This window comes from Lepeophtheirus salmonis, chromosome 6 (genome assembly GCF_016086655.4).
Source record: "Lepeophtheirus salmonis chromosome 6, UVic_Lsal_1.4, whole genome shotgun sequence".
NCBI lineage: Eukaryota > Metazoa > Arthropoda > Copepoda > Siphonostomatoida > Caligidae > Lepeophtheirus > Lepeophtheirus salmonis.
Window position 1 is genome coordinate 4108527 of NC_052136.2, and position 288358 is coordinate 4396884.

At 30.0% G+C, this 288358-nt stretch overlaps 2 protein-coding genes and 1 pseudogene across 12 annotated transcripts; 2 read left to right on the top strand and 1 right to left on the bottom strand.

Annotated features, from left to right (window-relative positions):
- Window positions 1-84182: 84182 nt before the first annotated feature.
- On the top strand, window positions 84183-224172 carry Stacl (SH3 and cysteine-rich domain-containing protein). Of its 11 annotated transcripts, XR_005864734.2 has the most exons (18): window positions 84183-85131; window positions 85231-85339; window positions 107741-107966; window positions 126180-126344; window positions 147089-147169; window positions 159759-159905; window positions 160230-160411; window positions 164122-164233; window positions 209398-209633; window positions 212930-213042; window positions 213101-213262; window positions 213603-213836; window positions 214187-214246; window positions 214316-214631; window positions 219413-219549; window positions 219615-219697; window positions 220768-220960; window positions 223336-224172. XR_005864734.2 is itself a non-coding variant. In XM_040713982.2 (17 exons), exons 1-17 carry the CDS (start codon window positions 85014-85016, stop codon window positions 223444-223446), a joined length of 2634 nt encoding a protein of 877 aa, XP_040569916.1. In that variant the 5' UTR covers window positions 84183-85013; the 3' UTR covers window positions 223447-224172. The 11 variants fall into 11 exon arrangements, 5 of the variants coding, with proteins under 5 accessions (XP_040569916.1, XP_040569918.1, XP_040569917.1 ...); XR_011780708.1 differs by having other exon boundaries at window positions 214187-214631; XR_005864736.2 differs by lacking the exon at window positions 213603-213836.
- Window positions 224173-245423: 21251 nt separating this feature from the next.
- On the bottom strand, window positions 245424-246031 carry LOC121119341 (26S proteasome non-ATPase regulatory subunit 8-like; annotated as a pseudogene).
- A 3742-nt stretch (window positions 246032-249773) lies between these two features.
- LOC121120490 (uncharacterized) lies at window positions 249774-251389 on the top strand. Its single transcript, XM_040715377.2, has 2 exons — window positions 249774-250103; window positions 250192-251389. The coding sequence occupies exons 1-2, from the start codon at window positions 249935-249937 to the stop codon at window positions 250386-250388; spliced, it is 366 nt and encodes a 121-aa protein (XP_040571311.1). The 5' UTR covers window positions 249774-249934; the 3' UTR covers window positions 250389-251389.
- The last annotated feature ends 36969 nt before the right edge of the window (window positions 251390-288358 follow it).

Below are 288358 nucleotides of genomic sequence, written 5' to 3' on the forward strand. Positions count from 1 at the left end.
ATTTTCATTCATCTCACACCAATTTAAAAAGATAATGCGTTAATTATATCCCTTGAATTGCAATTTTTAAGTGTTGATTGATTAATAATTGATTCATTTATTGTAACCGTTCTAACAATAATCATGACAACTGCCCTATAAATAAATTAAAAAGATATTTTTTTAAATTCAAAGATGGAGATTCAATGTACATTGGGAATGAAACAGTCGTTTGGATAGAATGTGTTGGAGCTCTTACCTTAAGTAAGTCCAGATCAACACTTTTCTATTTTAAGGTCATATCTGACTCTATAATTATCAAGATGTGTTTTTCATTGAAGAAATTTAGTTAATTTACATACTTTTGACTCATTAGTTATAAGTGTATGTTCGGCAAAGTGTCTTAAAATATTACTTTTAACACTACATCAAAGAATTAAATGAATTTGGATTTGCAGTTTAACCCATTGAAAATTGAAGTCAATATAATCATTAAATGTATATTTTCTTCTTTAGGAGTACACGGTATCGAAATTGAGATTTATTTTTCATAGGTTGTATCATAAAAGGAAAGATCTCAAGTTGAAAATAAGTCTTTGTAGCCAACTTAAATTTTACAAAAATTGAGCTCCATAGTCGTCGTTTAGTTATTTGTCATAAATTGAAGTTATGAGTGGTTGATTCATGTCATGAATCATGACAATTATGTTTTATATGAAGAAGATCGCATAATTAATGTCTATTTTTATAGTTTGTATTATTTATGACGTATAAGTCAATAACTTATTTCTCTTCATTCAGTCTTTGCAACTATTTAAAATCCTTCTCTCCTCTCATTGTAAGAGCAATGAGCCAGTCTGACGCCTTTCAAGTTATGTTAAACCTGTCGGTAATTATACTCTCCGCCATCAACAATAGAGGTCTCACTCGATCACAGAAATAAAGTAGGCGGAAGGAAGATTCTACCGCCTCTTTACAGAAAAAACATTCACATTCCGTTTTATTTGACTTACTGGTGTATACGGAGGATGTTGCAAGCCTATACCGAAACCGCTTCTATGACCATGTTGCAAAGGAGTTTGAGTGTATTATTCTTGGGTTGACTGCTTCTTCTTCCATATTAAGTTTCTTCCAGCGTTTTGCCACCAACAAGTTTGGTTGTGATTTTTTTTTCTTCTCCACTGAACTATCAAGAAGGGAACTGGTGGGCCTTGTTCTTGGAAATTAGCAGCACAAGTCATGGAAGTGACCCCTGCTTGAAAGATTCAGTTTGTAATATTTCCCGAAAATCCCTGACGTCACTTCCGGTACGTTTATTGCTAGTAAAATGTACTTTTCAGAAAAGTAATTATACTTTTGCCTTTAAAAATTACATTAGCAAAATAATTTAGAAAGTTTAATTGATTTGATGGACGACACAGAACATTATATTATATTGAATGTACTTCATGATTCATTTATGTTACTTAGATGGACCCAGTGCACACATGGTATTATATTCTTACATTAAAGTATCTTTTAACATGTAAATAATCTTATAAAATTACCTGACTGAAATAAAGGATAGAAAAAATTTGTCGGCTCAATTCCAATAATTTGTGTACTTTTCTTAGAGAAGTAATTAAGTACCTTTTATCAACTCCAAGACACCATTTAAAGCATCTAAAAAAGATTTTAAGACAAACTAAACATTTATATTTGAAATATGTTTTTAATGTGTTTTTATCAATTGTTTAAGTCTTTTTGTCCATGCGGTTTTATTTCCTAATATCTATTGTAGATTTTATCAGTTTAACATAAGTATTCTAGCAATATTGTGATGTAATCTTAACCTGAAACTTTAATTTTAAACTATAATATTTATTTATGTCTAGATTTTTACGTAAAAGCTTTGGTATTTGGTTGTAAGATCATTTGAAAACAAGACAAAATGTCCAATTAATTATTTTACATTATAAAGGGTATGATTTCTATTTAAAAACCAATAGGATGTTAAAAAATAGAAGAATTTTCCCCGAAACTAATTATAAATCATGCGATTTTAATAAAAATTGGTGCCAAATGAAAGCTGAATCAATTTTTTTATTATTATTCAAGAAATTGCCTTTGGCGTTAATGAAAGTCTCGATTCGACCTCGATAACGGGGGAAAGTTTGATGACAATCTCCTTTGGTATGTTGTATTGCAGGAGCATATGTTGGCATGTCTCAAACTCTGCCCCACACAAAGAAGTCCATGGGGTTGAGATCCAGTAAGCTTGGAAGCCAAACACTGGGTCGTCCAAAAAAAGTAAAAAAAAATATGACAACTAATTCCTTCCTGACTCCCCAGACAAAGGATCACCCCATGTTTAAGAAGTTTGCAATATATCTTAATGTATATACATAGAGTCCAATATTTCATTGCATATTTTGCTCAATTTTAGGTTTTTATTTAAATTTCGAGCATGAGTTAAGATATCCAAGAATATTAACTAATATGTAGTGTCTTCATTTTTTTACCTTTGAAAAATTTGCCATGGGATTACTCACATTGAAAAAAGCTCAGGGGTCAGAGTATTTATTTAATTTAAATATTATTTACATTAAATAAAGGAAGGTGACTATTTTTATCAATTGTAATTCTTAGAAATTTACAGGAAAATGGTATTTTTCAAATATCACTAATATATATTATGATGTTGTCACGGTACGTTTACCAATTCAAGGTACATCCATTCCAATATTTTTTATCGAATAAAATATAACTCATTCACAAAATTCTATATACTTAATGAAAAATTTAATGAAATTGTGTTCAATGATCTTTCCACGAACACAGTAGATTTTGAGTTCACATCGATAAATGTTCTGCTATATCTATTTCCTGAGACTACATATTGCCTAGTAGGTTTTGTTTATTTTACTTAAATTAATTATAGAAAAGTCGTTGATTTGGGTTTCAAGAGTTTTCAAGATAGTCTATTTAGTTGGTGTATTAGAAAGGTTTCGGTTCTAGTATTTGTGTCTCTAGAAAAACTGTATTTTTTTTAAAAATAAATAAATATTATTTTTTCTTTATTTGGCAGAGTTTATTTCTTATTTCTATGTTAAGAGGTATATAAACAACTCCAGTAGAGAAAATCCAAAATATCCAATTGAATAATAGAATGTATGCCTAGGCTTTTATGGTACTTTAAAGAAAGTTATTGATAGTTTTTACGCAAGACTTCTGAAAATAATTATTGATGCCATACAGCTAAGAACATTATTCACATAGTAAAAATATATGTACATGGGCACGTTCAGAAATGACGGGGTTAGCAAGAAGTGTGTTTACACTCTTTTTTTTTTAATTGATAAGGGGTTGAGTTATAAAAATAAAATAAATTCTTGGTTATAAAGATTTTGAGATTGAGATAATCTTGAGAATAGGGTCAAAGCTACTCCTTACCACAATCTCGACACTGTGTTGAAGCTGTGACTAATTTTTTATTGAATTTTGAATATTCATTAGTATATTTACAATTTTGCAAAGTTTCATTGAAATAAATTGAGTTGCAAAAAGGCTATTGGGGGTTCAATATTTCATTGTTTGACCGCCATTCTTTGTAATGCACTCTGTATAGCATGAAATAAGTGATGTTTTTTTAATAGCAAAAATAATTTGAAAGAGTTTAAGTTTACTATGTACAGACATTGTTAAAATTTGTTCTTCTTCAAAAAGAAAGATAATAATTATAGCCTTTAAGACTTTATAGACTTAAAATATGAAAATTATGAAATCCAGCAACATAACTTTAAGATAAAAACTTCTGAATCCATTTAAAAATAGAGATTATATTATATGTCTATTGCTTGAAACATAAAAAGGTTGTAATGATCACGAGTGTAATAGTGTGTACGGGTTCAAGCCTGAAAATTAGTATATTTTATTTTTTTGATAAAATTAGTGTGACTATATTGAATTATTAATTCATCATATCCCAAATCCTTTTATTCTCTGATTTTTTATTTCTTCAAGTTACAACGAAAATAAATATATACGCTGATACCTACCACATTATTAAATTGGAAATTACTCATTTGAGTAAAAACAAGAGTGTTTTAAGAAGAAATTGGTTAGAAAATATGTTTTAAATCATCAAAATTGATAGTATAAAGATAGTTTTTTTCAAAATCAAATAACTTTTCATCCTAAATAAAGAGGAATAAAACTGTTTAGATTTTTTGATAATTATTGTACTGAATGGTTCACAGCTTAAATAAAAGAGATAATTTTAGTTTAACCAATCAAATGATACACGTCATGAATAGTTATGGTTGATTTTATACATGAACAATGAGTATTTGACTCATTTAATCTCATAATTTCTTTTGTGACTTTTCTTTTCGGGACGCATTTGGACATAAAATGCTGCTGGTGTATAGTCCATAGTTTTTTCTTTCAAGTAATTTAAAAATTATAAATAAATAATGTAATTTATAATTTATGCTTGTCTATTTAAATCGAATGTAAAAGTACGCAATTTATTCCAGAACAATAAATAACAAACCCAAAAAAACCCGAATATTTTTATTAGTAAAACCCAGAAAATAAGCAAACCCCAAGTTAAAAATTTGCATGGTGGCCTTCTGGTTTTCATAAAAAAAAGTTTAAGTTCGTCCAAATTACTCCTGAAAGGTATTGTGTACGGCGATACTCCCATACTTACGCCTGATTTGAAGATGACTGAACATATTTGTACTCACAGGTGAACCACTTTAAAAGAAAAATACCAAGATACAAATTGCTAAAGTTCGGTAAATCAAATATTCAGTAGCAATAAACAATCAAGAGATTTCTACATAACAATCCTCTCAGTGTGTTGCTAAACCAAATTTATGATGAACAAATTTTTTGATTTTTTTGTTGATGTTTCTTTGTTTTAACTACAAATTAAAAGTTTATTATAATAACCTTTGTAAATTAAATCTTGTTCAACCCCATCTCAATAAACTAACCTACTCATAACTTCCCTAAAGTGAGGATCGCTTAATACATGCACCAACTACAAAACAATCATAAAATTACTTTACCTCTAAATAATTTAGTATCTTGCGTAATATCCAATTACGCAATAGAATGCTTATGGGCCATAGGTACTTAAAAATATTACCAATGTAATATGTCAAATTAGTTATACAATGTCACTATTTGGCTTTATTGAACAGATTAAATTCTTATAAGTGTTCATTTGAATTGCAGCTGGTTAATGCAATCTCCCCTTCATGTTACTACCTAAAAAAATATTCAACATATTGAATTCTCATAAGTGTTCAAGCATGACGATTAACTGACTAATTCAATCTCCCCTTCTCTTCTAATTTTTAATAGTAGAATAAAGAATAAAAACTGTTGCTAGGCAGAAAAAAAAACGGGGGAGGAGGAAGATTCAAAAACTTATTTTTGTATATACATATAAGATACCCCCTCAAAAACGTATTCTTAGCCAAACATAACACTTTTAGTAAATTGTTCATTAGGGCTTGAAGAAATATGATACTCTGATTTGAGATATCCTTGTTGCCTGCCGATGAGAAGAGAAAACACATGTAATTTGAAAAGGAAAAGAAGAATATATTTTATCTGGTGAGGAAAATTATGTGTATTTTGGGCATATTAAAAAAACAAAAAAATAACATGGTACATCTGACAATTTGTCGAATATAGTTGAGGGAACCGCTAGAATCAGCTGTGATGAGGAAGGAGGGGGACAAGGATATATACAAGTACATAGCCAAGATTGACTCCAATACCGATTCCCAATTCTACTCAGAGTACCACAAGGACTGACAACTATAAGTCCACAACAAATCCTCAAGGTTACTCTGCGTCCATTATGAGAACACAGGAATGTTCAATCAGGTTTTGAATATAATTGAAAAAAGAAGAAAAGGAAATTAACTTCTTAGGAGTCAAATAATAATGAAAACTGATTAGGAAAAGAAAATAAATTCTTCAGATTACCAATTCCAAAAAAACGGGCATGCTAAAAAAAACACAATATGCACATCAATAGTCATCACTCATCTTTGTGTATTATATTGACGTGGTGTACATGTGGCATTTTTGTACAAGTTGTAACTTGTATAAGGAAATTAATCAAGATGGAACCATAAAGTAAGATGAATAATTTTAAATGGAGGATTTCCAGTACTTGGGATGAGGCTATTACAATAGTTGAATATTCAAGTGATGATCTATAGATTAATGGTGCAATATTTGACTGCAAATTACTGAAATTTAAGTAGGGGGGGCACATTATAAAGTTCAAAGGCTCACAGTTATATTACTCATAAATACTTAATTGCCATGATATTTTAATTGATCAAAATGAAATGATTGCATCAATGAATAGTTCGACCCTTGTTGTTATTGAATAAGACATCCTCAGGTGAAAAAATTGTAACTTGTACAACAATCTGCTTATACAAGTTGCAACTCGTACATAATATTTATATTAATTTGATGCTATTTAATTAATAACTGTGTTTTTATTATCCTTATGGTTAATTGTAGTGTATAATTAATCAACTGTGTAATCATGACTTAAGTTTATAGTAGCGATACTTATCTAGAAATATAAAACTTGTTCAAGATGATTTTTATTCAGGACTGTTTACTAAGGCGTGTATAATTAATTAGTCATCAATGTGAAACACTAATTTTCCATTACAAAGCTTTAAAAAGACAAAGTTATGGGAGACTTGATGAGCTATTTACAAATATTGATAATAATAGTAACACATACTCAATCCATTCATTAAACCAAATTAATTAATGAACGAATGAGTAACTCAGGCTAATAACACAATTATCATTAAAAATCTAATGACAAATCTGTTATTATTTTTTTCATGTAAAATCTGGTTTTTGATCATTTTTAATTTGATTTTTTTGGATTAATTTTACACTTTATTTGTAAGCAATCATGAGAGGACGAGGAAGGAATTCAGCAAAAATCCCACTCCGTAGCTAACAAGGCGATATGTTAAGTAGGGATTTTACAATATTTATATACTAGAGCAAATAGGGAACAATCCCAGTAATCCACATGAAAATGAATCTTTTATCTGCAAAATTTTATGTTCATTTCAAATATAGGCTTATATTTTATATGGTCCCATCCAATTTTAATAAAATTTATAAGTACAAAATCCACTAGTTTTAAGAGTTTTGATTAGAAAAGAACAATTTCCATTTGTTTTTAAGACAAAAAAAAAAATTATTAAAAATGAAATAAGTAATCGGAATTTCATTTACATAAAAGTAATTTCTTATATAAGGGTTCGTTTAGTCGCAATATGAATTTGATTTGATTTTTATGGATATATAAATTGCTAAAAAAATAACTTTATGTTACTTAATTCTTAATAACTTAGTATTGTAGATTTTGAGCCAAGATATTCAGAAGCGATTGTGCTATTTGGTATTCCGTATAACATAAAGTAGAGTTCAGATGAGGAAAAAACAATTGGTGCGGCTATCAGTAACTGTAAAGCGTTTATTGCTCAATAGCTCAGAGAACGTAAGGTGATTGCAGAAGAAATCTAAGGACTATCTAGAAATTGGCTGCAGCTAGATACACAGTTTTAATCTTGAGGATTATCCAACCACAAGACTCATCGCAGAATTATGCAGCCGAATTAGTTAAATATTTTCCAAGGATATAAATTTGGTTTGAAAGTACTCTTAGGCTGATTATTTAGTGATATAAGAAAGAAAATATGGATTGAGTTGTTTTTTCTTTTTTAATTTATTTGAGTTGTTTTGCTAATTTTTTTTCTTAAGAACATTAAGTTTTAAAAATATTATATTATGTATGTTCGAATATGTGAAGCTTTGTTATTATTATTTTTCGATAGTTTAATTGTTTTTTAGGTCTTAAGAAGGAAATTAATATAAACTATTATGTTAAATGAAATTTGATTTTATGTGTTTATTTTTATTTTTGTACATCTAATATTTATGAATAACGACCTTGCTCTTGGTAAATATGGGGGGAAACCTGTGGGGTTGATCAGTAAAAGGATTTAGGTTTTCAGCTAGATGGATCCGAAATGTGAAAACTACGTACATATTTTGTAATAGATGGTAGATTGAAATCGCTTTCTTCAAATTACCATAAATGTTCAACCAAAAGAAAATATCAAAAGGTTTTTTTAGCCCAAATAAGTTTCTATGGTTCAAAGTTTCCTGCATCTTGAAATTCTAGATATATAGAAGTCTATCGACGCCATTTTAATCCCTATCCCCCCTCATGAGTCTTTCTTTAAAAACTTTATACATTTACAGTAAGTATAGTGTCGGCCATTATTTAGGACCGATCACTGAAGTACAGTCTAGTCCAGTCCAACTTCTTGGTCCTAAAAAAAGGTAGAATAGATCACTCGAGACGTTATTGTGGGTGTTTTTTTATTACTCTGTTATATAATATAATTAATTATATATCTGAGTAAATATATAGTATCTTTGTATAAATTTGTATAGTGTCCTTTTAGAAATGTTTAACATCAGTCCTTATTTTACTATATGTTATAAGCATAAAAGAAAATGAAGTCATATGGAAAGGAAAAATGTTCTTTATTTTTCCTTATCTTGAGTTTTACACCTCTATTAAGAATCTCTTAAGAAAACAAAAATATATTAGCTTACAGTTGGAAAACTTTATGGATATGATTTTTTTATATAAAAAAAAATCTTTCCTGATCAATGCAGAAATTTGTCCGTTCTACAAAAAAGAAATAAAACTATTTTCAATCACATAAAGCTGTCCAACAAGAATAACAAAAGCTATCTTTTAATTTAAACTATAAAAACAAGGAATGTTTTTGATACGCTGAAGGCAAACACCAGCCGTACTTAGGTTTGTGTATTGAAAATGTGTTGATAAATTAATTCAGTATTTTAGAACGTCACATGAGTGTAAATTTTCAAAAAAAATACTTTTGTCAGAAACACTCTTTACTGAAACTCCTTTTATATTTTCCTATGACTAGAAAGCAATGGAAATATGTCGAAAGAAACAAATTCCTAACTACTTCAAATTACATATCCTCATAGTATATAGATGGTTTCACGAAAATAAACTATCTTGGGGCATAAAGTAACAAATTTTGTAAGAACATTTGTCCTTTTTTCATTGAGACTAAGACATTTTGATGTCAATATGAGACCAAGAAAGAAAATGACTTAAGCTTTTAATTTTGATCGAAATTAATTCCCTCTAATGTAGCATTTCTCAAACCTTTTTAAATGAGAGCACCTTTCAAAAGTGTAATAAATCTCAAGGGACTCCACTTTACAATATAGGGGAGTGTAAGGATACTTGTTACATTGCCAATAACTTTAAAATATAAATATATATTTAACCCCCTTGTTCTTAGACAATTGAATGTCTTCCTTTGTTTATCAAGTTAACATAAAACCCGGGTTCCCTAATGCTTACAGTTATAGAGAATTTTTATATTTAAATTTTAAACACAAAAAGTAATATTTCAGGTTACTTTTTTTGGAGATATATTTCTATGTTAAACCATGATATTATTTTATTATTATTAAATGTTGTAGCTGTTGTTCAATTAATTAACATTTTCGTAATAAATTATTAATTTCAAACTTCATTTCACATCATTTATTCTGATTCCAAAACTATGGAGGATACTTGTTACATCCCATTTTTATTATATATAGTCGTACTATATATATATGTATATTATATTTAATTATGGTTTTTTTTTGTGTAATTTTATGTCATACTTTAATTATCAATCACAGTATATAGTAAAAAAAAATTTTTTTAAATTTTATTATTAACTATGCTCCATTTCTGTTAATGTTTTATTTGTTTAACAAAAAATACTAATAAGTTTATGTTTCTTTGGAACCCTCCCTTGGTTTGACAATTTCGTGTCGTAAGTTTCTCCTGCAAAGGGAGAGAGCATTCTGGATCCCCAGTACTGATGAAGCCAAATTTGAGATAATTGTCGTTAAGTGTCCTTTCCCCCCCTTACCTTTGGGACCTTTGGTGCTAAATCAGAGCTGGTTGACGAAGGCTCGCATAAAGTAAGATGAGGCTCTATATCCGTTCAACTATGTGCAATTTTTGTGGGGCTTTTCTTTTTCGAAAACGATCCATGTTGCTTGTTCTTTGTGAAATCAAATGTACTTTCGCGGGTAAGTGATGAAACAATATGCTGTTCACTTCAGTAACTCTGAGCCTGGTGGGCTATTGACATGACACGTTATTGCCCATTAATAGAGGGCGACTTCAAAGTACTTGTCAGCGACCACCCACTCTTTTTGGTTGTTGAAAATCGGAGGCATCACCGTCCCGTTGGACCCAATGATCCCAACGAAATGACCGATACTGGAAACTTGGTTGTGTAGACTATGGAGACCTTCTCTTTCTTATCATCTATATAGCGTTAGTTTGGCTGTAGAATACCATGCTTACAGTCCACTTCTTCTCGTAGCTGAAGAAAATTTATAGAAGGATACTTATCTTTGAGGAGGATCAATAATTTGCTGCTCCTGGTCAACCATACTTCCTTCATCTTCAATGTGAAGATGTTTGGAGTGATTGTAGGAGGTCAACTTCAGGTCTTTCTTTACCTCCCCCTGGACTTTCTGCGTATTGAATCTGCTGTTGATTTTTTGAAGGTTCGCCTCAATCGATTGTTTGAGGCCGTCCAGAAACGTGGGATTTCTCTTCTGATCGCTTCTTGCCTTGTGGGACTTCCGTTTTGACTGGCCACTTAGCTTCCACTTGCCGTTTATCCTGCAGACCATTCACTTGTGGCACGATAGTGTTTTGGCGATTACAGGAGGCTTGTGGCTGCGCAAATAACTTCGACAACGGCCTATCTTTTACCTTGCTTCAATTATGTTTGTTTACCTATTTGAACAAAACTTTTTGTGCTTAAACTAAACACCCAACCTTATATTTCTTAAATAAAAAAATCCTGATAAACTATCTGTTACATTTGGATGGATTAAATATTTTTTCCGATTAATTATCCCTCTTTTTTCGTTCTTAGTTGATCAAAAACAAAATAAATTGTACAAATCTAGCGATTTATAAGGATTTTTAATACATAGGCATTGGATTTAATTCAGATATCACTGTTTTTAATTGACAGCAATTTTCTTATTTAAAGCCATTTCATGGAATTTTCATAAGATCCTTTGGAAATGTGTCTATTTTTTATTCAATCAATCTAACTCTATATTGTGTATTTCCAACATATGCATAACATTCAAAGTTCCAATGATGTAATCTCTGACGTCAATGACAACGCCCAATTAATTAAACATTATTTAAATATTAATGCATTATCTAAGTGTATATTTAACCTCTCACTACGAAAAACCATCAAAATATGAATCAGTAATAGTTCATGAAGAGAGTAATTACGTATGTGAATCTACAGTATATAGAATTGTAAAAAAATATCTTTATGCCCTTTATGAGCATGCACCAATGCTCAATCAGATTTTGAATATAACTGATTGTTGTACGAAAGGTTGTTCACTACTCAGGAGTTGAATAATAATAACAACAGTTGAGAAAAAGAAAATTCATTCTTTAGATTAGCAATTCCAAAGAAAGTGGGTTATGTAAAAAATCCATAGGACATACCTCAATACTCATGAATGGCACAGAATAATGCTCATGATTTTTGTGGGAGTTAAAAGTAGTGCAATTTCAGTCCTTATTTAGGTCGGAGGACCGCAGTCCGATCCCACTTTTTGGTCCTTAAAGAAGGTAAAAGCGATCCCCGTGAGATCATTGTGGGTGTTTATCCATTTTTTTAATGGACAGTTATATAACTAAGTAAAAGTATAATATGTTCGTATTATATTGAACTGTGAGACATTTTTTGGAAGGTATACATAATCTAATACTACATATGTTATTTGAACCATTGACATTTTTTAGAAAAATTAAAAGGACTGATAGTCCTTAGAACCGGTCTTAAGACTGGAATGGACCAAATGAATACGGATCAACATAACACTAGTTAAAAGTCTAAGTTCTTGTTGGACTCTGAGTATGGAGAACGATTAACATTGTTAGCTACGGACTGGGATATGTGTTTATTTCCTCCGACTGCTCGTAACTAATATATTAAAACGAGGGATGTACCAATACCAAATTTTCAGCCGATTCCAAGTTTCATTAACAAATAACAAAATTGTTTACTTTTTTAATGTTTAACTTTTTATTAATTACGGATAGGAAAAAAATACACAAATTTATCTATCATAATTAGTTGTTAATAAATTTATCTTTTTAAAAGGTAATTACTTTCCCTGCTCAGGAGTCAATTAATTTTTGGTTGGCTCATATTAGGGAATTTGACGTGTCTCTTCCTTGTTATATATTTTAAGTCAGATTCCCCACCCTTCGGTCTCTCATCTAATTTCAACTGCTTCACTGATAAAAAAAAAAAATTGCGATACTGAAAATAGGCTATTATCTATTATTCTACTGGTTCCGCCCACATGAGATAAAATGGCATTGAACTGTCTCAAACTCTTAACTGAGTTTTATATAGTTGCCTTAGGAATTGTAAATGGGCTTAAGGCTTCTATTTACATTTAGTAGAACAAATCAATAATAGGTATAAAGTAGGTTATTTTACAAGTACTGTAAGTGTTTTTGGAAAGTAGTCATTTTTTTTTATTTACATGTTCCTTCGACCAATAAATTATACATCCAAGATTATAAAACCATTTATGAAGCTTCATAATCAACCAAGGTTCGGTTCGTGCCCCTAATATTTATCGAGAGTAGTAGATTGGTTGTTTTCAATGTATTATGTACAATTCGATATTATATTCGTTTCTTATGTGTATACGCAATAAACTTCATCCATACTGATCCAGTCTTGTCCAGATCGTAAAAATCATCTCAATCCTTCTACTCTTTGAATAAATTTTCCACGAGCAGAGGCGATCTTAGAGAAACATACTCCGAATGGCTAATTCGGAAGATCTCTTCTGGTTGCCCTAGGAGTTGAAATATATATAAACCAGTTCTAAAGTCCGAACTTGTATTTTTTTAATCATACGAAACGAATACTAATTATTTGAACTTGACTCAGACTTCAGCTCTGTGATAAACAATATTATTACTAGATACCTACATACAAAAATAATAATGAAAAAGTTACTTAATGGTTTCAGAGTAAACCGCTCAACCCCAATCTTACTGTTACAGAGTTTTTGAACAACTCATGATACAATTCAAATGTATGGAACTCAAATCAGTTATATTATCCATTTATATAATTATGTATATAAATCAGTGGAATCGGCAATATTGAGCCGTATCTATCTACTTATATTTCAGATAATGATACTTTATGAGTACTTTGATATGCTTGCTCAACTCTTGAAATTATACAGGTGTACGCGTCTAAAACTTAACACTCCTTTAAATTTTAGGCGTTTTTCCTTGTCTACAGGCTTGAGGGCTTGACAAGAGTTCTCTTATTGATCTTAAGACCAAGATTTTTCTTAACTAGCCGGTCCATGGTCCTTCTGCTGACGTTGAACTCCCTGGAGAGGCCGCTGACGGCGGCCTTGCCTCTCTTGTTTTCGACAGACTTTTTCACTGCAGCAACCATTTCGTCTTGTGGTCGCCTCAGGAGTCCCTTTGGCTACCACGCTGTAGCCAGTAGTGCGTCTGCAGTTCAGAATCTTGGCAATTTCAGTGTGAGTTTTTTCCCGTGCAGAAAGTTACAAAATTGCGACTCGACGTCTCTCCATATTATCGGCTGTTGTTTCACTATTGCTATTTAGATTTTGCTGGAGTTTTGTTTATAACTAGTCAAGACCCTTGCCTCGAAGTATAAGCCGGTTTCAACTCAATAAAATCACGAATATGTGCATGGCGTAAAATTTAAAGAAGTGTTCAGTATTAGACGCGCACACCTGTAATTTCGAAGTTTTAGTTGATTAAAAATATTAATACGAAATGTAAACAAACAACAACAAAAAAAATCATCAATTCATTCAAACTATCAAACTAATAAGGCTTGATCAAGCGTGAATTCTATTAATTAATTTCTTGCAAAATAAATAGATTTAACGTAGTATGTATGTAAATTCTCTTATCAAGGTTAGGGTGTGGTGATTCAACATTGATTGTATTTTATCTACTTGAGAGAAATTTGAGCTTTTATAAGTATACAATAATAATATTCAATGGTAATTAAAAAGCGGTTATGAACGTGTGTATTAGACTGTTTCAAACAGGAGTCACTATGTATTTTTTGATGGAAAAAAGCATATTCTTTGTACTTCGATCGTTTAAGATCTTTTAAATAAATAAAATTTCTAAGAATTTGATATTGACTGAGCACATCAGAGTTAAAGATAGAACAATTCCATCGTCATTTCGTGAGTTTTATTTCCTAATTAGATTCAATTATATTCTAAGCCTGTTTGAACGTTCATGTGTGCTCATAAAAAACCCTGAGGATTTGTTGCAGAGTTTTTTTTTAAGATGCCCATTCTACTCTGGATTTTCATCATTATTCATAAAATTAAAAGTATAATCTCCTCCGGCCTCATTCTACCGTCCTCGTATAGGCTCTCCATTACAGATAAACTCACAACCTCTTCGACATAATGAGACCTTCCATCTACATTCATGATCAGAGTGGAAAATAATGTTACCCACTGGTATGCTAAAAAAAAGAAACCCAAAATTAACGTAGTACCCCTACAATTGAAGAACCTTTTGGAGAAAAGCAGCTTAGCTGTCATGACGTATACTGTAAACATCTCTGAGAGGGTTGGAAAGAAAGTAAACACGTATCCTACTCTGTATCTATTGTAAAAACATTGGTAAGGATGACTTCGGAGTCGATCCTAAATTCAAGTCTTATTCCAACAAAGACTTTTTATCTTAACCATAATTTTGATACCCTCAACCAATGTTGTATACTTAAGAATGGTTACAATATTAATCCATTATCTCACTCAGTTTGTATCAATGTTAAATGATTTACCAAATGTTCAAATTTGAAGAAAATGATCCAATTCTAGATCATTTGTGTCCTAAAATGGTAAGACTCTCAATAAAGGTATGATAAGAATAGACGATAGGATCCTTGATATTACAACATTAAACTGTCATGTCCTCTAAATATTGAAATCATATGAGCTTCTTAATTATAAAATTATTATTGCCAAGAATCGGATTCAATATTATGTATGATGTCAAAGAACAACTCCATCGTCATTTCGTGAATTTCATTTGCTAAATAGATTCAATTATATTCAAAACCTGATTGGACATTCATGTGTTCCCATAAAAGACGAAGAGTAACCTTGAAGATTGATTGTGCTGTTATAATTGTTAGACTCCGAGTAAAATTGAGGATTGCCATCAAAGTAATTCTTACTCTTTTTTATTTTCTTCCCCTCACCCCCTTGCCACAGCTGCGCGTAGCTAATCTAATGAAACTTCATGACAGCTAAGCTAATTGTCAGAAGTATCATGTAATAATAATCCATCAATGGATGAAGGAAACATAAGTTATCAAAGAATGCTGAAATGTCGTGTATATATCACGTCGTTACCTTCATTCTATCATGCAACCTTTCCTCCGAAAAGAAAACAAAGGCCCGTGATCATCTAGTAGTTAGCCAAATAGTTCAATCATACCAACTGCTACTTATCTTTTAGTACTCCCAGTCTATCTTTTCCATATCATTTATCCAAAAATTTTAAAATGAATTACAGATATATATATTTCGAAAATTTTAAAATCCTTCACAGTATTTTATAGGATACTTTATTATATTACTACTTTGTAATATTATAAAAAAGCGTATTTGTATACAATAGCCAAAACTTCTTCATAGAAATAATAAAATGGTAAATACATATTTCAATATACGCTGAGGGATCAACAAGAAATTGTGTTTCTATCCTTTTGGAAACAGAGAAGTTACGATGTATCTAGTGAGATGAGTAAATTAACAGTAAAAACAAAATACAGAGGATATTTTTGTGTTAGGGAACTACTAAGGCCGTGATATCTCACAAATTCCAAAGATACTAGAAGACAAAATAGATCAGAAACACTGTTTTTATGAAAAAAGTATTGAAAAGTATATCCAATTTTCCAACATAATATTGAATAAACCTTATAAAAAATTAGAAAATGAGCACAATGTATTGCTTACCGAGTGTGCTAAGTGCCCGATGGCGATGACATGCACAACTTTAGCGATGGGTAATTGGTAAATCAACACGCTTAAATTATTTATCTTCTTTTTGTCAAATCTACCTGGCGCGGTTGAGAAAATGATGACGGATATATCTTATATCTAAGTATTTTGACTATTCCTAAATATTTAACCCCCATGTGATTTTATGTGTAATCATTGTGTAAGAAATATTATTTATCTAATAATCTTAGACTCAACCTAATACAGAGAAATTGCTCTTCTATAGCAAAAGTCCATTGTGTTGGCATTTTAAACAATCTAATGTGTTTTGTTTGACAATCGTTTGAATAGAGGAAGTTGACTTATTTTCAAAAAATGGACGAAAAATAATTTCGTGTGTTGATCAACATTTTATATGTAAGGCAAAACGCCACAGGAGACTAAAAAGAAACTTGATAAAAATTATGGGGATTCTGTACCTTCGATTAAAATAGTTCATCAGTGGTTTCAAAATTTTCGGAGTGGCACAAGTGACGCTGAACGTTCTGGAAGCCCTGTTTAGCTTACTACTCCATAAATCATTGATAAAATCCATGATATGGCTTGGATGACAGGAGAGTGAAGGTACGTGAGATTGCTAGTTCTGTAGGCATATCAAGATGGAACCCTATTTACATTAATTTTGCGACCATTGTCATGATGGAAATTGACTTTTTTTTTGTGGGCCAATCGTGGGCGTTTTTCTTGCCGCTCAGTTTTCAAACTGTCCAATAACGATGAATAATTTGCAACTGTAATAGTTTTATCTTTTTCCAGATAGTCGATGAGTATTATTCCTTGTGAATCGAAAAGACAGTGGCCATAATCTTTGTGGCCAATTCCTGGATTCAAACGAATCCCAAACAGAAAGAAAAAGACCAATCTGGCTGAAAGTTGGTTTGTGTTCTTCCAAGAGAAGTTTCTAACTAAACACAACGTTGGTACGAACCATTAGTTCCATCTCTCGGACTTTGCACATACATTTCAAACTACCTTCGTATGTATGAACTGTCCTACTTTTTGTCTACATACATAGTGTGGACCCTAACATGCAGTAACATGACTAAATTACAAAAAACGTGATTTTTATAGAGTCAAGAAAAGACAACTCAAAATCAATTTGTGATAGGTTTAAATACGATATTTGGCTTTAATTTTTTTAATCAATATGTCCTTCTTCACAAGAAATAAAAACTTTGACACATCGGCAAACAGATTGTCAGACCTTGATGAGGAAGTGCGAATACATGGTGTACCACGTTGTCAAGATGGTAGCTGGGAGAAAATTCATATTTGGATAAAAGTTGCGGCCGAGATTCTTCTCCAAGACGCCATAAACTGTATAGTCCAGGGGTCAAGGTCTGGGCTGGAGGAGGCACTGGTCCCGGCTTGTATTTTCAGGTGCAGGGGGCAAAATTATATAATGGTGTTGTCATCTGTGGCGTCCACATGATTATTATTATTTTTTGGTAGGGGCACGGCTGTTATAAGCAGTCTGGACGGAGATGTTAACAGTCTTTGCAGCTTTCTCAGCACTTACACTGATAGGTGCCACCCGTGTTGCCTTTTTTGTTGTTGCTCGGAGATTTGTACACTTAGAGACATGGGATAAAAACAAAGGTTATTTATTTATTGCGTAATGAAACCTTGTAATTTAAAATAACGGTGATAAAAGTATTATTAAATTCTACTCCGTGTTTTGGGCCTCAACCCAGTATGTGATGAATTAAAATAAAAACAATCTTGAAGAAAAATAGTTAAAAATGTGAAATTATGTCCAATTATTCGGAAATCCGGAATAACTTTAGTGGTTAGTTATGAGACATTTATAAAAGATAGAAGGTATATTTTTTAATGAATTGAAAGCCATATTAAATAATTATTTATAATGAAAGCCTTCAATCTCGATCACGATCTCTACACGGCGCCTGAATGCCTTGCATGCCCTTGCTACCTCTTGTAGATCCAGCTCCTTCATTTTCTTGACGATAGAAGCCATCAAGTTCTCAACTGAGGCATGATATTCTCGGATGCAATTCTCTCTACCCTGCCCACAGCTAAACATCACAGTGATTAAGGTCAGGGCTGTTTGCTGGCCGATGGAATGGTGGCCAAAAACTGGCACATTTTGTCCAAAGAACTCTTGGATAATCTTGGCATTATGAGCAGGTTCATACATTCGTATTAGCATATATATGGGTTCCCATCAGTGGCCCCATTCATCTACAGGATGACCACGCCCTTGGAGACCTCCTCCTTTACCTTTTGGCTCTTTTGGAAGAAGTGGGGGGGGGTGAGGGGGATAACATGTCCCTTTGTGATGATGACCAAGAGGAGCATAATCGAAGCCGGATTCTTTGTTTTCATGACTGCCTGGACCACCTCATCTGGGTCCAGATGTATCAATCTATCGTTTCTACGGTTATGTTTGGCGTCAATGGTGAAGATTTTGTCGTCCAAAAAACAACTACACATGTTACCCCTTTTGCTTTTCATTTGCTTAATAAGAATCCTGCCTTTGTTCATCTTTCTGCTTTATTCTGCTCTTTCTGTCTTTCCCTCCTCATCAAATCAAAGGCCTTAATCACGTCATAAACTGTTGATTTTGGATATTTGAAGACATAAATTATCTACTGTAAGGAGTGTCCCGCACGGCGAGCTTCGATGATTCTCCTTACTCTTTCCGTGCTTTGACAACGATATATGTACTAAAAAAACTGTGAATATATTCTACAACTAACTAATTTAGCTTGTCGTGATAATTAATTTTTTTATCACATAACCTCTACATGTCTCAAAATTCCCTCCTAAATTTATTTCAGATTCTCCTTGTCTACCCTATATACATAGAGTCCACTATTTAATATATATTTTTGTCAATTTTAAACTGTATATTCAAATTTCTGGGATGAATTAAGGTACCCAAGATTTTTAACTTAAATTTAATACCATCATTTGACTTAAAGTACTTAATTTAACCACGATATGATCTGTCAAATAAAATTTGCCAATTAATAATTCTATAGTTGTGATGATTAATTTTTGCTCGTATATGTGAAATATAGGGTAAATCCAATGAATATATCAAAATAATTCGTGGATATAAATTGAAAAAAATATTTATAAATGTAATCCAGGCTCAATTTTGAGAAATATCATTTAATCTTACTTTTGTGTTGATCGGCCACATATATTGCCTAAAAACAAACCTGGTATAAGGCTAATTAAATCCATAATATGTCGATAGATGTGGGGTTAAATGCTTGACGTTGCTCAAATCACAAAACCTGCCATATTCTTCATTTGACCTGAACCCCTTATAAATAGTATGTTTTCCTTCAAACATACTATTTATAAGTGGTTCAGGTCAAATGATGAATATGGCAGGTTTTGTGATTGGCATGGCATAGTTTTAATGGAAATAAAATCATATAGTTTTGTAAAAAATATTTTTAAAGGAGAGAGCGAGGGAAAAACGTTTTTGAAGCCAATTTCCCGTAATTACTCCACTTTCGACAAGAGCTCTTCATTTGCACGAACATTTGTAATTTTTTTTTCAGCCAACTGATTTCCAAATTGAGTTATTGCTTATTTTGGGTTGATTCTATATTGAGAAAATGGTTGAAATTGCTTTTGTCAAATGTAGTTGCAAAGTTTTCTGACCATATAAAATATCTGAACCTTTTTGTGAAATAAGTATTCTTTTTATATCTTAGACCCATCTTCCAACATTTCAGCCAAACATTATATTGACCCATAAATATTCATACAAATAGGCTTGTACACTGCATTGGTGGTAATCCTTGGGAGGAGATAAAGAGACCCATTTACTCCCTATAATAATTTAAGAGCCACTCAATAAAATATGTTGAAAAAAATATACAAAGTCGGTTACCGAAACTGGAAAAAGAAAATAAAATCTGGAGGAAGATTCTCAAATAGGAACACAGTGACTCACACAAACCAGCCAGTGAACGTTTGATAACTATTTAAAAACATTGAACGTCATCGGAGACATTTTTAACAAAATTCTTGTAGTTTCTTGGAGACACCCTACCAATATTTATGTTTTGAAGATAATATAAAATAACGACTTCACACATTTAAGGCAACTCCTTAAATGCAATGTGTCCCATATTTGACTTAACAATCTATTTAAAAATGCAACTAATATCAATTTAAAAACCAACCACAACATCCAAAAATCACTACAAGTTTTACTTTTAATTATTAAAAAGATTAAATTGACAGTTTTATTAACTATCTTGGCAGATTAAACAAGTTATGATTTCAATACTGAGCTACTGGACGTATGCATTCAATAGGTTGATGCTACCTTATATGACATGGAGAATTCATAGGCTTTCAAAAGTTACCAAATACAAATTTTGAACAAATTGTGTTTTTTATCGAAGACATTCTACTATGGACGAATTTAAGTTTAAAAAATGTTCGCATGCCAGTCCCAAGTCTGGAATCAAGTAAAATCAAGTCATTAAATAGCAAGTGTGTGTACATACACTGTTATAAACATGTACTAAATTTAGTTTTGGGTAGCTATGTAAAAAATATTTACAATCTTTCTGAAAATTTCAGCACAGCTTAGGAAATATCCAAACTCGTCAAAAAATCACTCAAAATAAACGCCTAGTTGAACACTATCAAGGACTAAACAGCAAACTATTCAAAGAATGTTGATCAATTTTCTCTTAACGGATGGACAAAGTGAGTTGAAATTTTAGAAATCTTGGAAATGGTCTATACATAATGTAAAAGATACTGAAACCAAAGATAGAATTACAGGAATAAGGTCCGTTATGCCAACATTTGATTTTTGATTTTCCTTTGCCTTGGCAAAAATATCTTAAAGGAAATTGACAATTTGAGCAAAGCACTCGAAAGTCATGATATTTTTGCATCGGAAGAGCAAAAAAAAACAATCAATTTAAAGTCGAAACTCGGGAAAACATCTTCATTCAGTCTGTGAATTTTATAAAAAGTATTTCAAAAAAATTAATATTTTCTTTAAGTAAAAATAATGTAATTGCATTTCATCACATTAAAACTTGGCAAAAAAAAAATCAATATCCACAACTGAATCACATTTTTTAGGAGATTGAATAATCGTTGAAGAATTATTTCTGTAGAAATGGTTGAAATTGCAAAATTGATACTTGTCGGGTCTCCTACAATTACAATAATTGTATTATTTATCCTGAAACGTATAAAAACTTATATAAAATCAATCATTCCTAATGCCCGTTTTAACGAGTTTCTAGTTCTACATATTCACTTGAACTCTGTTGATGAAATTGACTTGGTACAAGTCAGAAATATAATTGATATTTTAGGTCATTAAAATTAAGATCCATAAATCTTATTCCCGACTTCTCCTCGCAATCTACGAAATGTTCATCCCTATATACAGGCCTCTGCTGTGAAAATTGTGTAGCTCCACCACTTCCTACAAAAGAGGATGTGCAAAACTAAACAAGCTTTAGTAGCTTACATTTCATATCTATTTTTAAATTAAGATAACTTTTATAGGTAATTTAATTCACCAACACATCATCTGTATAAAACGATATTCTTATATATACCTTTATTGAGAGCTCAAAATACTCAATAAACTGTTGTGTCTTAATAAGTAGGATTATTTGAGTAAAGTTAAACTGTCATTTTACATAGCTTGGGCCAAAAATCCTATTTCAAGGTATAGGGGAAAAGAGGCAATAAACATTAATTTATTGTATGTATATTCTTTTTCAACATATTTTATTAAGTGGCTCTTAAATTATTATAGGGAGTAAATGGGTCTCTTTATCTCCTCCCAAGGATTACCACCAATGCAGTGTACAAGCCTATTTGTATGAATATTTATGGGTCAATATAATGTTTGGCTGAAATGTTGGAAGATGGGTCTAAGATATAAAAAGAATACTTATTTCACAAAAAGGTTCAGATACTTTTATATGGTCAGAAAACTTTGCAACTACATTTGACAAAAGCAATTTCAACCATTTTCTCAATATAGAATCAACCCAAAATAAGCAAATAACTCAATTTGGAAATCATCAGCCTGGAAAATACCTGTCATTGCTCCGAGTTATTTGACGTAAATGAACAATTATTTAATAATATAGATACGTACCACCTAAGGTGGAGCTTATTTTTAAATTACAGAAATATTAAGCTATAAGGGTGGCGAATTTTCCTTTGAGACCGACATCGTATATAAATTTAGAACGGTTTAAAAAAAATATTTAGAGGTAGCTCAACGTACCAAAGTTATAAAATTTTACGATTTAAAAAAAAAAAGGTTTTTTACCTGAATATCAAGTATACCTTTGATGTTACAACATACTTTATAATACAAGAAATTTTGTTTTTAAAGTATAAAATATTAATATTTTTTTTGCTAGCGTTTTGTTCTAATTGGTCAAAAAGATAAATGATTCCCTTTACTGGCATTTTCTCTTTATGTCTATCTGTCTGTTCATAAAAGAAACTTGATCAATAATCACAATTTATGTTTCCAAAATTATTAGCAATGGTCAATTTCATACTTGAAGTAGACAGATAAAGCTAAATTACTATAAACTTGACCTTTTTCTGACCTTATAACTGACATTTTTCAATAAAAAAAGCCTTTATCATCTAAATTAATCTTGTACGTAGGCTGCGATATATATTTCTGGCCTAATAATGAAAATGCGAATAATTATATCAAAAATGGTTTTATTGTCTTTCAAAGTATTCTTTAGCATGATTTATACACTTTTACATGCAAATTGTCGAAGCTCTTTTTCCACTCCGATTGGTACAACTCCAAAACATGGTTTTTAAACGCTTCAACAGCATCTTCTGGTGACGAAAATGGTTGACCATACACTTTTTTCTTGATGTACGGGAATAAAAAGAAGTGATTGGGTGCCAAGTCAGGACCCTACGGTGGATGCCCCATTAATTCGACGTTTTGGCCGGTAAAAAAGGCGCTGGTTTGAGCCGATGTGTGAGAGCTTGCATTGTCATGGTGAACAATGATTTGTCTTCTCTTGTTCGTTTTTTTGGTTTTTTTCCGAACACTTCAGGTAAACAAATTGTGATGTCCCACTCAGAATGTATGCTAAAGTGGAACATTCGCCAGTTGTTTTGCCGAAGAAACAGGCGACCATTTGCTTCAAAGTGCTTCTTCCACGAACAACTTTCGTTAGATTTGGCTCGTCTTCGAAGACCCACACGGTCGATTGTTGTTTTGATTCGGCCTCATACCCATAGATCCATGATTCGTCACATATGATGATCCTATATACGTCTTTTGAAGCACCGCGAGCATATTTTTTCAAAATTTATTTGTACCTATAGACACGAGCCTTCTTTTGAGCGATTGTGGAATTGAGTGGGATCCAACGGGTACAAACCTTTTTTTACGGTCAGGTGTATATGCAATATCCAATGTATGATGGTGGAAGAAATGCACAAGGATGCCTCTATCTCACGGTATGTCACATGAGGATCTTGCATTCTCCCTTCACGCACGGCATCAATGTTTTCTGGCACAACGGCTGTTTTTGGACGACCTTCACGGAATTCGTCTTTGAGCGAGTGTCAGCCACGATTGAATGCATTAAACCAGTTTTTCACAGTACTATAGGATGGTACTTTATCGCCATACAAAGATTTAAGTTCATCAGTGCACTCTTGTCGTGATAATCCACGTCGAAAGTTGTGAAAAATGATCGCACAAAAATGTTCATGACTTAATTCCAATTTTTGTCCAATTAATTTTTTCAAGTCTCTGTAAATAATACAAATGATCGTCGTTTGTCAAAACATTCTGAGTACGATTATGCTACAAAAATATCAAATTACCAAAGGAAATGTCAAATTGCACATGGCAGCAATAAGTGTAGCCTAGGCCAGAAATATATTTAACACCCTACGTATATACAAAATCTTCGTAGTAGTCGTAATCAAAAACTATTATGATGTAGTTTTAGTTGAAAATTATCATTTTGAAGCAAGATTATTATGGGAGGAGCTTAAGAAATACGTAAAGAAAATATTATTATTATTTTTTTTCAATCATACAACTTTAATATATTTTCCTAATTTATTATTCATCTAAATTTTGAATATAACGTAATAAAATTCTAGTAATTTCATTGTACATATGTTTTTAAATTGAAATTTTAAAAGATTATTTTTGCTTGAATCGAGGAAGTATAAGCTTCGATGATCTTTGACTAGAAATTAGAGCTGCGATTCATCAAATGTTAGTAGACCCCGATATTCTTTAATGAGACTGAGTCCACGCGCAGTAAGATCTTTAACAACTTTTAAATGAATGATAGTATCAAGAGCTTGTCGGTAGTCATCTTGATCATTCCATAAGTGAGGATCGTCTCAAGAAATTTCTCTTGGAACTGCAGACTTCGAAATAGTAAAGAACGGACTTTCTTGAGTTTCATTACTCTAATATTGTATGGACGACTTTATTAGAATTATTTTTGATAATGAACTTAATACACTGTCAAATAGAGTTAATCCAACAAGTTCTTGAATAATGTTGAGATTCGAGATGTCTTAATTAATGAAGGAATATTAAGGAGCGATTTTATTAAATTCAAGTAATTATTAAGAGCACTTAAGGCTTGAGGAGAAGACATCCAAGTTCAGAAATACACTAGCACTATAAACACATAAATATTACAGAATCCTCACTCCTTCATGTCTGTCAATTGGAATGGTGATCGAAACATCAAATTTGTAGCCGCTATAAAACTTTTGTTAGCCATGAGGTGTGGTGTATAGCAACCAAATGACATAAATTTCACACCTTGTGGATGCAAATCACCAAGGAATATAATTATCAAATTAAGAAATTCTTTATAATCGTGTCAAGGAAGATTTATTTCCATATGTTTCTTCGGGACTCTTGACTCACGTCTACAACAAGACCAGCTATTTCACAATCTTCAATTCTAATATCATACTTATATGCATTAATGGACTGGCAATTTTCTTGAAATCTTTTAAATGATTGAACATCAGGAGAATATGTATGTCCAAAACATGACTTGAATGCTGTGCTTATGGTGAATTCCATAATATGGTGTCTACACACTAGAGGTAAAAGGTTTTTTCCTCGTTTTTTTTTAAATAAAAATACACAAGCTCTATGAGTCCTACACGTACGTATTTGAATTTGTTGTGTCAAACCACTTTCCTTGAATTATCACGAATATTTTGTCAGGAAAAAATTGAGCTACATAGCAGCGCTCAGAAATTTTATCTCAGTTTAAAATAAAATAAGTTTTAATAACTTTACTTATTGATTAAAGTTTGTCTATTAAGACTTTTTGGATCCAGTGAAGGTCAGAAAAAGGTTAACATCTTGACAAGGAGTATTTCTTAATACTCCATTGCGAATTGTTAAAAGGATTTAGCTCCAAAGTTATTTATTCGAAATAAGGTCAGTAAAAGGTCGAAAAAAGGTTAAATTTATCCTAACTTAACCTGATTTTTCAATTTCAAGTAATAAATTAACAATTGATAAGCATTTGTGACACATTAGTTGTTAAAATGAATATAAGCTTCAGCCTAGTCCCATTGTTTTTTTTATATGGCGCGCTTTACTTCCACACTCCCGTTGTTAAAAATGACGAGACAATCAAAGAAATGGACAACTTTGGCTTTAATAATATAAACGAACAAAAAAAAAAAAAAAAAAAAGATCCTGTTTGTCCTTTTGTAATCACACAACTATTATTTTTCTGTACGTTTTGTCTATCACTAACTATTTGTAAATTTTAGTGCCCCTTCACTAAAGACTGTCACAAGTTTTTTTCCAAAAAAAAAAAAAAAATCATAAAGCTCTTTTTAAAGGGAAATTTCAGATCTGGTATTTTTTTTTTAGAAAATCTGAATTCAGATTTTCTTTCGATTTCTCACCCCTTTCGAATATTTTTCTTTCTTTCCTAATGTAAATTTATTTTAGAACATTTATTTTTAGAATCTTTTTCTTTTTTAAGAATATTAAAAATAATGTGGTGGCTTTCTTTAGTCTTGTTTTTTAAACAAGATATAAAATTTGTTTTCACAAACCATCTATTTTAATAAATCATCAAATGAATTTTTTTAAAGAAAATAATGTTGCTTTAACTTTTAAAGTGACCTTTTTTAAGTGAAAGTCAATCCTTTTTTTTAATATATAACTTTTTTTATAAATGACATTTCCAGAGAAGATCTTCTTTAAAAACAAAATCCCAATTTTTTAAAGAACTTGATACTGCGTTCACTTTTATATCCTATAAATTGTTCTTCGTTAAGGCACTCTACCAATAAAAATAGATATCTTCTGATTCCCTTTGATGTTTTTTTAGCATACCTAACTATTTAAAAAAATATATAATTAATCAAAAAATTAATTTAAAAGTGCAAAATACCTAATTTACATAATTTTATAGCTCAAACCTTATTACTCCCTGAGGGGATTCAAATATTTTCAACTTATGTAGAGTATATCCCAGTCCTAATGCAACTAATTTCGTTTGATGTGACTTAAAATGTACTTAATATATTGCATTTTCTTTAATATGTATTTAAAATATCTAATGAATAAAAACACGGAAGAAAGTATTTGAGTATATGTGTACTAATTAAGAAGGATATGGTTTCAAAAAATAAGTAATTCTTAGTACAATTAAGTACTTCACTTTTTATAATGCTTGTAAATGCAATAAATGCTTGTGATTGTCGTCTATGGCATAAAAATTTACAGTACAATTTAAATGTATAAAAATGTTGAAGTAGAGCTAAATTGACTTTTAAAATTTAAAAACTGAATAAAATATATAAGCCAAATACGACAAGTATAATAAGCTATAAAATAATAGATTGGTAGTGAGAGGTAATAATAGTAATTAAAACAAAATATAAATGAAAGTCTAAAATTCGAGTTTTATAAAATATATTTTTAATAAAGCTCTTTCAACACTTTGCATTTTCATTATTTTTAATATACAAGGGGAGACTATTCCAATATTTCATTACCCCGAGTAAAAAATTCTGCTTAGTTGGGCATTTATTTATAAGCCCTATTGTGCAGTTAAGATATCTTCTAGTCATATAGGTAGAGTTGCCATGATTTGAGATCCAATTGGCATATTGATTCGAAACTTTCTAGGATATAAACGATGGAACAATAAAATGTCCTTTGCGGTCCTTTGTGCTTTTAGGGTTGTAAGGCCAACCTTTCTAATATAATTTTTGTAGGAGCCCCTATTGTATATTAGCCGTACAAATCTTCTCCGAAATTTCTCAATTGTTAATATAGATTGAAAACAGAGTAGGGAGCAAGACACTGCCCTGAGGAACAGAGGAGATAAGTGGAGAGAGGGCAGACCTTGCAGAGCTTATTACGACATTTTGATACCTATGTTGAATCCATGATTTAATCCACAACAAGAAACATTCTCTAATCCCTATTTTATTAAGCTTAATCAGAAGTTCCTCGTGAGGAACTTTGTTGAACGGTTTGCTAAAATCAAAATATAAAAAAAATATTTATTATTTCTAAAGTCAAAATAGAAAGCCAAAATTATAAATTGTATACACCATTTTCTTCAAGATAGAATAGATGGCTGCAATTTTCCAATCCATTGGAATATGATAGCTCTGAAAATATTTGTTAAATATCATCGTTAAAGGAAGAGACAGAGGGTGAGCTAATTTTTTAAGAACGTAGGGACTTATGTCGTCTTGTCCAGGCAAAGAGGATTAATTCGAGTGTAATTCTTTTAAAACCTCAAATTAAGTAAATAAGCACTGAGAGAGATTTCGACACTCAGCATTTTTGTGTTTTAATGCTTCTGGGAGAAGAGGATCTTGATGTAATGATGAGAAGTAAGAATTGGAACAGTCTTCAATTTCCTTCTCATATTTGATCCCTATTTAAATTTTTAATTTCAAATTCCAGGGGGAGATTCGAATAATGTATAGATTTTTTTTCGAATTTATGCCTTTTGTGGATAACGGATTTTTACATGCACTTTTGAAGATTTTTATATGATTCAGAGTAGTGTTGGCACAAGATTCAGTTTGTATTGAAGTCATGTTTTTTTCTTCTTTTAGAGAGTTTTGTGAACATTATTGAAAACTGACCATATATCTCCAGATCTAGGACATTCATTAGAAATCCCAAAAAGACATGTCCAAATTACTCTCCTAAGATAACTCATCCTTTCTTCATAGTCACAATTGGGTTTATACTTGTATTCCGTAGTTTGTGTAGCGGGAAAGTTTGAAGTTCTTTGCTTTCCAAAGTATTAACATGGGGTATTGATCAGTTAGGTTAATATCCTTCATCACCTCGGAATGATCGATGGAAGAGAGAGAGGTGACAAAATAATATCAAGTATATTTCCTCGAATATGTGTAGATTCGATGACCAATTAATTGAAATATTGTTTTTGGAACAGCACGATGTATATTCTAGTTGCGTGATAATATGGAGTTCAGGAGAACCAATCAATATTAGATAGATTTAAGCTCCCACAGATATGAATGTTTGCTCTAGTCGCAAAGAGGTATTGAACAAGTCCTTAATCCTCTTTAATGATAATATTTGGTGACCCATAAATTGTTATTATCTTTAGAAATTTCAGCAAAATTAGAGGATTTAATACCATTTAAGTTGAAAACAGCGACTAATAAAGATTGAATTGGGGTAATGTCGGGTTGAAATTTATGTATTTCGCATCAACAGATTAATTGGAAACTTTTCAAGATAATAGATAAATAAATGCATTAATGTCTATTATTCCTTTTGTTTGATCTAGTACACTTCATCCGTGAATTTGAAGACACACTTGAGGTAACTTAATTTCCACCAAATAGTTTGATTAAACAAATCAACCTATGAAATTTTTTTTACAGTGGGCGAAAGATCTAGAATTTATATTCATTAAATATAAATAACTTCAAATTGATTTCTCCCATTTTAGTAATGAACATCCAGCAAAACACTTATAGACTTCTGCACACACCTTCTGCAAATTTTTTTCGCACCATAAATCGGTATTTTGTAACATACCTAGTAGTTATCGGCCTATTAATGGTGAGCTAGGCATAGTCACTGCAATACCACCCCTCCTAAAATGATTACAGCTAGTCTATGCACAAGGTCCAACATAGCTATTCAGAGGAAATAATTATATATGTACAAACCATGTCGTTATCGTTATTATAAATTACAAGCTTTCCCTCAAACACACAAAAAACGAAAAAAAAAGAAGGCTTAACATATGTAAATTGGTAATTAGTAGATTCTTCACAACTATGGAATTACTATAAATTAATTCTTGCGAACTGATCAGAGCTCATTCTTATTCAACCAATCAACGTTCATAACACTGGTAAATGGAAAAGAACTGGAAAATCTAAAGCTGAAAACGAAATGCACTGGTTTAAAAAAATAAATAAAGTAACGCCGTTTGCATAATATTTTTTATACGTTATGACAAGGAATTAATTAATTAATTATTCATGATTACTTTTTTGAGCTCGGTTGCAATCAAATTTAAATATTAAATGTATACTTCTACTTAATATTTCATCTACTCAGAGTAGTAGAACTTGAATCTATATTCGAAACTATATAGACTTGGACTCGAATACAACTCTGCTTTCCATTTTATATTCAAACCCAGTCATTATATGTACATAAAACGTACATCAGAGATGTGGACCCAAATGACACAATATAAAATTGTTTCATTAATCTGATGACTTAACACTCAATCGGCAAAATGTTAAAGAACTTGACATTTGAATTTGACTTGAAGTGTTTTATTTGAGGTGACTAGCAACAACAGTAATTCGTGTCACTCAAAATATCTATCCCATGTATATAAATTTATAATTTATATTAATAATTTTTATAAGTTTTTTAAGTATGTATTTAGTTAATAATTATGTACATGTGTATATACAATCTCTTAATTATGGTAAAAATAATTATTCAGCTCTTCAAAAACTTGTCATTAAGCATATTGAACATTATCCTTAAAATAATGGTGAATATGTACTTCTCTTTTTCAAGAATGTTAAAACAACTTTCTAAAGTTAGTTAATCAATCTTTTTTATACTTAGAAATCTTTTTACTTATTTGGTTCTAAATAGTTATGGTCATTTGTATAAAGAGCAATAATAAATGAAATAAAAAACTTCTATAGCTCCCCTTAGTAATTTTTTAATTTCTTTGGCTAGAGGTTTTATTAAGAACACTGACATGATTTTAGAATTAAGGCAATTTAGAAATGGGTTGACATTTCTGAGCTGCCCAAAAGCCTTAGGCTTCTTGTAAATACTGGATTTGGCATAAACCGGATTTGAAGATTGAAGGGAAAATACATTCAATTAATGATTTCTATTCATTTTTGAGCGCTTGAATTAAAAATTCCTTCTACTACTTTTTAATTTTTCTCTAAATACATCTTTTACACCAGTAGCAAGGCTGAAACTAAGAAGTGAAACTAAATTTAAATTTATTACCCTACAAAAATATTTTTTTTGCTCGCTAGGGAATATCATGAATTACTCTATAAATATTTGCACACCCTCAATAAATTCACAAGGAGATTTCTGCAAGCTGAAGAAAAAGTTTCAAATGATGCGTGTAAACAATAGTAAAATAACGTCATCTATGGTACTTCAAAAGTACCCAGGAAAATAAATTATTGAGCCAAATAAATTGGAAGAAAAATTGATCGCGTGGTTGTCTTTTGTTTGAAATAATAAATCAAGGAGCGCCTGAACTGATTTTATTCAGAAAATAAGAGATGAACGGAAAAAGTGTGAACAGGTACAAGATTTGGGCATATCGAAAGTGATTTGGATTGAAAATGGTGTTTTTATCGACTTGGACTTCCAAGACTTGAGACTTCCAAATTGGTGATTGTGTAGTTTGTATGCAACACCTTTGAGCTCTACATATCCTTACATAAAAGGTTGTACCCTAATTGGTCGAGCGGTTCCAATTCTTGAACCGCTAGAACTGGAACCGGCAGAGTCGAACCAAGGCCAGAACCGTGACTGTAATATATTGCCTATTGGTCTCGCTTCCTATATAGAATATATAAAGAAAATACAAATACATATATAATAAAAAAAATTCGCTTTAATCAATTAGTCAATTTTATGAGTTTCTTATGTGCAATTTCTAAATTTTCCAATGATTTTTTTTACGTCGCCAGGGTGATACAGTTGTATCTGAGTTTCGAATAGTTAAGGGCTTCTTATGAATCTGGAAAAGTGGTTTTAGGCACAAGACGCTGTAAATAAAAGAGGGAAGGGGATGGGGTAGATTATGGATCCAAGTCCGCTACTAAAATTGTTGGCCCTAAAAATGATAACTATAATATTTATTAAGCAAGGGGTTCGCAAACTTTACTATGCCAAGGCTCCCTTCACTAATACATTATTAGCTAAGGCCCCCTTTATACGAAACATGTGTGTTGACTGAAAGCATTTCTCCATCTTCCTGCACCCCCCTCTCTAGCCTCCCTTCACACCCCCACTTTGAATGTAACGCACTCTGTGTATAAGGTAGCAGCTCTGTTTGTATCCAATATCATTTCCTGTACCCGAATTTTCTAGAAACGCCTCTTGTTTGAAGTTTTTGTTAACAAATTGAGCCTGTATAAAAAAGAAACGAGGCAGAAGACCTGAACTGAGACCGATAAAGCTGAACTGAAACCGAAGCCAAACCCGTTAAAATATAAGAACCGAAACCAGGACCGATGGAACTGCTGAAATTGAACTGGGCACAACCTTGCTTATATACAATGAGTTGAGTAAGATAGTTTATTTAGTGACGTCACTTGTTAATTAACTATTATTCAAAGCCTTACATTATTATGGAGAGTCTCAAAATGTGTTATAATGAATCCATATAAAAATATTGTAATTACCAACTACTCCAAGATATAATACAAATGTGTTTTATCCCTTCATTTTAATGCCTTTGCTGCTTTCCACTTAAAATATGTAGTATTATTCATTAGGGATGGTATGAAAATGAATTTTCGGACAATTCCTTTTTCTTATGAATGAGTGTATATCTAACGTTTGGGCAACATTCGTAGAAAAAGGATTTTAATTATATGTTATTTTAAAATTACATTTTATGATGTTTCACTATGTATCTAATAAAACTAGAGATGTGCGTAAAATAGAATAAAATTGACAAAAAAATAAAGTTGACAACCTGCTTATTATAAAGGTATACTTTTATTTTATATTCTTGCTCAAATTATAAACAATAGGAAAACGAAAAGACAAAGTGTTGTTCATATAATTGTAAGTTTTGTTTAGCACCCTCGCAATTCAAATCTGGTTCTCCTGTTTCATTCTTTCAGCAATAAACAAAAGAGATTTCTTAATTGTGTATTATTCTAAATGACAAGCAACTGATGGAATGAAAACCAAATAGCCATTGTGGACATACACACAGCTAGTCTAATAAAACGCCATGGCAGCAAAACTGCTCTCCTTACAAACTGTTATGGTTACCATACTATTTTTTTAACATATTCACAGAGTATATTTTTATAATTATATCATATACAAAGTGTTGTGCAGATTGACAACTGTAGTTTTTTTACTTAGTGTTACCTCACTAACACAAAAATTTGTGGTGTATTTAGTTTTTAACTGCAACCAATGTTTATCCTTCTTTTCCCCTAATTAGTATTTTGACCGTTGATTTATTGAATTTATAATAGTTTTTGGTAAGTTGTGAACAATTTCTAACAATTATTGAATAATAATTATAAATTTGGTGAACGACTACCGATAAGGGATGATCATACCAGAAAAATATATTATACTTAAGGTGGCGTGACAGTCTTTGTCTTGGAGAAGTAACATACATCTTTCTAAACCGCTGTTATGTTAGTAACATACTTATACTTTGTATTAAATTATATAATAATATGGGAGATATATTATTTTGCAGAAAGACAGCGCTATTGTCTGCCGCTTTGTTTTTAAACTAATAAACAATGCTCATGCCTCACTGATTTTGGGCATGCCCTCCAGTTTCTTTTCGGAGGGAAAATAGCAAGAGATACTACATGTAACAAAGTGAATAACAGCTGTACTAATAAAAAATAATTCAGAACTTGTTTTATCAGTTATTGACGTAAGTGTGACACTACTTCTGTTATTTCCAAAGCAATTGATCAAAAACAATGAAACATCTTAATTAATCAATGCCTCTTGATGGGAAAAAATACTGTTCAAGCTAACCAGTGGCTTGAAAATTGTTACAAAGACTCTGCTTCGTCAGAACTAACAATTAAACGTTGGCTTGCTGACTTCAAACGTTCTCGTAGAGACACCAATGATGCAGAACGCAGTGCACATTCAAATAAGGAGGTAACAACAGAAAATATCAGAAAATCTACAAAATCGTTTAGAATAATCAGAAAGTGATGTTGTGTGATGTAGCTGACATCGTGAATATATCAAAACAACCTCGTTTGTTTATATTGTATGCACATTTGTACATGTGAAAGCTCCTTTTAAAGTGGGTGTCGTGTTTGCTCACTGTTGACAGAAAAAAAAATTCTGACCTTGGTATGTGACAATGGACAAATCTGGATCTGTTACTTTACTCCTGAATCCAAACAATCTTCATCTGAGTGTACAGCAACTGGTGAATCGCGTCCAAAGCCCTCGAAAGCACAACAATCAACGGGAAAGGTTATGGCCTCGGTATTTTGGGATGATCAGGGTATGATATTCATAGATTACCTTGAGAATGGAAATAACATACACAGTGAATATTATTTAGCGTTATTAGATCATTTGAATGACGAAATCATTGAAGAACGGTCTCATTAGAGGAAGGAGAATGTGCTGTTTCACAACGCCCCTTGTCACAAGTAAGTCAAAATAATGGTGAAAATACATTAATTGAACTTCGAATTTTTTCCACATCCAACTTACTCTACAGTTTGTCTTGGCTCACAAGCACTACTGGCTGGTTGCATACCTAAAAAAAATGCTTACTGGTATTTAATTTTGCTCCAATGAAGAGATTATCGCAGACAATTTGAGGCATCCGATAAAGCGTGTTATAACAGTGGCATTGAATGTTAGAGGGGTCGGGAATGATGGTGTTGTTATTTATAGAGATTTTATTAATCTCTATAAAGCCAATTTATAGAGATTTTGCTTTGTTAAGCCTGGAACTTTTGAGTCCATGTGTCATGTTAGGAAGATCATAGTGTTGGGGTTTGGTCTGAAAATCCTAGACCGGTCTTAGACCCATATGAATGTCGGTGAACTTTTTTAAAAAGTTCGATCTCACAGAAAAGTTCGTTCAAGATAGATCCTAAATATTTTTAATAGGAGCTCAACTACCGACAAGAACATGTATGATTTTAAAAGAACAACTATAAAGCATAGAAAACGCATCAAAGTCAATTTTTAAACTATAAAATGATGATTACAGGTGCAAGGTTCGGAAAGCAGGCTTTTGAAAGATGATAGGCGAGAACCACAGCTATAGAACTTGGATTTTTAAACTATAAATGGAATATCTTCTATGTTTATTTTAGAGGATATTTGGATCATTTTGTGCGTTTATTTATATACTATAGCTTTTATTTAGATAATCTTTTACAAATCTCCGAAGAGGAGATAAATCAGTGGTATATTCCTTAATTGAGAAAAGCCGAGAAGATTAAATAATTAATAAATAAACAAATGTAGTCAGCAATGGTCACATGTAATATTCTGTCTAGACAAATTCTTCACATGAATTGTTGATGACGTTTTGTGTGTTTCAAAACTGTAAAACCTTTACAGTAACTCCATATAAATTTAAATGAGTTGCATAAATCAGAAGAAAATTGGACCACAGAATAAGACCAAAAAATCCGTCCACTATAAAAAAATGATTACATTTCAGTCTATGATTAGAGATTGCGTCTGAACCGAAATATTGATCCAAATCGGTCTAAAATGAGTACTGAGCAAGGATCCTTCTCCTTAATATATAAATTAATGAAATTTAAACGTCGTTTTCGTTATTTTTGGTCAAAATTTATGTTCCTTTGGAATTTTTTAAATCAAAATATGTAATGTGTATTACTAGAAAACGCATTAAATTGTTGTCTTCGGCTAGAAAAAAGATAATAAAATTATCATAATAAGAAAAGAAAAAAAAAAAACACTGCAAAATTTGAATATAAGAAATGTTAATCACTTTTCCTTTAGTAATTATTGTTAGACATGATGGATTATTCATGCTCATGGATTGAAGAACAAACATTATATAAGGGATGAGAATAGGCCCATCATTATTCCAACAGAAAATAAACATTTAATGCATTTTATACTAACAAATATTGCATATTTTGATTTTAAAAATGCAAAGAGAACATCAATATCATTTTCAAACGAACATAAACTTCATTTATTTATATATTAAGGTTAAATCATTTAAGGCAAAATGTCATGAGTAGATATATTTGAAGGCAAAATTACCGGGTGTCCTAGAAATAATCCATTAAGACTAAAGCACCCCCAAAAAATTCCAGTTCCGAGTGAGTTTCAATAATATTAGGTAAATAGTACAACTTGTTTAACAAATTGAAATAAGGAATTGAATTAGGATGTAATAAGTCACTTTTTAAAATAACTTCATTTTTACTTCCACAACTAAGTTTGTTTGTTTGCTTGTTACAGCAAAAGTTACAAATATATTTTGATCAAACTTGGTCATACTGAGAGGTCATTACATTTTGAGAGGTCAAGGTAACACAAAATGTATAATCCATCATAACATTGGAACAAACTGATGTACCTACATAATACAATTTGATTTTAGAAGGAGGTTTTGCGGTCTACCGAGTGCCAATTCTAGTTTTATATTATTTCCCCTGCATAGAACACAAATCCGTTGGTCAATTTTTCCAAGATACAACATTTTACATATTTATCAACAAATTAAAAAATTCCGATTTGTCTCTGTTGTATAATGTAGTACTCGTACAGGAAAAAAATTATCAAGGATCTTTGCTTTTGATTACACTAATTGCCAAAAGATAATTATTATGGTAGTTTAGTATCGCATTCATTTTTGAGGCCTATTTAAGATATATATGAATGATATTGTTTGAGGTTTTATATGTTTGTATTAAAGCAGGAGAAGGAGTGGGTAGGTTTTGAATTAATCGATATACTTTTAGGACCTAGGTTCTAAATAAAGGAGCTTTATATATATTTAGAACCAATAACAATATATCGATATATCACCGGATTATATTAAATTATATTTTGTTCCCAAATTAATCTTTTTAATTATAGACTGAAAAGTAGACAAATTAACCTATTGATTAGGGGTGACAAAAAGTAGAGAAAAATATCAGTTTTAAGATTACAATAGGAAAGAACAATTGGTGTTATTGTTCTTTATGTTTATTCTTAAATAAGTTAACATATGTCTATGCGAAAATAATTATCGCTTACTTGTGGCATATTTAATAATGTGCAATGCATATTTAAATATCACTAAATTTACTCATGCAAATTTTAGTGTTAAGGGTTCCCCTCCTCCCACTCTCAATTATATTGCAAGTAGCTGATATTATCAAGGCTTGTAATTGAATAGTACCGTATGTCATACTCCCGCATTTTCTTTGCACTCTCCACCTCAACTAATGATATAGAAAGGTACCTAATCTTGCTATCTATTCATTAGTATTGAGACTCGGCTCATACCGAATTTTTTTCCAGTTTGGTATTAAGTAACTTTTTCTTGATGATTTGTACCAAAAATTCAGTCGAGGCCTGGACCAATTTTTTTTTTTTTTTCAAATCGTAAATCGAACCTTTATGTCTCACACTAAAAACATATTTTCTTCCAATTCCACTTGTTCATGTTGAAGAAATATAAAACACTTTCAACTTCATATGACGTCATTGTAAGGATTTTCATAATTATGGAACACACATGACCACGATATATCTTATATAATCCAAATGGTGGAACAGATCAGTCTGAAATTCCCTAACTAGACAGATAAAATAAGTAAAGATGTTTCAATGATATTTTTTGGAGCCTCTAAGGCCTGTAAGAGGCAGTTTCGGCCACAATAAAACCTCTTTTTCTTCCTTCTTTCTCCTTCTCTCTCATTATAGCATGATTAGCAAATAATAATGATGAATTACTTAAATACGGAAGTGTAAAGAAGATTACAAATTAGTTCAGCGTACCCAAAGTAGGAGTCCAATTGCAACGTAACTTTATATTCAAGAAACTTCACTTTTGAAAAAATAATACTAAGAAAATAATTTTCAATAAAAAATAGTCTTTATTTTATTTAGAATATAAAAAAAACCTGCTGAGCTTTTTAGTAAAGAAACATTTCCAAATGTGTTCTATAACATTGAAACATAAAATATGTATATGGATGGTACTTTTTTTTTGTCCATTCATCAATAGATCGTTGTAGTGTTCAAATCAAGTTTATCTTTGGTGTATTTAAAACAAAGCGTAATAAAATAATAATAATATATTATCTATATTCATAAAGTAAAGTTTATCTAATATAAGTTTATTTGAATGAAAAAAGTCATTTTGGAATTAAGAAATAACAATGAATTTATGTTAATGAAATCTCGTAGGTATTTTGCAGTAGCATTGAGTGTGTATGCAGGGTGTACTGTATAAAATATTCCCTGACATACATCATGTAAATATTTTTTATCTTAAAAATTAACAATCGAGCGTGTGTAGCTAAAGATCGACCAGGTAGCGCTCTAGGGACACAAATACTCCCTGACTCGTCAGTCAAAACTAGTGATGGGACGATAAAAAAAAAGAAAAAAATCCAATGCGATTCTAGTAAAAAATCCCGATTCCAATGTTGATTCATTCGTATTTTAAATAGTTAATTAAAAAGCACAATTTTCCTATAAATTTCTAAGAATAAAAAATCATAAAATAAATGCAGATTTTTATAATCAACTTGTTTAATAATTCAATATTAATTATGATTGCATAGGTTATGATAAAATATAGAAATATATATGAATTTCTTTTGAGTCCAATTTTAATGGGAAATAAAATACATAAATGAACTTAATTTAACTTTCTACTCTAACCAATAAAACTATAATTAAAAATTAATATCTTCCATTTATATTTAGCTAACTGAAATCAAAAAAATTAACAAATTATAATACCCTCAAAGTATAATGTTAGAACATAGGCAAATATCCAGTGTCAGTAGTCAGTATATTTCTATTGAGAGTATAGACGGAAGTGCCAACACTGGAGAATGTAGGAAACTTGATTGATTAATTTTCTACCGCACATTTGTCCATCTCAAAGTTTATTTTTGCATTGATTTTCTAACTTTTATTGAGGCTCTCCTTGCAAATAATGTATATTCAAGCACAGCAAAAAGACTTTCAAAGAAATGATGAACTCATAAATTTTGAATTATCAATGAAGCAGTTGTAAGACAAATTTTTCAAAGGCGAACATTCCTAAATCCTATGAGACAACGTGCAGTACATTTAAAAAACTTATTACCCTAAAATAACCATTGCAGCACCGACTAGATGTGTTTAGAACACGTTTGTTCACGATGAGTTTTTGTTAAAAATGTTTTTTCTTAGTTATTGAGCATTTTTTAACATAAATTATTTTATTACGTTATTTTATCAAATTGTAGGACTCAAGTTATCAATTCACATTGTCAATTTTGTAATTTGACGAATATATTTAATAATTTTTTTTCATAACTTAGAAAAGTTATAAATAGTTAAATACCATTAATACTACATAAGACTCTGAATCGGGAATGAAAAATTACTTTACATTACATTATCCAGGAAAAGCACTCGACTCTCCGATTCCCCATTCCGATTAATTGTTCCATCATTTGTCATCACGGCATATTTTTTCTCTCTATCTGTTATTATTATTCTTACGTTTGTGTGAAGAGAGTATCTTTATTTTGTGTAACTGCGTTTGAGTATACTTATCAAAAATAGCGAGTAACACTGAGGATTTTTTGGATAAGTTATCTTTTAGGCAAAGTTTATAATATAATTATAATATTTTACTTTCAAAAATGTTCATATAAATGTAGATGGTTAAAAAATAATAAATAAAAAAAATAATTAAATAATTCATATAACTTGTAGCAGATACTAACAAGTGTCTTAATTCAGTATTACCATAAGACCCACTCCACTTTTAATGCACGCTCTCTAAAAGTCAAATCCCTATATATATATATATATATTACTGATGTACAAGTTGGGTTTTTTAAGTCTCTTGTATGTAACCCGACAAAAGAAAATCCCATTTATTTTTTGTAATACAATCTAATTAATTAATTCATTTTGTTTTATTCAAATTGAAAAGTTAATTTACAAAATTGCTCATATACCAAACCACTCACATTTACAAATTACCTTGAAACTCTTTTTGTTAAGGTGATATAAAGTTTTCAAGCCATATATCTCCTTCCTTGCTGTTTATGTAATAACTTGCTACGGAAATGCCAAAACCCGACATCCTTAAAAGTATATTCTGAGCGACTCCTATTAACATTTGTTATATTTTATCGATCCTGAATGTACTTCAAACCTGTAAATCGATTCAATTAAGGAATGATAGGCCTTGGAAATAAGTTCAGCATGATATTTTGTAAATAATTTTAATTAAATTATTACTTTTTTAACAAAAGGCCATCACATGAAACTCAATGTTACTTTTAACAAAAAGGAGGGGTTCAATTCCAATTCCAAATGGTTTATCTTTAAATAATTTTTCCTTTAATTTCAATGTTATTTTTAGTAAAGAAAAAGTACTCACTTCAAATGCAAGATTTCCTATGTTTGACAAAACATGTGAAAATTCAATATTTTCTTTAACACCGTGAGAAAAAGTAATTTTGTATAAGTTTTAGTCCTGAAAATCAAACAGATCAATAGTAATTTTTCAGGTTTTATACTCATAAAACCTCTTTATAGCTCAAAAAATGTATATTCTAAAATAATCTTAGATAAAATATTAGTTTATTTTAAAAAATTAATTAATTAAGTAAAGTGCTCTTTGTTTTATTTTATATTGCAGAGTTTATTATTATTCCAAGCTTAATTGAATAACCAAATTTCCAAAAAAGTTCAATGAGGTGTCACTTTTTTAAAGATCTTATTTAATTTTTTCACCATGTTCAGAATTGAACATTAAATAAATATATATAATGTTTTACTTTTCCTAAAATCTTTATACTTCTAAATGATAGTAATGCTTGTGGTATTAATTAAGATCCAGCTTAATTAGCTTTTTCTTATCAAATCTGGTTTTGAGAATTTTCTATTTTTGCCCTTTTTAAAGGTTTGAGGCAACTTATGGGTTAAAAATAATCTGTAACCTACATGATACCAAATGTATTCTTAGCAAAAATTTGTTCCATGATTTCAAGTAGGTACTTATATTTTATACGCAATCATTCAACCCTAAAAGATACCTTATTCCATGGGCTTTGTTGCTTTTATACCGAAAAAGTTCCTTTGAAGTGTAAATAATTAAAGCCAAGATTTTGAGACATACAATTTTAGGATGATAGTTTTTGAATATTGAATTTTATGAATAAACACACCGGCTGCACGTAGATTTTTATGGAAGCTTTTATTTTTTTACTATAAATGAATATCATTATGTGGTGCCTTATGTATTTGAATGTAAACGGTCTTTTTCAGACTTATTAGGCGTCGATGAACATACAAATTTTGTTTTAAGAATATTTATATTTACTCCTTTTTTCATTTCTTTTTAATTTCAGGGACTGAGCTTTAGCTAAACCTAATCTAAAGTTACATTCATTATTTTTTTATTTTATATATGTATGTACTGCCTTTTTTTCTTCTTTTAATATGACAAAATGAAAGATAGTATAATATGCATTATCCAATATTCAAGACATCAAGGAAATTATGAATGCAAAAAAATCCTTTCAGCTATCGCAAGTAACCCTTATTACATCCTTAAAAGTAAAGAATCACTGCCTTTTCGTTATCCATAACATTCCTCTCCACAATAAGAGAATTCTATTTGCCAAAGGCTGGAAGAGAAGGTGAAGTGAAGGAATTCAGAGCAATTATTGGAAATGTAAGAAAACCTTTTGGAAAAGAGGGGCTGGGATTAGGGATTCATTAGGTGAAGGTTACAAAGTGGGAGGTGGGTTATCTTATATTTAGGTTTTCTAAAGGAGGTTACATGCAAAGGGGCCTCTATGGGGGGATAGTAACAAGAGCTTATTTCAAGAGATTAGAAGACAAAATAAGAAAAATATCATAAATCAAATAGAGTTAAGACTTTTCTTAAATTGTATTTCACGTTGTCAGTTGAAGTAATTCATTGTCAAAAGAGCTTATTATTAGTTAATAGCAAATACAAACCTCAAATAATTAAAATGAGGAAAATTTACTTAAATAAAAATTTCTGACTAAGGTGTTTCATCGAAAAGCAGCGTGTCAAATAGACCAGGTTGCTTCATTATTTAATTATAGTATCGGCTGACAAATGACAATAGTCAATAATTAATAAGTATCAAGCGATGATAACATTTGAGTCAATTCAATATGTCAATAGAAAATTAAATCAAGAGTACCATATGGATGTACGTGTTTGCCATATTTAAGTAGAATATACGGTGTTGTGTTCATCAGAATGATTAATTGATACAAATGGAAGGTAATTAGTTGAAGAATGCAAATGTATCTCACAGTCATTTTAAGAAATGACTGCTTCTAGCTTACTTTGGTGTTGACTCAAAGATAAGTCTTGTTGCTCTATGGCAACTCTAGATAACTTTTATGTTCTATATTCAGTTATATTTTCAGTGATATGGCAAAACTAGATGTTAGTATCTACAAAAAGTTGTAGACTTTTAAGGGAGAGAGGGGAGCTATTTGGTACACTCTTCACTTTTTGGAATATTGCACTGCATGTTGAAGTAATTTTGAGATTCTAGTTTTATTGTTCCAAAGTTCAAAACAATATGCAATTTTTAATACCAATTTTATGTAAAATTTTAATGGTACTTCAGTTGTAATATTCATTATAATCTTGGCGGGTTTTTTAGTCTACTTGCTTCATGGATATGGGAAGTGTCACAGTTCAGTATTGGGTGTTCTCACCACCGTCAAAAAGCTGTTGCTCATGGAATATTAATATGTATATACTCTACGAAAGGGCTGGAGTAAAAATCGTAGAAACTACAAGGAATTTAATAAAAACAACTAGCTCTGTGGATCAAATAGCCCCAGTCTATCCTTATATTCATTTATTGTTTTAAAAAAATGGAGATTGTTTTCGTCAGGGAATTTTTTGGCAATAATTGGCAATCTAAAATCCATATTGTCATAGTTTTTATATACCAATACTTTTAAAACACTACTAAATTGGTGATTAAATAGTTTGTAATAATTTGAAATCTAAATATACTGAGCACTGAATAAGGAACTATTTATTATGAATTGATCTTATTTAAAAATTAATTTGTTTGAAAGCTATACTATACTTCTTTTTCCTGCCTATACGAAAGTCGATTTCAATTTTGTATATTATATATATATATATTTAACATTCAGAAAATTATAATTTGTTATATATAAAAAAAAATGTCAATATTATATACATTTTTAAAATAGGAAATATTTAAAATATCGTGGTATAAAAACATATTTAACTCCTAAAAAATATTTTTTTATCACCAATAAAAAAATGTATACTAATATAAACATGCATCACTTCTATGGGGTTGGTTTCAACCAATAAAATGCCCATTACAGTATTACTAAGGATTAAAGAATGTAGATGTGCCGAACATATAAGCATTAAAAACTAATTTCCTTAATACCTACTTGAATATACGATGAAGTACAATTTACAATTATGTTTGATTCTATCTCATTTTTGTAAACTGCAGTGAGTTTTCAAAAGATAAATTACATGATTGCTCCAACATCTTGAATAATTAAAGACCAAGAAAAAACTAGATGGGTAGGATCTAAACTCATCAAATTTATAATACATTAGTAGAAATGTTTTTTTTTTTAAGAACACGAGGAGAAGGCGGGAGCGAGACGTATAGTATAACTGAATTAGGACCCTTGTTAATATTATCTGCCTGGTATATACATTTTCATGATATTGGGGGAGAGAAACTGAATTACTGCTTGAAAAAGGAGACCCTTTTAAATTAAAAATAACATTACTGCAACACTATTATGATATTTAAATTTATATACATATATTTATTTTCTTATGCGTTGTTAGATTAATTTATACCAAAAATGGGTAAGAATGCTTACTGCATCAGAAGAAGTTAACACCACGACGACCAATTGAATAATAAACAAAAAAGAAGAAAGAGGACTCGTTTTGTTATGAAAAAATATTTTATAGGTTTATTAAACTATCGAGCTTTGTTGATCGTAATGGAAATGCTGGCCTTAGTAGGCCACAAAAGCGTGCCCGGTTTTAAAGGTGATTTTTAAGTTTATCAAATTAAAAACAATCAGAGGCAGTTCTTACTTATTCGGCCCAGTCCTTAAGACTGTCGGTCCTTCGGACTGTCAGTACTAGAACTGATAAAAAAAGAAGAAATGAAATTGAGTAACGTCATCAAGGACCAAACTTTATAAGTTTTAGGTATGATATGTATGACTGAACTGGACAGGAACGAGGCTGGCTTGAACGGGACTCCAATCTTCAGTCCCAAATAAGGATTGACAAAACAATAATGAGGGCATACCTAGAGTTGTAGAAAATATAAATTGTGCGCAACATTTTTTGTAGTTGACAATTTGAGTTGTTTATTTTTATTTTTCCAAGCTGTGATCATTTATTTTTAACTCTTAAGGTGATAATATCGAAGTAATAAGTAATCACTATTGATTAATTGAGAGTAAAACTAATCATTTTTTGGAAAAATAAGTATAAGTGATTATTGGACGCAGAGTATCATTGATAGTCGACATTGTGGTATAACTTTATTTGAAGGAAGATTAAGCTAAAGCAACTCCGAGTCCCCTTGATACTCCATAATAGATATCAAGGGGACTTGGAGTTGCTTTAGCTTAATATTCCTTCTAATTGAAAAGGTTGAATTTCAATTTTCCCTTTTTCAAAACTCAAAACTATCTACAAAAAGAGATGGAAAGAGAACCCATGATGTATGGGTAAAAATTCTAACTATAAGATGTTATTGATTTTTTTGAAAATGTTAATGAGTTCCTATTTTTTTTTTTTTTTTTTTTTTTTTTGTCTCCTTTCATTCTTCATTTTTATGATTATTTATGTATATATCGGAAAAGACAGATGCCAAGATTAAGTAAGACGATATTACGCGAAGCTTTAATAATATGTATATTAGGGTGAGCTGGATACCTTGAATTTGTCCAAACAACCTAAACTTTTTTTTTTGTCGAGTGTATGAAGACAATGAACAAATCTGTGGGATTTCATTCAAATATGATTTTACACTATGCTTTTCTTTGTAATTTCTAAAAACACTATTTTATTGGCGGATTTTAATTTTTATATACTTACGTTTATCTTAAATCCTTAAATTAAATGTTGCAAATGTTTATTAAGTCCACAATAATCAACACCTTAAAAATGTTAGGCTTCTTTAGAAAAATTCGAGGAATCAGCTTTCATTTAATGTAAATATAAAAAATGAATATTTTACCAAATATAGGTAGATAGTAGTGTTGGGTGCCCGTATTGAAATCCTAGACCGTTCTGAGACCCTTATATTTTGCTCCAACAAAAAGCTCGGTCTAGACCAGTCTCACATAAAAATTTGTTCTAAATCCGTCCAAAGAAAAAACTCGGTCTAGATTGGTCCAGAGGAAAAATTCGGTCTAGTTCGGTCCTAAAAAATCGATTTTACAGATAAATTGTTTATAACATGACATCATATGTTTTTTTAAGTATAATGACGTTAAACGAAGTTTAAACAGAGATAGCTCGGATTAACTTTAATCCCGCTGTCTCTTATATGTATACAGCATTTGTTATGGTACTTAAAAAGTACTTTTTCAATTTTTTTTGAAAAAAAAATGAATGACAGTTGATAAGGAAAAAAAAAATGATCTCTCATAATATATAAGACCGGAAAAAATCGGCCCATAAATTAAGACTGAATAAAAATATCGATCCATAGAGTGAGGCCGAATCAACATTGATCTACAAAGTGAGACCTAAAAAAATCGGTCAACAGTCTGAAGCCGGGGTCTGAACGGAAAAATCGAACAATTATAATCTTTAACTCTTTCTCCATCGATGGAATATACTAATGCAAAATATATAATGTTTACGAACGAATATTTGTCAGAACTGGATCAAGAGTCTCTGTTCTTCATCTAATTTACTTATCAAATCTCTGGATCCACCAGGTTTCTTTTTTGTTTTTCTCTTTGTGTCTTTATGCTTATTCTAATTACATTTTAAAACAAGGGTCGTGAGCATAAAAACAAATTGATTAAATCAGAAATTATACAAATTAAAAAAAAAAAAAAGGAAGATGAGACAGGGCTTAGGACATATTTAAATCCCTAAAAAATGATTTTCAAGCTTCTCACATCTTAGAGTAACTATGGAAAAATATGGAAACATATCAAACTTCAAAAAAGTATATCTTTGAATAGGTCTATTATACTCCCGTCATAATTCCTATACTAAGAACTATTAAAGTTTTATATTGCTAAAATATTCATTGTAATATTGGGGTAGTTTATGTAACTAATGTAAGGGTTGGTTCCGGAAATTTTAGACCGCTCTAAGATTAAAATTTACTATTATTGTAGCAAAAAGTGACTTACAACTTCTGTGCTATACACACACACATCCTCTCCTTTGCACTACCGAATCTGTGGATAGGCTAGTAAGTTGGTATTTTTTGTATCGTATTTTTAGTCAAAAAGTATTGAAAATATTGATACCAACTTTAGTCCAGGAACTGATACGAAAATATGGATATTGTGGCAATTTTACTATACAAGAACATGGCTAGCTTTTATGAGTTGCCCAACTGCAAACTGATGAAATAGTTGTGATTTACTTATGACACGGTGCAATATCCTGGTGAAATGAAACATTCTTTTTCTTCATATTGGGTCCTTGTTCCGTGATTGTATTTTTCAAATGATCTAATAACGCAAAATAATACCCACTGTTTATGGTATTTTCCTTCTCAAGTTAATCAATGACTATTATGTTATTATCATCCTAATATACCGAAGTCATAATCTTTCCACCGGATTTTTGTGTTTACGGGCGCTTTGGACGCGATTTGAATGCTATACACTCAAATGACGATCGTTTTGATTCTGGAGTGAAGTAACTGTTCCATATTTCATCCATTGTCACATAGTAACACTATAATTCCGATTTGTTATGTTTAAACATGGCCAACCACTGAACTAAATTATCAGTACTTTTTTTTTTTTTGCCAATAGTGAGCAAACGCGGCGCGGCACCCACATTGAACAGAGCTATCTCATGGACAAATCCTCATGCAATATAAAGGGAACAGGTTCTTTTCATATCTTTACGATGTCAGTTAATTCATACAACTTCACTTTCCGATCATTCAAAACGATTTAGTGGATTTGTTTGATAACACCTCATTTGGTCGTCCACTGAATTTTGTATTGTGAGTGTCTATGATAAAGTTTGAAGTCATCAAACCAACACTTAATTGTTTTTTCTGTTGGAGGGATACATAGATAATGTTCAAAATCAATGTGATTCGTATATTTAGTTGGTATATACCATGGCAAAATGGAATGGTATCATTAACATCTATTTGATGAAAATGTACATTCAATGTATCGCTGTTAAGAGTGTTACTGGTATATACAAAAACACTACGTGATAACATGATGGCTACATAATATGCAGGGATGTACAATAGAGCAGTTTGATTTCCAACTTCGATTGCGTCTAGTGCGGAAAAGTTGTCATATGTTATGAAAATTATCTGTGCTAAATCCAGTATCCTATTAAGTCATCTTTAGGTCCCACATCTCGATTAAATTATGAAAAAAGGGGAAAATTATTTACTTGGCGACTATATATACTAAAAAACCATTTTTAGTTATTTTGCATCAAATAATATTGATATAAATTTTTTTAGACTATAAAAAATGTACAATTACTATGTTATTCTAAAATGATAATTGCAAAATAATGATTAATGCTGTATTCTAATCCTTATTGACGAAATAAATAACTTTTGTGTTCTTTCAAACTTTGAAATAGATGTGCTACTTAAAGACGCGTCGTAGGATGATTAATTTTTACGTAGGTTATTTTCTTATCACACAACAACTTCTCTGAACTATCCGTTAGTGAAATTCGAAAAAAAGTTGAAAAACAAACCATCCTAATGTACAATTTTACTAGATTCATTGCATAAAAAAAAATAGTAGAGAAGTACAAACTCAATAATGCTCTAATATAAATATATGTATATTGTAAAGCATATTCAAAATGCACTTTCACATCATTCCATGTCAGGGAATGAACTTGTATTCAATTACCCTAATGTACATCACCATGAGAATCTAGAACAGTTGTAGTAGTTAATACATATACCAACATGGGGGGGGGAGCTCTTATTATATATTCTAAAATGAGAGAGAGAGATGAATGCTGGAGACTGGTTATAAGCTGTGGCGAAGGAAGTGTGTGTGTAGTTGTTCAAATAGCCGCAAATGCGCTTGAAATTTTTTGATTTGAGGTTGTTCGTTCATTGATTTTACAACAAACATTTTTATTCTTGATAGGACATTTTCCTCAAATGTTTACAGCAATAATGTAACACTTTACCATAAAAATATGCACTTTTTATTTTTATAAACATTTATTATCACAGGGTACAACAAGGTTTTTCTCCTCACTTAATCTCCCGATTTTTACTAGAATCAATGCTAAATGAAAGATAAATAAATTTTACTATTATTATTCAATATAATTGCTTTTGGCGTCAATAACAGCTCGATTTCGGAATCGGAAGCAGATCTTGATGAGAGTCTCTTTTGGCAGATTCCAGAATTCCTCCCAGATCCTGGACATCATCTAAGATTTTGTGTTATGGTGGAGGATCTGTTGCTGTGTAGCTCAAGTGTACCCTATACAAAGAAGTCCATCAGGTTGAGGTCCAGTGAGCTTGGAGGCCAAACACTGGCTCCAACAAAGTAAAAAAAAACTTTTCTTTTGCCTTTTCTGTAAGAAGTTTAGCTCTTTACATAGTGTATGATTTTTATCGCAAATCATCTGCCATAGACTTTCAGAATAGTTGCAGTCCCTGGCCATTGCCCTCATCGATTTGTATGATCCAAAATGGATCATTGTTTTTTTATAGAATAAAATCCTGATCCCTCAGGCAGTCTGACCTCATCTTGCAATCATCATGCCTTGCTGTTAGTTTAGAATCACCCCCAGATTGTTCCAGTTCCTTCCTGATTTTCCAGATAAAGAAATTGTCTAGGTTTCATAAGTTTCAAATCGTATATTGTCTCTTCTGGTGCGGATTGCAACAAAGGCACGTTGCCTTTTCTACTATTTTGGAGCAAATACTTCGTTGTTGATGCCATTTTTTAAATCTGTCGACAAAAACTTCTGGGTAGCCGCCAAATAACGTTCTACCTACGCATGCGCCCAAACATTCCTGTAAAAAATGACTGTGGGCGGTAAATATACATAAACTGCGCGCTATAGGGTGTACAATACACTTTATGTCTAAAAAATAATCAGTTTAGGGAAAGACTATATGATAACTTTTGAAAAATTATGTATTCACATAAAAAAAGTAATTTTTACAAATTGGTCTATTTGTGCTTATATCAAGGCGGTGGAATGGGAAAGTGTGTCCCTTGGATTCTGCATTCTGATTTGGTGAATCAAGTGACGTCACAAATGTACTACCTATTACCTGAGAAATGAAAACAATAATATTAATACACAAGCGTGAATTGAGAATTTATCAAGGTGGTAGATAATATATAGTCTCTTCAATGGCATAGTATGTCCAAAGGATCTCGTCTCTAAGGCGAAATCCCATGAACAAGTGATTCACTCGGTGGATCCCATCTCCTTTAGTGGAAGGATCGTTCATTCTGCTGGTTCATCTTCATATCAATATAGTGACTTCTGATTTCGTTAATCATTGTCCCTACGCATAAATTACACATGATCTTCCAAGGAATCATCGTATACTACATATAAGAACTAAGGAGTTCCATACAACGATAGAATAATTGACTAAGATAGCCAGTGAGAAGCGGAGAGATCCTTCATCCACTGCTCCTTATTTAAAATTATTGAATGTCAACTATACCTTGTGCCCTTCTCTTAGAAATCTATTCCATTAATAAGAGTCCTTCAGTGTCAATGATGTATATAACGCAGAAAGCACTTATCTCTATCACATGTATATCAATTCCATTTTTAAGTTGGACTGCGTAATATACCGTCTATAAGGATAATTATTTAACCTGGACACATCAAGCTCACGCCTGATTTCTTTATTCCTACTGAGTCACATTTGTCATTGTAAAACAAGTGGAAGATGATTCTAGACTCGTATAGATAATGTGCTTTTCTTTTCTCGATATTTTGGTCTGCAAATCATATTCAATCCTGCTACTACAAAAAAATAATTATTTGAAGGTGTTCAGTGATTATGTGTTCAACAAAATATATAACAAACCTCCTAACTTCTGTAAGATTATGTTGAAATATCAGAACGTCATTGCAATTCCCAAACTTATTGAGTCAGGAATCCTTTTCTATGCAGCCAAATTGCTTGTCACCATATTGGAATATTACTCGTGTAAATATATAGGATCTCCACAGAAATAAATAAATTATTAAATGTTTTTCATACGAGCGAATTATAAGTTGTTTTACTCAAAACAATATTTAAAATGTAACTAAATAATAACACGATTGTTTTAGTATTTATTGAAAAAATAATAAGTCATCAATGATATTCTTCAAAATTTACATTCCCTATTTATGGGTTCTCCGTTATTTTATTTTATTTATCTTATTAATTAATGCAATCTTATTTTGGAGATACAAATGCTATTTTGTGATTGTTTTTAGGTAAGTAGAAATGTCAAAATCCTTATATTATTATTTGTAGAACTATAATTCCTCTCTATCACAATCTACTACAAGCAATTTGAAATTGGGGATGCTTTATAAAATTTGATTTCCCTTGTATTATTCAAATATTGACTAAAATATCTATCCCTTTTTGGAGATAATAGTAAAAACAACAAGGCAACAAAGGGCTATTAAATATATCAGTTTTGTTTGCAAGATTGAACACTATATCTTTTTAAAATCTCATTGTAAGTTTATTTTTTCACATGAGTATTTTATGTTTAGTACATAATATCCACTTATTCTGAATATGTTATTGATTTCTTTGCTGTACTGATGATTTTATTATAAAATATGCCTAATATTAAGATATATGAGTGTATATCCCCCATCTAAAGAAAATTGAAAAATATTCATAAATGATTAGACACAGTTGCAAGGCAACTGATAGTTATAGTGGTCTATCGTATTATATTCATAATTGTGGATTAACGTGTTTTTTTTAAAAATTTTCATACATTCAAGGGTACAGTATGAAAATAATATGTAATCCCACCTTTATATATTCCCAGGCCACGTTTACAAGTATGAAATCTTACATTTTGAGTTAGATTCCTTGTAATCTTAGATTAAAATACAAGGACGGGCCAGCGTTTTCCATACATTTGTTACGTCTTTAAAGCCTACTTACTACTGTCAATTTTTTTAAGCATGATAAAATTTTGAAAATGTAATGACGGTTTAGAACTTCTACATAATGATAAATATGGCCAAACTGTATACTTCTTTTAACATTTAAAAAAAAAAAAATAATAATAAGAGCCAGATTGTTTTAATTAATATTCCCCGCTACAGGTAAGTAACCTTTCTTTTTTTGTAATTTCTAAACAAAAATGGACAAACATAAGGGAGAGAGGGCAGCTTTTAATTAATTTTAAGACAAACTTTCTTTTATTGATGGTAAAGAAAATTCAATGACTACATAATTTTAGGCGTTTGCATGACTTCTGATGACTAATTGTTTATCCAAAGTTCCCCATAAAATGTAATCTTTTATATCCTTTCTTCTATTGTTCAATAAATTATAGTTTCCGTGATGTGTCCTTAGATTGTTTTGAACCCTTCCTTTTCTCTTGACCACTGCCCCTCAATATATTTATAACATATTATACATATGTAGGTACAAGAAGCCATGTTTTTTAATTTATTTTGTATCCATCCTTATAGAAAGCATGCTATCATCTACCATACATATTTTATAAGGTCACCATACATATGATGAAACATGACTTTTATGCTGACTTAATCATGAAAAAAAGCAATTTCTACAGAAGTCTTATTACTATTAATGGAAGAATTCAATTTCTTCCTTTACTAAGTAACTACATATTTGATGTGAGTTTACACAAAAGAAGTCTTGAACAAATATAATGACAAGAAGTATATGTTCAATTTATATTTAATATACTACGTACATTCAAATATTTTAGAGACATATTTCGGTCAATAAGCTTCAAATTTCTGGAATAAGTTGAAATATGTAGGAATTTTGACTATAGTTTATACCATTCATTAGATTTATCAGACTAAAATGAGGCCCCAATATGGCCTTTCAAAATTCATTATCATGATACATTTTTCTAACTTGTTTCTGTGTTGATGGGCGAGATATGTAGACCACCGTCTCTATGCGTTCCTGTGTAACAAGGCTAAGTATAATAAAGAAAAGATATTTCACTATGAACTGCTTTGAAACATCATTACGCATGTTGCAAGAACTTACAAAAAAACACACACAAAAAAAAAAAACACTTACTTTTTATTTATTTAGTGTTCATATGTTATCTTATATCTAATACATATAAATATTCATAACATTTTTAAAGTCAATGAAGAACTTTCTAATTGTATTTTTAAATGTTAAACGATTACCTTGCTAGATTCTAGGTATATATGAGGGGACCTGAGCCAGTTGCAACACTTTTTGTTTGTAGCTACATGGCACAGAATTGGTTTGACTGGATCCACCAAAATTCAACACAACATAACTGCAGAAGTTCCTATTTTTTATGAATAAATTCACAAGGTTAGGTGGAAACAAGAGATTGCTTTAGAAATATAGTTCAATAAGACGGATCCTGGGTTCCTCGTGTATGAGGATAATTCCGAGTCTACCTTCACAGTTCCTTTGGGGGTCATATCTGTTTTTCTGGAAGGTCTTCTCCATCATTCTTTATATGGCCATTTAAAAGACCAGGCTCATGGACCACTTCACAATGTCCATTTTCCTTGCCCCCCAATATCAGCATATAGGAGATCTGAGATGCGCTGCCTTTTGGTATTTCCTCACTCATGATGACAAGATGACAAAATCTGTATAAAAGATTATTTATGAATAAAGGATGGTGAGCTGGAATGTCAAAAATCAATCACTAAATCTTCCGATATGAATGAGAAAAGTAACTTAAATTAACAATCCACTTCTTAATGGCCACCCAGTAGATATTTTACTTTTATGTATTTTAGTTTTTCCAAAAACTACAATTTGAGTCCACTTGTACAACACTCACAGGGACGATCAAAATGGACAAAAAATATTTCCTAAAAAATAACTAACTAACCTTTTCATAACGTTGTATGATTAAATTATAATAAATTATAGTAGAGTTAGATACATTAAAATTTATGCTATATATCAATTGTAAGTACTATAGATTGAAGAAACACGTGATTGATATAAAGTGCAATTATATCAAATAATACACAATCCGAGGAAAATTGTATCTACTGTTGAAAAAAACTGTTTTTATTTTATACCTCAAAGAATAGTTTCCAAAAATTATGGATTCTTTTCTTGCAGTAACATGCAATATATTGTACAGTTTTAATATAAATTATATAAATGTAGGCATTTTGATTTTTGAAAAAAAGGAACTGTTCCAACTTTAATTTCTAATAATTTATTTCGTATATATACGAGTATAACTATATAGACCAGTATCCATTTTGATGGAAATAATTGAATTGCATAATTTTGATCATACGTTGTCTATAATGATCAACACGGATTTTATTAAAGTACTATTTCATTTCAAGACTCCTTTTATATCAGAAAGCCGGTTTTACTGTGGCAAAGGCAGGTTCTTTTTATATTGTCGAGGTGCTCTTTATATTTTTTTCAGGAAATATGTTAGATTACTTTTTGGCTTTACTATTTTTAATAAGTGCTAAGGGGAAAAAATAATACCGTTTTTTAGGATGACTTTTTTTATAAATCGATTTGTTTATATAATTTTTGTCCCACACATTTTATTAAAAATGTGTACAATCTGCACAGGGGGATGCTACAGGCCCATCCAGCCCCAATTTAGAAATTTTGTCATGAATAAGAAAAGAACGGTCTGTATATATATATATATAAAATGGACATTCCTGGTGCGTGGCCAAGGACCAGAGCTGCCTAATGCCCTCTTAAAACCAGTACTAAAATCAACTATTTACTTAGTTTTGTAACAGTGTCGATATCGAACACTCCAGGCTGACAAAATTTCATTATGAATTCTGAATCAAAAGGAAATAGTTAATTACAATTAAAAAAAGTTACGTCATACGTTGACCATATCCCTTCTGTCAGATGAAGGTATTAACTGAGTCTACTTGATTCTAGGTTTTTATTTTACAATTTTCCTTCTTTAAAAAATAGGGGATTTGATGAGAAGAAAAAAAAATTATATATCGAAAAATATTACCACAAAAAAGAAATTTCTCTCGTTTTTCCACAATTTATTTCTTCAGATAATTTTCTTACACAAGTAATTATCATTTCTTTCCCCTCATATAACCTCTTCTTCTTATTTTATCTTTTTTTTAATAAAAGGACTAACGGATCTTGCATAACTAAATATGTAGAGTCCATCAAAATATGTCTTTAAAAGTGTTCCAAATATTTACGACGCGACACGTAAGGAGGTGTACATTTGATTACAAACAATATCCATGTCTTAGGACTAATTCCTTATACTCATTCATTCAAACGGATTAATATTAGTGGGAACTTACTCTTTTGAATGGATAATTTAGTAACCAACTCAAAAGTTAACTACCCTAGATGTCTAGTTACGTCTATAACTTAACAAGTAACAAAAAGTAGGTAGGCACATCTGAAGAGACACTGAAAGGCAAGAGGCAAGACGACAGTTGAAACTAAAAAAATAATTTAATCTAATTGAATTTCAACCGTTCATGCAACCTCTATAAAGAAATAGAATAGCAATCACTGGAGATGGGACTTTTACAGAGTGCAAGAAGAATGAACTTGTAGCTTTTCTCTACAAAAATTGCTATTCCTCCCATGGAAACAAGACAGAAGAGGATCTCAACAGAGTAAAAATTTAAAATCTATCAGAATTTAAGGGGGGAAATTTATTTCAATTGATATTTTTAATCCTTCTTTCCAGATGGTGATTTCCCACATCTTTTATGTGTGTAAACATAAATATGTATATAGAAATAAATGATTTATTTATAAGAACTTTTGTATATAATAACCTTCACACCTCTTCAGCTCTTTCTTTGAAAATAAAAAAAGGTATGTGATTTACAATGGGTTTTGTTTTGTGGAAATAAAATGCTACGGAGGGATAAATTTGTACACGTTCATAATTTTTTATTTTATTATTGTACTTTCACTCCTACAAACCAACAAATATTTTAAATCACGGAACCTTTTTTTTTTGGAAGAGATAATTGCTAAGTTTTGAAGATTATTATTTACAAATTTCTTAGAAATATAACAATATACATATGTATTTATGTGATTCCACTTATAGATGAGTATATTTACCTTAACTTACAGTTATAAATGATAAATCCGGAAAATTTGACTTCATCAAGATGAACATCGAGGGCATTGGAGACGAATTAACGACTAAACATGAGAGCTTGATAGTCTTAGGAACCATTTGGCTCTAATTTTGCCACGAATATTTCAATAACAACTAAGGAAGCGACACATAGAGTGACTATTGCTAAACTAGCTTGAGAAAGAAACGGATATAGGTCTATTATCAACTCTAAGAGGTACACGAAGACGACCATCACCAGGGCAAGGTCTATATAATAAGGTCTGGGCAATACAAAAAAAAAAAAAAAAAAAAAAGACAGAACCTTAGCAGTGCATAATGATTTCAGTTGGCCTAAAACGACATTGAAATTTCTCTACATAAATATAATATCATACTCTTCAAATATAATATCAGTTATTAATTAAATATAGATCTTTTGTGTGAAATAAATTTATAAATTAAGGATAGACATGGTGAGAATCAATATTCAGGTGTGCAAATTAACTCCTAAGTGTTGATTTTGTACTTATACAACCTTCTACTTATACTCTTTTTATTCCAAATTTGTTTAAGTCATCAAACTTAAGATAACTGGTGCCATTTCAAGTTGCTTTAGTCCTAAGAGAGTTCCATATATTCCTAAAATTTGGATTTGCAGGTGTAAAAGTGATTTTAAATTCAATTCAAGTACATCTCAGATTTTCCAACGTCATTTTTCCTATATGATTATGAAAGAGACCTGAAAAATGAGTTACTTGGGCTTCCTCAAGTTCAAAGACTGAAAACAAAATCATGTCTCAAACTTCACCTCCACAATGACTCATCCAACGATTATCTACTAAGCATATCTTCCTGAAGTGAAAGACTTAAAGCCTGCAAAAATAGAATCATTGTAGAAAACCTTCTAAAAGATTATAGCAATGAGTCCATCTGTTCCAACGAAGATAATTCTGAAAAAATGGAGGTATATTCCATTTCGAACGAACAAGTGTCATTTGTTCAATAGGAATATGAAGCACTTACTCCAAATGATGAACCTGATATAAGTCTTGGATAGGTAATCTACTGTAAACAAAAATTTTACTGTCTTCAAACCACCTATAAAAATTTACATAATTCATTTGAGCTGTTGCGTCACGATTTAAGGTAATCATTTTTATAACTGTAATTCATGTAATTCTCTTGAACAAGGCACAATTAATTTCAGAGCTTCAAAAACAAACAAAAAAATAAAGCAAAAAAAATTGAAAGTTAGAATCCAAAGCGTATGAGAAGATGGAAATCAAGTAAAATCAAATTCCCGTTCAGGTTAAGAAAATAATGAGTCCTCCATTTAAATTTTGTTAGTCATACAATAAAAAATGACATTACTATGACCCTCGTACTTAGGTGAGTGTTAATTTTTTTATACAAGATATGTTTCATTGGTTGTCGTCAATTATTAGTTTTATTTTTTTAGAATTATATAATTATCTTCCCCCTTCATCTGAGTTCATTCAAAGACTTCGAATTTTAATTATCGAAAAAATTCATAATCTCCTCATACAAAAACATGCTGTTCAAATGGAGGACGAGTTAAATCAAACACATGATACATTTATAATTAAAGAAGTTGTTCTAGGAAATGAATATTATACTGAAAACCATTCTCAAGGTAGAGATATTGACAATCATGTCTTTCCCTCAAATAATTAGGAAAGTTCATATGATTTTGATATCCCAGAATTAACTGAGTTTTCCAGTTCAAACTTCCACACAAGCATGCAAGAACTATCGTATGTGGCTGGATGGAGTGCATCAAAACTCTAAAATAGTTATTCTGAGCTTGGAGCAAAAACTTGTATGACAATTCCTGGAACCTACACTTTTTCGTCATGGGTTATGCATATATCAAAGGGAGGACTCATAGTCCCTTCAGATAAGTTCTTTGAACTTTGCAAAGGCTTATCAAAGTTATTTATTAGATTTGATACTTATGAAATTGATTGAAATGAAAGGCCAATCGAAAGATTTAACAATATTTGTAAAGAATTATATCTTCAATGGTCTGACGCTATAATCATGGGTTTCACTAGAGCGAGGACATATATAACTATTTCATAGTTATATAAAAAACTACAGCTGTATATTACCTCCAACCGAGTAAGGAAACTAAAACAAATTGGTCAATTTATTTATTAATCCTTATGTTTAGATGATTTTTATATAAACTTTTGATGATTAAAAATAAAATGATATATATTATACGGGAGAAAATATGAGGAGTAAAAAAGTACGAATATCATTCATAATTAAAATGTAAATGTATTTTTCTAATTATGTCTCCCTTATGAAATATGTTTTTGTTTTTTTTCAGAGAAATAATTAGTATCTTTCTACACTTTTACATCTATAAGCATAAATTTTATGAATATTTGGATCTTTTCATAAGCCAAGCTGACAAAATTGTCTTTGGTGTGAAGAAGATTAGAATAGGCAATATCACACCTTTTATTTCAAATGGATGACTCCAACAAATTTTGGAATAAACAGAACTAACTATTAATAAACAATGAGGGTTACTGTTCCTCACAATGCTTATTATTACTTAATATAAGATGTAGATTGCATATATCTAATTATATTCAATATAATTGATATATTATTAGAAGATTATACAGTGAATTTCAATGTCTTCTTTGCCCACTGACGTCACTTCTTTGCTTTTATGCTATTCACTGCTAAGGTTCACTCTTCTTTTTTGTTTTGCCCAGACCTTATTATATAGACCTTGCATCTGGAGGCATCAAAAGGGACAAGAAGAGGACCTCGACATGCCTTGAAGAAGTTTTTTTAAAAAACGAATACTATTAATATCATTTATTTAATTACAATAACTACCTATCTTAAAACTTTATAAAGTTATTATTCATATGTGTCTTACAATAATCAAATCATTACCCCTACTCATCAAAGAATATGATAATAATAAAAAAACTGGGAATAATAAAGAAGAACTTGTAGATACTTGACAAAGTCAATTGAGGCAAATCCAATCAGGCTCATGTCGAAGCTAGATAAGGACAGCTTTATCAGCTTGCTGACGATTAATAGGGACGTCAAAGGCAGGGCCTCACCTCAAATAACCCGGACCAGGCTCATCTCCTCTCAACCACCGCCAAAGAAAGTCGATAGACACTGTAATGTCTTTTAATGTAACACCTATGCTAAAAATTCCTAACTTCACTCATAGATGGCACTATTTAAAAAAATAAACTCATTTTCAATTAGTACCAACCTTCAAAAGACAGATGTCAAAATGTTATGAAAATCTCTTCTTTATTCTGTGAGTTATTGCACTAAGTATAAAACTACTTTTGCTATTTTCAAAACAATGGATTCAAAAGTTTCGGCTTTTAATTCTATGATGCTGCTTCTTCATGAGAAAAAATACTGTCCAAGTTAAGTAATGGCTTAAAAATGTAGTAAGGGGACAACATAAAGTGAATAAAAAGAAGTCAATTTTGAAAAACAAAACAAAAAAACTCCACGTCTTTCCTTTGATACGCTCAGGAATTTTCAGCACATCCCATTATATCTAGTGTAAATAACGCTCACTAATCAAATATCTCTTAATCTGATATATCTAATACTCAATGTAAATTTCTAAGTTAGTAACAAAAAAAAAAAAAGAAAAGAAGAAGATATTAGAGGGCTTCAACTAATATTACAAGCATTACGAAAAAATTATGGAATACCAGGGGTTAAAACAAGTGGAAAATGATATATATGATAGCAATAACATTAGAAGAAATCAGCTGAGTAGTTAAATAAGGTGTGGCACATAAAGCCCTACAAAAGGCCCTCCAAACCCATCCTCACGGAACAGATGAAGAAGAAGAGATTGGCCTTTGCAATTGACAAAAAGGGGTGATCTGGGGAGGACTGGAAACGTGTGGATAGGATAGAAGCAAGATGTTCCCCCTGTCTCTGTTGTAAAGCATCCACTGAAGATAAATGTGTGGGGTGCATTTGGGGCTCTGTGAGCTTCATGGGGTGGACTGCAACAAGAGAATTAATAGTGAGTGCTATCATACTGAGATTATAGAAAAGTTTACTCTGCCTGCACTCACTCGCAACAGCAATGAGGGAACAATTTGCCGGTACTAATTTTTCCCCTACCATCGGAGTCCATATTCATGCAAAACAATCCATTATTCGGTAGATTTGGTATTGTCAGTCCTTTTTTCCTATGAAATACACGATAGTTTCTCCAGCAACAATCTTTTTGTGTCACATCTTAAGTAGGCAAATGAATGCCTTATCTCTTAAAAACGGTTTGTATTAGCCTAAGAATTTATTTTCATTTTTTTTTAAATTCTGAAAATGTATCTCAAAAAAGTTTTTCATCTCATTTTTGTCATAAAACCTGCGATCACAAAAACTTGGGAGTTTTAAACTCACTATGGCATATTAATAGAAACAATTTTTTTTGTAATGAACAAACTTATTTAAATGGTTTTTAATGTTTAAATATTTTCAGAGCTATGTATACAGAGGTAGGGATTTACAACAACAAACTTGGAAGTATTAGAAATACGTTATATTTATCCCCGTGGAACAATTTTTTCCCCCATTATTTATTAATACATTTTTTGCATAATAAAGCTTATGTATAAAATTTTAATAAGCTTTATATTTTGAACTTCCTTTAGAGCTTTTTTAACGATTTTATAAAGTTGATTCTTTAAATGTATTTTAATACATAGGTTCTGCACGTGTAGAACAAAAAAACAAAACCTTTTAATGGTAAAAGCATTTTTAGAAAAAATGTAAAACAATACATAATATGTACATTAATTAAATTCAAAGCTACTAAGCCTAAAAAAGTTTACGCATAATTTCAATATATTTTCCACCTCAGTAATTAATATCTGATTAGAGTAACCAATTGATTCAAAACCCTTTTTCAATATACAGGATGAGGATTCCAAAATTAGAAAATTTTCATAGCCGTTTTCATTTCACCATATTTTTATTGTTTGCCATTTTTATTTTGAAGCAAAAGTTGGGAATTTAACGATTTTCTTTCAATGTCTTCCCCTCCATTCAATACGGGACAAACAGAAGCACAGCTGTCCTTGATAATGCCCGAGGACAAGTTGTTCCACTCCTCCGTAATACATCACCTTTTTGGACGAGGCACGTCTTGGTTAAACACATAGCTGCCCCTAAGGAACGTGCTCTTTCACCATGGCAAGACATGGTACCTGAGGACCTTGTAGTAGACGTCCGTGTTGACTTTCTCGTTGGATTTGAAGAAGAAGGGAGACATCTTGCTGGCGTCGGACGCCACGACGCCGAGGACAATGACCTGAGCTGGATGTTTGGTCCTGAAGGTTCCCTTGACCTGAGCTCTTGATTCAGCCAAGAGGCAATAATTTTTCCTGTTCAGAACAGCGTCCACTGTGAAGATCTTCTTGCCGAGAGAAAATATAGTGACAGACTAAAGAATGATGGATAGTAACACTTAGGATTTGTTGTAAAGTTATAAGCGTAAGTCCTTCTTGGAATTTGACGTAGAATAGAGGATCAACATCGGAGTAATTCCTACGAACCAGGTGTTGGGGAAAAAGTGAACTCTCAGACAATACAAAGAACAGTATAGAACAAACCTGCCTATATTAATATGGACACACACAAAAAGTTTGTTTTTGGTGTTTTCTGCAGTCTCAAAGTTGTTTAAAAAAGGGTGGGAAGTCTTTGGTGAGGCACGAGAGGCCACTTTTGATCTTCTCAATAAGGAGATATGGACAGTGAACTCACTGCAGAACAAGGAATGATAAGTATTTGACCATTGATGGGGATATTCATGAATAACTCACAAACGTCACATCCACAAAGCACACTGCTGGCCTCGTTTAATATTATTCTTCCTAAGTTATCTCCTCATTAAAGAGGATAATAAGGACAAATTAAGATCAAAATTTCCAAAAGTGGTTAACTAGATTGTTCCATGTCTTAAACAGGACGAGCCTCCACCGATGCATACAAATCCTTCCAAAAGTGGCTTGATGATAATGTACCTTTTTGACCAAAAATACTGTGCCTCCTAGAGTTTCCACTACTTTATATTTTTGGCTGTAAATACATTTCAAAGTTTATTGACGACGTTGCAAGAATATCAACGACATGAACCAGTCTGATAATCGTCAGTGGTGAGCCATGCTAGACAATACATTATAGCGTATGCAGTAGTGTCTGTAGTTTTATTGTTATTTTTGCCGTCTGTACTCCTGGTCGCAATAGCGGCTCCGACTCGACTTTTTTTCATTTTTAGATTTTAGTGACTAATGGTTTTTTAGTAGTTCTTTTTTATATTAGGTTAATAACTGTATTAAGGTTGACACCGAAGTAGGATATTGAAAGAGAAGTTAGTCTACTATCCCCAAACTTTCATTAAAAAAAGATTAGATATTGGTCTATAAATTAAAAACATTATAAGTAGTTAAATTTTTTAATATACTTTAACCTCGAGTAAAAACCCCTAAGCACAATGATCATAACATCTAGAGTATTAAAGAAAGAGACAGGGAAATTACATTTATAACAGTGAAGATACAGCAAAAATTTCCAGGGACTCAGAAGCAAAATGGGTGTTTTAATGACATAAAACAGACATTTTTTGAAACTTGGGGTTTCCAATGACTTTAGGAAAGTTAAAAAGGATTAATTTATGAATCTCTAATGAACATACAAAATATAATTTACACTAAAAAATGACTAAGATTAATAAATAGTAATAAGATAAAATAGTCAAGAGATCAACAGAAACAAAAAATGTAGAGAAAAGTTTATATGTTCGAGAAATGACATTCAAATAATTAACCACAAAAATTATTATTTAAAATACATTTTTTTTTTGTGATACCACATAGAAAATAAATTCTTTTGCTAAATTAAAAATTAATGGAGATACTTCCTCAGGTTGCCAATCCACTACAGAAACGCAAACAACATTGTAATATCTCCTGATAAATAATATTTTTACTCCACGTTATATGGTAAATTCTCAATTTATCATATCCTTTCTGTATCCATTTTTTTGGGGGGATGGCACTTAATTTAATTCCATAATTGTTTAATAACTTAAAAACCAATTAAGTGTGGTTTTTTTTTCCACAAGTCACCCCAAGGTTTTGAAGTATATTTTTAATGTGGCTTTATAATTTATCTACTTCAACAATGAATATGGAAAAGGGAGATGACTTATTTTGTATAAGTAAAGACATATTTTCTAGAGTCTACAAAATTAAGTATACTTTTGTCCAACGGCTAATTTAGGTTATAAACTCATACCTTTAGAACATTAAAAATGTTTCCTATTTTTTTACATATGATTAAAGTGTCATGTGTAAAAAATCTTTAAGGCTAATAAAGTTTAATTTTTCTTAAATATTCATTTTAACCCATTAAGACAGAAAGTAAAATAAAAAATTCCGAAATTGAACGCCTCCTTCTATTGCAGGGGTAGAGTAAATTTTTTTTACTGTTATCCCAAAAGACCTTGTAGTAATTTATCACAAACTAGAAGCATGATGTTTCTTTCCTTTAACACAAATAAATAAAAGTCATTCTTTATGGCATGGAAATAAAACAAAAGAAAAGTCTTTGGGAATTACACATTTACAAATATAAATAAATTTTTTTCTTTCTTTTTACATGACACACAAGTTAAATTAGTTGACTTCATGTATATAAAATCCTACAAAAACACAATAAATAAATGTTATTGAATCCACTATTATGGGGAAAATATTTATCTTTTCTGGCATTAAAATGGTACACAAAGAAATCTAATGAAAAAAATATTGAAAACATGAATATTTTATTTAAATCCTCTCTTTGGGCTTGGAAAACTGATAATGTTTCATCTTTGATACAACAGTCTCAATATCAGGGATTTTTGATGTAACTGCTACTTGTATGGCATGCTTTTAGTCGCTTCCAAATGTGCAGTTCTATAAGCCTTAGCAAACTTTTGACATCCAAAAGCTTGACAGTTCATCCTTGACCTCAAATTCCATTCCTATTTCACTGTTAAAATGAAAGTCATTAAGATCTTCTCCCAATACTTAAAGCTAATGCCCCCGTTAACATTTGAAAGGATTTACAATCAGCTGACAGTATGAGAATTGGACTCTGGAGAAAAATATCAGAACCTGTTTCTAAGTTTGGTCAGGTGCATTGTGAATGGTTCCTTCATGTCACTAATAGTACAGCGTTTGCAGTCTTCCAAAAACTCTACCATGCTTGGATAGGAAGAAATGTTATTGGCATTTACTTTTGGTTTCAATACTGAAGCTGTGATACAAAAGTAGAAATTATTTCTTGTACTAAGATTTCTCTTCAATTTCTTGTTCAGCACATTTATATTCATACTAAAAAATAATTTAATTTTTTTTTAGTTCAGGGCTTAAAGGAGTTTAAGACCCACACTCTATTCATGACATTTCAATGTGAAAACCACCTCCCTTTGGTTTGGAAAAAAAGGTTTGCATCTCCATCCACAGATAAATCAAGAAATATCATCGTGTTCAGTGCATACACTTATAAAGCATTGACTACCTTAATTACATCATTATGCATAGATTCCACTTCTGGTTCAAAAAATTTCACAACTAATGCTTGGCGATGTATCATGAATATCTGGATTCTTTCGTTAGGCAAAAGTTGCAAACTAATAAAGTGACCAAGCATTGCAGGAGCTCTATCAACGGATACTGAAATACAGTTTTCCCACTTTAAATCAATATTTAGTTTTTTCAACTATACATCAACCTTATTAAATACATTAATAGCACGATTTCTCAACTCAAGAGGACAACACAGCAATATTTTTTCTTCAATTTCATCAGAACGTCTGTATCGAGCAAATACCATCAGCTGCAAATGTCTTCGGATATCTCTAGTTCCCTCAAGTTGAATGACAAACTCTTTTATTGAAGAAATCACTTGTTCTCTCAAGATGGAAATTCTTTCTTTAATAACTATAGAAGATAAAGGCACAGTATTCGGTTGTTTAGATACTTTTGTGCCCACTCATTATTTATTTCATTTTCACAGTCCTTTGTAAGTCTTCACCAAGAGTGTGTGGTTTCTTTTTTCGAGCAATCAACCTTTCAAAACTAGCTTTTGCTCCTTAATGCTGGTCAAACATTGCACCCTTGTTACTTTCCAATCTCTGTCCTATCAATATTTGTTCCAGATTCTCAAGGGATACTCCCGTGGCTTGGAGGACAGATGTGAGTGAAAATTGTACAAGTTTTTTTTTCTTCAGTTTACTCCTTTTGAAAGACTCGGCAGTCAGAACTTTCATACCCTGGGGCTTCGTGTATGTTGTCCTCTATCTCTATGAATACATATTTAAGGAAATCTACCTGCTACGTCCTTTTCCTTGCTAATGCCAGCTGAAAATAAAGGACAAACTCTAAAAATACTACTTTACGACGAAAATCGGTTAACCTTTTGCCGAACAATTAAAACACTTCATACTCATTTGTGAGATTATCCAAGATTAATAAAATGGAAATTAATATCAAGGGTAATGTATTTATTCAAAAGGTATATCTACATTCGTGAATCTCTAAATATCGCTGAAAGTACAGATACCGAAAGGGTACAGGTATAATACGTGTGGCGATATTTTTTTTTCTTCATGACTTTATTTATTTAGGGAAGTTACATATAAAAAGATAAATATGTAAAACATTCTAGTTTAAAATTAATTCTCTAAGCCAAAGTCAATCATCCTGAAAAATTGCTATATATGATGTTAGTTATCAATCCATTTTCAACAAAAATTTCCTTCTATACAATTCGACAGTAAATAAATAAACAAAACAACGTCACAAAATAACTAAAGATTCATTTAAAAAATGAGCAATAGTTACTTAATACATATGTAAATAAAAGGATAAACAAATAATTATTCTTTAAATCTGGAATAGCGATACATAACTGATGCAATCCTTGCGTAACATGGCGTAATATATATAATTGTTTTTCATTATTTATGTGTGATTTTTTGTCTATTTTATTTTGTTAAGTCCTTTGTCCAATTTCTCGATCAGCGAGGTTTTAAGAATCCTGGATTTGTTTCCCTCTCTTAAAACGTTCAAACCCATTACCCTAAAAAAACCCGACCAGTTCTCTATTGAAATAATAACTTTTTAACTAAAAGTAGATCCCTAAGTCTCAAAATGTGCACAAATACTCTTTCACTATTACTTAAAAATTAAATACAAAGATAAAAAAATGCATGCCATGTCAAAAAATACGGAAAAGCATCCTTTAATTGTTGTTCAAACAAGAAAAATTTTGACGAATACTCCCTTATATCGAAATGATATTTTTTAAAGAAAAAATAGATTTACGAGTCGCAAAATTTGTACATGTGTTGTTCTTCTAACATGTCGTATAAAAAGATAAAAAATGTATTTACTCTACGTTCAAAATGTCAAGTGCACCATTTTTGACCTCGTTCTTTTGAATATAGCTAGAAATATATTTTTTGAGAGTACTTCATACTCTAAAAAATTTAATAATACGGTATCATGAGCATCGTATGCAAAGACAAAAGCTCAAATAAATTTAAAAAAATCATGGAAATATTTAACAATTTCAATAGCATTGTAGAAATGGGCTAAACACCCCATGTAAGTACTTGCTTTTGAACTTGAAGATAAGTAACCCCCTTCATTTCTTTTCAAATTCTAAAGCAAGTACTTACAAGTTCAATAGCTATATATTGAATATGAATGACTGTCTGTGGTTCGTGTGTTTCCGGGAATACCCGCATAAAGAATGAATGGATTTTGTTGAAATTGTTCATTTCGGCTCTTAAGGCTCGAGAGGTTAGTTCTGGTAACCATTTTTCAAGGCCATGGTGACCTTAAAATAACATTTTTGAACTAAAACAACGACTACCTCATATAAAACAAAAAATAAATACCGTTAAATTATAAGAAATTATTCTCAATGCACGGTGGTATGTATTTTTTGCACAGTTTTTTTTAATCGGAGATTTTAAGGCTTAGGGAAGCCAAAAAAAAAAAAAAAAAAGATGATAGAATCAGACAATTTTTTATTTTGACAATAATAAGAAAGTTGATCGAACAAGAGTTAAACTAGAATATTTTTTCTTCTCTAAACCTTATAATCTTATTTTTTTAAAAGTGTGTAAAGTTACACAGCATGGGTCTAGGAAAGCTTGCCTTGGGAAGGTTTTGCCGTGGGATTACTCGCCCTGAGAAATTCGCCGTGGATATAGCTCACAGGGAGGAAAAATCGCCTCCTTTTATTCAATGTAAGTAACAATCACAATTATCTATGTAATGACTAATGAGTTCGAATCATAGATAAAATACGTAATATATAATAAATAAAAGAATAAGAATCAAACACGAGAGCTATTCGAATGGAAGAAGTGCTAATCACTTAATTATCGGTTATTCTTTACCATTAGACTGTAGACATGATTCTGATTGGAAAATACTCATGGACGGACAAATATGCATAATATCATATCAGGCAAGAACAGTGATTTCCACTTCGTTATGAGCCAGGATTTTCAATAGAAGTTGTATTTGGATGTAGTGAGGCAAATCACTGAGCCCGACTCAAAGGTTGGGTTGAAGGGGAATACGAGGAAATGAGAAATGTAAGCTAGAAGGACTGTAATGCTCAGTACAGTTGGAGCAACAATGGTCTTCTGTGCTATATATCCAATATACACACAAATCTGTAGAAATTAATAGACAATTTATAATAGATGAAGGTTAAAAAGTGGAAATATTATTCCAATAAAATTAATGAATATAAATTGTAATAAAAGATTGTAATGAGTTATATAAATTGCCCTATAAATCCATATCTTGGAACTTGTATCCATTTAAAATCCCGCATAGTATTAACATAATTTATGTGTGTGTTTATGTGTGATGTACCTCCTGCATAGAATTACACATATAAAAAAACATTTATTTAAAGAAAAAACAGAGACAATTACAAACTTTAGAAATAAAATAAAAGTTGCTCATAATTTTAAGTTACGTACGTAAGGTTATGGTTAGTTCTGATTAGAACAGATTCCTGGCCTCTAGACAATAAAAATTATTGTCATTCGAATAATAAATACCAATTAAAATGGGAAATTAGGAAGAGGATGAACCAGTTAATCTTGGAATTTATAATCAATCTTCATTATGGTTAAAAAAGGAGCAAATGTATTGTAGGTTTGGAATTAGGTCAATTTAAAGTACAATACTGTTAGGATGAACATGGCTCTTATATATAATCTTTGAGAGGTTGGAACCTTCCCATGTAGTTACCCCAACAATACGTACCACAATTAACCAAATTAGATAATTACGAAGTGTCGAATAACTTTTTATAGAGCCGTTTCTGTAGTTATAAAATATGTATTTACATTTATTTAATAAATGAGTTAATATATATATAATTAAACATTGACAAATGAATTTATAAGGATATTAGTTTAACAAATTAATTAAGTTATTTTCATTCTAAATGGTAAATTGGATGTAATAAATATATAAAGATCTAATATATATATTATTTGATAAGTATCACTGAAGACAATTATTACAAATGAAGTTAAATCTTCAAATGTCATTGTATCATATTAGAAACGTATAAGTCACTTGTTATAGTTTGCATAACCTGGTTTGAGATCATTTAGAGATATTAATTCAGAGTCCTATAAATACAACTCCGAGGGTTCAAGTCCCTTGAGTCACTACGTAATGCAGCCATGTATCGTACTCTTTCAACAAGAAAGAAGGTTCGTGAAGAGACAACGAACATTGTTTTCATCTTTTTTTTTCCAATTTTAGGTTACTCCAACTGTAACTGAGCATTACAGTTTTTCTTGCTTACATTTCTTATTTCTTCATGTTCTCCTACAACCTAATTCTTGAGTGCCTCCCCGAATCTCCTCAGTGATTTACCTCACCACATCCAACCACCTCTTGTATCAAAAAATTCTGACTCTTGACGAGGTGGAAATCATTGCTTAATCTAATCAGAAGAGTTCATAACTAATTTTAATTTCTTAATGCCTGGGCAACACTGGACAAACTTACTCTAGTCAAAATTAAATGTGTTATATATTGGGGTTTGCCAAACCACAAAGGACAAAGTTGAAATTTCCGATTGGATAATTTTAATTACTCTCAATGGTCAAGTTTTAAAAAGTATTTAATAATATACCAAAGCTCTCTTTTTATGCTAATATTATTTTTCAACATTGACTATAAAAAGTACTTCAATTACATTGTATTACAGTATACATATATTACAAGCAGGAAAAATAATCCAAATAACAAAATATATACTGTACTATATAAACATAAAAAGTACTAGAATTTAATATAAAAAGCATAAAGTTATATATAATTCTTTTCTTTTCTGTTTTATTTATAAAAAGTAAGCACAAAATTGATAATTGAGTTGCCTCTATGGATCCAAGCAACTGTATCTAACCAGGCATGTGGATTTATATGACTCCCAACATATTCATGAATAGCTCTTAAAATGGAAATATACTTCCTTTCATATGCTAATAAGGTATTCCATTCAAGGACTGGGGCTAAATGAAGGCAAAGCCAATTCAAATGCATACATATGTAGATCCCAAGAGGATTTTCATGTATCCCTCAACCTTTCCTTCAAAAAAGGGGAACAAAAATACATATTTAATTTGATATATGAGTTTTTGAATCCTCAGTTTGACAACTTAAAAACTTCATCAATAATATTGTAAATATATAACCACTTCATCACTAAACAAAAAAGAATGCAAATTGCTTACTTATAACTAAAAAAAAAGGAACTGTGAAAAAATAAAACTGTGTTTAGCAATTAGAAAAGGAGAAACGGTTGTTGTGTGTGTCCTTTCGTGTACTTTTTTTGCTCATCATTGAATAGGTTGTCGTGGTGTTATCTCTTCCTCTAAGTAAGCATTATCCCCTATCTTAGGTCTCAATTATTTTGAAAATATATAATAAATTCAATATTTGTAAATTGGAATATTATTTTACCTTATTTTCCCTAGTGGAACGTTATTTAAAATACACAAGTTTCTCCTCATTAAAGCACTAATTTATTTTCTCCCTAAAATTATATAACAGGCAGCTAATATTTACAAGGGTCTTAATTCAGTAATAACATATGTATGTCTTGCTTACGATTTCCCCTCACGCTCTTACAAAAATTCCATCTCCACTTATAACCTATCAAATTGTTGCAAATCTAAAACAATTTTTTTTTCCAAAAATGACAAATCTAATTTTAGAGGTGTTATATAAAAAATGAAGGAATTCTCTGATTTGAAACTTTATCTATTTTTAAATGTAAATATGCAGTGATAAATTTAATTTAATTTTAGAAGCAACCATTGTGATGGTTGCCGGCAGGAAAATGCCATCTGCTGAAAATTGCCTGCAATTATACTACAAGTACATTTACAGAGTGGGCGAAAACAAATTGAAATTGATATATATTAAACATAAAAATTCACCGAATATATATTTTTTGCACATAAATAATGACAAAGGACATTCATGGTTTATTCATTCTATATACAGGGAGCGGGGATCAAATAGATACCAGCCTGATGGACTCCATCAAGGAGGTATTCGGATGAGATGGTCAGAAGAGCCTGCGGCCGGTTCAGAGGCCGCATTGAGGCCGTTATTGATTCCAACTGTGATTATATCGAATGAATAGCTACTCTATACCTATATACTCGTCATAGTTTTGATTTTCAATAAAAAAGTTAAAAAATGTATATTTTGTGTTGTTTTTTGTAGAAAAATATTTTGGCGACAATTTGATCCCCGCTCCTTGTAATTGCCATTGGCCTCTACAAAGATTTCGATACGAGGTCAGAAAATTAGACGTTCCCGGGTAGAATATTTAGGGCCTCCAAATTTGGGTAATGGTATATATTTGGTATTGTTATACCTACTTTTGACTACGCATATCAAGAAGAGAGGGAAGGCACTTTGGTTTCCCCTGAAATTTTTGAATTGGGAACAATAGAATTACTGTGTTTTTATGGAAGTTCTGCCATACATAGTTCCAATTGTTGTACTTGATCCGAATCTAGGATCCATATGTACTCCCTGCCCCCAATTTTAGACCCCGGCTTATGTGGACATAACTTTTCCATAAGACTCTATTGCTCCAAGGATCTTTACTTTGGTTGGACTTTTTTTAGTGGGGCAGCTTTCTTTTCTTTTCTTGGTTTTCAAAGCAATCGGTCGTTTTGCGGTTGTGATCCTGAACAAAAGGGAAAATATATTTGTCGGAAATTTTTTCGAGATTGAATTATATTAAAAAAAAAAAAAATTGTATTGGACCAGAGCTTGAATTTTTTTTATTTTTTTTATGGTTATTAGAGTTAATAGGAGTCTGAGAGGCCTTACGTAGTTCTAGAGTCCAATCCACTTTGTGATATATACACATCTAAACGAAGCTGCATATTGATTGGTTCCTGCAAAAATAGGAAATGAATGATTTAAGTCTGAAATACTTTGCATTTTTTTTGCCCACTCTGCATATTTAGCAATCAAACTACTAATCTATCACATCTACAGAGGGGCCTGACCAATTTAAATATCAGTTTATAGTTTTTCCATCTACAAATGTGTGACGATAAAATAATTGGATAATTGTTTCCAAAATTGGACAAGTGATTTGTATAAAATAACTCCAGATCAACGGGTATAACTTGGGTTCTCGAGACAGATTTAAATACTCGCCCTGCCGCTTCAAGAACCTAGGTAACTTTTTTTTATAATGATATATTCTACGGCCGCTATTATAGTTCAAGGGTGACTCCCTTAGATGGGGAAACTATCGGCAGATCCTTAAACGGGTCAGTCCTATTAGTAGATGGACATATTGGTAGATGAAGCACTACAGATGTATAATTGCAGGCAATCTTCTAAAACCCATTGTTATATCTTTTTTTATAAATATGTATGATTGTTTATTTATAAAAGCTTAGATATCTATTTGTAGTGTTATCCAAAATAGTTATAATCAAAAAGGACATAATTGGATATTTAATCAATAAAGGAATTACATCAATAGCTCCTTAGAAAACATTGGATTTATTTCTTCAAGTAGTCTAAAAGATACTATTGTACTTCAAATTACAGCCAAAACTTTAATAAATAACTAAGAGTTTAATGTAATTTTAGAGTGTATAAGATGTAAACATGACGTCAATTCTACGTAATTTATCATTCTTTATTATTTAAAAATAACTAAGATGGGTGACATGCTATAATTTCAAAATTACTTAGCTATTTTCTAGTCAACCTGCCTGTTGATGTAACAAAATTTCGTAGATGATTATAGAAAAATTACAATATTTTTTAAGTTGTAATTTTCCTAGCTGGAATTACTGGCTTATAAATTAGGTGCGACCAGAATTCGATATTCCTTGATACGTATAAAAATTGATTGCTTTTCATTTAAAAAAGCGAGACTTCTAAGACATAGATTTTTTCATTAGACGTCTCATAAAAAATCTCTGTTCCTTAATTAACATATAATCAACCTGATTAACGATATCTACATAAAGTATAGATTGCCTGTGCTCATGAATAACGGAGAGTAAAATGGATTTTCTGTTGGGGAATTATTTGTGTAGGTTCTTTTTTCAATTTGGAGTGTAATTGAGGATTGTCAATGAAGTTATTCCTACCTATGTCCTTGCTTGAGATGGAATATGACTAGTGTTTATTTATTTCCTGTTATAGTTGCTTGTAACTATTCTAATGAAACGTCAAGACAACTTAGTTGCTCTCCGCCAACCATTATTCTAATTGTCAGGGCTACCATGCCAATTTTCATTGTCTTTGTTTATATATACTGAAAGTGCTTAAGATTTACAACCCTATACATTAGAGTGCTTAATTTTCTCTAAAAATATCATTGTCGTTTTTTATGAAGTAAAAACAATAAAAAAATAATAATTTCCATATACTTTTTTTCCATAATTGTCTGCACTTATTTTTACATGTGGTATATAATCAAATGTGACCTGCTCATCAAAATATTTTTATTACTTATGTTAGGCAAATGTATTTTAAATTCCAAAAAAGGGAATAAATTTCTTCTTCAGCTATTTCAAATTATTTTTGAATACCTATATTCTATAGATATCTAACAACTTTTGAATTTAATTTAGAAGAGGACAAGTCCGTGAAATGTAAAGAGCTCATTATATTTTGATGCCTTTTTTGAAGAAAAATGAAAAGTTTGAAAAAGAAAAACACAAAAAAAGTTTGTGTAACTTTCGTCAAACTACATTTTTTTTTCTGGCAATATGCTTTTAAAATGTCTAGTTAGAAAAAATGCAATTTATTCTCGTCATTGTGATAATGTATTGTCTAAAAATTTTTTTGCAATTTTTCCTCAAAGTTTACTTTCAGTAATTAGTTTATTATGTCATGCAGAACCTCATTATAAGTAATGATTATTAATTTGGTAAACCGAATTTGTTCTAAGTAATAAATATATTTTTTCCTCATATCTTGAATTAATTTAATTACTTTTAGCATTTTAATTAATATTTACGAGTCCAAATATTTAAAAAAAATGTTCAAAATTGAAATAGTGTATCTTTGAGTCTAAATGGACTGTATATCACGTAATAAAAATCTTTATATTAAGAGTTAACTTTCCTAGTTCACTAACCTTGTTAAAGAAAAAAAAAAAAAATTGCCACTAACGTAGAGTAAAAGTAAAATAAGTTATCTTCTCCAATTTAAAAACTATTAATTATTTAATTATAGTTGATTAACTTTCAACATAGCAAAATACAATATGAATAACACTTAATTTTTGATTTTTGTTGATTAATGAATTTTAAACATTTTGTTAAGCCTGAATTTGATTTGATAATCTTTTGATGAAACTAAGATTGAACGTATGGTTAAGGGTATTTATTGGTTTCTGTGACGAGTTAATATAAAAACTGTCGAGTTAGAGAAGGTCATATTTAAAAACATTACGTGAAGACTAAGAAAAATAATATAAAAGGTAATTTTGTCATGAGTAAAGCTGTTGACGGGCAATTTTTGTAAAATACACTTTTAAATTTTTTTGAAATACATTGATTTTTTTTAGTGTTTTTGTTAAATAAAGTTGTAAGAGCAAGATTTCCTTCGTTACGTAATGTTACGTGCCTGCAAGATATTACTTGTGACATACAACATAATACGATACTTTATTATTTCCCCTTGTGCAATTTTTTCTTCCATTTGCAAAACTAACCTTGCTAATTTAATTAAAGGTAAATTTATGGACATTGCGTAACTAGTTATAGAGTTATATTCGTGGCACCGTCGACGTCGTAACTAATTGTATTTGGGAAAAATTGATCACGTGATCATCATTGCGCCATATGCCTTACACCATTTGTGCAAAATAATTATTTAACAAAAAAACATAAATTATCCTCACTTATTCACGTAGACTTGAGTTGGACTTTTGTAGATCACAAGGGGAATAAAACTGCTATACTTCTTTAGAAAAATGCCATCCCCTACAATAGTAAATAATTTTTAACTTATCAGAATTTAATGTGATAATTTTTTCTGCCTTGATATGCTTGTTGTCTCTTTCATTAGAGTCTGTTTAAATTAAACATGCGAGATTAGCCGACATTACTCTGCATTTTCCTGGCATATAGCATGTGGTTACTACTCACAGATGAAAATACGGAAAATTGGAAATCAATTCGTACATTAGTTACAAAGATATAAGGGTATAACGTTAGACAAATTAGCCAGTAACATTTCTTCTACAAGTTATGAAAGACCTTCAAAGGATCAAATCCAGCATCAACACTTACGAAAAGTAATTTGCATTTATCTAAAACTTACAATAAGAAATTATTTATATCTATGATATTATAAATATACTGATTTGAAAATAAATTTACTTAAAAAATGAAATAATATGAAGAGAATAAATCTTGTGTCTAAATATGTAAACATAAATATCGTATTTATTTGATATAATGCGGAGTTTTAAGACCCGGTCCGAAAAGGATTTTTTTATCCTCAGTCTTACTTGATTTTTTTTTAGGCTACCAAATTTTCTTTTCTAAAAATAGGTTGAACATAAGTTTATTTTTATGTTCTTCTAAAAACAAAAACAAAAAATAGCCATTTTTTCTCTCTCAAAATTATTTTCTAAATAAAATAAAAATGACGTGGAAAAATGACGTGGAAAATCGATTTTTTTCTGGACTAAAATCCAAACCTACTATTGATATATATTTTATTTATTAAAGGATTTGTTAATAAAATACCCATATATTATGTACATAAATATTATTCTCTGGGCTCTAAATGTACCAGCTGTACATAGATATAAAAAATGTAAATGTATAGAAAAAAATCATTTATGTAGGCAAACAATTGAAAGAATGGATTTCTTTATTCTGCCCATCCATATTGTATGCATATATGTAAAGTACACAATTCACTCAGAATAAATATATATAATATACATGGACAACATATTCTACAAAATATGAATAAATCCATTTTTTAATACAAGGGCTTCCATATCATTCAAAAACAAATCTGTTATATTGCTGTGACTACTCCTTATCAAGTTGATAATACTTTATAATCTCTTTGATCTATCGCTTTCAGTGCTGAATGTAGGGAGGGTTTTGATATTTGGGAGGCCCTGGTTTGAGTGACAAGGGATACATGTTACAGCCTTCTTCCGTTACTTCCCTGTAGTGTTTATTCACCTCAAGACTTAAACAGAATGGGGATTTTAAATAAAAAATAAGGATAATGTACAGGTTAATTCAGGCAAATCTGGACCATATTTAACTACACCCTGAACAAAAAGAAAAACATTTAACTTGGTTATTTTAGCTTTAAAGTTAGAGGTTGAGCCTTACCCTTAAGTTAATTGTGCAACTTTTAATTAAAACCAAATACTTACAATTTAAGAAAACCGGAGGAACAACATCATCAAATTTGTTTGGGCAGGACACATCCCAGCGTACATCAAGAAGATGCTCAAATATCCAAATAGCACAGTGTACGATGTTTACAACCACTGCAAGATAAAATCCCACAAGTCCTGGAGTGATAAAAAACGCACTCCCATATTACTTGTAGGCCTGAAATTTTACTTGAAGTCATCTCATGGGACTCCAATTGACGCTCTTTCCAAAAAGCGCCAGCTAAGCTCAGGGATAGTCTGTAGGGGTATAACGATCTCACGATTGACCTGACGATCAAGTCATACACCTATACAAAAAAATATAGCCTTACAGACAAAATGAAGGCCACCCAGCCTGCCCACAGAAGAACATTACTAAATTATTTGAAGTCCTATAGTAACCAAATCATCTTTTATTCGGATGAGAAATGGTGGACTATCTACAGATTCCACGACATCCAGATCGACAAATGGTTGGCTAAAGAGAAAGATAATGTTTCCCAAATCTTTTCAAACAATTTTCCAGCTAGCATCATGACCCATGGGGTCATTGGGAGCAACGCCAATGCCATGTCCCCATCTTCTTTGAGCCAAAGGAAAGGGTGTGTACCAACGTGTTCTGTAAAAAGTTGAGGGTAATAGTGTTGTGTTTTTGTTTAAACAAGACTCGGCCTCTCTCACAAGGCCCACAAGACCCAAAACTTCTTGAGAGAAGAGAGGATGCTATTTTGTTGCCACCACAACAGGACTTTTATCTCCCCGTATATAAATCTCATGAAGTACTTCCTTTAGGGGGGAGTTAGGAAGGAAGGTTTCTGTCAATTTGAACAATAGCATCGACTCCTTGAAGGCCTCTGTCATCAAGTACTGGAACAAAGTTTCCTAACCGATGTTTTTTTCTTACTGATATTTATTTAATATATATTACACAAGTATACACCTATTCAATATTATTGATAAAATTATGCACTTTCCATAAATGAAAAAAAATTACAGAGTGTGAATCTATATTCTTACATAAATATATTAAAATATATAATCTGTTCATCTATACATAATGTAAAAAGTACTTTGTATATTTTTAATTGCGCCTTGCTAAACGCACAGGTAGTACATACCTATAAATGCTTTATAAACACAGGAAACACAACACCTCGTGTAATGATTGATGGGATTTCTCACCCTCCCACGCGCTCGTAAAGAGACGAGTAGAATAATCAAATAGACGTAGTCAAGGCCTAAAAATCCTTTAGCCCTCGTATCGAGCGAATGATTGGTGAAAATGGCAAACTCATTCAATTGAATTTTAAATGAAATTGCAAGCCTCAACTTACTTCCCTTAATGATCAGGATGCAGTTAAAAGTAGTACATATTTACCTGAACAACCCTGTATACTAGAATTTATCTCCCAAAAATTTATTCAGCAATTCACAAATCTTCTGCTCTTATATTTAGAGGTCCAACCTGAAGTCAATCACTCAGCCCAACCACCTTCAGATTTAACTGCAGTGTCCAACCTGGCCCTGAACATGACACAGGCCTTGATGAAGAACTCCTGATCCAAAATATCCCACACACAGTTGTCCATGGGGGCCCCATTCAGAGACCTAGGATTCCACATCTCCATTATTTTAAACATAAAGGTCATAAAAATGAAGGTTTTTTTGGTGTAATACCGGTTCTAATTACCCAATTTGGAGAAACTGCATCAATTTAAAATTCTAGCATGACATTGGATCTGTTAATATCAATTAGTGTTCTCTTGCATAATTATCTATTGAGTTATTTGCGTTCTTGTGCATTCTCGCGCCACGGAGACACAATGACCGTACAGCGTTCGTATTCGAAATAAACTTCAAGAATTTTGTACTTTTTTTATGTAGATTTGTTAGTTGAATCTGATTAGAACACTTTCATATCCATAGATTTCAAGTTTGACAAGATATTGACTCCATATCTTAGTATTATCTATAGTGATTACTATACTAATTTATCATACAAGGTACAGGAACATGACTTTTCTTTTTTCAAAAGGCTATAAAACAAGTTTTATTAATCAAAAATGATTCATTTTTGTATCATAAAACCATTTAATCATCATCACACATTTAAGGTTTTGTTTTAGACAGCTTTACAATTCATACCATAATTCTCATTGTCCATACAGCGAACTTTTGTTATCTAAATAACCGCTGATTTTTTCATCATTTCTGTTTTTCTTTCAATAACTTTCCGTTAAGAGGCTTAAAAGGGATGATTATTTCTTGCAAAAAGATGCAAAATTAATCAACAACATTTATTGTTTAATAATTTTAGATACTGAACTGGTTAATTAATTTCTTATTGGCGATTTTGCATATGTCTTACTAATCGCAAGCTCTATCAATGGTTGTCTATACCAATTGCATAATATAGCTTGAAGTCAGCCAGGGACCGAGTTACCATATTTTACAGAAACCTTCTGAATTTGTCACTTTCAGTCTTTGGAGTGGTAAATAAACAAAATATTTAATGGATGAACATATGAGCTGTGACATAGTTTGTGGCACTAGGAGTAATTGTTGTTAGTTTTGAGGGCCACTTCATTTTTGTTTTCATTTTTTGTAAATGAGGACGACTCTATATTATAGTTTTTGATAAAAAAAGTAACTTCCATTAAAAAAAAAAGAAAGAAGTATTCTTCCTTTGAAGATGAATAAAGTGTGACATTTTTTTTATATAATTTTTATTAAATAGATATTTAATGATACAAAATAGGAATTTTTTTACTATCTCCAATGTCTATTTAGGAAAAGTGAATAAATTTAAAGTCGAAAAATATCAATAAGAGGCATTTTTTGAAGGCTAAGGTTGGTTGAGAACGAGTCAGTTTTGATCCCTTAGACGACGTGAGGAATAAATGATACTATGGGGATTGCTTTGTACCTTTTAAAATGATTGACTTTAACTCATTATACTATGTTTTTATCAAAATACAACTCATTTTCAATTTATATTTAATTTTAGAAGTGAGATTTGTTGTTTATTATCGTTGTTTGTTAAATTTAAGTGTATTTTATATTGATGTGGTGATTGTTCATTAAAAGATAAATGAAATAAAATATATCTAACCTGGGGTAATTTTTATACTAAGGAATTCTAGACTCATGGAATAATCACGCATACAGATTATCTTGTTTGTCTTTTATTTTCCTTCTTGAAGGAATGAATTAAAAAAGGAGGTTCCTTCTTTTTTTCAACAATGCGTTTCTTTTATTTGCCCTCATGAGGGAACATAAAGTGTACGTGATTATTCCCCGTCTATAAAATTACATGGCTATTCATATGAGTTGTTGCCTTAAATTGCATTTTCTGTGACTTTGGGGCAGCTATGTCGTCGCATATGATTCGAGGGCATGAAGTTCAAAAAATGTAACAACTACAAAGGAAAAAAAATGTATATTCATAAAAACATATAATATATTGGTCTGGTTTAACAGACCAGAGAAGTCGTCAGACTAAAATTTGAAGGGGGAAGCAAATAGAGTCAATAGTGACGACTGACTGAAAAAATATTTCCCTTCTAAAAGTTGATTCCTAACCTTTTTATAACTGTAGAGTCATATAGTATTTTTCTATTCACCACTCCTTTATATGCACAAAGCAATTACGTAAATAAATATACATAAATAAACATTATAGTTGAAAGTTACTGCCTCATATTCTAGTGGGAAAAGTTAAGTGTCATTGATTTGAAATAAAATAAAATAAGAAACGAAGTAATAATAATAAAAAAAACATCCTAAATAAAACACATCCATAAAAGTTATAATTAAAATAATTGAAACCAAAATTAATACTAGCAATCTAGAGTCCGGATTAGAAATTCTAAAACTTCCGAGAATTGACTTTAGTAGCTTCTTATGTTGGAGCGATACCGAGGTATATAATTTTACTTCTTTTGCCACCGGGATCCAGGACGTGTCATCAACATTAGGGACTTTCAAGTAAAGGGTGGTATTTCTAGTAGTAGATGCCATAAAAGTTGCTCTAAGTTCGAAAGGGTATATTGGCTCGTAGGATGTAAGCATTCCAGCAATTAATGCCTTAGAGTTTAATAAAGCAAAATCAACAGCTTTAGACTTCTGTGGAGACTGCTTCTTCCTTTGAGATAATTCGAAGAGTATTAAAGCCTTGATTAAATTCAAAGGTCCATTTTTCAGACTCTTAACTTTTGATGGCGACGAATCTTTGCAGAACTTTGACAGCCCTACAATCCACAAAGGCATGCCGTATATTTAAAAAAAAATCCCAGAATATTTCCATGGTTTATAAAATTTGATACAATTGACAGAGATCTGAAATTGAGCGGTTAATTTTTTACCATCCTAAATATACATAAGGTAAGATTCTTTTATCCGATTTTCTCGAAGTCCTAACACATTTAAATAGTATTCACAAATAGATTGAGTTTTGTCTGTTGGTTTAATAAAAGTCATTTTAAGATACCAGGGTCTAGGAACAATAAAATCTTTTGGCGCTCTTTTTAAAAGGTAGTAAAAACGACCATCTTAAAAGAGGGTTTGCTCCTTTAGGTCATGAAAAATTAAAATATTTTTTTTCAGGGATTCTTCCTCTAAGTTCTTTGGAGTGTTAAGATTCCTAAAGAAGACAGGCTTATTAACATTGCCTCGGATTATATAATGAATAGAATTCCCATTGAATAAAGCAACAGCTGACCAAATAATAAGTTGAGCTGCAGCCCGTACCGGGGAGTGAGCAGCAATTTCCTCGTTGGTAAGGTCAGTACCGATAATAAGTCTATGGTAAAACTCACTGGATGAAACCTGTCTCCTTCATTCAACGTCCGGTTCCCTGGACATATCTATTCAAATCTTAATGTACATTTTTGGTATTACATTCCCAAAAAGTGAAATTCCTCCTCCAATGATTGATTTATGCCTTTTTATGGGGGTCAAATAGCATTGGTGAAATAGCTTTTTAAGCCACACTTGTTCCTCTTTCATCACTTATAACTTGGGGAACGGATCGTGTTTTATATAGATCAATTCTTCTCTGAAGATTCAAATGTATCCACCTAGACAGGTTTCGGTAAATATCACAATAGTTTATAGAATGTCAATTCAAAATATGAACGCCTTGACACTCCCAAATCATGCCCAAGATCTCAATTTTATTTTTGACATGTCAACTTTTTACTTTTTTGATCCTCACTTGTCTTCTAAGCCCCCAGAGGAAGAATGGAGGTATTTCACCTGTTGAGTCTTAAACCAGAGCTTCTCTCATACTTTTTGAAGAAGCCCAGCAGGATATTGATTCTTTTAAGAAGGTGAACCTCTGAATTAGCTTCTACTGTTTAAGTGACATTTTCCACATAAGCATTGATCAGATGTAGTTTGTCATTAAAATAAACACCAAACGTCCACTACGTTCCTCGGAATGTCCCACTGCCTTCTTGACCATCCAAATTGGGGAAAGTCCAAAATTCCCTCCTTATTCCAGCCCTCAGGGATACTTTTTGTGCTTTTGGGACATTCCTTGAAAATCTGTTCAACATTGTTCCAGACAAAATTGTCTGAAGAGTTCAATTCTAGCGAGTTAATAGGCCAGAACTTGGTATGACGTACATCACATTCTAAGAATAAAGAAACTCGAGCCTTATTTTGCATTTGGGACATGGTGCCCCGTCTTGCTGACAGAGCCAAGGTTGGTCTCTCGTGATGTTGCAGATCCAAAGAAAGATTTTGGTGTACAGAACAATATTGTAGACTTTGGCGTTGACCTTCAGAATCTGCTTGAAAGAACGGCGGCATAACGTGACCCTTGCTACTAACAACGCTTAGAACCATAACTTAATGGGATTACTGGCCTTCATGAACCTTGGTATGTTATAAGGACTTTTGGCATACCAGCTATTGTTCTTTGACTTATGTTTCTGGGTTTGAGGAAAAATTTTCTCATCTGAGAATAACTAAACATGATCTTTCATGAGGGCTTCTATTTAAGCTCGTTCAAAGCCTTGGTTCGAATGAACATTTTCCTCTCTGTTTGACCTGGTTAAAAGTTTTACCTTGCGATTTGAAAAGCTGTGGCAACGTGTATCTTCATTGATGAACATAGACTGTTGAACAAAACGATACGGCGATACTGTCAGCGATCGATTAACAGATTGGTCTGGATTTTTATAATTTTTCTTTTTGGATATTTTCCTCAACAATGCAGGACTTCGGACGATTTCAGTCATTTCTGGGTCACGAGGCTTCTTTAAAACTATTGTCAGTAGTCCTCAACATCCTGTTTAACACTTTTTCTGAATTTTGCACGAATTGAGGTTTGTACCATACAGCTTTTGCAAAAACGCGTTGTCTATTTTACAATTTAAATTGTACAAAATACACAAAAGCTCACCACGTTTTTATACGTGATTAATAGAAGACGGGGTTATTTTGACGTATGGAAGCAAAATGAAAAACTTAATTCGTACCCGACTTACTCTCCATTAGTGTGCGTTGTATTAAAACAGTTTGTAGAGGAATAAGATGATGCCAGGAAAAATTACTAACGTTTAAAACAACAACCCTTTAATGATTTACCAAATATTTCATATTTTATTTCTGTCATACCTCTAGAAAATCCTTGACTCTGCACCGCCGAGTACAAAGGCTTTAAGGAACAATGAACTCCAGTAGAAGACCATAGGCTTACAAAAATTATTTTTTTTCTAATCAACATTATCACTTAACAAAATCCTTTCGAAAATAAGAGAAAATAATTTTGACCTGTGTATTTTTTTGATTAATGTTTGTTTCCTGATTTCTACACCTATATTTATATATTGCTCTGTGGAGGAATGCTAGGCATTTACTGTCTACAAACATAAAATATGGCCCATCCTAAGCTCAAGGTCATGAGAATCATTTAAATACATAGATATTTACATAAGTATGAATAGAACAGAGTGCTTTAAACATGAAAATAGTTAGACTTTTTCGAACACAAAAGTAGTATTATATAAGATTTTTATATTATACATATGTATCTCTTCAACAACAGTTAATCATTAATCAATTTTGTTGTATAACTGAAGCCTAGCTAAAGACAAAAAGGCAAAACACAAAACAAAAATAAAAAAAACAATATTTAAGTGAAGAACCGAAATATTTGCAATTGTACCAAACTGCATCTTTGCGTTTCTACATATGATTTTATAGATGACCTAATGTATTTGATACACTTGATAGTAATGACTCATAGAATCCTTATTATAAAAATATTGTAGAAGTGCATAAAAAAACAAAACAAAGTACCTTATGGATACTTTTTAAACAGCTAAATTATTAAATAATGTATAATGTAGGTATATAATCAATACAGAGTGTTTAAAGCAAATGTTTTTCCTCGCAGTGACAACATTACTTCTAAATTTGTAAATAGTGATCACCATGTTCAAGTAGCGTCACATGTACATCTATCTTTAGTTCTATTAGTGCATTATCAATGGAGGTACATCCGTTTGAAGCCAGTGAGAGATTTTCCAGGTACGCTGCAGTGATCATTTTTATGAACACTAATTTTATTATTGATAACTTCTCAATCGCTAAGCTGACTTTTCATGAGGAGAACCATTCAAAGGATCAAGAGGGAATGATTGAGAGCAAAGTGAAGGGCGAGGAGGAAGGTCAGGGAAATCAGGTAGAGTGAGTTAATCAATAGGCAAAGACTCCAAAACATACAGGGACTGGAGAAAGACCTTAGACATGCCAAAGTAACTCAAAATCAATATCCATGACTGAAACGACTCAGACATAGCTTCAAGACAACAACAATAACATAATTTTAAGAATTCCTGGCCTCCTAGCTCCACGGATCTGAACTAAATCAACTATTTTGTCAGGGACTATTTTAATTAAGTTACAGCAAAAAGTCGTCAAAGTATAAGAAGTAGTGTTGTCGTATCTCTAGAAAAGTGATGATGAGTGACTGAACCAGTCCAAGAGGCTATATTCAGGCTAATTCAGCAACTTTGAGGTATCTCCAAATATATACTATTATGTAAATTTACAAAAAAATAAAATAATAATTATTATTTTTTGTGTGGTAGTGGTGCTACAAGAATTTTATCCAAACATCCTGTACATGTTATTAGAAAAAATCCCGACAAACAGAAAAGGAGCTGAGGAACATCTTTTGCGGCAGCTAGGTTTAAAAAAATACTTTGTTGAAAATTAACAAATGTTAATAAACAATTATTTCAGATCGTTTATAAGTTAGATAATAGTAAAAATAAACATCCTGTATATTCAAGCTGTGCTCTCTACCTATCTCTGACTCAACGAATAAAAAGTGACTATTCAAAGTCTACATACTTAAATGTTTGATTCTTTCCTGCAAAATATCTTATGAATGATGATGAATTTATGCCGGGTGAGTGAATGCCATGTAAGCAAGCTTGTATCTCTCACACTTGATTTTTTTTTGCTTATTTGCTTTTTTGGCATTTTTTCATTAATACAAAATAATATTGAGTAGGAAAAGTCAGTTAGGAAGTAGTAGCTTTTAGTGTAGCTGCTACTGCCTTATTTTATTTTTAGAAAGCGCATAGCAAGATTATGATTTTCATGGTCATGTCTTGTTATTACTTTACCGTTTTGGCTCCTTGTTCCCCCTTCCCCACTCATAAACTTGTCTTTTACCAAACCTTTATTTAAATAAGATGATGCTATAAAAAGAAATGCGCCCATGAAAGTCATGAATTGAGCTGAAGATTAGAACTACATATATGTTATATGCTAAGTAATGATAAATAATCCAGAGATCCTTTAGGGGCTTATAGTATGTCTCTGTAGGAAGAAGGTAAGACTCAACAAGCGTTGTGTTTCATCTCTTGACAGGAAGAGGAGAAAGGAGGGCGAGTGTGAGGGAAGTAGCAGTAGAATTTTTCATATATTATACGAAAAACGATTCTAAAAAGCTTTTTTTTCCTTCCCTTTTTTTTGTTTTAAGAATTGGCGAGTTTCATATTATTTATCTGTGAAAGAAGACGTGGCTTTTGTTTCTTTCTTGGCCGTGTATACAAATTATTACCTTCTGTTCCGAAATTATCTATTTATTATCTATCCATCCATCTTTTAGAGTATAATTATTATTTCACATAATAGAATTCAAATCAAATGTAATTGTTCCGAGAAAAAAAACAACAACAACACTTCTTTAGTCATTTGTGAATAGCAATAGTGATCTCTCGTGTACTTTTGTCCTTCTTGGAGTTGCTGTGCTTCTTAGTCTAGAAGATGGCGGCTTCTGGCTTGAAATGTACGTAATTTACCCAGCAGGGGATCTTGTGGAAGAATCATATTACGCTGTTGTAGCTCAAGAGTCTGATATTAACCCTACCGCCGATTTAGTCATCGATCCGATTTACCACGATACGACTGACGAAGTAAACAACGCTTTTCAGTTTGTTCGATTACCCCTTGAGTTCGTTCTTCCTGGAAACTCGGAAAATCTCTCAAAAATTAATTCAGAGTGCCCTGGTTCTAGTGGATATAGGGGAAGAGTCAATGCAGTAATTAAAATGTCAGCCTCGTCCGGAGCCGCGGCTGCCGTGGCAGCGGGGCTCCCGGCGGAACAAGTCCGCAGCTTGCCCTTGGAATTGGCAGTATGACTTCTGAAATTACGAGGGACACCAATCGCCTTCTTATAAGGGACCTTATTGATCCCACCCTCACGGAACCTCTTAAAAATCAACAGCAGACCACTTTTAAACTCATCAAGACAAGTAAGAGCTCTTTATATTATGTAGGCCTTTCAATTTTATTCCTTTTCTTTTATATTTCTCTGTATCTCTCTTTTTACAAATGTGATCATTCAATTTCAGTGTCGGATTTTACTCATGACCTCTCCAAGATACATGAACAACACTCGGATGATTTACAAAATCTAGTTGAGGATTATCGACGAAGGAATTCCGATTTCCGAGGGGACAGGTAAGAAGAAATGAATGAATGAAAATGTTATCTAAATATCTATCAAACTTAGAAAAGGGGGGAGAATAATGAAAGAGAAAGCAGCAACAAATACAGGAATCATGAAATAAAAAATAAAAAATTCTACCTTCACTAAAATGGCCAAACAAAATTGTGAAAATAAATAAATAAAAATACATTAAAATACTGTAAAATCATTTATCATTTTTAACCTAAAATAAAGATAAAAATAATAAGATACTCAGGAATGTTAAAAAGTAAATAGGTTGTGAGAAGAGAAGTCACAAAAATAATTACAAAAATGCCATGAACATGGTGGCTCATACTAAAGAGCTCATTAAAGATTGTTCCTCTCAAATCCCCTCGTGTAATAAATAATAAATAAATATAAAAGACTATTTTTTGCAAAAAAAACAAAAACAAAAAATACATCTATTATCAAAGCAATCTGAGCTCAAAAGGTAATAATATATGGTGAGTATCCACAAAAACAATAATGAATATAAATTTAAAAAAAAATGAAAAAATAACCAAACATATTTTTTCCCCATCTCAATACTTTTTAGACATATTTCATCCAATATAAACATTGTATTCACATTTCTGGGATTCATTTAGTTATTTAAGCATGTAAATGATAGTTCAGAACCTTTATTTGATGTATACGACTGTGTTAGACCCCAATATACCCTTTCAAATAGTAATAATTCTTTTATTGTGACGATGAGTTATGGCTACTTTAAGAGAAATTTATGGTAGTTTCAATTGATTAACCAGCAGAATTTAGTGATAATAATCTATATAAAGGTCATATTATAAGTCTATTTTGAGAAAAATCATTCAAGCTTGCTTTTGTGTTTATGGGGTCTCATATAATAGCTATGCTTATTATTCAAAAATGTTTATGGACTTACAAAAAGAAATCTCTTTGCGTCGCACTCATAAGTATAGAGTCTTGTATTTCCCCCCTATGATGATTCATTCTACAATAATTCAAGGATTTTTGAAGCCTTTGAACTGTGGTCAATTAAATCGCAATATTTTTTTTTTGTTATTTTAAATGACTGATTGTTTAACAAAAAAAAAAAAATCCTACAAAATAATTATTTAGATGTTGTTTGTCTTGTACCTTGTTTTTTTAAATATTTATATGTAGGGGATAGTGATTTAGGTATTTAACAATTATTAAGGAACACAAGCATATCCGAGTATATATATGTATATATAGTAGTAAAATAAAGTCTCATGCAGAGAACTTTAATATGTACACTGTACATGTATGTACTTTTTTTCATTCACAAATACCTGATTATCTCAAATAAACTGCTGGCAAATTATCAAGCATCTTTTTTTTATTTCGTATTTGTATTATTTTGCTTTTAAATACAGCTACAAAAAAAAAAAAAAAAGAAGGATGCTATAGATTTATTTTGCCATTGTAAGAGGGGGAAAAGGTGTATGAAGATGACTTGAAGTTAACTTCTAATAAAACAGAATAAGAAACAAATGACACAAAGTATGGAATTATTACTCAATAATTGTAGAATTTGTAGAATTCAACCACTTAATAAGAACCTCCTAATTCTATAAATCAATGTTGTTCAAAATGGAACTGACATTTTAATTTTTTGTGTAAGTAAGGTCAAACTTTACATATCCTTTTTGTTAGCTATTGATTTGTCTTTGCAACCACTCTTCTCATCATTAGCGTTCTGAACGTTGATTGGTTGAAAAAAGCTCTTGCTATGTTGCCCTTCACTATTCCCCAGAATGTTTGAATAATTATTCCATATTGTTTATAGGTTAGGAAGAATAGCAGAGCATATAGAGGTTTGACAATGTTAAGAATACATACATTCATCATTGGTCTACACATCTTCACATTCATTGATTTTGGCAACCTTTTATCTAAAAAAGAAACGGTGGGAAAAGGCCATAAATCATTTGGTACATAGTTAGCCAATTATTATTCAATGACTGTTTACAGTGACTTAACAAGAGCAAATTAAAATTCAATCATTAAAATCCCTGATTATGACCTCCTCGGAAGGCATTCGTTAGGACTTTTTTTCTTCAATTTTTCCTACTGACAACTTATTTTTCCTGACTTTTCGAATTTTGAAAGTAATTTCATATTAAAAATTATTTGCCCGTTCCTGTTAATATTTATCAACTGACTTTTCTTTTCTTTTTGAAAATAATGTTTGTTCTATTTTTGTAATGACCTTTCTTTTGAAACGGCCGAGACTTTTTTTGCGTTTTTTAATAAATTTTGTCCATATTTTTTCATTTAATAATTATGTTTTTTTAGAAAAACATATCTCTGAAAATTTTGTAAGTGGCCTAAAAAAATGTTTATTTTTTGGTTTTAAAAAAACCATCTTCTTTTTTTCGGTCTCAAGCATGAAATAATATTTATTTTTCCAACCAATCATTAAAAAAATAATCTTAATTATCCGATCTAATACTCTAACCCCCCCTGAATACTGCTCTGAGAAGATGGGGAGAATAAGAAAAGTCGACAGCTGATAACCAAATACACTGTAGATTTTTGTGCTTATAAATGGGATTTATTCTTCTGTTGTTGTATATCGAAAGCACAATCCCTTCCAGAAATGAATTACAACTCTCATTAAGAAAAATAAATACTGCCCCTCTGTTGTGTATGGACATAATTATATTATATTAATGTACATGCGTAGCTGAAAATCAGGAGGTCTGTTCTCATCAAATCACATTTGTTATTCTTTCTTTGAAAGAATGTACACTACATAATAATATTATCTAGAATACTCTAATAGGTCGGGGAATAAGTAATTTCGTAATTCCCGCCCTTTTTAAAACTAACTATATCTATTTAGTTTGTTATTGATCACATTGGATCATACAATGAGGTGATGCAAAGGACTAAGTTTATACTACAAACGCTTTTTTTGACAGTGTTGGGTTTTTCCAATTCATTCTTGAATTATTGTGTGTCGAGTATGGAGGTCTCAGATAAAGAAATTCCCCATACCTATTTTTTATTTTTACTACATGATACGGGCCAAACGCATCAAAAACGATCAATAAAATTAGCAATGGATATGGGACAAGCCTCTTTTGGTTTGTGTTGCCCAACACAACAGTGTATCGAGCGATTTGGTTCTAGTGTAGTGTTTGATAGATGATGCACCTGTCATCCAAAATATCAATAAAATAATAGAAAATATTACAATATTGGGCATCTTAGCTGTCGTAGGATCACTCATGAGCTGAATATTAAACAAAGCAAAAAACCTTTTGAGCCATTTGTAGAAGGTTGGATAAAAAAAACGACTCAAATTGGAGAGGACGTGTTCTGATGCACCAGAAGCTCTGGAAGCTCGGATGGGAAGTTCTTGTGCATCCATCCTACAGTACAGACCGGCACAAGGTGACTATTACATGTTCCTGTCTATTGGCAATAAAGACAAGGGCTTCTACGAGAAGGGCGTAATGAAATTGGATTCTCGTTGGCAACAAGTTATCAAACAAAACAGGGCCTACTTTGCTTAAATCAACTGATTGCTACACTTCTTATAAAGCATTTAATTAAAGCGAAAAATACGAAATTACTTTTTCCTCAACCTATACACACATACGTAATAGATTTGGATAAACTCTCTCCCATTCCAAAATATGCATGTCAATCGGGAAATAGGAAGTTTGTGTGAAATGAAGAAGGACATGATTTGATTTGTTTTGTATTTGACATTCCAATGAATTGTTGGAATGCTTCTGTCTATAAAAGAAGGCAAAGAAGAGGGAGGGAGGGTATGTAATTTTTTTTTTTATTAACTTTGCCAAACTTTCATTTTTAATGTTGCTGTATAACTTTTTAATTTGTCTCGTATCAATAGTGAACAATAATCATTATATAAAAAAAATACTTAGAAAGAATATATCTATTGGGTTAAATTTTTAAAAATGAGAAGGGTGGGGGATTTTTTTTTGTACAGTATATGTACATATTAATGGGAAAAAAAGAAGAAAAAGTCCAACCTTTGTTAAGGTCAAAAATAAAAACTGTCCTAATTAATAGGATAATTGTCAAATATATATACTTACATAAATATAAAATGCCCGTATTTAAAATATTTACTAAATAAAATCTAGAGTACTTAGTTAATAGACGGATTCAAAATAAAGTACATATACTGATATACACGAGGGTGGTCGAAATAGTTTCTGACCTAATCGTGAATATGGCACCAACGTAAATAAAAGCTAGTCCTTAGGATGAGTCGATGTGAGTGTTGTTCTTTTTTTTGAAAATTAACAAAATCAAGGATCGAGCTATCATTTTGTTCAAAATGGCAGAAACTTTGTCGAGTTATTGTCTGCATATGCTACAAAGAGGGGTGACTAGCACTTATTTACGAGAGCTAACATCTCTTCGTTGATGTCAGACACTTTTCAAACCATCCTCGTATATATGTATATCCTCCATAGTTACACATTTTCTTTCAATTAAACAAAAACAAAGCAATAACAGATATTTTCTTCAAATGTAAAAGGATGTCACATTACAATTTTACGTAAGGAAGCGTAAAAGAAGAGGGGCTAGTTGATACGAAATTACGTTTGTGGCTTATGACTCACCTTGTAAAAGTGATATTCTAAAAAAATTATATGCTGATACATAACTCGGGCAAATTGATACAGACTCTATATTGAACAAAGAATTAAAGAAAATAATATCAGATATTCAACAATGGGGCGTCAGCGTTGTTTATTTATAATTGTTTGTTAAGAAAACAATCTAGAGTGAGAAAATAATACAACTTTCTAAATAATAATATTATCATGTATACCAGTAGTTGCATAAATACGTGGACTATTTGTAGGAAATAATTAAACGTGTAATAAAATTTGGATGACGTATTTTTTTTGAGAGTTATATAATAGAGAATTTACTCTGGTATAAAATTTAATATAATTGCTGAATATAACCGCCATCAGCTGCTATGACACCCTCCAAACGCCCGCGGAAGGCCTGGCACACATTGATGATTTCATGGTCTTCCATGGCTGCCCATTGGTCATTGATGTTGGCCTTCAATGAGTCCAAATTCGGGTGGTGGGTAGCACAGACCTTCTTCTCAATTTGCCACCACACACTGTATTCAAGGGGATTCAAATCAGGTGATTGAGGGGGTCAAATGTTTTTGTGAAGGCCTCCTTCACCTCATTCATATTAATTTTCCGTGGTCTGCCAGTCCGAACACCCTCCTTCAGATCTTTTCCCTCCTTGACAAGCTTCTTGACCTTAAACACAGTAGTTCTAGATAGTTCAGTGTCCTTGATTATCTCCTTGACAGACTTACCGGCGTGGAGGAGAGTGGCAACCATAGGACGTTTGGTCTCGTCATTAATCGTGAACGACTTTGTTTGATGCGAGTTAGAAAAACAAAAACAAAGCCAAAAGGTTTACCGAGTTACTTGTGCTGGAATTTTATATTTCTGGTCACGGAACTTCGAAATATAAGCGTTTAAAAATTAGTCTGCGTATTTATGCAACTACTGGTATTTATTATTTATTAAATTCAAATCTTTCAGTTGCAATTCTGTTTGCTTTTCCTTTTCTAACTTCTAATAAAGTTATGGCAGACAAATTAAGCCACCTTACAGCGCTAATATTTTTCATCTTTTTTTATAATTTTTTTCCTTCTTCTCTAAATCGGAGCTAAACCTGTGAAGGGTAATTAAATTATATTAGATCAAATCTTTACAGTTATTTACTTTTTATTGGATTATTAATATCTTACTCAGATCCACTTTGCATTAAGTTTATAATATTAGATAGTTTATATAAAACAATAAATACAAATTGGACGTTCAAACTATTCAAAATAACAGATAAACTCCAACTCTTATAATTCAAGACACCCTTCAAAAGAATATATCTTATTTCTAAGGGATACAATTTCAAACCACTAAAGCTACCTCCAATCTAGTAATCAGTTACTTGTTTGCATAATTTATTATATTTACAAGAAAATTTTAGAAATAGAGACAAGGTCTAAGGTTTAGTTTTTTTCTTAGCAACCGGACTCCATAGTTACGATATATTAGTGGGGCTACTTTTTTATGAGTATGTTATTTACGAATAAAGAGTGAACATCATTTCGGGTTTGAAGCTGTTGCTTGATCCTGATATTTCCATGTTTTACAAATATTAATACTAGAATTAAAGGTGAGCGTTATTAAAGGATATGTTTTTATACCATTATGTTTCTGTAATTTTATATTCATTAAGTTGTTTAAAAAAATCTTTAATTATAAATTGAAAAATTTGGTTTTTCAGAATTATTTTGTAATAGCTTTAAATTTGACTTTGAGAAAGTCTTTAAACCAGCAAAAAATAAAGGTTTCTATAAAAATAATTGTAGAAATTGCTAATATTAAGAGAAATGAGGTTTGTAAATGAGAAATGGATGAAATGATAGAGGTATTTTGTTAATCTACTTATGTTCTACTCTCAAACTACGAACGGTCACACCACCATGCCGATAATATAACTATTACTTTAACAAAAATATTTTTTTTCAAATGTTATTCATAGTTAAAATATAAATCAACACTTAACACAATGGAAGGAATAATATTTTCTTTTTATTATTAAACTAAACTAATATCAATTTGCTTCAACCAAAGTCTTTTTAATATTCCCCCTTAGCAACTCTTTGACTTTAATCTCAAATATCTCAATTAATACTTAAGCGATTCACTCCATTTAAGTCTTAAGGTAGGCTTACACAATGCTGAGTGTAAGTAGAATTTTATGCATTTATCTTTGGTTGTAAATATTAAGCATTTTCGGTCTGTTAAGAAAATAAACCAAATATTAACATGGTAATCTTGTAATTTGAAGAGTTTTTGAGAGAAGATCAGCTTAGCTGACATGACGTTTCATTAGATTAGCTGCAATCAGCTATAAAATGAAGGAATAAATACAAGCTGTACTCCGTTTCTAGCAATGAAATATGGAATCATTACTCCTAACTTGATCCTCAATTCTACTCTGAGTCCTACAAGAGGTAAAAAATGATAAAACCAACAAATCTTCGGGGTTTCATGAGCACACATACTCCAAGCTACACTTTTTACTTATATGTTCTCTACACAACAATTAAGCAATATTGATTACTAGTGACGTAGGAGTAAATTGTGCGTATTTTTTTTACCTGGTCCGCTTTTTTTGGTTATGGTAGTCAGAAGAATTAATTTTCTTTTCCTTCGCTTTTGTAATTATTATTTTACTCCTTCGGAGTTAACTTCTTTTCCTAATACATTCAATTAAATTCAAAATGGTGCCCATAAAAGACGGAGAGGATTTGTTGAGAAATTAAATTGTAAATCCTTGTTGGACTCAGAGAAGAAGTAAGGGTCGACATCGAAGTCCTTCTTGCCTATATGCTTGTTTACTTCATTTTCCTGCCTCCTACCTTGTGACAGCTGATTATAATAAAAAAAAATATTGTTCAGGTTGCCAATAACAAAAAACTGGCATGTTAAAAAATATTTTGGATTTACAACCCTAAGGATACCTTTTAATTAAAATTATATTTAAATGAACCACAAATAATTTATACTTTAATATCTATAAAGGTTGGTTTTAGAAAATAATTAATAAATATGGAATAAATCCCTCAAACGTTGAATAATTCAGAAAATAAGTCCCCGCTTAGGCTTTTGTGTACTCAGCACCCTCAAAGGTCTGCTACTAATGTAACGCTATTAGGTAATTATTCCATAAAAGATGCAGGAGCATAAGTTAGTTGCTAGTTCAATTGAAATGTATCAGCTTAATCCACGTATCAATTAGTAGTTTTCCTCTCCATATGTTGCTAAAACACAAAAACTTTGAACTAAATCATTTGATTTAAAGCTTAACATAAAACAAATCATTTGATTTAAAGCTTAACATAAAACAAATCATTTGATACACTTTTGTTCTTCACGGTACGTATGGTTTTAGGTATTATGGTTCTTTTGTCTTGTACTGAAAGAAATGTGTTTATTGTTGCACCTCTCGTAAGGAAAAATAAACAATAAAGTTATCCCATAACTCCTATAAAACAAATAAGTTTCCTCTTAAATACATTGCTATATGACGTGTTAATTTTATTGTATGTACATATAAACATATAACAAATTTACTTCCTTCTTAAACGTGTAGTAGTAGTACACCAGAGGCTCAGTTTTTGCTTTTAAATAATTTATTTTATGTAGATTTACACAGTAATAAACATTCTTATCCATAATCACCCTCTTATTACAACCTAGTATTTATTGTAAATATATATGTACATATAATTTGTGTATTTTTTTTAACATGTCTGAAATTGAAAAGAAATCAATCAAGAAGGTATTTGATATTGCTTTTTTCATCGTATATAAAACTGAATTCATAAAATGAAGCTCTGTTTCTCAAAAAGTGGATTTAGTGTAACGAAATGCTTTTTAAAAATCAGCATTTTCAGAAATGTACTTATAGTTAGAAATGTCAAAAGTGTCAAAATCCCATCGAGCGTTAAAAGGAAACAACATCTGTGAGAATTTCATAGAAAAAGAGTTATTTAGAAAAATAAATAAAATAGGATAACGAATGGAACGACTTACCTCAATGAACCTGTAGCTTTGGATATATTATTCTCTTGAACTGAGTAGATTCGCGACTTGGTCAATCCAAGCTAAGAAAATTTACGTTATGTTCATAGATAGACTTCAAAGACAATTCCTTAGTGAGATGGAGTAATTGTAACACAATAATGTTTACTGATATTGTATCAGTGCACCTCCATTTGACCAATTGAAGGAATATTAAAAATAAAAATAGGGTAACTAGTGACTAAAATTGATCTATACTTACGTTTGAATTATAAATATATGTTGAAATACAACTATTCATAGCAAAAAATGTCCTAAGAAGAAAATATGCCAAACTAAATTGAGTTTTTCATTCCAAATATGGAAATTGAGGAATAGTCAATAATTTTATTCATCACTTTTTTTCGGATTCAATGCCTCTTTAAGTATTTGCTAATGAAGATAGAATCGACGATATCTTTCAAGGCACAGCGGTTTGTTTTCTTTTATTATACTCAGAACTCTAGATTTTTATACATGTAAATAAGAAAATGGATTCTTTTTCTTCAAAGACTTTTAGTTCTAAGAAAAATCAAACAAAAAGTGGAAAAATAGATTATTTCAAAGATAGTAGTCAATATTTTAAGTTAAAATAAATATCCCATTTAAAACACTCCACAGTATTTTCAATTCAAGGGTGTCCGCAGGATTATATAGGTATATATATATTTTTTTTCTGGGGTGACAGCTTGGTTTTTAAAGTTTGTTTAAAAAAAAATCCAGAAATTATAATTTTTTGAAAGAATTTAAAGCTGTTCACAAAAAATTTCAAATATTAAATTTATTTTGTTTGAAAAAAATTTCAAGGATTTTATTTTTTGAAGAAAAATTACAATAATCCTAAGTTGTTACCAAAAAAATGTCAATTTTCAAATTTTCCATTTAAAAAAAAAAAAAAATAAAACAAATCCATAGATTTTGACAAAAAATTATATTTTTAGAAAAAAATGTCAAATATTCAATTTGGAAAAAAATTCAAAATTCCACATCTCTTAACAAAAACTTTTATCTTATGTATAAAAAATTTAAAAATCCATAGCTTTTTAGCAAAAATTTAATTCATTGGAAAAAAAATTCAAAAATCCACAGCTGTATACAAAAAATTTTAAAGAATTATTTTGTTAGGCAATATAGATATTGGGGGTGCTAAAGTCCCCCAGCCCACCCCCTACGGACACCCTGCAATTTGAGACAATGCCATCACAAAATTTAAAATATAATAATAGGTTATCATTAGAGGTGAAAAAAATATGCCGTGTCACTATGTAATATTCAACATGAATTATCTTACCAACATATGTTTTTTAGTGTTTAAGAATCTCATTAAATAAATTACTGGTAATTTGTTTATTCCATAGTTGTAGGTACATAAATAAATATTTTACCCTGTAAAATTGACATTGTTACCATGTCAATTTGAAAAATACTTGAGAGAAGAGAAGCTTAGCAAAGATAAAATAGCATTAAATTAACTATGAGTGTAAAGAATTGCTTCGATATGGATCCTCGATTTTTCTCTAAGTCCAATATGAAGTTACTCTTTCTATTTTGACGTTCCCTCCTCAAGAATGAAAGGATACAAAAGACAACAGCCTGGGGAAAGATTTTTTTGTTAGGATCCGTAACTGCAACAATTTCACATAGGATTAAAAGCTTATAATTAGTTAACAAAACGTACTTCTTTCTTAAAAATTTACATTAGCACGGATTTTGATCTTGTTCAAATATCTACTATAGTATTTAGATAATATATTTTCAAATATCTTTTGTTGTAATCAACAAATATGTGTTGGTAAATGTATTTATGTATCTACGACTATGAAATCAACATACTACCAATCATTCATTTAATGAGATTCCCTAAACCAAAAAAAAGTACAAAATAAAAAAGGAAAGTTATTTGTCCAAACCGATTAATTATAATTATTGATTCCTTCATCCAATTAAGCTAAGGATTATAATTAATTCTGAAGGTAACCCAATTGATAGATCAGTTTTTCATTTACCAAAGATTCCCTCATGTGCTTACTTACTATTTTTCCATCGAAATCCGAAAAAAACGACTATGATCAGGAAAAGTTCTAAAATAATGATACTCATTAGACAGATCTAAAGAACATAAAAATAGTCTTGCTCGAGTCAAAATCTTTATGACTCATCTGACTCTAGTTTAAATTTAAAATAAACTAAAAGCTTGTTAAATGCTTGAGATTAACTATTAGACCCATTGAGAGTTATTTTTCTTAGGAACAGCAAAAAATCCTGAAATAAAGGAAGGAGACGAATCATAGCTTCTTATAAAAATAAAAAAAATCTTGTACTGTTATTTAATCATGACCAGGCAGTACTTAAAAACAGATTTCTAGCAATAACTTGAGAAAATAATAAAATTTTACAAAAAGCTTTACCATGAGTAATTCCATTGTTTTTTTTTAAAAAAGAAATACCTCTAAAATTGTGTCAAAATGAATAAGAAAATGTTAATTTTCTAGTTCCGGAATCAGAGTGGGAGAAAGGCAAAGTAAATAATGTAAAAAAAAGGTCACTGATAATTAAGCTTTCATTTAATGACTCATCCCCCCCCCCTCTTCCTCGTCATTCCATGTTCCTAGTAACAAATTCCAATAATATTTACATGGGTATTTTCAGAATTGTGAAAGTTGAAATGTAAGAATAATGACCTTTATGCTCTTTTGAATGAATAGTTTATGTAGTAGAAGTCCACATTATATTTTTTAAGTAAACGAAAATATACATCAACAATCGTTTACTGTTGTTACTATGACCAGAGAAAAATAAAATATATATACTAATGATTCCTTTGCATGAAGCAAATTATGTTGCAATTAATAATGGTATACCCTCATTTTCATCTCTCCCCAGAAAACTTGAGAATTCATGTTATGATGAAGAAAAAAAAAGGTTATTCCATACAGATCTAGTAGAAATAAATGGGTGAACTTTGTCTTTCAATGTTATGAACGTTTTTAATAGCTGTTTGAACGGTGCTCCGACATGTCGTTGAAAGACAATATGGGAAAAGATACCACGTAGAATAACAAACTTCGAACGGACAATTTTCATGAGGATATTTCGAAAGAAAACAAAAAAAAGAAAAAAAAAGATAAATAAATAAAAAGATTTGAGGGCATGAATTTGAGTAAGCCTCAATATAAACTTTAATTACAAAAATGCAGGAAAAACCAAAAATAAATAAATATATATTTTGGGATTTAAATAATAAACTTACAATTGTTTGTGTTTAATTTTCAAAATATAAAATAATTAGTACATTTATATCAATGCTAAAGGGCATAATGTGTAAATTTATTATATTTCAAAAGAAAATATTGTACAGAATAAATAATATTATACAGTTTTAGGATTATTTTAACTCTAAAATATGTATAAAATTTACAACAAATATATAGTTACACAAATGAGGGAATTTTTTAAATTGTAAATTCATAATAATTGTTGCAATTTTGTCATGCCCTCCGATCTCTTTTTAAGTATTTGTAATACTTTGAGCTCAAATTCTATTGATAATTTAAGGCAGATTATTTGAGAGTAAAAACCGATACTTCATAAATCGGTCCATTACAAAAAAATATATTTGAGATAATAGTAAAAATAATCAACGGTGACAAAAAAGCTTCTTTGTACTTTTAAAATTTTTTTTTCCAATAAAACTAAACAGCTACAATTACTTTGACCTTTAAGTTCTAAAACATGAATTAACTTTCAGAAATGGCCGCTGTGGCTACGTTATATTTTCAATCGTTAAATAATTAACAAATTTAAATCTCAATTTTTTGGGGGAATAATTCATAATAAAAATGGGTCTTAATCGGCAACTTTTGCTCATAATCTTACTCCATCTTCCATTGAAACCCCTAATTTGGGATTTAAGTAATCAATAATAGAATTATGGATCCTTTAGTCAAAGGTTTTGTCCGAAAATATCATTTTTGGAGTTGAAACTTGAAAAAGTACTTCAAAAGCAATTATTAAGTATGATTAAATTCTGTCGAAGAAAGAGCTAATTTTTTATAAAGGATTTGCTTCTGTCTCTTTCAGATCTCTCTTTTAATATCCCTTAACGTCTTTAAAATTTAGTATGAAGGAAGGACTTTATATTAAACCTCATCGAAGGAAGATATTTTTGAAGGGAATATCCATGACACAGTGATGAGATTGTCACTTGCTTCGTAGTCATCATATTTCTCTTGTATTGGAGAAGAGCGTCTCTTGAGGAGCCTGTTTTCATCTATAGATGACTTCACATTAAGTAATTAATGTCTCATCTCTTGTAGAATTGATTTGATGAAGGAGATTAAAATTGTGGAAATAGTGTTTCTGATTTGATTTCCATCATGAAAATATGTTTGTTATTCATTTGTTAAGAATTTATTATCAATGATGCCTCATCCTCTCCTATACATATGTATAAATAGAGAATATTTGCTTGAATATGTGCCTTTAGCCTTTAACCTCAAACTGAATATACGGCACATTATGAAGTTGCGTTAATATTTCTTTCTTTTCAAATTAATTTAGATAATTTATTGTGAAAGCAAGTGCAACTTTTACTGCATGATGTTGTTTTTTTACATTATATTTATATATGATTGCTATGACTGATCTTCAATTTAAATAACTCATGATAATTGACGTGGACTCATTCACATTGGAAATAACATTTTAGAATTAATTTATAATTATTAATTTTATTTGAAAATCCTATCATGTATTACTCAACATCTGTGTTGATTAGTCCATCATCATATTTATTATAAATATTGATACCTTATGGTAAATAAGTTAATAGATTTTGACATCATTATTTTTGGCTGGGATGCTGAGTTTTTATTTATTTTTCTAGATTGAACAGAAATCTCTTTTATTCTTCATTTTGTCCTGCTACAAAGCTTTTCATCACTATATATTAAAAATTTATTGAATACTATGGACAAAAGGGAGAAATGGCCTGATTAACTGTACATTGAAAATATTTGGCAAGCTGTAGAGCAAGAAATATAAACTGAGCCTAAAGATTTAAAAAAAGGTGTTGAGGACATGGAGAAATTCTAAATAGCTTGAATGCATGCTTGTTTCCACAAATATTTCATTCTAAAGCTTAATACTATCTTAATCTTCCATTCTATTTACATTTATTTATGTAGGTACACAAGTAATATCTAATTTTTGTTTGTGCTCCGACAAATGTCATGTTCTCTCAAAAACTTTTGCAACCTCAATTGTATTTCCTCACTTTTGAGGAATCCACCTTTATCCAGCCATTGACATTATACAAGTCCTTGTTGTAATTGTCATTTTTGTTTTTAATCCTAAACATTTTTCCCTAAGGTACGTTTTTTAGGTTTCTATCTGTCCATCTTGTTTCTGTTTCAAAATCCTCCATATATATAAACAATCATAGGTGTATATAAAAACTCATGAGATATTACTAAAATATATATATACTCGTATACCTTATTTCCATTTATTAAAAATTCCCATATTTGATGCTGAAAATTTATACAAATAAGTTTGTTTTGCATTATTTTTGAGCTTTTGACCGGATGCTTTATTAATGTGCCATCAAAGAACCACGCAAGTTGAAGTCATATTGCACGTATAGGAAGAAGACTTCCTTTCTATGCAAATTAAATATTTATTTTTGACTAATTGACAATAAAACAATAATATAGCTTATTGAACCAAAAAAAATATTGGGTATTACATTCAGGTTGTATGATTTTAAAAATGAATACTCTATCTAGATGTTAAGTAATCTATGATTAATGTGAGATAAAAATGTAATTTTTTAAGAGGAAAAATAATTTCTGTTTCTTTCACTCTGAGACAACAAATTTACAAAATTCCAAAAAACTCTTACATCTCGTTTACATTAATTTTTTTTAAACCAGATATTACGTGAAAATTTAATAAGGTTTATTGTTATTTGTTTATTTTTTTAATTGCAAGAGTCTATGCCACAAAATATTACGTAATTTTGTTAGCTGTTCTGGTACCAAAAATTGATACTTTTCGCTTATGCGGAGTGTTATTTGTAATTACAGCTCTTTTCCCAAATATTTTTTCAAATTTTCAGGGTTACCATGTAACTTTTCATAGAGACAATTCATATTTTATACAACTCTATCTATAGTGTATCTCTGTCAGCAGGTAAAAAAATTTGATAAATATTGTTCTAAGGGATCCACATGAGTAATAAAAGATCAATCTTTCTATTACATACAAAATCTTTCACCTATAGAAAAATAATCGAAAAAGTAATTTTCGTATATTAAAATGACATAATGAATACAATAAGAATCCTATTTGTTTAGAATTACATAATAAAAACTTACCACTTTAATAAATGTCTGTATACAAATACTCTCATTTAAGTAAAATGTCTTTTTTCATGAAATATGTCAAATCAAAAGTGGTATTATAATTATGGTTTTAATACCATTAAGATATTTAAAAAAAACAAAAAACTTTATCGTTGTCAAAAGTATATTTTTAATTTTATAGATTGTCTATAAATAACTCTAAGGCTTATTTTTGTGCTTAAATATCGTGACATTTAATCGTTAAACTTTAAAAAAAAAAGTTATATGTACAACTTTATATAAAAATAATGAAATTTGATTGAAAAAAAACAAAACAAGAACAACAATTTTTCATTATTTCAAAATAATTAATGAGATTAATTATTAACTTAGCTAAGAGTAACATTTAAAAAAAGTTTTTTTGCAGATAATTGCTTTTGATTAATAATTCACGTTATTCAAGATTTATTCTCAAAAGTTTTTAAAATTAGATTGGAAGTAATTTTTATATTTTAGGTTTGTTTATCTCAATAAAAAAAAGTATTTATTATACTTGGAACGTCTCTATTATAGGTCCATGAAAAATATCTCCAATTGTAAATTTCCTTTTACATTTTTTTTTTAATAAAGCACCTTTGTTTAGGAATAGACATGAGCTTTTGTTTACAAAATGACAAAGAGGGGCGCCATCTTGTAGCAAAAAAATACAACTCCCAGAATGAGACATATTAAGTAAAAAAATAACACACATATTTTACTCACATAGAGGGCGCAGTGAAAATTCTTCCGAATATGGGTCATTTAAAAAAACAAAAAAAAAAAACAAGCTATAGACAGTAAAATCACCAATATTTTTTTATTTTTCTCATGTCACATTCAATTCGTTTATTAATTTTATAATCTAAATACCAAATATCTTAAATTATTATACATATTGTAAGAAAAAATCTAAATGTTGTTTACTTTCCTCTTTGACCAACTAAGGGCACTTTTTGATGTTTAATAATATTGAAATGAAAGACAGAATTAAACTAAAACAGTTGTGTTATGAGTGTTTTTATAAATACAAATTAAAAATAAAAGTTTTTTTATTCATTAAGACATTCATTATAATTAAAAAATAATAATAATATCTTTTATCTTATAACTCTTCTACTACAAATAGAAAAACTACCCTTAAGTTGGTAAAAAAATGTGGGGAGATAAAGAGTGTGCATTTAATGTAAAATTACAATATATCATGATATATTCACGTATCCCAAACTCAAACTCTTCTTTATTTGTACATGGAGGCTTGAGTTGGATGAAAAAAGTAATCCAGAAAATATGGTTTATTACAAAAAAAGGTCAATAAATACATCTAACATTAATAAATACATTAAACAAAGTTTGACTTTAAATAAGTATATATAGATATAGGTCATTCGACGAGAAATTTTAGGAAGGAAACGATTTTTCTTTATTTTGGTTTTGTTATTATTGATTGTAGTTCTTCTGAGAAATTAAATTTTGGATCTGTATCTCAATTTAACTTTGAGTTGTAACGTATTTAATTTGAAGAAGTTAGGACTTTGATGAATAATTGATTAGTAATAAATCGTAAACCAAACCAATTATTTCATCATTAAATCATCAATCATTAAAAACTTTTCTGTTTGCCAGTCGTTTTTAGTTTTCAAATTCGTTTTTAGAAAAATGCTATTTTAAGCCACCATGGTCTTGAAAGCAAAAAGAAAGAAGTTTCCAAAACCACCTTTGAGCCTTAAAAACCTACATGAAAAATTTCAGCAAAATCCATGAATTAGTTTGACCGTGATTCACGGACACACCCAAATATATAAACTAGTGTTGGTTTGCCCGACGTTGCCCGAGACATTAAGACATTAAAATTAATTTAGAACTCTTCTGCTTAATAAAGACCGTAAAATTTTAAGAGTTATTTTCATATTGGATTTATGAGTATCAGTATATAAGCACTCACACGGGTTGACGCTGAAGCGTTGAGCTCGCAGCCACTTGCCTCAGCATCTGAGAAACCTCAAATACCACAAAATACACGCCGGATCTCAGGTTGTAAATACAGTTAACATCTAGCCCTGCTGCATTTCTAATCACCAAGAACCCCTTCTAATATGTTATAATACACCCCAGCTAAGATATACCCCAACTCTTATGATGTATGGTTGATGTGGTGGAACAAAATGTGGTTTCCACTCTACAGCCGCCTTGTTTCTAGGCACAACAGAACCCTTCTATAGTACAAACCAGCCCACTGGTTTGTACAAGTGAACTACTGGAACAGAGGCAAGTTAAATTTATCCACCGCCCCTTCCATGTGTACAAAGGAACCTTTCTTATACCCCAAAGATAAGCCATGGTCCTAAGGTTGTAAATGTGAAGCTCCGGGCTTCAAGGCAGTTTAAACTGCACCACCACTCTATGTCTAAGCATGTCTACCCCTTCCAATAAGCAATTGTACATCCCCACCCTCATGTTGCGCAGACGAACTGCTGGGCTCGAGTCAAGTTAAACTTGGTCTCTGAGGCAGGTTAAATTCGTCCAGCGCTGCTTCTCTAAGCATCAAAGAACCCTTAACATATCTGAAAAACACCTTGGACCTCAGGTTGTACAGGCGAAGTACTAAGAATGCTTTTTAAAGCCTGCCATGGCCTCGAGGACTCAAAAAAATATTACTAGATCCGTTTCTGGATTGAAGGGCACACACACACATTTTTTTATTCACTTGCCATCAGTAAAGATTTAAACCGTTGGTAAATTTGATTTTGCTCACACTTACTTAGATATCAAATGGACTTTTGAAGGTTAAAAGGATATATACTCCTACATAACCGAAGAGTATTACTATCATTTCATTGTAATGTCTATGATTTAAATATAACAAGTAACGCATATGGAGTTAAATAACTAGTTCCTGTAGGAGTATAATTTTCCATTCGGTAGCAGTAAGTATGATAAATCATAAATGCTTATTTTTTTAAATAATGGAGTTGTTCCAATACATAAATTTTGTTTATGTAGGTATATTATATATTGAGTTAAAAATGAAGCATTGTTATGGTTTCACTCTCCTTTTTTTTAACATTATTCAACAATGTATCTTTTTAGGTTTTTTGAATATCCAGGATAGCTGAATTTACATAAATTTAACTATTTTTTTAAAATATAATACAATAAAAATGAGAGCGGATCTTTATATTTTATTTAAAACACTGACTACAAACATTTTAATAGCTTATTTTTCCACACAAACACATTCCATTTTATTTCGTTATTAAATATGTTATAAAATTTTGAAATGATGTTTTAGAATGAACTGGGAAATGGGAAAAACTTAATTGCTCATTCCGTCCAAAATTGAAACTTTTTGAAATATAAATGATTTTATAATGGAAAAACAAATTTATACAAAGATTATCAATGTATGTTGCATCTATAATTTTAGACATGTTAATAATATTTATATAGTTTTACGATTATTTTAGACAGCTTATTTAATAATAAGTCTTATGACGTCAGTCTTTTTTTTTTGAATGATTTAAAACAAGACTTTTTATGGCTGAGTTTTGGTAAAAAGAGAACTGCTTTATTGTCATTGTAGATTATTTTAGACCATCATATTTTTTTCTAGTAATACTTAATATTTTCTTGGATGTTTACCTTAAATATCTTCCAGCTTTGCTATGCACCTTTGTTTCCAGTAATTTATGCTCTGTAGCTTTTTTCTATTTGTCATCCAATTTTTACACTAATGTTGTTTGCTTCAGTTTGTTGATGATAGCAAATAGAGTGTGTTGCCATGAAACCATTCAATACTGTTGGCTACAATAATTTGTTATTATAATCAATCACTTGATTATACTTCAGCAGTTAACCATTGCCCTGCTGTTTGACAAATTCACAACGGATGCATTGGTTAAATCCACTCTGAGTATATATAGAGCCCAATTCCTTTCTTTTCTGACTGAATATCTGTATTATATTTATTTAAGTGTGATCACTTTCGAAACATTTATTCTCAAACTTTTTTAATTTCTTAGCGCATTAGCTGTAGCTATACCTGTGGTGACTATAATTTTTATATTCTGAATAAATCGTTGTATACGAGGCCTCAGAATCATTAAATTTCAATAGAAAGTATGATAGTTTATCAATAATACTATTTTAAAATCATTTGACATATTATTAGTTCAAAATATTTGGTTGATAGATCAATTTTACTTTTTTTTTATTAATAAATTAATTTAATACAATTTTGAATTAAAAAATGACTTTGTCTTGAAAAATGGAAAATATCACATTGAAAATGAAACTAGTAAATTGTAATAACTTAAATAAAAAAAATGTCATTTAGGACAATTTAGCTTAAAACCACCAATATATACAATCCCAAATTAAAAAAAAAAAAAAATCAATACAAAAATACTCATAAATAAAGGAATATTATTGAAAAAATATCTATATTTAACGTTGTAGCTGTGGAAACAAGTAAAATATAGGTTCATTCAATGATGTTTTATCAAAGTATGTGATAACCTCGTTAAATAACTATTCCATCATTTACCAAGATCGGGTGCACCGAAAAAATCTTTACACTTGTTATCTAAAAATTTATCAAGATGTATTTCAGCAACCAGTTGTAATGGGCTATCTCAATAAAATAAAAATATCTAAAATACTGTCTTGGCTACTAATCATCAATGTAGCCCCCCCTTGGCAACAATGATGGCTTCCAGGCGGGCACTTAAGGCCTTGCACCCATTGCAGATATGGTCCTCAGACATGGTATCGCAGTGCTGGTTTACAGTGTGCTTGAGGTTGTTCATATTTGGGTGACAGACGGTACAGGCCCTGTACTCAACATGCACCCAAAAAGTTAAGTCCAATAGGTTGGCATCTGGTGAGTAGGGTGTCAAATTTTCTTTAGCCAGAAAGATAAGTCGTCCTCCAACTACTTTGGGGGCTTTTTGGACGTGTGTACAGATGTACTATCCTGCTAGAACATCACAAACATGTCTGGCTTCATGTTGGAGAACCCCTAATGTTTCGCAAAAATTAAAAAAATTCCAGAAAAGTACACATTAAATATTAAGTATTGTTATGTAAGTTACAAAATGATTACAAATATATTGCCATAATTTTCAAACCAGAACTAAAAATTACTTTGACTTTGTTAGTAAAAAAATAAGTATCTGGCACCAATGTCAAAACTATCATCAACAATGTTTGACATTTACGGTCTCAAAAGTAGAAAAATCACAAATATCACTTATCAACTCCATATTGCAGCTCAACCACTATAGATTCATATAATTTTATTTATATCTTTGAATAAGCTTTTATAAAAATGTAACAATGAGTTTTAGAAATGCTCTGGAATGGAGAAGAATTTAGTTTAAGAGATTTTCTTTACATTTCATTTGTTGAAAATTGTACCACTTAAAATATTCAATAAATAAAAAACTCCACGATATCCCGGATTAATCAATAACACTTTTTTTCTAGATTGTCGATTTCTTAATTTTCTTATCCCATATTAATTTTCTGAAAGTTAATTGGTTCAACTATAATTAGTTGTTGCTAACATATGAACAATTCTCTATAAATTAAAATTTTGTCACGGACATTAGGTCTTTTTTTCCATTTTTTTAGACATAGAATGGTGGAGAGATGAACAAAGAATAACAGAGTGATTTATTGATATTTAAAAATAGAAGTTTCACCTCGATTAGATTTATAGCACTTCATAGAAGCTGTTTGCCAGACCACAAAAAAATATTTGCCGTTCCAATTGTGTCTTGCAAGCCGGAGTATGTCCACCCGTATCCTATAGTATACATAAAAAAAACACATAACTAAGGCTGAGACTTGAGTTAATGTTCAATGTTTGACCAAACGGTATATCTCTTAATAAATATACATTTTCAAAAAAACAGAACACTGGAAGAATAATTTCGTTGTCCTGTCAACTGCGAGTGAGAGTATAATGGACTTCTTTTACGTCATTAACCGTAGTATGCTTAAAGATTACTCAGTGATATGTGGTCTACTTAGATTACTGTGTTTGAGTTTTTGGGTCTATATTCCTTTAATAAAACTCGAGTAATGATTGATGGGTTTTATTGCTGGCATAATCATTATTGATTTAGTCTTTTCTTTGAAATTATAAATTTGCTAAGCTAAGTATTTATTGTCTTTTAACAAAATTAATAATATGTCTGTTAGTCAGTGATAATAACATACTTGTTTATATATATAAGTACATAATTATATACTTTTTGGCATTATATAATTTTTTCCTGGAGGAATCAATTTAAATTTAATTTACAAAATCTAACTATATTTATTTTAATAGAATTTGATCCCTTAATACCAAATATAACTTTTTATTTGGTCTCTATTAGCATCAGGGCCCTCAGATAAAGAACATAATGTTGTCCTTCTGTGACAACCTGGACCCCATAATCGCTGACAAGGGGGCTACATCGATGATTAGCCAAGACATCATATTTGTTATTTTTATTTTATTGATATACCCTATTACTACTGGTTGCTGAAATACATCTTCATAAAGTTCTTGGTTGAAAGTGTAAAGATTTTTTGGCTGCACCCGGTATATATATATTTTATGATTTCATTCATATTACTCCAATTTTAAATTCATTTCATTTTAATGATACTTGAATAATTTCCTTGAACCGCTAACCCCTTTTAACAAAATAATGAAAATCTCCCAAATTAATATATAAATTAAAAAGAAAAAATGTTAATAGAAGAAATTTATCCATGATTGTAATTCGTGGTAAGATATATAAAATAAATTGGGAATCATAACTGAATGGTATTGTAGTATGAATATAGTCATCATACCTATTTCCTCCCCTCCAGATTGTCCGTTCCACAAATGGACCCATTCAGTAAAAAAGTTTTTTTGGGCAAAGTGTTTGCACACGTTTTGAAAGTATTTATATAAAAATATTTTACTCTGTCATTAAATTTTATTATTTACAAATGTTTATTCTTTCTCAATGCCATTACATAAAGTATCTTAGTTTTTAAATGTATTGAATTCCTTATTAATTTCCCATAAATTACGTCGCTACGGTTTTTGATACAATTACAACGTCAAATTAAAATAATTCTTGCAGCAGTCTTTGATTATAGCTTTAACATATACTTAATATATTCAATTTATGTATGTATGCAAGAGAAATAATTTAAATAAACAAAAATCAAATTCAGATTTGTCGATTAGGCATAATATTTATAATATAATGTTTACACAAATCAATTACTTTGTTTAAACATTGTCATGTTTCAAATATCTAACAAATAGGCACATACTTATTTTACCTTCTGTTTTCAGAGTCACGTCATCGAATAATAGTCTTCTCTCACTATGGGACTCTTTTCTTCAAGAAATCGAAATGGATTCTCAAATCCATTCAGATATTGCTGGGATCTTTCTAAGAGTCATTTCCAGACCCCTCCTTGAAAAAACCTTTCATATGAAGATTCAAAGTCGGAAAGTGTTTAATCATCGGGAGAGCTTTGAGTCCGTTCTAGGAAAAACTGAAGAAATGCTAATCAAAGTAAGATCCTTCACATACATACTAACCTATCCACACTAGGGTGAGACTGATTCCTCAACCTTGTGCAAACAAACAGGTTTTACCATTTTTTGTTTTTTGGGTACTTCGTATAAAATATATTACTATTAAAAGTCTCATTTTTGGGATTTTGAATGCGTCGAATAATTTTTTTGTAGAATATATATTTGAGATTAATATACAATGGTCACATATATTAATATCATTTGTTTCGAAAGATTAAGAGTTATTAACAAAAGAAAGTTAGTGAGTTTAAAAATAAATAAATATTTGACACATTATCTGTGCCTAATGCTATCTCCACAATATGTTCTTCTTTTGACTTAGTAAAAATTACTATTATAAGGGCAGATTTTAAATTCGTTTGTACTAAATTTGTGCATATTTACAGACTAAGGATAAAAATAAGTAGATGCATTAAATTGCTGTTTTTATCCCCGATATTTTTAATTACGATGTTTTATTGAGCAACTAAATGACAGTTGAAACAAACTAAATAAGAATTGTTTTTATCCTATGTATCTAAGTGTTAAAAATATCGAGGAACCACAAAAAAAGACTGATGTTTGTGTCAAAACCGTTGGTACCTACATTTGGACTGGCTATTACATCAAAAAGTCCATTACATGCCATATAGCAAGGAGAACCAAAACTTTTCTTCTGCAACAATAATTAACTTCTGGCCTGCCAACATGTAGTGCACCTCAGGCACTGACCTCAGCCCCATAGAAATTGTAGTTTGGGGCATTTTGTAGAATATCTGTAGCACCTTGCATGCAAATTTGTGTTCGCTCCGAGCTACCTTCGCGAAAGTGTTGTGCACCATGGACATGGCTTTCATCGTCAAGAGCTGCCAATCTTTTCGCTGGCATGTCGAGGCTGTTATTACTTGTGAAGGAGGACATATTGAATAAAATCATAGCTAAATATAGTATTTAAACATATCAAATATTGGTACTGAGTTGTCCTGTATTTATTCCATAAAAATCAGTTTTTTCGTAATTTAATCATGCTATTGTAAGCTCTACTCTGTATTCCAAAATTTTAAGTTTCATTTCATTCAACATTCTAAAAATGTAATTTTTAAAGTTTTCTATTACTTTTTCTAAAATGTCATCGACTTTTTGCTCTAGTTAAATATTAACATCTATAAATGAAATTGTACAGATGTGTTATTCGGTCCTCAGACTGTACACCCCCCAAAAAAAAAAAAAGATTACACGTTTTATAATTCAAAGTTTAGGTATTTGTTGTGTGCAAGTCTCACCCTAACCAACCTACACTTTAGTTAAACCATTCTTAATCAATTTAATATCCTTCCATACTTTTATACTCAATATTGTATGTAGTATAGTGATGTATATCATCAGTTGAAAACTAATAAAACATATTATCATCCACCTATATCTTGAAGGAATAAAAAGAATTGATCTTTTATTGTAAAGTTCTTCTATTAATGACGTCATACATGTATAATTGTTCAGTTCTACTACAGTATTTACTTTTTTACGCAATACTAAATGTCAAACAATAAAAGTTGGGGATAAGAAACAAAGTACTTATATCTCTAAGGACTTTTTATTTTAGAAAAAACGTGTTTATCTAACTTTTATGTACGTTTAATCAAATAAACTTATATTTGTCAATGGACTGAGTAAATATGCATGACTTTAAAAAGCTGTATTCAATCCCACTTCCTTCCGAGTCCTAGTAAAGTCCGAGTCAATCCGTTTCCAAGTTTTTGAGTACTACATCTTCTTAGTAGACTAAGTATTAAATACAAATGTATATTGAACATATTTGATATCTTATTTTGATTGCAACCGATGTTCTTTAAAAAAAAAAAAACTACGGATATTTCCTTATTGATAATATGCATCTGAAAAATTACGGAAATCCAGGCGAGCTTAAATTTCTTACAAATTATTAGGTTTAAATGAGAGATATTTAAAAAAAATAATTCTGAGACTAAAAGCCAACGCACCGCAATTCTGAGCTCAAATCCAGTCTGAGTCCTTATGGCACCGAGTCCAAACAAGTTATCGTCTATATGATTCTGAGTCTTAGTTAATCAAAAAATGACTTCAGCTCTGGTAGATAAATAATTTTGCTTGAAGTTTTTCAATATCCTTAAAATTCTTAAATCAAAGAGCCTGACTCTATTTCTACAATCGATGGAAGCTCAGTTGTAAGATCAAATAAGTTTTGTTCCATGAATTATATTATAAAGAAGGAAATAATTTAATGCGGAATTATTGAAGCATCCTAACAATATTTTACATCCTCTCGAGTTTGCAAAAAGGTTCATAATGACAAATACAAAAATGATAAGGTAAGGAAATCTTATCTGCTAGATAACGACACTGCACTTAGCTAAATCACAAACAAATAAGTAAACAAGCTACTAACAAACTGAAACGACTAATCTTATGTACTTTATTTGAATCTCTTAGCAGCAAGACTTGGCTAAATAAACAAACTACAAATCAGTGAACATTACTCATTGAATGCCATTATTCACACTTAGGGAAACAACTTTCCTGAATCTTTTGATGCCTGTAGCTATTTAGTCATTTCCTACATACTTATTTGAAAATTTTAATATTTGAATATGATTAGAGGTATGTGAAATTATTTGTAGGACACGTTTCAGTCACGTTACAAAACGTATCACAAACCAAAAAAGAGACATTGAAATCAGTTGTACATTTATACTGCTAACCCTGTACATCATGGGGGTCGTTAGCGTGAGAGATCTGGGGAGATATGTCTCCTTACTCCCCCAGATTACAACCAAAAATACAAATGTGAGCGAAGGATGGAACATAACGTTCAAATAGATTGTATTTGGTGGAAAGTACAGAAAAAGTCCTATTCTAAAAGTCATCTTAAACATCACGAAGGCTTCAAAGACCAACATTTTGGAAAAAAATTTAAATCAATATTTATATTTACATGTGGTTTCGATTCGTGGAGCATTAATTAAAGTCTGGCAAAACCATTTCTGTACCAGCATACAATAGTTAACCTTCCATTATTTTCTTAAAAAGCGCATCATAAGTTAATAATTTATTCTATTGGTGTCAAATATACTTATAATATACAAAATCATGAATGTATAGTTCTCCAAAAGTATATACTTAATGACGTTATCATCAAAAATACAATTTACAAACATTACTGAATGGAAAGAAAGAAATGATTGAGTAAGGGGCCATTAACAGTATACACAATGAAAACATAAAATAAAATGATTCCACCCAATCAAATAATTTCAATATATAGAAAATAACTAAACATTTGAATATTCAGATCAAAATCGGAGCAATAGCAATATGAATAATAAGTGCTTAACGACCCACTTTTTAGAATGAAAATAGACACAATGGATGAATTCTTCCTTGAACTTTTTTCATTAGTTGACTCTCATATGATTTAAAGCAGATACCTCTACGTATTATAAACTTAAAAAGGGTAATATTACTGCAGTGTTGGTCCCTACCTCCTCCAACCCGATTTGTCAGTCCTTAAATAATGTAAAATTGACTCCTCGTGATGTTATTGAACTTGTTTTTCCGTTTTTAATTATTCTGTTTAGGGTATTATCTCACTAATATAAAAATTTACACTGCATTTTCTCGTTACCAGTTGATATGCCTAATTCTTTTTTACATATGAGTGTTCGAAACGTTGATTAGATCAATTTGAATTAACTATTCTTATGCTGTAATTAATTTCCAATAACTATTGAACCATAATTCTATAGTTGGTAGAATAGTTTATAGAATTGGAAAAGTGCTACTAACTGATTTTGGTCCTTTTTTCTCTTAATTTTTGGAGAAAAGGTTACGAAATACAATAAAAGTAACGATGGAACACATGATTTTAACTTTGATTTATAAAAATCAAGCCTACTCACCGTTTTTTCAACATTAGTTACCTATATATGTAATATAAATAGTAGTATAATGTAGTTCTACCTTCAGACTTTACTTGGAACTTGATCAGAATGAGTTGTTAAACTATTCTGATCATATTCAAAGTAAAGTATAAAGGTACTACTAGATAGTATCTAGATATCATGTATCTATAATATTTTTAATTATCATTTCAATTCAAACTGGACGTCTAATCAAACATATCTAATCTGTAATCTTCCTAAATATTTCATCGTTCTGCTTTCATCGTTGCATGTTGGAGTCAAAGATATTTCATGACTCGCCTATAATTTAGAATTCGTACCATTCCATATTTAGTATATATACATATATAATATTAACTCTTTGCTACTTCCTTTTTGTGTTTATCGACCCCGGAGACTGACACATATAGTATTTTTCATGGCCTTCTTTGTAAAATTTTAATTTATCATATATGTACTTCTTGTCTACAATTCTTTCGGGAAAGTATTTAATTAGATTCTGAGTTATTAACAAATTCTGGAATTAATTATGGAGGCGTCAAAAAATGTTTTTTGTACTTACTTATTATTTATCTACCCCATGAAATAATACTAAAAATGGAAATTAATTGTCTTATTCCGTATAGAACATATCTTGTTTGGGAATAGTTAATTAATTTATAAATATGATCTATTCACCTAACAGTCCAAAAAAATGTAGTAGTATTTTCCCCTAATAATATTTTAGGTTATGAGCTACTTTGCTAAAATATATATTTTAATGTTAGGTTGGCAAAGGACTTATTATTAGAATTCAAAAGGGAGTAATGGAGTTTTAACAGTTGGGAGTAAGAGAAATACAAAAGGCTTTAGGTTGTAAGTAAACATAAAAGTCCTAGTAAAATGTACAAAGTGGGTACCCAAAACTAGCAAAATTGCGATTTTATCCAATTTATTTTTAATTACGATGGTTCATTACGTAATGAAATGACAGCTGAAACAAAAAAACAACTACAAGTTTTTCCTTTTATGCCATGCCTCTAAGTATTAAAATGTGGAATCAATAACAAGAAAGGGGATGCGTGTGTGATTACCTCCAGCACCGGATTAATCCCTTGGTATCTCCATCAGGACTACCTACAACATCAATAAGTCCATTAAAGCCATAAAAGTCAAAAATTCCCAAAACTTCGAAGGAACAATATGGCTGACTTCTGGCCTATCCCTATGGGGCCCTTAGTTCGACCCCCTAGACTTTAGAGTTTGGAATGTCTTTGAGAAAAATGTACGCCAGACCTCTTATCCAAATTTGGAGTCTCTCCAAACTGCTACGGCTTTCATCATCAATAGCTGCTAATCAGTTCGCCGGGGTGTCGAGGCTGTTATTGCATATGAGGAAGGACATACTGGATAAAAAAATATAGCTGATTGTAGTATGTAAACATATCACAAATTGGTTTTGCGATTCTTTTTTTTTGACTCCATAAAAATCACGTTTCTCATAACTTAGTCATGCACTACAAGTTTTGGCTCACCGCTCTCTATATATACATAAATAATAAAGTGAGTGCATGAGTGATTATCAAATTTATTAGTTATTTTTTTAGGGAAATTATCTGGCACAGCTATTAATTGCAAAGCATTGACCAAAAACAATAATAATAAAATCAGATAGTCACGTTAATTATATGCAATATTCATTAGAGAATAACCTGAATAGTATTCTATCTACTATCATCCATATGTATAACTACCTACGAACATAAATGATTAAAAAGTGCTCCATAGATAGGTACTCCCCCTTCATTTAATAAATACTCCAATCCAAAATTGATTGATGAGAATCCCTAAGAAGAGAAAGTTGTTGAAGAAAGGTATTGTAATGAGGTTATCACTGTGGTGGTATGTATGCATTGTCTTGAATGAATTTATGTATTACATATATTGTATATAAAATAGAGCGTAAATATCTCGTCAAAAGGGAATTTCAATTTTCATTTCATTAATCAATGTTTTTCATTTTACACTATGTATATACAAGTGCATATATTAATGCTTTTTTTTATATTAAAACGTTAAGGGATGCTATGTACTCTGGTTTATTGCAATGATACTATTCCACACTGAGAGGAATAAATGAATGCTTTTACATTCCATGTTTTTTGAAAGTTCATCCTGACAATAGGATTTAATAGAGGGCGCAGCAACAAAACTTCCTTTTTCCAACAAGGCAAATTAAAATGTTTTACAAATCCAAATACTCTTTTTTTTGTTTCATAATAACTAGAGTAGGTTTTGCCCGGCTCTGCTCAAGAGATTAAGAAATTAAAATTAATTAAGAACTCTTTTGCTTAATCAAAAACAAAAATAAAGACCCTCAAATTTTTTATAATTATTAGCGCTGCATGTCTTTGTAAACTTTTTTTTACAAAAAAGAATATAGAGTAAGCTTGGTTGGTGTTGCCTGAACATTAAGAAAGTAAAATTTAAAGAACTCTTATAATATCCCAAAATACACTCTAGCTCTCTGGTTGTAATGGTAAAGTTCTGAGACAAAATACAGTTTAAATTCTTTCATTGCCACGTTTCTAGGCATCAAGGAAACCTTCTAATATAATACACCCCAGCCCACGGGTTGCCCAGGTGAACTGCTAGATCCGAAGTAAGTAGAATTTCTCCAACGTCACTTCCCATAGCATCTAGAAACCCTCATAATATTCCAAAAATAAACCACGGCCCTCAGGTTGTACAGGTGAAGTACCGGGCGTCAAGGCAGTTTAAACTACACTACTACACCATTTCTAAATACCAAGAACCCCTTCCAATATTCTAGAATACATACCCACCCACGTGTTGTGCAAGCGAACTGCTGCGCCTGAGTGAAGTTAAATTTATACGCCATCTCTTCCCTAAGCATCAAGAAAACCTCAAAATCCAAAAATACACTAAGACACTCAGGCTATACAGGGGAAGTACTGGGCCTCAAGGTAGTTGAAACTGCACTTACGACGCATTTACGAGCACTAAAGCCCCATCAAATATGATAGAATATACTCCCACTCATTGGCTATGGGCTGTTGGTCTCTGGGGCAGTTTAAATTCTTTCACTGCCGCTTCTCTGAGCTTCAAAGAACCCTTCTAATATCAAAAATACACCCCAGCGCTAAGTGCTTAAAAAAATCTATTTTAAGGTCGCCATGGCCTTGAAGACACATACACAGTCAGTCACATTTAATATATAGATATTAGAGTATATATAATGCAATTAAGTAATTATATAATGAATTATATGCAATTTTATGTTTACAATTTTCTCATATCTCTTTTTTTTTTGCTTAATACGCTTCATCCATTCTCTTTTTTAAGAACAATTTAAGGACTGACAGCTGTATAAACAAACTGTAATACTTGACTGGTCTTACATAATTAGGACCAAACCAATATTAGAAATAATGTCACTCTAAATTTATCCAACTAAAATATACGTGTCCTGAATGTTGATTTGTAAAATTTGATTTAGATATTGTTCATAATTATTGAATAAATCCAAACTATTCAATGGATTATAATATTTCAACGACAGATATATATGACATAATTTGTCAATCAGCAATAAGTTGATGTATGTTGTTTCGTCTTTTTTCTTCTGGACAAAATTTTGAGAGATATTGGTATCGATGGACATTTTGTAGAGTTCGAGGAAAAGGCTACTGCGTGTGAAGTAAAATTGTGGACTTGACTTTAAATCAATTTTTGTGAATATTTAAAATGGTAGGTTGTGTTATTAAAAGTAAGGACTGTTGCAGTTAATAAACAATAAAAAAAAACTTCCAAAATAAAAAAGTGTTAGCATTGAGGAGAAAAGGTAAAAGATGTCTGATTTTCTCAACACCAACTTGAGTGTAGAAGAGATCATGAAAGTCATAGGGAGCTTTTGGAGTCTTGTTTACAAGATTAAAAGCACGGTGGCTTCAGTTCAGAGCCTTGATAAGCCCCTGGTAGCGGTAGACGTAAGAAAATCGGGATCACCTCTAGTTGATGAGTCAGCATGTCAAGGCTCTCTATGACAGTGATTGGACTTTGCAAAGGTATGTGGAAGATTTGGAGAAGCCTTCTTTTGTACGACAACATCGGCAACAAGTTTCAACAGAAATCAAGACCAATTGGATCAAGAGAGGCCAGAAACTATTGACTTGTCTAAATCATAATGGTTCGGCTCCCCACTCTATTTCTTCCTGAACTATACTATTTGGGGTGTAGTCGAGAAGAGAGCTTGTGCTACCTCTCGCCAAAATTTGGATGACCTCAAAGGCTCCTTCGAGTAGTAGTGGGAGGCCATGTCTGAGGCCTCCTTCAAGAAATGTTGTTACATATTTCGGCACAGGTGGGAGGAATGGTGACAGACAAATGAAATCATTTTGAAAAGTAAAAGATATAACAATAAGGAAATATTTGATGAATCCTCACCGTTGTACTCCTTTTCCGTCTAGCAAAAGCTTATACTATTTGTTCGTTATCAAAAAGTCCACGAGTCGTAGACTTATGGTTCTACTGAAATACGATCCATAAATTGCCTGGTATATGATTTTAGAGGGAGAAAATATATTACAGCTATTAAGCAAGACTTATGTTACTACTGAACCTTGTTAACATCAACTGACTGATATATGATTTTGGAGGGAGAAAATGTAGATGTAAATTGAGAGAGAAGAACCTTCAACATTTAAAATAACATTAATATAGTGAAAATATTATTAGACTATACTTATTTATAGATATTATTATTTTAAGAAGGGAAAAATTAATATTTTAGAGAAAGAGAGGGAGATGTTATCACCACAACGATCTATGAATGAATTAACACAATTACAAAAAAGAACAACAGTACCAAGTGTTTTCTCTGTGACGTCAACCTACATCAATCTTCAGCCCTTTTAAAAGTAAATAATAAATACTTAAATTAGGTCTACATTAAGAATAATGGCTAACTATTCTCGAGCATAACATATGCTTAAAGTTTTACTAAACATGCTCAATTGGTAAGCTCAAGTAATTTATAATAATATTAGTGTTATATATTTTCATACCTATAGGTTTAGTGACCTTTATATAAATGTTCTTTTGTATATTTAGGTATAATAATATATTAATAGGAAAGTCATTCTGGATTCTCCTTGTGTAGAATAAAGTATATATATAAATTCCCTATCCTCATATATATCATATCCACGTATATCATAATTAGTGAAATGGATGCCTGCTGGAGTTTGTTCTAAATTTTTTCCCTTTTTGAAGGACTGAACAGAAAAGGATAGAGTTGTTCAAAACATGACCTAAAACGAGTGCAATAGTTTTTGTATTTGGAAAAGGACTAATGTTTTTTTTTTATTCTCTAAATCTACTATCATTATTCTTCCAGTCTTAAGGAGATAACGTATAACAATAAGTACAAAATGTAAACATGAATGAATGATGGATTGTGACATAGAGGATTTGTTAGGGAGTAAAACGTTCGTAGGCTGCTATTTATATTTCTGGCCTAATAATGAAAATGCGAATATTTACCATCAAAAATGGTTTTACTGTTTTTCAAAGTATTCTCCATGCGCTCAAACCAATTGTCGATGCTCTTTTTCCACTCCAATTGAGACACCTCCGAAATATGAGTTTAAACGCTTCAACACCATCTTCTGGCGACAAAAATCGTTGACCATGCATTTTTTTCTTGATGTGCGGGAATAAAAAGAAGTCATTTGGTGCCAAGTCAAGTATGTACGGCTGATAAACAATTCGACGTTTTGGCTGGTCAAAAAAGATGCTGGTTTGAGCCGATGTGTGAGTGCTCGCATTATCATAGTGAACAATGATTCGTCTTGTCTTGTTCGTTTTCGAATTTTTCTGAAGACTTCAGGCATATAAATTGTGATATACCACTCAGAATTGACTGTCCTACGATGCTCAGGTGGAACAACCGCCATATGGCCAGTTTTGCCTAAGCAACAGGCAACCATTTGCTTCGAAGTGCTTCTTCTACCAACAACTTTTGTTGGATTTGGATTGTCTTCAAAGACCCACACGGTCGATTGTTGTCTTGTTTTGGAGTCACACGCATAGATCCATGATTCGTCACCTATGATGATCCTATATACGTCTTTTGAAGTACCGCTAGCATATTTTTTCAACATTTCTTTGCACCAATTGGCCTTTTTTACGCCCATACACTATTGAATGTATGCTGGCGGAAGAAATGCTCAAGGATGCCTCTATCTCACGGTATATCATATGACGATCTTGCCGTATCACTTCATGTACGGCATCAACGTTCTCTGGCACAACGGCCGTTTTTGGACGACCTTCACGGAATTTGTCTTTGAGCTAGCATCGGCCACGATTGAATTAATTGAACCAGTTTTTCACAGTCTTATAGTATAGTGCTTCATCGCCATACGAAGATTTAAGTTCATCAATGTACTCTTGTCGTGATAATCCACTTCCAAAGTTATGAAAAATGATCGCACGAAAATGTTCACGACTTCATTCCATTTTTTTTGCCAAATTAATTTTTTCAAGTCTCTGTAAACAATACAAAAGATGGTCGTACGTCCAAACATTCTCAGTACGATTATGCTACAAAAATGTCAAACTTACCAAAAGAAATGTCAAATTGCACCTGGCAACACTTGGTGTAGTCTAGGCTAGAAATATATATAGCAGACTACGTATAAGTCCTTGTTGGACTTATAGTAGAATCAATAATTGATATGGAGTGGGATTTGTGGGTTTTTCAGTTTTTTTTCTTAACATACCAGCAGATTATACTTTTTACAACTTTAGGAGGGTACGTGGGACGGGATCGATTTTAAGTCCTATATTAAGGATCGATAAAACCCTAATAATTTTAATCACCAGAGGCAAAAAGAGCTTGTTAATAGAAAAATGTCGCGTTAATAAGTTAAATATATTATTAGTTTTGGCAGTAGTCATTCGTAGCGTACTCCATTTTGAGGAGATAAGACCTTACTCTATCTTTGCTCATAGATATAATACATTTTATTCCTGTATTTTTTTTGACCAATTAATGGCTATTTTCCCCATTTTTTCAATTTAGTAGAATAGTTATAAAATGAAAGAGATAATTAAAATAACTTTTCTTATGAAATTATTTTTTTTGCAAATATAAAATAAATAGGTTCACCCAAATATTTTTATGGTTTAAGACATGAGTCCCCAACTACGGGGTTATTACCCAGTACTGGGCATAAGCCATTATTTCATAGAGTGTGCGTTTCATGTATAGAGTGTTTCAAGATTAATATTAGTGATGGGACGATTAAAAAAAATCCAATTGCCAATCTCGAATCTTTGATACTTAAAAAATATCATTTTACTATGAATTTCGAGGAATTACAATCTAATAAAATAATGGAAGGCGATTCCTCTTGCTGGCAAGCTTTTTCCGAGGTGAATTTTTCTAGAGCGAGTAATCCCACGACAAACTTTCCAAAGGTAAATTTTTCCATGATCCATTTTCAAAACTTATTCTTCTAAAGTAACAATCTGCACTGACCGCTTGTGTTTAGAATATTATGTTTCAGGTTTAGTTTGTGTTCAATTTGTTTCTTTCCAGTTTTCGAGCATTTTTTAGCATAAATTATTTTATTACAGTATTTATAAAATTATAAGACTCAAATAACAAATTCAATTGGTCGGTTTTTATATCTTGACGGATATATTTAATATATTTTTTGTTTCATAACTTGGAAAAGTAATAAATAGCTAAATACCAGAAATAAATAATAATACATAAGAATGGAAATGGCAAATAAAACATTATTTTCCCAATGCCAATGTCAAATTGGTTTCCAGTAAAAAAAAACCGATTCATGATTCCGATTAATCGTCCCATCATAATTAATATCATGCACCAAAGTAATACATTGTTTGGGTTTACTACTCAAACAAATTCATTTATTAACAACTAAGTATTTCGAATAATGACGTTTGAATATAATTTTTGTTCATATATGTATATTAAAAGTACATTGAGAATTCTGGTACATATATTCTTGTAGGGGATCATTTGTATTTAACATCTACGTTTCATTATACAAATGTAGAATAGAATTAAAATAAATTAACTACATAGATATATGTAGTTTACTCCATACATACAGCAGATTATCTCAATGATCAAAGGCGTTTCCCTTGAATAAAAAAAACAACATACATTTCAAACAGAAAATGAAGCTGTATTTGGAATTTAGATTAGTTGAATTTTAATTAGCCCTTGTTGTTAATCTACAAACAATTTCTAACAATTATTAAATAATACTCCTGCAATGAAGAAGAATAACTGGCTAGCTATCAACTGATTTTAGGCCTTTCTCTCTTACTTCTTTTATGGAAAAAGGTTGAGAGATACAAGAAAAGTAATGATGTGTTACATCTAAGTATATTTAATTGAAGTGATGTTATAAGTTCAACTTTTACATCTACTTCGGGTTTATGCAATCGCGGCAAATTATGGAATCAAGAAATGACAGCTTCTATAAAAACCTGCAACTTCTTGAACCATATTCCACACGACTTCTTGGCTTCTACTTGCCCTTGTTCATCCATCTAACCTCACTTCTGTCACGTCCACAATGCCCCTTTCCATATTCTGATGGGTATATCGTAATATTGGCTGCTATTAATTTGGAAAATGTATTCGATTTGTTGGTTGTTTCTTTGTAAAGCTAGTTATTAGCAACTCTTCCAAAAATGTATTTCATCTCTAGAACAATTAAATTGCTTATCACATCTACATAAAGTCGTATAAAATATGACATTTGTCCGTGCTATATATTTTTTAGTAGTAAATTGACGGAGATTTTTTATTTTCCAAAGCTGTAATCATTATTCTTTAATTCTTCAAGAGATAACAATATAGTATAAAGTAATCTCTTAGTATTATTATTCTTTTTTTTTTTTTTTTTTTTTTTTGGGGGTATGTTTACCATGTCATATTTTGGTTTCTTATAATTTCACATATCATATTTAATACAACTATACTTATATGTTGCCGTCAGTGATGGAATTTGAAAGACATTGAGGGGGCCTAAAAATGTCATTAAAGCTCAATATTCTGGTAAAAATATTTACCAAATTTAAAAATAAACAAAATTAAATGTCACCTCAACAAAAAAAAAAAAAAAAAAAAAAGAGGGCCCTGCATTTTACTTTCTAAAAAAACAGGGATTCCAATATATTTTATTAAAAAAAAGAATATCAATTGAATTCAAATTTAAAAAAAATTTAAACTTCATTCATCTTTGTCCTGACTCCGCTCACGGTAAAACTGGCTTTTTAATGTATACTTCATTGTAAATTTATTTTGATGATAAAAGCTATGTTTCAGTTTTAGTTTTGTTAAAATAACATTTTGGAGCACTTTTACGACTAGGACGCTACTTAAAATTAAAGTAACTACACCCCAATATTGATTTACACTATGCACGAATATAATATATATATATTAGTTTCTCCAAGCTAAATAATAAAATCACCATCCTTTTTCTCAAAATATCGATATCGATAATAGGTCGAAGGCCAAATTCACAATAAATACCCAAATATGTAAGAAGATATCGATAAAAGAACTTATGTATGTAATTCAAGATGTTATGTATAACGATCTAAAAACACGCATTAAAAAACTATGTCTCAAGAAATCTTTCGACTTCGTGGTTATCCACAAAATTTTTATATATTTTATTTTATTCCTCAAAAAGTAATTTACTTTCAAATTTTTGAGGAATTGAATAAACCAACACACAATATATATTATTTATGCCTCTATGTCATTTACTTTCACTTCCTCATTTCTATCATATTGTAAAAATATGATTACATATTAACTTGTACTTTGAAGTTAATATAATTGAAAAAGTTCCTTAAAGCTATTTGTCTGTTTAAGAACTAAGTAATAGCTGAAGAATATAACTATCCTAATAGAAATCGAATAATTTACATTGTCAAGTTTTGTCGAACGGCAATTAACGAATAATTTTCAAATAATCAGTTTACGTCAAATATTTAAAACAAAGAAGTCAACCTAACCAAGTTTAATAACATTTGACCTCCTCTTCACATAGTTATCCTTCTGGTATCTCGCACTTTTTTTCAAAAATAGACAAGGAAAAAGGCTCAAAATCAATTGTTTGTTAGCCAATTCCTCTTTTCAACTATAAATTGATCATTTAGTAATTGTTCACAACTGAACAAAAGATAATTTGAATTCAACCAATAACTTTGTACTGAAGAAAAAATATATCTTGCCTTCTTGTTATGTTTTCCATTGATCCATCTCTTAAAAATATCTAAAACTAACTATGAAGAAATCTATATTGAAACATAACAAATATTTTGTTTTTGAAGCAGTTGAGGAAGATTTATGTATAGTTTATGTAGCGTGTTGGTGCCAAATGACGATAGGATAACAGCTTTTCCCCTTTATTGTAAGCTTTTATTACAAATTTCAAATTCAATATTCGCAGATCAACTATAATACATTTATCAGGACAATTGTTCGTATATTCTTTATTAGTCAAACATCTCTAATATTAGAACTTTAAAAAAATATATAATAATTAAATATGTTTTTCACATTTTGTTAAATATTTATTTTATGGGTAAAACAATTATATTCATAATATATATATAATGTATTGTGTGTATATGTATATTTTAATGTCCCCAAACTGTGCACACCTTATTTATAAATTTGTACACCTTTTATACCTAAAAACAAATTAATAATGACTATTAACTTAATTTAGTCTTTCCAAATTTTTATAAAGCATGGAATTGACGTCATAACATTTTCCAAAATAGTCTATACACTAATTAATTAACTAATTATCACTGTATTTATATAAACATAAATTTATTACCTAAATAAATTATAATTCTAACTGTACCCATAATAAATCATATTTGTTGATAAGCGTGTTTCAAGTACTATACAGGTAATTAACTTGATATAAGTAATTATATATCTGTGGCGTAAATAAATAATGATTGAGTAAAGCTTCGAGTAAAAGAAATCTGTATTCTACATACTATTTTGTAGTTTCGAATCTGAATAGCAATTTTTACTTTCAAACTATTTTATCTTTACTCTTTAATTCTTGAAGAAAGAACGTTTAAGAATAAAGTAAGAATAAGTGCGTGTGCTCATAAAAGATAAGGGTAAAAAAACTAAAGGTTTGTCTTTGAGTTATAAGTGTAATTCTTTGTTATACTTGGAGAAAAATTGAAGATCGACATTGGAGTTTTACTGGTTCAAACTGACACCCCTTTTTCTTGCATAAATATGAAATGATTTATAAAAATATGTCCATGAAATCTTTTTATAATATTTATCGACATTTTTTTTTAGAAAATAATATGCTATTTTATTTGCAGAATGACCTTTATTAGAGAAGGTCAAGCCTTAACATGGTCTTTTTCTTAACATTACATAAATAATCAAAATTTTCCTTCTAACATCCCTTTTTTCTCGACTTTAAAAGTCTATTGCTACATATATGCATGCATCTAATTTAATGAAACATACTAAAAGCTAAGCTGCTTTCTTCCCAAAACATTTTTCAAATAGTCATGGTTAACATGATAATTTTTACCACCAGTGACTGTATTGGGTAGGGCATGTCCCGAGAAATGGTCCTTGAACGATATCTTGGAAATCAATTTCTAAATTTCTGTGATGGAATTATAAAACTACAAATTTTTTGAAATTTGTATAATTTATTTTACAAAAAAACAAGAAAGAAAATAAACATCTTTCAGTTTTCTGTTGAATGTGAAAAATCCAAAAATTATCCAAGTTTTCTACATTAGATATGGAAGTCATATCCATATCAATATTCATTAGTAGATTTGTTTGATGTGCTTCGTTAGAGATTAATTTGTGACGTGAATGCAAATAGTACCAGGTGACGATTCTAGCTCTCATCATTTGAGAGGGGGGAGGCTTAGCCCTAAATATTATTCACACCGTAATATAATTACTTATTTAAATACATTAATTTTTTTAGATTGAACCACTGCAATGCATTTGCTCAGCTCATTAGAATAAACCGTGAAAACTTTCTTGTGAGTGCAACTTGAAACATGTACAGGGTTAGAGTTGATTTTATCTAGTGGTACACATTTGATTTTCTGCCATTTTTCAAGAGTAAAATATATACAAGAGGACATTTTGTTATCAAAATTATCTGAAAATACTACTTGACACAACTTTTATTCATTATGTGAGCCCTCAGCTCTAATAATTACTTCAATACAAGCCTAAATTCCTTACATACATTGGCAATGTAGTCAAACTCCAGCTTGGTCCACTCCTTTTTGATGAAAGCCTCTACAGACTAGAAACTCTTGTGGGAAGTAGCACAGCCCCTCTCCTCCAGAAGCATCTAGATGAAGTAGTCCAAGGGGGTTGCGTCTAGAGAGGAGGGCTACCACTTGTTGAGGTCCCAAAAGTCTGGAAAGTTGTCTTGCAGGAAAGCCTGGATCTTAGTAGCGTGATGATACGTAACTCCATCTTGAGTGAAAACGTATCATGAACTTTCCTCTGGCCAAATGTAGCACCTAGCTATCTAGCTTTAATGAATTACATAACGAAAGCTTATACTCATATAAAGAAAGACATCATTTAATGCAAATAATCCAGTGAAATATTGCTTCAAGCTTTTTCTGGTAGGGTTAAAATCGCAATATATCCCGAGAAAGCGTCGTTCCTTTACCAAAAATATCATTACTTATGATAAATTTCTACTTCAAATCCCAACACAAAAAAAATAAAAATATTTTCATGTTTAATATCTTAATCTTAAGATTTAGATTAAAAGTCATGCATTTTAAAATCTCTTTATATCCATGTATCCCTGATCTTTTTTGTAACTTACAACAACAATGCAATGACATCTTTTGGCTTTTATTATAGAATGATTAATATAATGCATTAATCTATGTATTTTACATAATATGAAATATGATAAAATGGATTTTCTTCATCAACCAACCTACCTTCAATATAATGAAAAAAAGAATATACTGTTTTGCTTATATTTTGTCAATTCCATGTATTTAATTATAAATTAATTACGGACTTACATTTTTAAGTAATGAGATGGAGTATAAAGACTGATCAATTTGTTTATTTAAACCTAAAATCTCGACTAAGTTCATGTGAAATCAAATTTTTTTTTACAATTTAAAGTAAATGACATACTTTTTTTTGGTGATGCTTTATAAATAATGAACTATTTTCTTCATATACCGAGTGGTCCATTAAAATCTGAACACTTTTTATTTTAAACTTCAATAAGATATAATTTATCAATTAAATATATATATAGAATTTCAACAAAATTAATACTATAAATAGATGTATCTCTGAGCTCTCTTAATCATTAAAGTAGTCGTTCTGAGCAACTATAATGACTTCTAGGCGGGAGGCATTGAGGGCCTCGGTATTTGAATGACAGACATCTTCCCTCGATGCAACCCACAGGTTTAGTCGAGGGAATTGACATCAGGGCTGGCGGGGGGCTTTTTTACCCACTTTTTTGATAGCTCTATGGACAGCCTGTTGTGAAATCCCGAGATATCACGGACTTGAGGGGATTGACCTGGGCTTTTTCCACATTTAACTCCTCCGTGTCCAGTTTGACCTTTTTTATAGATCCCTTCTTGCTCTCCAAGGTTTCGGACTTGCTAACCGCGTTAGTAGTCCTGGAAACGCCCATCTGGTTCGAGTGTGCAAATGGAAATTCGTCAATCAGATTGAAATGAAATTTTTTCGACTTTTACGTAAAGCAAAGAGCTCAGATAAAAAAAACAACAACAACTAATTGCTTATGTTTTAATAAGGCGAAATATGGATTAATTTTTATCACTTAACCTTCATTAACTATTGAATTAGTAAGTGTTACATTTTCAATGGACTACCCGAATTTGAACTTGTAATTTAAAAAACCAAAAAAAAAACCACGTATTTGTAGCACTTTTTTGATGAGTAAATAGGTACACTAGCAAAATTAGAAGGTCATTCGTACAAAATGTGCGTCCTTTACCCATTGATATATGTTTACAACTACAATCATAAATATTTTGAGCCAAACATTGTCAAACTGCTCAAATCAAGTATGATACGTATGCTACTTTAGGGTTGTTCAATATTCACATTATTAAATTGCTATATTTTGATTGGTACTCCTGTTTTTATATTGATAATATTTTATTCGCAGTGCCATGAAGATTATTCTAAGTCATTCGAGTATCAGCAAGAGGAAACAAGTCCATCGAATAATTTGAAATTAATTGAATCACACAATAATTACATACAGCAACTTCACGCATCCAATGGTATGATCGACCAGTATTACAAAGAGACCTTGCCACAACTCCTACAGGTACTATAAATTTTACTACTTAATTAATATAATCCTTATTAGTTCACAATAAATTAAGAATACAGATTATATCATATTTTTTTCTGTTGATGGATTTACTTTTTGAAAAAAAAAATCAAAAATTAAAATTTATGGGATTTTTCAAATTTCATAGCTATTTACACAAAAATATTTTTTTTTTCTTCAAAAATCGACTTCTTTTCACCATAAATTAAATTTTTTAGAAAAAAAATTCAAAAATTGTAATTTTTTTGGAAATTTTTTCAAAAAAAACACAGTTACTTACAAAAAATTTTAAAGCTTCATTGCAATTTACATCAAAAAATAATTGTTGGTCAAAAATTTACAACTGTTCAGGAAAAATTAATTTTATTATTTAATCTTTAGAAAAAAAAAAAATTAAAAATTAAATTTTTTTGAAAAAAAATGGAAGTATTAATCTTTTTAGAAATTTGGATATTTGGCGGGGGGCTATAGCCCCTTGAGCCACCCTAAGCGGACGCTCCTGCACTATTCTATATTTATATATGTCTTCTACAAGTTGTAACTTACATAAGGAAATTGTACAAGTTGCAACCTAGACACAGAAATTTTAATTGGTACAATTATTGTTGTCTCATCCCTTGTTTATTCAGTCGAGTCCAGTTCAGTCGTAGGACCGGTACTATCAAGCCATCGGCTTCTCACGGATAGACCAGATAAAAAAAGAATGAATAAAGTTGAGTGACGTCATCAAAGACCGAACTTTATAGATTTCTAGGACTGATATTCAGGACTGGACCGGACTGAGACTGAACTGGACAAAACTGAAGTCTTCAGTCCTAAATATGGACTGACACAGCATTACATGAAGGTATATAATTTGTATAGATGGGAGAGGTTGCGCCATTTGAATCTTGTAAAATGTTCCATTCTTTTTTGCATCGTTTACTCAAAAGGCTTTTTCAAATATTTATTGAGTAGTAGACATTAATCGAATAACTTTCAAACAATTATCAAATATGAATAATTAGTAAACACCCTATCGGCTTGTTGAAACATTTATAAAGAAAATTATTGATCACAATAACAACCATAGCATTGTTTTATATTGTCTATTTAAAAACAAAAAAAACTTTCTTTAATTTCTTTTCAACTTCATTTTTTTTTATTAATGAATGATAAAATTTTATTTGTTCTGATATATAACAAATATAATATTTTTGCATTTCTTACAAAAATATGTATATATCTACTTTGTGTACAAGATTATATGACACCAAAAATAGAACAAACTCACTCACATGATGTTTTATTTGAGTTTGTTCGATTAAAACTTAACAATATAGAGAAAAATATTAGAATAGGATACTTTTCCCTCATTTAAATCAAAAAAGTTCTTACAACATATTCTTTCACACATCAAAATATAATTTTCCGCAATTAAAAAAAAAAAAGGAATAAATAATAAAATCAGATAATTACATTTATTCTACTTTTGACAACTGTATCCTAAGTTGAGTTCATGCAGTCACAGTTGAATAATATATATATAAAGATTGCAAATTTTAAAAATAACCCCTATAAGCTTGGAAAATAAATCTTTTGTACAATGCAGAAATAATATAAGAAATTAAAACAAATATTTTCATTGCCTTGAATCTAAATAATATATTCTTGTTTAATACTTATAGGTTGAGCAAATTTAATAATTATCAGCTAATATATGCTTTTGAGTCAATAAATGCTTTTTAGTAAGGAGATAAATTTTATAATACAAAGTGCTTAGCTTTATAAATGATTTATGCTCATGGCTATTAAAATAATAATTAGATGCAATGCCATTAACAGCTCTTGTTTTGTGTATGTTGTATATATATACATGCATGCTCTACTTTTTTATTTAATTTTTATTACCTTATATTCGTTAAGGCAATGCAGGAATTACACAAAGTATATGTATTGTACATATGCATTCGTTTATTTGGGGTTTTTTTTTTTTTGCACAGTTCACAGATGTTATTCACGTTGTTGAAAAACTATTATATACACCTTTCAGGATTTTTATCTATTACATACTAACTACTTATGGAAATTCAAAAATATTATAGTTATTTCAAAACAAACACTTTATCACGTAAAAAAAAAAGAAGAATTAACCAACTTTATTTTTTAATAAGCCATTCTTTACGGGTACACTGTATAAGTTTGCCCACACGTCATACTTTATCATTCTATCTCGAAATTGGACAAAATACAGAAAAAATATATTCGTTCAGTCAAATTTCATCACATTGGAAAATTTATACCCAGAGCTGCCAGAGATTAATTTCACAGAGAAGGAATGGAGATGTGCCATATTTATGTTTCTAATTAATAAACAAGGACAAAATAGTACCCGAAACAACTGTAACCCCACTCGAGCCATTATCTATCCTGGTTTGAGGAGAACTGCTACGACCTCGTGATCAAGGAACAGTGGCTCCCAGCATCTCCGGTAATAATCTGATGGGGTATTTTGTCCGGGACTACCTAAGACAAACTCTAATAGACGTCCCCACACAACTAAGGTAATTATGGTGCCTGCCATCAAGGAACACTTTGTATATATGCACAGGACCTCGTCATCAAGGCCTGCTCCGACTTCAGAGGCCGTATCAAAGCCAAGGACAATTATTACAAGTTTACCTCAAGAAATAGGTCCTACAGTGACTTTGTTTTTTATTTAAAATAAAAATATTAAAAATTATGGATTTTAAGCTGTTTATCTAAAAACTACAGAGGGGTGGATTTCATCTTATATAAATTTTAACTTGAACATTACTCAAAAAAATAATTATATTTTGTTAGCTTATGGTTGAAGCAAATTGGACACTGCACAAATTAAATACTCCTTAATGGTGTTTGTTTTCTATTTTATTTAAAAAGAAGTTAATGTACCTATTTATAAAGTTCAAATGCCCACAGTTATATTACAATAACAGATAATAAATGCATAATTTGAATAGATCAAAATGAAATCATAGCATCCAATAATGAGAAGCAATAAGAACGATCGAGGTTGCAATTAAATATGGCCGTATCATACGTAGAAGTGGTAAATTATACAGACTTTTTATTTAAGTTAAAAGTTGTCTACTGAAAACTTGTACACAACATATGTGGTACGTCAACATAAAAACAATATTGAACAAAAATCAAGAAAATTAAAATAATTTTTTTAAAACTTTATACCATATACACTAACTAGTACATGCAGGCTCTTAATTCATGGTCCTATTTGGGTCAATTGTTACCTTTGTATTCAAATTGTGGGATGACTTAAGACATGTAAGAATTTTAGCTATAGGTTTCAACTTTTATTTGATTGAAGCGTCTTATATTCGGCCCGATATGCCCCTTCAAAGAAAATCAATCAATTTTTCATTCTTTTATAGTGACGATCAATTTTGGTTACTTAAATTACAATTTGAAGGCAGTTAATAAAAATAATTTTTTAAATAGAAATAGATAATAATAATCGTCAAAGAATACCGCACTTAATTTATTAAAAAAATCATTCTAGAGCTTCCTTTGTGTTCATTTATATTGAAATAAAAAATGTTTCAATGAAATTTTGTTTCAAATCAATATATCTATTTACTCGTTGACCTCCATTTTGATCCTCTAATAGTGTTGAATGTGAAAATATTTTATATAAAACAATTTTGTATTTGAATGCAACCAAAGCCAGATGTACATAAATTAGCAAGAAAGAAAAGAAAAAGAAAACAACTACCCTAGTAATAAGAAACGGAGATAGCCCTTACTTGATTAAAAACACAATACTTGTCTCTTTATGTTTATAAGCTGTTTCGTTGCTACCTACCTCTTTGTAAATAATTTAGTAACATAATTGAATAACTAACTTCTATTTTGTTCCACGGAAAATAATGCCTTTCAACCACTAAAATTGTTATTATTTTTTAATAGTTTGAGAATAAAAAATATCTTTAAAAAACCATTATGAAGAAAATACATACTTGTATACGTGAAGGTATCATACTTTCGAGTTAATAAATAGATCCGCAGTTTCTATGCACATATTTTTTGTGTATATTTAGAAACAAAAATGTTGCACACATATGTGGGAAATAAAAACCATCAATACATTAATTATATAATTAATTCATTAATAGTTAATCCTCTTTTTAAGGGTTAATAAGAAAGAGAGGGACCCTTGAGACAATATCAAAACTAATTAGCATAAATAAATACTAAGGTCTCTCATTTCACAGGAAATTGTCTTACAGAGCGAATATCCAGATCCCGTTAGTGAATAATAAATACTCTGAAATTTAAGCATTTCCTTGTATATTAAGTTAAGGAAAAAGTAATTTCGTACATTTTTCTTTATTTTAAGCCTTTATAAGAAGTGTTACAATCTTCCGATTCAAGCCAACTATGCCCCGTTCTGTTTGATAGCTTGTTGCCAACTCTATTGAGGTAAAATTTGTACACCATGTGCGTTGGCAAACGACAGGAATAGGTGGTAGTCACTTGGTGCCAGGTAAGGACTGTAGGGATTGGAAGAATAAAAACTTCCCATCTGAGCTTCTGGATCTTCTAGCGCCTTATCAAAGATGTGTTCGACCTGGTGTTGTCTTGATGAAACACGATTTTTCTGCAATTCGAGTTTCTTTTTGTACCCAGTCTTCTGCAAACGGTTCATAATGGTTTTTCGATCGATATTCAGCTCCTGAGCGATGTTACGATTGATAACATGACGGTCTATCTCAATATTTTCCATGATTTTATCGACATTTTTGACAACAGGCATGCCAGGGCCTGGTGCATCATTCACCTCAACTACGCCAGAACAAAACTGCTCGAACCACTGTTGTGGAGTAGGAAACGGAAGCGTATGGGCCTGTATTCGGCTTAAATATTCTTGGTCACTTTCGACGTGGTTTTCCCTATCATGTAGTAATAATGTTAAATATGGATAATTCATTCCTTTGAGACCTCCATACTCGATGTACCTTAATTCACGACTGGACAGGGGAAACCCAATATTATGAAAAAAATCGTTTGTAGTATACACTCACACCATTACAAAGTGTTATCGTATGATCCGATGTGACCAACAATTAACAAGATATCCTTAGTTAAAAAAAAGAGACATGAAATTTGTTGGTATTTTTATCCCCAGCGTATTATATACGTAAAGTATATTCCCTTCTCTAGAAACAACCCAGTAATGAACCTACACAAAATGCGTTCAATTTAATAATTTTCCCCGAGCTGTACATTCAACTACGCCATTTCAAAGGTTTTTTTTGAGCCTGTGGCTGCCACTTTTTTGAATTACATAACTCGATCCGTCTCGCTACAAAAAACCTAAATTATAATTGAAGAACGTGCTAATTTTTGTTGGATTTGGATATTGTATAATTAGGAAATTCATGTCCTGACCCATGGGATATGTAACTCATTTTTACATTAACATTCTAAATGTGTAACTATTACAAATCTTTTATCTGACACATCAATTATAATGTGTGAGTTCTCTAGGGAGATTTCTAGTCCTGTTTGCCTCTGTTCAAGCATAAAACGTGCATTATATGATGATGCACTTTTATATATATCTTTTTTATTGTATATATTAAAAGGAGGACCTGGTCTAGTACAAGATTTTTGTTCATAGTGAAGTTCAATCATTCAATACTTTTTGTACTTCGTACAGTACTGGTTCTCAATCTTGTTGGAGGTACTGAACCCCACTAGTTTAATATGAATATTCACCAAACCCTTCTTAATTGGTCAAGTGGAGCGTGTCATAAATTTTTTTGTTTGTTTTGACCAACACTGAATCCCTGAGACTGACTCACCGAGCCCCTAGGGTTCGATCGAACCCAGGTTAAGAACAACTGTCGTAGAACATTATTTGCAAAGTATAAATTGCAAAAACTAGAAAACAGATTGATTATTCAATATGCATTTAGCATTTAATTTAATAAATTATATATAATTAAATGCAAGATTTCCCTGGAATTTCCTGTAGTTGGTAAACCCCTAAAATCACAGAAAAATGTGATCCTGACATCCCAAGATAGAAACCCTCAAATATATAAAAGCTATAAAACCAAGTTTCAATACATGAGATTGTTATTAAAAATATTTCGCTTTGAAGGTGGTTTAAAACGTTAATTCATCATTTTGTCTCATGGCCTATGCAATTTTTTTCCCCTTTCATAGAACTTATCTTGTTAATAATCAATTAATAGTGTGAATTGTCAGTGGCTCCAAAATTACTTAGTTATAGAGCAGTAGTGATTGTGAAACTGTAGTACCCGTATCACTGATGGTACACAGTGCTTCTCGTCAGTTCTCTAACAAGACCTATATCTAAAGATATATATAATTTTCCAAAACTACGACAGTGATTTTTCTTTTTAATGAACCAAGTCTGATAAATTTAAAAGTTAACTAGTGTTAAGCACAATTATCTAGACTATATCCTAGATATATTTCAATATTTTTCAATTTTATTGGAATATGCTTTTAGTTATGTTTAGTTAGGAGAGGCTTGGTGGTACACCACGACGCGTGGGTGGTGCTTGTTGAGGTAGGATACAAATACTCTTTAGTAGTACGCAGAGTAGGAGGGGTCTGAGATTTGATAAAAAGGTCATTCAAAATATGATTTTTATTAAAAAAAGTTGTCAAAGTTTAAATAATGGTAGTACATTGAAAATCTTACTTTTTTCTCAGGTGAAACGCAATGTTGTAAAATGTTGGGGAGCCACTGTTATCGAGTAATTCATACAGCCTCAACACCTCTAGCGGACCAAAATACTTACACTTAGTCAGCTCCACTTGCGTGCCCATCGTTTTCGCCACTTTGTTTAAAGCTCTGATACAAATTAATTAAAAGTATTTGCTAACTTTTTAGTAGTATACTCGCAAGAAAAATCCTTTCTTCACTATTTTCATATCTATATATTCTATTGAACTGTCAATCAGCTATTTTAGGGACCCACATCCTTTATAGTATATGAAAAGGCTTTCTTGTGACATGTGATACATAAAAAGGTTATTGAAATTTATTTTTCGCCTCTAAACTTTACATAATAAATGATGTACACACATTACGGTATAAGGTTAAGTCATATGTACAAGTACATACATAGATACATTTACCAATATTGAGCTCTCAATGATTAAAAAGTATTTTTATGTTCCTCTTTTAATCATTGTATAAAGCAATGTCCTAGCTTATTTTCTTATCCCGCTCATTCCAATGAAATTTAATAACAGCTACGCTTATAAGAAAATAAGCTAGGACATTGCAGGGGAGTCCCTCTGATTTTTTTCCTGGGGGGTAGTTTGGTTATTAGATTTTGTTTTTAAAAAAAATCAGTTATTTAAAAAAAAAATCTAATATTAAATTTTTGAAAAAAAATAAAAAATCTACAGCTATTCACAAAAAATTATTTCAAATATTAAATTTTTAGTAAAAGAAACTTAAATATGAAATTTTCCAGTAAATATCGCACATTCCTAAATTTGAGGAAGGCTACAGTCCCTCTAGTTCAAACTCTGTGGACGCCCTTGCATTGCCAAGAATTACTCCGATGTCAATCCTCAGTTTTACTTGGAGTGTAACAGAGACTTACAATTATAACTCCACAACCTATATTAAAGGTTAATCCCCCTCTTTTATGAGCACAAAAGAACGTTTAATAGGGTTCTGAATATTGTACTACTTAGGAGTTAAATAATCATGACATCAGCTGAGTAAAAGAAAAATTATTCTTCATATGACAAAATTCAAAATTAAAAAAAAAAAAAAAGAAACCCCAAAAAACACCGAGCTAAAAATTACATACGATTTACATCACTATAAATGTGCATTTTTTAACACACCCGTTTATTTGGGGTTGACAAACTGAGGATTAAATTATTTTTTCCTATGCTATAATAATTTTTTATTAAATTTCTCAGTAATGAACTTCCTTTTCTAATAATAAACAATGTATCATTGATGTACGTATACAAAATCAGATCGAAGATTAAAGACAGAGAGTAATTCTTAAGATTTCTTGCAGTCTTATTTCATATTTCCGAGCACCCCTTGTCACAGCTAATCTAATCAAACATCATAAAAGCTACACTACTCTCCTACATAATATTCTTCAAATTGTTAGGGTGTCTATGTGATTTTTGGTTTTTTTTAACATGCCAAAAAATCTCTTGATTAACATCCCTTGAATTATTTCTGTTTGAGCCATAGAATTTGGGATAGACGACTGAACAAAGATTGTTCAAATATTTTTTGTTGTACAAAATCTTTTACAAAAGCTCATAAATAATGATTTCACATTTGTATTAATTTATGAAATAGATTGCGTGATTCCTTTATAATTTAATTGCTTCTAAAATGTAAACAAATAAAAAAGTAACTATTTACTTTGAAAAATGAAAGTTACTAAGACGTTTATAAAAAATAAATAAATATTTTATTTATTTATCCTTTGCACTTGTAAAGTTTGTAAAGTGAGTAATGACAATATATCATATCCAGAAATAAATTTTCATGAATAAGAACCTTTAATATGAATTTGTCAAACCCAAGGAATCAAATGAACACCAAGAGCACTAAATAACTGGTAGAGTATATAAGATTCTGTAAATTTATAAGCGCCAATTGTTTGAATATAGTATGCTTTAAAGTAACACAAAATTTAACATGAATTGATGCAATTTTGAAATAAGTATTGTAGTAGAGTTTCTGCAAAATATTTTATTTATATTTCGATAAACAAAGCCTATAAATAAACTTTGAGGAACAAAATTAATTTTAGCTATCTTTCTTCAAATACCTACCAAATTCACGTTGCTCCCAAATAAATAATCCCTTTTAAAAAAACAAGAAGAACTCTAATATTTTCATATTTTCTAATATATTCAAAAGATGGCTTGCAATCTCAAATTACTCATATTATATTTTACGAGTTTTTTATAGTTTATATATTTATCACTATCTCCAAATGAATTCATGATCATAAAATAATCGAGCGAGTAAAAAATATATAGAGTAATAACAGCAATAAATCAAATTGTTTTCCATTAACTTTGATCTATTCTTATTTAAATAATATTCAAGTATATACATAGTGTCTAATGTATGCAACTTTTCATAAGCACTTTTTTCCTGCTTCCGAGTCAAAATGACTGGAAATAACTATTTACGTATAATATCAAGATTTATTCGTAAGAAACAGGCTGGCCTACATTTTTGGGCAAGTTGACAACACCTAATACAGTCAAATCCGAATAAATGAAACTGCTATTTTTCAATTGAAAGTTTTATTATATTCGGATTTTTCTTATAGGCAAAGTATATAAACACCCATTATGGAATGGTGTAGATCAATGGACATAATGAAAAAAAATATTCTCTTGAACTCAATGAGCGTTGGTGTGCGTCCGGGTTGTGCCTAGAGAAGGAAATATAATGAATGTATATGCACTTTAAAGACAATTTCTCTATCAGACTGAGTAAATCTAATACTATAATGTTTACTTTTACTTAATCAGTGTAATTCCATCGGCCAATAAAATGAACATTAAGAAAAAAAAAAAACCCCAAAAACTTATGTAAATAAGTAATTTTTAAACTTCCTATTTTAAGGCAATGGTGTTTGATTAGATACTGTTTTTGACAGATCATCCCGGATTTTTTAGGTTATTTTTCAGCAACGGCTTTCTTGAAAAATAATGGGAATGAATTAAAAAAAAACACATTCTGGTAAAAAATATTAGCTACCTTCTTATATCTTACTATTTGTACCTATAGAAAAGAAAAAAAATCTCATGGGAATTCTTCATTCTCCAATGAACTTAATGCCAAAAAAAAAAGAATAAAAAAGTAGACTCATTGCACATTTTTTTATTTTATTTTATTTTTCTTCAATGTAGGGTATTTTATGCATTGGAAATTGGTACATATCTGAGAGAAAGTTTACTATAAGGGTATGTTCCTTATATCTGAATTTCTTTTGTTAGGATTTGACGGTGTATATAAAAATGATGAAATGTACAGTTTGAGGTATATTTCTCAATATATTGAGGTTGCCCATAGCCTTGAAGATTTAAAAATTATTGAAAAGTAGCATTTTTACTTAAAAATAGTCAATAAAAGCCAAAATAGAGTAATTTATAATGAATACTTATTTTAGATGAATAAATAATTCTTTAAAAAGCATTTTAAAGTCTCTCATAAAATGAAATATATATATATATAAAAGCTAATTCCTATTTAGTGAATTTTAACTTTTTAACTTCTTGTTGATCTTACCTCCACAAAATTTATCATTTTTGCTGTGTAAACTAGTGAAGCAATTGATTTTTTTTTAAATTTTATCCCTTACAGCACGATTGTTTTTAAAAATAAAATAAAAAGAGGTATATTTACTAGGAGTAAAAAAATGAAAAATAAAGTATTCACATTGTTTTTGTGTAATTATTAATCAAGTCAAGCAAAAATAGGACCTCCATTCATTTTAATCCTGCTAAAAGGTTTTAAAAAACTTTTTAATATATGTATATTACACCTATCATTGAAGGATTCAAAGTCGCCTTTGAAGTTAAGAAAGTTTACAATATTATTGTGATTCTGCTCCACTTCTCTATGTAATTTCGTAGGCTTGGCGTTATGCCAAAGGATGATAAAATTATATTGAGCTCTCTTAGGAATATTATGGTCAATGTCGTGGTTCGCAATTATTATTTTTTATGAAGGATGGTTTAAGGAGATTAAATATGTACTCTGAACGTACCTTCCTTTTCTCTAATATTTTTCATTTAAAAATATATATTTTCAGCATTTGTTCAAAAAAAATAATTATCAAATAGAAATAGTTTTTGATATTAATCTTTTATTTAAGACTTGCATTGGAGCGTTATAGTCTACAATTTCCCCTAATTGATTTAATTGCTACATTATATACATCGTGTCTAATGGATGCTTCCTTAAGTACACATTTTGCTCTTATATTGCTCGGTCAAAATGCTTGGAAATAATCATTTACATATTTTGTAAGGATTTATATGTCAGAAATGTGGTGGGCCACATTTCTGGAGAATGTATTAATACATTTACCATTTACAGTACAAAATACACGTATAATCAGAATTAAGTAAATTGTAATATGTACACTATACACAGGGAATCAATCAAGTAAAATACGAGAATGCTCAATTATAATTAAATTGTTTTTTTTGAGTAAAGCATAGAGATACATATATATATATACATGCTTAATTTCTTTTATCTTCTACGAATTAATGCCATAATTACATTAACGTAGGAATCAATATACATAGACTTCAATAATTAATACCTACAAGTAGAGTACGGTACTTTCAGTATTTGAATGATCTCTGAAGGTTCGGAGAAGAGTTAGTATGCTACTTAATATGGTATTTAAAATCTTTTCCATCTCTGTTATGAGTAGGGTTGTTAATTCTTTGCAATTTCAATATGAAAAACAAAAAAAAAAAAAAAGAAGATAGATATGGTTATCCTGATAATTTAATTTTTTTTTTAGAGGAGGAATAGTTTAGCTCTCATTACATTTTATGTTAGGACCTGCAAGCAGTTAAGAGAAGAAGCAAATGAACACACATTTATTACTGTATCAAGTAAGGAAATAGATAGAAATTACTCCGATATCCATCCTTAATTCTATTGTTTTTTATAAGCAGGATACGAGGTGACCATTCTCAGCAACACCATTTGGGATTTAGTTGGGTCCTATGTCAAGGGGTTAAACTGAAGTAATTGAAAAACGACTTATTTTAAGTCTGAAACTTCAGAGAATACTCATCTCGAAATTCCAATCCCCCCAATTATTTATTCATAAAATACTTAGCCTCACACAATATTAAACATAAATTAATATTTAACAATTATGAAAAAGCTCAATCAAATCAAATCACCGTCAATGTATCATTTTTTGTCTGCGGCATTCAACAGTATTTAATTATTATCACCGGTATTGACATCTATACATCTTAATATATTGTTTAAAAGGGTTAATATAGTCCAACACACTTTTATTTATATTTATGTACAACACCAAATTTGTCATATCACACGTCATCTTCCCTCTCCCAGCTATTCTGGGCAAGAAGAAGAAAGAGCAATGTTCAGCCATATTGGAGGATATTATATTGGTGACTAGCCTGTATACGAGTTGTTGGACATACTGTTCCTTTTTTCTCTTTCACTTCACCTCCCCTAAGCACACACATATTTTGAACTGAATTGAAGAACCTTCAAATACGTTCAATCAGCCAAAATAGTCTTTATTAGTATTAAAATTTTTCCAATTTTCATCATTGATTTCTCAAATTCTGATTTTCGACTCAATGTAATTGAAAGTTCAAGTGTTATTCCTTTTATTTTCTATTTTGACATCCAAATACACAGGATTAGTTGGCAATTTTCATTAATTTGAATAAAAAAAGTTTTTATTCTTAGCTTGTATTGTTTAGATTCTCAGAATGGCTGATATTTACAATACTGACGTCACATGAAAACACACTATATGAAAAGTTGTTGGAAAATCAACAAGAAATATTTAAAATATATATATGTAGAAATATTGTATTTTAACGACCTTTGAAGTAGTTTATAAATTTATAAGTGTTCAAAAACTCAAGGATCATGAAATAATTGTCTAAATATCTGAAGCAAATATTTAATGACTTGTATTATTTTTTTTTTTGCAAGTCTCATGACGTCAATGTCAAGTCTTATGCCACTGATGCGCATACTTAGATATCCTAAGTCGAGTGAAAAGACTTGCAATTTCTAATATTATTATGTCTTTACCTATCAAATTACAGAATCAAGTCTACAACTGTGATAGTTTAATTCTGATCTAGAGAAAAAAAGAATTTCATTGGAGTTCCTAATATATATGTTGGATGCATTTATAATGAAAAAATACACATATATATATAGCAGAATATTTAATATACATATTTAGGGTAAATACAAGTTATTGGGTTTGGTTGAGATAGCCAATAATTTTAATTATAGTTTAGAACCTTCATATAATTCATGTTACTTAATATGACATTTCAAATCAAATCTGTCGATTTCTAATTCTTTGATTACGATAATGATTATTTTCAACTCTAAGTGCAATTCACCTTAAAGGTTAATCATAATAATTTGCTTATAGAGATTGACGATAATTTGTCGAAGAATATAATTATAATTTGCTTATAGAGATTGACGATAATTTGTCGAAGAATATAATTATAATTTGCTGAAGTGTTAACATAGTACACTATTTGTATTGTTACTAAATTACAATATTAATAAATATGTTTACCGGCTGTAGAAAAAATACTGAGACCTGCCTCTAAGTAGTCATTAAAAAAATCATAATTAATCAAGATGATGTTGTACATAGAATAATTTATTTGATAATATTTTCTACAATAACAATGCACATTAATTATGAATCTGGTCACCATCAGCCTTAATAACAGCCACCAACCGCCTCCGGAATCCCTTGCACACATTGGCAACGTAGTCCTTTTCCATGATCCTCCACTGCTGGTTAGCAGAGGTCTTCAAGGCATCAATATTCTGGTGGCAGACTTTGCAGGCCTTCTTCTCAATTTGCAAACAAATCTAGTAATCCAGTGAATTCAAATCTGGGCTCTGAGGGGGCCAAAGGTTCATGTTCCAGAAGTTCATGTTGCAACCCATCCCCTCTGGTACAATATTAACAGTATGAGCTCTGTCCTGCTGAAATACGTACGTGACCTTGTTGGACTTTTTCATGGTCTTGGTGATCTATGGGACCACATTTTCCTTCAATACCATCAATTAGTCGGCCGTGGGTACCCAGTATACAATAGGAAACCAAATTGGAGGCATTTTTTCTCCAGTTGATGCCATAACCCCAAACATCATCATAGAGGGCGGATGTTTGGTCTTGGTGACTGTCCTAATGCTGTTGCCAGTCTTGCCAAAGGATGCAACAGATTAATTTGCTTTTTGTAGACGGTGTCAACGGTAATGGTCTTTTTATCAAAGAAAAAATTACCCAGTTGCTGTTGTGCTTCAGATCATTCAAGGTTTGTTGACATCTCCGAAGAGAGGAGTTCTTTTTGACGTTGGGACAGGAGTGGCCTCTAAATTCTTCTAAACAACCTTTCTACAACCTTTTGGATGGCCTTACCCACAGTAGATTGATGGACCTTCGTCTTCTTCACGTACTCTGACATCTTCATTGTTGGGTTGACCTTATAGGGATCCATGACGTCTTCAGACTTCAATTTAGTGAGTTCTCCACTCTTGCGTTTGTCCTTAAGACTCTCCCCATTAGCCAAACAGTTTTTGACTCGACATACTGTGGCCTTGCTGACGTTTAACGCATTTATGATCGTCCTCCCGGTTCAGATTAAATTGCTTATGATGGCTCTTTTTGCCTCCATAGTGACATATACAGAATTTTTGTTTACAAACTGTACAATCTGAGTTATTAGCTTTGTTCTAGGAAAAACATTATTTTTGTATTTTGTGCTCTTTTTGGTCTTTTTTAGAGCCACCAACAATAAATTTTCAAGACCCATATGGCAGGCATAGTCACGGTCTAAAATCCAAATGACTGGTATATTTAGTTTCAATAGACCTTAGAGAACTGGGAAAAGTTAAATATTAAAAGATTGGAAAAAAATGTTAAAATTTGAATAGTTTGATGTACATTAATCAAAGGCTTAGAATCCAGCCTATTCAAAAATAATCGGAATTTTAAGATTTAATCAACAACACCACCTTAAATTTTTTTTAGAAGGTTTAATTACTTTTTCTACACTTTGGTATTATCGTCACGTTATATGTAAATGTATATAAAAAATACAATTTAGGTAGTCTGTTTAAAATCATTTATTCCATATAAAAAAGAAAAAAAATATATATAGGTTGACAAAGGGATTTCGATTGATTGTTCAGAATGAGGGAGTAAATTCAAAACACTTGCCAGTTGGCGCGTTAATGTAGAAGCCAAATTTAATTGTTGTCCAAAATTGCCTCCTCCGAACTTACCATCCTCTTCCGATCTAAACGGGGTCATAATTTTACTATGTCATATGGATATATTCCATCCAGAATTTTACCATATTTAATCTTTGAGTATTAAGATGTATTATAATTTAATCGTCAACTAAAGGAAGTAAGTTGATTATTGAACTTTCTATTACTCATCAGAGTTGAATATCATTTTTCTTTTTTTGGAATTGCCAAAAAATTATTCTAAGAAAAAAATCTAACGGATGTTTTAACTTTTTTTTAAGGCGATACCTTTACTCAATCATTAGTGCATCTTGTTACCTTTATCTATTTATTTGTCTATGGTCTACTCCGCACTTAACATAATTTTCCACTGATTTTTGTTGCATTTTTTTATGTAACATATAAAAATAATAGAAAGGTCAAGTGAGGATTATAATTATTAGTTAGAATTATTAAGAGACATTATATTAGGGTTTGACGTCATGATTCATAACTTCAATAAAGAAGATCAATTGATTACTCTGTCCATATTTAACGAACCATGTTTGTATATATGTATTGTGCGTAGTTACATTTGTAGTTCCGATGTTAATTAATTATTAGTATTAATGAAATTGATATAATCAGAAATCTTCTGACATAAATAGATAGTATGTAGCTCTTTTCAAGTCCATCAATGGATATCCGAAACATTAGGTATTTTTATCAGTAGATTGCCTATATTGTGCATTAAATATAAAATGAACCATTACATGACAATTATCATTAAAATGTGTCACAACATTTTTATAGCTATTTTGATGAACTCACAAAATAAAATGATTGATTATAAATATGCAATTTTCTACATATGTACATACATATTTAGATGTTTTATATTAATCCGTTTTTTCGGATATTAGAGTAATTATTTCTTTTTAAATTAATAGTATGAAGGTGTTTGTTTGATGTATGACTATAGAATTTGAGAGAACTAGCAATATATTTTTGGCTTCTTTCTATGTCTTTCCAAAACTCACCAGGGAGTTTTTAAAGATTTTAGGTTATTTCAATATATAGTATGATGAGCCAATCGTGAAAATTAATTTAAGGTTTTCTAGTGATATAAATTAAAATATTCATAACAATTACTCTCTTCAGGAGCTATCTACAAATATATATTTTTTGGAAAAATAAATTACCTTTGACACACCATTTCCGAGATGGACGCTAAAAAAAAGAGGTATTAACTCTTCTTGACACTGTAATGGGATACTTTGAACTATGGACCAGTTCAAAAACTCCTATTGTGTTGATGAGGTGCCTTCCCATCGACGGCAAAAATACTTATGGTTGGGTCGTTGCAATTGATGGAGGAATAAAGCCGCCTTATTGGTTTCCAAAGGCCCTCATGATCGGCACAAGGAGTTCATGGAGGTCTTAATAATTATGGTATTGACTTCGATGAATTCAAACTATCCTAAGAACAACTATGTTAGGTAGTAATACAAGGCACCTGGGTACAAGGCCAAGACAGCTAAGGCATGGTGCCTTGAAAACTTGGCCAACTTATGGGCTCATACAATATGTGAACCCTCCAGTCCAGGCTGTAACCCCTTGAACAGCAGCATCTGGGGTGCCGTCAAGAAGTAGGCCTTTGTTACCCCTCACTCAAGTATTGTAAACTTGAAGGTTTCGGTGGAGAAGGAATCTGGCGATGCGTCTGTGGACTTCTTTAAAATAAGTGAAAGGCGGTCATGCCCGGAATTGAGGCCATGGTCGGCACTGATGGAGACAACTTAAAAAATAATTATAAATGTATGTATAAATAACTGTTAGAAGTTTCAAAGCTAAACTCTCAGTACTTTTTGTGAAACTTGAAGATATTTCTCATAGGAGAAAATTTTGAAGGTTTGTTTCTCCAGACTGCATAGTTGTAAAAATATATTGACTTTAGATGTAGTTGGAACAAACTTCCTTTACTGAACAGTAACCACCAATCAACATAACAGATTGATAATTCACATATTATTAACATTTCAATTATAAACTTTGAAAATGTCTCAGGAAAGAAGGATTTGCGTTTTCAATGCTATTCATATAATCCTGGGCCATTCCATATTCATACATTGTTATGGGCTCTTTCATATTATCTAATTTTTAAAGTACTGATAACTCTAGCGTATATGTACATTCTTTTCTAGAAGGTGTGATCATTATCAATTTGTAAAATCATCATTATAGTTTAGGTAAAAATATTTTTGTATAGGAAAAAATCCATAGATGATAATCTTTTAGAAGCATGACTATGAATTAAAAATAAAAGGAGTGCACATAAGAAATATTGGTGGCTTGAAATATACTTAATAAAAACAATAGGGATCCTTAAAGTTTGATGATACTTATTTTGAGATACAGTTAAACTTTGAGTAACACGCTTAAATGAATTACTTCACTGATGGGTTGGGGTGGGAAAAGTTAGAGTAGAGGATAGAATCCCTCTGACTAAAATATTTTAATCATATTTTTTTGAGAAGAAGAAAGTTTTTGTAAAAGAATGAACGTATATTAAAAAAAAATTATTTTTGGAATATTACAACCTTTACAATATGCAATGTTGTCAATTTGTATTTTGTAAAAAGAATTCATTTGTGTTACTTGTTTTTTAAAGTTGAAAGGGCGAGAAAGAAAGTACTAACAACATTGGATTGTAATTAATTTGTGCCCAAAGCACTTTTCTCCCCATTTACTACTTCGTAATTTGTAAATGTTCAAAGAGGAAACATTTTTTTTTGTAAACATACATTAAGTTTGAAGTAAAATAAAATAAAAACTAATTAAAAATACTAACAAAAAAAATACGATGCCGAAAATATAAAATGTTATAGTACAAATAAGATTCATTTAATGGCTAAACAGAAATGGCATATAGCTGTAAAAACTCTGTTCAATGCGGCTAACGTATTGCCAAAACTATGTTGTTCTTTACTTGAATATAGCTGGTATAAAGCAAAGGGTATCTATTTATAATTTATCTGTATATAGTGTTTCCTGATGTAGATTACATATATACCATTAAACCTTAAAGAAAAAAAAAGGAGTATAATTTAAAAAAAAACTCAATTTTGCAGTCCTTGAGTTCAATTTATCAAAAAAAAAAAAAAAAAAAAGAAGTACTTTTTATAAAATTTACAAAAAATGAATGCTACTTTTGATGAAATTGAGGAACGAGCTAAAATACTCCGTGACTCATTAAATCATATTTTTCCCCCCGTTAGGCTGTTATTACTATTTATAGGTATATGTAGTGAGTTAACTAGAAACGAAGCTTGAAGTACTTTTTCTCAAAAAGTATGAGATGAATGAGTATTATTCAACTAATTATCTTCTATTTATTTTAATAAATTATTTTGATTATCTCTACAGAGGCGCCGTTATTCGTACTTTAACATTGCAAAAATTTACGCTCACAATAGAATAAAATAAATAAATGGTGTCCCTGATTTAAGATGAGAACAAAACCACCATTTATTTTTTACCTTCATTCACGATAATTTTTGCTAACGTAATTATACAATCTTAATTACGAGTCAAAGCTAGGATTTAATAATGAAACACCAAATTTGGAGCTCTGTATTGATGGATCTCATCTCATTTGAGGTTCGCAGTCGATATTATTGAAGAACGAGAAGCTCTTTTGACTATTGTTTACTTCCACTCAACTTGAAATACAAATAATAAAACGAAAGTCTCGTCTATTTTCGTCCCTCTTTTTCCAATGCCTTCCAATGAATCTTCTGACTCCCTTCACTTCAACTTATCCTCCAGTGTTTTACAAATATAATTGTATTATTATTCTCAGGAATATCAAATATGAGTTAGGATCTATACCCCAAAATGCTCTTTGGAAGATGAGGAGGACGGTGATTCCTTCATTCTAAGCATCGAATAAGTATTTATTGAAGCAGCCGAGAGGATTTTTCTGCATTCATACTTTCCTTGATGCCCCCAATGATGGATCATTCAATATATTATACTTTTATTTTTGACAGAAGGTTTTTTTTACTCCTGTGCAATGCAAATAACTGTCAACATTAAGGACGGAATGAAGTGAAAATACTGAAAGGATGAAAATAGATGAGACGTCAAGTAACTGATTTTTGAGTTCCTTTATTTTAGTAATTTCAAGAAGGGAAGGCCGATACTTAAGATCTTATTGGGTAATACCTCTTCTTAATCATCATCTTGATATGATGCACTCTTTACTATAAACTCAATTAAATTTATATTACCTATGAGTCGTCAATCTTTGATTAATCAAAGAAGAAAACTAATATGGAATATAGGTTATTATTATTGGGAATTCAGATTTTCCCATCCAACAAAGTCTTCAAAGTGATTCAATACAACTGGGCAATTGGATAAATTGTTCGGAGATTTTGATTTTGTGCCCATAACTTTCATTTGATTGTACTATACAGATGTTTTAATTTTTAAACGTATAATACATTTCCTGAAATAAAAATATCAGGATTGAGATAAGAGTGGTTCAACTATTTATTAATGTCTTTGCATATAAGTATTTACATGACTGTTTTAAATGTTTGGTGATGCAAAATTTATATTATCTACATTTTCTCTCTTTTTTATTTACATATCTTTTATTTACGGAACAACCAATATAATTGAAGCACCTTTCTTTACCTCTTGCCGATGATCAGGTAGGAAGAAGGATTGAAGGAATTTGATTTAATATAAGAGGACTTGAGGTTAGAAACAGATTCAAAATAGGAGAAGGGCTTGAGGTAAGAAAGGGGGTTAAGGTTGAAAGAGGGATCGAGATAAGAAATTGATTTATGGTAGGAGGGGAACTTGATTCAGGAAACATACTTGAGGTAAGAGTTAAGCTTGGAGCAGGACAAGGACTTGAGATAGGAAACATATTTAACGTGGGAGGAGAGCTTGGAGTAGAAAGAAGGCTCCATGTAGAAAAAGGATTTAACGTAAGAGGAGAATTTGAGGTAGGAAAATCACTTAAGGTTGAAAGAGGGCTCGAGGTAAAAACGGTTTGTTGTAATAGGGGAGCTTTGAATAGGAAGATGACTTGATGTAAGAAACATATTAAAGTTGGGAGTAGAGCTTGGAGTACAAAAAGGGTTAGATGTAGAAAACGGCTTTAAGGTAAGAGAGTTTGAGCTAAGTAATTGACTTAAGGTAGGCTTAATGCTCGAGTTAGGAAACAGATTACAGGTACATGAAACTGATGAAGGTAGAGGGCTTGAAGAATTCTATAATAGTCCCTTGATAAATGTTTTCCTCTCGGTTTTACAAATGATTGGAGGAGCTATATTTCTTTCTAGATATTCTTTCCTTTCTTCTGTTAAAAAATCTTCTTCACATAAATAATTTTCAGGAATCGAAATGATCACTGTCCTGTTTGTGGACATCTAATAACTGTGGGCAATGCTGGATACTATCACTAGTTTGCTAATAAAAACAAAAAAATAAAGATTGATCCGGTTAAAAATGTTGTCAAAAGTAGTTAAGAGCCTAAATGTGCCTAAGGCACTAATTATATGTCTTATCCAAATTTATTCTATAGATTTTAAAGCTTATTAGATTTAATATTTTTTTTTTAATTTGTGTCTAATTTTTAAATGAATTTTTTTCAATACATAAAATACTTAATTACCTATAATTCTAGGAATTGGATGATGTATACCAAGATGTGAGCGCTGTTGTTGAAGAAGCTTTTGCTCAAGGCACGGATGTTATTTCCCTAAAAGTAAATAATATTTTATTTATGCTTCTCTTAATGTATACATATATATATATATTGTCTACCAACATGGAAAAATAAAAATCTTTCATGTTTCAAAATGATATGGCTCCAAGCTCAAGTAGAAATTGAGTTTTCTATATTCATTTGTGTATACGTTTCATACATAATTTCAAAAAAAAAAAAAAAAAAAAATGAAACCAGTATGTTATGGTTTTCATAAGTAGTCAAAAATGTGTAATTTAAAATGTTATTTTAAATATTAGACATATAATGTCATTAAAATTTTACTCAAATGTTAAATTTATGAAAATTAACATAAGGGTGGGTCGCCTTGAAGGGGTTTGCTCAACTTTTTGACTTTTAGAACAGAAATATTGGGAAATTTTTTTTATTAGTATAAAATTAATTGTTTAAAATGTTGGCTCCAGGATGGGGCTTTCAGAGATTCAATATTTATTAGGTATTGTGTTGGATTATAATAACCATTATACTAGAAAAAATTTAAATATGATTATTTTTTTCTTGATACATATATATCGAACAAAAAAAACAAAATTTGATTTGTTGGACATATAATTTTTGTTCAATAAGAACGAAACTTGACCCTTTAAATATAGTTATAATTTAAAAATACCCGATAAGTATCCCTAAAATAAGATTTCTCAAAAAAAATATAACAAAAACAGGATAACTTCAGTTTCAGCTCGAATAAACAACCTTGGTTTTTCATCGTATTAAAAATTTCCAATTAACCTCCCCCCTAAATCGACTTCTAATATTCGGATTTTTATATATGTTCCAATTATTCATTTAATTTTTAATATCTTTACATAGAAGAATGGTGCATTTTCACCTATTTTTTAGAAATTTTGAGCTCTGATAGGCTTAAAATATGCATTTGAGTAAAGACAGTATGACAACCAATTTTCGACAATTTTGAATTTTTTTTAGAAGTTGTTCAACGAAACTTAGATTGTTTCATTACCTGAGGATTTTAGCATCATGTGGTCATTTAGTGCCCCTCAATAAATTATCAGAAATATATCCCTCTTGTACCCTTAGCGTTGATGGGGGATCTAAAATTTTCTTTATTTTTCAAATTTAATTTTTTGTCAATTTCTGAGAACAAAGGTGTTTGTTTTTGGAAAATCGGAAAAATTTGAAGATTTTCAGTTTTTCAGTTCGAAATTTGTAAGTTGTCGATAAGAAATCGGGTTTTTTAATGTATTTCCATGTTTTACTGATTTACTGTTTTTGCTGATGTTCATGTGATAACGAATTATTTTTTTCTCTTAAAACATCTAAAATTTGAAAACTAATTCCTAAGAAAACACGGGGTCAAGATCATAATTCATAAGTAAGAAGTTTGAATTATTTCCCTATAAAAAGATAAATTGATTAAAATATTTTAGTCTCCCAAAAATGTCGAATTGTTCAAACTGTAGATCGGAGAAATCATGTTTCAAATATCATGCTGAATTGGATTTTGTTGAAGTTGGCTGACTTAGTTGTTGTTTTGTATGACGTCATGACACTACAATTACACATTTTGTTATAGTACCGTTTTATTCCTCTAATACCGGTTTTCAGGACATTTACATAATATTTTTAACATAAGGCACAAGTAATACATTACAATATTTGATATATAACCTTAGTAAGGTAAAACTATACTATGTCATTAACTATAAGATGTTCATAACTAGAAATGCTTATGAGTTTGGCTTTCATAAGCAGGTAAGTAAAGGAAGAAAGATGGAGGGTTTTTTTTACTCAAAAATATAATTAGTTTTTTCTAATCATTCCCAAGAAATACTTTTTACTTTTTTGTCAAATCTTTTGATCAACTTTGAAGAAAAAAAAATGTTAACATTCTTATGGGTTAATTAATATCTATATTTCGGTCATAGTTTCTTTTTATAATTGAGGTTTTCTCTTTCGTTGTATGGGCTTATGTAATATTTGATATATAACCTTAGTAAGGTAAAACTATACTATGTCATTAACTTCCAATTTTTTTTGTCCTTTCTATCAAAAATTGAATTATAAACGATGATTATTCAAAATGATTCTTATATTGCAATTACATAGAAGAGATTTTAGATATAATATATAAGTAAAAAATATAATCCTATTAAATAAAATCTCAATTATTTTTCTTCGTATCAAATAAATACATGTATAAGAAACTTATTAGACCATTGTTCATTTTTGTAAGAAAGTCATTCCATGAAACCTAAAGCTTTTTATCATTATATACTAATTTTCTCTATGACCTAGGAACAAAAAGCTATTGAACACCTATTCATTGAAAATGATGTAAATGTAGGATTTTTTTTTTCAACTCTAACAATACTTAGATGAACTGTAAATTGCTGGAATTTTAAATCCAATGATTTGTCTATATGTAAAAAAAGATGCAGCGCTAGCTCAGTAGACAACACGTAAGCCTTCAATTTCTTAGGTCAGGAAGATTAATGATTTTTTTAAAATGTCTACTTATGTCATAATCAAGGCCAATAAGAACAAAATTAATCGACATCCTTGAGAATTAGAATAATGTTTGAAAGGAGAACAGCTTTTCCGTAATGGCAATTTATTGGATTAGCACCTATGCTAAGAAGGAAATAGGTTGGAATTATTCCAATATAAATCCTTAATTCTACTCTGAGGACTTACATTTATGACTCCTCCCAAACAAATCAACAAAGTTACGGGCAGTCCTTCATGTGCACACGCTCTAGTATTTACTTTATACTTAAATGTTATCTTCTCAATAATTACAGCATAATGATCATAGCTTTTGAATTTAAAAAAAAGAAGAAAAAACACGGTTTAAATGCTCGACTAGAAAAAATCTTGTTTTCCGTGTAGGCCATATTTTATAGTATTAGTTAAAAAAACATTGATTCTTCTTTGTTTATTTTCCTATGACGTCAAAATAAAGATTGATGAAAATATCTCTTTAAATAAAAACTATTATATTGAATACATAACTAAGAAGAAAAACAGGGTTGGTTGTCACTATATATAATTTATAGAGCTTTAATGTGATATTTTAATATTAATTCCTGATATATATATAAAATATATTTAATTATATTGTTTGCCTATTATAATATTTATATGATCAAGTAATCCATGAATTTAAATAGTTAATTCAAAATGTGATTGATTGTTTTATTGTTTTGTAAACCGTCTCTATGGATTGATCTTTTTTTCTATTAATTTTCAAATTTAATTCAATTATTTAAAAAAGGAGTCATCCTATACTTCTATCAAAACTGTACAAGTCTATAGAGAAAAATATAATCAAATGCATAATATAGTGAGGATCGAACGTAATTTTTTTTTGAAGCGCCCTCTGTCCCTATTTATCAATACTACAATTTGAATGTTTTACTAGCTAAAAGGGTGTGAACTTCTTCTTCACATCCATCACTCCAAAGTTTTGTTAAATGGCTCACAAACATAGAGAAATGTACTTGTATATTCAAGCATAAAAAAAACTCGGTTTACTGTGGACGAAGCCAGACGGGGGGAGGGTTTCTTTTTTTTCCTTGTGTATATACAATTTCTAATCATTGTTTGAATAAAATAAAAAAATCTGTCTTTGTTTTTTTTACAAAATAAAATGAGAAATCTTATTTACTTTTTTCAAATTTTTAAAATGACTTATTTGAAAAAAACCCACATATTTTTATAAAAAAATAATCCTTTTAGCAGGGTAGGAGTAAATGACTCTTATGCCCTTCTAAAACACGCCCCTTCCCAGAACTTGTAATAGGTTCAAATTATAAAAAATGTAAATAATTTCATCTAGGAAAGCGAACGACTCAACGGTTATTTTATATCATTTATTTTTTTGTTCATTTGTTATACTGGAGGAACTCTTAAAGGTCTCCAAGGAGAATGACAAAATAATCCCGTAAAATTATTTAAGTGTAAAAAAAAGTTTCTGGGAATTAAAAAGATGTTCATAACTAAAAATGCTTATGAGTTTGGCTTTCATAAGCAGGTAAGTAAAGGAAGAAAGATGGAGGGTTTTTTTTTACACAAATATATAATTAGTTTTTTTCTAATCATTCCCAAGAAATACTTTTTACTTTTTTGTCAAATCTTTTAATCAACTTTGAAGAAAAAAAAATGTTAACATTCTTAGGGGTTAATTAATATCTATATTTCGGTCATAGTTTCTTTTTATAATTGAGGTTTTCTCTTTCGTTGTAAATGGGCTTATGTAATTAGTAAATATATACTACTTCTTGAGAGACATGTAAATAAGCAGTACAATTATAATGTCATACAATTTATTTGAGCCCCCTTCCAACTTTTGGCCACATACAAATATATTTATATAAAAGAGGGAACGAAATAAATAAATAGTCATTATTTATGTACAAATGGTGATTTAAGACCTCACTACTTCTTCTTTGACCTTTCTTTCTTTTGTTCTATTACAGTATTTGTTTTGTTTTTTATCTAAATGTTTGCTCAATAGGAATCATATTTATGTGTGTTCATTGTACAAATATAATTCCTGGTCACTTATTACCTCTAAGAAGGAAGATTAGACTTAATCCATAAAAACAAAGTTTATAGCCTAAGGGAAGGACTCTATCCTTAATTCCTGTTGTTCACGATATGTGTACACTATGTTCATAATACTCTTTGTTTTTTTTTTAGCTTTTATACAAGCATTAAGAGGCATGTAAATCAAAAGCATTTTTGACGTGTGAGTTTTTTCAATAATGGTTGACAATCTGAGTTTTTTTTTTTTTTTTTCGAAAGCTGTTATTATTATTATTTCATTATTGAAGAGAGGGCATCTAAGTGTATATGTGCTCATTAATGACGTAGTGTAACACAGAAGAGCTATTAGGTAGGTATAAGTCTAAGTTCTCGCGGGTCTCGGAGTGTAAATGAGGATTCCAATCTATGTTCTTGCTTAATACGTAGAATGACCAGTTTTTTTTACTACTCTCATAGCTGCTAGTAACTAATTTAATTAACGTCACGGCAGCTAAGCTGCCCTCATTCTAAACGTTTTGCAAATTGTTGGGGTTACCATGTTCCCATTTCGTTTTTTTACATAGCAAAAATGCTTAGAATTTGTATTAAGATGCATTGATTTTTTGAGACCACAGGTCCTTATTTTACAAATTTTGTTTCTTTATTCTACCCACACTCATATAATAAGTCATAAACAAGCTAATTTTTGTGGGAGATGAGTGCTGTTTAGTTGTGTAATATGAACATAGCCCTACCCCCTTGATAAAAGTCAATTTGTACATCATTAAAATCCATGTAACTCTTTTAAAATATCAGAAATCTGATTTGTCATATAACCTCCTGCTTTAAAAGTAAATATTATATATCAAATACGGCAAAACATTTTTGTAAATAGAAATAGATAAGGATTTTATTTACAAAACGTGTTTTTTTTATTGAACGATTTTGATCGACTTTTTTGGTCTTACTCAACAGACTGAATTTTTTTAAGCATCTAATTAATTCGGTCTTATAAAAAATGAAATGGTCTCAGACGGGTTTAGTTTTGTCAGAGCAGGACTAATATTTATTTTTAACTTAAACGTTGACTAGATATTGAAATGTACTTCATATGGTTTGAATTTTTAAAATCCCACTCAGGAGAAGCTTAAGATAAGCAAATACTCTTCCAATGATTTATTTTCTCAATCCCTCCCACTTTGCAATACATTGGCAAGGGGAACTAATATATTTTTTTTATTAATTACATTTCAAATTTGCTTACAACAAATTATAATATTGCTGGCATAGCATGTAATAAACAATTTTCATAAGCTTACTTTAATAGAGATTTATTCCTCAGTGTGAAAACTAAGCTATTCAATATTTTTCCCCATATATTTACATAACAGTTTTATATGAACCTAAGGCAGAAGGTAGCCTTTCATGGGGTTATGCTATTGGGAGTTCAATGTGTTTATGATGTAATGTACTAAGTATCCAATCAAAATTTAATATAATACTTTTTTAAATTCATAAATAGTTCCAAGATCAGATGGAGTAATTGAAATATAAAAAAAATTACTAATACTAAATTGGTGCAAAAAAAAAAAAAAAAAAATACCCTGTACCTTTTTTAAAGGGATCCCACTTTCTTGGTCCACTCAAAAGGAACGCTTTAATTCACCGGCTCTTATTAAAATGATGTAAAGGACCTGATATAATTAAAGCGTCATTATACCAAACAGCAATGATCAATGCCTATAAATGTTTGAATCAGAGCTATAAATGTCAAATAGTAAAAGTTGTGTTTTAAAATAGTTTTTCTAAAAGGATATGAGAGGACATAATTTTTTGTTTTTTTGATTATTTCTGTTGAAAATTTATTTGTCCAATTAAATTGGATGTAATAGTAATACCAAAGGCTATAAATGTACATATTACGTAGGTCCTTATATTTATGTTAATTATAACTTTAAAAAAGGGATTTTCTTTGAAAATATATGAAAAAAATAAAGTATTTATAATAAAATTTATTACTTTAATTGTTAGCTTAATCTTTTAACTTTTTAATAGTGGTATTCAAAAAAAGAAATAAAAGACATATAATGATAAAAATTTGGTTCAATGTGTTTTCATCATTTTGAATAACAAATATTTTCTATTTTTACATTATTTTATATATATAGGTATAATATAAGACTGTTTCAGAATTACATTCACAATGGAATTCAAAATAAACAACAGCATTTTTAACGCTTTGGGTAAACTGCAGCTTATGAAGATAAATAATATTTCTGAGATGTTGACATTGGCAGTAACATTGGGGATATTTTTTGTTTGTTTGAATAATTGGATACACATTTACTTGGTTTAAAGTTTTGAAGTAAGAGTTTAGTCAAATTTGGGATACTTTTTTGAGAAAAATATTAGTTATCTTTATACGCCCATGCTATATAAAACCTTATGAAAAAATGCTTTGAAATTTTTTTAAACTAAATATAATTTATACCTATTTAGATCTTGTAAAAAATTAACAAATTCCTAGTAATTCGGTACTGTTTTTTGAAATTTTCGTACGTTTTGCTGTAAAATGACCCATATACAAATTCAATATTGGGTAAAGCTTTTAATTCCAAATGGTTGTATACAAAAATAAATCAAACAAGTACATTTACGACTCAAATCCTAACAAAATTCAATTGACAATATATCCTCGACATTATTAAGAGGGTTGTTAAGAGCAAAGGTGAGCACCCACTAATTAAGGTTATTTAGGCAATTAGGTTAAAGGTTCCCAACAAGGTAATAATTATAAATATTCATGGGGGGGGGAGTGATGTGTCTTATTCTTAACCTTAAACTCTCTTGAGACGATTTGCATCTCCCCACTCCTACAGTGAAAAAAAGTTAAATATTATTCGAAAATGAAACCTCCCAAATGACCAGCACACCCAGCCCACCAAGTGGATTTTGAGCCTTCATTATACATAATGATTTGTACTTCTTCCTCACTTGACTTAGTAGATATGGCGCTAACAGGGCAACATAACCGGGGGAACGGGATTATAAACCATTTAATTTGAAAACTGAATTTTAGTGAGCTCTTTTAGAACAAACTCAAAGCATTATTGAGACTTTAGGCTAATTTGGTATTCCTCTAATCACTAATCCGCTAATTTGTGGACCCCCTAATTTTTTCTCAGTCCACTAATCCCTATCCCTTTTAAGAAGAATATACAAATATTATCTTCATATCTTGGAAAACCAAAATCCTAAAATCTAATGTCTTGTATTAATATAAACATCCGAGAAATATTATTTCTTTCTTTTACATTACATTGACTCAAACCATAGTGAAATTATGTCATTCATTTTTTTAATATATTATGATTGCAATTCTGAAAGGTCTAATGTATTATTTATTTAAGCACAAGGGTTCAGTAGATTATGTATTATAAATATACATACGTTCAGTCATACTAAGATTAAAATAACAGATCTATGGCATGAGTTAGACGTTTGCTGATACATAGAATAGAAATTGAAAAACTGATATATCGAGGGAAATATCCAATTTCTGTATCGTACTCTCCACGGGAAAAATTCTTAGAAATTTCGATATTTGCTCCTATATTTTATATGATGATATCAGAAAAAAAGAGGAAATATAACTTTTTTTTTTTCTTCAAGTACTCTTACTTAGATGAATTAATGCATCTTTTATGACTTATGTACTTTTTAAAAAGAGTGCAAGATGAAAAAGTTTTCTTACCTGTTGATTATATTAGATAAAAGATCCGAGAAAAGTTTGATGCATTACCTAAGTTTTTCCTGTTTGTCTACCAGAAAAATTGCGGGCTTGCTCTATATACGATCATCTTCATAGATGAAAATAGTTCTATAATGAGGAGTGCCTGTATTTTGGTAGCTGTTGACTGAATCTATGTTTTTTTAACTAACACTTTTATCATTATATAAATATTCTTGAAGATAGAACATATAACTATAAAATAGTCACTAGTCCGTGATTGACAAAAAAAAAAAGATTGACAATTTGTTGCTGAATTGTAAGTGTAAGTTCTCGTTGGACACGGATTATAATTGAGGCTCCACATCGAATTAATTCCTGCTTATATCATTGCTTGATATGGAGTGGTTTTTTATTTTATTTCCTTTATCACATAGCTGCTCCCTACTAATTGAATGAAACGTCATAACAGTTAAGATGCTCTCCTCGAAAACATTCTTAAAACTGTCTGGCTGACAACGTCAGTTTTCGGTTTCTTTTTTTAACATACCAATGTATAATATTACTTGTATCTATGGTCATCCTGCTAACATTATTTAACTGGGATTATATTGATGAATCCGTAATTAATAACACTCACGTGTCATACTTTTTGGTAAGGTTAAACATTAACCTACAGTGCATAATATAAGATAAAAACGAAACAAGCTTATTTTGACAAATGAAACAGATGCTTTCGTATGTACGGCCATATCTAACCATTTGTAAAATATAGGATCACAAAAATTTTAATATCTGCCCATGTCCATCTTAAATAGGTTGAACTCCATTGAAAGAATGATAAAAAACAAAACAATAGTCAATATATTTTTGTATGTAAATATATAGGATGTTATTTTTCATTCGGTAAAAGGATATTACCAGATTGCCCTACGGCATTACTGCATCCATCTAATGTCTTTCAAAAACTCTTTACGAAATATAAGAAATAAGAATATTAAAAAAATTATGGAAAGTTATTTTTAATAATTAAAGTTTGTGTTATGAAAAAACCATATTTCGAGTAAAAATTGGTGTCAGGCTACAAAAGTAAGCTTTTTATGGAGTGGAGTTTGGAAAAATATCGCAAAGAAGGGACAAAGCTCCTTCTAGCTTAAGACTTGAATTGATTTTGTATTTCTCCTCTTGGATATAGCATTAAAACAAATAAACACAGCAAGTCGTTCACTTCATTGTGTCACAGAAACTTTCCTTAAAAAAGAAACAAAAGAAGGCCTACATTAAGTTGGTAGCCGTTAGCCCTCGACTATATAATTCAATAACTGCTTACAGCTTAACACAAACTAATTCGAATTCAACCAATCAATAGTAATATATGTATTTAATAGTACTTCGATACACAACGAAGTAGATTCATAATTATATAATCAAAAGAAAGATGGGACATAGAATAGAGACTACTAGATTTGTAAATTATAGACATTTTCTGATCTTCAAGATTTTTAGATTGACTATCTGAGCATTGCTTTATTTTTTCCATAAATGGTATCATTCTTCTTGCATTCTTTAGGATGGAACAGATAAATATAAAATGCATGTGCCCATGAAGGATAAGTTTATCTGTAAGACTGATGATCTTTTGGGAAGTTATAAGTATGAGTCCCCCTACAACAAAAAAGTCGAATTGAGTATCACATCTGAGTAATTTCTGTCATGCCTTTACTACGAGGCTCGTTTGAAAAGTCAGAGAGACGTCTATACTGGCGCGTATCGAGGTTATTTTTAGTTAGTAGCATCTCTTGAAAGAACACCTTTTCGTTTGAATCGAGGAATCGGGCGGAAAGATTATGACGACTGCCTTTTAGATTTAAAAGGAATAATCCTCATCGAATATTAGAAAAGAGTAAAACTATTACAGATACATATTATTTTTGAAAACTGAACTGCAAGAAAAGAACCAACAATTGGCCATCAAAAAATTCCATTTCCATCACGACAATGCACCAGATCACACCTCCGCAGTTGGGGTAGCAAAACTAATGGAAATAGGATTCAAACTCAAGATGCACATAGCACTTAGTAATCTGACCCACCTTCACTCTTCTGTTATTCATCACCATATCGTGGATTTTAATCATGATTTCTGGGTTAGTAACCTCAACAGGGCGTCCAGAACGTTCAGCCTTGCTTGTACCCATATGGTCACTCCGAAAATCTTGAAACCCCTTATAAACTTTTCTAATCAAATGTGCAGAGTCCTTATATTGTTAATCTGCTTATAATGCTTATTTTTAGTTTCCTAAGGCGTTTTCCCCTTCATAAAGCAAAGTAATTCAACACACGAACTTCTTTTTGTCACTTTTTTTTGAAGATATCTCAACTTCCTCGATCAAAACAAATACCAAACAGAAAGAAATTGACCGATCTGGCTGAAAGTAGGTGTGTGTTCTTCCAAGAGATGCTACTAACTAAACATAACCTCGATACGAATTTTTCTTCTTCAAATACCAGGGTCTTATAATATATATCTAAATAGTATTAGATATTAGAATGTGCTGCAAATTGCACAGTCCATTATAATTAATTACTAAATCCAATCAGTATTACAGAAGATATTGTCCTTTTTGCCATTAGGATAAACTAGTTATGCCTACTATGTATAACTTTAAAAAATCCATCTCAACATAGATTTCAATGATTTTATTTTGCAAGGCTATTCCTTATATACGTATATAGTATTTACAACGAAAAATATAAATAAAATTGGTCGATATGTTGTATAATTTTAATTATTGGTTACTCCTCTTAAATAGAGTAAATTTTTTCATTTGTTTGTTTTTACAACAAAGGTAAATATTATAATGAACTAATTAATATTTTAATTTATAAACAACACATATTAACTTACAAAACTAAACTTGCATATTTCCTTTAGATGAAATCTAATCAATAAAAAAGTATAAAAGCGACAAATTAAAGCCACATTATGCTAATATTAATTATAATTAAGAAAATGCATAAAACTTGGAGATTGAGCCAATTTTATGTTGAACAAAAAAAAATTAAATTTCTTTTTTTTGATTTTTTCTTTTTAAAAGTAGGAAATTTTCTTCAAGTTTTGAATAAATTATAAGTATTAGATAGTTAAGAAAAAGGAAGGATATTGTATGGAAATTATCCAATTTAAAAGTGGTTACATGTAATCATAATTATTTGATCCTCTTTTGAATATATAAGTAATGGCGTGAAACATGCAAATAAATGTATAAATTGAATTTTTTATATACATACATAAATAATGCAAGCAAGATAATATAATCTAGGAAAGATCAGGGATGGTTGCAAAAGCCCGTTTTTTTCTTGAACATCCAAAAAAAGCTACGGCCACAAACTTTACATTATAATGGTATAATAATACGGGGTGCGGTAACTTAACTTCTTTTTTTTAAATGCAATAAAACACATTTTATACAGACCCCTCCGACAAAAATCCAACATATTTTTGATGGCACTTCTTTGTCCTATTAATAATACTTTGAGGCACAAAAAAACTTCCACAAGGTCCACATCAAGGTCAAAGAAGCCAAAAAAATTGTGTGAGGCAGTTAAAGTTGTGCCATTGATGGCAGAACAGTTCTTGCTTGTGAATTTCAGAGCAGCCAGACAACCATGTGCCGCTTGGTGAAGCAAGAGGCAAACTTTAATGCCTACAAGATAACTTTTACTCTGGGTTTGAAGCCTTTGGATCGAGTAAAGCATGTAACCTGGTGCAAAATCTCAAATGTTTACAAAATGTAAATACTCTTGGTCTCCCCACAGCCTCGACTGTTCTCCCCTGTTTCCCTGTTTTGGAAAAAAAATTCAGATGGAAAACCTCAAATATTAAATTTTTTGAAAAACAAATATTTAAAAATTAGATTTAAAATATTAAATTTTTTGGAAAAAAATTTTAAAAATCCATAACTGTACATAAAAAATTAAAATTTCGAGAAAAAAATTTCAATTTTTTTTTTGAATAAATTGAAAAATTAAATTTTTTGGATATTCTTTTTTTGAGGGGGGGGGGTGTTTTAACCAATTTTGTTAAACATCAACGTTTGACAGGTGGTTTTTAAATGTAGTTTGTTGAAAACTACATCGTGGTATCATCACTCAATATATTTACTTAATAATAGACTTATTTAAAAAAGCTTTGGTTGATTATGGCAAAAAAAAAAAAAAGCTAATAGTTTCCTTTATATATTTTGTTACCTCTATAGATTATGTTTTGTTTGTTTGGGATTTGTTTCATATTTTGCTTTTTATATTCCATAACGTTAAACTATAATGTTTTATTCTTTATAATTTCAGTCCGTGGACACCTCTCGCCGCTATGAAGGATTAACCTTGCTCTCAAAAAACATAAAGCCCTCAGCTGATCTAAATGCCTTCGTTAAAACTTTGAACATTCCAGATTCCATGACCATTACCAAACATTTATATTTCTCTCCACCTCAAGTAAGTTACATAACTCAATCAGCTAATGAATCAAGGCATTGTTTGATAAATACTAGCTATTAATTAGGACGTAATGTATATTTAACAAACACATACTAATTTTAGTATTTGCTCTCCCCCATTTATAATATGGAACATAATTCCATATTATAATTTTTATTTTTTTGTTTATTTAAAAGTTACATAAAAAGTAAGATGCAAAAATACAACGCAATTCAAGACTTCACACCTTGACAAGGACCCACTTTACAGACCTAATTATATACAAATAATCCTACAAGCAAAAATTATCCTTTTTTTATTTATTATTATTCTTTTTAAAAGGTAACTGTCGATCATCCACAACCAATTCCTCTCATTTTCCGTGATGAAATACATGTAGACCGAGTATCTCAATCCTCAATTAGAAATCGTTTTGAAAATTTACGTAAGGAGTCCTTTGAATTAGACTCACAAACTCGCCAATTGAATGATGCCTTAGAGACTCTGGTTCGAATACAAGCTAGGTAAGATGAACGCTTCTCTTATATAAGTAGGTACTAGGGTTTATTATTTGCTGGAAAATAGTTCGTAAGTGAGATTCCAGGAAATTGAGAGAGGAGATAGTAAGCAAGACAAGTAAACAAAATCTTACAATTTTTTAAAAATCAATTACAATTCATATTCAATTATAGACAACGTATTGATACTTTTACATATCAAATATGGTTTTTGAGAATTTTCAATCATTTTTTATAGAAATATTTTGACCATTTTTTTCAGTTTGAAGCAACATTTAAGTAAGAAAAAAAATGCATATTTATATTTCATGTAGACTAATTCAATTTAAAGATAAAAACCACCATATTTATTAATTTTGATTCAAAAGGAATTTACAACTTTGTTCTTCAATTCTTTTTATACCAATGGAGTTCATTGAGGTGTAAATTAAGTATGAAATTTGAAAGATATTTATTTTATTGACTTCCATAATAACAATACTGTGAACTGTGAAACATATGTAATTTTAATTGCATTTTTTGAAGACAAAAAAAAATTCTAAGCTAGATAAAAAGTTAAAAAAATCCCCCCCCCATATTTAAAGTTAAGTTGTATGTGCTTCGTTGGACATTATTTTATGTCATTGATGCACTAATCACATAATTTGTAGACCATAAATCATTAAAAACTTCATCTTAATAGAATTTCTTAATAATATGTTATAGTTGCAGGATTAAGAGGATAATATGCAAAAGTCCTCATACAATTAATGGAATAATTATTTTCATTAATAATTTTTAAAACTAATATGAAGGATCAAAGCCCCTCTGATAATATTGTATACTTTTTATTATACAGATTTGGCAATACTAATATTTGATTAAATAATAAAAATAGTGCACGTGTACCCTGAGTAATATGATAAAAAAAATTTTTCACTCCAAATTCATATGAAATCCATGGAACTAATTTAAATACATTTTTATATATTATTTGCTTGTTTAAAAAAAGTTATAAAAAAATTTAATCATATCTGCAAGTGATTGGAAGAAATATTAAAAAAAGATGAAATTATTTCGAAACAACAATGTTTCTTTTCGAAACTTTAAGGGTGTTGAGCAACATCTAAATCTTTTTCAAAATTTTAGAGTCATCAATTTTTACCCACATGCATATTTTAAGCTTGTGAGAGCTAAACATTTATAAAATAAGTTTTAAATGGATCTCTATAATGTATGGTGTATTTTTCATTTAACTAATTCAATATTTAGAAATTTAATAATTAAATGTAATAAATCTTTAGAAATACTTTTTTATCTTAGGAATTTTATCATAGGTCTAAAACCCTCTGAAATCCCCGGAAACAGATTCCGAGAGAGAATCCCTTTCAATAATTTAATATGGAGGTGGTTTAAAAAGTTTCCAACCTCAACGCGAAGATTGCAGCACTTGTAAAGAAAAGCTATCACATCTATGTTAACAGTTACTTACCAAAGTTTCAGACATTTTGGACGTATAGTTGTTATGGAACAGTCATTTGAGTGATTGATTAAATAAATGTTTTTGAAAGGCAACACGCGTACGCAAATTAAAAATGAGTATGGATACCTTGCATTATCACTTACCCCAGTGAAATTTTGGGCAGCTGAATCCACCTTATCCTTAATTTGATAAGGTGAATGACAACTCGATACTCCATTTACTCGATTTTCACAACAGTACTCACAAAAGCTCACTCAAACGACTGTTACATAACAAATGTGTGTCGAAATTGCCTAAAACTTTAGTGATTGAACTGTCGACAAAAGTTACATAGATGTGTCTAGTTTTTAGTTACAAGTGCTTCCATCTACACCTTAGGGTCGGAACCTTTTAGACCACCCTCGTATATATATATATATATAAATATATAGTCTGCTTAACTATAAAATGCCATATATTGTCATTTGACAATTGTTCAGGAAGACAAATATTATATCTTAATTACTCTTTAAAGTTAATCCTATAACAATAAATATATTTTTTATCTAGTAAATAGGACGTTATTACATTCATAAAAGCTACAATAATCAGAGTATAAAAAAATATTATACATAATCTTCAGGAAAAGCTGAACATGAACGATTTTACCGGATATAATCAACGTTCCCATCTTTTTGGGATGACCCATCAATTATAAGAGTGGAAAAATTTGGATTATTGATGTAATGAATAGCAATAAAATTAATGCTTCTCCTAAAAAAGTCATTGCATACTAGTCAGGATAAATGGGATTGTCATTTTAAAAAATAGAAGGAAATATTTATATAAAAGCTTGACTTTCCTAAAATAAGGTCATTCTAAAAAAAAAAATAATACATTATTGTCTAAAAAGACTGTCATTCGATAAATATTACTAAAAAAATTCCTAAAATAAGATCCAAGAATCAAAATTTGTGAAAAAAAGAAAAAGTCATGCATTTCTTTTCTATTAAAAAATCTTTTTATATATGAGTCGAAAAAACAAAATCAACAACTCCCGTCCTCAAAGAAAAATCTTAGTGACAGTTTGGGATGGGAAAATTTTCACTTAAAATAGTAATATATATTCTGATACTAAGCCTTACACTAACACTTAGGATGAATATCGTGAAAAGTTGAATGAATAGATATTCTTTTATTTTTCTGAAAAAATATTTTCTTTTATTTATATTACATAATCATTTTATACATTATGGAATTCATCTAGCAACATAGTTAAAATTAACTGAACTTAAATAATGTTTTGACTAAACAACCGTACCCATGGACTCAAATAACCCTTGGCAATCATAATGTGACCTTGTAAAATATTGATTTGTGCGTCTGCTTCGACGGTTTTAAGATCTTTTGAGCATAATAGTAAATCTTTTAGGTCCTATTGAATAAAAATGATAGATCTATATGACAATATTTTAATCTACCAAAAACATAACATTAGCAATCAAAGCTTTTTATTTATATACTATCAGATTGGGGCAAAACTTACGCCTAAACATGTATACACATTACACAACTATTAATATGCTTTAGCAAACGGATAAAGAAAATAATTTGATTGTTACATATTTGAAATTGTGGTATCATGTAGGTAACAGGAGATGGGGAGATGTGGATTGGAAAGATGTTAATCCAATCACAGAATAAATACATAATGAATGAATGTCAAAAGAAATAATACTCTATAAATGTAATTTGAAAAATTTCCTATCGATTTCTTATATATGAAGGAAAGAAAGCTTATGTGTGTACAATGCACATGTGTTTGTCTAAAAACGAGGCCCGTGATAGAGACTATTATATTTCTTCTTCATAAAAAAAAAATAAGCAATCATTTCTTTTTAACAAGGCTTCACCAACCATATAGTACACATATACTCATATATATATATATGTGTATAGCTAGGCACAAGCAATATATCATTTAAAAAATATTTAAATATTAATCGATCTTACATTACATATTGCGTAGTATGTAATGGTATAACGTATTATTCCTTGATGAACGCTGTAATTTCAATCATTTATCAATTTCTTAACACATTCATATCCTACATACCTAAAAACATATGTTTCATGGAGATTTTTATTTATAGATATTTCATTTCTCTGTTTCCTGTCTTTTCTCTGTCATATACACGTATTTTTAACATATCAACATATATATTAATTTTTCTATATAATCAACGTATTTCTATGTTTTTTTTTGTATATTTAGAAGCTTGGAGAATCAACTCTATAATAAAGTCAATGAATTGCAAGAAGACATCAGTTTGAAGAGATTTGATCTACGCATCGCAAATTTACATTTAGCAGCAATTCAATCTCAGGTTTGTGATTTATTAGGACGTTTCAAAAATATGTTCATTTTATTTATTAAACAATTTCTATATTAATACACCAAAGACTGTCTTTCTTTATGAAAATAGTCCCATGGTACACTGTAAATTGTACTCCCTGATGTATATTGTAAATATATTTTGATGTAAGAAATAGCCATATAGTCGCATTAGTAAAATATTGCAGGCGTGTGTATATAGCATGGAACGTTTACACCAGGTGCACTGTATATCAATTCTATCAGAATATCATAAATATTTTTTTGACTTAAAAAATAACAATGTAGTTGTATTTATGAAATATTGCCGGTGTATATATGTATTATCGAATATTTAACACTGTTTCTATTTACTTTTGTTATAACCCTCCAATGTATATCATAATTCATGAAATGAATTGAGGCACAGAGGCGTTGGGAACCCTGGTTTGATTGTTTTTATTAGTAAACCCTCGAAAGAATAGAATACTCATCATTCATCCCATCATATCATTTTTTTTCTTTGCAAACTCAAATTATTATCCTTTGATTCTTGAGGAGAGAACGTCGAAGTATTGAGTAGTTACATTTGTTTTTGTTCATGAAAAAAAAAAGAGAGCAACACTAATGATTAGTGGGAGAGTTATTTTCTTTATATAAAAACAAAAATTGTCTTTTAGCCGACGCCTAATTACTCCGGACATTGTAGAATACTATCCCTAGCCAGCTATAAAGGCGGGTTCACACAACGACGGGCGAGGATAAAATTATACACAGATGCATTTCCCTCCTGTTTTAGAAAAATAACTAAATTCTCGACGTAGAATTTTACCTACACTCGTCATTGTGTGAAGCGTCCTTTACGTCCCCAACATGGCGTTGCTTATTTTGTGTATTAGCAAATCCCTGATTTCCTTCTAAATAGTCTATAACATATTACAAACATACATTTGTTTATAAATAGAGATATGAATGCAAATATATTTATTATAGAATGCCATTAATTACAAAGGGGAACACTCATTTTGTACAAATGAATTCAAAACAAAAAATGAATTTATCATTGGGTGCATACTCCAAAATTGATCTTGTTTTCCTCTCAGATTTTATAGGAGGGATTATAGCACTTTGGGAAGAAAAAAGCATCAATGTACTTTGTCTAAACTTTTTTTCATAGTGATCCAACTACATTTACCCCTATATTCATATATAGTTGGAGCAACAACAATATGTAGCTTAAAAGCTAAATAAGAGTTCTCGAAATATAATAAATAGGTCTCCTCATTATATATCTGTATTAATTCCGTACAACATGACTTTAAAGTGACTTTTATGTAATTTTGCCAAATGGATATCGCATATGTTTGTATGTTTATATATATTTGGAGCACAGTGACTATATGAATATTTTAAAGACTACATGCCTCATACGCTTATGTACTAGTGATGTACAAGATCCTTAAAATATAGTTCCAGCCTCTTTATTAGTTCCCGCCTACTTCTTGGATGAGGTTGAAGATCCAGTTTTTTCTTGTTTCCTTTCTGCTCCTATGTGATACCAGGGACGAGCAGGAGGTGGTAAAGACAGGACCGTCTTTATTGTTAAAAGCAAGTTGAACGAGCAGTGTCCTTCACCAAATAAGCAATTAATATTTTATATCTAATTTTTAGAGTGTAAATGTTATATTTTGCCTAGTTCGTCAAAAAGCTAGGGGTCGCTACTGGGTAGAAGGTGTTCAGGTGTTTGAGCTGGTTCCCTCTTATCTGAAGGAAAGAGAAATTACACTAGATGTATGATAATGCATCATTGTTTTTGATTTTTTTGGTACAAATTCACGGTTCACGAACTGATTCATTTGGAAGGAACGTATTATTTTCTGATTTTGAGCTACGGTTTGCAGTAAATTTTTTGATCTCCGTTTATAGCCATCCGAGACATCACTAAATTGCGCATACTTAATTATACATAATATTTATTTCAAATAATGGGTTAACACACGGCCATCCTTCGTTTTTTTCCCCCTTTCACTTTTTTGGGAGCCCATACAAAAAGTTTTTTATTTCTTTTTCAAACTCATCATCAAACAGATGTTAATGTGTTAATGTTAATTTTTTATGATACGGTAGTATCACTTTTTTTCATCATCCTAAGTAATACAATGCTTATGTACATATATGGATATTCTCCATAAAGCTATCAACATAAGTTGTTGAGGACGAAGAGAGAGAAACAGAGAGGGAGAAAGAGAGAGAGAAAACTCCCTTCTTTGAACACCCATCCCCTCTTTTTTTCTCCGTCTATAGAGACATGATATTTTGCGATCGTTCCCTTCCCCTTCCACTTTACTTTTATTTACTTTAATTCCAACTCAGTTTTTACGTTGATTTGCACATGATTGGAACAAAAAGTAGTGATGGTGGACGGATTAGTGCAGGCATTCGAAGTCTTATCATGATGCGATCCAATCATCATCATTCCCCACGACGGTCTTCATCAACATCCCATCAGCCTCGACGGATTGTGAAGGAGTTGGAAGGAAAAGATGAGGAGACTGAAGACAACATTGAGTTTTATTTGAACTCCTCTCAACATGGAAAGCTCATTCATGCACGAAGGTTTTTCCCCTCGACTAATAAGAGCTCTATTCTAAGACAAACCCGTTCTGCTTCATCCACTCCTATTTTTAGCAGGGTAAATAAAACAAACTTAATTATTATCTTTGGTTTAAATACAAACCAGAGATATAAGTTAAATAATAAACAACTTTGTTTAATGTTTACACATGATACGCAAAGAAACAACGTTACAATACTTAATTATCAACACACTACTCTCTTGAGATAAAGTTAATGAATTTATTCATATTTTTGTACATAAAGCAAACTGACTTAATGCTATGAACAGTTAGTTATTTTTTTACCATTCAAGTAGTCAACATTTTTTCTTCTGTGCAAAGAAGAACAGCCACCAAAAAGTTTGCTACACATTACTCATATATTTTTGAAAATGACGTAAAACCTCTTCTTTGTGATGATGCGGAGATGTACTTGATTAATAATCTTCCACTTGTTAGCATCTACTTTTTGATTCATCTTATTTGTACAACGAGCTACTTCAGAATAAAAAACACTTTTTTTTCCTTACCATAAATAAATTACTTGGATTAGGGACATAAATAATTAAAAAGTGGTGTTTTTGTAAGAATGAAAAGTCCTTGAATCAAGGTGTCCCATATAAGTAGATATTATCTGTCTACTTACACATTTACATACATAATTTAGTAGTCCCTTGGTATCCATATTCGTATAGAAAATTAATTAAAAAATAATAACATTTTTTTTTTAAATCGCCCAAATTTTTGTTAAAGAAGTTTTTTTTTGGAACCTTTTAAATTTAAATTTGGCTTTCTTATTTTTACGAATAAGTCTTATTACTAATTATGTCATTGTTATTCAGATCTGTAATGCTCGTCATGTGTTTATTATTAGGACCCTTATGACGAGTTCTATTTTTAAGCCTAAATCAATACTCCATGGAAATCATACATAAATTATGTTGTCCATAGTTGGATGACGCATAAATAAAAAATCAGAATTACGTATATTTGCTCTTGATTTGTCTACTCTTCTTTTCTTTATCAGTGTTCTGAACATTAATAAGTTTAATTTGAATTATTTTTTATTCAATTGCGAATGTTTTTTATTCAATTGTGAATATTTTTTATTCAATTGCGAATATTTTTTTTACAACTGAATGAAAAAATAATTCCAAAGAAATTGGCAAATAACTACCAACAGAACTTCAAACTTTTTTATTCCTGTTTTTGCTGAGGAAAGGTTGTGAGATAAAATAAAGATAACAACGTATACTAAATAAATGGGGGAAAAAGATAATTTTATACAAATATCTGCATATTAAAATTTGACTAGGCAAAATATCAAAAAACTCATTTTAAAACATTGATCTAAACTAGTTGAAATTGCGTGGACTAAAAAAATTATCACCTCATTTGTACTCAACTCAAATTTGAAGTTTTTTTTCAATTTTTTTTTAAAAAGCTCCGAGGTAACTATATACTTTTTTTGAGTCAATTCAATCTCAATGTAATAAACTTAGCATGAACAAATAGTATTAATGATATTAGCTCATATTAGTTTACAGACAAACTATGTAGGCACTAGTATTATGCTCGACTTTTACTCAAAATCGATAAAAAAATGATTTTATTACAGCTCACAATGATCTAAAATTACTCAAAATCGATTAAAAAATGATTTTATTAAAGCTCACAATGATCTAAAATTACTAAAAATCGTTGTAAATATAATTTTTTTAAAAATTCGATATTATTATAATTCAAGTAGTCCAAATTCGAAACATTCCATAATAATATGTCAAATCTTAGTATCGCTCAAATGTACAATAAAAAACTAAATACAAACTCTTATTTCTAATGTTTGTTGAATTTAAGTTGATGCATTTAAAAATGGAAAACTACATTACACATTATAAGGAATTTCTCAAAACCTCGGAACTTAATTTTGTTTACTCTTATCCACCATTAGAACACACTAAATATTAAGGTATATACTAGGCCAGTTTTAGTGTGAGCTTCACCTGGATCAAAGATAAATTTATTGATAAAAACCTGGTGTATCTTTAGCTCGTTGGGTTTTTGAAATTGGTATTCTGAAGTACAAATTTTCTCTTTCTCTGCTCTTGTTATTATAATTTAAATCCTGACTAATGAAATACCATTTCAGATGCATTCAATTATATTCAAAACCTGATTGAATATTCTTTTGTGGTCAAAAAAGACAGAGAGCAACCTTGAGGATTTGTAACAGAGTTATAATTACAAATCCTTGTTGTACTCAGAGTAGAATTGAAAATCGACATCGGAGTAATTCTTTCCTTTTCCCACTTCTCCCTTATCACAGCTGATTGTATTTTATATAATGAATCGACATGACAATCAAATAGTGTTTGTTCAAAACATTCTTCAAATTGCCAAGGATTACCATGTTGATTTTCGTTTTCTTTTTTTTAATATGACTGAAATGCAAACAGTTTTCATTATATGAATAATTCCACTTCTTTTGCTTAAGAAATGCGGTAGCTTTATATAATAATATTTTCTTAAACGGCTTTAAAAAAAAAGAATGATCAATATTATTTTTACAAAATATTATCTATTCTTATATTTTGGAGGACCTTGTTTTTAGAAAAGGTAACTTCTTTTTATATTTTTATGACCATTTAAAACAAAAATAAATCATTTTCTTATCGCTATAGAGAGTCTGCAATAGTTTTGATTCCACTTACCAGGATTTTAGCTCTCTTATTGGTGATCGGATAGAACTTTAATGGAACACATTGGAAAGAAAAAAAGTCTTCCATTTTCCAAAATGTGTTATTATTTGAACATGGCCTAAAAAGTAAGCATATTTTATTACCAAAAACTAAATGAAGTAGTCTTTATTTTCGGGCAGCAAGTTTCTAATCCTATCCCTGATTTTGACACACACCTATAAGATTTTAGATATATCTAAGACAGCGCTCAGTTGCTGTTGATATTTCCCTTAATCTGTCATTCATGGAACTTGTTAAAAATGCTCCCTGTGCACCCCTTAAATAGGCCCTGGAAATATAGTATTTATTTTGGCTTCCTTCCTTTTGTAGTTTTTTTAGTCGATAAATTTCGATTCAATTCAATTTTATTTCAAATTACCACACTAATTTAAACACACTTGAGCTCTGATATTTTTAATCATCATTTAAAGAAATGAAAAAAATATTATTTGAAAAATTGTTAATATATTTTTCCATAAGTAAATAAAGAAAATGAATAGTCCTATAAAATATTTACACCCTTACCAATAAATATATGTATGAACGTACTTACAAGTACATATGAAATTTAAATCCTTTTACAAATAAAATAGAGATTGGAGGGATTATGGTTATGATTATTTGATAGAGATTGTGGTTCGGTGCTGAGGCAATATTATAGTAATTCATTTATATATTAATAGAATCTACATAAAGAGCTATGCATTTCCACATTGTACATATGTACTTACTAATGAAAGGAGGAAAGAAAGAATAAATTATTTATTAATTAAGATTAATTATTGTGTCTTTATTTCGTAAGAGTTTTTTTAAATAATGAAGGACTCCTCATTAGAAATGTCAATTTCATTCAATGTCCCTTCCTTCGCCCTCTCATTATTTAAGATGATAACCGGAGCTACAAATTCTTACAAACTCACTTATCTCCTTCTCATATTTCCGCCTGGTTATCACAGCGTTACCTCTCTAACATAACCGTTTACGATTTATTTTGCTCTCAGCTGTAAATGTTGTCACTTCCTTTCCCCCTACCAGTGTTCTGTACAGGAATTTGATCAATTTGAATTTGACGCTATCGTGAAGGTGCTATTCTCTACAATTATTGTATTTTACAGCTGTATAGAATCGTTTAACAGCTACCAACTGATTATGTGCTTTTTTTACGTTTCTTCTTCAAAGAAAAGTTGGAAGACACAGTAAGGGTAACTGCATGTTATACTTATAAACATACGCTGAAAAAATAATTTTTTTTTGGTAACCCTGTCAATTTGAATAATACTTTGCAGGAGAGGGGCATAGCTGTCTTGACTTTTTAATTAAACTTCCCAAGGGATCATTAATATAACTCTCTGTCCTTCATGAGCACACAAACGATTGATTACTTTATACTAAAATGTTGTTTTCTCAAGTATGAAATGATAATGAAAACAGCTTTAAAAAAACAACAACACTGTTTAGTTTGCCAAATACCTGTGAGTGAATTTAAAACTGTACATATGGATAATTTTCAACTTCTAGGCAAGGGGTGGACAAACTATGGGCTGCATGTAGCTCGATAAAAATCTTCTATTAAGTGTTATTAATTGGATAAAGGTAAAGTTTTCACAGTTAAATAGCTTTAAATATTCATTAATTAAACTTAGCTTTTTTATATTTAATAGTATAAAATTGTTCAAAGCAGCTAAATAATAAGTAATTCTAATGCAACCAATTAACATTAGTGTCAGTTATAATAACTTTGATTTTCTTGTACATATCTATTAGAGTTGTGGTCTGTAAATCCAAGAGCAATCTGAGACGGTTTTAGTATTGACTACTTTGGTCAAAATATAAAAATTGACGAAAAAATGTTATTCTTTTTTATAAAAAGGAAATTTTGGCCTTCGGGTTAAACTTTGATCTACGACTGAAGTGTAGTTCTAAATTGGCCTAGAAAAATAATTTAAGAATGAATAAAAAAAAAAAAAAAAAAAAAGGGTTATCAAACACCCTCTCATGAATAATTTCTATTAATTATACTATGCATTTCAAAATATAATTTTGAACAAATCAGCAATCGAAATGAAATGTAATTTATTAAATTTTTTTTTTTACATTTTGATGATGGAGCAATGACTAGCCTAAAGTGCAGTTGAATATTTTGATACAACATAATATAAATATTTTATCAAAGTATATTCAATAATACAATTGTCAAATTTTCCCCAACAATAAGTTTAGCTATCGTAAAACACCAACGTATTATCTATTTATATTTTTTGTTTCATGTAGATATAACCATTTGCCTTCGTTTTGGATATATGGCTTAACCAAACTAATCGGAATCAATAATTGAGATTGAATTCCTTCTTATGTAAGGATGATTTAGATAATAGCAAGCGTTGATAAATTTCTACATAACAACACTTTCCCTTTTTTAAAAGAATAACTAGGGATGGGAATATCGTTTCAAATCAATGTCTGAGAGTATGTCAAAATAGATCACATTGAGAGACTACATATCTGCTGGGAGAGAACACTATAAACTATAACACTGATTGTTCACTGTTATGTTATAATTTTCAAAATAAGTAGAAATAATTAATAGGAGGATTCATATTTTGCTTTTACAACATACTCTTTGTTTTTAATTTACGCTCACCGCAATATAAACAATATTCCCATCCCTAAGAATAACTTAAGGCTTGACTTAAAATTTTACGTAGGCACGCTATTGTCTAATCCGAGTCCCCTCCTTTAAAATGATACTAGAGTGTTTTCACACGATGCTAGTATTGTTGAAGTCGGTCATCTAGAGAGCATAACCAAATTAATTTTATTAGAATAAAAAGTCGTATTTTTCATTAAGATTAAGTAAAAAGAGAGGAACAACTGCTTTTTATTTTGAGGTTAAAAGTGGATCAACAGATAACAAGACCAAAAACTTTACTCTCAATCATATTAAATTTTGTAAAGGTAATATATTTTTTTGTAATTCTCCTACTTTTCTCGTCTCTAAATAAATCCAAAACAAAAGTAATTCTAAAAAATTTACATCCCTTTATCTATTAATTTGTTTAAATTCAAATATCACTTGTTTCTTTAACATAAAACTATATCCCATACAATAGCTTGGTCTTTTTACATATAAAAAATAATTTGATGAAGTTTTTTCTAGACTATTTAGAAATTTTATCTTATAAATATATCAACTCTTTGCCTCTTCGAAACTGGAATTATTTTCAGTTAATAATGTAATCTGAAAATGTCAGAGACAACACGCTTTATGAAAATACTTTATGTTTTCTGAAATGTGCAATGTATTATCAAAATACATTGCACATTTCTTTTATTTATTATATTAACATAAATAATTTAAGAGGCCGATTGGGGACTTTTGGAGTCACCTATGCAAATTTATTATAAATTACAGATTTTATGGCCTTTATTGTGTTCCATTAAATATTGAAACAAATTATTACCTTTTTCGAACTTTTACTGACATTTTTTATTCAATTGTGAACCAAACCATGGTATTGGTGTCCATATATATATTTATACAGACTTATATCTGTCTTTTACATATAGAATGCAATAATGTTGGATTGATTCAGCTAATTTTGGTTTGTGGGTATCTTGAATCACTTTGCTTAACTCAAGTTATATTTTCGTTTACTGCCCCAAGTGTGATTGCCCAAAATGTTTAGATCCTAGCTAGAAAATTAAAGGCCCTAAGCCTTAATGCATAATATTTAGCTTTTTTGATAAATAATTCAAGGAAAAATCTATTTTTTTCGTCCCAAACTTTATTCTCAGTACAAATTTTTATTTTAAACCCAAGGATATTATTTTTTTGTAATAATATACACAGTCATAAATGTATCTCTACTTGCAAAAAATCGTATAATGCCAGTACAATATTTATTATTTTGGAAAAAAAATATATATATTTCAATAAAATCAAATAATAAAAAGCATGACAAGGGATATAACAGCTGATATTTATTAGTGATTTTTGTTTCAAATTTCCAACAACAATGAGTAAATTTAATTAAATTTATAAAAAATATTTAATAAATACACAAAATATTGATAAAAAGAGTTTAATTGAAATTGGGGAAACTCGAGATAAATTCAATCGTCCTAAAATTTGGCGTGAAATATTATTTCATAGTATTACGAATTCCCTATTCCTTCTATAATGGATTTCTAAAAATCAGTAATTTTTAATGTGCCTTTATTGTTTTGATGAAGATACACAGAGTAAGTAAATATTATAGGATAACCATTACTCCATCTGACCTAAGAATGTTCTTTTAATTCCATTTATTAAGTATATATCCTTCTCTATGAAGGAACGAGTATCCAACCTAAGCACATTGGGTTCAAGAGAATAATTTTTGACCCAATGGTTATCCGTTGGAGCTAAGTCGTTCCAGAATACTTTTCTGTCTTGATTTTTTCTAGATCATTCTGGACCGATATGTTTCTCTTTTCTAAAAGAAAAGGGTGAATTTTCTTCAAATTTATTTTCTTAAGCATATGTATTTTTTTTTTTACAATGAGATTGGTTTAGTTCGAGATTGTAACGAATTATTTCAAATTATAACAGTTTTTCCAACATGTATAGGATTTAGAATTTCCAGACCAAACCCCAGTTCTAATATTTATGTTTATACCAAGTGTGAATTTTAATTACGGAAAATTAAAAAATAAATTATATCACAATTTATTTTCCAAAATTAATTCAGCTATTCACAAATCTTTTGCTGTCCATAGTGAAGTGAATACTTCAAACCAACCACCTTTAGCTTCAACCCTAACGTCCAAACTCGCCTTGAATCTGGCAAAGGTTTTGATGAGGACCTAATTGTCCATAATATCCACTGTTTCGAGAATGGAAGCCCTTCAGGATTAAACAGTATTATATATATGCACTTGATATTGAGGTCTAAACTTCTTTGGATTTTAAATCCCCACCCTGTAAATAAGTACATACAAGAAAAGGATAATGTATTTATGTTAAAAAACTGTTTATGCTGTTATAAAATTCCTTACGCAAATGATTTGTTGCCTTTCCTTTGGCATAAATAAATTTATGAATCTATTTGAAAAAGAAATAACCACACACTCGATTACCTAATAACTTTTTTCAGATGTTTAGTTATATGTTCATACATAGATAGATAATAATATGTACTATGTATGATAACCGATACATTTTTTCACTATTAGATATGATATATAAATATATCTATATAAAAATAGAACAGAAATACAATAACACGTTATACAAGTGTTGTTATAAGAGAAATTAATTAATTTTTCAATTAGTTCACTCAATAAAGTTTTTTTTTCTTTTTCCTCTTTCCTTTTCAAACTAACAAATAACTTAACATTTGCTTAATATACACAAAAGATGCAATAAATATGAATTACTTTAGTTCTTGTTGATTTATTTCTTTGTCAGTAAGAAACATTCTTCCTTTAGTACCCAAAAAATGATAACATTTCTACAAGTTGTAGATAAAGATGATAAGGGGGTGGGGGGATTGTAAAGTGTTACAAAACCAAATCTTTATTTTAATCCGTGTATATATGTACATTAGACTGATTTTAAGCCTTAAAATGATTTCAAGAATGAATTTAAAAGATAGTTTTTGGAGTCTCAAATGATGAATATATATATAAATGAACTATAAAAGTATATTTGATAATAATTTATTGGTCACTTACTATCAAAAAACGATATTTGAGTTGTAAAAATGAAAATAAAAATCCGAATATATTCTCGTAATATGCTGTACCAAAAGATTATACTTATATTCTTGTAATATCTTTTGGAATAAAATACTCGTAACATGAGGCATATTAAAGAAATTTTTTAAGGGATCTACTTAGCTTAATGAAAATTACGTATCTCGATTAATCTTAATAATAAAAGAACTTGCAAAAATTATCAGGTTTATAATTTACCGCTTTTCAAATCAAAAGGGTTCCATATAGCTCACTTTTTTTTTTGACATTTAGAGGTTACTTTCTTGTTTAGATGAATAAATAACAAATATAAAATATTTTGAGATACCAAATTCCGAATTTTGGCATTACGGTAATAGAAATACAAGATTATCCCATCATGTGATCACACTTGCTAGAATTTTCAATTTGATGTATCGTACCAACAAGACAAAAAGGTGTTAACAAAACACACAAACAATCATAGTCTATGACGTCACTATTGCTAGAATTTTCAATTTGATGCATCCTACCGACAGCTGGATAAGAAAAATACGTTTTGTCAAAAAATGCAGCACTCAATAGAACTATGACGTCAATATTGAAAAGCGTGGTGGAATTCAAACATCAGACGTACTCGTATTATGGTATAAGCTTGTATTTCTATTAACCTTGACGGTACATTATAATGTAATTACTAAATCTACATATATATACATATGTAGATATATATCCTGTTTATTAAACTTGAACGTGTTTTTTTTGTCTTGAAATTTTTTATCAAATAAAACACATTTACTAGGAGTATTGTCAAGTAGAAAAAAATAATTTTTCCCAGAAAAAAAAATTATACAGTTATAAAACATGAAACTTGACTTCTAATTGATTTTTTTTAATACACATAAGATTGAAGGACCATAAACTTGTACATATATAGGAAACCCTCCCAAATGAACATCTTAATAATCAAAACATTCTTGAAAATCCTCAATTAATTAAAAAAATAAATTAAAGTGACTAAATTTTAAAAGTTTATCCTCTGAAAGCAAGCAACAGCCACACTCTTAAGCTTATGTGACATCAAAGATACTATTTACATATATAGCAGATACAGATACAAGTATCTACTCATACTTACTGACAGGGCTGTTACATATGAATGGGCAGTTGCAGTTTGACGCATTTTGTTGAATATTATATTTAATATGTGCAACAAAAAACATTTAAAGGCTAAATAGTTTTTTTATATTGAAACTTTGTATGGGAAATGTTGAAATAACTTTGTCGTTGATTGATCAATATGGCTCAAAATTTATGTCTCTTCAATTATTTAAAGAAATATTTTTGACAAATGTAATTTTTGGAAATTTATCTCTAAATACAGTCAAACAAAAGTATGCAGTGTTAAAACTCGACACGTCTAAGTCAAACCAGCTACCACTTATTGAGCCAAGAGTCTTTTCTATTTGTTTTATGAAACTATATCAATTGATAATGAATATATTATTTATATAGGTTTGAATCTGACAGAATAAATAACATTCCTGTTGATTTCATGGAAAGATATTGTTAAATAGTTATCAAATCAAATATCGATTTGATTCTACCTCGCAGAGTGGAAAATAAATTCTTATCACTTTAATGATTTTTTTTTGCTTATTAATCGACTTGTGCTTCACCTTTTTATTTGATATTCGGTAACTTTTCATAATTTCAAATAAAACTACTGAATCGCAATGTTTATTTCTAAGTCTATAACACCAACAATTAATATAGTTGTGTGATAAAATTTTTGTCAATTTTTGAAATTAAAATCCTTTTCAATTTTTCAGAACATAAAATACTTTTATTTTTTGAAAATCAGTCAAAATCAAAGATTTTTTTCTTTTAAATTTAGATTTTTGAGCTTTTGGTTAGAAATGGAGAACTTTATTAATATTTAAAAAAGCTGTGGCAGTATGTTTGCTGATGTTTATAAGCAAATTAATTGCTTTTCTTCTTCAACCATCTCTAAAAATATATTTATAACTTTTCAAACACAATATGAGTACTAAAATATTCGAACTAAGAAATTTGTATTACATTTTAGAAAGCTTTTAGTTATTCACATAAAAATATATCGACTTACGAATTAAAATTTATGTTTCTTCCGGGATCATGTAATTTTGTGAAAATGCAATTTTTTAGGTAACATAATCTGATTTTTAAAAGGGTTTTGTTTGAAGATTAATATAATCATTTTTAAAGCCAACGGATTTGAGTTGAAGAGTGCATAATTCGTTCTTTTTTTTTATTTTTCAAGATTATATGTTCCTTAACCCATTTTGCTTCAATAGTGCTGACTTCATTTTATTTTTTTATATAGAAATTTCTAAAAGAAAAGTTTTTTTTTAAAATTCCTTGTTAAGAAGTGATAAACATTGTAATAAACAAAAATACTAATTTAAATAGGTAAACATTTGAGTTTTTATATATTGTTATATGAACCTAGAGTGATTTATACAAAAAATAATCGCAAAAAAATTCCGCAATATTTAATAATCACTAATGAGATATTAGCCCATACTTAAAATAAGCATTACATAATAGGAAAAATAGATTTATTTTTATGGGGTTGACTTATTTTTTTCATAATCAAACCATATAAATAGTAAATAATTATTCAAAAATTTCGAATCACAGTTTTTGAAAACCTGATTTGATGTGAAAAAACTCATTAAAAATTCCCAATTAATTCGTTAATAACTCAAATAAAATTAGATCCAGCCATAGACTAAGGTGTTTATGAAAAGTAAAATTAAATTAACTTGTTTGTTTTCGATAATAATTTTGATTGTCTTTTATCTCCAATTTTTACTTATCTAGTAATGGTTTTGTAGTTTTAACCACTACCTCTATTCTAAAGGGTAAAAAATGATGCAATTAGAAGCTTCAAATTGTAAATTAACGAATTGAGTGATAATAGTAAATTAAGAAAATACATTTATTTAAAACTAAATTGTCTCTAAGACAAAACTTTGTTTATTTAAGGCAATTTCAAGAGTTTTATAAATTGATATGTTCAAAGCTAATTAAAAATTAGGATTTTGGTGAAATATTCCACCCTGGGTCAATTTTCCTTTTCCTTTCGGCAATTTTCCTCTTCGGTCAATTTTGCAAGTCCCACAATATATTAATTTAAAACTCATTTGGATTTTCAATTATAGTATAAAATGTTCTCGAAAGTATTTATTTTATAAGATTCTAAGAAGGAATAAAGTTTATATTTTATTGAATTAAAAAATAACCGTTATATTATTTTTTATTCCAATTGAGAATAAACTAATTTTCTTATTAAAAATATGAACATACCTATATTAAATCCCCAAGCAAGCATTAAATACTCTTTAAAGCAAATGAAATAATTAAATGTTAAAATAGTTTGTTTAGTCCTATGAAGCTCCAGGGTATTTGTACACCCCTTTACTTTTAAATGCTTTTGAAAGAATCAAAAACAATATTGTACAAATATGTGAGATAGATGAAAAATTCTTACATAAATTTTATTATATTTGATATACTTAAAGCATGAAGTGGAATGTTTCTGTTATAAAGTGATGAAATCAATGTTTCATGTGTTACAGTCCTCATTTACAAAAAAAAAATTGAATTAAATTTAAGTGAAAGCACTCAAAAGCAAATAAATTAGATCTAGCAGCACATTGAAATACATATTACGAATAAAGCGAATACTAAAATTAGTTATGTATAAATATATGGAAATTGATATTTGAATGAGTGACGTTAAACTCTCTCTTTATTAACCCATTAACCTATTAATATGAATATTAACAAACAAATTTAAGTTTTTAAGAAATTAATTCAAACAACGCTGTTTTTTTTAATATGTATTTTGACTTCAAGTGAGTGGCGGTATAACTAAATTAGAGGGTCAATTAGTAACATGTCACGAGTAAAAATTGCCAATGATAAGTCGTTTTTTATTAAGTAACCAAAATGAAAGACCAATATACTCGGGTCGTGGGCATAAAAAGCCGAGTATTAATCAGATTTTGTCAATTTCAACAGGTGAACAAATTCCAGCAAACTAATTCCTTTTCATATATTAATTTAAAAATTATCGTTGGATTTAATGGATAAAATTATAAATACTCATAATAGAGTGTTAATTTTAATGTTGTGTCAACTTCAGCCCATAAACTAAAACAAACACAAATAAGTAAAAAATATTATTTAATACGGTACTTGCTCCCCGCCAATTCATTATTTTAGGTTTTTTTTTCTTCTTTAGGAGCACTAATGAGCTTTTATTTTGTAGTAACAGTGATAATACAAAACCTTGGTATACTTATTTTTTGTCTATCTGCTAGAAAAACTTTAAAACAGGACTAATTAGAAACTCAATTGGAGATATCAGCAGCCTCAAAATTCACAACGTTTTTTGAGTTTTAGTTATAGAATTCAAGCCCACCCGATAAAATGTCAAGTCGACTAGGGTTTTTTTAAATTTGAAAATGGAGTCAAATTATCATCGAGAGAATTGAATCGAACCAAGTTGATAATTTTTTGAGTCGACAAAATACTCGTGCATTAGATATGAATAGATAAAATGTTGTATATACTTAGCTTAAAGTTACCCATACATAATTTACAATGTAAATTTAGAAAATATGGCATAATATTAAATTATGAAAGATTTTGTAGAGCTTTATCTAAAACATTTCGACTTTGAAAAATGAAAAGTTAAAACAATGTATTTATTAGCAACATAAATTTCTGCTTTTAAAAACCAATAACCAATAAAATAAAACTTAAAAGATCAGAATCAATATAAATTAAATACGAATGTAATTTTCAACTAATCTTGATTAAATATATATTAGTATAAGGCAAAATATAGTACTTGACCCTTAATTTAGTTTTTGCAAAATAATCAACAAGGGTACCAGTCACATCCAAAGACCAAAACAATACATTATGAGTAATTAATATGCGTTAGTTCCACTAAAAATATAGTGGTCATAACCCGATATAGTACCATATTGATGTATCTATTCTATAAACGGTTGATTTACGCTGATGAACACACGTCAAATATGTTAGGCTAATTTTTAAGTTAATATGTGGAATTAGGGAAACAAAATTTAAATGACAATTTTTCAATAATTCTTTAAAATAAGGATTGATGGACTGACAATTTATTTGTGAGCAAAAATTGTACTGCTGAATAATGAATATTCAGGCGAAAAACAAGTGTTTTATTAGAAATAGTAAAATAGTTGCAGCATATAACAAAAGGCATTAGTCGTAGAGTTGTTGTACAATTTAAACAATGTTTGTTCTTGTTACCAATCTGAACAGTGATAACTTTATATTCTAAAACTTGTATCGTTATTCCTTCATTCTTGAAGAGAGAATATATGAGTAGAAAGTAATTCTGAAAGACGGAAAGCAACGTTGATGATTTGTTGGGGAGTTTTAAGTTAAACTCAAAGTAGAGTTTATGATCGATATTGGATTAATTACTAGTTATGTTCTTGCTAGATACGAAGTTGGATTTGTGTATATTTCATTTCTATAATAGCTGCATGAAAACTTAATTGTCGTTCTCCTGAACATTTCTCTAACTGTCGGCGTTATCATACCAATTTTAGGTTACTCCCCCTCCCCCTTAGGATAAAGTACATAGAATTTACTCTAATAATACATTTCTTATAAGTTCATCTAATGGCTTTCTAAAAAAAAATTAATGGAAGAGATCCAAAGTATTTTAATAAATTATTAATAAAATTTTTTGGCGAACCTATAAAAGCTTTTTCATTTTTTGCACCTTATTATATATTGGATATTGTTTATTATTTTATTTAATACTCTATGAACAAAATTTGAAAGCATATGAGGTTTTCCGATCGTAATCAATCTTTTGTCAAATACTACATGAAATATAGTAAAATAAAAAAAAGCTACAAAATTTATTTTGATAGCGTTTTTTGAAACAAAATATTGATGTATCCAATCAATCAATCCATTCTTATTGACTGCAAAGAGAGCGAGAAATTGTCATTTATGAAAATAAACAAAGAATTACATTTGATGTTATTGGGAAATAGACAATGATGTATTAATGTTTTTAAACAAATGATATAGATCGATAACTTGCGTTTTTGATGCAAATTATTAGCATTCATTATTTTGGGAAAGTATCGCTAGCAATCATGCAACCTCATTTTATTATTTGTTTGACTGAACAAGTCTGAGAGTAAAACTCGTATCTTTATAACTTATTATTGAACCACGTATGTAACAAATTGTTAAATGGTATTAATAAATATTAAATAATGCCCGATCAATAAAAAAAAATTTAACACAAAAACAATTTGGAACCAAAAAATTAAAAGAAACATAATAGCCAATTTATTATTTTACATTAAATAAACATACAACCCAATATTTACAAAGATATTTGGGTCATCCTTGTTTTTTTATCGAATTTTTGGGGGAATTTCAGATACCCAAGGATATTAACTATAGTTTATAGCCTTCATTTAATTTATTGGACCTAATTAGACCACAATATGTCAATTATTAACTAAATTTTATCTATATGTAGTTGTTACATTGTGACAATGGCACATTGCTATCTTAATTGCAATTTGCAGGTTCTTCTAAGGATTATTCAGAATAATTTGTTAATAGAAATGGAGTGTACTTACAAATGAAACTTATTCTAACTTGCTTATGTATTGAGGCCACAAATTATCTTTCAGATATACATGATTCAATATACATAGATAATTTATTCCGAAAATTCATCTTATCAAGTCAAATTTATAATATATCTAACATCATTTATGAATCAGAAATCTGAATTCTGGGCTCAAAAAACTTTCATTTTAATGATTAATTTTTTCACGTCCTATTTTAAATGTATATTACTTTTTTACGAGTTTTTGATGGAAATAAGCAATTTGATTTTTTTTAATGTGTCCAGGATGATTAAGCTTATTCAATGAAGACCCACTCAGTTTGAAGTGAAACAAAGTAGAAACAACTAATTTTACATTGTATGTAATAACATTGGATATAAAAACATTTGGAAAATAAAATAATATATTTTCAAGGGACCTAAAGGAGTTTTCATTCAATTTTTTCCTTAAAACCATTACTTTATTTATCTACGAAGTTAGCACACCTAAAAAAATATCATATTTTTCTCAAAAAGAAGAAAAAAAGAATAATTTCTTCACTATGTTTATGTGGGAATAAGGTTTTGCGTTTTGTGAAATGGTATTAGAGTAAAGAAAAACTTTTTTTTATCTACAGATCTAAGTCTGTAGAGATATTGTATTTTTTTAATCAAAATATTTACATATGTAAACTCATAGTATAGTTTACTTCAACTTTGCTACTAATGTCAAACATAAAATTGGAAGAAAACGCTTGTGAACAAAATTATAATGAAATATATTGCATTTTTATCAGTCGTTACGTTTATTGAAGAGACATACAAAGCCAGGTTGAAATAACCTATGTTGGAGAAGTTTTGACATCCGAAAATTCATTTTGATTGACAACGATCAACGATGACGGACACAAGGGGCAGAATAGCTATTGCAATAATGTTCTAGTATAAGATAAAATGGACTACTGAGGACGAATAAAGCATAGGGAATATAAGGTAAAACAAGCAAGGCAATCTACCCATCCCTACTTTTATTCTAAAACCCAGCAGCTCTCAAAAAGTTTGTGATTTTAACCCAAATTATAATGTACTATTGATATGGCTTGCCAGTCATTTTTCTGATAAGAGTTTATTTAGCGAGTTGGCCGATAAATCCAATTTAAAATGTAAATTAACCTAAAATTTGCATCAAATAAAAAGGATTGAAGAATTTACGCTTAGAATTGAACCTTAGACAAAAAACATATAAAATACTTTTCTAAGATTTCATGCTTAGAAAATGTGTCACAACTTCAGAGTGTTTATACTCTCACTACCCTCAAAGTGTTGTAGCTAACGCAACATTTATTTCAATATAATAGAAAGGAAAAGACTTAGAAATTTGTTAAAAAGTTGAAATGTGTCAACTTGTGCGTACTATATACAATATCTTTTATACGAGAGAAATTCATTCATGATGCAAAATATTTAATTGATTAAACTAATTTTGAAAATTCAATCATTTCTCACTATCTACCAGAAATACCATGTAGGGGAGACCGGGTCCCTTTTTTTCCAATATTAAAAAAAAGCTAGTCACAAAATGTCCATCATAATGGTACAATAAATGTTGAATTATTCTGGCAAATATTTAATAACTTTGTATCAACTTTTCTTGGTATAATAACTGTTTTTTATGTGTAAAAGTAATTTGATGAAAAAATTTTATGATGGATATTTAATAAAAATCTTATTATATCTCACTCTACTATAATATTTAAATATCTTAAAAAGTATAGCTATTTATTTATCAAAGTATTTAGATTAATATTTTTTTTTAAATTTCTAATTTAAAATCAATAGTTTTAAATGCTACAACCGTCCCTGGCTACGGAGACAGTTGCATCATATCACGAGTCACCTTCCTAGGCAGTATGTGGGGGAACTATTGTATCTTAATATTTTTAAATAGATTGAAACAAAAAGAGACATGGTATGTTTTTTCTAATATTTGCCGAGTCTAAGGCAAAACAATTCCACTTCAATCATTTTAAAAAAGACATGCTAAAACTGTGCTTGTTTCCCCTATCATGTATGTACATAATTTTGTAATTTTGATTACCCAATGCAAAAAAATATATATATATATATTCATACACATCCCTATAACCCTTTTTAATACTTGAACATAATTTAAAAACACTATATAATCATAGATAAGAAATGATGTAACTAGCTAAGGTAAGGTTTTCCCCTAGGTAAATAATCAATGAAGTCTTGCTTATTTTTTTAACTCAAAATTAATTCTGTATAAATATTTAATTAGAATTTTATTTTTTCAATATAAAATCTCATTCAGTGATGATCTGTGAAACTAACTTATGATAATGACCGGTTTACAAATTATTTTATTAAAGAAAGGGGAAAATAATTAAATTAAACTTGTGTATCCTTTTGCAAAAATAAAAATAAATATATTTTAGCATCATGAGAAGAGAAGTTTCATTTTTATTATATTTACCATATATCCGAGTTCATTATGGTGAAGCTCATGCCACGCCTTTGTCAAAACATTTAACGTTCTTTGGTACTATGCATGAATATATAGATTCAATTTTGTTGAAATATATTAATATTTTGCAATGAAATTTTGGAAAAGTGTCCAAAAACTACAAAGGTTCATTTATAAGTTTTTAAATTATCATTGATGATTTTTTTGAAATATATATTTAAGATTTAAGTGTAAGTATTAAAAAATATTTATAATTTTTTTTTTTAAAATCACCTCCAAATAGCAAAAAAAAAGAAGAAAAATAGTATCAAAAAATGTCCAGTTAATTTATTTCATTGATTGTGATCGTGCAAAAGCTTAGAGACTAAAATGAAGGAATTGAACAATGATGTATAATTTTGTATGTAGTTAATATTCAAAACAATTTTTTCAATATAATTTTTTACGTGACTGGTAATTTCCTTCCCTATAGAATTCATCCCCGGACATTTCATTCCCACTTTGAAAGGATATTTAGTGACATCATAGGGTTTATGTTTCGAAACTAATTAGTAGTGTTTGTGTAGGGCTTTAGAGACAGTGCCAATCGCCACTGGAGATGAGTGATGGCTAGTGATAGATGAGAGACGGATATGAATGATTTATGGTGTTTAAGGATTAAAAATGACGTCATGACAAATCTTAATGGTGGGTAAGAATAGAGCCCCACTCCGTGGATAATATTTATACCTTGGGAAATAGAAGTATGTCCCATTATCAGTCTTTTTCTTTTTCTATTTCCAAAAGTAAAATCACGATAAATTATTCATATCCGTCTCCCATCCGCCACTAGTTATCGAAAACTCATCACTCATCTCCAGTTCCGATTGCTAACTGCCCATCCCTCCCTCTACAACCTTACACAAAAACTACAAAGTAGTTAAGACAGATACACCGTATGACTTCTCTAAATATCCCTTTTCAATGTGGAAATGAAAAGTCCGGTGTTGAATTTTACAGGAAATCAATTTACTAGGAATGAAAAAACTGGGAATGAATTTACTAAGAATAAAATGACCTAACACAAATTTATTATAATGGTAGTAAGGATATTTTGAATATGACGACCACCGTAGCCAGTAATAACGACTTCTAGACGGTGGAAGAATGTTCTACAGGTATATTTGATGTAGGTTTCTAAAATGGAAGACCACTGTTTATTGACATAGTCCTTTAAGGTCTCAAGATTTGAATATCGGATTCTACAGGTCTGGGACTCTACTTGTCACCAGATACTATAATCCAGAGGATTCAGATTAGGTAATTGGGGAGAACAAGAGTTCCTCAAAAACAGTAACTTAACACATGTATCACTCTTAGAATATCTCTGCTGCCATGAGGGTGACGTTTCTGGCTTATAGAGATACACCATCGGCCTTAACAAAATATATCTAGAGACATTGATGTCTATAGCCATTTCGGTTAAGGAGAGACCTAGCTGCTAAGTTTGACAGCAACTAATGTAGTCTATTTATTTTTTTAAACGATCACTCCTTGACGGCTTCTTTGAAAGATCATCACCCTTATCCAGACGCTCATTGACATGGTAGACGTTTGCCTTTGAGCCATATTTGGATGCAATAATTGCTTTTGGGGACATTCAGGCTAAAATATTACCCCTATGTTGTTCTTGAGACATGATAATAAACTCTAATGCTTTAAAAGAAAAAGAAGATACTCTGTGCTCTCTGTAAAATGGAAAAAGTATCAAATTAGTGTTGTATACACTAAGTAATTAAGCATTGAAAAATGTTTCAAATTTTTGTACGGATCAATAACTTGTCTCTAGAAAATTTAAACCATATATAATATAAAGAGTGACGAAGTTTTTCTTGAGAAGGTTTTTAATGCATAACTTCATGTTAGCTGTTCCTGGTAGAACTTTATGATATACATGTATAAAATTGAAATAAAAATAATAAAAAAGGTGAAAGTATATGTATAAATTTAGTATTAATACCCGAGCAACAGTTGACATGACATTACATGATAAAAACCTCATTAATAAAAACTTCGTCAACCTATATATTCTCTACTGTTTCAACTAAGAATGAATTTATTGACAGTCCTTTAAATCATAAGACTATAAACATATATTATCTGTTTTTGTAACTCTCCCTTGATCCCACAATGCTAAGCCGAGAATATAGCTCTAACGGAATTTACTGAAATGAAATTAGTATCTGAACCGAAATGTGAATGAAGTCATGAAATAAAATATATGTATGAAATAATTAAGTATGTAAAGGGGGCAGCGAAAAAATCTTTACACTTTGTTTTTGCAACATAAATCAAGTTTTTTGGGTATGCAGTAAAATTTTTCCAGTCAAATAAAAAAAAAAAATAAACAAAACAATAAAAAAACAAGATATTCTTAAGTGTCTTAGACGCTCAGAAAATGCCATTTGAACGTGACCAACAAATTCCGTGGCCGCCTGAAAGCCATCACTGCTGCCAAGACGGGTTAAATCGATGATTAGGGCAGCCAATACATCATATTCGTTATTTTAATTTTATTGACAACTGCTTCCTGAAAAACATCCTAATAAATCTCCAGATTGAAAGTTTAAAGATTTTGTCACCACACCCGGTAAAGAATGAAAATTTTAAGAAATGAAATAAGTGCTGTTAGAGTTTTTATCTTTTCGTTGAGATTTATTGTTTTATTCAAAAATTTATTGACATATTTTTATACTTTCGTTTACACGTCTTGATTTATGTTGTTGCTGATTTTAGGTAATATTTTCCATAATACATAAAAGTACCTGATCACATATACAGATACGCTAAGGAAAGAAAATAAAAGACGATTGACATTATAATTAAACAAAGAAACACAAATTTAACTTAACTTGTTCGATAAAAATGACCAGCGAAAGTACTTTCGTAGAGTTCGAGGATAATAAAGGTGTAATGTTTCTCTACAAAAGCCCATCACTAATATGCATGTAAATGAAAAATTGACAATTTCAAACTTATTAAAATTCAATGAAATATTTTTGTAAATGGATATCCTTGTCACCATTTTCCTTAAAGTATATTTAATCATATGTAGAAAATATCATTTTCATGATTAGTATAAATTAGATACCTGGGAGAATAAATAAGATATCTTTTCTAGAGTTAGTTAAGAGTAGATATGATTAGGGTGTCTATAATGTTATTCAATTATCGACTACACACTTGAAGAAATTGATTATCTCACCTCGTGTAATTGCTATTGTAGTGGTGAATTTTAAATTTTAAAAGCGTTTATTGAATTTGCCTATGTATAATAAATAATTGCATAGATATATTCAATAGTAGAGCTATAATTTCTTAGTTTTTCTAACTTGCAATTTTTATTTTTTTGTAATCAAAATTTGAACAGTGTTTATGCTATCATTATTTTCTCTTAAAGAGAAAATCTAAATATAAAATAACCCTGATTGTGCATGTCTTAGATAGACAAACAATGCCACTGATGATTCTTGGGGAAATCATCAATGAAATCCTTATTGCACTCATGACAAAATTGAAGATCGACAACGGAGTAATCCCTCCCAATGTCCTATCTATACTTGTAGATATATATATACAGAGTTGGATTCTAGTTTATTTCCCTAATCCAAAAGCTGTTTCTAGCCCATGCCATTTGCTGAATATCTCTTTTTCTAAACATTCTTCAAATTGTCATAAGTATCAATTGGACGCAGATGTGAAGGATTTTTGGTGTTTATGAGTTAGAAATGACGTCATCATAAGTCTGAAATAGTGTGTAGGACTGAAATCCCGATCTCGATGGTTATTGTTCAGACCTGGGGAAGTAGAAATAAATGACTCATTACTCTTCTTTGCGATCGTCTATAATTATTAATACTCTCTGACTTCAATTTTATTATCCCTCTTTCTCTTTTCAAATTTCAGATATACGTTAATAACATGCAAGTTTGCTTGGCCCCCTTGCACCCTTCTCCAGGATCACTTACACTCGCCTACTTTAAGTTGATCTTTGGATTGAAACCGTACAATATCCATATTTAAAGTGGGAATGAAATGTTTGGGAATGAATTTTAGAGGGGATTAATTTACTGTAATAAAATTAATAGGAATGAAAAGATAGGAAATGCATTTTCTGGGAATGAAATGACCTAGCACCATTTTTGAAAGGATGTATAATATACAACTACATGTATTAGGTCGGTACATAACTGTATCAAAAACAAGTTAAGCGTTAGTCGCAAAAAGGGTATAATTTATTTAACACCAGCATCATCCTAACGGACATATACATACATATGAAACATTGATGTTATTTAAGTAATTGAATTCATGAGATGGTTAATTAACTGAATATGTGACAAACTTGTCTCAGTTGTTACAACAACATTAATATATATTTAACTACATGTATGTCTTTTTTCCCCTATATGTAGCAGGAATGTACATAGACGAGTAACCAAGTGCATGAACACATAAATATGTAAATAAGCATTAGAGTATATCTACCAAAATAAAAATAAAATCACGGGATGCCTTCATTAATTACGTACCATTGGCAGATAAAGTAGGTAGTTTGAGCGAAAAAGCCTCATTATGTTATTTGACTGATTATGAAAGGTACCTATTTGTTGTAGTATTATTGTTATTATTATCAGGTAATATATTGATTAGTATATTATAGAAGTTATAAATTGCTTGCTTATCTATTAGGGTCATTTATATTAGATTAATGCCCTTTTTCCAATTATTTTGTCTTGTTCCTTTCATAAAATAAAAATATGCCATTTTTTGTTTCAAAATTGTCTTTAAAGGAAGATATTTAAGTCCTGACACTATTTGTTAGCTGTAAGAGTTGGCCAAACATTTTATGTATTGAGGACATTGGGCTATATTCAAAGATTATGTGTAACTTGTTAGTATTTTTTACTCAAACCTCACCTCATTTACAGATAGTAACTGTTAGCTCAATGTGTGCAAGTTCGCGTCTTGGTCCTTCCTAGAAAATAAAATATACTTCATGTATATTGACTTCAAAGACCGTTTTTAGATCAGATGGAGTAAATGTTATTTTATAATGTTCCATAACCTTAGTCAGTACTACTCAATTTGACCAATTATAATAACATTAAAAAAGTAATGTTTTTATGAGAAATCGCTGTGTTTAAGAGTAAGTTAATTTAATATCTCCCTATTTATCTTCTTTAAGCAGCATCGTTTTATGTTTTTTGAATTTTAATTTTTATAATACGTTTAATTGTACGTTTCGAAGTAAGTCTTTAATAGCATATGTAAATTCAAACTGAAAAACTGAAAAATTTTCAGTTCGTTTTTAATCATATTAAGTAGATACTCAAAGATATTGTGACCTTAATTTATTTTGCTCGAATGGAAAAAAGTAAAATCTGAAAATCTTTGACCAAATATGTATTTCTTTTTTTATTGAAATTTGATTCTTCAAAGAAGTTCAGTCTGGACCAGCCCAAAAGAAAAATTCGACCAAGATTTGTCTCGTTTAAAATTGGGTCTTGACCTTTTTTAATAAATGAATTGTTCAAGACAAAAATAAAAATAAAATAGGCTTTTGACCATGTTTCAACACAGCTTCTATAAATTGCAACATTAGTATGGAGAAAAGGGATCAATTGATACGAAATTCACTTTTTGATATATTTTTTAGCTTGTAAAAGTGAAATTGTGAAGTTTTTTTTTAACAAAGTGGAACATTTTGTATAAATTTTATGCTTCAGTCATTATACATTAGTTGTAATATCAATTTTAGTTATTTGTCCTATAGATGAGACACTTTGAGACAGTAGCAATTATCCATAACTTATAATTGTCATCATTTAAATTGATATTACAACTAAAACACCATTTTCTACGGGGCTCAAAACTAGCATATTGTTTTGAACTTTGTAAAAAAAAAAGAAGACGGATATCAATATTGCTTCAACTTCTATTCAAGCTGAGTTATTTATCAAATGGAGATTTTCGTGTCAACTAGCCACCCCCTCTCTTCCCTATGTATGGGATATCATCTATTATTTAAATGAGGACTCAATTAGGATTTATAAAAAGAGCTAAAAGCTTATGGAATGGGATCCGTTAAGACTAAACTTAAAGTGTTCCCTATTGATAGAGGTGTATATGTACAATATATTTGAATATGTATATATACCGGGTGTGGCGAAACAATCTTTACACTTCGTTTATTTGCTACATAAATTTAGGGTTTTTTTAATGCAGTAAAATTGTTCCGGTAAAATACTAAAAAAAAAAATAGATAATAAAAAACTAAAAAAAACCCAAAAAACTAGATCTTTTTAAGTGTCTTAGAAGCCGAGAAAATGCTATCCGAACGTTACCAACGAATTTCTGTGCGCGTACTTTTAAACGTTGGCAAAAGCCTAAGGAGATCACAAAGGTGTTGGGGATATCCAAGCAGGATTGTGTATCTACACCCACGTCCATAAAGGCCCAGAAGTAGTTCGAGGACAATTTCCCTCTTTACCCCCCTGACGCCCACCCATTAGGCTTCACTTTTGGGTGTATGTTGAGTCCAAGGCCTGCACTGTCCTTCACCCAAATATCAACAACCTCAAGGACATCATCAACCAGCACTAGGATGCCATGTCTGAGGACTACATCCACAATTGGTGCAAGGGCTTTCGTGACCACCTGGAAGCCATCATTGCTACCAAGGGGACTCCATCGATGATTAGGGTAGCCAAGGTTTAATATTAGTTATTTTAAATCTGTTGACATACCCTATTACAATTAGTTGCTGAAATACATCTTGATAAAGTTCCAGATTGAAAGTGTAAATATTTTTTTGCCACACCCGGTAATTATGTTGTATCTTAGAGGTGTACTTAGATAGAGTCTAAATATTAAGTATGTACGCATGCGACAATGTTCTACCATAATAAAAACTATGGTTTGGTAAACCTACATAAGAAGCTCATATATAACTTTTAATATCGTACATTATATGATTTATGTTTTGGTGTGAATACGCTCTTTTTCTTCTTCTCTAAAGAAGAAGCTACATCATCCACTCATTGTTTTTTCGTAGTTAAAACGTATGTTTGTATCCTCTTAATTCATATAAATATATACCTATATATGCCTATACATCTATAAAACTTGTAAAGGTAACAATAAATTATATACATAGCCTATATACTCAAAAAATATATGGGAAACACAAAGTGATTCTATGTACATACAACAGAAATGGATACTAATTGTTGTCGTATGAATTAATAGGATATACAATGTAAATGTTGGCATATGTTCTACATAATAGTACTACGTACTATTATGTAAATCTCTACCAAAATTTTATACAGAGTTTTTTAGAATCATTTAAATATGACTGAAGGACTACGGCATAGCATAGTGGACAACGATTTCAAAAGAATAACTTTTCCTGAGATCAGTGTGCGTGAGTTCGATTCCCGGTTGCTCATAGAAAAGGATATATATATATATATATTGCTATGTATATTGACTATCGATATTTCCTAGATCAGATGGATTAATTCCCTAGCTAAAATGTTGATTAATAACCAAATGGATTTTGTATATAAAATGAGTAAAAAAATACATTATGGACCTAGAAACTGTAACTTTCGTTTTGTTAGAGGAATATGAACTAAAAATCGAGTAAGACTGTTTTTTGGGGCAGATAGATTGAAAGAAAGGCCAAAAAAGTCAATTCTACACAGTTATTAAGGAGTTTGAGGAGGGGTTTTATAGAATTTCCTCTTTACTGGTTCACTCTATCTCATAGAAGTATATACGGCAAGACTTATTAAGAGATAATCTGTTTTTTCTGTTGAAGGAACAAGAAACCACAAATTATTTTTTATATGAATCCAACAATACATGTAAAATATGGAATTTTTTGACCCCAGTAATATATGTAAAACATAAGAATCTAGATTAAAGAGTTTCTATTTTATTTATACCGGCCCTGAAAGGTAATTAATTAATTTAATCATAACCAAATTGCAGAGTATTTTATATAAGTCTAGGATTTATAAACCCCTATTGTTTAATATTTTAATTCTAACAAATAAGAAATTAATGGAAATCATGAACGGTAACAAAAATATGTTTTGTTTTTGTAGTATATTATTTGTAATTCCGTCTGACCAATGGAGCGTTTTTGTATGACGTCACAAAGAATAGACAGCACCACTCATATGTAGTTTTTAGTACATATCCTTCATCTAGGCGGTGCTGCCTCTTCATTTGTGACATCCATAAAAACGTTTCATTAGAGGGGGAAAAAACCAACTTTGATTAGCCTTCCTTATTTTACTGGGGTGGTTATACACCCCATACACTAAAATATCTGTATAATATTTTTTGTTGAACACATTTTTGTCATAATTTTTCAATGCATTGTTTTAAAATATACTTCTTGTATCCATTTTTTTTTTTTTGAAGGTTTTTTATTAGTTTCTGGTTATTAAGAACATCAACAATAAGTTTATTACTTAGGTTTAAACACTGTTTTTTAGATTATTTCTATATATTAGGCTCAACGTTGAATATGAGGATAAATACAGTTATACATTCCTGCAATACCCATTTTAACGTTAAAATTGATACACAACCCATAGTATTACTCGCTTACGGATTCGAAGGGAAGTAATGAATTGTTAATAAATTATTTTGAGCAAACAAATTCATTACATTACCTATAAAATAAACGACAATATTGAAGGTTAAGGACTGATATGCTCACAGATACACAACTTCCTAATAATCCACTGAGCCAAATACAAATCCCATGAAAGTATACGATAACTAAACAAGTATGCATCTTTATTGCTAAGTAAAATTGCTCCCCTACCTATTTAGACTATAATTTATATTTTTATGTGACGTCATAAATACTTTGACGAGAGTATGTGTAAACAGTTTATTGGCTCTGCTTACGTATTTATTCCATTGATAAGTACATTAATTAAACAGAAATATATCATAATGCAAGTTATTGATGATGATTCAATATGATTCAATTCCATTATATTTCCGTATATTACTCAATCTGATTTGATTTCTTGATTTATTATTTGCTACATCAGCAAATGGTTTGTCCCATTCAACCATTGCCCTTTTTTTGCGGATCATTGTTCGATTTGAAATAAAGTAAGTAACATAATTATACATATTTACTTCATCCATCCATGGAGTAATGCCTTATAGATGATATATTTCTAAATTGAAAACTATCAATGAACGGAAAATTCTAATTTGTTCTTTATCTTTATTTTTAAAAGAAAAAATCTCTGTTCCATCCATACAGTGTACCTTAACCCCTTAGGGGTTTAAAAGAATATACATAGTCGGTCAATATTAATTTGTCAGCTATGACTAAACTAAATGTATTGATTAATGTATGTTTTTACATGACGATTAAAAACACAAAAACGTCACCAAACAATTTTTTTTTGAATGATTCATCTAATTATTATTTTTTTTATTTTCCGAAATAAAGACAAAAATTATATATGATGAAGATGGAATAATTTTTAATATAATGAAATGTGACGAAATTAACGCTGCTTTCATTAAGTAAAAGTAATGTATAAGATAAATAATATGATAATTTGAAAAACTGCTGATTAGCTTCAAATAGTTATTAGAATATGGAAATAAACAGATGTGCAATGAGTTTTGAGTAATATCGACTTTCAATTATACACTGAGTCCAACAAGAATCCTCCCTGATTATGCTCTCCCACCAATCCTTAGTGTTAATCTTCGTCATTGTTGAACACATTCAAATGTGATTATTTAATATATAGATGTTTTTTCCTAAGTACTATAATTAAGTCTGTGAGATTTGTTGAGGTGATGGCATCACACCAAAAATTACTATCCGGTTCTTTTGTTTCATTCTATTAGCTATTTGATATTGACGATAAAAAAAAGTACATGTTCAGTAACAAAAAGAAAATGACTTACCTTATTTGACTGAGAGTTGAGTTGAAGACTGAAAGTGGTCCAAGGTAGTGTCCTTGAAGAATATGAATGGATAGTTCAACAAGATATTGCTTCATTGATACGGGGAAGGCTAAATTTTTAATTTTTATGAAGGTAGTTGTACCAATTGTTATTTCTCACCGTTTGTATTCCTAAATAAATTAAGAAATCACACAGGAGTCTTTAAAACTTTACGAATATCCCATTTCTTCAAGATTTCTATTCTAATCTATTCTCCCAAAAGTATTAAAAAATATAATTTATGAACATAAAAAAATTGTAAAAAAAATTAAATATTTGGAACTGATTTTTAATAAGAAGGTGCCCCTACAAAATTTATATTTTTTTTGATATTTTGAAACACATTGAATACAGATTAGGCTTCATGCTGAATTTGAAATATCAAAATGCAGTTGTGTATTAGAGGCCGTTTATCAACTACAGTAATAACTTATTACGTCAACGTAAACCTTTTTCCAGAATGAAGATGTTTCATCAACTAATTTGTTCGATAACTGACCCTGCTTCCCTGTAATCTCTCATTTTCACAAATCTACCCATGATAAAAGGCTTTAATAAACACCAAGTGGTTGACTACATATAAAATTTTGGCATTAATCTTTGTTCAAATATCGAACTGTTTTTCTTGAGTTGATTCGGATGAGTACTTAAATATCAGTAAAGTTTCAAACGGAAACAACCAACACGGATATAACTTACTCTCACAAATTTTAAGTAATGAAAATATTCAATAAACCTACGACACAGTGAACATGAAAAATAAACCCCACCGGTGGAAAGAAACTTTAGAAGATGTATTAGGCAGTCGGTGCATAAATTTTAACGTGCAGTAGATATTTATATATAATCAGACCATAACATTAGGAAACGTTTAAAAAAAAGTTAACTTCCAAGAATAGTTCAATGGTTAATATTTTGGCGTATGAAAAATTATTATTGATTGAAAATTATAAATGGCTAAGGAAATATTGTTGTGTATCTATGTTTCTTCATTTTGATTTATAAAAATTACAAGGTTATTTTTTATTTATAAGTAATATGATTGTGGGCATTCGAACATTGTAATGTGCTAAATAATAACTATGTTTTTGTAATTTGTATTAAAATAGCAAAAATTACACTATTAGTATATCGATTATTCATGGAATATTCAATTATTGCATTTACATCATCTCAAGAACTGTAAATCCTTTATTTGAAAGTATTTATATCATGTTTTATTGGGGTTTTTTTTTCCCCATCTAGTACAATTTGTGTGTAAAAGTTAAAACTTGTAAATAACATATATATAAAAATGTATGTAAAAAAAATAGTAACGTAGTTAACGTAATTTACAAAAAAAGGTTTACAAATCCGCTTCAAAACTTTTCATTATGTTTTAACACTCTATAATTTATGTAGAAAGTATTTCTACATACACAAGTAAAGCTTGATTTGTTTTATGCATTGGGTATTATTTACAAACAAACCAGTAATCAAGTGTTTTGACAAAATTCTGACAAATAAATATTTAATTACATAACAAAAAAAACATGATATATTTCCATAAATAATCTGACCATTTATTATTGTGCAACATCCAGTGATATTATATTTCAATTATAATAATGGATTAATAAAAACAAACAAAGACATACATATACTTATCAAATTTGATTACTTTCAATAGGAGGGGATTATTATGTAGCAATTATATACAGAAAAGGGGACCCAAAATGACTAAATTACATAGAAACGTCATTTTTATGGAATTAAAAAACAACTCAACTCAAAACCATTTTGTATTATGATTAAATACTACTATTAAGCTGTTTTTATTTAATTAATCCTTCTTCACAAGTAATAACAGTGTCGACATGCTGGCGAACAGCTTGGCTACTCCTGACAATGAAGACTTGGTCCAATGCATACCATTCCGTCAAAATGGCAGCTCGGAGCGAATCCAAATTCGGATAAGTGGTGTGCTAGCTCTTCAAGGTGCTCTAAACTATAAAGTCCAAGGGTTGAGGGTGGAGGAGGGACATATGGAAAAAGGCCATAAATCAGCCATATTTTTGCTGGATCATTTTTTTGTTCTTCTTGGCTTCAGAAGAGGTGTGGTAGTTCTTCAAGACGCTCTAAACTATTTGTAAAGTCCTATGGCTGAGGTCAGGGATGGAGGAGGGCCACATGGAGACAGGCCAGACGTCAACCATATTTTTCCTGGATAAGTTTTAGTTCTTCTTGGCTTCAAAAGTCCCTTCAGTACCCTTCACGTCCTAAATGAATCCTCCATGTTGTAAGCAGTTCTGATAATGATGCAAATGGTATCTGCCGCTGTCTCGACATTTTTAGACATGGTAAAAAAAACTTCTTTATTTTTGTTTCAGCGGTCGTCTGGTTGCGGTATGAAACCTCAAAATTAGAAATAAAGTGGATTAAATCGTAATTAATTGGTATCGCAAGTTTTTGGGTCCACATTCTCTATTTATCTATTGTGTTGTTTGGTATAACATACGACTAGTATATATAGTGTTAATGGGATAATGACACATTTTAAACATTACTATATTAAGCTTATATTGCAACCGGTATTAGCAGCTACAGTATGTGATAACAAACTTGTCTGTCGATAACGCAACCTCTCGACATCTGGCAAACCAGACCACAAAAAAAAGTCATCTATAAAGAATAAAGCATAAACATTTTTTCTACGAAGAAGTCTTTAAGCTTTATAGTTAAATGCATGTCAATGGGATCTGTGTTGGCTTACTTATACGTCGTTAGTTCACATACCCGAGGATAGTAATGTTATCTTAGGCTTATTATTGTTTATTAGCAGTTTGCATACTTATTACGACAACTTAGTAGATTAACGGTATGCTCTTAGAAACTACATATACACAACTTTATTTCAAGCCATAAGGACATACTTAAGTACATAAAGAATTTTTAATAAAAGTATGAAGAAAGAAAAAAGATCGGATTATTTAAAAAAAGAGTTATTAAAAAGTTTGTAATATCTATAATCACAGAAATAGAAGCAATAAAACGCTTCAAGTCATGTTCAATTAAAAAAAAAACTTTCATGCATTTTTTTACTCTTTAGGATAATTTGAATGCAAAAGTATTTTTTAACAACAAACTTTCCACGTTAATCTGTCCCTGTAAATATGAAATAATATAAATAAATTACGTAGTATTCATCAAGTATACATCCTTTTAAATTTTTATAAATTTGATGTCACAAGATACATATGTGGCTTGTCAAGTACCTAAAAATAATTTTTTTCCGAAAATTGAGTCTGGATTTTTAAATTTGCATTCTTCAACTGATAATAATTGTCTTTTTTTCTGTTAATAAATTAGTTAAATAAAGGAATTAGAGGTTGCTAAAATTTCCTGTCACAATTAACCCTATATCCGTATGATATTTGATAGATCAGTTTTGTGATTCTCAATTATAGCAGTTTGACAATATTCTGTCTCAAATAACTTCATTAATCAAGTTGATTATACTATGTTATTATTATTATATTAATTATACAGAGGTTGTATAAGGATTGCTCCTATTCTAAGGCGCTATCGTAGTACTTTACATATAATTTAAATAGTCAATAAGTTACTCTTTACCTATTTTTTGGCATGATACAAAGTCTGGAATTTAGCCAAATGCGATAATAAAACATCAAAAGAGATGTAAAAAAAGAAGAAGAAAATGAATCATTCCAGCTTTATTTTCTATGAGCTACAACATTTTAATTGTGTCATTTATATTCTATACATATTTGAACACTTTACTCTAGGTGAAGATTTATTTTTTGATTATTTTTTTCCTTTGTGACCCACAAAAGGTAAATATTGTAACAAAGAAATGATTAATAAACACTCTTAGATATGAATTTCAAGTTGTTATTAATTTATGACAGAGGCTGCATGATTTGAACATTAAAATAATTGATTCAATGCATTTGCATCATAGAGAATATATAAAGTTACAAAGTTTTTCTTGAGAACATTGATATTCCAGAAGTTCTCACCAACTTCTGTTGGGGACATTATGCTATAGTTTTCTATAATTATTTCTGTTGTTGTTGTATAGATTTTCAAGTTTATATGCGTACATTATAAAGTGAGAGGGGTTGGGGTGTAGTTAGTTGTTGCTCTAAGTGATGATCTGATTCGTTGGGTTCATTCCAGTAATGCAGAATAAAAGCTCTTTTTGAGAAATAACTTTTTGGCTGTGATATATCGGCACTCAATAATTTACGAGCTTTACACTAACTCTTTTTTAAATTAAATAGATCGTTTTTTATTCTTTGACATTTAAAAAAAAAAAAAAAAAAAACTCTAAAAGAATCACACGACCCCAGCAATAAAATTAAATTAACTTCAAATAAATATTTAACAGGTTTCTGTAAAATCATTTAATAATCTTAAATCAAACGTCTACCAAAATTCTGTGGCTCACTTATTGAAAATTTAAAAAAAACTAGTCACAGATTATTATATTATGCATTATAATTATTAAGGTAAAATATTGCCCTACAATTGACCCGTATTTCAGTTCAATTGGTTGCTAAGCCCTGAACAACTTGGAAAAGACGCCTTCTCACTGACTTGAAACTAGTATGCACAATATTCTTCTGTAATATGTTGCAACTGCCACCAGGAAGTTTTTGCGTAGCCTGCAAACTCTATTAACCTCCCTTTGGCAATACTCTACAATGTAAAGTCAAGCTCTGGTTAAGTTCAAGTGAGGAGGAAAGGCAACCAAAAACCATCAAAATTGTACTCTCAATGAACGAGTGTCATTTGATAAGTAGAGAAAGTTAGTATGTTTTTTAAGTTGTGAGTTCAAAATTAATAATCACATCGATACCACCCTCGTGTTATCTATACAAAAAATTATTAAAAAATGTCATTTAAGTCAAAGTTATTCTTATTTTCTACTTTGATTGATTTCCAGACTTTGACAACTTTCAAAAGAATTATAATGTGTCGCATTTTTTAGAAAAAAGTGTCAGAAAAATATTGATTCTAAATTAATACTATTAAAAAAATATTAATAATAAGTTTTTTAATTATTTTCACCTGCAAAAAATGGTATGCAGCAAAGATGATATAAAATGAAATTAAAATATTTTTTTTTGTTGTAAATTTTACATTGAAAGGAGCAATTGTGAAACTTTATGAAAAAGGATTAATTTTAATTTGATAAAAGGGTTAATTTTTAATTCGATAAAAGGTTTAATTTTTGTAGTTTTTTTTTTTTTAATTTTGACAAGGTTATGCATATTATATAAAATAATAGTAACAATATAACATTTTTGTGGATATAGATGTATCCTTCAATCGTCGCATCATAGAAAAAAAATCAAGGAAATCTAAAAAAAACACAAATTTTAAAGAAAACAGTTTATTCAATTCACTAAATCTCGATCAAAACATATTTAATATACGAATAAATTTTAAACAAGGTATTATCAAGGCAAATGAAGAATAGCATTCTTATTGTGTTATAGTTTCGGATGGAAGTGATGTTTTTGAAAATATAAACATTATTGAGAATAAGACTCAAAAAACAAATTCTAAGTTTTCAATTTTATAGCAAATATTATATTTGCAATGCACTGATTTAACTTAAAACAGAGCATATTTTTAATCTGACACCTTTATCAGATATTTTATGGAAGAAGGTTGACGAAATATGTTTTTTCTGCATCAAAAGGAAGTAGCAGAGGTTGGACTCGTAATCATTTCTGAAATAAGTTAGAAAGAAGCACTCATAGAAATAATTTTTTCAAAGTGGTTAAAGTGTTTTTATTTTGAATGTTTTTGTGACAGTGTGTTCATAAGGACTCATTGCATCTGTGTCAGAATTACTTCATACTTCGTCAAAAAATTCTTTTAATGTATCTATATTCAAGAGAATGACGCTAAGAATGTCAAGGCGGCCGTCTGATAGACCATCTGAGGGTGAAACTCCTCGCATACTTTATTCAAGAGCTGTGAGGAAAGGAAATAATTTGATGGTGAATGAAGAAAATACTATTGACTGGGAAAGAAGATATAAATGGGAAAAATTTGTTGTTCTATTTGAAGATGATGTAGATAAATATTTTCGTTCAGAAGGATTAAACCATATTGATGTTTATGATATGGCTATGCCCATTGAATTCAAAGAGCACAAAATTGCTAGAGCACATCTGAAATATGGTTTAAATCAATGTTTCTTATTGATATAAGAGGAAGGCATGAAGACTTTAAATAAATGCACTCTTTTAGAGTAAAAACATTGATGAAACTTTGTAAATGTGAATATTAAATAAAAAGGAATTGATAAAATTAATGTTATTAAAAAAGAAAGTTCATCATAAGAATGGTTTACACCTTTAAAAGGGGTTATGAAGTTAAAGCAGTTGAATGGCTCAAAAAAGTTGGAGAAGTAGTTGGGCATTACCAAAAGAAGAATCCAGCCAATGAAGAGGCTAAGCACAAATTCAAAGACGTATGGAGAAATAGTGATTACATTGTAAAAATTATTACGGTCCCTGGCACCATAACCCAGATAGTTCCATTGCAAGGACGCCTCATTAAGTTCAAATTTAAAAATAAAAATTTTATTGGCCTTGGACATACAAAATATGGCTGTAACAACACCAAGTTAAAAGTTCAAGAGTACACTAATGTGCAAAAACAAGCTATCCCAAAAAGCAGAGCAGATGACTCCTGTGAAGTTAACTGCCTATTCCGGATGAAGAAGTTCCAAAAGAGGGAATTATTTCTGAGGTGACAGTTGGATTAAAAATCAAGGGATGACTCATCAGATCTCAAAAAACATGTCCACATGGTATCTGAAAACTTTGATAAGGTCCCAAAAATGACATGCAAGGAGGGTAATAGTGGAGAACCCATGGGGGCCCTTAAAAAGGATCCATTTATAAAGAAAATTGTCCTTTACTTGTTACATTGTTCCCTCTGAGGTAATCGTAGATAATATTTCTTCCATTGACTCCTCCTCGGCGAATACAATTGAAAAAATTATAGGACATTTGTGTGTTTAAAATGGAGACAACTTAGAAAATACTTTATAGGACCATGTCTGGTTCCGTTCAAAAAGATTTTCTTCAACTTCCGGTCTCTCGCCGACGAAAGAAAAAACTCCAAATAAGCTTTAAAATAATTAATTTATCCTAATTTTTAAATAAACTAATAATGTATTTTAAGAAGTTGACCAAAATCAATGATTTCTCCAAGCCACCATTTTGTAGGGATCAAAATATTAATATGGGAATCGATAAAATACTGTCATTGAATACGAGGTGGGCAAGAGATCGAATTTCTCGACATTCTATTATGAGAAGTCTACTCTATGGAAAACACGATATTCTCTGCCTTCAGAATGTGAGGTACCATACTTCCAAGTATTGCCCACTTAAATCCAAGTTTTGTATGCAAAAAAACTATCATCACTTTGTCAACATCAGGGAATAATTTTTTTGGTCTTAAAGACTATCAATAATCCCAAGAGCGTAAATGAATTATCTAGTAGGGAGGGGGGACTGGAATAAAATATTTATTTCAACAGTAAGTGGTGGTTTCTATTCAGTCAATTCTGGAGCACCCTGTATGTACATAGAAATGACCAACCATACAAAATACATATATGCTGTTTTATTTATGGCATAAACATGCGTGTTTCCATATATACATATACAACACCTAATAATATGTATAAAATAATTATAATTCTTCTCATGTTGCTCTATGATATGAGTAGAACAATTCCTACTATTTAATAATGAGAAACGAAAAAAAAAAATTGATTTAGTGCTATTTATATAAACATGTATATTAGAGACTTGAATGATAATAAAATACTCCTTTAAAATGTAATGATTTGACTTATAGTTATGATCATTCAATTTCAGAGGGAATTAAAACAAATTTACGTGTTAAAGAATACTTTGTAAACAGAGACATATCACTTTAAATACCTGGAACAATCACGCATAATCTTTATTTCCAGATGAGAGGGGAAAAAAAGGAGTTATTGGTAAAAAAAAAGGGTCAAAGTAATTTTTTCATTCTTTGCAATAGAAGGAATAATAAAATTAAGCTCATCTACATTTGCAGGTATATGATTATTCCTTTTGAGGCAAATTCCTTGACAGAGAGTATTTGATCTTTTTTTTTTCAAATCTCTGACTAATATCCTAATATATTGGATTCCGAATATGAAGTGATTTTTCTTCTCTCGTGGGGTCAGTGGCAAATTGTCGTAAATTAAATATTTAATTGACAGAATTAAGAAAGGAACCTCCATTTTTTATTATGAATAATGGTGTTTTCAAATCTGATTTGGATCTGAGAAATTCATTACACAGTCTGAATTTCTCTTTTTTAAGAGTTATCATTGAATATTAAACTAAGTAACTTTTGAGCTATGACAATTTGACACTCAACCTCCATATGGGCATTTTCCTTTTTCCAAACTAAATATTTATTTTTCTAAATACAAATTTGAGAACTCATGCTTTTTATCGAATAACTTTTTTTTTAATAAGATCCCAAGCTTTTTAAATCAATTAAGTAAATTTTCATTTAGTGACGTTTTTAAAGAAAGTAATACATCTTTTAATTTAGAGGTTTTATTTAAAAAAAGATCAAAGACATTCCCAAGCTATTTTTTTAGCCACTACATAAGTAGTCCAATTTTTAGATCGCCATCCCATTTTTCCGCTTCTAATAATCCAAGTTATAGTATAAAAATATTTATTACAAAAAGAGGAAACAAAATTAAATCAACTTTGTAATGAATGGCTTAAGGAATTTAAAAAACCAAAAAATAACATAAGTAATCAATTGTTATTATAATAAATAGATTAACCCAAAAAAAATCTTTTAATTCATTACCTAAACGATTATTTTAATTAAATTATTTATTTCAATTCATAGCTGTTTTACTAATAAGAACAATACTATTAGTTTGTCAGATAACGGAAGGTGAAAAAATAAGTTTACGTTCTATGTATAGAGGTTTCCTTCCACTACTTAACACATTTTTGCCCTTGAATAACAATGGAGTGCCTTTGATTTTTTTATCTTTAGAAACAGAAATACAACCTGTCTACATCTGGTTTTGCGGCCTACATAATACACCATATTGGCAATACGTCAAGAAAAAGGAGAGTTTTTTATGCGAAAAAGAAAAACCGTTGGTTCCTTTGTTCTTTTTTGAAATTATGTGCATTCTTTCATCGTTGTGGTGATATCATCTGTCTTTAAGCAAAGTATTTTTTCCTACCTTTGGTATAATTTAAAAAAACGTATGCTTATATACGTGTGTTTGTACCAGGCTTTTCACAGAGTAATTAGGAGTCCGCTTAAGGACAAATTTGGCTTAGTAATATAGAAGATAAATCATATTCTTGATTTCTACTTAAAATTGTTTTAATGTTGACACAAACCCTATCTAAAAATAATATTTTATGATCCTTTCTTTAATTAAGATCCTTCATGCCAAAAAATTAAACAAAATTTAGTAAGTGTTGTACTAAAAAGGTATTTTTAAAGAAGTAATATGAATGAAAATACGTTAAAAGGATACCATAACATTATTCATTTAATTATTCCAATATAAGCCTGTCAAAATAAATGTACATTTATATTATTACGATTTTAGATAACGTTTGTTCATTGATTTTCACTCTTGAGCAAACCATTTAAAAAATATGTCTTTATATCTTTATATATGGGTATGTATTCATAAAATATGATAATGGGTTGGATACAGATGGGACTATGTTTAATTATGAGTAATTAAGTAGGTTTCTTACAAAAATTTAAATAGCTCAACGTATATCAAATCAGCTTAATCATGAAATAATAGTAGGCATGATGGTCTTGCCCTATTTTAAAAGGAAATTACCGCAATTTAATACCTCATTTAATGAGCTCTTCTTACTATTAAGAGTTATTACGTTTTACTATCGATTATGGATAATATTTATGGGTAATTATTATAATTAATCGGAAAATTAAACAGTTATGTCATTCATTCAAGTTTTTTTTATGTGGGTATCTGATGTCATACTTTCTTTGCTTAAATATACATATGAAATAATATATACATTATACTTTTTTTTCAATCTCATATCCTTAAATCACATTAGAATAAATTGAATAAACAGTTGAAATCATATCATACTAATAAAGTGATTCAAGGAAGAAACGTTACACATAAAATTATTTTAAATTTCAGTCAAAAAATTTTACTTCTTTTTGCTACAAAATAAAATGCAAATCCTTTGCAATGTTTATGAATCCAGATTAATTTTATAAGGTACAGTCATCAGACAAAAATGATTTCCACCAATAAGCTATCGTTTTTACGACAGGATCCGAACAAATCCTTTATAAATTTAGGAGAGGGGGAAAAAATGATTTTATATATACGTTTATTTCTGATCAAATCTCTACAACCTAATTTTGAGGGATCTGTGGCCCACTTTGAAGTTGCAGCCCACCTATTGAAAACATTTTTCTACTACATATTAATTTAATATTGTATATTTAAAAAAAATAATATATGCATATTTGTAGAAACCAAGGGAGACCGGGGTTTCTAGATCCCCTGATATTCGTGAAGGTTGATATTTTTATCTGAAACTACCCAGTTAACAATTAAATCTCTTTGTAAAGGCCCCAAAATAATAAAAAACTACACGCTTCAATCATACACTAATTTTATAGTAATACATTTGTATGAATTAGATTTAAAACTGTTTATGCATGATTTAAAAAAAAATTAAATTAAATTATGGTAATTTGTGTCATTTTTTATTGAAAAACTTATTTATTGCTAATACAGGAAATTAGTTTTGAAAAAAAAACAAAAACCAACGCTATGACCCAAATATAAACACATACATTGTAAGTATCTTTGATACTAATATATTAGACAGTTGGTATCAAAAAACGACATTTGAGAAGTAAAAATGAAGAAATATGTCAAAATATATGCGTGTAAAATACTGTACGAAAAGATTATTTTCATTACTTGCAAAAAATCTAGGTTTATATTAGCTTAGAATATCTGATTCCATAAAAATCATTCATCTCCCTTTAAATCGATAATTTTAATGGAACAACATGATGAAATCCTTTTTTCGATATTTTACAGATTTTCCAATCAAAACACATCTATGAAAGATTTTTTTTAAACGATTGGATGTTATTTTCTTGCTTAGATAAATAAAATCCATAATTTTTTTTTGTTAGTACGGTACCGTCTAATTTAAATATAAATATATGTATATACTGGAATTCAGTGATGTAAATTGTGTGTACTTTTGAGAGGACCTTTTTTTTTTTTTGAATTGGTAATCAGTAAATTAATTATCTTTTCCTCAGGAGTTGTCATTATTATTTAATTCCTAGGCAGTGAACTTTCAGTCTTAGATAGTTTCATTTAAATTAAAAACCTGATTGAACGTTCGTTTTTTCTCATAATAGATGACGAGTAGTCTTTTTGTCCTCCCTTCCTACAAAACTTGGACTGTTAATTAATGTTTATTTTCTCATTACTATGAAAAGGTGTATAAATTATTTTTTGATATCCCCGTTTTTCTATTGAACCCACTATAGTTATCATTTAGTCATTTCATCATTATGAGCGAGCAACAAGCAAAAAGGCAATACATCTCAGATCGTCTAGATGTTTGAGTTGAGGTGATGAAGAATACGGACATTTTTAAGTGTTGTATGACCCTTGTTTTTTAAGTTGACCAAGATGAAAAAAAAAAAAAAATGGAGAACATCTCTCCAGGATATTAGAAAGTGGAGGGCATAGTTTAAATAGGTATACAAAGTTCCTGTTAAGTTTGGAGAACAATATAAAGCAGGATCCCACTAAGTCGATTAATTGCATCGCCATTGACTTCTCTGTAGCTCCTAGGACCATCAAAAGGGCTATAAAGCACAACTTGGGATTTTTTTCTTTTAAAAGACCCCATGCCACCTTCTGACCGAGGGTATGAAAGCCAGAAGGCTCGACAGAAAATCCTCACATTGATCAAAGCAAACGGGTCAATTGTGGAAATGTTCAGGGGCAAGAAGACTTTCACAGTTGATTAATTCCACAACCGCCGGAACGACCGCCAGATTGCAGAAACAAAAGAAGAGGTCCAGTCGGCTGACCACACCAAATATCCGCCCCAAACAATTATCCTAAATTGTGGACTCTGACAGAAGGAATATACCCCTGCTTTGTTTCAAGGATGGGCAGAAAATCGGCCAGGAGGCCTACTATAAGGTGCTTAGATATAACATCTTACTATGGCTGAAGACCAACTACTCGGAGGGTAACTACTTGTGGACCCATGATGGCGTTCTCTCTCACACGTGTTCCAAGTGCCAAAAGTTCTGGCAAATAGCATGGCTCAATTTTGGTCCAAAAGAGCCCCCTACCTTACCAGTTTTGAACCTTCTGGACTTTTCTATATGGGACAATTTGGGGAGGGAAACCAACAGGACCTCACACCCAAATGTAGACTTGGCTGCATTGAGCAACCTGTAAAAGGAGTTTATCAACAACTCCTGCTTGGCTTTCAAGTGACGTGTAAAGGCAATGATTGATAATGAAGGTGATCATAGAGAGTGAAAAAAGTTTTCCAAACCTTGTCTACATACTCTGTTAACATTATGTTTTTTTGCCTATTATTGAAAATATAAGCTGATTGATGTATTTCTAAATCCATTTCTTGTGTCCACTTTTTTCTGCCCTACACTGTATTATTTGAAAACAAAGGTTCTGAGTTTTAGTTTTTTTTTTCTTCAAATAACTATCTGTATTAATGGGTTAGTGCAGTGATTTTCAAACTATCATATGGGAGTTCCTTCTAACAGTGAACTACAAAACTCTTATCTCTAGCAATAACAAAAGTCAAAAGGTGCTCAATTCACAAATATACGAATTTATACCTATCAGTATTCAAGGTGATTATTTCTTCCCCATGGACATGTATGTTCCCTCTTTTCTTAGAGCCTCTTTAGTGTAAATTATATAACAATTTAATAAGTATAAGATAATAAAAATTGATTAATTTAAGATTCTTTGTTCGTACATAATATATATTATTATTCCATAATCAAATAAGTAACTCTTCAAAAAGTTACTCTAACTCACAGAAACATCATTTCAGACAAACTAAATATGTAGACCCTTAGGCATGAGACAAAGTTATCTATTTGTATTTGTAGTACAAAAAATTTATTTCAAGTGTAGGATATTATTATATACATATTATTGGTACATAGAACACGAGATTGAAATCCTCAATTTGAGCATTCTTTTAATTTTTGGACTCAAAAATTTCATGGATGCAATGCAAAATATACAATCAATGATATTAAATAAAAAATGCATCTTTTTTACTTATGACCTTCCGTTGTTACACATGGATTTTTATTTCAAAAATAAGAAACTTATAACCAGGCATGAGCCTAATGAACGTTATAGGGTTAAGAACAACTTATTGAAGTAACTTTAATTTGACCACAATAGCGTAACAGTTAGCATTTAAGTTACCAAAACTCATAAAATCTTAGATCAAGACTAACAGCTGAAAGATGTGAGCGATTATTTTATAAAAAAGTCGTAAATTTAATTAGTACATTGTGTTCAATGTATTTTTCCCTTGGTTGTAATTAGTTCAATATAATTTATTTTAGACTTATTCGTTTACTATAAACATTAAATGGTGATATATTGTATTACGATACCAACAATAATAAGAATGAAACATGATTAAGAAGTGGTTAATTAAATTTATAGCCATCATACAAATAATGCCATTCTAGATACATGTCAAACATATTCATTAATATAAACTACATAAAAAATACCTATTTAAGTAATAATTTCTAAAAATTAAAAATTATTTTGATAAGTCAATATTTATAAATTACGCAAGTGTTTTAATATTATTAATCACACAACCTCATCACTCCTTTCCTTCAACTGAGTTGCATCCTTTTTTTCCCTGAGAGACGCCCTATTTATGAAGCAAATAGCAAACATATGGTGAATAATTGTGGTAGGTTCTATACCTATATCTCTGTACAATTATAATCATTTGCGGATGTATTGCAAAAAGAATGATTTAATTATGGGAGAATCAATTATGGAGCTAAAATATATACCAACAAACATAAGTATAGTTCTATTTGCATACATATTTTATGGAAATTGGATGTACCATAGATAATAATCTGATAGCCCATTCTGATTGTATCATTCATATTGAGCTCCTCAATATCTTTTAATAGTTAATTAATACGAAATATATAATTAAGGCAATCCTACAAGTCTCTCTCTCTCTGTAAACTTTGGATTCCCATTTAGTGTATGTACCCCTTGCTGATATAAGTATTACTGAACGAGAGAAAAAACAATGAAAAAGGTCCATGTTTGCACATGCCTGCTATTGATGCTGTTCCTTTTAGTCTATCGACATATTATATGTTTAACTGTATATGTATGTACATATAAGTGTCTCTCGATTTTCTCTCTGAGCGCACAACTGAGACCAAACATTTTCCTTTTCGTAAATAAAAAACAATTATGAAAAGTACGAACGATGTATTTTTTGTGGGTATTTGTCAATAGCTAAGAGATAGGGGAAAAAATATTTGAGTAGAAACTCTTGACTCAAAAACAAATAGCCTCTTCTCATCATGGCTTGTTCCAGGATAGTTATGGGAACTTGTAATAAAAATTTTCTTCAGTATAGATATACAGTACAAAGAACTTCATCAAAGGTGTGCTTTTAAATTTTTAATAAAAATTTGTGATTAAAAAAATTAATAAAAACTAAGATGTCTTCAATTATTTTTATTTTTTTACAGAAAGAGTTATTTGCAACAAAATGTGAGACTTCAATGAGCGGATTAGGAACTCCTCCTTCATCAGCCTCGGGATCTACAGCTGCTGTCAACTCTGCTGATCTCCTTCTTCGTGAGCGTAAATTGAGTTCGTCCTCGGGTGGAACCACTGGAGGAGCATCTGGTGGTATGAAAAATAAATGGGTGAAGGCATTTAAAAGCATAAAAGGATCTTCTGGAAAAGATCAGCCAACAGAAAGGTAAGAAAAAAAAAAGGATACATCTATTCTCTTATATTCATACGATGTGAGTTTTATAAATATATAATATATATTTTCAATACATAACAAATGAAGAAAGTTCCATAAGATGGTATCAATGGCCATTTCAAGGTAAAAACCAATGGGTCTTTTCTCTCTCTAAAAAAGTAGTAGTTTTTAATTCCTGTCTTTTTTTATTTAAAATAAATTAAAAACAAGTGTCATATTCATAGGTATTATTATGGGATACTAACACACGTATTTAGTTCACAAAAACATATGTTGTGCATATTATATTTACGCACACACACACAAAAAAATATACTTGTACACTTAACTCCATAAACAATTAGATTGCCTCTGTTTTGCCTATCTTATATTCATATCCCAATACCTGATATGAAAATTTAAATCAACAAATTAAATTGAAACCCTTAATTTCTTAATATACATATATTACACTAGCCCATACTGTTTGTCCACTTGTCTGTTAGGTTTTTTGTACAATTTTTAATATAAGGTATGTAAGGTTATATTTAATAAAGAAAGTTTCTATTAATGAAAACCCTATAATACACATTACACAGTCCGAACTTTCTGAAATTATGATCATGATCCATTTTTATTTAAATGTTTTCAGTTAAATAGTCAAAAATAAAGATTTTTATGTTATTGGTAAGAAACCAACAAAAACACACACGTGGTTTTAGCACTTTTACAATGGCACAGTATGTTCGCAAGATCACTGTCAAATATAGAATTCCAAAACTAATGAATCAAATGTGATACGTATTATATTATAGAGTTAAACATAGGACCTGTAAAAAAAATCAAATGTTAAATGACTTGAAATTTTATTTCAAAAATTAAAAACTAAGCTCAAAAAATTTAATTTTTTTGAAAAAAATTTCAAAAAACCTACAATTGTTCACAATAAGTTAAATTTGTTGAAAAATAATTCAAATTTTATATTTTTGGGGAAAAAATACAAAAATGTATAACTATTCAGAGAAGTTTAATTTTTTTTGAAGAAAAACAATTGAAAATTTAAATTTTTAGAAAAAATAAAAATTATAATATCATATTTTCTAGTAAAAAACAAAAATTCCTTAGTTTAGAAGAGGGGAACAACCCCTTCAGCCCATCCCTGTAGACGCCCCTTATAAGAGTACATCCTTGTGGACTCAGAATATACTTGAAGATCGGTAACAGAATAACTCCTACAAATGGCCTTGCTAGATAATAGATGCAGAGTCGAATTTCTGTCAATTTTCTTCTTCTATCTCATAGCTGAGTGCAGCTAATCCAATAAAACGACTTGACAGCTAAACTATTTTTTTCAAAGTATCCTTAAATGTCTTAGAGTTACCACCACGTTAATGTTTCCTTTTTTTATTACATTACATACAGGTAAGTTATATTTTTTACAACTGTAGTTAAATACATCTAACACAGGGATTATTAAATTAATTTAATGTCAAGGTAAAATAAGTATCACAAATAATCTATCAAAAAAATTATAATTTTTTGCATGGATATACAAATTTAAACAACATTAATTATTATAAGCCCCACCCCCATTCTAAATGTGATCCATTCCTTAGAGAGACATATGTATCATATGATTAAATACGATGGGTAATGTTTCACAAGAAATAAATTATAACTATATAAACATTAACACATAATGATGATGTTAAAACCACTAAATCAAAATGGTTGTAATGCATAATTGGTTGGAACGACACAAAAATAAAATAAAACAATTATTCATTTTAAACATTTTTATTTAAATACTTTCATTTTACATACAGTACTTCATTTAATTAATTAATTAACTTTAAAACTCTATGCAAATCTATGTACATATAATTAAATTGTAGTACACCTCCTTTCCTGACTTTTTAATTAAAAATTCAAAAGATAATCAATATTCCATTCAACTAACTTCTTTAGTACAAACATATGTGATCTGTCAATACAAAAGCAAACTAAAAGGATTTTTATCAAAATTAAAGTGGATTTAAATTTGTATTTTTGAACGAATGATTGTCGAATTCTATTAATTAATTAGTTTGATTATTGCTCGAGAGATTCCGCATTTAAATTACGCAAAAAAGTCAATATTTGAATGAAATAAGTAGAAATTGATAGATTTCATTCGAAAGACTTTATTTAGATCCGATGAAGGCTAGAAACTATAGCTAACATTTTTGAATATCCACACACATCCCAGGAATTTGAATAAAATTGTATATATATCGTACATACATGGTGTTACCTCTGTTGAACAACCAACACGTTTTTTTAAAAGTGGTTTGTAATCCCAAATGAAAGATGAATACATTTTTTATATTATTATTCGATATAATCGCCTTTGGTGAGAATAACGGCATCGACTTGACCTCGAAAACATGGACAGGTCTTGATGACAGTCTTGTTTGGCAGATTCTGGAACTCCTCCCAGATCCTGGACATAAACTCGCTTTTTGGTGTTGTTGGAGGATCTGTTGGTGTGTTGTTTAGCTGCATTTTACAAAAAGAAGTCTATAGGGTCGAGGCTAAACAATGGGTCCAACAAAATCAAATAATTGATTCCAACCTAATTTTGTTTTTAACACCTTTTTATGATGATTTATAATCAACTCCTAACTCTTTCTGTTCTTTCTTGACTCTCCAAATAAAGGACCTCTCCAGGTTTAAGAAGTTTGGAATCTTAACATTGTCTTCCCCTGCGCAGATCGCAACAAGGATATTCTGTATTTTAAACGATTGTGGAATAAATATTGCGTTGATTGATGCCATTTTTTTTTATATTGACGCAAAACACATCTGACTAGCCACTAAATTAACAAATAACTTCCTACCTGGGCAGGAACTCACATTTTGTTGTGAAAGAAACGGTCGCACGCTGTATATAAAGGCTTAAAAAATTATTCGGAATTTTTCCATTTCTTTATATTTTCTAATCACATTACACTTGACATGTGTAATGTCGGAAAAGTTGACATCACTTCCTTTATATAAATTTTTATACATTTTGTTTTTTATCGACTTAAGTCTTCTGATTAATAACTACCCTTATGGTTTGGTGAAAGACAAACCGAAAAAAAAAAAAAAATCTTCTAACTTAAAGGAATTTTATAAATACCTAATATTATCCAATCTGGGGTTTTAAAAACTTAATTATCTTTTCACTTTATGTACATAAGATATTTAAAAAAAAAAAAAATTAGATTGTTTGTATGTGCTTTTATTATATCTCAGTATAAACCTATTTCGAACACTTATTGCAGACAAAGAACTGGCAACACTTCTGCTCAGGCTCTTTTGGAAACGAACCATATATTCCAAGAATATACTTATAAAAAAATCACACCCTGTGATGTTTGCTCCCAAATTCTCAGAGGTAAGAAGGAATTGAAACATAAATCATTGAATACATTTTTATCACATTTTTTTAAAAGGCCATACTCGACAGGGGATGAAATGCAAACTATGTCGGCTTAATGTACATCCTGATTGTCAAGAAAAAGCTGCGAAATGTCAGCCAAAAACACGTTTACTTCGAAGACAGAAATCAGCTTCAGAGCTCGATCCTCGGATAGGAAATCTTGTTGATGAGGACAGTAAGTTTTTTCCCCCTTTATATTCATATCATAGTAAGATATGCCGTTCAACTGTAATTTTTAAATTAGATAAAAGATATGCCCATTGGGGATGTGCTGATTCATTTAATTATTATTTGAATTTCATAAGCACCAAGACTGCAATTAATCAATGCAATGAATTTGAGCCTGTTTTATTTTATCAAACGTGTAACAAAGTTCATACATAAAATCTGCCCCAATCTCGTTCCCCCTGTAATCCATGTTTTCAGTGTGCCAATTGATTTTTTTGAACCCGTTTGATCGTTGTTTTATTTTAATTTTTTTTTTTCCTTTTTTTCCCTACCCATTTACAAATCAGTTGTTCGTAAGATTGAGAATCGTCGATCCCCTCCAGAAATCCCTAGGTATGACACAGATCCTAACAAATATGACTCTAGATCCTCCGCGCAAGAGATTGTAATTTCTCGAGCCCCAACTCTTGACTACGGTGGTAACAATACTCCTTATAGACCTTCTTTCTCAAGATATCATCCAGGAGCGTCAAATACATTAACCATTTCCGGGTCCATCAAATCCCATATCCCAAAATCAGGTAAGAAGACACTTTTTTCCCTTCCAAAAGACAAATATGATATCTCCCGATTTAAATTTTAATAATGCACAACCAACCTTAGTAGGACATTTCGAATGTATTCCTGCTTGTTTGGGTTTTGTTGATTTCCCGATTAAACCAAATAATTTATTCAAGACGAGATATATATATGGGGCATGTTTCATTTGTAGGAAGAAATAGCTGAGAGAGAGAGAATTTATTCTCATGAATATTTTATAAGTCAACATATGTAAACCTACAGATAGCCGCCTTAGGGCTGTATTCCTCTCATTCAAACACTCACTCTGCCTACATACCACAACCGTTAATATCCTTACATTCATTTAAAGGTCTGTACGAGTATTACGAGCCTGAAGCGATTATAGATCCTGGGAACAACAACACACCAGGTACAATACCTAAAAATAATAAGAGTCTAATGTCTAAGAGTTTGTCAATGGACAACCCACGATCAATAGGTTCATCAGAAAAAGTATTCATTGGAGGCTCTTACTCTGCATCCACGGGTTGTTCATCAAATCTAATAGACTCTTATAGAGGCAATAACGATACACCCAAGTTAGCAAACCTAGTAGCTGGACTCATTCAAAGCCATGCACTTATGAGTGGAGGAATTGCAATAGGAGCAGCAATTAGACCTGAAGTAGCTGCTGCAAATTTGAGTCATTTAAGTCGTTATAATTCTAAAAAGGATATAACAGAAGAAGTAAAGTCTCCTGCCTCTGATGCTAAAGCTAAATTTAGACAAGCCACACAAGCTTTGGCTAAACAACGGTTAGTCACAATGATTGAAGTTTCCTTGAATCTACTAACAAAACGATTTATTGATTGATTGAATCATGTCCCCAATTTAATTCATAATCCAATAGTCCTCTATTTTTAATTTGATTTTTGTACGAAATTAATTTTATCTTCCGTGTTCCAACTAATACTTCATTTTACAGCCCCTCATAGTCCACAAGGAAATCAGCAACAGAAGAAACGACTAAATTTCCGTAACAAATCCATATCCCTTGATTCTCCTGAGAGTTGTCAGATAGCTCAAGCTTCTTTTAATGGAATTCAAGCCAGAGAAAGAAGAAGGACGGCTGGATATTCCGTCCTTGGATATAACCAACGACTAACAGCTCCAATACAATATCGCAGACCACAAATATTCGACTATCACCGTAAATTTCCTTCAAATCATAATACATATTCTGTAGATGTTCTCCATACTTTTTTTATATTTTCCCCATCTCATCTCTCTCTCTCTCTCTCTCGATCTCTCTAAACCATCTCTTTACAAATATAAATTAATATTTTTTAAGTACATTTGAGCATGAAGAGTTCCGTTTTTAAAGATTTCATAAGTCGTAACTTGTTCAAAACTTGAGTTTGTACATAAATTCACGAAATATGCATACATTTAAATTATTTAAAAAAAACAAAAACAACAACACCGCTGCAACAAGTCCTTTTTATTAATGTTATTTCATACACTTGTTGCATTTAATGAGAGGAATTTAAGTCTTAGATTTTTAATCTCTCTATTTTTTTAAATCACTAATTTAAGAGACACGCGTAAAGTACAGCCATATATCAACATATATTAGAAAGCATTTAAACTTTCATTCTTTTAATGAAGAAATTAGAAAAGTACATTATAGCTGCTATTCAAACTAAAATACAACAGTTACAATGACACAAACTTGCACAAATTTCATATGTATGTTTGAAGTGTTTTTTCTTTGAATCATTCCTTTCTTTAGAGTATAAATTTCTCTTTTCAAGCATACATACCTAGTTAGAAATACGAAAAACATTTTACACACAATTATTTGTTATATACAAAAAAAATCATCTAGACATCATTTACATTTAAAATTGATACTATTCATATGATTGTCTAGGTTTGAGAATACCATATTAAATTGCCCAAAAGAGGGGAATTTTTCCCCCAGACCACTTTTTACATGATAAAAGTTTTAACATCGTAATAATTACGTCATTTTTCTATCCATTTTGAACTCTTACATTTCAATTAAAATGCTAATAATACCTGTATTAATTTAAAACATTGAAAAAAAAATCAATCTTTGATTAAATAATCTTAAAAATATGGGTTAATAAACTACTAGCTAAAGATTACCAAGCGCTGCTCGGGCTAAGGAGGGAGATGGAAATCACATTGACAATGTTCAAATGTTTTAGAAAATTAAAAAATTATTCAGAAAATACTTCTATATACTAATATTTATATTATGAGTGTTTCGTTCTTTTCCAAAAAAAATCCTGATAATTCAAATTCTCTTGGATTTTTCACACTACATTAATCAGGTTAAGTAAGGTAATCTACAATGTTGCCTCTTATAACCTCAGTAGTAGTATTATGAATATAAAAAATTATGTGTTATGAACTTCAATAACATATCAACATATATGCATCTAAAAATAGTGTAGATAAGAAGTCCCATTTTTATTTACTTTAAAGGATTTCCAAATCAAAATTCAGGAAGAAAATAGCTGAAAACTTTTTTAGGCTGATTTTGCAAAAAAATAAAAAAAAATAGTTACAGTTGTTTATTGGAATTGTAAAGAAATACAAGCCAACCAATATTTTTTCTTACTAGCCAAAACAAAAACGTTTTGCAAAATATTGTTATCAAAAAAATAACCCTTGATAACTAGTTCATTTTTGCAAATATTGCAAAGATTATGTAATAAAATTTTCCGGGAATTGAAAATAATGCTGTTATTGAATGGAGTTGTAAAACCTTATGTTCAAAATATTTCATTTTGTGGCATTTCTATTAGAAAAATTGAAAATTGACTATTGATGAAAAAATGAAAAAAAAAGAGAAAAAGGTGGAAAAATTATTCAGAAAAGGACAGATATTTCTGTGAAGCAACACACTTTTTTTCCCAAATTTATATTCAAACCAATTTCCAGACAAATTTTCTACAGACTTAATTCTATTTACTAATCCCATATTCCATTGGATGTTCATTTTTTGCAGCTTAAATAAATAAAAAACTTTAACCAATTTCTTTTTTTGCCCATAACTTTTTTATTTTGAAATTTTTTAGAAAACGTAGTTATTATTCATATAGATGTTTTCGATAAATAACTCAACCCCCTATTTAGTCTCCTTGAAGTTGCAAAAAAGGGTTTTGTGTTTTGGGCAAAGCATAACCCCTCCCCTCCTTATATGACCCCCTCCCTAAAAATCGACACCCCGTCTTAGCCTGTCCATGCTCTCAAGTGGACCCATTCAAAATTTCAGCCTTCTAGATTCAACGGTGTGGGAACATGTTAAGGAAATGTACACACACATTCTCTTTTATATATATGCAGATAATTTTTTATTCTTATAGTACAATAATTAAATTAAAATAAATTGAGAAAAAGAAGAACCCAGGAAATTAACAGGGAAAACAAAAGAACGACTTTTAAAGATAACATTTAATTTCTTTTAATAAACCACGATTAAAAATGCTAAATATACACATAAATCCTTAACAAGGCCTAATCAAGATAAAAAAAAAATTAAATTTAATGTTTTAGGAGTGTCCTAACAAGTTTCAGGAATAAATTATGTCTTCAAGGGGAGTGGAAGCATTTTAATAAATGTTCGTGTTTAAATGAACCCCTTTCAATAACGATGAGAGGTCCCGAAATCTGGATCTCAAATATTTTTCCATTACGAGGAAAAACGGTGGGGTACTCTCAATTTCAAATAATAATATATTCTGCATCTGTAGTTCAGTTTTAAGAATTTGAGGGACAGCTTCCGAAGATATGATAATTTGAAATTAGGGATGTACGAGGGTGGTCTGAAAAGTTTACAAACTCAACATAAAGATGGCAGAAATGATAAATAAAAGCTATTTACATCTATTTAGCATATGTTGACCTTTACTCATCAAAGTTTCACACATTTTGGACGCGTAGCTATTATGTAACAATCATTTGAGAGAGCGGATTTGAGTTTTTTTCTGCGAAAAAACTATGAATTTTTGCTTTTATTTTTGAACATAGTCTCCTCCTTGTAACTTTACGCAATTCATGCAGGGAAGTTACTGACAGGAAGAGTTACAAAGATGGGAGACATCGCCGGGAGAAGTGTGTAGAGTTATATGTAGTGTTGATGCTAAAAAAATTCTTCTTTTTTTTCTACAAAAAATGCTCACATCCACTCACTCAAGCCATGATTACACAAAAAATTCCACGTCCAAAATGACTGAAACTTTAGTGAAATACTGTCTACAGATGCTATAAAAATATAATTAGCTTTTATTTAAGAGTGCTACCATCTTAATGATGGGTAAATAAACTTTCGACATACAATTAAAAGAATTTCATAAATTTTAGGAGTTAATACATTGCTGGGTTAAATATTTTATGGCGTAGTGTAACTGCAAGAACCGGTTCCAGTACCATTTTAGTAGAGTACTTTTTTAAATCGCTAGTAACTTTGTACCACTTCAATACATGTTGACCGAAGAGCACGTGTGTGTACAATATTTAATTTTAGAAGTTGTAAAAATAAAGAACTCCATATCCGAGGAACCCATCATTTATTTGGAAAATAATACCTAGTAAGAGTTTATAGGTAAAGTTCTTGACGTCTTTAGAAAATCGGATAGTAAAAAATTTCCTTTTTTTTTTTGCAATTTGATATCAATTGACTCAAGTCCATGAAAAAAATCATCTAAACTGCTCAACATTTCATGATGAAGTAACAACAATTGCTCTTGACATCATTTGTAATTATAATACATGCTCTAATGTGTAAGTGTCAAGTTTATTTGTAGAACAACATATTTCCGAATTTTAATATAAAATGTTTATACTGCGTAACAATAAATATCATCAACCCCGATTTTTTATAGGCTTCTACTCCATTTCAACCAATAAATAATAATCTTTTTATTAACTAGATATTCTTTTTCCATATTAATCCAAATAACATAATTAGATTTAATTTAATCACATACATGTGCATATCAATAGAATAAAGAAATTGCTGATTGAATATAGTTTTGTGTTTAACTTACCTTTGATTCAATGTTAATTAGTTGAATTAATAATTAATAAAGGAAAGCTATTTTTTTTATCTATTTACATATTATAAATCCCTTGTACCAATAGTAAATATAGTTTTACTATTTACGAAAATGGAAGCAACTCATTATAATGATTGAAACCTCTCTAATTTGACTTCATATTGATTTTATCCTAAACAAATTTGAACTGCATGACTTTTTTATCTATGTTTTTTTCCTAAGAAATTTTATTCACTATTGTTTTGTTTCGTCAAAATTATTTCTAAGCAAAATACATGATTTTTTCACATTTAATTAGCATCTTATATAATACATGTGCGTGCCTGTTCATTAAATTTATACTATATATATATACAAATTGATCCATGTTGAACTAAAGACTAACAAATCTATAAATTCTTATTTCTAACATAAAATGTTATGTAAAATTAAAAAGGAAATAAGGATTTTGCTTCATTTTAAGAGTAAAAATGATTATGTTGACTTATACTTGTCTTATATTTTAGCACCCTCGAGTCCGGTCCAAAGCCGTCGCCCGGGACAGCTTCGAACAACAACAACAACTCGAATGTCATCTGTTGAGCTCCCGGATGAAGCTGAAAAATCCGTAAGCTCAGCATCCACTTCACCTTGTCCATCCCCGGTAAAACTATAATATTTTTCGAAATATCTTTCATTTTTAAATATGTGCCTCTTTATAACTTGCAGAAACCTAATCGTTTTACGTTAGCCAATGTATTTGTTGTGTTATACAACTTTAAACCCAGACATGCCGATGAATTGGACTTAAAGTAAGGTTTACATCATATTTTAATTATTATATTGAATGGTCCATTTACTTATGGGCATGAAAATTTTTCACGAGGAAATGGATTGGACTTAAATTTAGTAATTGGCATCATTGACAGTAGCTCAGCGTAGAAATGAACATTTTGTAAAGGTAACTCGATCCAATTCTGAGGCCCTAAAGATGAACATGTTCGTATCTCTGTTAATATTTCATTAGTGATTTATCGTAAACCAAAGCAATTAAAGTTAAATATTAAAATACTATAACTTAGTTTAACAAAACTTATCTTTTAGCTGTTTTTATAGTTTTTAATGAAAAAAAAACCCAAAAAAAAAAACACCTTACATTATTTTTTGACTTTCAATTTTTCAACGTATTATCCTTGATTATTTTTAAATTTTAACCATATAAAAGTCAAAACTTTATAACTTTTTGTAAAAAAACAACAATAATTGTAGTGTTGAAAATCATGGAATTAGGAGTCATGGCGGGATTTATAAATATTATAATTTCATTTATATTCTTTTTTAAAAAAAAGGTTTTATCGAGGAATTTATATAAAAAAAAAAATTTATTTTTTTCAAGCTAACTGATATATTTAAAATGATGTATTTTACGTGCCTAACATTGTTTTGGTTTACGACATATAGCTGATGAAAAATTTATCAAAATCCTAATTTTTTCATCAATAAGGCCTCAAAACCTTACAGTTGGATTTAGTTACACATATAAAATTTATTTCTGAGCTGGTCTACGGTTAACAATATCACATAGTCATTTTTTTTCTCCTAAAAATTTTACATGGAGTGACTCATATATAGATACTGCAAACACATTTTTCTTAAAACATAAATATTAATGGATAGTACCACAAGTCGTAATTGATATTCATATAATGCATAGTGATACCACAAAAACCATGAAGTTAATGCACATACTTAAATTTTATAAATGGATTATGTAGAAATATTTTTAAATAATACTACATTGTAATGGCCATTAAATGATCCCCCTTCCCAAAAAAAGCATGAACATAATACTAATTATAGCTATATATCTGTCCTCTCCCAGAGCCGGACAAATGCTAACAGTCATTGATACGTCAGATAAAGATTGGTGGAAAGGGAAATGCCTTGGATCCATTGGCTTCTTTCCTTCCACCTATGTTAATAAACTTCTTCCGGGCGAAAAACCTTTCCAAGTGCAACAAACAATTCAAATTTCTTCATTGGATGGAACTCTTTTGAAATTATTGCGAGATCAAGTAAGCCTACTATTTTATTTTTACTCGTGTATAGTGCAAAGCCAATTTTTAGTCCAAAGTTAGTTGATTAAAAAGGACTACTTCTTGAGGTTATGAAGATGTTGTAAATTTATTTATATCTATATAATCAATCTCCATAAATTCACTCTCTTCATTGAAATATTGAAGTGAATTATACAAGGGGAAACATTTGCATGCGTCACTAAGGAATATGAAAACGTAAGGTCATCTATGGGTTTTTAAAAAAACGACATGTATTAAGTTAAGGAATCTCATTAATCTAACAAATGAATTTAGTCAATTGGTTTATCGCTTTGGTACGGAGCAACATTGAGTATTTACACACATAATCTACTTTTCTTCCTATATTTTCATTTTATTTTTTATACGAAGAAGGATAATTTTCAATTAGTTGTATCTTTTCGTATTCTTTTTTACAAAGTGATGTCTACTTTTTAAGATATTATTGATACTTGAAACTATTATTTTATTCTTTTTTTCCCTTAATATCAATTGGTTCGTATTTCACATTATTATGATGTATACTTTTTTAAGTATCACGTAGATATATAAATGTACATAGTCATGACTTATCATACCCAACTATTATTGAAAAAATAATAGATAGTTACCGTTTACATAAACATATGAGTTAATCATTGGAAATGGATCACAGTCAGCACAAAGTAAAAGTAATAATAACACACCAAAAATGATTACAAATAAGCACTGCCATAAAGTAAGATAATAATAATTTATTAAAAACCATAAATACATGTAATTGACAGTTTACAGTAATATCTTGAGATACGAGTGTCACAACATAAAAAATTATTTATACAATTAGGTCGACACCCAGATAAAATGTCTAGTGGACGTATTTCAGCTCTATTTAATGACACACCCTCATGTATTTCTGCAACATTTTGAAAATCAGAATTTAAAAAAAATTCCTCGGACAGATTTTTGTTCGAGAGATATACCCTTAATTTTAGTGTAAGTAAGGCAAAAGAAAAAAGCTCTAAAATATTCAAAACAGTAATGTAAATTATATTTAAATAAAAAACTAAAACTAAATATTATTTTGGTTAAGTGAAGTTCATTGAAAGGGTGTAATAAATTAAATTTTCTATAGTTATTACTTTGATTTGCGAGTTTCTTGTTTAACAAACTCGGTCAAGGAATGAAATAAACTCGTATCTGCAGATACTTAGATACTAATAAAGCAAAGTTTGCTATTATATATGTTATCACATACCTCATGTCTTAGTATTACTATTTTATCTAAAAAAAACATATATATCAACAAGACTGTGTAATTATAGCTCAGTGCTTTGAATTAAAAAGGACATGGAAGGGGATTGCAAACCTAGGGCTTCTTGAGCACTTGTTGATTTTTGCTAAAATATAAGTTTTGATTTTTTACATTTTCTAAAACTGGTTTCACCTAGTATCAGTATTATTTTGATATTGAGGAGATAACATTTGAGTATAAGGAGTGTGTGTGCTCATGAAACACTTGGAGAAATATTTTGGATTTATTGAGGTGTTATCTTCTCTATTATTAAAGCAAAGCTAGTCTGTTCGGCCCCGCCTAATTACTCCGTGTACTAACCCTAATATTGCTTATAAAATAATATGAGAGAGTGTCATTTTCATATTTATTATGCTTATAATAGAACTTTACATTGATAACTTTTCATTTAATTGTGTTTCCAAATATCACTTCATCTAATTGTTTTAATCAAAGTGTCTGGAGTAGATTACAAAGATATTTCTACTTCATTTGTCTTAATGTGCTTCTTCTTAAGCCACTACATTGTTACATGGCTGTATGTTTTCAGCCATTACTAGAAGACCCATTGCACAACTCATTCTCTCTCTCTGGAGGGAAGAAGGTTGTCGCTCAAGATTGATAATTCTTCCTTCGTCGCGGTAATGTCTTCCTTTCGCCATAGCAGAGAAACACCCTCAAAACATAATTTTTCCACTCCCATGATTAACTGTGAGCATGTTGGTTCTGGGACTATATTCAGTATTTGTCCACCTTTTTTCTTCATTAAATGCCTCTCACTCTTAAAATGAGCCTACCATTAAAATCATAGACTGTTTCTTTCTTTGTCAGCGGATAAACTTAACCCATTTAACCAAATTAACCTAGTCAATTCTGCAAAGAAAAAAAGTTGCCTACGTATTGATTAAATGACGTCATCTTTAGGATCATAAAAACAATATCTTACAGAAGTACTTAAAATACTAAAATCATTTTATTAAAATCTTATAAAGAGTCATTGGAATTACTAGTTTTATACCTCTACATATAAATATGAATTAAAATGTCATAAATGATATATTTTATTTCCTTCTTTTCACAGATTGTTATTCGTATATCTGAAGAAAACTACCAACGAGATGGAACAATCCTTATCAGAAATTCTGATAATATACAAGGTCATTGTTCAAGTCAATATCTACAAGAAGTTTGAGTGTTTTGTTAACATTTCCGACCCCGGTCCAATGTTCCTTCTTCTTAATTAAAAAAACAACGTTGTTTCTACTTTAATTATTATAGGGTTTTTTTTAGTTGATATTATTTTTTTGAGAAGCATGACTTATTGTATAGAAAATAATTGGGGAAAGATTTTAAGCACTTCAAAAAAGGAATAATTATTAACTTTGTCTCTAAACAAAAGAACTCCCCCATCACTCGAAAAAAAAAAAACTTAGAAAATATTTCATTTTATTTTATTTTTTATTTTTATATCACATATATAATTGCATGACTAATTTAAAATGAATGCAAAAAAAAAGAGAAGATTTTTTTAAAAGTATAGAAAAAATAACTAGCAGCTCCCCCTATTTTTTTTTTTTTTTTTTTACTTTAACTACAAATCATGAGGTGATTTTTGATCAAATCATTCTTTTTTTTCAACTAGTAACTTTTTTTTCTTCCAAACCAACCATCTTATACATCAAGGATGCAAGATAATACATTTTTCTACAACTTTCACATCTAAGACAACAGAAAGAGCAGAGCAAAGTATATATCCCCAAATTACCTAATAATATATATATAAAAATTATTATTATATCATTTTTCATGTAATAATGGTTCATTGTCCATATCATCAACATTTTTTTAATTCAATAAATATCATTGTAAATACAAATTTGAGTTACAAAATCTGAGGAAATAAACGATAGCAAATCTATTTGTTTGTGTGTTTTATTCAAACAATCGAAATAAGAGAAAGCTTTGCTAGCTTTAGGGAAGTTGCCAAACTTTTATATTTGGCTCAGTTACTCCGAGCTGTTATTGAGGGTTACTACAACCAAGATAACTAAAGACAAGGTATATTAGGACAAGGTATATTAGGGCAATGTATTTTTTTACAAAAGTATGAGAAAAATACTCGGCATAATTATGCATACAAATTGAATATATGTTCCTTAAGTAAAGTCTGCTGGAGTGATAGAAAATATGATTACTGTATTACCTTGTCTATATGTATTTTGACCATATTTACAGTTTGAGTAAGCTAATCGTACAGTTTTTGTGGGTATGATTTAAATCAATTCTATCAAGTCAACATGTATATAGTATTATGAGTATTTTTCATTATAACTATACCTTATAATATCAAGAATACTTTCGCAAAATTTCGTCTTTCTGCAGCCACCATGGCCTTCAGTCTGGGCTAGAATGAATTGCTTAACTTGATGCCATTGTACATTTCATCCCACTTCTTCTCAATGGATACCTTTAGGAAATTTACTTTGCGTTTAGGGAATTTTCAGGCCTTGCTCACCACAAAGGTCCATGTCCCATATTTTAGTGACAAGTAGTCCAAAGGGGGCAGTAGTTTGGATACCAGAATTTTGTTAGACTTTTCTTATACCAAACATGAGTTGTTATGTCCTTTTGGCTATGCGCTGAGTCTTACTGCCAACAGTAATCTCTGTAAGGTAGTATTTATCCAACCTATTAGAACTCGTTGTCTTCAATTTCAAAAGCTACATCGGTTTAAAAGCCTTTAGTGACAATATTATTGTTTCTTTCACTTCCTATCTTCCTGGAGAGGCTTTCACCGCTGTTAATGAACCTCCTGACCTTAAGGACAAGCTCAGTAGGGCAATTCACAATCACTTCATCTGAACTAGGAATATTCTTTTCAGTCCATATACATCATGGATATTTCTTTCTCCAAAAACAACCTTGATGCGCACCTCTGCAAATTGAGTTCAAAAGAATAATTTATCCCTAGTTCGTTGCCCATTGAGCTACGTCGTTCTCATTTAAAATATATCTTGTTTTTAGAATTATCTTTCCTCCCAAACAAAGATTTTTTTTTTTTTTTTTTTTTGATATTTCTGAAAGATAGACTGTTGTTCAAGGCGTACGTTTTGAATTTCCCCCGTTCTCACCTACTAAAAAAATTAATATTATTTTATAAAAAAATAGTAAAAGTATTATACCTTTAGAAATACTTTATTCGACAGATTTGTATTTATATATAGCATGTATATATTAACATAAAAATAGATTCAATTAATATAAACTCATATTATCTATGAGTACAAAATACATAGAGATAGATAGAGGTTCTTCTTTCTTTGACCAAATTATGAACACCATATCGCAAACAGTTTCTGTATTGTTACATTCTATGGTCTTTATATTTTCTTTGTTTATCAATTTACTAAGTTACATAACACTATAAATATATTATACCGGTAGGTCTAGAAGAAGTTATGAGAACTTTTAAAAATACAGTTTTAATAATTGTTGTTGATTAAATCTTAAAGTTCCGATTATTTTTGAATAGCTTAGATTCTAAGCCTTTGATTGTTGTACTTGTTGTTAACAAAACTTATGTATACGACGTGATGGAAGCATCGGCAATTTAATCCGTGAATAGAGGACCACGTCGGACATCATGAAGGCCTGAAACGTCAGCCAGGCCATAGTCTGTCGGTTTTGGCTGATGGGGACAACCTTCAAGATAAACCTGAGTGTGGAAGACCCACCAAAGTGAAATTAGAAGACATCATGGAAGCCTTAAGTTCAACCCAACGATAAAGGTGTCAGAATACGCCAAGAAGACAATTGATGAATATGTCAGAAATAGAATGTATATCCGTCTACTGTGGGCAAGGCTATCCGAAAGGCTGGAGGAAGGTCGCTCAAAAGAATTGAAAGGCAACTCTTGTCCCAACGTCAAAAAGAACTCCGTCTTCAGCGATGTTAACAACATTTGAATGATCTGAAGCACAACAGCCACTGGATGATTTTTTCTCTGATGAAAATACCTTTACCAATGACCCCGTCTACAACAAGCAAAATTATCGGGTGGTATGCTTTGGTAATGCTGACAACAGCATTAGGACAGTCACCAAGACCAAATATTCGGCCTCTGTGATGATGTTGGGGGGGGGCTTCAATTGGAGAAAAAATAAGTCCAATTTGGGGTTTTTTTTGTGCCGGTTACATGCAACCGACTACTTAATGGTATTGATGGAAAATGTGGTCCCATAGATCACCAAGACGATGAAGAATTCCAACAAGGCCACTTACATATTTCAATAGGATGGACCCCGGCACATACTGCTTATATTGTACAAGAATGGATGGGTAGCAAAATGAACTTCTTGTCCAAGAATCTTTGGCCCCCTCAGAGCCCAGATCTGAATCCACTGGATAACTAAATTTGGTGGCAAATTGAGAAGCATTCCTGCAATATCCGCCATAGAATATTAATGCCTTGCTGAACTCCGTTAACCAGCAGGGGAGGATCATGAAAATAGACTACGTTGTCAATGTCTGCAAGGGGTTCCGGAGGCTGTCATTGAGGCTGATGGTGATTCATAACTAATGTGCATTGTTATATTAAAAAATATTATAAATAATATTTTCTATGTACAACATGATCTGTAATAATTATGAGTATTTTAATGACTACTTAGAGACAGGTCTCAGTACTTTTTCTATACCTAGTAAATAATATACAATATCAACTACATCAAAAAAAATGTAAAAAATTTTCATTTATACAATTTTTTTCAAAAATACAAGTATAAAAGAGTCACAAAATAGAGTTTATCTACTTGAATATCGGGGTTTGTAGACTTTTCAAAAATTCCTGCAATTAATAATAATAATCCTTAAGAAATCTTGTTCATACATAAATAACTTTAATATATGTAATTTCACTAGATTGATATTTGAATACATATTTGTAAAGATTCAATTGATCAAGTCTCAACGATTTATGCAGTAGTGCTATGTGCCCAACGAAGCATTTGAAAAGGTGGAAGAACAACATTTGATCATAATTTCAATTAAACTGGTTCATTATCAAATACGTAAATTATTTTTATGCAATTGTTATTAAAATAGCTTTCTACGAGTGATCTTTATTTCTTACTAATAATACTTTTTAGAGTAGAAATAAATATAAAAAAGAGGTCAATAATTGGTTTTTCTGATTCCATTTTTATTGTAGGATTTATCTTTAGTCTCAAAATAGGACACAGTGTATCTGATTACCTATTTATTATCGTTGAATTTTTTTACATTGACCATTGTTTTGAGGCTTGAAAATTGAAAAAAGTCATATGGGGCCAAATTTGGAGAATACAGTCAATTGGAAAGCAATTCTTAGTCTAAACTATGCAACTTTCAGTGATTTGTGGCACGGTGCATTGTCTTGATTAAACAATCTTCTTCATTAAACGTAACTTTCAAATAATTAAAAAAATATCGTTTTACCCTTCTAGTAATTTTTCTGGACCACCCTGCATTAACACTCTTGAGTCAATAAAACATATCTAAATATTTAATTGTAATTTGTATGTATTCTATTAAAGTTGGTTGAAATAGAATATAATAATCAAAAGTAGCAATAAAGTACGATGTATCCCCGATCTTTAGGGTTATTTTAGAAAACTTTAATTTAATTAATATGTCTCGACTACTTAATCGAACTAACTAATCAAATTTATAAACTAACGAACCGTATTTACCTATATTATGATTTATGTCATGATTAAATGATATAATTTAAATTTTTGACAAGTCATTCTTTATATGTCTTTTTTATGAGCTAAAAAATTCGAAAATAATATAAGGATTTCATCCTATTTTAATAAGAAAATTGAATCCAGTGATTAAAGTTGCTATATTTTTAAAATAAGCACAGAATTACAATTGACGCTTATTGACAAATTCACTATGACGTAATACTGTTTTGTAGACAAGTCCTATCGAAAAAATAATGTATGTACATGTTAATAGTATTATTAGCAATAGGAAACTCTAATAATGAGCCCTCGCTAACTTTCCTGATCTTAAAATTAGTTATCTTTGTTTTATATTCCGTGCTTTTTTTATTTATTTTTCTTGTTCATTGGAAATTCCTAATTTATCTTTATCATTCTATATATAGTCATTAATATGACTTTTTGAAGAATGTACATGTATAAAAAGGCACTTCATTTGGAGTGTTGGCAGGGGCCACGTATTGCTGTCGCAATATTTACGACGTGCGTAACGAAATAATTACACACAAAATCTTAATTTAATTACGTTAAAGTTCATGGGAACTGAATTATGCAAAACCCTGTATATGTTTTCAAAGCGAAATAGGATAGACTCCTGACATTGATTTGAAAGGTAGATTAAGTAAATTAATTGCTAGATTATTTGAATTCTTTATAAAATTATAGCTTAATGATGTAAATTTTATATAAGTTTTATGTATAGCTCCATTAATACGGTTTTTTTCTCGACATTAAGTGTATAAATAAACATGGACAAACACACATCCAAAGAAATTGAGGCTTTATTCCCACGTTTATTTATACATCTGTATGAATGTACTCTTTTTTATAAACAAATGATATTTTTTAAAAAGCAAAAAAACACGACAGATGAAATAAGAAATAAACAAAAAATTATGTTCCAAAATTTTGTGTTTTCTCATTCACACAACCTCTATAAAAAGTAGTAGAGTAAAATCCGCTTATAGTAGCAAAAAATCCATGACTTTTTTTTGGCATTAATTAACCCAGATATAGTTGTCAAAATACCGAATTTAATTTTTAATGAATAAATATGTCCTTTGATTAACTTTTTGTAAATAGTTTGATTTAAGGGGTGGTTGATATTTATTTAATTTTAGAATTTGACTATTGTTTTTTTAATCAAAAAGACTGAATATGGTTTAATAATTTGTTGATTTTACTCAAAGTAAAGCAGTGGGTTTTGAACCATCCATTGTGATGGCCATGAGGAAAGTTGAAATTTTTATAGGACTCCCCTCCATGCCAAAATTAGTGTATTAACCACAGATTGGTACTCCATCCCGTCGCATTATTGCTTAAATGATGAGCTATGAGTCGCTTCTTCATTGGCGACCGTAGACTGTAGCCCATAATATGATACGGGAGCTCAAGATCGTATTCCATGGTACTCTCCTTCTCTTCTTATGATATATAGGGCTTATGTCAGCTGAACTCCTCCAGTAAAAGAGCCTCAAACACCACAAAACCAAAGTGCACCCCCAGGGACAAAATATGTGAGTTTTGTGCCAAACTATCCTTATGAGGAGAGTTTTAGTCCTCTCATTCCAGTTATTTGTGTTACTCGCCATCTCAGTGCAAGAGCTTGTCTTAAAACAATAGTTGTGGTTTCCGATTAGTCAAGTTGCAACACTTACCATGACATCAAGTGACTCTCCTTGCAACCAAGATGGAGATGGAGAATTGAATAGAATTATTTGTGAATCTATTCCCCAAAAATCTATTTGTTTATTCAATGTAGTTAACTTTTGGGGGCGATACAACGATTATATCCGCCATACAATTTTTGTATGCCATTTTTATAGTACAATTAGTAATATATGCCTGTTTTGGACAACTAAATATAAATTTGAAAATAAATAAAATAAGCCCGTATAAATTGACAATCCGCTTATAGTGACAATCTTGCTTAATAATGTCACAATCAGCGGATTCTACCACATAGCAATGACTAAGAATTTGACTTTTGTAAAGCGTAATGAGAATATAACTGTAATTTTTCTCTCTATAATCGCATTCATAGACTTGTAAGTTCTTCGCGTTTTCTAGTGTGTAATTTTATTAGTATAATCAATATATTCTTCTTTTCTTGAGGAGATAACATCTAATTATAAAGTGTAACCACAATTGAGTGTGGTTTAATTCACCCTGCAAAAAAAACACTTATTTATACTAAATACTTTATTTAATTTATTTAATTACCTATGAATAATATATGAAGAAACGAAACTTTTAAATGATCTATCAAGTTGACCTTAATCGATCGATATTAGTCCCATGAGTATTAACATAAATATATATATAAATTGAATGCATATATTAAAAATTAAATGAGGCTGTTTAAAATTATATCTACATCATTTATTTTCATACTGGTAAGTAGACATGGCCTTATATCAAAATATTTACAAATGAATAGATGTACTTGTATACCTAAAAACATTTAATTTGTTTGGTCAGAATTTGCTTTTTTTTCGTTCTCCAAGTGATTCATATCCTAAGAGTGCAATATTTAACTTGTTGCTCAGTGCTTTACATGATCAAAAAGGTTGACTCGTGGGAGAAGAATATAATCCAAATAATAAATATTTGAGTTATAAATTAAGGATTAATTGATTAGATCCTTGTTTAGTAATGTTAACAAGATGAGCGTTAAAAAAAAGTGAATGTTTTTATGGGGGTAAATTTGACAAGCCTTACCAATGAATCAATCTTATTTTGGATTTTATATCTAACATAAAAGGGAAAGATTATGGTGCACTCATTATAAGAAGCGCAAAAGTCAAAACAAATACATTCATTCATTCATCTAAGTTATCACTCATATCAACTACTCAGTGTACAAAAATAAATAATAACAACTTTTTCCCATTCCTTATTTTTCTGATTGTAATATAATTTTTTAGAAGCATATATCAAAACTTTTGATAGTTTTCTTGGATACCGCAGGGGATGGCTTGAGGCGTAGTGGCCCTCCTCCATATAACCAAAAAAAAATGTTTTATTTTTTTTTTCCAAAAAAATTAATTTAATAGTTGATTTTTTTTTTTTAAATTTAATATTTGCAATTTAACTTTTGAAGTTTTCATCCAAAAAATTTCAATTTTCAATTTTTTTTATAAAAGGCTTATTTTTTTTAAATAGTTATAGAATTTTACAAAACAAATTTAAAATTTGACTTTTTTGAGTTTTTGTTTTCCAGAGAATTTAATATTTATAATTCAATTTTAGAATTTTTTTTCCAAGAAATTAAGCTTTTGCTCTAAATTAAAATAAGTTGTGGACTTTTGACTTTTTTTTTTCAAAAACTTATTTTTTTAGTATCAACTTGGGATTTTTGTTTTTTTTTTTGAAGTCCAAAAATCAAGTGCCTTCCCAAAATATATTTCTGAGGACGCCCCGTTACCGATATTCTAGATTTATGGGGTTTCCAATTTCAATTCAATCTCAATGCTATCAGTAACTCATTTATTAAATAGTATTTGTTAGGGATTTGTCCCCGATTAGCAATATCGACATTAAGTAAAAGGCAAAATATATGTCACTTATGCCGTTCCTTGTAATAAAATTGCTCTTTTATTCATTATCAAGACGTTCATACATAGTCAAACAGGGAAAGTAGATATGATATATATGCTGTCTTATTTAAAAAAAACTGTGACGGATTTTGTATAAAAATAAAATTTATAGGCATCTTTTTTTCAAATTATGTAAATGATTAAAGTAGATTTATATATTACTTTGAATAATTTTTAAATTAATATTAAATCTATACATTTCAATCGGAATATTTTTGAATTATTTAGATTGATTAATAGGGCCGCAGGAATAAGTTTCATACCTCGAATGTTTATTTCCAAGTTATGCATATATAGTCGTAACTAATTGCATCATACTTAAGAGCGACGCCATTTTAGGAGCTCATAGTTGATATTTTTACAACATCAAATAAACAAATTTTTGATAAATATATAGTAAACTTCATCACACGGGTTAATACATAATAAAATTAGACATGACATCTGTATTGAATACTACTGGATATTAATGATGAATAGTGTTTTTTGAACTACATACACAGTTGTACATATAATGAAAATGTTTATGAAATGGCTTAAATGGTACCATTTTAATTTTGGTTTAGATAGATTAGGAACGAGAAATGTAGGATAATTAAAGAAAAATGTATTTTTATCTCCATTATAATAGTTCTTTTTAATGGTTTATTAATGTACAATGTATCATATTTACAATTCTTTACACAGTAGTCAAAAAGCATGTAAAAATTTTGTAATCCGATTATAGAAAACAGACTTGTAATTAAACAAATAAAAAATGTAAATAAGAGAAACTAAGAATTTGAAATAGCATGAGTTTAATTAAAATTAGGTTCACGACATTAATAGAAAAAAAAACCCCGGCGAGTCTAGAGATCTGATAAGTAATCATATCAGGAAGAGAGGTTCCAGGCCCAGTTCCGAAAAATGCCCATTAGTAAACACGTATTAATAATTAGTATTTCCCTTTGATGGAGAGGGAGTCAATGGTTATAATCGCGAATCGCTTCAGAGACGTAATCACAGAGCCACGAAGGGAGTTCATGGTTCTTGTGCTTCAATGCGTATATTATACCCTGCACTTTGGAGATAACCCATTTATTTTTTCAACTAGCCATATACCGTGAACTGAGGACGTTACCATGAGCCAATCCGAGGGACTCAGTTTTACCTCAAAGTTTATCCAGATAGCTTCCTTCCTCACCCCAAAGATTGGAGTAATTTTTATACATTCGTAGAATAAATGGAAAGAGGTCTCCAATTCTTCATGGCAAAAATAACAAATTATCTCTCTATGATTTGCCTGGGACTTGTTTGGAGAAATAAAGATGTTCCTAGTCTGTACCTCAACCGTTTTTAACGTGTATCAGTGAATGGATACATCAAAATGACGTTTGGATCTGCATGCTACATGTAATCTGTCAGAAAATGACTGTGAAACCTTCGCCTAGCAATAGATGATGTGTCCTTTTCTTCACAAACAATAATAATACTAGAATCTTGCTTTATCACTTTGTTTGGAATGACTTCTGAGGCAATGAAAGTTGGGATTGGAGGACCGATTGGCCTGCGAAACTAAAACCTTCACTTTTAAAGGAAGATGATTATCAATCGTAGAACTCTATACTGAGCACATCTTGCACAAATTAAAACTCGATCTTTTCTCAACTCCAAACATTTCAGATGGACCGATATTTATCCGTTTTGTAAATACTCAACTAATCTGTTGTAAGAATTGTTTCTTGATTTTTATTGTCCAAAAGTCACTATGACTTCTGAGTCGTTTTGACCACGAGGGATTTAATACCTTCCAAATACCCTCTGGGTGCGTAGAAGCAAGACTTCAGTGAATTGTAGAAGCAATAATCCTCAACCTTAAAACGTATGCTTTTCAATGACCCCGTACTAAATATTCCCTTAATTTATATATGTTCTTACATACCATTTATGAAAAAGGAATGTATCTCAATAGATGGAACGTTTTTGGAAGGATATTGATATCCAAGACTTTCAGTTTTTCTTATCTGGTGAGTAGGGAATTACTGAAAAATGTAACACCTTTGTTATAGTAGATATAATTTTTAAATTATTTCTTCTCTCAGTATTGGATGTACTGGTAGATTCCTAGAAGCGAGAAATACTTAACAAATTCTAACACGCTAAGATCATCACATGTCTTAAGATTGTTGTCACAGTTGGATAAGATTAATCCAATTATTCTGATTTTTGGGCACGCTGAAGTATATATTCTAACTCTCCTAGGATTAGGGCTAATTTCACAAATTATTACAATGGAGACATATAAGGATAGGCTTTTGACTCTCTGGTACTAATTTATGCTACAATTGATGTTTTGTTTTTTTTTAAATTTCGAAACACTACATTATTCCCAAATGGCACATAAAAGTTCCTTGTTTGTGAGGGGTTTCACATATATTAAAAACATTGTAATTACCCTAATGGAGCGTCCTCACTTTACAAAATAGAACTAACAACATATTCGAAATAACTTTTTTGTCTTATCTAAGTTTTTTGTTATTCCCTGATTTTGAGTTAAAGTTAGGATTTGCTTTAAGACATATATTTTTTGACAAAAGCTCCATATTAAATTAAATAGATATAGTTGTTGCGACAATTTTTTTTCAACACTTAGATACAAGATTTACTTGAGTTTGTATAATTTTTGTGGTTCGATAAATATCAAGCTTTAGAACTACATACACGAATTCAAATCCGCACGCTTTTTGGAATAGGACAAAACTACAATGGATATATCTGGGTAATTGGGATGGTCAAAGTATATGTATTGTTTACACTATTATCACAAAGAATGATAAAAAAACACTCGAGATCTGGATTAACAAATTATTGATCTGAAAAGCCACATATTTGCAGCTCATTAAATAGAAAAAAAAAATCTAAATATCTTTTTTATTTTTGTGTAAATTTTTTCCTACGTATCCCGAATTTAAATAATTTTTTGTTCCTATGCAAAAATAAATGAGTATGCATATTTAACGAAGCTCAAAAAATATTTTGTCGGAATATGTATCCCATAGGTAATATTTGTTCTATTTGCTGTAATATAATAAAAATTCAAAAGCTTTTTTAAATTACAACATCCTTCAATTTACACAAAAAAATATATAGTAATTTATGTGATATACTTAATTATCGGAGATTTGTGGCATAATTACTTTAAGGAATTGAAACGAGAAAAATAAAAATATATAACATATATAACTGTAATCTCTTCACCGTGACGATAATTAAATTTCGTTTATTTCCTTTCAAAATCTATCATGAATGACTTTTTTTGGGTTTTTTAAGCATGACAACACAAAAAGCCATATTATTACCCTTTTTAATGAATGTATCCTTACAAGATAATGTAAATTAATGTATGTGTATTGATTGAAAAATATCTATTTTTCGAATAAAATGGTTTGTTTTCTTCAAATTGTAATACCAAGGAAAAATCAACATAATATTTACTATGTTCTTTTCCTTAATATTTTTGATGAAATAAAAAAATATAATTAAATTTTTATACAGATTAAAAAGAACCAAATTGGTTGAACCCATAAAACATTCTCAAACCAAAATATACTCCTTATTAATTAAGAGGTTTTGTGGGTATTATCTCTTGTGTATATATAAATCTATTTTCCCCTTTTGCACTTTAAAAAAATAATTTCAACATCAAATGTCTATTATAATGCATTACCACCATTTTTGTTTCAGAAAGAGCCCAAACATTGAATAAACGATAATAACTCGAGAATATTCGGGAAGGCTAATAATTTTAAATTTATAGAAATGTTTGAAAGTAGGCAATCCTTCTGACAATCCAGAGCCAATTAACAACACTCTATCATTTAATTTTATTTGTACTCACAAGTTAATACAGCAAATCATAAAAATTCCTGGAGTGTGACATAAAAAACATAGCATTCACAAGTAAACTATTTTCTTGAATTCAATGTGAGAGGTTCGCGCCCCGGTCATTCCTAGGGAAAGAAATATACATTTCAATACCAGTATTATTGTTCACCAATTTTTAATATAAGTCCTTTTTTACCCTTTTACTATTAAACTTATCAGACCCTTTTTTCGATCGTTTAAGATACCTGGGTTAAAAAAAACCCGTTGTTGAAATGTTTGCAAGTTATACGTTTAGTTGAAGAAAATACTTATAAAATTAAGCTTTAAATCCAGTTATTCCTGGGAATTTTTCTCCTTATCTTTGTTAGATACATAGTTTTTTCTGGATGTAGTAAAAATATGCTTATAGTCTACTTCTCTCAGATAACAATTCTTTGTTACATAATAGACTTTCTATATATATATAAATAAAAAACGAAGGAAAAAATCCGAATAAAGTGATCCTTTTATTCCTTTTTTTGGTATCAACTTCATAAAAATTCATGAAAAGGAATAATTTCCAAGAGGATTTTTCCTTTCATAAGTACAAATCATAAGCTGGCCCAAACAGTATCTTTAATTTTAAATTCACTTCACACTGTTTATTTATCAATACGGATACATATCATGAATCCCCCCGAAAAAAATAATACATTTTCACTTAAAAATTAGCTAAAAATCATGGAGGATCTGTCAAAAACAGTACAGTACATATATAATCCAACACTGATTGCCTCACGATGGGAAGTTTCAAAATGACTTATTTAATACAAAAATTAGAATCCTGTTGTAGCCTCAGCTCTAAAAGCATGATAATTTTGTACTTGGCACCATTCGACAGAGCTGACAAAAAGCTATTGTTAAGCTTGATGTTTGTTTTGTTTTTACACGATCAACAATGTCCAAGCAAGGAGCAAAACTCCCAAAGGTGTGCGATCTCCTCCGTGCACAAGCCGATGACCAACAAGAAGATCTTCACAGTGGACACTGTTCTGAACAGGACAAACGATTACTTCTTGGCTGAATCAAGAGCTAAGTTCGAGGGAACTTCAGGAACAAAGATGAAGCTCAGATCATGGCCCTCGGCATTATGGCGTCAGACAGCAGTAAGGTGGATCCCTAATTCTTCAAAGCCAAAAAGAAAGTCAACATGAACGTCACCTACAAGGTCCTCAAGTACTAGTTCTTATCATGGTTGAGGAGGACGTTCCCCAGGGACAGTTATGTGTTTACCTAATACAGCTCCTCGGCATACACGTTTTCAAAAAGGAGCAGTATTTCAACAGGGACACAAGGCTGCCTTCGGGGCTGCAGAATTCTGGACTTTTCTCACCCGACGTGATCTCCCTAGCCTTTGCTGTTTGGTGCATCTTAAAGGGCAACACCAACATAACTTCCCACCTGAGTGTCGATCCCCTGAATGTTGAGATCATGGAGGAGTGGAATAACTTGTCCTCAGACTTCATCAAGGCCAGCTGTGCTTCTGTTCGTCCTCTTATGGAAGTTACCATTCATAATGGAAGGGGACATATTTAATAAAATGTATAGAAAGTTGTTAATTCACCAACTTTTACCTCAAAATTTTGCCATTAAAAAGGCACAAAATATAAATATGTAGAAGTATAAGTGGCTTTTCAATTTTTCTAATTTTTGAGTCCTCACCCGGTATATATCTAAAAATTGTGGTGTTTTCTATACTTTGGATATAAGAAAAGTCTAGATATATGTAGTCAACCTTTCATATGAAAAATAGTAGTTTCCTGTATCCCGATTTGACTGAACCCATATTCCCAGATTTACGGTAGAGTAAATATCTTTGTCAAATTCCTCTGCTTTTTTTCAGGCCTTACACCTTCTTTTCCTATCCTTCCCCAAGTCTTAAGTTATTTCCTGGCAGCTGGTACAATTTCTGAAAAAATTAAATTTTCTGATTTGTGGTGTATTTGTTTGTGTTCTCAAATTAAATCAACTTGATTCGTTTTATACATGCTTTTCAAAAGACAATAATTAAATTTTCATTTATATATAGGGCTATAATAAGTGCCCCTAAAATGTTATATATAGTTAATCCACTTTCTAATTATCTACATTATATACAAACTTTCCCTTTCTTCCAACATCCTTCTAGTATTTTTTACTCAACTTTTCAGATGCAAAATTATATTTTAAGCACTTAAAAAAAAAAGTCCAGCCAAACATCTGTTTTTTTTAAATCTATTTTCAAAGTATTAAGAAGAAACTCGCAAATGTTATGATCATTCAACCTTTTTATGGTTAAAGTAACAGTTTTATAGCATTTTAAGTTTATAAAGTACAGTTTTTAGGTCATATAAAAGGTCAACTTCTTCTAATGTTTTATTTGAACGTGTGTACTAGGGCGTAGAATTTTGGATTCTCGAACGATGGGAACACCTGTATTTTCCTTCGATTAGCGACATCCACAAATGTTTGATACAAAAAATTAGCACTTAAAATGAATGAACTTGTTTTTCTTTACATCAGTCTCATATACTCAGTCGCAAATGCAATACACTTCCTTTCGTGACATAATATATATTTTATTTTAATAAAAACTATTAATGACTATGGTATCGTTGAAATGAAACCAGATCAAAAGCAAAGAAAGTGCTTGAGGGTGTTTCATATATAGAAGCTACAGACCTTCCGCTCCGTGCTTTCCACGTAAGAAATATATTGTGAAATGCCTCATGTATCTTCTCCGGCTTAAAAGGGATGGTAAAGTCCAGAGAACCAGATCAGAGGTTGCAAAAATTCTTGCTTCTACATTGAAAGATAATTGGCTGTTCTGCAATATTTATACTATTGGGGAACAATATATAGGCAATAAAGTTGAAGTTTTTTATATCCGCTTCCTCTGCCGTATGAGACGCCCACAAAGAATTTCAGGTTTTGCACTCAATACGTAATGATCGTAAGATCTACTGTTCAGAACAGGTTGATAGAAAGTGGGAGTGAACAATGGAAGGAAAGCAAGCCAGGGAAAAGATCCTACAGGCCCAGCAGAATAAAGAAAAAAAAAAATGGAAGATAGATCAAGAAACACGGATTTGATCATCATATGAAGAATCTCTGGATAAGGATGTCACATATAATAATGCTGAATTCACTGATGATATCTCTCAAAAGGTTTAAACTAATGATAATTTGTACCACCCTGAAATCAAATCAAAAAAGAGATCATTTATTTCTATAGACAATCATGCATGTGATGATGATAGTGAAAGGGATGAAATCTCACAATGTTATCGTCATATACGTATATCTTCTCGTAAGATAAAGCCTCAATTTTATAGTTACTTATGAGTGTATACCACTGCTCTCAAAACCAGGCTTTTGCAGGCATAGTGGAAACATTCTGCTCCATCGAAAGTGGAAGTATCATTTAGATCATCCTAATGTGATTGATCTAAATACAGTACCACACAATTCACAAACACGGCAGGCAGGTAAGGCCATTTCGGCTCAAACTTTTTCTGAAATTGTTGAGCTCATAATGACGAGCTCTGACGTTGTCAGTACCTACTATGACGATGAGAGTAAGAAAAAGGGATGAAGATCATCTTCTATGCCATACACATCCAGTGCTAATGTTTAGCTGTGAACCCGTCAATCTTTGAGAGTAATTGAGGAAGGAATAGGCTCAGAAAAAATATATAGTAAGTGCCTGACGACTGCTACAAGTCAGCACAATTTCATCAATGAACAATATATACATTGTATTACCAATCTTTTTAGTACAGATTTTAATCATGGAAGCAGAGTACCCAATTTTCAGTTTATATATTACCTAGGAAGAATTACGCTCTAGGATTCCGAAAAAACCGGGTTCATCTTTTTTTTTACCTTTGTGTTGTGACTCTTTAACTAGATCCATATATTTAGTCTTTCCTTTCAAAATATGAACATGCCACCAATAGTCTGGCTTGCATGGCGCGGTCATTAGAAGACGTCAATTTTCTGATAATCCATTTAGCAGTGGGTGCATTGATAGGTATTCACTTAATTGATCCTTTCCTATTAATAACATCATCCACTAACGTGGGATACAATAAATTGACACTTAGAACGAAGGAACTCTATCATGATCTTAAGACAACAAATCCTAAGATCTTTTAAATATTTCCAGGCCAGTCTTAAAATTCACAACTATGGAGTCATTTCAATCTTCTAAATATCGGGACAAAATTCTTTCTGCAATTAGTAGTGTTGTAAATGAACATTCAGATAGAATTTAAAAAGTCACTGCTATTGCAATTCCAAAATTAGCCAATGGATTTTATTCGAGAGGATTGTAATTTGAGTTCTGCTAGTAACAGCATTGTGAAGGCAAAGTCAATTTACCTTATAGAATTTAAACCAATTGATGGAATGAATAAGTTTTGTAGTCTTGTACGTCAAGATGGTGAGCTTGTAGCCATCTGGACGAGATTGAAGGATTCACAACAAAAGTTGGAAGAAATTGAATTAGCGTTAAAAGGCTCAAAATAAGAATTTTGATAGAAAACGCAATGCTGACTTACTTAAGTCTAAAAAATTCACAAATTCTAACATATCAGAAAAAGCTCAAATCGAACGGCTCTATTTATAAATTCGATACAATAAGGCCACCAGCCTTTCTATGCCAAGACCCTCATCTTTATTCAAAATAAAAGAAAACTACAGAACATTATCCGTTGATAAATATGCAAATAATTTAAAAACATATCTATCACACATATGCTATAAAGCTAATTCAGCATGGTATGATTTTGATGAAGTTACAGGTAGTTTATCAGAATAAACTAATTATAATATAATTAGTATTATTTTAGTATTGAGATTTAAATTGTATAATTATTTTTAGTAAGTTTTACAAAACAACATACCCACTTAAGAATATAAAATTGGGACAAAATGACCTTTCTGTGACCGTTGACCTTAAAAATGCCCTTAAAATATATATCCTCTATTTATATCTTTGTAAACCTATTGCTGTTATTATAAAATTTCATTATTGTCTTCAATATATGCAAATTTTTCCCTTTTTCTTAGAAAAAAGATAAAAATTTGGTGAAAAGTGGATACAATCATTTTGATAAAATACCCCCCACCCTCTAGTTTGAGTTACTACCTTTGTCATATAATGAATTAAACTCGTATCCTGAGGTATCCCTGTATATCAATTATATCCTTTCCCTCCTCAAATAATATTAATGTATTTTTTCTAAGAAATTCATTTAAACTGCATTGATATTAATGCTTGTAGAAATATCTTGAAATGCATTTGATTAGCAGTTGAATTATGTTTCATTTGTACATAAGTACAAAAGTATATATCATCAAGTTAGATTTAAGCTCAGGAATTGATGATTATAATCCCATGATTAAAAATGCAGTTAGTCTTGAATTATATGTTATTATAATAATCATACATCAATAAGTTGGTGTTTGATATACATATACAAAGGTGGCACATTACCTCAATTTTCGATTAATTATGATTTTTGTATTATTTTTTATGAAAGAAATACAAACGGATGTCTGTAGATGGTGGGCTGGAGGGCAGTAGAATCACTGCATTATTTTTTTTTATATAAAATTTTTTAGTTAGAATTAAAAAAATATACGCAAAAATATGGGGAAATTTTTATTCATTCGGGCAAATTATGCTGCAGAGCAGAAAATTAAATTTTTGATTTTTTTTCTTCAAAATATTGAATTTTCTTATAATAGCTTTGTATTTTTGTAAATTATACTTGAAATTTTTATTAAATTTATTTTTTTTTTTTTAATCAGATCTATTACTGCAGACGCCCTGAATACTATTTGTTTGGCTATCAACAATTTCACGTTAACTAAGTAAATACATTGGATGACGATAAGATCTCTATAATGTGTGTCTAGAAATTGTACTAGAAATATTGGTCAAGAAAAAATTGTTCCACTATAAAAATGCAGGTCATCAATTAATAATCTTAAAAGCTTTCTCTCATACATTTATAAAATTCCAAACAACAAATTTCCCACTGCAATCCATGGCTAAATTTCAAGGTTACTGGGAATGAGGTACGATGATTTTGGAGACTATAAACTATTTTTTATACGACATATTTATAAATATATTATTTGCACGTTATAACTGTTTTTTAATACTTTTACGGTCGTTTTAAATATCTTTGTATTCGTACCTAATATGTATTACTTTTACAAACAAAAATATTTTTATATCTTACTTTTACGAACTCTAAGTAAACCGTTATAAGCATTGAGACAGGTCAAAAAATGAATAATAATAAAGTAATTATAAATATGATTTTCATATTTGCCTAGTAAAACAGTGTGTGAAAATACTAATTTTATGGAAAATTAGATTAGATACAAGGTTGCAGATCGAAAATGTTCATCGATAAACATACTTAATATTAAGGATACATCTTTGTTTAAATGTTTATATAGTAAGAATGTTTATGTATGAGTGTCGAAAAACCTTAGATATATATTCACATTAGGATTTGAAGAAAAAGTTATGACGGGATCAATGTAAACTTTAAAAAAGTGTTACAATGGATCAGTTTTAAGTCGAAGAAATAAAACGTAAATCCCAATTTAACCAGGATATACTCCAATTTAGATCTTCAATTCTACTATATGTCCGACAAGAACGTAATCTTTGAACTCCCACACAAGTGATCAGCGTTACACTTCGTCTTTCATGAGCGCACACACTAGTTATTACTTGATTCTTAGATGTTCTTTCTTCAAGATGAAAAAATCATTTTAATCGCCTTGGAAAATTTAAATACTTTTCATGATCTACTCCAAAAAATTTCACAGACGTCTAAGGGCAAATTTTTTACAACAGTAATTAAAACAGTGTCTCTGATATACTTTGTCCCAGGGTATTTTAATATTGCCAATGTAAAACAAAAAGTTAAAATATATCTACAGTAAATTAAGTTTTCAATAGGATTACAATAAAATGTATAGAATTATTTTCATTAGACAAAATATACGGATATTTTGTACGATTGTAAGTTTGCCTATTAATATTGATTTGGGGAGATTAGGATTATTTGCCAATAGTTACAAATATTATATTAAATCTACATAGATTTTTGTCTATTACAGCTTTCCGTTACCTATTTAAAAAAATATGCTAATGTAGCAATTTAAATAGATGTATTCTTTCAAGTGCTAAAAATTTATTTTACATGTGTATACAAACTATTTTCATTAAAAATCTTTCAAAAAGTATCTCTACTATATAATTAAGAAATCAATACCTGAAAAAATTAAAAGTATAGTTTACTTAACCGCACTGATACCAAATAATTATAAATGAACCGTTGCAGGTTAAATTTTTTAATGTATATATAGAAATTTATGCAATGAAATTCTACTCAAGAAATTTTTGTCAATTTATATATTTTCCATAACTCAACTGTATTCCTTTCATTTGTCATTTGGTTTCTGGAGAAATGAAAGTACATAGAAAAAGCAAAAAAAAACAATAACACTTGAAGAAAATATTTAAGCCAACGATAGCCTAGGGATTTGAAGAATCAAAAATGAGTGTGGAATAAATAATTCTAACAAGAACAATCTCTTTTCTGAGTTTCATTTACTTCAACAATAAGAGTGGTAAAGAAGTGGAAGACTGGAGAAATACATTTTTGGGAAGAAATATATATTGATACAGTTCAAAAGAGAATCTATATGAACTGATCTGAGTGACTTGGCATTATATAAAAATTGTTGTTGTCCTCATCAAGTCCTTCAAAAGACAGCCGTCAAAATTTATGACAAAAAAATTCTTCAGGCAGAGAGTTATTCTGCTCAGTGTGCCGCTACCTCTGTTATTTCCAAAACAACAGAATCATAAATAAAATATTGAATTTTGATTTCAAACTTTTTCTTCCATGGGAAAAATTATCGTTCAAGTTAACCAATGTCTTGAAAAGTGGAATGGGGATTCCTCTCCAAAAAGCAAATACTAATTTTAAAAAAGCCAATTTTGAGCGTAAGAAAATATGTTTTCTTTGTTAACCTTGGGACTTTTCAGCCTTTGTTTTATAAGTATAGACAGAAACGGAAAAAAAGAGGGACAAAAAGGCCATTATCTATACAACCACTTATCAAAAGGAGTAGGAATTTCTCCAACACATCCAAAATTAGTCAAATCAAAGATATTTGTTTTACAGTTTGATTTGATATTGTCATATTTTTTTTTTATTACAACTATCACGTGTGTTATATAATTGCTCTTATTTTTTCAAATATTACAGAAATATGTTTGAGTTTATTTTACTAAATGCGTATTCAGAAAAGATTAAATAAATAAAAATAAAAAAAATATTTTTTGAAACTATTTTTATTTCATTTTCTCTACCAAATTGTTTTTCTAAAAACTTTTTAACATTATCCATCCTTCAAAAAGTATATTTTTCGAAAATGTTTTTTTTTCTCTAACAGATAATTCCTCAATAATTGTTGGGTATATCAGTTTTCAAAGAAAAAACAACATTACATCTATCACATTAATTGGAGGAGTGTCACAACATCTACATAATTTATATGTGTACCCACATTCTAGGGTGGATGTTTAGAAGCTTTCGCTTTTCCTCGTTTTTTAATTGGAAATATAGCTTCCAATATGTCCAATTAAGTACATGATATCACTATTATTCACTAAGTAACACAAAATGAGTAGGTGTATACATACTTTTACGGAATTGAATGTAGAATGAGGAAGCTAAATATTGAACTAACTTATATACATCTAATAAAGTGAGCAAAAATACATTCAATGGCAAGACACTTGGATTGCGAGTGATTTGGTATACGTCCCTTTGTTTAACACTGATAATTAATTGAATAATATACGGAGAGGGTTAAGTTGCTTTGTCATTATGTCAATATTTTGTACCGGTTGAGCTACAAAAGTAAATATCGTTATTTCTTGTGACATTATTTTTTCAAAAGGAAGGGTTAGAAATTTGAAGGTAAATTACGTCATTTGTAGATTAATATTCATATAACGAACGGCTCTGCCAATAACAGTTTCAATGTTCTTTTTAGGATGGTAGCGTTTATATACCTCAGTACCCTAATGCTACTATATTACGACTTTACCGAGCAACAGCGGTTTTTAGTCAAGGGAAAGAAAGAAAAAGAAAAATTGGTCTACCTCTATATATAATTTGAGTTTAATAGCAACTTTGTCATTGTAGTGGCAACTTGATATAGTTATCCATTCATAACTTTAAAGACACTTACTAGTACAACTCCAAAATTATCGCTTTAATTCTACTCTCAGGGAATTATTTTTCCACTTGTTTGACTCTAAAGAGAATAAAAAGGAAGGAAGAGATAAGATGGTTCAACTAAAAAGTAAACAAAAACTATGTTTATGAATTATGTTCATTATTTACGTAACCTCAATCAAAAAATATATTCGTTGATGATTAGGGTTGTGTACTTTTGTTTTAAAATAAATTTTATAATTTTTTAGAGCATAATTATGATTCAAATACTATGAGTTATTGTTTAATCAATAGCTTAGGTTTCCAGCTAAATCTAAAGAAAAATACATAACCTTTTCCGAAACGTTGACTTCTATTAAATTACATTAGATGAATCTTAGTCAAAAGACGTGATAACAATGAACAGCGCAAAAGAAGTTGAAAGTGCATAAACAAAATTTTAGACAAATTACAATTAGGGCTGAAAAAAATATTCTTGATTGATATACATGACTCCTCTTTCCCTAATAGTCTCTTTACTTGAGTCTATCAGCTACAGAGTAGTGCTATTTTTCTTATTTTTTAACTCCTGAAAACAATAATTATATTATCAATACAAAAAAGTTATACTTTTTTTTCTAATTATTTTTGTACACGTAATTACCATCTTCGCCGATTCAAAAGTGTGTACTTCGGGATCATGAGTTTTTTGTTTATGGCTTGGAGAGAAATGTTATAAGGTTGAATGTACCAACCACGTTCCTTAACAAAGCCATCAATTTCCTTATTTTTAAGATAGAACTACTTTGTACATTCAGGGGTTGATATTTTTCATAAACCTTCTCTAAGCAGCTTACTATTTCGTGTAGCTATTAGTAAAATAAAAATGAAACAAGCTTGTCAAGGTGATGAGATATTGTCTTTCATTAAGAAAGTCTTATTATAAGTTATTTCCATAATATAATGTGCTAAAGCCATGGGGTTGCTGATGCAGGGATGATTCAAGATAGTCTCAATGAAAAGAAGCTTAAATTCAATATGAAATTCCACAAATCTTTGATTGGGCCATGTATCGCTGGAAACTAGGAATATCTTTGGTTTCCACACCGTATTGAGCACCAATCTTAAGGAAATTTTACGCCAAAAACAGTTATTTCTCCTTGAGTTTATCACTTTCCTTTGGGAAAATAACTAAGTTCAGTGAGTTCTAATTTGAGCTCTGTCAAAAGGCTCTCAACTAATTTCAGTATATTGTTAATAACAAACATTCAAAATAATGAAACAGAAGAATCTGGACGGGTTCTTAATAATGCTTAAATTTAAGACTTTTGTTCTTGTGAGTGAACAGACTTGCAATAGCTATCTGGTTCCCTTGTTTCATTATATGAACAACATATTATTGACCACAAATTGTAAACAGTAATGATATTTGTACAAATACCTCCTGTTCTTTTTCTTTCCTTCCTTAAACTCCGCTTCATCTAAATATTTCCCGCAGTCCTAGCAATGGGTGTATTGGTATGCCGTTTCCTTACTTTAGTCACTCACTCAAAAAAAAGATATGGATACAAGGTTCGCTGATGTGAGAAATATTGAGAAGTTCGTGACTTGAGACGCGTTGATAGATCATTGCAATGAACTAGTGGACAATTTATGTTAAAAAGGCTCTGTTAGAAAGTTATAAACTATAATTAGCTATTTCGAAAACGAGCACTTCACTTGTTGCTCGTAATCAAAGATATTATTCTGTGGTCAAGAAATTAAATAGTATACTTTCGATTTATAATAATTAAGAAAGAGTTCTATTGTTACATGGATAGAATATTTTTATTTCTACCTGTCCCATCCCTCCTTACCTACAAAGATGACTACTTCAATTAAAACGTAAATTTCCAATAAATTCAAACATTATTTACTCATTTAAAAAATATAATGAATCTAAAAAATAACAATTTCCTTTATTTCTCCGTTTTGTATTTTTTTCTTTTTTTTAAATAATTAATCAAATAAGTAAATGAAGAGATACTAACAGAACAACTGTTTAATGTAAAAAGTAATCTTTTTGGCTTTTTTTGAATTAATTATTTATGATTGCTATTATTTTAAAAAAAGAAATTGATTTAACAAAAAAAAAATGTTTAAACATAATAGATTTGGTAAAGTATGTTTCTTAAATTCCAAAGGAATTTTAAATAAATTTAAAGTATTTGAAAACAAATAAAATCCAATCAATCAACTTGGATATAAAACAATTTATAAACTTATATATGCTGTGTGGATGTTGCGATGTCTGTACCAGTTGTAACTTGTTTAAGCAAATTTGTAGAGCTAACAGTTTCCTCATTTTAAATGCATTATCTAATTAGAACATTCAACATTCCAATTACCAACTGTACATTGATACTATTATATTATTTTGATCTGTTAAAATGTAATGGATATTAAGTATTTATGAGTAATATAACTGTGGGGATTTGAACATTATAATATGTATTATAATAGTTATATTTTATTAATTTGTAAGGATATAGTCATAAAATACAGCATTAATAAATGGATCATACATGGAATATTCAATTTTCCCTTGATCCTCATCCATAGTAAAGTACTGTAAATACTTCATTTAAAATTATTCATCACATTTTTTTGTTGCAAATTGTACAACTTAATTGTACAAGTTGTAACTTGTACAAAATTGCAACTTTTAAACATATGTATCTTTTAAAATACAATTCCATTTGATTTAACACTTTTTATTTCTGGGTGTGTACTTTAGATATATAAAAATAAATGGTGGAGCTTTTTTTTTTAATGTAAAATATATTCGTTTATTTTCTCTAGATAAAAATATGTATATATATTCTTGCACATAATTGAATTAAAAGCTGTAATTTATTATTATGATTTACTTATTCATTCCCGAGCACAATAAGATACTTAATTCAAACTTATATTATATTTTTAGATAAAAAGAGGAACGAACAAATCACAAAATCCGTTTTATACATTTGTCAATCAATGTGTTTAAATTTTTTTGGCATTGATTACCCCGAGGATCTAAACTTGTTCAAAATTTACTACATTTTTGCTATAATAAAATTTAGTAAATGGTTTTGGGCCATAAGAAAAATAGCAATAAAATATTTTCTTCATAAAAACATCTGGAATATCTCAACTGACCTCACACTTCATATCAATGTTCACATTCACATACAAAAATGACAGATCGTTTCCAATGGAGATTTGCAGAAGAGTCAAAGTCATCCAAAGAGTCACATTGATTAATTTTTTATATAGCAATGAATTAGATTTATCAATAAAAATCAATTAACGTTAGGAACCTAAATTAATCATTAGGTAATTTTATTAAATGTATCGCCAATATCCTTTTCTAAATAAAAAATAATAAAGAGTCCTTAAGCAATACATTATATCCATGCTCCTAAGGAAAATGTTTGCAGGAAATTGCCCTAGAGAAAAATATATAAACCTCCTTTAATTAGTTTCAAAATGATCCAACATTTCATTTGCTTTTGTGTTGAATTTGAAATACCCTTCTTGTATGTTACTTTTGAGTTCAATTTTGACACATTTTTCTAAATTGTCTTACTTTTCCCCTCATTTTTCCATTTGTTTCAGGATATTTAATTTTTATATTAATAGCTGCATTGCTCATATTCTTAAATATGGAATATTTTTATATATTCCGTAATACATAATTAAAAAATAATGAAAACAGATTTGGATACAAAAATAAACTATTTAGATTGACGACAAGAACATAAACAACGCTATAAAAGGCTCGGTCTTTACAATTCTAAAAATTATAGGCTTAGGAGGTGGATCCTCACACTTTTTCTAGCCAAACAAGATTTGGACAATCATGTTATTTTATATGACCGTGACTACAGGGGAATATGATAAATATTTTGTTGTCAAGATATCAGATCATCTAAATTTCTTAATTTAATCATTCTTTCTTTTGGGACCATACTTTTTATAAAGTTAACAACGTTTCTATCAAAGGATTTCATGCAAAATGAAGAGTTTTATTCCTATTTAACTTTTCTACACTAGTTGTAAACGAAATTTGAAAAAAAACAAAAAAAAAAAACACGCCCTTTTACACAAATATCAAGTCTGGCATATTGTAATATGAGTTCAATATCGACTTTTTTGAGTTATTTATATAATTAACCATAATATAAATTTTTGTTTTTGGAGCCTGTAAATATGTTTCCTATGTATAATTATGAAAGAATCAGAGTCAATTCGTAGATTAGGGATGAACCGCCAGAATGATCACCTCTCATTGACTTATTATTGATTATATTATATACTAGGACTATTTCTTTTATAACATATGAATCTTTCTTATTCAAGATGGTGTGATAATTTTACTTTAACTTTCCATTTTTTAAACTCTAAAAGAAAGAAATGGAAAGCAAGACTATGGTATATAGGCAAAATTGTAAGCAAAAACCAAAGTTAATTTCATCGTATGTATTCAAATTACATCTACAAATCCCCCTAATCTTGCAACAACAGACGTAAGAGCAACAAAAAGTTTAAATTTACATATTATTATTATTATTTAATATACATATATTGTACCAAACTAAAACACAAAATAACATGAAATAAGTCAATCATTTCATTAGTTATTAGTTACATTTTAAAAGTTATGTATTTAACACAGTTTACCTCATTATCTATATGTTAATACCAAATTTTATTTTTAGAGAATTTTCACTGATGTTACAATTACAATACTAATTTAACACTAGAACGACGTGGGTATCATATTTGATACCCATTTGGGATTCAATGAAATATTGAGAGAAATTTCTTGATTGTATTTGTTTATAAGTTCATGAATTGTCCTAATTCATTTTATTAATCACAAAAAATTAAAATTAGTATTCGTTTTTCGTTGGTACAGTGAACACTACCTAGACAGACGTGGGTATCATATTTGATACCCAATTATTTCAAATAATATGTTTGTTCTACAATTGTATATGAACAGGCTGAAGCCTGTTTGAACTGGCAGAAGCAAGTTCAAACATGAATATACTTCTCTAAATAGGAATCGTGTACATTTCTAGTACAAATATAAACGTAGATTTTTCTGAACTATCCATTCTGCTTCCACCTTTTATTGTGCAAGGATGTTTAAGAAAAAATTATCCATTGAAGAAATTAGACATTATCTTGAGCACACATCGTACTCCGACTCAGAAGGTGAGGATTTCGAATTGGAAAAAGATGAAGAATATGTCCAACCACCTCAATCAAGTTCTTCTTATGACTATTCTGATGTTTTTGACAAGCCTGTCGGTAAGTAATTTCCTTGAATACCATTATTAGTTTCGCCATATACTAGATGTATTTATTAACAACTAATTGGTATATTTAACATTTCAAGAAATGCCAAGATGCAATCAAGTGACTCAATTCCCGTCTTCTAAGAAATATAAATCAACCGACTTATTAGAAGAGTCAATGTATGTTGGCAAGGATAACGCAATCTGGCACAAACAAATAGGAAATGGAGAAATTTCAGCCCGTTTTAGCCAAGAAACCATTTTGAAGGAAGTCTCAGGTCCATCTTCATTTGCATAAAATTTTGGTTAGCAGTTGATGCATCGTCCAAATACTTGGTAAATGGATTTCCTTACTTGGGGAAAGATTCTCAAAGACCAGCAAATAAATATGTATCTGAATATATCGTAATAAAGCTAATGGAACCATATTTGGGTAAAGGGAGGAATGTTACAACAGATAATTTCTTTACGTCATAGTCTCTTGCAAATGAACTTCAGAAAAATAGGACGACTATTTTAGGAATTATGAATCGTGCTCGCAAAGAAATAACTCCTGAACTAAAAGCTACCAAACAAGCACTATTTTCAAGCTTAATCTTTGTAAATAGTGGCAAAACATTGACTTCTTATCAAGGGGAAAAAAACAAAAATTGTTTTAATTTTGAGCTCTGTTCACAAATGTGTTAAAGTTTTAGATGTAAGAAAAAGGTAACCAGAATCAATCTAGTATTATAATGAAATTAAGTATGGAGTTGATATTCTAGCTCAAATGGCAAGACTTTATTACACAAAATGCCCTCTCGCCGATGGTCTTTACAAGTTTTTTATAATATTTTGGATTTGGCTGGTATAAATGCTGTTATCTTGTACAGAAAAGTGACTGGTAAGAAAAAAACTCGTCGTCAGTTTTTGAATAAGTTGATTACCGAACTTATTAGTGGAGATGATTAATCAAAGGATGATATAGAAGAAAATAATCAATTATTTCAATCACAATCAAACTGTTTAATTAAAAATAGAAGCTGGTGTACAGTCAATTGTACAAGAAAATCTCAGTGCTTAGCAAGCAAAACCTGTTGTAAATGTAAGAGATTCGTATGCAAGCCTTGTATTGGTACTGAAAAAACAATTCTAACTTGTAAAAAATGCTAATTTCTTTATATGTGTTATTATAAAAGTTATGTTTAGTTTTTTAAATAAATAATAAATCTTCGGAGAAAATAAAAATTAACACATTACTTTTAATTTTATCAACCACTAACAGTTACAAATATTAAAAAATGAATGGGTATCATTTTTGATATCCACCGTCGTTTAAGGGGGGGGGGATCGTTACTATCCGTCGTTCTAGTGTGAAAAGTGACGCCATTTTGGAGGTATTTAAAGAACAACCCCAAAACTTGATCAGCTTAGTATTTGACTTAGTTGAAGTTTAGGTTCATATACATAGGTAAATTGTCTGTCAGCTCAAACAAAACTTTGGAATCTGCCCCAATTCAAATACAGTTACTCTTTCGATCATATGCTATTATTTTGGCGTTGTACTTTAGTCGGGTTTTGATTGATTACAATTCCTGTACTTTAATTATTTTTTTGAGATTTATCTACTACTTGGAACACATAAAAAAAAGGTAGGTCTCATAAAAGACATAGCCTGAAGGCAAAAGAGAAAAAAGGGAAATTATACAATAAAAAAGGTAACGTTGGAATTATAACATTCTTGATCCGTTTTTTGTTTTTTTGTATGGAGAAATTGATTTGGAACTCAAGTGAGGCACGTTTCAACACCCTGTACGCAACAAATTGGCATCGAAATCTGTAGTTCTACTATATTTGGTAGTTTTATTACATAAAACAGACTAATTTTCCAACCAATCCTACATAAACAAATGGTTTTCAAAAGAAAAAACGGATAATCACATTTATCGAATATCTACAAATTGATCTAAAAAAAGTGATATTGGAATAAAATCAAATAAATGGGTAGTTATAGATCTGTATAATCAATTTTGTTTTCTATGAATGATTATAAAAGACATTCAGTTTGTAAGATCAAAATGAATACTCTTCGTAATTCTTCATCCCTATTTTGAACATTATGAGGTATAAGCAAATAAGGACCACTATAATTTATAGTTATCTCTGTCAATAAATATGTAGGTCGTCTCTCAAAGAGACCATATTATTTTTATAAATATTATTAAGTAAAAATTGTCTAAGTCCGCGTGATTGTAAGTCCCACAGAAAAGTATATTTCGGTAATTTTCATCTACGACATATTTGCTGATAAAAATCACAAGACAAACTATTTTTATAGACTTTTCCTTACTCGGTAATACGTTTTCAGTTTTCAAAATAATACCCAATAAGAGCATTCTTATTTTGCAGGTTACTAGTACATATATATTTTAAATATACCTCCTGAGATTTTTCACATCCCTACTAATAATGATTAGGGCTATAAATTTTGTCGAGGTGAGTTAGCTTACTTTTCAAATTTTACCTGACTCCTCTGTTTAATTCTACTAACTTCTTTTTATTCAAATAAATAATTAAAAATACTGATAGAAATTATACTTGCATTCATACCAACTATTATTTTTCTTTCTTTCCTGAAACTCAACTCTATCTCAATATTTCTTGCAACCCTAAAGACGACCACTAACATACATTTTATACATATTATGGCCTGTTATATAATAAAAAAAGATTGTCTTTTGAAATTAGGTAAAGATTTCATTCCATTTAGTTGGCATGTCATATTATGGACATCAATTCTCATAAACTTTGATTGTTTATGTCCTCAAAATGGCTGACTCTCACAAAGATGGCTTTATGTGAAAACATTATGTTGTCAAATTCAATTACTGAGAATACATTAAAAAAATAATTCTTTGAAACATTAAAATGTTTTTCTAAAGCTTTCTAGAGCCCATTATTGAATGAACCCCTGATTGAATAATTTCATATATGTACATCTATAAATTAAGATTTTCTTTTATATTCTCGTGTGTAATAATATTTACATAGTTCATAAACATTTATATTATAAAGTAAACCAAAAAATTAATAGAATTAATTAGTCTAATACATGGTCCCTTTTTGCATACATACATGATGAAAAGCATGCATGAATTGTTTTATCTCTTATTTAGTAAGGGGAAATAATTTTGGGTAAGTTGATACGCAAATCAGTTTTTTTACTTTCACTTCTAACTTCAAGCAATTTTCTATGAAAAAAAAGTATATTTTGTAACGTTGAAAGACAAAATATACTTTTTTTTCATAGAAAATTTTCTCTACTGATAGAGATCATAGTAAAAAAGAAAATAGTGCGCATCAAATCAAAATGGTAAAACGAAGAGCAATTGATCAATATTTGTCGAAATATAGTTATCTATAGGATAACCTACTTGTTTGATAAGGGCATTGAGTATACTTGAGTCTTACTTTATAAATATAAACTTAACCTCCATTAATTCAACCTATCAATGGCATTAAAAAAATTAATTTCTACAAGGGGAATTTTTTTTTTCATACATCATAATAGAGGGATGTGATCTGTGGTAAAATAAAAAGTTAGATCTTGAGAGAAAATAGATATTAATAAGACAATGAATTCACTCAATCTACCAGACTTGTATTGCCATTTTGTTTTAAAGCTTTGGCCTTAGCACATTTGCATTTTCAAAATAATGAGGAGCATTTAACTAGACCGCTAATATCATGTATGTAGGTTACCAGTATATACACATATTTTAAATTTATGCTTGCAAGGAGTTCGACAATTTTCATATGCCTAATAGTGAGTTACTCCCCCTCTGGGGCAGTGACTCATTTGTTGAGTATTTTTAATGAACTAAGTATTCATTAAGGTGATAGAGGATAGTTCATACAGGTTCTTCCAAATAATAATAAGAAAATATTAATATTCTTTGTTTCTATTTATTTGTAGTTGAGATTCTTTTCTGTATTGGTAAATTTAATAAATTGTCTCAGTTAAAAGCTCGCCTTTAGGTTTATTCATTTACATATTTTGTTATATTAATAATTATAGTTATAATATATTAATTGGGTTACCAATACTAATTTTGAAGTTACACTTGATGCACCAATAACTGAAATTATATTGTTGAATAATAAATTATATCTTGTTGAAGTTTTAAATTCAAAGTTTTCAGATTTCAATGGACCACCCAGTAAGTGTTTTTTTTTATTCATTCAATTCAAGGACCTTCATTTAGAATTCGTATCCTTTCATACTCAGTAATTGATTTCTATATTCAAAAAATTATCAATTCAATATATACATGTAATATAACTTTTTAAAGAATATATATTTAATAATTTAGAGTTAGCAGAACAGAAATATAGTAGGCTAGTTAATATATGTTTTTACAAATGTTTAATTTCCTCTTTGACAATTTAGCTCGACGTGTATTTTAGATCCCCAAAACTGATAAATGTTACAACGTTTACAGAAATTGGAACTTGTACATCGCGTAGAGAATAAGTTAATTACTCAGCTGAAATGAATTATTAATTATGAGGTTGTATTATTTTTTTTTCTATTTCATACCGTAGTTATTGGTAATTTAGCTGAAATATTTAATTCAATTTTGGCACGTTGAGACAGTAATAATGATTGATACCTAATAATAAAAAGTAATTGTACTTATTGGGGAAAAAAATAGATTGAAAAAAAAGAATATATTATTTGATTCGTTATCCAATTATAATTTCCAAACATATCTTTATTTAAGGTGCAGGTACTGTTTTCTACTCAAAACACACTAGAAATACATATTCTTTATTTTTTTATTTATACATATATTCATGTCTCAAATTGCCCCATGTTTTTTTTTAAAGCTGTTATAATGATTCTTTAACACTTGAAGAGAGAACATCTAAGTGAATGGTTAGAGTAACAATGATTATCTGTGGAGGATTTATAAGTGTGAGACTATGTTAAACTTTGATTAGAATATATGAACGACATCAGAGGTATTCCTAGAGATGGAAATCGTCTGAATTTTGGGAATGTTAGAAAAAAAAGCAACCGAAAATCAACATTATAACCATGACAATTTGAAAAATGCTTTGGAAGAAATCAGCTACAATCAGCTGTGACAAAGGAGGAAAGGGATAAGGAAATAACCAAGGACATTGACAAGAACTACTTCGATTTTGATCTTCAATTCTACCCTGAGTCCAACAAGGGCTTACCATTTTAACTCCGCATCAAATCATCAATGTTACTCTCTGTCATTTCTCGTTATCTCAATTCATTTTGTTAAAATTTATTTACTTATTAATTAAAATAAGAAAATAAAGTAATAACTAGTAATATAACTTAAACTTAGTATAACATATTACGTGTGATGTAAATCGTCTGATTTTTTAGTTGGTCCTTTTTTTGGAATTTGTTATCTGAAATATGAATTTTTATTTCCTTTGATGTTGTCATTATTATCATACTCCGGATTTGTTGCATAGTTATAATTGTAAGTCCTTGTTGGAATCAGAGTAGAATTGAGGACTGATATCAGAGTCAATCTTGCCAATATCCTAGTTTATTTCCTTCTCCCTATCCTCCTTTGTCACGGATGATTATAGCTGATCTCCTCCATATTATTCATCTAACTGTCAAGATTACCATGTTTTGTTTTTTTTTAAATCCCCAAATTTTCATCACTATATATAAAAAAAATTTTATTAAAATTAATAAAAAGAAAGAGTGGATGAGGGAGCGGTCCTCCGGGCCCTTAAAATTCTGGTATTATAATATATTCATCCAATTTTTGAAATTGAGAATGCAATGATGGTATTAAAGCATTCACATTTTTTTAACCCCTTGAATTCCTCTCCATAAAGAACTATACTGTAAATTACATTTGATTTAAATCTGAAGAAACAAGATGGCTAAAACATCGTACAAATGAAGTTGATTTACACCACTTTCGAATAGGTAGTGCGAGATAGAATTCTATCTTGATGGGAACAATATGAATGTTCCGAATGCTGTTTCTTGGCAGCTTCACTTTAATAGCTCCAAAAAAAAAAAAATTCTATACCCTATAGCATTATGATTTACGCAGTTTTTTCTTACCATAGGATGTAAACTCTACCAAAACATCATAGAGGTCGAATTGCCCATTAGAAAGGGTAATTTAGAGTTTTCCTTCGAAAGATTTGTTAGATAATTAAATAACTGTTCGAGAAGGAAACTTTGCTCATCAATATAACTAAAAGATTTTTGTTATTCATATCTTAAATTTTTCTAAAAAATATGAATACTTTGGATTCAACACAAAAAAAAACCAAAGTTTATCTAACCATCATTTGGAATGAACAATTTTTGAAATCATCGTTTTCCCGCCAAAAATTATGCTATTATCTGATTGGTTTGATCCTTTCCTTGCTTTTTGGTACACTGTATATATAGCTCAAATTATTTTATTTTTATATAACAATATATATATGTATATACAAATCAGGCACTTTTTTTTGGATACTTGAATATATTGAAGCTTTTTTGTAAAGTGATGGATTGAAAAATATATATATATATTTTAATCGAGATATGCTTTTATGATTTTTTGTTTTGGGTGGGGGGAGTGGAGATTTAAGTATTTAAATAGAACTGTTTAAGATATAAAATAAGAATATCAAAGAGTATAAATATGTTTTGAAGGGAAACAGTGAAAGTTGCAGCACATTTTGTTTCTGGTTCAATTAGTTGGAGCTGGTTTTACTTTAGGAAGGCTCACACAACCAAAACCCAAGGTTAAAAATATACATCAATATCCTTTTTCCACATTTTTTAGTAGAACAGCTAAAGTTCCATTCTAAATTTTCAACCTACGCTCTTTTTGTTATATTAATTCCCCTTTAAGCTCACCAAACTATAAAAAAATGTTACCTCAAGCTTCAAGTAGGTTTTTAACCCTCCAGACCATCTGGTTGCTGAGTGCTAGCATGCTCTTGATTTTGGTGTGACGGTAAGTCAAGTCAAACTTTTCATTTTTGCGATAGTTGAATAATATGGGATGCTATTTTTATGTATTTTTGCATTGATAATACAAATATGAAGTTGTTAGAGTGACTAGATAACTAATAACTACATCAATTTTATTTTAACATAATGTTTAATAGTGTATGGAATCGACGTCGCTCATATATGTAACAGTAACATCCTTTCTTTTGTTCCATGTTCCACTTAAGAGTGTTTAATCAGACCTAAGCAACTTACCTCACTTCTAATACTGTCGAGCCAAAAAATTCTTACCGGATGTAAAAAAATATATAAACTAAAAACCCTACAAAACCTCTACTCTTTCATTTTAATAAACATTCAAAACTTTTTGAACATCTTGTACATATGTTTGCCATTTTTTTGAATATATTTAAAGATTATGCTAGTTAATAATGTTTCCACAAACTGCATTTGAATGTTACTTGTCTAATGTTACAACAGTTTCCAAGACGGTTGCAACAGTTTAACAATTGAGTTTGAGTTATAAATTTAGAAAATAAGACATAGTAATTCAAGCTATAGATGGTAAGTTTTGTGGAAAAATAAATACTCTAATTCAGGGAAGGCAGACTAAGATAAATTTTGAGGGAATGGATAAGTTTACTAAGTTTAAGTTTAGTGAATTTTTCGAATAGTTATACAAATATAAAAAAAAACCTATAAGTCCGGGCGGAGTCATCATGACTCCCTATCAAATTTTATAAGACTTTCGCTTCTGACTTATCTCCAATACTTGATAGCGCCTACGAGGAGATCTTTGATGAAGGTGGGGTTCCAAATTTCATTAGTTCAGGAACTTTGGTGCTGTTCCCTTAAAAATGAAAAGATGTTTTAGATATAAGTATACGTAATTATAGATCAATTACTCTTCTAAACTTATTATATAAAATAGTAATGCTCATACTAAAAAGAAAAAAGGCATGCTGTGTCTTTGATAGATTTTGAGAAAGCGTTTGACTCGGTTTCTCATAGTTATATACTTCAGCAATTAATCAGAGATGTATCCCCCCCCTGTTTGTCCATATGATTGCCACTGTCCTTCGTCAAGCTCTTTGCAAAATAGAGATAGGAGGTTACTCCTCCTGTACACATTACAAGAGGCTGTAGACAAGGAGACTGCGTGTCCCCTTCCTTATTCTTACTGGTGGCCAATAGCCTACACAAGGAATAAATTATTTATGACCTGATTAAAGGTCTAATATATCTAAACCAAACTTACAAATTAATTCGGTACGAAGACGACCTCACACTGATCCTTGAGGGTACAACAATTACCTTAACCGAGTCTCTACTTACAACTTTACCAATACTAGATAAATTTAAGGATGACTCAGGATTAAGAGTGAATCTGGGCAAAACTGAGGTCATTACGTCTGTTGAAGATGTATTCAGAAATAGTTTTCTACATTTGAAGGTTTTGCAATTATCTTCTCTTTTGGGCTTAAAGATTGGTGTCTCAGGGAAAATAAGGCTATAGAAAGAAACAGGGCACAAGTAATTTCAGAATTAGAAAAACTGAAGAATTTTTACTCTCCCTCCAGCTGATTCTCATAGACAAAGTCAAGGTTTGGAATACAATTATTATTCCAAAGGTTATATATCAGCTGAGATTCGTTCCATATAAGGAAGGCGCCTGTCCAAAAATAAATCGTATAAATACTTCTTTGTGAGTAAAATAAGACCGTATATTTCAAAATGTAGAATTGATGCCTCTATTCTAAATTGGGGTTAGGACGTTTTAACGCTGAATCCTTTCTTTTTAACCTATATTTAGACAATAAATACTTTATAAAAATTAGAATTATCTAAAATTATCTGTTGAAGATGCATTTAAGAAAATATAATTAAAATTTCTTCTCCAGATTGAGGTCTACAAACATAAGATATTCATATAAATAAATTTAAAATATTAGCTTATACAATCAATAAAATACAAACATAATATTATTAGCAAATTTGCATTGAAACTAACAAATAGTTCGTTTTTTTTGTTTGTTTTTTTGCTCTTGCTAAAACATTTGAGTATCTTCTGCAAACTCCGAAAATGTCTTGATGCGTTTGAAATATGATACCTAATGATATAATGATATCAGAGGCCCAGTCCCAATCCCCTTCGTTTGCCCTAGGGATTTCCAACTCGAACGCTCCATATATTGCCACCTCCGAAATTAAAATAGCACAAATTTCCTCTGCAATAATGGGTTCTCCTACAGTTATACTCTTAGCTAGGCAGCTATTTACGTTTAATAAAGCATTCCCTATCGACCAAGCTTTAGGAGTACTTTCTTTCTTTTTTGATGTCACGCTGAATAGGATTATCGCCGTTATTATATTAACGTTATTGTCATCCAGTCCCCTCATGTTTAAACTAATAAATGATCTCAGAATATATAATTGTGGACTTTCCGAAAAAGTGTGTCTAATATTACTGAACAATTGGCCATAATCTTTACATGGAGTGCTGAAAAACAAAGTTCCTGTGGCTATTTGAAATTGAGCTGCGAATTTTCTTCCATCACCTATTTGGGAAGTCGAGGGGATAATCCTATGCATCCAATTACTAGATAGATTTAATTCCCAAATAACTCCATCACACCTTGACGACGCAGAGTCCCCTTTTGAATTAGAAAAATTCATTTTCAAATTCCATGGAACGGGTACATTGGAAATCCTTAAGCTACTCGTGGTTTTCAAGGCTCTTGAAAAGCGAGGACTTTTTAGCTGTAAGGAAAAAAATAACTTCATTATGCGGAGACAATACAAAAACAATGAAAACCTATTAGAAAACAACAAAAATGCTGTATTCAAGGAGATTTTACAATATAAATTTAGCTATTATATATTTATAATAGAAAGTTTTAGCTTAGAACTTTAATATAAACAAACTAAATATAAAAAAAATCTTTTTAATTATTCATGGACTATCTTTAAAATAGTGTACTTGCACTAGTTTTTTTTAGTTATAATTAATATTTAAGCCCCACAAATGCTATTTTAAAAGTTGAAGATTCTCCTCTCTCTCTATATGTATTTAATACATTTTCACCTTTTAAAATCAAATAACAAGCAGATGATGTTAACAAAGGTTTTAATTCTGGTGAACCATTATTGTATCCCTCGCATTCTTCTCGTAATCTACAAAAGGACCATCCCTATCCATTAATGAAGTATTATAAAATATGTCATTGAATGCAAGAGCTACTTTGTGTAATTGTAATCGAAACATGATTTTTATTTTCGAAAGTTGACGCCATTATTATTTCATTCTTGAGCAGGTAATATCTAAATGGAAATTAATAGCTAGTGAAAGGGGAGGAGGGATATCAGGGATGTTCATTTTCTTATTGTTTATAAAGTGTTGCTTTTGACTATTTTTTCAAAACATAAATAGATCTTTTTTTCTGGATTGTGAGTATAATTATAATTATTATCTTTGATGGTGGCTAATATATAGTTTTATATTTATATTCAAAAATTATAGATCTGATTTTGTGATTACAACTTTCAATTGCTTTGTACATATTGATTAATTTATATTAAATGTCTAACTAAACAATTAGAAATTTATTGACCATTCGTCAAAGCCGGATCATTGTTATTGTCCAAGTTGGATGGAGAGGTTTGCATTTGGCTGGGCAGATCATTTGCAGACATTGCAAGATAAATAAACAGAATAAATAAGGTAATAAAAATTGGCTGGAGTTATTGTTAGTTCAATGGAAAGGGATATGAATTAATAATGATTGGAAGACACTTATAATTAATTATTCGATAATCAAGACCTACAACCCACTGGAGAAATCTTGTTCATTCAGTAAATAAGAGAATAGAATCCTCTTGCCATCTATTCTATAGTTGCCCTTTGTTGGTCCGCTTCCGTACAGCAAAGGAAGGTGCAGTGTTCAGCACTCTTGGAGTGATTATTTTGGAGAGTGACTGGCTCATAATAAAGAACCCGGTATTGAAAGAAAATAATAAAGAATATCATAACAGACTTCCTACTATTAATTTATGAACATGGATAGAGAAGTAGCTGTCCCACACCACTATTATTAAACACATTAGAAAATAATATTAAGATGGTGACATGGTTTGGAATATCATCTGATTAATTTTATTTTATTTCTTTTACACACGCGCACTAGCCTTCTTGTCCGTGACCTGTTGTTTCTACCTTGTGTTTTTTAATTATCATTATCTCACATAGGAATCTTTGAAGTTCTTAGGGTAAGGATATATTAAATTATTATTATGTTTCTACTTTTAATCTAATTATAATTGTTCTATTCTTCATTTATAATTCTTTATGTATTATAACTATTTTGTATCAATTTAAAGATGAACCAAAATAAAGGGTATTTATTTATATATAAAAATAATACTTTTCATAATGTTGAATTATTGAATTGTAATTGCATTTATTATAGTAGATTGAAGTATAATAAAATTTATATCAGATGTGACACATTCAGTTTTGAGCAATATTACAAAAAAAATAATAAGAAATATTACTTATATCCTTGAAAATCAACTTTTAGGTAATATTTTAATCAAAAGTTTTGAAATAAGTGTTTTTTTATTGATAATTATAATATGCCAAACATAGAAGGTTGTAGCTTCTTTATGCTATAAAATCTCCGTTGTAAGAGTCCTGTTTAGCAAATTTCTTCAATCTGGCTTAAGGAAGCTTTAATATTTATCATGGTTATGTGATTAAGGTATGTAATATATAAATAACTACCATCAATCAGATTTAAAATGTGAGATATAATGTACAAAAAGGTAAATACTCAATGAAGGTTATTGCTTTGTTTTCATGTACACATTATTTAATAAAAAAATCCTTTCATTTCAATTATAACTTTCACTTTTCCTCCTTTCTTTTTTTTTTTTTAATATTTGTCATCAAATGGATTAGATGCCTAAACTTGTAAAAAAATAATTTCATACACAAAATTTTATAATCCGCAAACCAACAAGTGTTATATATTGATTTTCTTAGGATTTTATAATTATTATTTCACTCTTGAGGAGAGAATATATAAGTGTAAAGTAATTAGTAGTACGTATGCTCATATAATCCAGAGAGTAAAATTGATGAATTGTTTGTAGATAAGATGTAAATCCTTGTCTTACTCAGATGTATAATTGATGATAGTCAATAGAGTAATTCCTGCCTATGATATTACTAATATAGAGTTGAGTCTGGATTAGTTTTAAAGGGGTCTTGGCCGCAAGTTCCTTAGGCAATTATCTTAATTTGGGGTTTCGTTGGGTAACTTTAACAAAAAGAAGGTAAATAGTTAATTAGGGGAGCGGCCTTTTATAAAAAAAGAAAAATCACTTAAAGAAATGAAATAAAAATTGAAATATGCACCAAAATGAGAAAAAGGCCTACAAATAAAAAGTATTGACTTATTTAGAAAATAAACATTTTAAAAAATGTCAGGCTTATCATAACATGTTGCTTTTTTGTTTTGCTTATCACATCACTAATATTTGGAATTTACAATTTCTACATTTGTCCACCATCTCTCCAAGATTAAATGAAGCTCAATCTAATCATTTATAATATTAAGTTTAACTCATATGAAATAAAGACTACAACAGAACCAATAAGTGTAGCCATAAATCTTTGTAGGCGGTGTTAGACTTGAGAGGAAATTTTTTTCGTCCATTGTATAATGTCAGTTGCAGATGTAAATGTATGTATGCATACATTTTTACAATTTTATTATTTATGAAAGTATAATTTTCATATACATACATACATATGTATGTAAGTACGAATACAACACTTAAATATATCATTTGTCATATTCCATATTTTAGCATATTAACAACTTTTCTATACTGTAAAAAGTTAAAAGGATGTTTTAACTATGTAACAATAAAAAAAGGCTTAAAAAATATAAAAGGGTATAAAAAAATCAATTTGTACAATTTTTAGGATCAAAAAAATTCATAGACATAATTGGAAACATGTAATTAATGGATCATCAAACTGGAAGGGGGAATACAAATTTAAATAGAATTTAAATGGTAAAAAAACAATACTCAATTCGTCCAAAAATTTATAAAATGCGTAAAGAAGAATGACGAAACCCCACTGGTGATGCTTTTCTCGAAGTCTTGTGATCTGGAAGAGGCCAAAATCGTCCAAAGTCTTGGTTTGTTGAGAAAAATAAATATAAAAAATTGAGAATAATCCCAGTCAATCGATGAAGGTTATCAATAAAAGCCAACAGTACTAAATTTTTGCACATTGCAAGGTACAGCTTGTAACCCTATCAAACAGGGAGAAAAGTGTGATACACCCCAAGGTGTGTTCCTCTCAGATAAGATTGTTTTTGTTAAAACCAGAAACATAACTTAATGAACAATAGATAATGGATAAAAAGTTTTTATAACTTCACTAGGATCATGTACAAAAGTTACCGAAAGTTTTGCTTCCGGGAGTTGTTAGCAGCAAATTAGCTGCACGTTATGCCGCCCATTTTATTCAACCAGGTCAATGTTTAGGTCTAGTTCAATTTTTTACGCACCAAATTCTTCTCCTGGATCTCCAGCATCATGAAAAAACCACTTTGGATCTTGCAACAAGACAAAGCACCCTTTCACGCCAGCAAAAGAATACTCGATTTTCCTGATTCTGAGAATATGATGAACGTCCCACAAAGTTCTTGGCATTCTATCTCGCCAGAATTGAACCTTATAAACTATTTTATCAGGGGCAATGTTGAACGGGTTTCCAATGAAGGTAACCACATAACTCTAAGATCCCTAATAGCTGGGATGAGGAGAGCATTCTAGGCTTTACCCAATGGGACAGTCAGGAAGGGAAGGTGGACTTTTGTAAATGTGCAGTGTGAGTTAATGAACAATTTTATTGATTAAATGTAAAATATATGTTATAATGTTGATTTTATGAATATTTAAATAGAATAGGTTAAGAAATAAAGACACAGCAGTGTTATATATTTTTTTATCGCCTTGCGAATATTTATATGAACCACCTTTTAATTAATAATTACTTAACCATTAAAAATCCAAACGAACGGAATACATCCTTTGTGACATTTCCTCACTCTTAATTAATTTTTAGACTCGGATAATTCAACAGTTATTTATGGTCAATAATCTAAAAAATAACATAAAATCCAAAGATGCCAAAGTGTTCATGTATAGAGTTGTTAAAAATATTAAATATAACGCGTTCCAAACTTATTCTTAGTTATAACGTGAACAGTTTGTTTTATTTTCCTAAGCTGTAGTCATTATTCTTTAATTCTTAAAGGGAGAAATGGAAAGTAAAGTAAGACTGAATGTTTGTTCTGGATTAATATGTGTAAGTTCTTGTTGAACACAGAATAAAATTGAAGATTGACAGGTGAATAATATATGTTTATGTATTTACTAGATGATAAGATTACCTAGTTACTTAGGATTTGAGTTTATTTTCTTCCTCGCCCTTTCATAGCTGCTTACAGTTAACCTATTGTAACGTTATGAATGCTAAGGTAATTTTTACATTGTGTAATATTTTTCAAATTTTCAAGTTTACCACGTTAATTTTAAGAGTTTTTTAAAATTTTCGGATAGGTCATGATTTTTATATCTTTATCCATAGTGACAGTTAATCAAGGGTAAATTTGTAAAAAAAAATGGGCAACTATTTAGCTAATGGTTTTTAACTCCTACAAAATCAATATTGTCAAACCCTAGTACATTAATATCATTATAGATAATCATAAAAATATTGGCACTCTTCTATATAATAGATTACAATATGCATTATTAATTTTATACTTTTCTTTATTGGGGCATATATTGTAATTACAGGTATTACAAAAGAATATTTATCAACCACAACATAAAATTAATAGACCAGTAATAAAAAAATGATTACTTTAGTTATGTTTGGTAATCGTGGATATGTTGGTATACGATCTTTTACGTTCATTTTAGTTCCTTCCTAAATCTTATGGACGTGATATGTAACAAAGTTTACCCAAAAATGTCATCATGATTCTATCTTACAAACCTTTAATATTGATAAGACTTATAAAAACAGTTATTAATCATAAATTAAGAATAATTACAAATTCCTACTTACATAATTCTTTTCCAAACCCACACTGAATAATTAAACGTAAGCGAACATACAAACGTTGCTTCAATAATATAGATTTGCTTTGTTAATGTAAGATTCCATTAATTATACGGGTTTTTTTTCTATATATATCATCTCTTTTTTTTGAGGGGGGATGGGACTTTTTTCACCAAAATATATATCAAACATATATAAACATCATGAAAAAAAAAAAAAAAAAAATATGGAGGAATGCTAAAATAAAATCATAAAAAAACACTATAGTTTAAAATTCTCCACTTCAATTATAGAATACCATTCCGTTTGTATCTTTTGAAACCATAAAACTTCGGGGAAAATAATCACAAAATATGTTAACATTCAGAGAGCTGAAACAAACATTTATTGTAATAATAAATTTCCAAGATCCAAACGACGTTTCTAAGGAAATTCTATGCTTTTCCAGATTCTTCTATTATGACATTTAGTTTATGATCATATTGAACCGACTAAGAAGGAAAATATAGAACCAAATCTGGGGCAAAGTCCCAATCCCAGGAATTTAACCTAGGAATACGCATGAAAAAGTTTTGCTTCCCAAATCACAGTTCATTGCCAGACGTAAGTCGACTTGCCGTAAGTGCTTTCGAACTTAATAATGCTTAACTCTCTGGACAGATTACAGGGCTAAGATTTCTTAACCGAGAAATCCCGAACAAAATATGGGCTTTCTTGTGGTGTGAATGCAAACCCACCAAGCCCAACACCTCAGAATTATGTTTCAATTAAAAAAAAATTGAAACCGCTTAACACTCCAATAATGTATGTAGGACTGAATTGTACTTAGATCGTCACACAATTCTTAGATCATATTGACAATTGAACCTGGGTAGTAGATTTAATTAACTTTGGCCTATAAAAGTTATATTCGGCCTTCTTCAATATTTGGACTAAATTTGAAATCAATATCTATTTAATGGATCTTTTTTACGGATCCATTTTTCATGCAATTTAATTAAATAGGTTCTGTGGCCCATTAAAATATTTCAAGTGACAATGCGACCCATAATATAAAAAAGTTTAGACATCTCTGGTCTTGATTTAATGTCTCTTTTAATTTCTAACCACACAATTTGTAGTTTAATAGGAACTTACCATGCTGCACTGTATTTTTTATCTGTCTAAATGGCGGGGTCCCTATTTTAACGAAATATTTAGGAATTATAACTAGAAATGGATAAATACGGAGAAAATTACAAACCTTCCAAAGCTAAAATACCCAATTTCATAAAATGATTAATGGGCCTAGCAAACCGTGTAGAATTTATTATGGTAATGAAATCGAACAGTGACAATCCAAATTAATTTGGCGCCCTATTCCAGATATTAGCAAATGATATGTATATTCCATATTATATTCTTACACAAAGCGGAATTTATTACATGCCTTAGACATTTATTATATTCTGAGAAATAATTAAAAAATATAACATCAATAGCCAATGCAAAATATAAACTGAAATTTGTACAAAATGAAAACTGTAGACAGGTGTTGCAAAATAAATTATAAATATTACAGCAACACGAATATATGTATACCGTTGAAATACAGTTCTTAACTTGTCGAAGCTGTGCGTTCATTTTAGTATTAATTTTGTCCTCTCACACAGCATGCCCCTCCCCTCACCCACCCCAAAGTCTTGCATTAATGTCTCTTACAATAAAAAAATAACTGTCTTAATGGGCTTAATTATATAAACAATCTAAGAAAACTGTGGCTATATGGAAAACGAGCACAGAGTAGGAATTTACAGCGTTTTGAAAAATCAGCAACCCATTAAAAATAAATCAGAGGCCTCTTTAAAAAAAATCAGGCACAAATTAAAAAAATGAAACCCGACTGGGCCTGACAACCAAAATTAAATTCCGACCAGTCTCAAATATTATGGGACTAACTGGGCCCAACTATCATATTTGAAATATTGAACTGACCCGAAATTTGGGGTAAGTTAAGGCTCACACTCTTTTCCTTTGGGCCCATTATATTTTTTGTTTAGTTGCCCTATCATCAATTATCAAATGAATCAATTTTTTTTAACTTTTTCATCAATTATAGTTTATTATCATCATTCTCGCACAATGTATTTATTAAGTGTTGAAGTCGCTCATAATTGTTTTCAAACGACATGATATTAATGTCTAAAACATAACTTTTTATAACTTTTTCAAAAGTTAAATTTTTTCTTTTAATTATGGTTTTATACATAGTATACTAACATATATATATATATATATATTTTATTTTTCTTTTGATCACAAGAGGATTTCACATATCTATGCATTAATTTTATTTAGTGATCTTTAGAGATTTGAAATTTCTAGAAATCCTCACGATCGTCCAAAAATATAAAATCTCTGAAGATCACTAAATAAAATTAATGCATAAATATGTGAAAATTCTCTTGTGAAAAATACATATATATTGATATACCATGTGTAAAACCATAATTAAAACGTGAAAATTGATTAAATTTAATTTTTGAAAAAGTTACAGAAAGTTCTGTTTAGACTTTAATATCATGTCTTTTGAAAACAATTATGCTTATAACTTTGAGAGACGATATTTGTGTTATGACTATAACAACATTATTGATCTTCCAAGCTATAAATCAAGTGGCGAAATGAAGATCATGTGATCAATATTATTACAAAGTTGTGCACTTGGTTTTTGTTCGCAAGGAGCGTTGAATTTTAATCTAGAACTAACTACGCAGCCTCTGTGAATAACTTTATTAATTGAATTAAATGTGAATTTTACAATAGGAAGATGAAGTAGCACACAGCACAAGGTAAAATTACAATAGAAGATATTGTGACGTCGTATGAGGTATCATAAAAAACAAGATCCTGGGAAGGGAAAATATTTCACAGAGACTACAAGACTTACAGGAGCGTGTTGCTACTTTGTTTTAAAACTTTAGTACTTCTGCCTCGCTAATATGTTTGAATGTTCAAAATAGTGATAAATAATTAACAAAATCTATTTTAAATGCTCTTACAAATATGAATGAACTAATTTCAAAACTAAATTTTTGAATTTTAAAAATTATACTCTATAAAGTCTTAGATAGTTGTATTTAAAATTAAACAGGAATTGTAAGTATAAATGTTAGCAATTGAAAAAATTATGTTACCAAACATTATAATACGAAGCTTTTACATGAGCAGAGAATAAGTGTACATATATTTCATTTTGATAAGTATAATTAAAGTTATGACTCCAGTAATAGATTTCTTTGATACATTAGGAAAATGAGAAAATGTTTTTGTTTTGTTCAGCTAATTCATTAATAAGTCCAATTATATATATACAGAAGTATATAGTCATTACGTAATAATATTTAGTTAGGGAAGACTAGGAACAATTGAAGCAGTTCTTTTTTCTCGAATGCAAAAAAATCTAATGGTTTTCAAAATTAAAATACAAATTAAATAATAAAATGAAGGCTAGAGTAAAATAAAATCAATAAATTTGTTGCACTTTTCTTTAAGGAATTGGTTACAAACTGTTTCGTCGAAGTAAAACTATTATTTTTTAAATTAATTTAGTCAGTTTTTATTGTTTTTCCAGTCATTTAAATCATGTTCAAGGTAAATGGCAATACCTAGCATTGCTCAAATTTATTAGGCGTCAAAAACATACAGATCGACAAATCTGGCTTTTTTTTAATAAAAATATGTTGACTCTTTTTCGTTTTACCCCCGCCAACGAAGTTGAACAGAGATTATGTTTTCTACTCTGTTTGTCTGTTGATCACAAAGATTACTGGGACAAGTTATTAATCGTTTTTCACCTAAATTGGTACGAAGATTATAAATAGTCATAGTAAGAGGCTATTAAAATTTGAGGGGTCAAAGTAGCATAAAACGTTAAAAATTCATAATCTATAATAAATAAATCTGAACTAATTTGATCACAAAGATAAAATAATATTATATTGGAATACAACTTTTCAATTTATGACGATAATCTGTCTTCAAAAAATGGCATACTACCCGACGATCATTTTCAACGTAGTACAGCATCGAATATGTTATTGAATAATAAACACATCAAGGCCATAGTCCCAAGAGCTACATAACAATCTTGCGATCTTTAGAGAAAAATTAGCATATCCGGCAGAAGCAAATATAATTATTACTTTCAGATTTTACCCTCAAATGGTTATAGCATTAGTAGGCTTTGAATCAGTGAGAGCTTGGAGCTTAACAGAAAAATGTATTGCTCGAATTTTTTGGCATGATTATCTCGATAAAACAAAAAATAAAATTGTGCCTTTAATTTTTATTAATGTTGAGCTTTGTCATGTACCTCATTGTTCAACGACAAAAAATCTACAAATATTGTAACAAAAGGGCATTCAGCGAATGAGTGCCAAACACTATTAAAAAGCTTCACATATTATATGCAAAGGCTATTAGTTATTCATGAATCCAAAATATTATTGCAACTAATTTTCATAATTTTTAACTCAAACTCTATTTTTTTAATTGTTGCTTCGGTTAGGATGACAGTTGTAAAATTCAAAGAGTCCCATACTAATGCCTACTATTTCTTGGTAGAATATTTAAATATATTCAATGAATAACAAACATATCTTGAACTCAATTTTAAAGGGACTAAGCCTTGATAAATTGAGTCAAAAACAAACAGTCTTACAACTTCCCCTCGTCACCCCATCACATGTACGGTAATAAGGAAAATTATATTTTACAAATTTTTTGTAGGATCTTAATTATTAAAGTAGCTATTATACAAGAGTCTATTTTTAGTAAATTAATTAATTAATCCATAAATTGCACTCAATTATTAGATTGCCCATTAGTCAAAGGAAAGTAGAAAACAGATATTTTAAGGTAAAAATATGTATTAAATACATTTGAGTGTAATTGCAATGAAATCGTTTACTTTTCCTTATGAGTATATATGTAATATGGGTTGATGTGAGAATTAATTTTTTATAACACTTGAACTTAATCCAAATATAATTTTATATTTTCAATCATATTTTGGTTCATTTTGATTACTTACACAAGTCAACAAGAAAAAATCTTTAAATTTCAAATTCAATTTTATTATAGGGTGGTCCATTAAAATTTGATCACTTTCTAGTTCAATAATTAATTAATTTTGAGTGATTCAAATTAATTGATATTTCTTTATCTGAAAGCATCAACAAATAGATACAAAACAAAACTAATTGTAGCTCTCTAGCTTAGATATAAGCAGAGAAAATGACACTTGAACGGATTGACAAATTTCCATTCGCACACTCCAAGCAGTTGTGCGTCTCAAAGACCACTGTCTGTACCGTCAACAAGACCGAATAGTTGGAAAGGATGAAGGGCTCTGTCAAAAAGACAAAACTGGACAAGAAGGAGTTCTAGAAAACAGCCCAGGCCAATCCTCTCAAGTCTGTTAGGGCCCATGCAAGATATCTCAGAGTTTCACACCAGATTGCCCAGAGAGCTATAAAAAAATAGGTCAAAAGTGATAAGATATAATTATCAACGTGTAAATAGGAAGTATGTGTAAATATATATTATTACATGAAATAAAGAATCAGTCTGCTCTAAGTGTTTGAAGTGTATTTATGGATATTAATTAAAACGTAACAAAAAAAGATTTGTGATGGTAAAGAGACCTCTTTTGACACCAACAATGAAAAAACCCATTTCTTCCCTTGCCAGACTCTTTTGAGTTCTTTTGAACTCTTTTTTTAACACTTTCAGCACCATACAATCCTGATGCCAACTCCTCGACTATACTTTTTGATGCATGTCATGGGGAAAACATCCAACCACAGAGGCCCTCAAAGTCACTGTCAGCCAGCACTGGGACGCCATGAAATCATTAGCAGCGAGTGGAAGGCCTTCCACCGCCGCCTGGAAGTCATCATTACTGCTAAGGGTGGCTATATTAATGATTAAGAAAGGTCTGACACACCACTGGTTATAGTGTTAATTTTGTTGAAATTCCAAAGTTAATTAATAAGTTATATATTTTAAAGTTTCAAATTCAAAATGCTCAGATTTTAATGAACCACTCAGTAGAACTTGTCAAACTGATCACGATTCTGTATTTTTTATTTTTATTTTTTATTTTTTTTGAATAAAACCTGGTTGTCCAGAATTTTAAATTGATTCTTTAAGTGGTTTTACCCAATTTATTTCACATATTTGAAAATGTAAACAAAAATCAAACCTTAATGGTTGAAATGGTTTTTTTTTCCTTCTTTTTTATGCTTATATTTTCCAAGATGTGAAATAAATTAGTTCCACGCCGACCATTCAACCACTAACAATGTCTACTTTTCTTATAGTTCTATAGAAAAATGTGATTAAATAACAACTTTTGAAATAGAAAACATTGGCATAAAATAATTCATTTGGGAAGTTTCATTACATACATTATAGTTAGAAAAGTTATTTGAACTAAGAACGTTTCGCATAAAAGCTATTATAACTGTTTATAATCCACGCTTCCTTTCAATGTGTAACCACTATTTAATAGACAGGTGAATTTTTTTCTTGGTGGCGATACACACAATAGTAGTGATACAAATCATGTGTATTTTTTAGCTCACCCGTTTTTTAAAGTTAACAAACCGAGCAGGAATATTATTATTTAATTACGGAGGAGTAAACATCCATTTCTACTACATACATTATATTATTGATGTATACGAAACGAGATTGAATATTTGTGTGTGCTTCTAAAAGACAGAGAGTAACCCTAAGAATTTGTAGCGGAGTTATAAGATTATTAGTCCTTGTTAGACTTACAGTAGAATTACGGATCGGCATCAGAGTAATTCTTACCTATGTCTTTGTTTATTTCATGCTCTCCACCGTCACAACTGCTACTTGTAGCTGATCTAAAGAAACATTATGACAGCTAAACTTCTCTCCTCCAAAATATTTTTCAAATTGTCAGGGGTTTTTATAAACATGCCAAAATGTTCCAAATTTGCACCACTGTACATTGAAGTTTTTCATTTCCCGGAAAACAAATTTTTAGATTTCGTAATTCTGGGAATTTTAGGGATCTTGTTCAGGGCTTAAGCTACAAAAAGAAGTATAAAGGAATGTTATCTACCTCTTTAAAAACAATTTTGATGCCAAATTTGTCAAAAGTACATGTTATTTTTATTTTTCGTCAAAAAATGAAAGTATGTTTCCGATCAAAAAAAAGAAAAAACATTATATGTAAAAATGGCTTTCATAAAAAAGAAACCTAATTAAAAAATCAAAAAAATTATTAAATTATGCAAAATAGTATCCTTAATTTTTGCCACTAATGAAAAATCAGGTTGTTCTATTTTTATATTATCCCTTATAGAGTGCAGGTTGTTTTATTCAGCCCGCATATCCTTCATTTCGAATTATGTAAATCGATCTAACTAGCAACATAAAAAATTAAATATTTAATCACGAAGGAGTTAATTTTTGGTGGAATTAGGGATGACATAACTATCTAATACATATCCCATACCGCAGGCTAAGAGTCAACTAGAGCATCACTTAAATCCATCTAACTCTGTTTTACAAAAATATTATACATATAAAATTTCTCATCTTATTCTGTTATAAAAACACATATTACATCTTTATATGAAATTTTTGTGCATACATGAAACGGTTTAAAAATAATTTATTAACACATAAATAATAAAGTGAGAGTTTTTTTTGGTTCTATTCTTAGTGTTTCTTTTCTTTTTCAAAGTATCAAAATTGCATTTTATGATGCACTTTTATATTTATGTATATCAACATATTTATAGAGTATATAGAATAAGAAAAGGGCTTGGAATCAATAATAACGTTGTTGCAGTAAAGTAGTTCGTTGGTAATAATTTATTAGCGATGCATACACTGCCCAACTTGTAAAGCATAAATCGTAAAAACATTCGACCAAAGGATCCTTCAAAAGGTATTTCAAGCTTTAATAAATTGAACATAAGCATTAAAAGTAGGATTTCGAAGGAGTTTTCGGTAGGCGTAGCCCCAAAAAATCCCGTCGGATAAGGAACTAATTTACATTCTATGTTAGACTATTCCAATATTGGTTTTTAGATTATTTTTTTTTTTTTCAATAGATAAAAGTATTTCATTAACTTCAACTTCTGTAAAGTCAATGCTCCTTAGTATTGCTCCACAAGTATTTCTTGTGACGAAAATCGGGTGCAGTTTTAGTTTGCTCTTTTGAAGGTGCTGTCCTTCTTATTTAATTCCTGAGGAATGAACTTCCTTTTGTATTTCATACAAAATATATTATAAACAGGATTTAACATTTGTGTGTGTTCATAAGAGAGAGAGATTCACCTTGAAAAATTATTGGCGATTTACTATTGTATGTCTTTGTTGGACCTCATAGTACAATTGAAGATAGACGTCAGAGTAGTTTTTGTCTATGCCCTTGTTGATTTCCTCCCCCTCCCCCCTCATCACAGCTGCTTGTAGCTGATCTAATGAAACTTCATGACAGCTCAGTTGGTTCAAAGATTTTTAGATTTAGCAAGAAAAAAAATCATTGTTCTTCAAAGTTCACTTTATATATGTACTGGCAAAGAGTTTCCTGGCGTTGCTTTGGCTAAGGAGGGAGCGGGAAATCACATAGACAATGGTTAATTATTGACTCATTGTTATTAATTTTGCTTAATGATTATACCTCTACATTTTAAGCGAGCATTATAATCAGTGATGTATGGAAATCTTGTGATTTTTTTAGCTGGACTGTTTTTTAGAATTGGTAATCTGAAGAATGAATTTTCTTTTCCTTAGTAGTTGTCATTATTATTTCATTTCGAAGTTTTGAATATCCGTTCCTATCTAGATTTAATTATATTCAAAACCTGATTGAACATTCGCGTATTAGGGAACGACATCGGAGAAATTTTAGCAAATGCCCTTATTTATTTCCATCTCTCCATCCTCCCTTGTCAGAGATAGTTGTAGCTGATCAAATGAAATGTACTGAGCATTATTACTTCTCTCCTTCAAAACATTCTTCAAATCGTCAGGATTAACAGGTTAATTTTAATCATTAATTATAATAGAGCCCCTGTATATCATATATTCATATGAAATGTATTATTATGAATATTGAAAAAAATATAATATAAACTTCATATAATATACCAACATATATACATGAAAAAATATATGTACATGAGAAATCCATTTTTCAATTCTTAACAATTAAATATCGAATCGAAATTTGCCAAGAAAAATGGTAAAAACTCTTTTCCACTAATTTTGTAAAAAGAAGTAATTTATAGCATTGACTGTTATTGTAAAGAGAAACACAAACTTAGCAATAAATTTTGGTACACCCAAAATCAAAAGGAATATGGTCGTCGAAAAAATAACCCTTCATAACTCGTTCATTTTTGCAAATATTGCAAAACTTAATTAATAAAATGGTCCGGAATTAAAAATATTACATCTACTATTATAATCTAAACTTGTATGTCCAAAATTCATCATTTTGTGTTTTTTCGTTATTGAAAATGAAAATCGATGTTTGATAAATAAAAGAGAAAAAAATTTAAAAAATATTCAGATATTTTAGTTAAGCATCAATTTTGGTATGTTTTATTTATATGCAAACGAATCCCCAGACAAATTTCTACAAATTTTATTTGATATACGAATCTACCCATTGGAATCCATTTTTATTTTTTTTTGCACATGAAAAAAAACCGACATTGCAATTTTCACCAATTTCTTTTTTTGCCAATAACTTTTTTAATCAACTTAAAAAAAGTAGTTATTCGGTTTTTTGTTGCTGATACGCCAATTACTTTTTGATTTATAACTGAACCCCCTATCTAGTCTCCTTGAGCTCCCAAAAAACGTTTTTGCGCTTTGGGAATAGAATAAGCCCCCTTTATATGTCCCCCTTCCAATAATTGACATTCCAGTCTTAACTTGACCAACTTCAAAAGAGGAATCCATGCAAAATTTTAGCTCATAGATTCGACGGTGTTGGCCCACAAACTATATTATATATATATATAAATATGCAGATAACATTGTATGAAACCTCAAATTACTTTTATGAGAATATCTTCTCTTCAATCTTTTACCCGAAGATATATTTGTAAACAACACATATATTTGGGCAAGGAATAGTTGATACATGGAACGTTCACTCCTTTTATCCTTTCATATTTGTTTTAACAATTTAGGCCAATTATTTTCTGATTTTCTATAATTAGAACAGTTGTAAAATTAAAGCAAAAATTATATTAAAACAATCGTGTAATGAACCTCTGAAAAAATTAAAACAGCTTTTTTTTTATTTTTTGTTATTTTAATGTCAGAAAATAAATAGTTCTAAGTTTAAAAAAAAGTATATTTATCCATTCCTTTTTATTTCACCCTGCAACTCGGAAACTCTCTACTACTATATGCCTAAAATTAATCTATTTATATTAGTCATAATATAATGTTGTTAATAATTTTTGGGGCTAAGCTCCCCCCTCCCCTCCAATAATGAAAGCTAGTGACGTCCCTGTTGTGTACTTTACCCTGAATAATGAAAAAGGAATAAGATGTTCTCAATGATTTGCAGTTCCTCTGTTTTATCAATCATAATATAACAAAATTATTACCTAATTGAAAATATAGTGTTTGAACAAAAACAGGGAACATTTGACCCAATTTCGAACAAAAAGTATATATTTTTTAATTAAAATGGCCTCTATCTCTCCAAAAATGACCAAAGAGGTCTCAAAATTTCCTAATGTATGTTGTTTTTTTTTACTGTTCTAAGAGGAAAAATTGTTTGAACAGGGAAAAAAAAAAAAAATCGAAAACGGGAGAGTCCAATGTCTATGCACCCATATTTATCATAAAGTGGGTTTCAAATCCCTTCTAAAAATGTATTTACTTTATATGAATATTCAAGGTACTTGAACGATCATTACAAAATCTAAATAATCTAAATCGAAATAAATAAGTTTTCTACTAAAATTTACAGTTTTAATTTGATAAATATATCAACAATAAGGTAAAATAATTTATATTCCACAATTTTTTTGTGAAATATATCCTCTCCTGCAGTGATAACTACTTTAATATGGAGTGGAAACTAGTAAATGCCATCTTGATACATACGTCAGGAACATTGTTCTAAACACGGGCTATTTCTCATTTGTGATTCTCCAAATTTGGTGGAGGAGTAGAATTGCACACTTTCTTGAGAATATTTTACCAGAAATAGTCAATCACGTATAGATCAGGGAACGAGGGAGGCCACTTATTCGAACGACAAAATTTACCAGCATATTTTCATCTTTTTACTTACCGCAGATGCTGTTAGAAGGTGTCAAAAGACTCTAAAGAAGCTTTTGAGGCCAATGTCTTGACAACCTTCCTGATTTTTCTCCGACTGACCTTCACGTGTTTAACTGGGTAGCGAAATAAGATGGCGGGGTTAAGCTTCATTTTAGCCTTCAAACTGGCAACGAAATCAACATTTCCCCATCAACTCTAACTAGACTATGAAGACATCCCAGAGTTTTTAATGACCTTATATACATAGTAGACAGTCTTTAGATAGACTTTTACAATCTTGGAAATGTCATTTTCGTCTTCTTTTTGCTTCCTGCTCTTCTATCATTCAGAATAAAAAATAATATAAAACAAAAGAAGCCAATTTCAGTATTACATCAAAGTAAAGTTTGACCCAATATTACTTATAAAAGTTTTACGTACCCTGAACATATTTTAAGTTAAAACGAAAATTACAAATTATAAAAGTAATTGATTTTAGTTTTTTGAGTAAATTATATATTTAATGTAGGTAAATGTCAAAAATAATACCTTAGTTATTATAGGTAAAAAATAATTTACTTCTTTCGAAAAGTTAAAATCTACTTTCATTTATTTATTTTTGAATGAAAGTTTGTTGAACAATATTATATACTTTTTACACTAGGTATTATGTAATATTTATGTTTAATTAGAAAATAAAGATAGATTACACAATGAATTATTATTTTAAAGGAAGGCTGTAACATAAACTTATTATTGTTATTCAAGCCGTAAAAATATACTCTTACAAATTAGATTTTTCATTTTATTTACTTTCTTTTTAAATAAGAGACATTTTTAAGAAATTGTAATCAAAACATTGTAATATTTAAATAATATTTCATATAAATCAATGTTTTTATCCCTGTTTATTAACTTTGATGTTCATCTATTTAGTTCTTTCATGTCGAAATAAGCCTATAAATTGTAGTTATACTTTAAAAACCTGTTTTTTTAAGTATTTAAATGTAAAGTTTACTATTTTTTAAGATTTAACCGTCATTTTCGTGTTCTGTGACTTAAATAAGAAAAAGGAATGAAGGCTTTAGTCTGAGGATCTTCCAAACCCAGAAATTTGTTACATTATGTTAATCATTGTGAATAATCGATATAAAAAAATGTTATTTAAGCCCTACTCCGTATTCAATCAAAGATAATAATTTAGAAAAAAAATAATATAATATTTAATATTTTTAAAGAGAATTATTGATTCATAAAAAATAGTTATAAGATAATATCGGCCCGTGTTTGAAAAATAACAATAATAAAAAGAACACAATTTTCAAAACTTAAAGTTGTTTGAAAATCTGTAAAACTTTAAAAAAATTTATTTTAGATCAATTTAAAAATCATTCTATAATGTTTTTAAAAAAAAAAGTTGGAAATGAACGGGTCTACCCTATCGGCTTTTTCTTTCATCAGTAAATAAGGCGAAATAAATTACTTTTAATGAATAGAAAAGAATAATATAACTTGACACTTATGTCTTTCTATATTATGTAAGAAAGTCATCCATACAATACTTACAAAATACACATTGGAGAAAGTTATCTTTGGCATTTATTGAAATTAAAGATGAAAAAGACAAGGAATTTTAGAACTACAATTTATGTGAGAAAAACAAATTTTGTCTTTCTGTCTATTTGTATATATGACAATGAGTTAGCAGATCCACTGCATATAGTGCTCCAAGATGTATATCATAAACAAACACAAGAAAGAAGTAATGATAATTACAAAGTGAGAAATATGCATATATGACTAAGAATAGCTTGTCATTTATTTTTTTTTACCTTAAAAACTTCAAAGACTCCTGTGTGAGATAATAATAAAAAACATAAGTAAGAAATAACAGATAGAGCACGATAAGCCTAGCGCGTATGTGTAAAATAAATATTACAAAATTAATCAGACTACTTAAAAAGCTATGTGCATCAAAAAAGGGTCATCAAGTTAATATAACTAAATAGTTTTCTTAAATTATAAAAAGTACAAATTCAAAACATAGGTGAAACCATAGTAATTACATTGTATTTATACAATCATTATTCAACTCAAGCATTAAAAAGCCTCTAAATGTGTTTAAATCCTTATCCAAAAAACTTTTTTTTTTGTCGTAAAAGGACCTAGTTCAAAAACTTTTTTTTAATAATATCTAATAAATATATAATTGGATTAAGTTATCGGGTTTTGTACATAAAACATTTAAAAAACTATAAATAAATTTTTCATAAAACATGTTATCGTCTTCTAACATATAATATTAAATAGCTAAGAACTTAGAAAAATTATGTTTAAATTACTTGACTGATTTCTTGCTAATCCTTGTATTTATTGTTAGAAATTTTTTTAATATGATATCTTTGTCCTGAAAAAAGAGGATTCGAATACTGCTCTGTTATCAACTTATTTATGCATAGCTTAATATAGTCATTATTACAACTGTAAAAAATATGAGCTAAAACGAAAGCAAAATTTTTTGTGGATGCAGCCTGGACAATTTTTGTTTTGTTATTAATTTCCCTGTTTGTTTGTTCGTTTGTTTCTTTCTGAGTCACCAGGATTACAGCAAAAGTTTCCTGATCAAATTTGGTATGAAGATTATAAATGGTTATATTTTAAAAGGTCATTACATTTTGAGAGGTGAAGGTAGCATGAAACGTTAAAAATTCATAATCTATATAAATATGGAACATATTGAAGTACAGAGCTCAAATTAACATCATTGTATAGGTTTAATACGAATGCTTCATATACCAAAATTTCCATGGTCAAGATTAATGGTAAAAGCCAAACAGAAGGTCGAAAACGCATAATTGACCATCACTTTTGAACAAATTTTAGATACGGAGATGAAATGCATAACATATATCAAAGTATGAATGCAATAGATATTAAATTTCCTTATATTCAACATTACTCATATTTAACTTTAACTTAGAGAAAAATGATAAAATACCATGGGCGGAGGTTTGCGCTCTAACGAGTGCCCATTCTAGTATAATATACTTTAGCATCCAACATATAACTGGCCGTGATTATTTTGTAACTACTACAAATGGGTGTCACCATTTAATAGCCTTGTCCCCTACATTAATTATCACTCCCATTTCTCCATGTGATCAATTGCCTTCCTTACTTTATCTCTATAGACAAATAGTATGGGTCTTTCTGAATGAATTGCATTAGGTATATAACTCTCCTTCAACAATATTTTCGTTAGTTCTCCATCCATTGGCTTTAACTTCTGTCCATAATTAAAAAAAAAATCGAATTCCCTCATCAATTACTTTTTAAATTGCTCCATATCTTCATTAATTTCGTTATTTAATGATGACATTCCATTCGGATGGAGAAAATTCCCTGGAATTAATCGAAGGTCTCTATAAATTCTTCTAATAAATATACTTTGGTAACATTCTTATATATCATAACAGTTTCTTCTACTCGAATATTATTATACAAACATGTTAGTTTGTATTTTTCTCGTAGTGCTCAATTTTGATCCATCGACACTTGATAATTGTTCTTCAAAAAGGTTCACCAGCGTTTTGGTACATCATTCCATACCCTTCAAATTATCAACACCTGCAACGCTTATTTCAGACCCAATATCCCACACTACTCCTATTTTTAAATATTTATTTTAATGTACATTACTTACAGGGATACCATCTAAGTTATTCTTTACACAACTTACTTTAAAGCATCAGATTTGAAAAATTATCTCTTTGATTTATACATTAACTTAATATGACATAGTTTTTGACATTGATTACATTTTTCCCATATGTAGGCATTTTTCTCAATTTCTATGATAATTTCATTCACAATAAAATTCCTTTGAGATTTTCTTAACTGTTCCTATTTATGATTTATTTTTATACTTGATATCGAGCTTGACTTTCTAGACAAAGCTTCTAACTAAATGTCACCTTTTTCCTCTCTTCAACAAATGGATAGAACCTCTAAAAGTGATTTAGACAACAGGTATTTTTTTGCTACTTTATTATTAAATCCAATTATAATTAGTGTGGATATCCAGTCTTTAAATGACATCTCGCTTAATCCAGCATTTTTTGCTAGGCAACATAAAGCCATGTAAAATGAATCAAAAGACTCATCTTCACTCTACTTCTTTCCTATTAACTCGATCCGTTTCAATGCCACATTAATTTGTTTCATAATATATTTTTCCATCAGTTCTATGATTTCTTTTAAAGAATTTTCTCCATCAATTTCGAATGACATGACATTTCCTATCTTATGACTTGACAACTGCATTTTTCTTCATTTCATTTTAATTCCTAAATACCAGACCCAACACATAATTATCCCATTATGTCTTCCAATTTAAAAATTCCTTTTAATATAATGTAAATGTTCCTCAAGCTGAGGTGGAGATTATATAAGCATTTTCATTTTATTTTCGTTGCTTTTTTTTCTCCTAGGGTCGTTCTTCTATTATGTCATTATTTTTGGAATTAAATGCAAAAAAACATTTTTTTGCAGCATTTCACTTTGATGGACTCTTCACGAACTCGTTTTACCTTTACCATCGAGACCACAACCATTCCCAACATTGGATAACCATTCTTCTTATTTTATTTGATCCGTGTTAGATATCCTTCAAATATCTTGATATTCTTTGTAGAAATTCTATGTTCTTTTCCAAATTCATCCTGTGTAGGAATTCTTGAATATTTCCATTAACTTGATTTGTAATATTCTACCGACTGCGCCACGGTATGTTTATGACGATCCAATAAAGATATAAAATGATAATTATCTTAAATATGAACACAATTATATCTTTAACTAATAAGCAATTCAATATATATACAACGTATTGGTCAATCCCATATTATTAATGACTCTTCTGTCCAGTATCTTGTGCTAGAGAAAACAACCTATTTATTCAAATAATAGAACCCAAACATTTACTCCAAACGTAAGAATTGAATAATCGTCTATAACTTTGGAAAAATTGAGATTTGATTTCAGGCGATGGTTTTGAGCTCTATTTAGTTCAAATCTGTAATTTTTATTCTTTACTTAGACACAAGGTTTGTAAGCTCATGGACGATTAAAATCACCACTAAGGAGGATTGAAAATCGATATTATATATTGATTTCTGTTGAAATCGTTAAAAACCCTCTCATAGCTGCTTGTAGATAATTTAATAAAACGTCATGACAGCTAAGCTATCTATCCCCACCAAAAAAAAAAAAAAAAATCGTAATAATAACAGCAATTAACAACATATCGACTGGTCATATTTTTATAACTCTAGCCAATATGATCATATATATCATATAATCAACACTGAAGATGCCTTATGACTTACATAGCATTTTTCAATATAACTAGTAATAGTTATAATTAATAATTCAAAGTTCTAAAGGCCTCAACTTACAATCAATCATTTATTATAGACATGTATTGTTTATGTACTAATATTAATCAACATATCTGTCTATATTATGTATAAAAAGGATCATCTTGGACAATATTTTATTTGTTCTGAAGAAATTAACATTTAAAAAAAGAGTAGAAGCATACATCTATAATTTATTTTTTTTTGCGGTATTTTGCACTTAAATATTCTTGTAATAAACCTGATAATGGAATAATTTGTTGTAAACCAAGTGTTAATTAAACTAACTTTTAAAAAATTCATAAATGCATTATTCTATGAACGAACTTACATCAGGGAAAAAGTGTATTTCAGTTTTAGAAATGAAAAAAATACACAGAATTAACTTTATTTTTAATGAGTTGCGTAATTTTTTGAAGCAAGTATTCAATATTTATTCAGTTGTAGCAAATGACACATCTCTCTTATAGCATAAATAATTTCTTCAAAATATGAACTTTGTAAAATGTATACAACACATTGAGTCTTAAATAAATACCAGATCTAAAAAAACCAAAATTTAAACTCCCACTTCCTGAAGAACAAAAACTTTACAGATTGAAAATGCTAATTTTTTTATGAAACTATTTTAAATATAAGACATAAGGATTATTTTTTACATAAAATAGCCCAGATTGGTTGAAGGGACGGCATTTAATTTCCTATAAAAGTTCTTTCAGATAAGATTTATGTATTAAAACTTCGGACATTATGACCCATTGCTCAAGACATCATTTTTTAAGTGGAAATGCCTTCATATTTCATTCTGACATTGTGTTCAGAAGAGATAACCTTGAAGGTTGCAATATGGGCCGTAGTTGGGCAGCATTAAATTGCTCCTAAGAGACAGATTATACACCAATAACCTTAGGGCGCCATATTACTCTTCCCATCATGTGATGTTCCCGTATTTAGTCCCGAATCCTGTTCCAACCCAATCAATGACCTACTACACAACATTGGGGTCTAACTTAGGCTTTCTGCATGATTCAGAATGGCAAATCATATCTTACTTGGTCTCCATCCTCCTTTTTACACTGTATATAGTCACCTTGGTGTGTCCTAACTACCTTGCAATTCTTGAAGGAGTAGTTCCCTTATAGATAAAAGTTTCAGTAACAATTATTTTTTAACGTTCTTTGAACGTCATTGTTCTGACAGTTTCTTTTTCTGACTCACTTTTAATTTAAAGGAAGTTTAAAAAAACAAAATTAAAGAGAATTGTAAGCATTGCTTGTGTAAATAGTAAGTATGTGCAGAGTTGTAATGAAAAAACTATCTTTAATGGGAAAAAAGAATGTTGCGTGTGCTCTTTCTTCTTTTTTTGTTCATTATATAATTGGTTGTCATGGTGGTAACTACTATAAATGTAGAAGGTTCTCCCGTTAATAAAAAAAAATCATGTACTCTTAGACTATCACCGTCATATATCATTTCTTGACCATTTTTAAAATGAATTACATACCTATACTTTGTAATATTAAAATCTATATAGTATTTTAATCGATACTGTACTATAATATTATTGCTTGCCGTGTTGGGCAAGTTAATTCCAAAATACAATATATTTCATATTACTAGTTACTTGTAATACGTTTCTTTACAATATTACCTTCTGTGTAGATTAATAAGATCCTTATTACCAGGCATCCCATCAGAACATAAAGTGTACATTTCTGTGAGGTTCTGGTCTACTTCTCTGATAAATTGAAAATAGTGCAGGTATAACCACTTAGAAAATTTTAAATTATTCTACGTTGTTGCCATCTTGAAATCTCCAAACCAAATTGTCTTCTTCCTCTTGTGTTGATTCTCCTCTTTATTTACGGCTGTTGCGCCTGTGTTGTTTTTTTGATAACTCCGCGCCTGTGAGACAGCTTGGATTGTAACGCTTGTTATCGGACTCAGTAACTCTAACAATATTCCCGTAATATACTTAGTAGCGCGTTATGTTACTCCTGTTACTGCATAATGCAATAAATTACAGTAACGCGTTACGCCCAACACTGTTGCTTAGTAATATTTCATTGAAGGCGTAGCTATAAATTTGTATTTCTGTATGATAGCCAAAATTTCTTCATATAAATTATAAAATGTCTAATATATGTATTGTATAAACGACGAGGGATCAACAAGAAGAAATTGTATTCCTGATCTTTTGGAAACGAAGCATAAGTATAGCAAAACTTATTACTTTGTTTATTTATCAAAATGAATACATTATGAAATAGCCATGACGTATCAAGCGAGATTATGGAATTGACAGATGACGAACAAATAAATATAATACTTTTGTATTAGTGAGGTAACGCTGTGATAGGAGCAATCATATTTTCTTCCCTTGAGGATACAATGAACATTTTATATAAATTACTTAAACAATCAAGAGGGTAAATTGCTCGCCTACTCGCTTCTTCTTTTCTATTCCGGTAGAATTGGTTATCTTTTCTGTTAATAAGTGATCCAATTGTTACTTGACGGCAACATCTCAAGATTTTTAATAATCTCTTTTTCTATTCCTTAAAAAACCAAATACAAAAATTTATAAGCCCAAAACTTGAGAACATCCAAGCTAAAATGAAAATGAAAATTATCACTCACTAAAGTAACTAAACAATCAAAAAAGTCTTATTGAATTATGAAATGTCGATGAGATGAACATCAATTAAAATATTTTATAAGAGTCTTTAGGAATTTTAATTTTTGTGAAAAACAGTTCCTTTCTTAATCTTTTCCCTTTTAGTTAATATAGTTTATTTTTATTTTTTGTTAGCTACGTGTCTAGTTTTTCACAAAACCTATGTGTAACAAAATACGCGCCATTTCTGACATCGGAGACACTTACAAAGATCTAGTTTATTTTCTTTATTTTTAATATATGATCAGAAATTTTTTACCGTATTCACAAAACCTTTTTTAGTAGCAAAAATGAAGTAACAAGATTTGTTTGTCACACCTGGTATAACTACATATTATATTATTTATTAATATGGAAGATGTTTCTAACATGGACCCAACAATGGGGTAACCATTACCTACAACAAGTGGGGAGAGAGGGTTCGATCCCAAAATAAAGTCCCGAAGAAGGAACCAAAAAGAGACTTGGAAGAGGCCAAAAACAAGAAGAATTCTAATACAAAAAAGAAGGATTCAAAGTAAGCCCCTAGCGTTATGAAACAAGGGAGAGAAGGTCCAACTAATGAAACCTCTTATTTAATGAGGAATAAAATTCCTCATCCTCTAATGCCTGTTGAGAACAACTAAGGAAATATAAAATAAACCAGGCCCAAAAAAAGAGCTGTCTCTACGCTGACATTGTTAAGGAGGCAAACTAAATCTTAATTATAAGAAAGGACAGTGACCATATTTCCATCATCGAAAGGAACAAAGTTATTAAAATATGTGACACAGACTACGTAGGTTGTCTGTCTGCACCAATAAGCGACCTAATTCCTAACTACCAAGGGTGTCGCTTTACGTATAAAAGAACAGTCAATGATGATGCTTCTGGACAGTATTTCCAATAAAGCATAATACAAAATACACCTCTTCTTGCAACCTCATGGGATGAAGCAGAGCGAATGAAGGAACTCAAAAAATAGAACAAATACCCCACGCGGCTCGTTCGTGGGGTGACTCGTAACATTGGAGATGATGCTCTTTCTCGCATTATGCTCATTTATGTAATGATCTTTAGTTTAAAGGTAAGCTGAAACATGTAAAATCTGAAATTAGTAACTTTGTTCAGGTACTCTACATTAGTGTGCCCTGTGAGTGTATTTTTTTGAGCTATGCAAACACAAGAGGAAATAAAGTTCTAAGTAAGTTTTGTAAAAATTAACGTCTTCTCAGATTTAAACGGTATGTCTAAAATAATACAAAAATGAATTTTGAGAGTTATTTTATGATTAAAACAAGAATGGGCACTCGGTAGAGCGCAAAACCTTCGCCTATAGTAATTCTTTGTTGTGGGTTTCACCTTGGACTTTGATCTTGACCTTTCAAAATGTAATGGCTTCTTACTGTGAGCATATATAATTTTAGTACCAAGTTTGATCCAACAGATCCGTAACTTTTATTTTATTTTCTTATTAAAACCAATGATACTAAAGTTTTGCATCATTTGGAGGCCCTACAGGTCTTAAATTGCAATTGATAGACTACACTTTCAGAATAGCCTTAGCAGGAAATGTGTATTTACAAAATCCAAGGAAAGCACCCATTATTCAACAAGAGGAAGAAGAAGTGGAGGGGGACACCACAAAACCAATTAAGGAGATCATTGTAGAGAAACTGACACAAGAGGAGAATCTCTGGAGAACATCATTGAAGAAAACAATATGACTGTTATAAACAAAGGGAACGATCCTACTTTCATCAGCCAACGAACCAGTTCAACGACCGTCATCACAATCGTGAATCAACATGCTTTCAACAAATTGAAATAAAAATAAAAGGATGACACGTAGATCTAAGACCATCATGATATGTAGTTTTTGAATGCTGCAATTACTTACATGCAAATTGCGGAGTATTCTACAAATCTTAAAAAAACTGACTGGGGCATTTTCAGGTCCCAGACAAAATCAGCGTCATTACCAATTATAGGTTCAACCCCAAATGTTATTGATGAGTGTGCTGAATCGCTTAACAAGGCTATCAACATGCCATTACATATTGGATGTCCAAAAAGAAAAAATATCTGAGTGAAATCAATTCACTGATGGACCACACATCTTGCCAGCCTAAGCTATAAACATAGCAAGCTTGAACCAAAGCGTCATCGTAGTTCCCACAGAGATGAATACCGTATCGCATATAATGTTTATCGTTCAGCGCTTAGAAAAGAGCAAAGATAATCATGGAGGAGTTTCTGCAGCAAAACATTTTGCTCTAAATATAAGATTTCGAAAAACGACAAACAACTCTATTGGTCTTCTTAAAACTGATCAGGGATACACACAATCACCTGCCGAATCCATAAAAATACTGATGGAAACTCATTTCTTACAATGTACACTCAGCACGTCTTCTGGAATAAATAATTTTAACAATGACTTCATGGAAAGTAATAAGGTCAAGGTATCCTTCAACCCCCATGGCTCATTCAAAAGCTCGGGACCTGATGAACTGAAACCAGTTGTACTGCAGCGACTTGGGGACAGTATCATTGCCTATATCTCATAATTTTATAAAGTAATCCTCATCACTGGTTATTCACCAAGTTGCTGGTGAAAATTGAAATTAAATTTTTCTGCCACAACCAGGTAAAAAAGATTACAGCCTTGCCAAATCCTTCAAACCGATTAATCTTTGCAACTTTTATGCTTAAAGGACTTGAACAGATTTTACACTGCAAGTTGCAGAAGTGATTTCATCACTCCACTCACAACATGCCTATACAAGGGGACTGAGACGGTTCTTCCACAAGTGACCGATACCATAGAAAAATCCATCTATCTACAACAACCTACACTTTTTTCAGTTTTGATTGCAGGGGTGCATTTGATTCTAAACAATTTCATTCAACAGATTCATTAATGGACAACTGGGTATTCAGGAGTGTATCAGACCTGGTACAAAAATCTACTAAGTACTTTTCTGGTCACAGCCAACCCATAGGAGCCTATAAGGTGGCTTTCTATCGCCAGTTGTTTGGAATATGATCATGGATACCATACTTTATCGATTAAAGAAAAGGATCAATCAAGGTTGTTGGATATGCAAACGACATCCCCCTTTTAATTAGTGGGAAACATCCACACACCCTTATCAATGCAAGTCTAAGGGAAATCGATACTGTTATTTCAAAAGTTTACAAACATAGATCAAAATACTTTCTGCAATTAGAAATGGATGGTAATGTGTCCATCACTTTATATGCCATACATATGAGTACTTAGGTGTGACTTTTGATGAAGGACTCACCTGGAAAGAGCATTTGAAAAAAAAGAAGCCTATAATTGTTTATGATATGGAATATAGGCAAGACAATCCTAGGATAAAAATGGGGACTGACCTCAGACAAGATTCTCTGGTTGCATGAAGCTATAAATCATAGCTTCATATGCAATAAGGCAATCACAACAAAGAAAAGTGTATGATAAATATTTAAGCACCAGTCAAGGAAAACACTCTTGGGAATGATTCATACATTTTGATCAACACCAACCGCATGAATGGAGGCACTTTTTGGTATTGCTACTCTAGATATATACATCAAGGAACAGTTGGCAAAATCCAGATGGAGAACGAAGCATTTCTAACGTGATACCTGGGATGGAGTTGTTAATCTTGCAAAATGTCGTGGGCATCGGCTCTCCACAGTGATAATATATTTT

Bases quoted from the DNA above. Each gene is read 5' to 3' on its own strand.
- Stacl (XM_040713982.2), top strand. From the start codon at position 85,014: ATGACTTCTGAAATTACGAGGGACACCAATCGCCTTCTTATAAGGGAC. The intron at 213,837-214,801 runs GTAAGAAGACAC...TTCATTTTACAG, and splicing joins ATCCCATATCCCAAAATCAG to CCCCTCATAGTCCACAAGGA. The intron at 219,550-219,614 runs GTAAAACTATAA...TATAACTTGCAG, and splicing joins CTTCACCTTGTCCATCCCCG to AAACCTAATCGTTTTACGTT.
- LOC121120490 (XM_040715377.2), top strand. From the start codon at position 249,935: ATGTTTAAGAAAAAATTATCCATTGAAGAAATTAGACATTATCTTGAG. The intron at 250,104-250,191 runs GTAAGTAATTTC...TAACATTTCAAG, and splicing joins TGTTTTTGACAAGCCTGTCG to AAATGCCAAGATGCAATCAA.